This window comes from Prionailurus viverrinus, chromosome A1 (genome assembly GCF_022837055.1).
Source record: "Prionailurus viverrinus isolate Anna chromosome A1, UM_Priviv_1.0, whole genome shotgun sequence".
Lineage (NCBI taxonomy): Eukaryota > Metazoa > Chordata > Mammalia > Carnivora > Felidae > Prionailurus > Prionailurus viverrinus.
This window is the reverse complement of record NC_062561.1, coordinates 29,163,910-29,409,419: the sequence shown is the minus strand read 5'-3', so window position 1 is coordinate 29,409,419 and position 245,510 is coordinate 29,163,910. Positions and strand designations below refer to the sequence as shown.

The following is a 245,510-nucleotide window of genomic DNA, read 5'->3' as shown; positions in this document are numbered from 1 at the left end:
GCCAGGCTACAGCTGTCCAAACCAACATGTTGATTTTCCTCCCACCTTTCTAACTTGGAATCATTTGAGAACTAAAACTGCCCTTTTCCCTGAAGCCCTGCAAATTTCAAATATAAACACCTTGACGTAAAGAAATTACTGCAGTAGTTCATGCAGCATCAATCTTTGTGCCTGTTGCTCAGTGGGCCACTCAAAGATTATCAGAGACATTCAAGCTACAGACTACCATGAGAAGTAGATGACATCAGGGTAGACCGCTTTTCCCAAGATTCAGGACCAGGCCTATATTTCCATTCTTCTTTTAGAATTGTAATATTAGGGGTGCTTGGGTGGCTCAGTCAGTTAAGTGTCAGACTTTGGCTCAGGTCATGACCTCGCAGTTTGTGAGTTGGAGCCCCACATCGGACTCCCTGCTGTCAGCGCAGAGCCCTCTTTGGGTTCTCTGCCTCCCTCTCTCTTTGCCCCTCCCTTGCATGTTCTCTCTCTCTCTCTCTCTCTCTTTCTCTCTCTCACAAAAATAAATAAATAAACATTTTTTACAAAAAGATCAGGGGGTGCCTGGGTGGCTCAGTCAGTTAAGCATCCAACTATTGGTTTCAGCTGAGGTCATGACCTCATGGTTTGTGAGTTGGAGCCCCACATGGGGCTGTGTGCTGACAGGATGCTCTCTCTCCCCCTCTCTCTGCCCCTCCCCCACTCACTCTCTCTGTCTCTCTCTCAAAAATAAATAAACTTAATTTTTTTAAAAAAGATCATTTCTGCTCTATGGATCTTAAAAAAAAGAAAGAAACATTACCTAAGTCACATTTAACCTGTTTTATATATAACACTTAACAGATTGACGATTGTATCTCTATAAACTTAGGTGATAATTGAAGTAAGCCCCCCAGCTACAACAATGGGAGAAACTGAGCAACAGCTTGTCCAACATGCCAAAATATCCAAATGTACTCACATTGTGTGGATGGAACGGCCTGAAACAAAATAAGAAAAAAACAATGGCTATCTGTCAGAGATGCTACTGAAGGAATAACTTGGTGGATTCAGCCACCTCTGAAATCTAACTCTACCATACAACCCATAAGGTTCTGAGGTAAATATGGGTCCGTGACCTTCTTTATTAACTGCAGAAACCCAAAATGTACGCTTTCCTAATGTGTGGCAAATCATTAAAGACTTCTGTAACTTTTATAATGTTTACCTCCTTAATACCCAAATTTATGGCCAACCAGACTTATTTCAACACCATAATAGGGAAAGAAACTATTGTAAATACCACCAGAGTTCTTCTGACTAGAGGAAGATAGGCCTTATTAGCCAATGATTCTTACTGGATTCCATTATATACAGACATCTGTGAATTCAGGCAAGATATATGATTATTCCCTGAACAACAATGGAACCCTGAATTCACTCCAACTTGGTCCGTAATGGCTATGCCTATACAAACTAACACACAGTATATGGGAAAAAGGAAGATTTTGTTGGGAAGGTTTACAAAACACTTCTGTATTACTCCTTGATTTATTGTGTGACCAGAGTACTTTTTATTATAACGCTACTGCTATATACTATAAGACTGGCTTTACACCTCGAATAGAATTGCCTGACTCTAGCAAAAATTATACTAATATTGATATTAATAACCAAATGTTCTGGGAGATAGAATTACAACCACCACAAGATGTAATATCTATGGAAACTAATTGATCAGAGAAATGATTACTTATTTATAATAACATAAAATTTAATGACTATTTTTTATTTTTATCTATTTATTTTTTAAGTTCATTTTTTTGAGAGAGAGAGAGAGAGAGAGAGAGAGAGAGAGAGAGAGAGAGAATCGCAAGCAGATGCAGGGCTCAACACCAGGAACCATGAGATCATGACCTGAGCTGAATCAAGAGTTGTACACTTAACCAACTGAGCCACCCAGGTGCCCCTTAATGACTATTTTAAACCAATCAGATAAAACATCATAAAATACAAATAACTAGATAAAAAAGGTAAACAGATACTCAAATTAATTTAAGATTATCAAAATAAATGTAATGGATATTTTTAGATTCTTCTCTTGTCATGTATGTCTGTCCCTACTCTTCGTTAGTTACTTTGAATGTTATTAACTGGATTTTTATATTATTTCTATATTTATGCTATAAGTGTTACCAAAAAATGTAAAGGCAAAACTCACCACAAAGCACACATACAGTGTTTGCACACAGTTTCATTTCATTGATGGCACACCTGAGTGGCTCAGTAGGTTAAGTGTCCAATTCTTAGCTTCGGCTCAGGTCATGATCTCACATTTTGTGAGTTTGCACCCCACCTTGGGCTCTGCACTGACGGCCGGCCCAGAACCCACTTGGGATTCTCTCTGTCCTCTCTCTTTGCCCCTCCCCAACTCGTGTTCTCTTTCTCTCCTTCAAAGTAAATATATATATATTAAATATAAATATGTATTAAATATACAAATATATATTAAATATAAATATATATAATAAGTATATATATTAAATAAATATAAATATATATATATCAGGGTACCTGGGTGGCTCAGCCAGTTGAGCATCTAGCTCTTGATTTCGGCTCAAGTTGTGATCTCATGGTTCATGAGATCAAGCCCTGCGTGGGGCTCAGCTCTGACAGCTCTCAGCCTGCTTAGGATTCTCTATGTCTCTCTGCCCCTCTCCCACTTGAACTCTATCAAAATAAATAAACATTAAAAAAATAAATATATAATTATAATATCCCCTATTAAAGGCCATACTGCTGACATCTCTCCCCCCACGTAGACTCCTAGGTAATCCAAAGCAGGCCTAGCATCGAGGGACGTGATGGACCCAGGGCAGATAAGCAATCACCCTAGTATCAAGGGACAAAATAACGATCCTCAATGCTTTTTGTCAAAAGATTATTGATCAAAAGGAGAAAATGATGAAAAAGAAACTCTAAGACCTGATATAAAGGGAAGCCATTTTAGATTTCTTTCTTAGTCAACATGATTATATATATTAACTTTGTTCAAATCAAAAGCCTGATTTATGGCCCACCACACATGCATTGTACATCTGCTTTGTGAGTGAGTAGCCTAAAGGAAAACCATCTTGTCCTTGAGATATTGATCAAGTCTTCTACTCCCTGCATTCCTTTATGATAAAACTTGTGATTCCTGCCTATCTGCTAGTCTATAATCTTATGAGCTGTTACAATATGTAAAAAAGCACATAACTGTGTAAAAACTGTTCATTCTCTGAAGCACTTTCTTCCTTGTGAAGACTGTGTTTCCCAGGCAACTGTCCTAACTTGGGCTCAAATAAAACTCTTTCTTACTGTTAGAAATTCTGAAAGGTTTGTTCATTTCACATTGACAGCAGTGACATGTATAAGATTAATGTAGCATTATTTCTAAATCAGATTAGAAACAACTTGAAGGTCTAGCAACACAAAACAGATTAAATTAAAAGGAACTCTATAGGTGCTTTTATGAATTGATCTGCAACATACATTTTTAGGCAAAAGAAGCAAGATTCAGAAAAAAAAGTGCACTGGTTAAAGATAAAGTTCTATTGCCAGATGGATTCTGCCAATCCCGCCTTTGTACATGGCAGACCTTGGAAAATTTTAGGCAAGCTATTTAAACTCTCTACCTCTACCTTATTATCTGTAAAATGGGGATTTTTTAAGAAAGGTTTTAGGTTCACAACAAAATTGAAAAGAAAGTACAGGGGTGCCTAGCTGGCTCAGTCAGTTGAGCATGTGACTTGTGATCTCACTGATGCGAGTTGGAGCCTCACATTGGGTGTAGACATTACTTAAAAAATAAAATCCTTAAAAAAAAGAAAAGAAGGTACAGAGACTTCCTATGTACTCCTGCCCCCACATATGTATACCTTCCGTTTTCAACATCCCTCAACAGAGTGGTACATTGGTTACAACTGGTGAACCTACATTGACACATAATCACCCAAAGCCCAGAGCTTATGTTAGAATTTACTCTTGGTGTCGTATACTTCTTAGATATTCTGTTCCAGTGGGTTGTTTTTCATTCTTTTATTTCTTTGCATTTCACACTGGGAGATTTCAATGGACATACCTTCAAGCTGACTGATGGCTAACTTGACCATGTCCAGTCTACTAATGAGCCCATCAAAGGCATTCTTCATTTGTGCAATGTTTCTTATTCATAGAATTTCCTTTTGATATTTTAAAATGATTATTTTTTTTTTGAGAGAGAGAGAGAGAGCAAGCAGGAAAGGTGAAGAGAGAGAGGGAGAGATAGAGAATCCCAAGTAGGCTCTGCACTGTCAGCATGGAGCCCCATGTGGGACTTGAACCCATGAACTGAACTGTGAGATCATGACCTGAGCCAAAATCAAGAGTCAGATGCTTAACTGACTGAGCCACCCAGGTGCACCTCCTTTTGATTTTTTTGAGGTTCTCTCTCTCTGCTTCTGTTTCCATCTCTCTGTACATCACTCTTCTGTTCTTGTATGTTGACCACTTTTTCTGTTAGCGCCATTAGCATTTTCATCAGTTATCTTAAACTTCTCATAATTCTAAAATCTCTGCCATATTTATATCTATTTCTGATACTTGCTTTGTCTCTTCAGACTCATTTTTATCTCTTAGCATGCCCCGTAATTTTTTTTGTTGAAAGCCATTCATGATGTATTGGATAAAAAGAAGTGAGGTAAATAGGCCTTTCCTGTGAGATTTTATGCTTGTTTCCCTTGGAGTTAGGCTGTGTTTAATGTTTCCTACAGCTGTAGATGTCAGAGGTTTCAATTTGATCTAATGTCCTTGTTTTTCTCTCCTCTGTTGTCTTGGCCTAGAAATTCCTTCTTAAATAGAGCCTGAGCCTCGTGGTTCATTCTTTCAGCTGTTTGCACTGTTACTATACCGGGACCCTGTTGATGTGGTGCTAAAGTGGAAGGGAAGCATCCTATTATCTGGTGATTAAGTCTCGGTGTTTAGTGGGTTGTGACCTTCATAAGTGCTGGTCAGCGAACTCTCTCCCCCACTTAGGCGATACTGGAAGACTCCAAGGTGCTAGAGTTGGAATTTCCCTTCTCCTACCTTCCTTAAGGCTCTGATAAAGCAGTTTCCCTTGATGGTGGGCCTTTGTTATGAAAAACAATGCACTTGAAGGTATTTCAAAATGATTCTTTTCCCCCTAGGCATATTTCAAAATGGGTATTTTCCCCCTCCCCCTGAGCCAAACAGAGGGAACTTTTCTCAGGTCTTCACTATGAGGACTGGTGGTGCTCCAAGAGGTAAAGTCAAAGAAACATGTCCTCCCTCACCCCCCACCCCACCTTAGACTGGGCTCTCAGGAGTTGGTAACTCAGGCAGTCCACCTTCAGCCTCCAGCGATTTGTCAGTTACCTTTGTTACCTACACTACTGGCTGCAGGGCTTCTACTGCAGGTAAGCTGACACGTTCTCTGTATTTAAGCAGGTAAGCTGACACGTTCTCGGTATTTACTAGTCTCTCTGGTAAAGACTAGCCAGTTTTCTGATGGCTGTAAGAAAATGTATCGATTTTAATTTTGTGAAACATTTTTCTTCTTGAGAGGGCTGGAATTGATGGCTTTCAAGCTCTCTACGTGTTACAGCTGAGATTCTAGCAATTTTTTAAAAAATGTTTTATTTATTTTTAAGAGAGAGAGACAGAGACAGAACATCAGCAGGGAAGGAGCAGAGAGCAAGGGAGGCACAGGATCCAAAGCAGGCTTTAGGCTCTGAACTGATAGCACAGAGCCCGACGCAGGGCTCGAACTCATGAACCACAAGATCATGACCTGAGCCCAAGTCAGACACTTAACCAACTGAGCCACCCAGGCACCCCCTACCAATTTCTTAAAAATCTATTTCAAATACATATTTAAAAACCTATTTCCTTTGGACAAGCCTCATATCTTCACGTAAATTGGTTAAGATCTATATTCAGAAAGGCAAATTTGCCTGCACTGGCCTATAGATATTCTACAAAAGTGAGTCTTGAACCACTACTAAACTTTTCCTTTTGACTTTACTTTGCAAAAGTCAACGTCACACCTATGTCTCAGTTTCTACACCTGTGAAACAGGTATGCTGTTTTGTATAATTCTGGCCGATGCATGTTGTAGAATTGCTTCCCAGCAGTAGAGGGAAGTATTGGCCTGGGTATTTCTAGAAAAGGTAATGCAGAGACCTCAAGTAACTGCTGGCACTGGGGCAAATGGAGAATCAATCCCGAGATTTTTTTTTTCTCCTTATCAGTTCAGACAAGTTCCTTAATTCTTTAATTCGCATTGGGAATCTAGCTTTCAGGGTCCCAGGCTTGAAATTAAACAGGGACCACTCTAAGTGCTTAGAGACCCATTACTGGCTGGCGTTCTTTTCAGAGGTGGAATTTCCCCTTCCCATCAAGCTTCTTGCTAGTGTTTCATTTCCCTTCCATGTCTCCTGTGTTATGTAGTTCTCCACTTCTTTGACAAAGAAGATGAAAGCAATTATACAAAGGACTGCCCAGGGCTCTGCCATACAACAAACAATTGCAGTGGACTCAGGAGAAAGAGCCTTACTCTGGACCAAAGAGATTTTCTCCAATATCTTGAGACTAGAACATCATTCTGTCTTATTTTACAAGTTCAAATTGAAGTTTGAGATGTCAGGTCTAGCTCATAAAGTAAGTCTTTATCAGCACTTGATTACACCTGGGATCAAATTTCTCCCTTCCTCTTGGAGTTAGGATGATGGAGAAGTCTGCAGACAGAGCTTGGAAATTGTTAGCACCAATAACAAATGAGCTGGTCCTCCAGGACCAAGGAGCTAAATGCGTGTTCCTTAATAAACCACTATGTGATGCAGAATAAATTAAATTACATCACTTAAATAATTGGCAAAGCTATTGGCAAGCTGTTCCTAAAGCCTAAAGTAGCCCAAACATTATAAATTGTGGCACCACATGCTGGCTTGAGAAGTTTTTTTGTTTTTGTTTTTGTTTTTCTTACTATAAGCTTCATTATGTCATTATTTCTGAAACCGCAATCAGATATCTGAACTGTAGACTTTGCTGTGGTTGCACTGCCTTCTCGAACATTAATTATCTCAGTTCAGAGATCAGAAGGTAATTTTGGCTTTAGCTGGCTGAACTCAGCTGAATTTAGCTGGCGGAATAAAGACAACATGTCCTCATGTTTCCTAAGTATTATCCATACTAACAACAATTTCAATATTTATCCAGAGACAGATGAAATAATGGCCTAGCAAATCTTTGCCATACACATATTTCAACAGCGACTGTAAAAAGAGCTCGCACATCATACTCAGCTCTGTTCCCAAAATACATTTTTTGACAGAAGGAAAAATTTGACCATCGCACTGCATGGTGATGGGACTCATCTCTCTATAAAGGTTTGATTAAATGCCTTTGACCCTTGTCATTGACCACAGAAAGGAGAAAAAGAGAAAAATAAATTCTGTCATTACAGAAAATGGGCTTCTCTGGGAATCTGGTACATCCAGCCACAGGGTCTATGCTCCTTCGCTTTGCCCTACCCCCAGATGAAAGAGCTTCCTGGAACAAGGTCAGATGGAAAAGAGAAGAGGGCTGGCCTGAGGTGGAAGTGGAAGAAAATTGACAAGGGATGATAACACTAAAGGCTAGGCAGTCATAGGTAAAATCTGTGACCCAAACCATGTAAATAGGACAAGGGCATGTCACATCATCTTTGAAAGATTCAATTCTACCCACATGGATTGAATATCTGTTGTAGCCAATTTTCAAATTCATGCAGACCATAAAGATGTTCACTGGTTCTCAAAATGTCTGTTGACTGTAGCTCCACGTAGGAATGCCATTTCCTGCCTTCTGCCATTCCTGAGGCCTCTGACCCAAACTGTTACGTCTGAGACACTACCTGTGTCCATTGATTTTGAGGAATATTTTCATAAAACTAATATCACTGTGATTTCCCCATAAAAACGGAACCAAGTAGGAATGAAAAAGATGGTCTCTTGTTACCCCTCACTCAATCTCAGATCTCAGAGAGAACACATTGGTAACTGCATCTGTCAGCACCTTGATCTTGGACTTCTAGCCTCCAGGACTGTGAGAAAATATATTCTGTTGTCAGAGCCACGCCGTCTGTGGTGTTTGGTTAGAGCAGCCCTAGCAAACTAATACAGCACTGTGGATTTGAGAATTTGAGAAGAGTTTTGCTATTTTTTTTAATTTAAAACTTTAAAAAGTGTAATATGCTCATTGTGGGGCGCCTGGGTGGCTCAGTTGGTTAAGTGCCAGACTTTGGCTCAGGTCATGACCTCACAGTTCACGAGTTCGAGCCCTGCGTCGGGCTCTGTGCTGACAGCTCAGAGTCTGGAGCCTGCTTCAGATTCTGTGTCTCCTTCTCTCTCTCTGCCCCTTCTTGGCTCACACTCTGTCTGTCTCTCTCTCAAAAATAAATAAACATTAAAAAATAATTTAATAAATAAATTAATTAAAAGTGTAATATGCTCATTGTAAAAACTTCCAGTGATATTCAAGTATCTGAGGGGGAAGGTTAAAATGTTCCCCTAACCTTGTCTGTCAGCCCCTCTACCCAGAAGTAAACAACCACTCTCTTGTATGTGTCCTTACAGATAGTTCTCTAAACACCCACATGCATGTGTATGTTGGTTTTGTTCTGATTTGTTTTGGCTTTATAAAAATAAGAATCACTGTATGCGTATTACTTGCCAACTTGATTTTATTCTCTTCTTGTTTTAGTAGGCTTCATGCCCAATGTGGGGCCTGAGCTCACAACCCTGAGATCAAGAGTCACATGCTCTAACGACAGCCGGCCAGGCACTCCTTGATTCTTTTCTTAAAAATTGATCATAGCTCACGGACATGTACGCCTAGGTTCTTGGTTGTAAACAACAGAAACCTCCTCTGGTTAATTTAGGCAGAAAAAGCAAAGGCAGAACCCTAGCTCTGAAAACATACAGAACTAAACATTTCTTAAACAAGCAGAAGTCATGTCAGAATCAAGTCAGAGCAAAGATCTGTAATCTAGTAACACATTCTGGGAGAGGATGTAGGGAAATGGCATTACCCACTGCTGGTGGCAGCATAAGTTGGCATAACTTTTCCAGACGGCAATTTTGTAATACCTCATCAGAATTCCAAATGCACATACCCTTTGAGAACTTTGTCCTACAGAAATTTTGGCAAAGATATGAAAAGCATCCAAGTACAAGAGCATTCACAGCGGCATTGTTAGTAATAGCAAAGGACTGTCAGCCACCTAAATGTCCATCCAGAGAAACTGATTGGAGTATGATATATTTGTACAATGTTTACTCTAAAACTATCAAAGAATGAACATGTTCCTGACACACTGATAGAGAGTGTGCTCCCAGAAGCAGCTTATATAGAATGTTGCCATTTTAGAAGAAAAAAAAAAAAAAGAAGAAAGAAAAAAAAGAAGATATGCATACTGTCAAATATGTCCAGAAAATATGCCTGAAAGGATACACACAAAATTAGTAACATTGGAAAAGAAAACTAGGTGTTAAGAGGACAGGGATAAGACAGACAAGAAAAAGGAGGGGGACCTCTCATTATATATCTTCTGTACTCTGTGAATTTTGTGGGTTTTTTTTTTTAAGTTCATTTTGAGAGAGAGAAAGAGCGTGTGTGACCAGGGGAAGGCCAGAGACACAGGGAGAGAGAGAATCCCAAGCAGGCTCCATGTAGTTAGTGCACAGAGCCATCAGATGCGGGGCTCAAACCCACGAAAGCGTGAGATCATGACCTGAGCCGAAATCAAGAGTTGGATGTCTAACTGACTAAGCCACCCACGTGCCCCTGCACCACAACAAATTCTATGGCAAACATTTTCCCATATCAGTGCACACAGCTTCACATTTTTTCGAATAGCTGCATGCGGTTCTGTCGTCCTTACTGAAAATTCTGTAAATCCTTACTGAATATTTGTGTATTTACTTAGGATATGAATATTTGCTGATGAACTTTAATGACTTTTTTAACGTTGCCATTATAAATAATACTACAACAAACATCTTTGAATATATAGTCTTTATCATATTAGTGTATGCACATGGGCACACATATAGAACTTTTTGTGAAATGAGGAAGTGTGACAAAATCACATAAAATCATATCTATAGTATGAACTATAAAATCTGTACAACAAAACTTGTTTTCAAGAAAAGATTTGAGGAAGTATGACAAAATGAAAAGGGTGTTGTAACCCAACTTGGAGTATGAAAGGAACATGTGAGTGTGAACTCATAAAATCTTGAGTTGTTTCAATTATTAATTTTAAATTTTAGTTTAATTTTTGTTTTAGACAGAGAGGGGGTGGGGGAGGGGCAGAGAAAGAGAATCTTAAGCAGTCTCCCTGCTCGGCAGGGAGCCAATGTGGGGCTTGATCTTCCCACTGTGAGATCATGACCCGCTGAAAGGAAGAATCCAGTGCTTAACTGACTGAATTGCCCAGGTGTGCTATTCCAGTTATTAGATGAGGGTCAGGAAAGATGTTGGTTAAGCAATGACACATAACTATGAGCCCAAAAGAAAACGATCTTCAAATCCAGAAAGTAAGCAAGAGATTGAGAATAGACGAAAAAAATACACGAATATCTTGTTTTGAGAGGTTAAGTTACTGTCTTTGAGTAGCTCCTTAATAAAAACTAAAAATGATCAGAATCATACCTAAAATCTCAAGGTATAACTTGTTATTCCAAACAGAATCTGTGTAATTTATTTCTAAACCTAGAAAATTCGCAAATTCACCTCTTCATTCTCCTGAATTGGATCCAACTTTCCTTAAGTGCAGCATTAAAACAAAGTTGGAATTATTATATGATAATTAAAAAAAATTTTTTTAAATGTTTATTTAGTTTTAAGAGAGAGCAAGAACACAAACAGGGGAGGGGCAGAGAGAGTGCGACACAGAATCTGAAGCAGGCTCCAGGCTTCAAGGTTGTCAGCAGACGGCCCAACCGCAGGCTCGAACCCATGAACCGTGAGATCATGACCTGAACCGAAATTGGACACTTAACCGACTGAGCCACTCAGGCTCCCCATATTATGTAATACTCTTACTTTTTCTAATTCATTTTGATATGCCAGTATTTGTTTCATTGCAAAATATGATATTTTGACTTCATTTTGGGCTTCTGTTCTTCACATGGACCCTAACCTCGATGCTGAATTGTCACATATAGCCTGCCAGTATTATCACATGCTTATTTCCATTATGGCTCATAACTGTTCTGTTTATTATTAAAAGAACTTTTTTTTATGTTTATTTCTTTTGAGAGAGACAGAGAGAGTGTGAGCAGGGGAGGGGCAGGGAGAGGGGGAGAATCTCAAACAGGCTTTGTGCTGTGAGCGCAGAGCCTGTTGTGGGGCTCGAACACCTGAAGCCGTGAGATCGTGACCTGAGCCAAAACCAAGAGTCCAATGATCAACCGACTGAGCCACCTAGGTGCCCCTGTTCTGTTGTTTAAAATAGAGATAGGGGCGCCTGGGTAGGTCAGTCGGTTAGGCGTCTGACTCTGGCTCAGGTCAGGATCTCACCGTTTGTGAGTTCGAGCCCCACGTCGGGCTCTGTGCTGACAGCTCGGAGCCTGGAGCCTGCTTCCGATTCTGTGTCTCCCTCTCTCGCTGCCCCTGCCCCACTCATACTCTGTCTCTCTCTCTCTCTCAAAAATAAATAAACATTTAAAAAAATTTTTTTTAATAAAATAGAATAGAGATAGAGGAAGTCTTCAGATTGAAAAGCAGTATCAGATGCAATGGTTTCCTAACATCTTTGCTCGACTTGTTTTTCCAGTAGATAGAATCACTAATATCTGTACAATTGTCAGTACGTGACATTGACGGTATCCCTCATGTAAAAAATTAATAAAAAGGTAACTCGGTCGGTGCATGGTTTGAAATTCCACAAGTAACAAGACTTTGCTGATCCTGTCTTCCTGCTGTCAAACCCCTCTGTTTAAAAGTGTTAAAAATGACTGGGTGGCTCAGTCATGATCTCACAGTTCATGGGTCATGGCTTTGAGTTCTGCATTGGGCTCCATGCTGACAGTGCAGAGCCTGCTTGGGATTCCCTCGCTCTCCCTCTCTTTACTCCTCCCCCACTTGCATGTGTTTGCTCTCTCTCAAAATAAATAAATAAACTTTTAAAAAAAACGGGGAAGACAAATCGAGATCATCCGTTTAGCATGAATCCCTTTACAATGCCTGCTAACTGGCAGCTGTGGGTGGTTACTGCTTTTATGTCAAAACCCAGAAGGCAAGTTAACTGCAAGACAATTTTCATTTAGATGAGGTTGTGAGACTGCTCACTGGTGGTATTATAACCTTATTGATGAGAAAAGCATTCAGAACTGTGCAGAGGGAGGGTGTGGTAACGATTACCACATTGGATTACCACAATGATTACTTCCAACGGGTGGGTATACACTGGAACGGGGCGGTACCTGACTCCCCAGTACGTGATGAAAACCTACAGAAGAGAAAATGCGTCATAACATACAGGTAAAATGGTGCCCTCAGCGTATCCAGCAGTAGAGAACAGGCTCTGCCTTTGAAAACCTACACTGACGGCTGGCTGAGTGGCCCAGATAAACCCTGCTGTATTGAACATTTCTATGATTCCTATGATTACATGATTTCTATGATTACAGTTTAATAAAACCCTCTTGGCTCCTGAAACTAAAATATGAGCGGAAGGAACAAGGGTGGGAAGTACCTAATTTGGGACCTTTTCAGCACAAATCTCAATTTTTGTAAGACTACTATCATTCGCTAATTTTGTGTGAAACTTAAGAAACAAGCAAGGAGGTGGGACACCTGGGTGGCTCAGTTGATAAAGCATCTGACTTTGGCTCACGTCATGATCTCATAGTCTATGGGGTTCAAGCCCCACATCGGGCTGGCTGCTGTCAGTGCGGAGCCTGCTTCAGATACTCTGCTCCCCTCTCTCTCTACCCCTCCCCAGCTCATGCTCTGTCCAAAATAAACAAACTTAAAAAAAATAATAAAAAATAAAGAAGAAAGAAACAAGCAAGGAGGAGAAAAAGGAAAATTAAGCCATGACAGAGCTCTTTAGTTTGTTTTGGAGCAATTAATTTTTAAACTTCGTTAACAACTCAGACAGAAAACCCAACCAAATTCACAGGTACTTGTGGAAAAGTGGAGAACTTGGAGGGGATAGAAAGGCTTGGGGGTTTAGAGATATAGTAATTATACTGCTTTATATCCTATAGCGTTTACAATCTGAACAGATTTGTTTGCTTTCTAATTCCCTGCATTCTTTATAAAAGATAAAGAAATATACAGTGTGAGGAATGTGATTTATAATAGCATCATTATTCCGTAATTGAAAAAACCCTGCGTTTGGTTGTCTGGTAGAATATGCCCATCAGAAATAACCTGTAGCTCTGGAGGCCAGTGGGTTGCTATGACAACCAGACAAAAGAGTTTAATAATAGCTCTCCCTCAAAGCTGGAAAATTGACAAAAAGATGAGATTTCTAAATGCAAGTGTTTCTCATATAAATGCAAACAAGCACCAAATACGTTTATTTCTTTGTTCAACAAATATTCGTTGAATGCTGATGCTGTGCCTGGCTATGTTAGGAGCTGAGGCAAAGACAGACGTGGTCCCTCCATGATGGAGTTCACATTCTAGAGCAGGAGACAGATAATAAAGAGTAAACAAATCAATAAACTGAATAATTCCCGCATGTGAGAAGGTCCTACAGGAAAGAAAGTAATTGGGTTGTGATACTAAACCAGAGGTATCTAGTGCAGAAAATGCAGAAGGACCCAGTCACGGCATATATTAAAAATCGTGTCTTTGGGCTTATAGGAGATCTAAAAGAAGTGAAATAGAAAATGGAGTCTTAGAATCTTTATTAACGTAGGGATAGAAACAGAACTACTAACTGAAGTATTACTCTTTACTTGCTGATAGAGTTTAGGGTACTATATAAAAACAAGGGTTGTTTGAATGTGTTTTTAAAATAAATATGGGTATTTGTAATGAAAATTATAATGATAAAAACTATATCACAAACTTGACAGAAGCGGTTATTCAAAATGTTCTCTGCAGCTGTTTTGAAGTTTTCACAAACACAGAAAGTGACACTTTATGTGTATATTGAATAAACTATGATTAACCGGAAGTCAGTACAAGAATTCAGCAAGAAACTAGGTTTTGAATAGACTATTGTGGCTAACTGTCTGGGCTTCAACAGAGGGGGAGATGAATAGATTTATATTCACACAGCACTGCAAAGATGATTGAGGGACAGAAAATGCTAGAATGTTGCTAAATAGCTGAGCTTGTTCTAAGAAACTTCCAGTTTTCATCATTACTCTGTGATTCTGATATCTTTTCAACAGAAGCAACATTTGCTGTTTAAGATAATTAATACTACCATTGATTATACAGAGCCATTTGTCAGTACTCTATTCTTTCCTCTCAGGAAGTGGAAACATTCCATGATATAATGCCAACACTAGACTTTGGCTAATGATCTAGGGTTTCAGTATACACATAGTCTACGAAGCTTTATTTAGTCAAAACAAGATGAAGTGCCTTTCCTTGCCTTTTCTGTTCAGGGCAGCAGCAAGAGCCCAGGGAGCTCCCCAAGGCTTTCTGGAGTGGAAGGCCCAGTCCATGTTATGCGGATTGCAATAACCCCCGGGGATGGTGTTATCCCTTTGGCTGCCATGTGATAACATCTGGCCTGACAGATGGTGTGGCAGAGATTGCTATTTAACCTAATAGCCTTTCTCCTCCATTCTATAAGAAGGAACCCCTGAATTTTAATTCAATGCACGTTGTTCTAGAATAAAGACTACCTCTTTTAGGCAGTCTTCAAGTTAGGTATGCCTATGTGGTTAAGATCTGGTGTAGGTCATGTGACTGGAAGTGATGTGTACAACTTCCTTTATAAGATAGGCTCATCCCTTTCCCTTCCCTTCCCTTCCTCTTTTCTTGATGGCTGGAATATGGACACAAGTATAAACCAGTTTAAACCGTGTGGACCAGGACATAACCCCAAGGATGGCAGAATGGGGAAACAGAAAAGCCTGGGTCTCAGGGGATTTTCTAGATGAGGGGCAAAAACATAACAGATTGGACTTTTATAGGAGAAACTTATTTAAATAACTACTGGGTCTCTATTACAAACAACCAGACCTACATTCCAGCCAATATACAAAGTGAGAGAAAACATTAGGTCTTCTCTAAACAGAGAAAGCCCTGAAGACACTGAGACTCTATCTAGATCAGGCTGTGCCTGAAGTAAGTTCCCTTGCTGGATTTTTCTGTTAAAATAGGCAAAAAAGAAAAAAAAAATCTACTGAATTTTCTTAAGATGATCTATGTTAAGGTAATGTTGCTTACAATTGAGTCCTGGCTCTTCTCTTCCTCTAAGGCACAAACATTTGTTTGAAAGAAATTATTTTGCCTGACACATAAAGTCCCTTTTTGCTAGTTTCCCTAGAATTAACAAATAGTTTGCCCCAAAACAATATTTGATTAAGATATGGTGTTTCTAAGCAGCAATTTTAACTTTGGAGGTGAGAGTGTAAAAGGTTGAGTCCATTAGGTGACAACAGACTAGGTTGTTTTTAAGAGAAAATGGGTCTCACATACAGATGGGATGTTATATAACAATATGTTCCCTACTCTCTCTGTGCCTTGGACCACGTGGAGTCCTCAAGGTTATATATGTAAGGAATGGCAGTTTGATGGAACAGATCCAGGTGACAAATGGCTCAGTCAAGAAGGGGATCCTTTTTCCTGTTCTACACAAAATCTATTGCCTCCATGGCAGCTTCTGTGAACATTATCTCGTTTATTATTATGTAAAAAATCAATTGGTTTGTACATATTCTATGCTCTTGTTGGTTTTAAAAGACACATTAACTCTTACATTTCTACTGTGAGTCACATTTTCTGTAAATAATTTTGCTTCCTAACCTTCCCTGCTTTATCATATTTGCTATAATGAATGTTTCTTTAAAATTAGATGAAAAGGGCCTTGACCTTTTTAAACAGATAAGGGAAGGAGAGACTGTCACATGTATTCTTACCTCAGTTAAGATGAGCAGAAGTGTCCTGTCATCTTTGACATTATAAAATTGTAACAAATTTGCCTTTTTCTTGAGAATAAATCAAGGGGTGCCTGGGTGGCACAGTTGGTGGAACATCTGACTCTTGATTTTGGCTCAGGTCATGACCCCAAGGTTGTAGGATCGCGCCCCACATTGGGCTCCTCACTGGGCATGGAAGCTGCTTAAGATTCTCCCTCTCCTTCTCTCCCTGCTCACGCTTTCTCTAAAATTAAAAAAAAAAAAAATTTTTTTTTAAATTTAAAAAAGAAATAGATCAAAAGCTTTCCCCAGATTCTCAAAAACGTCAGGTACAGAAACTTTAAAAATCTCTGCTTAACTAAAATCAATGAAAAGAGCTATTATAATTTAATTTCTTTCTTTAATCCATATATAAACAAGCCAATTGCTAAATTAGCTTCTAGTTTATCCTTTTGGAAACCCTAACGACACTTATCATTCAAACTTAGAACTTGTAAAAATTTGGGTTACACTTTTCAGACTACAGGAACAGATACAAAGGTAATTAAGGTCATTCTAAATCTTAAGAAGAGTAGTCTTGCAATGTTCTATTGAACATCTGCTAAAAGATGTGCCGATTAATTGGAAAACTGAGACAAAGGTGCTCTCCCGTCAAGAAGGGATTTCAACACTGCTAGTTGCATCATTCAATGCACAGGCAAGAGCATTACACATTTAGCACAGACACTGAATTAAAAAGTCAGGAAGTTTAGGTTCTAATACCAGTTTTATTTGCAACTAATCACATACAAATCACTTACCTATAAAATAATGATTAACACCGATTCTCTAATTCACAAATATATCACGAAACCAAAATTCTTCCCAAGAAAACTTCTTTGTAAACCAAGATATCACTGCTACTTAGCTTTTACCTAACTCAAAGGTTGAGAATGACAAATCAGAGAATTTGTCACTCCTCAATCGTTTGCATACCTTAATTCTGCAGATGGACAATCTGGTTAAGATCAGCACTGTCCTATTTCAACCTTACAAAACAAAAAGCTACCCACAAGAAGTTACTGGTGAAGAAAAAATTGGCCAAATACACTACTGAGACACAGCTTTGTGTTAAGTACAGTGCTCGTTAACAACCCTGCTGTTAAATAGAACAAAACGTAGTCTTACACAACTAAAAGCATGTTTGCCCTTTTGAAGGAACACGTACTGTTAGGACAAGCATCTTATTTCACTAAAAATGTTAAACAGGAATGTTTTGTAGTATCTTCAAATGGCCAATCAAAATGGCTGACAACCTTTTTTTCTTTTTTTAAACCTTTTGTGTCTCCCTTTCTCCATTTTCATCCTATGGTATTTCATTAAAAAATTCAGGTCCCCACCTGAGAGCACAATCCGCTGTACTCAGCCAGGGTGTAAGAAATGTTAGCATTCTGTCACTAGAGCATAAACGTCGAAGAGGAATTAGCATGTTACTAAATGAAGGTTCAAGAAGAAAATTCTAACTGGGTATAGAAAAAACATATACACCATAAGCAACCGGTCATTATCACGTGTATGTAGCGTGACAACCATATCTAGTAAACCCTCAAGAGGTAAGCACTTGTATTTAGCAATGTCAGTTTTGTTATGATTTAGTCTCTGTTTCTGAACATTCCCTTACGTAGTGTGACAGAAACAAAGACTGGAGCGTGGTTCACAGAGAAACACAGAACAAATACAAATATCCTAATAAAATAACCATGTATACCACTGCTTAGGGAAATATTTTAGACGAAATATACTTTCACTACTGGCCCCAAATGCCATCATTCACTTATGTTATTTAACTGTAAACTTTTAATACAAAAATACCTTTAAGCTGATAATAACATTTAGTGACTTACAAAAACTGACAATATTTCAATGCTACACAAAACAGTTCTATACACAACTTAAAGTTTTAAAGTCCTTTGCTGGCACTTGATTTTATAGTTGATAGACACAATATCTACTGATCTCAATAAAATACTGTTCTTAGCTTACACATATTTTCAAAACGAATATTATCTCATTAAACAGCAAAGAATAATCACATTTTGCTGACAAATCTCAGATGAACACTAAAATTGTACAGCCCAAGTATTTTAAGAATCACATAAACTTTTTAAGACAATGGATACAAATTTACACAATCGTCTCCAGTGAAAAAGAGGATTACTCCTCTGATTCTGTGAAGCATGTATCAAGTATAGGTCAAAAATGTGAAGCGACAAAGCAAGTTAGTTTTGTTTTTGTTTTTTTTAAGGTTTCTCAATGACTGGTGACACTACTAGAACAGATGGAAAACTGGTCACTGTTTGCAAATACACATTTTATATTACAAATTTAAAACGAATTTCTTTCCAAACAGTAGAATCCTGTTTTTGTTTGCTTCGTTTTTACTTTTAGTGAGCTTACTGCCATTCTGCACATCATTACAAATGAAATCACCAGTCACATTAAACATATAAGCTTTCTTTGTTTCTCTTCTTCACACAGGGGAGGTAACTAAACTAAAACCTGGCAAACTATATTTAAATTAGAACACATTTTGTAATAACCCACTAATTTAAAGTTTTGGAAACCTACTACCCTGTTCTGAAGGAAAATATATACTTTCAAAACCCCACCTGGTAATTCCTAGCCAGTAAGTTTTCTATTTTAAAAATCAAAATTCAAGTCACAGTACTTGTGGCACGAAACAGAATATAAGATTTAAGAACAGAAGACTAAATTAGTATAATCGAACATAAACATACCAAACAATCAAATCAATATAGGACTTTTAGAACAGTAAATTATTAAATAGGTTGATTTCTTTGAGTGTATAAACTCCCTAACATTAAATATGTTAGTATTTCAAACAATACCCTTTCTAAACCAAACCTGAAATTAATCAACCTGTTTTGTTTTGTTGTTTTCCCAGCAAAGAGAAAGGGTATCTCTTTAAGACACTTTCCAAAGCAGTAAAAACACCGTAGTGTTTCAACCTATCTACAACAAATTCTGATCCTGTGCATTTCACTGAGGAGCTACCTGAACCCACAAATCATCATCAGATAGAGAACTTGAACTTCCTGACTCAGAGTCCAGCTCACTGAATCCACCTAAATCCCATTCAGTACTGGATTCACTCGGCACATCTTCTTCCTCCGTGAGGAAACTGTGACCAGGCTCGAGGCAGGAAGGATAAACACGAGCTGACAGGCAGAAGAAGTTGGAATCAAACTGGAAGAGGCCTAACGTGGTACCTATGTTAATCCACTGGTCTCCCCTAGTGTCATATTCATACACGGTCACCCGGTTCTTCTTCCACTGTGGGGTGCGCGACGTGATCAGCAACAGTTTTTGGCCGTGATTGATTATCCGGTAGTTGTTGGTCTCCGACACCAAGGGAATATTATTGATCTGCCTCCACTCTCCTCTGACTGGATTGTAGACCTTCATGACTGGGATGTCACAGATACAGTAGATCTCGTCGTTGAAGACACAGGCTTCCTGAAAGTCATTGCGCTTCAGAGAAACACACTTCAGCCACATATTGTGGCTAGGATCGTAGCAGAACATGCGCTTGCTGTTGAGAGCATAAAGATAGTTCTGAATTACCATTAGATCAAAGGATATAAAAGAATGGGGTAGCGGAGCCACCAGTGCCCACTGGTTTCTCTGAACACTGTAGCATTCCACTTCCTTCAATTTAACGCCGGTAATCGGGTCTCGCCCACCCAAGATGTAGATGTAGCCATTGAGGTAGGCCACATCCATGCCCTCGCGACACAGCAGGCGGTCGGCAAGCTGCTGCCAACTATTCTGGGCTGGCTTATACACCCACAGGTCTTTCCGGGGCTGGGCAGCCAGGTAGATGTCATGGTCTGGAGAGACACAGACAGCTAAGGTGGTTACAGTCCTGGTGTGAGCAAGGCAGGTCAGAGGTGACGGCACTTTGTAAATATCTCCGGTGTATGGGTCACAGCACAGAAAGGGATCCCTAGGATGTCCAAAGAAGATCACCATCTTCTTAGCGCACACACCCAGCCTCTGGGGCGGATTTTCTGATGTAGGTACCATAGAGCTGCTGCTGCTACTGCCGCAGCCGCTGCCGCCGCCGCCACTGCTGTTGCCGCTGCCGCTGCCGCTGCCGCCGCCGCCGCCACCGCCGCTAGTGCCGCTGCCGCTGCTGCCGCCACTGCTCTCTGGCTTCGGCACCAGAGACTTGCACAACTTGTCACCGTATCGCATCTGCAGGGCCCCTTCGATAAGGTCCAGACAGTACTTCTTCACAATGGTGTTGGTCAGCAGCCCTTCCAGGTAGTCCTTATTTTCATCTGTGAAGTGGGTCCAGCGGACACACTTGAAGACTTCCGCAGCGTTGGGACCCCGCTCCTTGGGAGACGCTTCCAACCACTGCACTGCCACATGACACACGGTCTGCTCAAGCTCTATGTTTAGACTATCAAGGCGCAGGATAGACAGCAACTGGGCGAGGGTCAGGTCTGCCAGAGTCTCTTCCCGAATCGAACCCATCTGGCTGAGCTGCTTGAAGTTGTGGGCGATGAAGGACTGGGCCTGTGATCGCAGTTTGCGATGGCCGAAGGCGTCGGCAAACTTAAAGATGGCGGTGCAATTGGCCAGGTCAAGGCGGCGGGCTAGGAAGGAGGCACAAGCTTCCCGCACGTACTCGAGCTGCAACATGTCAGAGGCCGCGTAAAGGCGTTCCACGTTGGCTTCACTCAAGGATACACGACCTGTGTAGCAGTAGTCGACCAGCACCTCGAAGGACTCGGCATCCACATCATGCATGGTCACATTCGCCTGGTGGCTCTCGTACATGCCACCTGTGAACATGCTCTTGAAGTAGGGACACGCGGCAGCCAGCACGTTACGGTTGCAGGGGAAGAGGCGGCCGGTGCCAGGCCCGCTGCCAGGTGTCACCACCTCGATGGTCACATCACATAACAGCCGCGCGTCGTAGAAAGACTTCAGCTGCGCCAGCAGGGCTGCAGAATGAGCCGTGTCCTTCAGCTCCTCCGGGCCCGTGAAAAAAGCCGAAACCGTGGGCTTGTGAACCCTCTTGGGCCGCTTCCCACCGCGGGGACTGGCCAGGCGGCGAGAGCGTGGAGCTTCTTCCCGGGACTGCATGGTGGAGATGGCGGCGGGGTACGAGGGCGAGAACGGGTGCAAGGACCGGGCTCTGGCTCCTCCTCGCCCTCTTCTCGCTGGCGCTAGATCGCGGTGTCTCCGGAGAGACTGCAGCACGGGTCCATTTACCTAATTCAGTCTTATGCCGCAGTGCCGCCTCCCTTTATCACGTAGCCAGCGCCTGACTCACCCCTTTCCAGTTCCGCGCCCTTTCTCCGCCTCAGCTCGCTTTACAGAACCCGCTGGACGGAACCGAGATCCGCCACTGCCGCGCTGGCAATACCGGTAGGCGTCCAAGAGGACTACGGTTCCCAGGCTGCCTTTCGCGCCTTGAGGCATGCCGGGACCCTCCAGACTCCAGGGGATAGGCGGACGGACCGAAGCCGCTGTGCATTTTGGGGGTAGTAGTTTCAATAGTATCGCGAGATTTATCGGCCGTTCATTGTTTCGGGTGACGGAATTAGAAATCGCTAATTTTCTTTCGTTCTGTTTTATGGTTTAGAACTTTGGATTTGGAATCCAGATGAGACGCCGGATCTGTATTTATCAATTGTTTGGCTTTGCTGTCAGAAATGGTTTTAAAAATGTGAAGAACAACAGTATATCATAGCCAGATGTGACGACATGAATTGCGTAGGTTAAATAGGATGCTCTGAATAAATATTTGCGGATTAGGTTAATAAAGTGCTTACGCAGTGTCTATAATGTAAGGGTTAGATAGGTTTTAGCTTTTCTTCTACCATTTGTGAAAAATCAACCACCTACTCATTTGAAATCAGGAGCCTGGAGGAAAAAATTCAAAATGCTGCAGGTTTCTGCAGAGATTCCACCCCCTCACCCTGCCACCCCCGCCTTTTAATATTTTTTTTCTTTTTCCAAATATTGTTTCAGGTGTACAATATAACTGTTCAATAATTCTATACATTAGTGGCTCAGTGCTCATTAAGACAAGTGTACTCTTAATCCCCTTTATCTCTTTCACCATCACCCCACACCCCGCCCCCCCTCCCCTGGCAACCACCAGTTTGTTCTCTATATTTAAGTCTGGGTTTTTTGGCTGTTGTTTGTCTCTTTTTTTTCTTTATCTGTTAATAACGATTTTATTTTTAAGATCAGTTTTAGGTACTCCAAAAACTGAGCAGAATTTGTAGATAGCTTCCAAATACTCCCATCTCTTTACAGTTTTCTCCCATTATTAACATCTTGCATAAGTGTATGTGTTTGATACAGGTGATGAATTCACACCGGTACATAATATTAATTAAAGCGTATAGTTTCTATTAGGTTTCAGCCTTTGTGTTGTACAGTTCTATTGGTATTGAAAAAGGTATAATGTCATGTATCTACCATTACAGTTACAGAATAGTTTCACTGCCTTAAAAATCCTGTGTTCAATCTATTTATGCCTCCTTCTCCCTGCCCTCCAACCACTGATTTTCTTGCTGATTTTCATAGAAACCACTGATTTTCTTGCTGTCTAGGTAGTTTTAACTTTTCCATTATGTCATACAGTTGGAATCCTACCATGTGTAGCCTTTTAGTATGTCTTCTTTCACTTAGCAATATTCATTTCAGGTTACTCCCTGTCTTTTTATGGCTTAACAGCTCATTTCTTTTATCATTGAATAATATTCCATTGTATGGATTTACCATAATTTATCCATCACTCACTGAATGACATTTGGTTTGCTTTGAGTCTTTACAATTGTGAATGAACTATAAACACACATGTGCTGGTTTCTGTGTGGACCTTAGTTTTCAACTCATTTTGGTAAATACCAAGGAGACTGATTGCTGGGTCCTAGGATAAGGACCATGTTGAGATTTGTAAGGAATTGCCAAAATGTTTTCCAGACTGGTGGCTATCCTGTTTGTGCATTCCCACCAGCAATTAATGAGCATTCCTGTTGTTCATTCCATATCCCTCCTAGCATTTGCTGTTGTCAGGGATTTGAATTTTTGACCTACAGATTTTAAACTTGCCTCTGGAAGAATTCTGAAGGATAGGATAGTATTTTAAACATTCAGCAGTATCTGCAGGGCCATTAAAGTTCAGTCTTGGGGAGCAGTATATATGGATTATGTCAAATTATGTAAATAAGGACTATAAATAGATGCTTTGGCGGTCTCAATATTTCACGTTCGGGAAGCAGTGCTAAAGTCTTTCCATTAATCTCTTAATGTAAATGTTTATAACTAGTCCAGTACACCTTCTTGCACTACCATCCCCAAATCAATGGAAGATCCTAAATTCTAATTATTGTGGATAATTTTAAATAAAAATATCTCAACAAAGAGACCCTGTTCTGCTCAGGATCCTTAGAACTCAGTATCATACATACTTAAGCATCCCTTGAATTAGTATAATCCATGCTTCATGAAAGTGTCGAATATTTGTATTTATCAACTTCGTCTCAGGATACAACCCTCAAAATAAATTATGTTCAGTCACTGAGTTTTAACTTCTTCATATATGCCCTTAACGGCATTATTTGCTTTAGACTGCTTTTCACAAAATGTAAAATGTTTATTAGACACTGTACTCTCAGGCCTACAGCAGTATTGTTCAATAGACTTTGCTGTGATGATGAAATGTTCCATATCTACAAGCCAAAGAGAGAAGTCTAGAACAGGTCCTTCTCTCTCAGCCTTCATAAGGAACTAATCCTGTGGACATCTTGATCTTGGATGAGATTATACATTTCTTTGGTTTACGCCACCCAGTCTGTACTACGTAACAAAGTACCATGTAGACCCTAGAAAACTAATACATCTGTAATTTTCTGTAATTACGTCTGTAATTTCCCACTAACCTCCCTTGGACTGCATAAATCATACCTGCAGTGGGATTGATCATCTACCCATTACTTGCCTCTGTCTACATCGTTTTCTGCCTCCTTAGTACCTCTCACTCTATACCATGACTTAGTGCTTAATTCCACTGCCCCAGTAACCTTTCTGGGAATAGATTTACTTCCCAGTAGGAATATCAGGGGTTTTTTGCTCCCCCAAATGCTTCACCGTTGAAGTACCTGGCTCTGTACCTATGTACCTTTGCCTTTTTAGGACTCATTGACCGTCAGACTTTTTTTTGCTCCTGTAAAAAATCCTCCAATTATTTAAGTACAAACTATGTTAGCTATAATACCTGACTCCCTTTGGGCGGCTCACTCCCTCTGACACAGGCCAAGTCTGGGAGGCCAAACCTCTGCCACTCCCATGCCACTTCTAAGATTACCATGACATATTTAAAACTAGAAGCTCTCCAATATGTACGCTGTGATACAAGGCTTTGTTGACACATCTTCTAATAATCCAGTCTCTCCAGTAAAGAATCCTAGTGACCAAGGAGACTGGCTAGTTTAATTTAACACTTGTGAGCAATGAAGTAGTTACAGCCAGGTTTCCTTTAGTTCCTAACCCCAAAACCATCTGGTCTATATGTGACCCAACACCACTTACTTCACAGTCATTAACTTCTGTTCTTCATTTTTTTGGTTGTTTTTCCACTACACCCCTTCACCCTGACACAAATATCTTTTGGGCTATCACATGGAAAAAATCAACAATACACACGGACTGCCATGCCTGAGGGGTTTCTTGAGGCCAGTAATTATTTCTCTAGGACTCTAAATGCAAACCTGAGAAATCTAATCTTTCCCTGTAATTCTCTCCTTATCCATCATGCAGATGACTGTCTTCTCTGCTCACCTGATTTTAACAACTTGTTTGTTACAAGCTCTTGCCCACAACAGACATACGGTTTCTAAAAACACAACATAATTTATTCAGCCCCCTCAAGACCATTAGCTAGGACATGCTATCTCCTCATGTGAAGGGACAACTTTGTCTCCTAAATGTATTAACATCACCATTAATTCCCCTTTCCCTGAGACCAAAAGCCAACCTTGAGGATTTCTAGGGTTGGTTGGCTAATTGCTAGAGCCAGACCCCTAGCGTTTTAGCTATTGCCCTCTCTTGTATGCCCTAAGAAAACAATGCCCTTCTCTTTAATTGGGACTCCTCTTCCAGGTCTGCATTTTAAAACCTGAAAACCTCTTTATCTGTTTCTCCCACTTTTAGACTCTCCAGTTACTCATTACCCTCCCCCCCCCCTTTTTTTGACAAAAAAGGAAGGACATTCATACCCTTGTTTTCAGGGTGGCTAGAAGCTTTTCTTTGCAAACAGGCTACTGCTACCACTATAGTTAAGCTGCTACCAGAGAGAATTTTCTCTTCTCTGGAATCCCTTTGTTCTTCTCTAGTGATAGAGAAATTCACTTCAATGGTAAGGTTATTCAGGATATTCAACAAGTACCTACGCTGCTACAAAAATTTCACTATTCCTTACCTTCCTCAGTCCTCTGGGGAAAAAACAAACCAGAACAGACCAAACCAGACCAATCACAGTGATGTTCTCAAATTAAAAACAGCCAAACGCTGAGGAACTAAACCTGCAACAGGTTTTGAACTTAGCTGTGATGATCCTTGACCCCTCCTCCTCCAAGCAACATTGATTATTCCCTTATGAAATAATGAGGATTATTATTAATCCTCATTAATACACCAGTGAGGATTCCTTACCTCTTCTGGTCTTAGGTGCCCTTCATTTCATCACTCCAACATCTATCCTTAAATACTGCTAATGTCTTATTAAATGCATGTATTAAATTGCACTCATTTATCATCAACAGGTCAGGTTGACTTTCCCACCACAGTCCTTACATGATCTTCAACTTGGACATTTAATTTTCAGGAAAAGACATCACCAGAAGACCAATATTGAATCCAAGTGGAAGGAATCTTACATTATGTCCTACCCACCAATACTGCCACAAAAACTGTAAGGTAGAATAACACATACTTTATATCTCACCAAAAAATAAATAAATAAAATTGGAATTCACCACTTGGCCTAAAAACAAGTAAAAATCTGAACAGACTGAAATATCAACAACTCTTCTTAGATTCATGACAGACAGGAAAACACTGGGCAAACAGCTGCTCCCAAGACTGAAGACACAGACCCGCGACTACAGGGGGTCACAGCTTACCTGAGCAGACACCCAGCGGCTGAAACTGCTGCAGGAACCAGTGCCAAGGTGGAAAAACCTGAAATATGAAAATTGATGAATTGCTGAGGGCTCAGTGTGGACAACTCGAGAGTTTACAACTCCAGGGGACCCAGTCATGGGTGGGGGTCGGGTAGTGGGCACCAAATTGTAAGATTTACCTCCAGGAACTTTGACCAGGCTTCACAACAAATATAGAGAAAAATCCCCTCATACTTCCGAAGGGAGAGAGGGAAAAGCAACCATTTTTAAATCCGTCAGAACCCTCTGTTCTTAACAAGGATCATTCTCAGGAGAAACTAGTTAATCAGAGCCTCACCTGCTGGGGTCTTATTGGAGCCTAACTGACCTAAAGGAAGAGAAATACCCACCTCCTGCTCACTCAATCCAAATTGTATCTGACCTAAGGGGGAGGAAAAGAATTTAAAAACAAAAACCTTGAAAGCTCACAGTTCAGAGGTATGAACTCTGAAACCTAATCATAGAATGACAGAACCATAGAACATGTGCCCTCCACACACACCTCACCACCACATCACTACAGGCCTACTTACAACAGTGCCTTTTACCCAGTACATCATGTTTGGCTATGAAGAAAGAAAGGCCAACATCTGAAGAGACAGAGCAGGTGTAGTGTTTATTTTATTTTGTTGTGTTTAATGCCCTCCCTTTTGCATTTGAGTACAGTTTACACACAAGGTTACGTTGTTGTATTTTTAAAAATTAAAGTATAGTTGGCACATAATGTTAGTTTCAAGGGTATAGAGCAAGTGCATTTAATAAGACCATTTGAAGAGACAGAGCAAGCACCAGAACCAGACATGGCAAGGGTGTTGGAATTATCAGACTAGGAACTGGAACAATTATGAATAGCATGCTTAGTGCTGTAGGCTAAAGTAGACAACATGCAAAAATTGGGCAATGTAAGAAGAGAAATGGACATCTTAAGAAAAAAAAAAAAAAAAGAAATGATGTAGGTTCCAGTTCAAGATGGTGATATAGGGGCCCCTGGGTGGTTCAGTCAGTTAAGCATCTGACTCTTGATTTTGGCTCAGGTCATGATCTCACAGTCATGAGATCAAGCCCCATATTGGGCTCTGCTTTAAGTGTGGAGCCTGCTTAAGATTCTTTTTCTCTTCTTCTGCCCCTTCTCCATTTGCACATTCTCTCTTTATATATATATATATAAAAGAAAAAAAAGATGATATAGGAAGATTCTAAACTCACTTCCTTCCATGGACAGACTGAATTTAGAGCTATTTACAGAAAAATTTCCTCTGGAAAAAAAAAATTCCTAAAACTGATGGACTGACCCCTTTACATTAGCAAATGAAGGGGAATCCACATGGAACCAGGTAAGTAAGGCTGAGAACAATCTTGCCATTTACTCCACCCCCAGTGGAAGAACACACAATTGGGAGGGAACTCACAACCCAGAGCTGCTTCATGATGGATGAAGTGTTCATACCCCACCGTGGGCATGCCACCTTTTAAGACCATCAATTAAGAGATGAGCCCCCAAAACATCTGGCTTTGAAGACCATCAGGGCTCCCATCCATAAGACCCAAAGGGCTGCAGGAACTGAGGAATGGCTCTTAAAGGTCTCACATGCAGACTCACCCTTCCCAGGGCCCAGTACAGAAGCAGCCTTTTGGAAAGCACCTGGACTTTACATGAAAGAGACTCATTTGCACATTTAAAGCATTGGTCAAAGGGGCATGGGGTTGATGGAATATTCTCCAGGAATGGAGGCTAGTAGGTGCCATCCTCCTGCTCTCCCTCTACCTTTCTAGAGCCAATAGGCACCGTTTTTTGTTTTTTGTTTTTTTCCTTTCCAGCAGTTCTCATCTTTATGCTCCACTAGGTGGACACTGTGAAAATCAATAAAAGGAAAACTCATTTAGAATGGAGTCAGGACTGGGGAATGGGAGGGGGTGGGGGTGGGGGGAAGGCAAGTGCTCAGCCCTACCACTCCTAGCCAATCCCAGTGGATATTACTTTACTTTCCCAGCAAGAGGAAGGAAGGTTTCTTCTTGGCCCCCCTCAACAGTCCAACCAATGAGAGAGAGTCATAACTCAGCCAATGAAAAACCACTATACTTCCAGCTCTCAGTTTAAGCCAATGGAGTTTTTGTTTATAACAGCCCTTCCCAACTCCTCTCTCTCCTCTATAAAAGACCTACCTTTCCTTTGTTCTCCAGATTTGCCTGTGGTTTTCTAGCTTGCTTGTCTTAGATTGTAGTTCTCTGCCGTTCCTGAAAAAAAAAAAAAAATCTTTTGCTGGTAATATAACTGGCAGTTTTATTTGTAAGGTTAATAGCATCCTCTTCCTGCAACAACGTGGATGGAACTAGAATGTATTATGCTAAGCGAAATAAGTCAGTCAGAGAAAGATAAATATCATATGATTTCACTCATATGTGGAATTTAAGAAACAAAACAGATGAACAGAGGGGAAGAGAAGGAAAAATAAGATAAAAATAGAGGGAGGCAAACCATAAGAGACTCTTAAATACAGAAAACAAACTGAGGGTTGCTAGAGGATAGGTGGTGGGGAATGGGCTAAATGGGTGATGGGCATTAAGGAGGGCACTTGTTGGGATGAGCACTGGGTGTTATATGTAAGTCATGAATCACTAAATTCTACTGGAACCATTAGTACTCTATATATTAACTAACTTGGATTTAAATTAAAAAAAAAATCATCTTCCATGTTCTCACTCTGCCTTGCTAAAACCAGTGGACACCATCTTTTATTTTTTCCATTTTCTTCTTCCTCCTCTTTCTCCTTCTCCTCCTCCTCCTTCCCCTTGCACTTCCCCTTCTCCTTCCCCTTAATCACCTGGCCACGGAGGCCTGGGTCCCAAAGGACTGTAACAATTAGAGAGACAGTTATTGGCAGACTCCCTCTCCCAGGGCACTACACAGAGAGCCAACTGAAACACACACCCAGGCTTTCTGAGAAAGAGGCCTATGTGCTTTGGTCTTGGGGAGCAGTTCTGGTTTGGCACACTTAGAGGGCTCTATGGAGCTATTCCCAGGAAACAGAGACCAGGGGATGCAATCTTTGTGCTCTCTTGCTGCTTCACTCCAGCTCAATGGTATTTTCCAGAAAGGAGCTTATATACTTGTCTGGTACACTGATTTTTGCAGCTGTATTCAGGGAACACCCCTACATTGCCTGACTCTAGGGGCCAACAGGGCTTAAGCTTGTGGGTCCCACAGGACTGAAACCAACTGAGAAAGAGTTCTTAAACAGATACCACCACGGACATAGCAAGAGGTCACAGACTCAGGAGCTCATTCTTTCTGTGAAAGAGGCCTTATCATCATAGGTACAGCCCGAGGGCCAGGCTTCTAATTAAATGTACTTAAAGGAGCTGACTGTAAACCCTTCCCAAGACCAGGGAGGGAAGGCACTTTCTTTGTGCTCTCCCTCTATTCAATACTCCAGAGTTCCAGCATCTCAGAAAGCAAATCTTCATATGTTTCTGGTGCCTGGCTTTGGAGGCCAGGAGGGCTTGCAGTCCTGGATTCCATGGGATTGTAAAAATCAGAGATGGTTTTTAGCTGTCTACTACCCCTAGGGCACTGCACAGACAATAGTCTGAAACACTGAAAGAAAAAATTAAATAGAAGTAAAACTGATATGCCAAGAGAGAAGAGAAAATATAATTATATAAAATGCACTTCAACACCTATTAGAAATTGATCGGTCCAGTAGGCAGAAAATCATTAAGGATATATATAGTAGCACTCTCTTATCCATGGTTTTGTTGTCCATGGTTTCATTTACCTGTGGTTAACTGTGGGCTGGAAGCAGATGATCCTCCTTCTGACAAATTGTCAGGGGGTCAATAGTAGCTTAATGCAATGTCACAATGCCTGCGTTATTCATCTCACTTCATTTCATCCCATATGCATTTTATCATCTCAAGTCACAAGAGGAAAGATGAGTACAGTTCAGTCAGATATTTTGAAAGATCACATTCGTATAACTATCAGTACAGTATATTGCTATAATTGTTCTAGTTTATTATTAGTTATTACTGTTAATCTTACTGTGCCTAATTTATAAGTTAAATTTTATCATAGGTGTGTATGTATAGGAAAAAAACCAGTATTTAGAGGTTCTGGTAGTATCTGCTTCTGCAGGCATCCATGAGGGACCTTGCAATTTATCCACCATGAATACAGGAGGACTACTTTAGTTGAATAGAAAGGCACCATCAATCGTCTGAATCTAAACTGACATTTGAAGAATCCTTCATTTTCAACAGCAGAATATACATCCCTCTCAAATTCACATGGAACATTCACCAAGATAGACCACATTCTGGGCCATAAAACTTACCTTAACACATTTCGAAGAATAGAAATCATGTAAAGTATACTCTCCGAACACTGTGGAATTAAACTAGAAATCATTAACAGAAAAATAACTGGAGAACCCCAACATGTGTAAGGGGTAAACAACACACTTCTTTCCTCCCACCTCTCAGCTTTACTGGAATATTATTGGCAAATAAAAATTATATATAGTAAGGTTGTACAATACGATTTTTTAAAGGTGTATAACATGATGATTTAAGATATTTTGTGTAAGGATTAGCACAACTAAATTAATACATCCATCCCTTCACATAGTTACCTTTTAAAAATTTTTTTGTGGTGAGGACATTTAAGATCTACTCTTAACAGATTTCAAGTATACAATACAGTATTATTGACTATAGTCACCATGCTGTACATTAGACACCTGGAACTTAATGCATCTTACAACTGAAATTTCATACCCTTTAACCAACCTGTCCCTATTTCCTCAACCCCAGTCACTGGCAACCACCATATATTCTCTGGATTTATGAGTTTGAGATTTTTACATTCCATATATAAGTGATCATACAGTATTTGACTTTCTGTGCCTGGCTTATTTCATTCACTTAGCATAATATCCTCCAGGTTCACCCATGTTGTTGCAAATGGTAGAATTTCCTTCTTTTAATGGCTGAAAAATATTCCATTATATATGTATGCTACATTTTCTTTACTCATCCATCAATGGATACTTAGGCTATAGCCATATCTTGGCTCTTGTGAGTAATCCTGTAATGAACATGGGAGTGGGGATATATTTTCAAGATATTTATTTCATTTTCTGTGGATATACACCCAGAAGTGGAATTGCTGGATCATACAGTAGTTCTATTTTTAATTTTTTGAGGAATCTCCATATAGTGTTACATAGGGCTACGCCAATTTAAATTCCTCCCAACAGTGCTGAATAAAGCATTTCTCCACATTCTTGTTATCACCAACACTGGTTATCTCTTGTCTTTTTGATATTATCACCCTAACAGAAGTGAGGTGACAGCTCATTGTGGATTTGATTTCTTTTTTCCTGATGATTAAGTTGATTATGTGTTGATGAGAAGTGGTAAGTGTGGACACTCTTGTCTTGGTCCTAATCTTAAAAAAAAAAAATCATCCAACTTTGCCCCATTAAATATGATGTTAGCTGTGGACTTTTCATATATGGCTTTTACTGTGTTGAGAAGCATTTCTTATATAACAAATTTGTTGAAACCTTTTATCATGAAAGGATCTTGAATTTTGTCAAATGGGTTTTTTTTTTTTTTTTGCATTGATTGAGATGTTCATGTACTTTAATCTTTCATTTTGTTAATGTGATTGATGTATCACATTTATGGATTTGCTTATGTTAAGCCAACCTTGCATCACAGGGATAAATCTCACCTGATTATGGTGTGTTTTTCTAGTCTCTTTTATTTATTTCTGTTATAATCTTTCTTACTTTTTTTCTTCTCCTGTCTTTGGATTTAGTTTGCTCTCTTTTTTTTAATTCTTGAGATGTAAAGTTAAGTTGTTTATTTGAGACTTTCTTTTTTCCCAATTTAGACATTTATTGCTCTAAACTTCCCTATTAGAATGGCTTTTGCTGCATCTCATACGTTGTGGTATGTTGTTTCTATTCATTTGTCTCAAAATATTTTGGGTTTTCCTTTGATTTCTTCTTTGACCCATTAGTAGTTCAGAAGTGTGTGGTTTAATTTCCACATACTTGTGAATTTTCTAATTAACCTCCTGTTATTGATTTCTAGTTTCATACTATTGTGGTAAGAATAGATACTTGGTGGTATTTCAACGTTTTTAATTTTAAGAGTTGCTTTGTGGCCTCACATAAGATCTATCCTGGAGAAAGTTCTATGTGCCCTTGAGAAGAATGTGTATTTTACTGGTATTAGATGGAATGTCTGTTTGTCTCTTAGGTCCATTTGGTATAGTATTGTTTACACTTGCTGTTTTCTTATTTATTTTCTGTCAAGGTGATCTCTCCATTGTTTATAGTAGAGTATTAAAATTCTGTATAATTATTTTATTTTGTTCATTTCTACTTTCCTTTCCATTAGTATTTGTTTTTTATAATTAGATGCTCTAATGTTGGGTGTATAAATATTTACAATTTATATCCTCTTGATGAATTGACCCTTTTATCATCATATAATGACCTTGTCTCTTGTTACCCTCTTTTACATTAAGTCTATTTTGTCTGATATAAATGTAGCTACCCTTGCTCATTTTGGTGTCCATTTTCTTGGAATATTTTTCTCCATACCTTCAGTTTTCACCTATCTGTGTCCTTAAAGCTAAAGTGAGTCTCTTGTAGGTAGCATATCATTGGAATTTGTTATTTACCCAGTTAGTCTTTCTATGCTATTGCTTGGAGAATTTATGTTTAAGTACTTTTTGACATGTAAGGACTTACCATTGGTGTCTTATTGTTTTCAGATTTTTGTAGTTCCTTTATTCTTTTTCTTTACTATTTATTTTTGAGAGGGCGAGAGAGAGAATGCACATGTAAGCAAGCAGGGGAGGAGCAGAGAGGGGGACAGAGGATCCCAAGTGGGCTCTGCACTGACAGCAGCAAGCCCAATGTGGGCTTCAAGCTCACAAACCAAATCACGAGATCAGAACCCTAGCAGAAGTCAGGGCCCAACCAACCGAGGCATCCAGTCACCCCTGTAGTTCCTTTATTCTGTACTTCCTCTGTTGCTATTTTTCTTTGTGATGTGATGAACTTTTTTGTAGTGGTATACTTTGATTCTTTTTTTTTTTTTAATGTTTTGTGTTTCTTTTTTTTTTTTTTTTAAGTATATTTATTTGGAGAGAGAGGGAGAGCACGTACGTGGGAGAGAGGCAAAGAGAGAGGGAGAGAGAGACAATCCGAAGCGGGCTCCACGCTCAGTGCAGAGTCCAACTTGGGGCTTGATCCCATGAACCATGAGATCCCATGGGATGGGATTCTTGATGAGAACCACCAAGAATTGTGTGCTTAACTGATTGAACCACCCAGGCACCCCAATCTTTGTGTTTCTTTTACACGTTTTTTTCTCTGTGGTAACCTATCAGCATACATAAAGTATTTTATAATTATCCTATTTTAAGCTGATAAAAACTTCAACTGCATACAAAACTCTACCTTTACTCATACCCTCCCCCCTTTTTGGTTATTGATGTTACAATATACATTTTTTTTTATAACAACACTTTTTATTTTTAAGTTTATTTATTTTGAGAAAGAGAGCGAGCAAGCACGCGAACAGGACAGGGGCAGAGAGAGGGAGAGAGATAATCCCAAGCAGGCAGAATTTCTGCACCACCAGCACAGAGCCTGGTGGGGAGCTCGAAGCCACAGACTGTGAAACCATGACCTGAGCCAAAGTTGGATGTTTAACAGACTGAGCCACCCAGGCACTCCTACAATATACATATTTTAAATATTGTGTATCCACTATCAAATTATTATTGTTATATTTATTTTTAACACACTAATTTTTTTAAAAGTAGGCTTTATGCCCAACATGGAACTCAACACAGGGCTTGAATTCATGACCCTGAGATCAAGACCTGAGCTGAGATCAAGAGTTGGTCACTTGACTGAGCCAACCAAGTGCCCCATTAATATATTAATTTTTGAAACTTTTAAATTAGAGTTGAAAGTAATATATGCACCACTATTACAACATTAAAAAATTCTGACTTTGACTATATATTTGTCTTTACCATTGAGTTTTTATTTATTTATTTATTTATATGTTTTTCATCATTAATTAGAGTCCTTTCATTTCACTATGAAGAAGTCCCTTTACCATTTCTTGTAAGGCAGATCAAGTTGTGATAAAATCCCTCAGCTTTTGCTTGTTTCAGAGTACACTGTCTCTCAGGACAGTTTTTCTGGGTATAATATTCTTGTTTAGCAGTTTTTTCCTTTAATAGTTTGAATATATTCTCAGACACCCTCATGTCCTTCAAGAGGCCTTTCTCAGTAGAGGCCTTTCTACTGAGAAATCTGCTAATCTTATGTTACTTCTTGTATGTGATGAATCAGTTGCTGCTTTCAAAATTCTCTTTATCTTTGACTTTTGACAACTTTAATGCATCCTGGTGACCTTTTCAGGTTCATACTATTTAGGGACATTTGGGACTCATGAACCCAGATGTCCAAGTCTCACCCTAAATTTGAGAAGTTTTCAGACATTTTTTAAATATACATATATCTGTGTATGTGTGTGTGTGTATATATATATTTGAACTTATATATATATATATATATATATAATATTATATATATATAATATTATATATATATTTATATATATATATATATATATATATATATATATATATTTTAGAGAGAGAGACGAACAGGGAAGTGGGGCAAATAGAGAGAGAGAATCCTAAACAGACTCCACACTGTGCATAAAGCCTGATGAGGGGCTCAGTCCCACGACCCTGGGATCATGACCAAAGCAGAAATCAAGAGTTGGACACTCAATTGACTGAGTCAGATGCCCCTATTAATATATTTTTGTTAAATTTCTTTGTATTTTTTTCCTGAAAGACTTTGTTTTGACAGCACTGTTGTAGTTTTACTTCAATCCCAAATTTCTGAAACAGAAATCAGAAGTAAATTAGAGGGGAGGGAGGGAGGCAGGCCAAGGAGTAAACAGAGTTTGACTAGAAAATAGAAGAGGGCATGTGTGGTGAACATTCCCAAGCAAGGCCATTCCTTGATGGAGGGGGTTGGCAGGCAACTTGCCTTATGCAGGGGAAGGAGTAAAGATCCCCTGGGGACCCTACAGAGGGATCCCCCTCTTCTTAGAGCTTCCTCCTCCAGGGAAAACTTTCCACAGAGATCAGCCACAACCTCAAACAGGACTGTCCACCCACCTCTTATCCTGGTTTGACTCCCACCTCTGTTCTGCCTGGAAAGTGTGAGATTTGCCTCCTTTGATCACTCTTTCTGTTGTTTTCCTATTTCACAAGATTCTGATGTGATGGGGGAAGGGTATAACCCACTTAGAAACTACTAAACTTGTCACAGCTTTTGGTGCTCTGTGAGTTCCTGTTATCTAGGTTGGTTGTGTTCCCCAGAAATGCCTCCCCCTACCCCGAAGCCACAAATGCCAGAGTTGGGGAGCGGCCTCCTAGCTCAAGTGCCTCTGACCTCTGTGGCATAAATATCTTCTTCTGGCCCCTTAGAAATATAATAAAAGGTCACAAGTGAGTCAAAACCAAATAAATAAACTTTTAGAGGGAGAGAGGAGGGTGGGAGAGGTCGGTGGGTAGATGTCACTGCATTGGACATTTATTTCCTTTACACATTGCTCTTGATACCAGACATTTCTTGTCTTTTCTTTTTTCTTTTTCAGTTTTTAGAGAGAGAGCAGAAGTGGGGGAGAGGGGAAGAGGTTGAGAGAGAAAGAGAGAGAGAGAGAGAGAGAGAGAGAGAGAGAGAGAATCTCAAGTAGGCTCCAGACTCAGTGTGGAGCCCTGCACTGGGCTCGATCCCACGACCCTGGGATCATGACCTGAGCTGAGATCAAGAGTCAGATGCTTAACCAAATGAGCCACCCAGGGGGCCCCCAGCCATTTTTTCTTTTAAATAGACTTTCTGTCCTTTGTCTCTGTCTTTTCTCTTTTTGGGATCCTCATTATGCATATAAAGCTTCCTTTGATGGTGTCCCATATGCTTTCTTCATTCTTTTTCTTTTCTTTTTCTTTTTGATTCTCTGATTGGAAAATTTCAAAGGACGTATCTTCAAGTTCACAGCTCCTTTCATCTGACTGCTGGCATGCTATTGAAGCTCTTTATTGACTATTTCACTTCAGGCGTTGTATTCTTGAGATCTAAGATTTGTTTTCTTTTTAATGATTTTTATTTCTTTGCTAAAATTCTTATTGTGCTCATGTATTGCTTTCCTAATTTCATTTAGTTGTCTATATGTGTTTTCATCTCGTTCACTGAACTTCTTTAAGATGAATATTCTGGATTCTTTGTCACTCAGTTCATAGATCTAATTTTTTAAAGGGTTATTAGAGCTTTATTAGTTTCTTTTGATGGTGCCATGTTTGTCCGATTACTCATGACTCTTGGATCATTGCACTGGTATTTCCATATTTGAGGAAGAGGTGTCTTCCTCCATTGTTTACTGGTTTACTTTAACCGGGAAAGATCTTCCCCAATCAGCCCAGCCTGGGGTTCTGGGTGTCTCAGCTGGAAGGCAGGGACTGCTCTGGATCTCTAGTTGTGCAAGGCCATTGCTTGTGCTCTGATGTTGAGAAAGGCACTGCTCTGCAGTCAGGCAAAGTAACTGTCTAGGGTCCCTGGTGAGATGAGTCTGTAGGCTATGCTTCTCAACTGGTCAAGGTCACTGGTTGACCCCTCTGTTCGGGTGGGTTTGCAAGCTGTGGTCAGGAAACAGGCAGGGACATAGGCTGAGCTCTGCATGCAGGTGGGGCTAAAGGCTGAGCTCTACAGATAGACATGGTTGCTGTCCAGGATCCTTGCACAGTTAGGGTCTCTGGGTTGGGTGGGGCCAGAGGCCATGCTTTGCAATTGGGTGAGGCTGCTGGCTTGGCTTTCTGTTCAGTTGGTGTGTTAGAATGGTCTCCATAGCAGGGTTGAACTGTTGACTGAGGATCAATACTAGACAGAACTGCCAACTGCGTTCCCTGACCAGATGGAACAACTGGCTCAGATCCATGGGTGAATGAAGTCACTAGCTGGGTTCTCTGGTTGGGTCGCCACCACCAGTAGGAATGCAGTGCCACAGCATGATCATTGCACTGATTGCTGTGAGTTCTTCCCTTCTTCTTTGTTTCTAGCTGACCCCATTTTATATAGCCCTGCTTATTTTCCCAGTGTTCCATGTGAGGTGAGACAGAGCCAAGCCTCTGGGAAGCATGCTGGAAGGCTGGATAAACTAGATGTCAACCCCAGGCCCCCTTTTCTCCACTGGAGAAACCATGGGCCCAGGGGAACTCTGTGTGGCACTGTGCCAGCCTGTGGGAGAGGCACGTTGGTCAAAGTGAAACCACTCCTTTTAGACTCCTAATGTGGCTTTTATCCATTTTTGTTGTTCAAGGGTGCTTCTTCCTCACCCCTGGGTTCTAGGATTTTCACATTGATGTTATTTTCTGTGAATAGTTGCTTGTTGGTCTTTTTGTAAGAGGAACAAAATTCCAGGACTTCCTATCCCGCCATCTTGTTTTCAAAGTAGAAGTACTGGCATTTATTCAATTAAGATTTAATTATCTTTCAACTGAGGAAAAAAATAAATGAATGCTTTCTTTACAGAAGAATAGAAAGAAAGGTGGAATTAGAAAGTCACCATTTGCAATGTCAATATAAGAGTTGAGTCAGGGAATGATTGTTAGCAGTTGCTACAATCATGAGATTGAAGTTTTGGGGCAATTATTTATCATTGGAAAACAAGCTACACTCAAATTCAGCATCTTTAAAATAAGAAAAATTTATTGTCCTGCAGTTCCTGCAGACCTGAAATCCATTTATTTAGCTGGGATTTAGCTGGGTTTTTCTGACTCAACTTTTCTCATGAGGTTGGGGGGCAACTATTGGCCAGGACTGAAGTCATCTCAAGCCTCTACTTGTGCTATAGGATCTGCTTCCATAGTCTACAGTTCCTCAAGAATTGTTGGAATGAAAAAAAAAGAAAAGAAAAAAAAAAAAAAAGAATTGTTGGAATGAGGGCCTCAGGTTCTCCCCATGCCAGGCTACCCCAGCATGAGAGATGGGACAGAGAGATAAGGAGAGGAGTGGAAGCTACTTCAGTTTTTTTTTTTTTTTTCATAACCTAATCTTGGAGGAGACATCCCACCACTACTTTCATATCTTATTATTAGTAGAGAGGCTATAAATTCAGTCCACATTCAAGGGAAGGAGTTTACATAAGTACATAACATGAGCAGAGATCATTGGGGATAATCTCAGAAGCTGCCTACCACATCAAAGAACCAAATGTTTATATGATGCCACAGATTGCATACTAATTATTAATTGGAAAACGAACCATTACAATAAAGAGACATGACAGTTATTTTAGTGAGACTTTCTGGATTATGTTCTTACAGGTGTGATATAATACATACAATATGAACTCTATAACATTATCTATGAAAATCTTGCCAAATGCTTTTAACCTGAATTTAACTAATCTTTAGGCTTAATTTAATTTATAATATATCAAGGGGATAGATGAAAGTCACTGGATTATTTAGGGTATGCCAGAGAAATAAAACCAATAGGACATATATATGAATAGATATTTTTTTTCAACATTTATTTATTTTTGGGACAGAGAGAGACAGAGCATGAATGGGGGAGGAGCAGAGAGAGAGGGAGACACAGAATCGGAAACAGGCTCCAGACTCTGAGCCATCAGCCCAGAGCCTGACGCGGGGCTCGAACTCACGGACCGCGAGATCGTGACCTGGCTGAAGTCGGACGCTTAACCGACTGCGCCACCCAGGCGCCCCATGAATAGATTTATTAATAAGGAATTGGTTCATGCAAATATAGTCTCAGAATCCACTTTCTACAAGCTAGAAATCCAGGAAAGCTGGTGGTGTAGTTCCTGTCAGAGTTGGAAGGTATGAGATCAACCAGGAGCACCATTGGTGCAAGTCCCAGTAAGAGGACAGACCAATGTCCCCGTTCAGTCAGGTGAGAGTGAATTCTCCCTTCCTCTGCCTTTTTATTCTCTTCAGTCCCTCAGTCGATTGGATAATTCCCATCCACATTGGAAAGGCAATCTGCTTTACTCAGTCTACCAATTCAAATGCTAATCTCCTCTGGAAACACCCTCACAGACACACCCGAGAAATAATGTTTGCCAAATCCAGGCACCTTGTGATCCACTCAAGTTGACATATGAAATTAAACATCACAATTACTAACACCTAAGGAAGTAGCCAGACAAATCCATTTTGCTGGATTGTTTAAAAAGTCAGTGTTATATGAAAAAAAGCTAGAGGAATTAATCTAGAAAATAAAAGTATGCAACCAAGTGCGATGCATGAATCTTAGATTCTGGATTGGAAAAAACAAACATAACCCTTGAACAATGCAGGCATTGGGGTGCTGACTGCCCACACATTTGAAGATCCCTGTAGGGGTATCTGGGTGGCTCAGTTGGTTAGGCGTCCTACTTCTGCTCAGGTCATGATCTCAGTTTGTGGGTTCAAGCCCCGCATCAGGCTCTGTGCTGACAGCTTGGAGCCTAGAGCCTGCTTTGGATTCTGTGTCTCTCTTTCTCTGTCCCAGCCCTGCTCACACTCTTGCTCTCAAAAATAAATGAATAAACAATAAGAAAAAAAGAAAGAAAATCCACACATAACTTTTGACTCCCCCAAAATATAACTACTAATAGCCTACATTGACCAGAAGCCTTATCAATAAAATTGATAAGTCGACTAACACATATTTTGTATATGTATTATATACTGTATTATTACAATAAAGTAAGCTAGAGAAGAGAAAATATTATTAAGAAAACCATAAGGAAAATACATTTACAGTACTGTACTGTAAAAAATCCAGGCATGGGGCACCTGAGTGACTCAGTCAGTTGAACATCCAACTTTGGCTCAAATCATGATCTCGTGATTTTTGAGTTCAACCCCACATCAGACTCACTGCTGTTGGCCTGTCAGCACAGAGCCCTTTTCAGACCCTCTGTCTCCCTCTCTCTGACCCTCCCCTGCTTTCGCTCTCCCCAAAATAAATAAATATTAAAAAAAAAATCCAGGCATAAGTGGATCCATGCCGTTCAAACCCATATTATTCAAATGTCAACTGTGTATGTGTATATATGTATATGTGTGTATATATGTATATGTACACTATATATACATATGTATATGTATATATATGAAGAGGGACAGAGAGAGGGAGGAAGTACAGGGAAAAGAGAAAAGCAAATATGTGTATGTATAAAAGAGAATATGTATATGTATAAAAGAGAAAAGCAAATATATATATGTATATATGTGTATATATGTACACATATATACATGTATATATATGAAGAGGGAGGGAGAGAGGGAGGAAGTACAGGGAAAAGAGAAAAGCAAATGTAAAAAAATTAATAGTCATTAAAATATGTGTGGCATATATAATGTTCATTGAAGTATTTAAATTTTTTTGTATGCTTGGGGGCAACTGAGTGCTTCAGTCAGTTAAGCCTCTGACTCTTGATCTCAGCTCAGGTCATAATCTCACGGTCTGTGAGATTGAGCCCCATGTCGGACTCTGTGCTGAAGCAGGAAGCCTGTTTGGGATTCTCTCTCTCCCTCTCTCTCTGCCCCTCCCCTGTTCAAGTGTGCTCTCTCTCTCTCTCAAATAAAATAAACTTAAAAAATTTTTCTGTATGCTTGAAATTTTTAGAAATAAAAAATTGGTGAAAATCTCTCATTCAAATAATTCCACTGGGCTTAAAATTGTTTCAGCTAGTCTTTTCTGGCATGTATTTCCTCTCTGGGAAATGCCTAAAATAATAGTTTCCCTTACTCAAAATCATTTCTCAGAACAATTACTACATATATCATGCCAAATTTCTGTGCAGTTATTTTTCTAAGAACTGAATTGGCAACTCCTGAAAAAAGGACTGTGTTTTATTTATCACTGCCATTTCTATAAACCTACACAGTAGACTACTCTTATTAGACCATCTGTTGATGCTCATTTTAGTTAAGCCAAAGAAAAACAAGAATTAGAAGCTAAGCACATAAGTAGTGGTAAGCCAACACTCTAAACATGGTTTATACATTATAGAACTCATTAAACTTTCAAAGAACTTTATATCTGTGTCCTAGAGCTGCTCATTGAGTGACTCAGATTTTTCATAATTTGTAAATACTCTTTTAAAATAAAAGTAGCACTCTTCTTCCCAAATTGATCCATAGATTGAAGCAACTCCATCCAATATACCACCAAGTTATTTTGTGCATAATGGAAAACTGATTATATGGGGAGTAACATCAGGATCATGACAGTGTAAGGCATCTATCTTTTTGTCCTCCTATTAAACAACTAAAGAGACATCCACCCATAAATAAAAATGCCTCTGTGGGAGGCACTGTGGGATCCAGCACCATATGCCAAGGGATCTTGGAGTAGTCTTGCCCACCTGTGCATGCAGTAATATCCAGACAGCCCTCAGTATGGGTGACAGAAACAGTAAAACTCCAGCAAACCTGTCTCAGTGCCTCCAGACTGCATTTGGGGAAAACCTGGAAGAGCGCTGAACTTGGGCAGAAACCCACAGATAATAGGGAGTTTGTAGAAGCCCAGCCTTCCCAAGGGAAGATTTGAATACACTGTTGGAGAAGAAAGAAAGAAAGAAAGAAAGAAAGAAAGAAAGAGAAATAAAAGAAAGAAAGGGTTTGGATACATTGGAGACAGTAAGAACTTTTCCTGTGTCACCACGCCCCCAAGGTAACACTGCAAGGGATGGGATCAGCTGACAGTGACCTCCCCCATGGTAAGAAAGAGAGCAGTGAGTGAATGCTAGGCTTCCCCTGCTGTGAGGTATGCTGCTGGAGAAACCTGTTTCTAGCAGCACCCAGAGTGCTGAGGTATGACCTCCATGATTCAGAAGAGGGAGATTGGGAAAGATGCAGATAAGAATATCTAAGGGCATTAAAGAACACATTCTTGCTGACTGCACTCAGGATTTCAGCAGGAATTCTACCCTGAAGCCTCTGGAAGAACCTTACCCTAGGATCCCCCACTGGGCGCATAGGCACTACCAATGCCCTGTGTGCTAAACCTACACTTGTCCCATATCTGGCTCCTGAGTGTGAAGGTGAGAGTGAGCTCTCTCCAGTAAACAGACTGCTCTCAGAAAAATAGACCAGGGTCTGCAGGCAAGGGAAAAAGCACAATCTTGAGCTGTATCTCCACCTTCTGGAAAGTAAAAGAAAGGTTTCTATAAACCAGCCTTCTGTGTTTTAAGAACCAGAGAAGACATAAAAGCTTAAGAAATATACCATGAGAGGGAGCAAGAAGTATGGGGCAATTGTATCCATAGAAGGTCTGAGTAAAACCCAGATATAAGAGGACCAACACACAGCATATCCCACCTGAAGGCAAGACATAAAGATCTGAGAATTTTATGCTGCTTCAAATGTGAAAGCAGCAATGCAAAAACTACAAGGAATTGAAAGAATCAAGGAAACACATAATCAAAACCAAACAAAAAAAAAGTTGTCCAATAACCAAAATCAAAAGCACAGAACTTAGTGATCTAGCTGATAAAGAATTCAAAATAGCTGTTTTGAGGAAACTTCAATGAGCTAAAAAGAAAACACATAAACACAATTTAATAAAATGAGTAAAATAATACATGAACAAAATGAGATATTTACATTTTTTCTTTTTTAAAATATTTATTTATTTATTTTGAGAGAGAGAGAAAGACAGAGAGAGAGAGTGCAAGAGCAGGAGAGGGGCAGAGAGAGGGGGAGAGAGAGGATCCTCAGCAGACTCCACACTGTAAGCATACAGCCCGACGCAGGACTCCATCTCATGAACTGCGAGATCATGACCTGAGCCAAAATCAAGAGTCAGATGCTTAACTGACTGAGCCACCCAGGCTCCCCGGAACAAAATAAGATCTTAACAGAGATAAAATGAGATATTTAATGAGATATTTAACACAGAGACACTTATAAAAAGAACCGAATAAATTTTGGAGCTGAAAAAGAATCAACAAAATGAAAAATGCAATAGAGAGTGTCCACAGCACAATAGACCAAATGGAAGAGGGAATAAATGAAGAAGAGGATAGGAACTTTGAAGTAAACTCATCAATGGAAAACAAAGAATAAACAAAAAGAAGTGAAGAAAGCCTATATAGGAAAGAGGACTGTGTCAAATGTAGAAATATTAGAAAAATCCAGATTTCCAGATGGAGAATAGTGGGAGAAGGGGTTGGGAGGAAGACGACCTCAACTACCTCCATTTGACCTCAGTCTGTATTTTTTAATTAAGTTCTCTCCAGCTTATCTTTTAACTCAGGCAAAAGACCTAGCAGCCAAAAGCATCTTGTGATGAGAACGGAAGCTACCTCCTCAAGGAATACAGACCCCATGTAATTGACCCCTAGACAGTGATCTATCTTTACTGCCCAGATGCACGTACCCACCAAATTTGATCCCACATTTTTCTTATATAAACCTGAAAGAATTTTCAGCACTTTGGAGACTGTCTTTGAGAAGCTAGTCTGCTGTTTCCCCAGTGTTGGCCTCACTGAAATAAATTCCTTTCTAGTTTCACCACCACTCATCTCTATGCCTCTGGATTTGTCAGTGATGAGTTGCTGAACCTGGTCTGTTGGGACCCTGGGAATTAGGCGCTCTTGCACCCTTGGGCTCTGGTTACAGGGGCAGAAAGTTTATTTAAAGAAATAATAGTTGAGAATTTTCCAATCCTGGGAAGAGAATTAGATATCCAAGTACATAATGATAATAGATCACACTATTATCTCAATGCAAAACAACCTTGTCTAAGACAAACTATATTAAAACTGTCAAAAATAAAAGATAGGAGGAGCTTGGGAAGATGGTGGGGTAGGAGGATCCTAAGCTCATCTTGTCCCACAGATACACCTAGATACCAGTCACATCAGTGCAACTAACCCAGATAACAATCCAAAGACTGGCAGAACAGAGTCTCTACTGTTAATTATAGAGAGGAGGTCACATCAGAAAGAGTAGGAGCGGTGGAAGTCAAGATGAACCAAACTCTCCTGTGAGACTAACCACAAAACGGAGGGCCACCACAAGCATGGAGAAGGGAGAGGAACAGAACCCACACCAGGCATCCCAGTAACAGGAGACCTGCACCGGGAAAACAAGTCCCTATAACCTTTGGCTTTGAAAACCAGTAGGGCTTAACTTCAAGAGTTTGTAAAACCAGTGGAGGTTAACTCTAGGTACTTTAAAAATGAACAAGCTCGGCTCTTGGGAGAGCCAGATGGTGATAAAAAACTGAGTTCCTGTCCTTAAAGAGATGACATAACAAACAATCCTGCCAAGATACAGCATAGAAGCAGCAGTTTGAAAAGAGCCTGGGGGATAGGGGAAGGAGATTTATTTACTAATCTCAGAACATGTGCAAGTCAGTCAGGGATCTTTAGGAGGCTTCTCCAAGAACAAAAAAGATGATGGGTGCCATTTCTTCCCCATTTCCACTACCCAGCCTAGATAGCTGGCCACCTGCAGGAACCAGCTTGAACACTCTCCATTTAGCTTGCTAATACCACATACCCCACTCCCATGTTCTCCTGCAGATCTTCCTACTCCAACCTGCCCATTCAGCAGGAATCTCTCCACAGTGCTCCTGATGTGTCTCATTCTGCAAGCAGCCCTGACAGCGAGTAGCACCGCTCCAAAATGACTCCTGCACTGGGAAGACGGGAAGATAACCACACACACACACACCAGTGCAGCTGCAGCTCCAGGAGTAGGCTGGAGAAGCTATTACAGATCATACATCTGATCTTATTGCCAGCACTGCCCACTAACAAAACGTCACAGGAGGCAGCACAAGGAGAGAGTCCTATAGTCTGGGGCCACTGCAACCCCAACAGATAGGACTGGGGGCAGCCATCTGGTCTGACTGCAGGCTCCACCCCCAATAAATTCCTCTCAGGAGACAACACAGGGAGAGTGTCTTGTAGCTTAGTGCAACTGCAGCCCTGTCACATGGGCTGAGGGCAGGTATCTGGTCTGACCCAACTGCAAACACAAGGTACCCCAGACTGGTGTCTTAACAGCACAGGGAACAAACCTTGCTCACCACAGGAAAAGTGGGCGACTGCAGCCAACTATACTGAGGGCAAACCTGGCTCAGCCACAATAGTAGGGCACACAAAACACACAAGAGATACCCCTGCTGAGCTGGGGACATTGCACTACAGGCCACTACAGGACCTCTTCTTCATAAGTCCACTACTTTCAAGAGCAGGAGATGTAGCTGAATTTCCGAATACATAGAAATAAACACAGAGAATTAGACAAAATGAGACAGAGGAATATACCCTAAATGAAAGAACAGGACAAAAGCTGTAAAATCAATTATATCTATAAAAATTTGTCAAAGTAGTCACAGAATAAAACAATGTAAAGTAGGACATCACATATGTAAAATAGGGGTGCGGAGACTAGCAATTCAGAGCTTTTAGAATGGGTTAAAACTTAAGCAACCAATAACTAAATATAGACTTCTATATGTGTAAGATGTTGTATATAAACCTAATGGTAACAACAAGCTGAAAACCCGTAATATACATGCAAAAAATAAAGAAAAAGGAATATAAACATATCACTAAAGAAAGCCATCAAACAACAAGGGAAGAGCAAGAGAAAAGAGGAATGGAGAAGAACTACAAAAACCTTCCATAAAAAAGTAACAAAATGCCAGTAAGTACATACTTATCAATAATTACTTTGAATACAAATGGAGTAAGTGTTCCAATCAAAAGACATAGGGTTAGTGAATGGATAAAAAAGCAATCCATCCATATGCTGTCTATAAGAGACTCACTTCAGACTGAAAGACACATCCAGATGGAAAGTAAAAGGATGGAAAGATATCATGCAAAAATGGAAGTGAAAAGAAAGCTGGGGTAGCATTCCTAACATTGGGAAAAAAAATAGACTTTCCAAGACTATAATATGAAACAAAGAAGGACACTACCTAATGATAAAGGGACCAATCCAGTTAGAAGATGTAACAACTGTAAATATTTATCACCCAAAATGGGAGCACCCAAATGAATAAAGCAGCTAATACCAAATATAAAGGGAGTAATTGATAGCAATTCAATAATAGTAGGGGACTTTAACAGCTTAGTTTATATCAATGCATAGATCATCCAACCAGAAAATCAACAAGGAAATGGTGGCTTTGAATGTTGCATTAGACAACATAGTTCTAACAGATATATTCAGAATACTCCATCCTAAAAGAGCAGAATACATATTCTTTTCAAGAGCACAGGAAACTTCTCCAGAATAGGTCACATGTTGGGCCACAAAACAAGTCTCAACAAACTCAAAAAGACTGAAATCATATCATGCATTTTTTCCAACCACAATGGTATGAAACTAGAAATCAATCGCAAGAAAAAAATCTGTAAAGAACACAAATACATGGAGTTTAAATAACATGACACTAAACAATGAATAGGTCAACCATGAAATCAAATGGAAATTAAAAAAAAAAATACATGGAGGGGCACCTGAGTGGCTCAGTCAGTTGGGCATCGACTTTGGCTCAGATCATGATCTCACGGTCTGTGGGTTCAAGCCCCACGTCGGGCTCTGTGCTGACAGCTCAGAGCCTGGAACCTGCTTCAGATTCTGTGTCTCCCTCTCTCTCTGCCCCTCCCCTGCTCAAGCTCTGTCTCTGTCTCTCTCAAAAACCAATAAACATTAAAAAAATAATAAATTTTAAAAAATAAAAAAAAATACATGGAGACAAATGAAAATGAAAACACAATGGTCCCAAATCTTTGGAATACAGCAAAAACTATTCTAAAAGGGAAGATTATAGCAATAAAAGCTGATCTCAAGATGCAAGAAAAATCTCAACAACCTAATCTTACACCTAAAGGAACTGGAGAAGAAGAAGAAACAAAGCCCAAAGCAAGTAGAAGGAAAGAAAGGGTAAAATTAGAGCAGAAAGAAATGAAATAGAGACTTAAAAAGACAATAGAACAGAACCAGGAGCTGGTTCTTTGAAAAGATCAACAAAATTGATAAATCCTTAGCTAGCAGCATCAAAAGAGATGGGGTTGTGGGTGGAGGGGGGTGCGGAGAAAAAGAAACACAGAAAGAGAGAGAGAGAGAGAGAGAGAGAACTCAAATAAATAAAGTCAGAAATGAAGGAGGAGAAATAAACAACACCAGAGAAGTACAAAGAATTACAAGAGAATACTATGAAAAATTATATGCCAACAAACCTAGAAGAATTGCACAACCTACAAGAAATGGATAAATTCCTTGCAATATATAAACTTCCAAAACTGCATCAGGAAGAAATACAAAATTTGAACAGACTGATTACTAGCAATAAAATTGAATCAGTAGTAGTAGTAGTAGTAATAGTAATAAACCCTCAACAAACAAAAGTCCAGGACGAGATGGCTTCACTGTGAATCCTACCAAATGTTTAAGGAAGAGTTAGTGCCTATTCTTCTCAAACTATTCCCAAAAATAGAAGGGAAGGGACAGATTCCAAATTCATTCTATGAAGCAAGCATTACCCTGATACCAAAACCAGATAAAGACAATACAAAAAAAAAAACAAAAAGAAAACTACAGGCCAATATCTCTGATAAACATAGATGCAAAAATCTTCATCAAAATATTAGCAGACTGAATCCAACTGTACATTAACAAATCATTCACCATGATCAAGTGGAGTTTATTCCAGTGATGCAAGGTGGTTCAATATTCACAAATTAATCAGTGTGATACCTCACATTAAGAAGAGAAAGGATAAAAAGCGTATGATCATTTCAATAGTTGCAGAAAAAGCATTTGACAAAGTCCAATATCTATTCATGATGAAAACTCAACAAAGTACATTTAGAAGGAACACACCTCAACAAAATAAAGGACATATATAAAAAAATCCACAGCTAATATCAATGGTAAAAAACTGAGAGCTTCTCCTCTAAGGTCAGGAACAAGACAAAGATGCCCATTCTCACTACTTTTATTCAACATAGTACTGGAAATCCTAGCTACAGCAGACAACAACAAACAAACAAACAAACAAACAAACAAAAATGGCATCTGAATTGGTAAGGAAGAAGTAAAACTGTCACTATTTGCAGATGACATGGTATTATATAGAGAATTCCCTAAAGACTTCACCAAAACACTACTAGAACTGGTAAATAAATTCAGTAAAGTCTCAGGATACAAAATTAACATGCAGAAATGTGTTGTGTTCCTATACACTAAAAGTGGTAGAAAGAGAAACTAAGAGAATAATACCATTTAAAATTGCACCAAAAAAATAAAATAAAATATATAGGAATAAACTTAACCAAAGAGGAGAAATCTACATCATACTCTGAAAACTATAAAACACTGATGAAAGAAACTGAAGATGATGCAAATAAACAGGAAGATATTCCATGCTCATGGATTTGGAGAACCAATATTGTTAAGATTTCCATATTACCCAGAGCAATCTACAGATTTAATTCAATCCTTATCAAAACACCAACAGCAATTTACAGAACTAGAACAAATAATCTTAAAATCTATATGGATCTGCAAAAGACCCTAATAGCCAAAGCAATTTGAAAAAGCAAAAACCAAAAAACAAATCTGAAGGTATCACAATCTCAGATTTCAAGATATACTACAAGGCTACAGTAATCAAAACAGTATGGTACTAGCACAAAAATAGACACATAGATCAATGGAAAACCACGTAGAAAGTCCAGAAATAAACCCAATAATTTTCTGGTCAATTAATCTATGACAAAGGAAGGAAGAATATACAATGGGAAAAATGCAGTCTTTTCAACAAATATTGTTGGGAAAACTGAACAGCTACATGCCATAAAAATGAAACCAGACACCATACACCATATATCATTTTTAACCATACAAAAATATAAACTCAAAATAGATTAAAAACCTAAATGTGAGACCTGAAACTATAGAATTCTTAGAAGAATACATAGGAAGTAATTTCTTTGATATCAGCCATAAAAACATTTTTCTAGATGCGTCTCCACTGCTAAGGGAAATAAAAGGAAAATTAAACTATTAGGACTACATTAAAAAGAAAAAAAAGCTTTTGCACAGCAAAGGAAATTATCATTAAAACAAAAAGGAAACCTTTTTGGGAAAAAGATAATTGCAAATGATATATCTAATAAGAGGTAAATATACAAAATACATAAAGAACTTATACAACTCAACACCAAAACACCCAAATGATCCAATTAAAAAATGGGGAGAGGGCATGAATAGATATTTTCCCAAAGAAGACAAACAGATGACTGACAGACACATGAAAAGAAGCTCAACATCACTAATCATCAGGAAAACGCAAATCAAAACAACAATGAGATATTACCTTACACCTATCAGAATGGCTAACATAAACACAAGAACCAAGAAGTGTTGGTGAAGATGTGGAGAAAAATGATCCCTCATGCATTGTTGGTGGGAATACAAACTGATGCAGCCACTGTGGAATACATTGTAGAGGTTCTTCAAAAGTTAAAAATAGAAATACCACATGATCCAGTAATACCACTACTAGGTATTTACCCAAAGAAAACAAAAACATGAATTTAACCCCTATGGTATTACAGCATTATTTACAATAGCCAAGATATGGGAGCAACTCAAATGTCCATCAATAAATAAATGAATAAAGAAGAGGTAATGTGCATTATTCAGCCATAAAAAGAATGAAATCTTGCCATTTGCAACAATATAAATGGATCTAGACAGTATAATGTTAAGTGAAATGAGAAGATGCTAATTATTGACAATAAAACATGTGAAAGCATCCAACACAGTGGTAAAGGTAAATACACAGTCAGATTTAGAAAACTCTCATTTTGGGGGCACCTGGGTGCTCAGTCAGTTAAGCATCTGACTCTTGATTTCAGCTCAGGTCATGATCTTAAGGTTGGTGGGATCAAGCCCCATGTTGGGCTCTGTGCTGATGATGCAGAACCTGCTTGGGTTCTCTCTTTCCCCCTCTCTCCGCCCCTCCCACTTGTGCTCTCTCAAAATAAACAAACATTAAAAAAGGAGAAAACACTAATTTTGTAATAGGATGATGTACTTAGCTAAAGTATAAAGGTTGAAGGAATAGAGTAAAATAAAATAACTGTAGCTACTATAATTAGTTAATAAGTACACATTTTAATGAGAAGTAAATTATAACACCAAAAATATAAAGGGTGGACATAAGGGTAGAGTTTTTTTATGTGATCAAAGTTAAGTTGCAATCAGCTTAAAATGAATGATTTTTTTCTATATGATGTTTTGTGTAAGCCTTGTGGTAACCACAAAGCAAAGCCTTAGAGCAGATGCACAGAGATAAAGAAGAAACAGAGTATCCAACAGTGGAAAACTACCAATTTACAAAGATAGGCAAAATATGGGGAGAAGGAAACAATGAAACTATAAAACCACCAGAAAGCAATTAATAAGATGGTATTAGTAAGTCCCTACATACCAATAATTAAATATAAATGGATTGTTCACCAATCAAAAGGCACAGAATGACTGGATGGATAAAAAACCAAGAACCATCTATCTGCTGCCTGTAAAAGATTCACTTCAAATTTAAGAACACACATAAGCTCAAAGTGAAGAGAGGGAAAAAGATGTTCCATGCAAGTGGAATCCAAAAGATTCAGACAAAATAGACTTGAAGCCAAAAACAGTAACAAGAGACAAAGAAGATATTTATATAATGATATAGGAGTCAATTCATCAAGAACATATAATAATTATAAATATGCACACCCAGAATGGAATATCTAAATATATTAAGCAAATACTAAAAGATCTAAAGGGAAAAACAGACTAAAATACAATAATAGTAGGGGATTTCAATACTACACTTTCAGCGATTGACAGATCATCCAGGGAATGATCAAGAAGGTAACATTGGACTTGAACCACTTACGAATTTTTTAAAATGTTTATTTATTTTTGAGAGAGAGAGAAAGAGAGCATGAGTGGGGGAGGGGCAGATAGGGAGGAAGACGCAGAATCCAAAGGAGGCTCCAGGCTCTAACCTGTCAGTATCAAGCCTGACTTGGGGCTAGAACCCACAAGCAGTTGAGATCCTGACCAGAGCCAAAGTCGGACACTCAACCGACTGAGCCATCCAGATGTCCCAGACCGGAACCACTTTAGACAAACACATCTAACACATATTTATAGAACATTCCACCCAGTAGCAGAATACACATTCTTCTCAAGCACACATGGAATACTCTCCAGGACAGATCACATGATAGGCCATGCAGCAATATTAGAATATTTAAGATAATTGAAATCATACCAAATATCTTTTTTGATAACAATGGTATGAAACTAGAAATCAGCAGCAAAAGGAAAGATGGATATTTTCAAGCAAGTGGAAACTAAATAACACACTCCAGAACAATGAATAGGTCAAACAAAAAATGAAAAAAGAAACAAAAACATATCTCAAAACAAATGAACATGGAAACGCAACATACCAAAACATTTGGGATGCTGCAAAAATAGTTCTAACAAGGATATTTATAGGATTAAATGCATATTTTAAGAAAATAGCAAGATCTCAAACACTACCTAACTTCACAACTCTAGGAACTAGAAAAAGAGGAACAAACTAAACCTAAAGTTAGCAGAAGGAAGGGAAATAACACTGATCTTAGTGGAAATAAATGGAATAGAGACCAGAAAGACAATACGAAAGATCAATGAAAGTAAAGCTGCTTTTTCAAAATGATAAACAAAATTCAAAATGATAAATAGATGATAAACATAACAAAACTTTAGCTAGTTTAATTAAGAAAAAAACCCACAGAAGACTCAAATAAATAGTTAGAAATGAAAGAGGGGACATTACAACTGATACAAAGAAATTCATAGAATCGGTAAAAGACCACTGTGAACAATTACATGCCAATAAATTGGATCATCTAGAAGAATTGGGTAAATTCCTAAAAGCATGCAATCCACCAAGACTGAATCAGGAAGAAATACAAAATCTGAACAGACCAATATTGTGTAATGAGATCAAATAGATAATCAAAACCATCCCAACACAGAAAAGCTCAGGACCAAATGACTTCACTGGTGAATTCTATCAAATATTTAAAGAAGAATTAATGATAATCCTTTTCAAAGGTCCACAAAATTGAAAAGAAAGGAACACTTCCAAACTCATTTTATGAGACCAGTATTACCCTGATACCAAAGCCAGATAAGTACACTACCAAAAAAAGAGAACTACAGACCAATATTTCCAATGAATAAAGATAAAAAATGCTCAACAAAATATTAGCAACCTTTAGTTGAGCACATTAAAAGAATCATACACCATGATCAAGTAGGATTCATACCCAGATGCAAGAGAGTGTTCAACAAATACAAATCAGTAAATGTGATACACCACATTAAATAGAATGAAGGATACAAATTGTATCATCATCTCAATAGATACAGAAAATGCATTTGACAAAATATGACATCCTTTCATGATAAAAATGCTTAAAAAATAAGGTACAGAAGGAATATACCTCAACATAATAAACGTCTTCTATGACAAACCCACAGCTAACATCAGATTTAACAGCAAAAGATTGAAAGCTTTAACCTCAAAGATCAGGAACAAGACGAGAATGCCCACTCTGATCGCTCTTATTCAACACAATATGGAAAGTCTTAAAGCAATTAAGGAAGACAAATAAATAAAAACATTCAATAATAAAAGACAATAAAGTAATTGTATGAGTCTTTAATACCCCCCGCCCCCGTCAACAATGGATAGATCATCCAGACAGGAAATGAAGGAAACAGCAAATTTAAACAATACCATAAACCAAATAGATGTAACAGACATGTACAAACATTTTATCCAACAGGAGCAGGATATATATTCTTCTCAAGCATACAGCAAACATTCTCCAGGATAGATAATATGTTAGTGACCACAATAATATAAAACTAGAAATCAGCAATAGAAGGATAATTTGAAAATTCACAAATAATGTGTACATTAAACAACACACGTCTGAACAACTAATAGGTCAAATAACAAATCAAATGGGGTATCCAAAAATATTTTGAGACAAATGGAAATTAAAACACAATACCAAAATGTATGGGATGCAGGACAAGAAGTTCTAACAGGAAAATTTATAGCAATAAATACCTACATTAAGAAAAAAAAAATATCTCAAATCAACAACCTAATTTTATATCTCAAGGAACTAGAAAAACAAAAATGAAAACAAAAAGTAAACATAGCAAAGTAAGAAAACAATGATCAGAGCAGAAATAAATGAAATAGAGACTAGAAAAACAACAGAAAAGATCAACAAAAGTAAAAGCTGCGTTTTCAAAAGAAACAGAAATGATGAACCTGAAGCTGGACTAAGTAGGAAGAAAAAGAAGACTCAAGTAAATAAAATAGTAAATGAAAAAGGAGATAATACAGCTAAAAACTCAGAAAAACCAAGGATCCTCAGAAACTACTATGAACAGGGGTGCCTGGGTGGCTCAGTTGGGTAAGCATCTGACCTCGGCTCAGGTCATGATCTCACAGCTCCTGAGTTTGAGCCCCACGTTGGGCTCCGTGCTGACAGCTCAGAGCCTGGAGCCTGCTTCGGATTCTGTATCTCCCTCTCTCTCTCTCTCCCTCCTCTGCTCATGCTCTCTCTCTGTCTCAAAAATAAATAAACATTAAAAAAATTTAAGAAACTACAATGAACAATCATAAGTCAGCAAATTAGAAAAAAATGGACACATTCCTAGAACATAGAACCTATGACTGAATCAGGAAGAAAAAGGAAATCTGAACAGAATAATAACAGATAAGGAGATCGAAGCAGTAATCAAAAACTACCCCCTGCAAAGCCCACATCCATATGGCTTAGTTGGTAAATTCTACAAAACATTTAAATAATTAATGCCAATCCTTCCTTAAACTCTTCCAAAAATTGAAAAGGAGAGCACTTCGAAACTCATTTTATCTTTACTCTCAGACCTAAGCCAGATAAGGATACTACAAGAAAGGAAAATTATAGATCAATATCCCTGATGAACATAGATTAAAAAATCCTCAATAAAATGCTAGCACAGTATAGCATAGCATATAGAGTTGCGAAATCACTATGTTGTATGCCTGAAACTGATGTAAAATTGTGTCAACTATACTTAAAAAAATACTAGCATACTGTATTCAAAGCACATTAAATAGATCATACATTCATTATAATTAACTGGGAATTATCTTTGGAATTCAAGGTTGGCTTATACATAAATCAATGAATGTGATACAGGGGTGCCTGGGTGGCTCAGTCAGTTAAGCTTCTGACTCTTGATTTAGCTCAGGTCCTGTTCTCACAGTTCGTGAGAGGGAGCCCCATGTCAGGCTCTGTGCCTCGCTCTCTGCCCCTCCCTTGCTCATTCTCTCTCTCTCTCTCTCTAAATGAATAAACATTTAAAAAAAATAAATGTGATACAACACATTAACAAAACAAAGGATTACAATTATATGGTCATCTCGATGGATGCTAAAAAATTTGACTAAATCCAATATTCTTTCATGATAAAAGCCTTCAAAAATTTGGTATAGAAGGAATGCCCCTGAACATAATAAAAGCCATGTATGACAAGCTCACAGCTAACATCATACTCAATGGTGAAAAGATGAATGCTTTTTATTTAAGATTGGGAACAATACAAGAGTGCCCACACTTATCACTTCTGTTCAACACAGTACTGGAAGTCCTAGCCAGAGCAATTAGGAATTCACATTGGATAAATAAAAGGCATCCATATTAGAAAGGAAGATGTAAAATTATCTTTGTTTTCAGATGTCATCATCTTGTATATATAAAACCCTAAAGACTCCACCCAAAACTGTTATATCTAACCAACAAATTCAATAAAACTTCAAGACACAAAATCAATATACAAAAATCAATTTAAAAAATCAGTTGTATTTCTATATACTAACAGCAAGCTATTTTAAAGTGCAATTAAGAAAACAATCTCACAGGCACCTGGGTGGCTCAATACGTTAAGCATCCAACTTTGGCTCAGGTCATGATCTTGTGGTTCACGAGTTGGAGCCCTGTGTTGGGCTCTGTGCTGACAGCTCAGAGCCTGGAGCCTGCTTTGGATTCTATGTCTCCCTCTCTCTCTCTCTCTCTGTCCCTCCCTCTCTCATACTCTCTCCCACTCAAAAATAAATAAAACATTTTTAAAAAATTTAAAAAAACAATCTAATTTAAAATAGCATTGGAAACAATAAAATACTTAGGAATAAATTTAAACAAGAAGGTAAAAGATCTGTACACTGAAAGGCATAACATAAGACATGGATGAAAGAAATTTGAGTAGGTACAAACAGAAAGATATTTCATGTTCAGGCATTAGAAGTATTAATATTGTTAAAGTGTCTATACCACCCAAATCAATTTATAGATTCAATGCAATCTCTATCAAAATTTTAATGTCATTTTTCACAGAAATAGAAAAAAAAATCATATAATTCATATGGAATCACAAAAGACCCCGAATAGCTAAAGCAATTTGAAAAAGAAGAACAGTCACAGGCATCACATTTCTAATTTTAAAGTACAGTTGTCCCTTGAACAACACAGAAGTGAGGGTGCCCTGTGTGGTCAAAATCTGAGTATAACTATGGGTTACCCCCAAACTTAACTACTAATAGCCTGCTGTTGACTGGAAGCCTTACAAATAACATGAACAATTAACATGTATTTTGTGTGTTATGTATATTATATTGTAGTCTTACAATAAAGTAAGCTAGAGAAAGGAAAATGTTATTTAAAAATCATAAGGATGAGACAATATATTTACAGCACTGTATTTATCAAAAAGTTCTGTGTATAAGTGGACCCATGCAGTTCAGACCCATGTTGTTCAAGGAACTGTATCCTACAAAGTTACAGTCATCACAAGAGTATGGTATTGGTATAAAAACAGATAAACCAATGGAACAGAATAGAAAGCCCAAAAATGAACCTCTGCATATATGGTGAACTAATCTTTGACAAGGGAAAGAATACACAATGGGTAAAGAATAGTCTCTTCAATTGGTGTTGAAAAATGGATAACCACATGCAAAAGAATGAAATTAGACCCATACACAACAATTAACTTGAAAAGGATTAAATCCATTTTGTGTATGTTACACCTTTTGTAGTTGTCCCACGGTCCTTGGTTATTCTATTCCATTCTCCTCCCCACTCCTGACCCCCACCCCACTATCTTTGTTCTCTTTGGTTTTCAGTCTTCAAAATTTCTATTGATATATCTTCAAGCTCAGAGATTCTTTCCTCAGCTGTGTCCAGTCTACCAATAAGCCCATCAAAGGCACTCTTCATTTCTCCTACAGTTGTTTTGATCTCTAGCATTTCTTTTTGGGTCTTAGAATTTCCATCTCTTTACCTTTCAGTTCTTACATGCTGTTTACTTTATCTGTGGAATATTATTATAGTTAGAATATTAGAGTAGCCCTTAGAATACTATTTATAGTTGTTTTCAATTCCTGGTCTGATAATTTCAACATCACTGCCCTGTCTGGTTCTGATACTTGTTGTGTCTCTACAGATTGTGTTTTTTGCCTTCTAGTATGACTTTCAGTTTTTTCTTGATAGCCAGACATGATATACTCCTGTAAATAGGCTTGTGGTAGGGTGTGATTAGGTCTCAATCTTTTAGTGAGCCTATACCTCTGAATGTGAGCTTCAAAAGTGTTTTTTTGTTTGTTTTTAAAATTTTTTATTTATTTTTGAGAGAGAGAGCACACGGGGAGAGGGACAGAGAGAGAGGGAGACACAGAATCTGAAGCAGGCTCCACGCTCGAGCTGTCAGACAGCACAGAGCCTGATGTGGGCTCATGGTATTCTTTCACAATCCTTAAAACAATTTTTTTGAATGTTTATTTATTTTTAAGAGACAGAGAGATGAGTGCTAGTTGGGGAGGGGCAGAGAGAGAGGAAGACACAGAATCCAAATCAGGCTCTACCATAATCCTTTTTAATTCTGTAAGGTTAATATTGATGTTCTAACTTTTATTTCTAGTTTTAGTTATTTGTGCCTTCTCCCTTTTTTCTTAGTCAGTCTAGTTAAGTTTGTCAATTTTCCTGACCTTTTCAAGAATCAACTTTTGGTTTCTTTAATACTCTCTATTGTTTTTTTACTCTCCATTTCATTTATCTGCACTCTAATCTTTTTAATTTTCTTCAGTATTTAATATTTTTTTTTCTTTCTAGTTCCTTAAATTGTAGAGCTAGGTTGTTGACGTGTGATCTTATTTATTTTTTAATGTAGGCAGTTATAACTATAAATGTCACTCTGAGCACTGTCTTTGCTGTATCCCATGTGTTTTCATTTTAATTCATATCCGAGTACCTTCATATTTCCCTTGTTGATTTCTTCTCTGACCCATTGATTATTTAAAAGGGTGTTGTTTAATTTCAACACATTTGTGAATTTCTAGTTTTCCTTCAGTTATTGGTTTCTAGCTTCATTCCATGGTGTTTAGAGGAAGTGCTTTGTATAATTTGTGGCCTAAAATATCTATCCTGGAGAATGTTCCATGTATACTTGATAACTGTATATTCTGCTATGGTGAGTGGAATGTTTTATATGTAATGTATGTCAGGTCTAATTGATGTTTAGTGTCATTCAAGACCTCTATTTATTTATAGACCTTTTATCTAGATGTTTTATCCATTATTAAAAATGAGTTATTGGGGCACCTGGGTGGCTTAGTCAGTTGAGCCTCAGGCTTCAGCTTAGGACATGATCTCATGGTTCGATTCGTGAGTTTGAACTCCACATGGGGCTCTGTGCTGACAGTATGGAGCCTGCTTTGGATTCTCTGTCTCCCCCTCTTTCTGCCCTTCCCCTGCTCGCATGCACTCTCTCTCAAAAATAAATAAACTTATAAGAAAAGAATTAAAAAAAAAATTTTTTTTTCAACGTTTATTTATTTTTGGGACAGAGAGAGACAGAGCATGAACGGGGGAGGGGCAGAGAGAGAGGGAGACACAGAATCGGAAACAGGCTCCAGCCTCTGAGCCATCAGCCCAGAGCCTGACGCGGGGCTCGAACTCACGGACTGCGAGATTGTGACCTGGCTGAAGTCGGACGCTCAACCGACTGCGCCACCCAGGCGCCCCAAGAAAAGAATATTTAAAAAAAATGAGTTATTGAAGTCTCAAATGATTATGCAGAGTTGACTATTTCTCCCTTTAAGTCTCCCTTTTAATGTTTCCTTCATGTATTATGGGGCTCTGCTAGTGGTGTATATATATTTGAAATTGTTGTGTTGTATATTCCTAATGAATTAGCCCTTTCCTCAATATATAGTATTCTTCTTTTTCTCCTGTATTAATTTTTTTTTTATTTTTTAATGTTTATTATTTATTTTTTGAGAAAGACAGAGACAGAGCATGAGCAGGGGAGGGGCAGAGAGAGAGGGAGACACAGAATCCAAAGCAGGCTCCAGGCTCTGAGCTGTTAGCACAGAGCCAATGCAGGGCTTGAACCCATGAACTGTGAGATCATAACCTGAGCCCAAGTCAGACGTCTAACAGACTGAGCCACCCAAGTGTCCCCCTCCTGTATTAATTTTGACCTAAAGTATATATTTTTTGATATTAGTATTGTCACTCCTGCTATCCTTTAGTTATTATTTGCATAGAATATTTTTTCTCACTCTTTCACTTTCAATGTAAGTGAATTATCATTCATAATATCATGAATTATTAATTTCATAATATGAATTATTTTTAAAATCCATTCTTCCAATCTATCTTTTTTTTTTTTTTTTTTTTTGGGACAGAGAGAGACAGAGCATGAATGGGGGAGGGGCAGAGAGAGAGGGAGACACAGAATCGAAACAGGCTCCAGGCTCTGAGCCATCAGCCCAGAGCCCGACGCGGGGCTCGAACTCACGGACCGCGAGATCGTGACCTGGCTGAAGTCAGACGCTTAACCGACTGCGCCACCCAGGCGCCCCTCAATCTATCTTTTAATGGTGAGTTTAATCTCTTCCCATTTAAAGTACTGATAAGCAAACACTAACTTCTGCCATTTTGCTATTTTCTATGAGCTTTTTGGTTGTTCATTTTGTTCCTTACATATAGCCTTTTGTGTTTAAGTTTTTTTTTAGTATAACATTTTTTTTTTAAATTTTTTTTTTCAATGTTTATTTATTTTTGGGACAGAGAGAGACAGAGCATGAACGGGGGAGGGGCAGAGAGAGAGGGAGACACAGAATCGGAAACAGGCTCCAGGCTCTGAGCCACCAGCCCAGAGCCTGACGCGGGGCTCGAACTTCCGGACCGCGAGATCGTGACCTGGCTGAAGTCGGACGCTTAACCGACTGCGCCACCCAGGTGCCCCTAGTATAACATTTTTATTTCCTTCTCAATTTCTTTTTTATTTTATAGTTATTTTCTAAATGGTTATTATGGTGATTATAATTAACATGCTAAATTTATAACAATCTAGTTGGAATCAGTTCCAATTTGGTTTCAATAGCATACAGAAACTCTGTTCCCATACTGCTCTGTCCTCTGTTGTTGTTGTTATTGAGTTTATTTAGTTTGAGAGAGAGAGAGAGAGAGAGAGAGAGAGAGAGAGAGAGTGCCAGGAAGGGGCAGAAAGAGAGGGAGAGAGAGAATCTCAAACAGGATCTCCACTGTCAGTGCAAGGTGGAACTTGGATTGACAAACTCTGAGATCATGACCTGAGCCGAAACTAAGGGTTGGATACTTAACTGACTGAGCCACCCATGCACCCTTGTCCTCTGTGTTGTTATAGTCATGAATTGCATCTTCACATATTGCATGCTTATTAGCATAGATTTATAATTTTTTTTGCATGTGCTTTAAATAATATAGGAGGAAAGAAGGTATTACAACATTAACAGAATGCTTTATATTTACCCATGTAACTATCTTTACCAGAGTTCTTTATTTTTTTGTATGACTTCAAGTTACTATTTAGTGTCCTTTCAGTACAGTCAAAAGGATTCCCTTTAGCATTTCATGTAGGGCGGGTGTACTAGCAACTAACTCCTTCAGTTTTTGTTTATCTATGAATGTCTTAATTTCTCTTTTATTTTTGAAAGAAAGTGTTGCCAGAATTCTCAGGTGACAATTGTTTTCCCCTTTCAGTACTTCAAATATGTTATCCCACTGCTTTCTGGGCTCCAGGGTTTCTGATAACAAATTGGATATTAATTGTATTGTGGATCCCTTCTATGTGTGAAGTTGCTTGTCTGTTGCTACTTACAAGATTCTGTTTGTCTTTGTCTTTCAAATTTTTGGCTGTGTGTCTCAGTGTCAGTCTCTTTGAGCTTATCATATGTGGAGTTCATTAAACTACTTGGATGTGTAGATTCAGTTTTTAATCAAAGTTCGTAAGTTTTTGGGCAGTATTTCCTGCAGTATTCTTTCTGTCCCCGTTTTTCTTTCTCTCATTTCTGTCTGGGACTCCCAGAGAATATTGGTATTCTTCACGGTGTCCCCAAGATCATTTAGGTTATGTTAATTTTATGTTAATTTTTCTTCTCTTCACAATGTCATTTCAATAGTCCTATAGTTTGCCGATTTTTTTTTCTTCTGCTTCTCAAATCTGCTGTTAAAGCCCTCTAGCGACTTTTTCATTTCAATTATTTTACTTGTCAACTCCAGAGTTTCTATTTGTAATTTTGTACAAATTACATTTTCATTTTGTAATTTTGTAATTTTGTAATTTCTACATTGGTTTCATTTTGTAATTTCTACATCTTTATTGATATTTTCATTTTACTCACATATTGTTTTCCAGGTTTCCTTTATTGTTTTATTTTTAGTTATTTTTGGTTTTTATTTTTGAAAGAGAGTGAGTGGAAGAGGGGTGGAGAGAGAGTGGACAGAGGATCTGAAGCTGACTCAACATTGAGAGCAGAGAGCCTGACGTGGGGCTCGAACCCACAAACCAGGAGATCATGACCTGAGCCAAAGTTGGGTGCTTAACTGACTGAGCCACCCAGGTCCCCCTCCAGGTTTCCTTTATATTTTTGTCTACGGTGTCCTTTAACTCTTCGAACATATTTAAGACAGCTGTCTTTTTTTTTTTTTTTTTTTTTTTAAGACAGCTGTCTTAAAGTCCTTCTCTATCTAGTGTCTGGGTTTCCTCAGGGATAGTTTATGTCAAATTTTTTTTTTCATGCAAGTGGACTATGCTTTCCTGTTTCTTTTCATGCCTTGTAATTTTTTTGTTGAAAACCAAATATTTTGAATATTATAATTAAGTAACTCTGGAAGTCAGAATCTCCTCTTCTCCATGATGTTCTGTTGTTGATTGTTGAGGTGAGCACTTGTCCTTGTTTAGTGGCTTTTCCAAACTATCTTTGCAAACACTGTCTTTGGTGTCATGTGTGGTCACTGAAGTCTCTTTTCTGTTATTTCAGCAGTTAGCCAACAAGGCTGACAGATTTCCTTAAACATGTGAGGCCAAAGGAAGAAGAAAAACAATACTCACCTGTTATTTGTAGATTGAAACTAAGCTAGGGCACTTCTTCAACACCACACCAACTTGCCTCCAACTCTGCCTTAGCCTTTATCTCCAACTCTGCCTTCCTGTTTGTTCAAAAATTAGCCAGAGGTGCAAGCCAATGGTCATCTCAAATCTTTTCTGACCAAGATGATGGCTCTAGGCATATGTTGAACTTTGTATTCCATGGTATATACAGTAGCCCTTCAAAGCCCTTATTCCCACAAGAATCTTCTTCCACAGCCTCTTACTTTCCAAGCTCTGGATCTTCCCAGGCTTTACTACCTCTGCTGTCTCTTGGCTCAGGTGGCTATGGGTGGTCTATACCTTTAAATGTTTTTGTCATATGTCTCCTGGGTAGTTGTTCCAGCCCAATGGGAATAAAACAAAAGTCAGCCTCTATGCTGATCACCAGGCAGACCAAAATGCATTACTGCAATTTTTTGAGAACAAAATCCACATTGCCCCCATAGCACCAGCAAGGTGCACCTCGATTTCAAGCTGCCATTTGCATAGCCACCACTTAGCTGGGAAATGGAGATGATAGGTGGGTAAATAAGAACATAATGTTTTCCTATTGAAGTTTCACAGTCTCTTCACTAAGCACTTTCCTGGTTACTGTAAGATTATGCTTAGATTTCAGAGTTCCAAAGAAATGGATTCTGTCATTTTTTGTCAGCTTACTGCTTGCTTCAGTGGAAGGATGGGTTCTTAGATCTCTCCACTCTACCATTTCCATGGTATCACTCCTTATAACTTTTTTTTTTTAATCATGAATGGATGTTGGAATTTGTCAACTACTTTTTCTGCATCAATTAATGTAATCATATAATTTTTCTTTTTTACTTTGTTGATCTGGTGTATTACATTGATTTTTCAAATTTTGAACCAGGCTTACAAACCTGGAATAAATCCCACTTGGTCATAGTGCATAATTTATTTTTATACAATTATTGTGCTCACTTTGCTAATATTTTGTTGAGAATTTTTACATCTACGTTCATGAGAAATATTTGCCTGCAGTTTTCTTTTTTGTACTTGTATGGTTTGGTTTTGATATCAGGGTGTAACTGCCCTCCCAAAATGAATTGGAAAGTGTTCTCTTCTCTTTTGGAAGAGATAGTGTGAAATTGGTGTTAATTCTTTAAATGATTGGTAGAATTCTGCAGTGAAATCATCTGGGACTGTAAATTTCTTTTTTTAGGTGCTATTTAAATAAATTCAATTTTAAAAATTGGTATAAAGCTCTAAATTGATATAATCTATTTCATCCTGAGTTTTGTTGAGTTTTGTAGTCTGTGGTTTTTGAAAAGGGGTCCATTACTTCTAAGTTGTCATATTTATGAATGTAATGTTTTCCATAGTATTCCCTTATTATCTAAGTGCTGCATATGTAGTGACATCCATGTTTCATTCCTTATATTGGTAATATGTGTTTTCTCTCTTTTAATTTTTGTCAGTCTTACTAAATTTTATCAATTCTATTGATTTTAAAACAAACCATTCTCTTACTTCATTGATTTTCTCTATTGCTCTCTTATTTTCAATGTAATTAATTACTGCTTTGATCTATATGAGTTCCTTCCTTTTACTTATTTGGATTTATTTTCCTCTTCTTTTGCCGGTGTCTTAAGCAAAAACTTATTTTAAATTTATTTATTTAAGTAATCTTTACACCCAACGTGGGGCTCGAACTTATGACCCCAAGATCAAGAGATGCAAGCTCCACTGGCTGAGCCAGCCAGGAATTCCGCCTTAAGTAAACATTTAGATTAGTGACTTGAGTCCTTTTGTCATGTCTAATGTAAGCATTTAATGCTACAAATCTCATTCTCAACAATGTTTTATCTGCATCCAACAAATTTTGGTATGCCGTATTTTTATTTTCAGGCAATTCTATTTTAAAATATTCTTTGAGCTGGGGCATCTGGGTGGCTCAGTTGGTTAGGCGTCCAACTTCCGCTCAGGTCATGATCTTGCAGTTTGTGAGTTTGAGCCCCATTGTGGGCTCTGTGCTGACAGCTCAGAACCTGGAGCCTGCTTCAGATTCTGTGTGTGTGTCTCTCTCTGCCCCTCTCCTGCTCTCACTCTGTCTCTCTCTCTCTCTCTAGAAAAATAAATAAACATTAAAAAAAATTTTAAACATTCTTTGCGATTTCCTCTGATGCATGGTTATTTTAAGTTGTGTTGTTTTAATTTCTGTGCGGTTAGAGATCATCTTACTGTCATTCTAGATATTGATTTTTAGTTTGATTCCAAAGGTCCAGAAAATATACACTGTGTGATTTGACTTACTATACATTTGTGAAAGTTTTTTTTTTTTCTTTCCTTTCTTTCTTTTTTTTTTTTTTCCCAGAGAGAGAGCGCGGGTGCGCATGAGTTCATGAGAGAGAGAAAGTGTGCACGTGAGTTCCTGAGCATGGGGGAGGGGCAAAGGAAGAGGGAGAGACTGAATCTTAAGCAGGCTCCATGCCCAGCCCAAAGCCCAACTGGGAGCTTGATCTGATCTTATGACCCTGAGATTATGACTTGAGCTGAAATCAAGAGTTGGATGCTTAACTGACTGAGCCACCCAGGTGCACCAAGGTTTGTTTTATGGTATAAGACATGATAGATCTTGGTAATTGTTCCATGGGCAAACAAAAAGAAATGTGTATTGTTATTATTGGGTGGAGTGATAGGTGACTCCTCGACTAGTTGTGTTGTTCAAATCTTCTCTATCCTTGTTTGTTTTCAATCTAGTAATTGTTGTTGAGAGATCATCTTGAATTCCCTAATAATAAATGAAGTGTTGCCTATTTTTCCATTCAGTTTTATTAGTTTTGGTTTCAGGTATTTCAAACTCAGTTGTTTGGTTCATACACATTAAAGATCATTAATGTTTTCCTAGTCTGTTGATTTTCTTCTTATGTATTATTTCCTTTTATCATCTCCGTTCTACTTTAGAAATTTTCTTTGCTCTACCATCTACTATTTCAGATATTAATATAGTCACTTATGCTTTTTAAAAATTGGTATTTGTGTAGTGTATGTTTTTACAAACTTTTATTTTACTCTAGCTGTGTCCTTGAATCTGAAATGAGTTTCTTATAAACAGTATATGATGAGGTCATGTTTTTTATCTATTCTGCTTGTCTTTCTCTTTTGATTGGTATATTTAGACCATTTGCATTTAAGGTGATTATTGATATGCTAGCATTTAAGCCTCCCATTTTATTATTTATTTTCTCTTTGTTTTCTCTGGTTCTTGTGGGTTTTCCTCTTTTTCTCTTTTCTTGCCATCCTGTGAATTTTGGGGGATTCATTTGTATTTATTTGTAGTATTTTTGAATGCATATATGTGTATGTTTTTATAATGTTTCTTTCTCTTTTCTTCCTTCTTTCGTTTCTTTCTTTCTTTCTTTCTTTCTTTCTTTCTTTCTTCTTTCTTTCTTTCTTCTTTCACATGAGCAGGGAAGGGGCAGAAATAGAGAGGGAGAGAGAGAATCCCAAGTGCCAGCACAGAGCCTGTCTGACGCAAGGCTGGATCTCACAAATCTTGAGTTCATGACCTGAGCTGAAATCAAGAGCCAGATGCTTACTGACTGAGCCACCCAGGAGCCCCTGTATGTTTTTTAGTGGTTGCTTTGGTATTAAAATATACATATGTGACTTATCACAGCCTACTATAATCAATGTTTTACCATTTTTGAGTGAAGTGTGGAAATCTACTTTTAATCATCATTATCTTGAATATCAGGTGGTGTTATAATTTTTTTCAATCATCAAATATGATTTACAAATGTTATGATTTATAAAATATGCCATTGTATGATTAATAACATACTTTTGTGTGTATTCATATTTCTGGTTTCTCTGTTCCTTCTTCCTTCCTAATACAAGATACTTTCTTTTATAATTTCTTTTCCAGTCTTTAAGAATAGATCTGCTAGCAACAATTTCTTTTATTTTTCCTTCATCTGAGAATGTCTTTATTTCCCCTTTCTTTCTAGAGGATGATTTTGCTGGGTGTAGGCTCTACAGTTGATAGTTCTTTTCTTTTAATATTAAAAAAGTGCTGTGCCACTTCCTTCCATTCTCCATGGTTTCAGATGAGAAATCCACTGATGGATTGATATTGTCCTATAGGCAATCAGTCATTTCTTTCTGGCTTCTTTAAAGAGTTTTTCTCTGTCATTAGTTTCAAGAATTTTTAAAAAATTTTTTTTAACGTTTATTTATTTTTGAGACAGAGAGAGACAGAGCATGAACAGGGGGAGGGTCAGAAAGAGAGGGAGACACAGAATCTGAAACAGGCTCCAGGCTCTGAACTGTCAGCACAGAGCCCAACGTGGGGCTCGAACCCAGGGACCGTGAGATCATGACCTGAGCCGAAGTCGGATGCTTAACCGACTGAGCCACCCAGGCGCCCCTCAAGAATTTTAATTATGATGTGTCATGGAATGGATTTCTTTAGGTTTATCCCATTTGGGGTTTGCTCAGCTTCTTGATTATGTAAGTTTGTGTACAAATATGGGAAATTTTCAGCAATTATTTCCTCAAATATACATATATATTATAATATATATACATATACATATAAATGTAAATGTATGTAAATGTACACACATATGTAAATGTATATTATTTCCTCATATATATATATATATATATATATATATATATATATATAATTAACGTCCCATGAAGGGGGATGGGGAGGAAGAGTCTTGAACTAAATATATATATATTTTCATATATATTCCTCCCCCACCCATCTTCATTGGGACTTTAATAATACAAATGTTGGCTATTTTGTTATTGTCCCACAGGTCCCTGAGGCTCTGTTCATTTTTTCCTCTAGTTAACTTTACTGTCTGTTTTTTGAATTGAATGAATTCTACTGATCTTTCCTGAACGAAACTGATTCTATCTTCTGTTATCACCACTATACTTTTGGGTCCATCCAGTAGAACAGTTGTTTTATTTCCATTACTGTATCTTTTAATTTTATAATTTCCACTTGGTATTTTTTTATAAGTTTGATCTCTTTGCTGAGATTTTTAAATTTTTTTTCCAGTCACTTCAGGAGACGTTATAGTAAGTTACTGTAGTAACTTAATTTGAACTTACGATTCATGTATGTTGACTTTAGTTGATTGTCTTATTCAAGTTGTGATATTTTTGGTTCTTGGTGTGACTGATACCTCTTATGGTATGCTGAACATTTTGTCTATAATATTATTAAGCACTAATATTTATTGATAATATACTTCATGCTAAACGTATTATATACTACATACATTATTTCATTTAATGAGACTAGGATGTTGAAGATAAATTTTGTTGAAGCTTTAACAGTTTGTATAAAAAACACAACCAAATACACAGATGCTTGTGGAAACGTGGAGAACTTGGAGGAAATATAAAAAGGGGTAGGGGTAGAGATGAGGGTCATACTGCTTTGTTTGGTTGGTTTTTTTCCTAGCATATATTGGATTGAACAGATTTCTTTTAGTTTCTAGTCTTCTGCCATCTTCATAAAAGATAAAGAGAAAACCTCCAATGCCCCCTTTATAGTATGACAAATGTGATTTATAACAGCATCATTATTTCATAACTGAAAATGCTGTTTGTTCTTCTGGGAAAATAAATACATCAGAATTAACTTGTAGCTCTGGAGGACAGTGGGTTGCTATAACAACCAGAAAAAAATGGTGCAATAATAAATAGCTTTCTCTCAAAGATAGATAACTCACTGAAGTATGAGATCTATAAACGTAGGTGTTTGTCATATAAATGCAAACAACCACCAAACACATTCATTTATTTCTTCAATAGTGAGCACCAATTCTATGTATGATGCAATGCTAGGAACAGGTGAAAAAAATAAACATGGCCTCTTTTTTGATGGAGGGCACATTCTAGTGGAGGAGATAGAAAACAAAGAGTATACGCATCAATACAGTAATATTTCCAACACGTGAGAAGAGCTTTATAGGAAATAAAACAACAGACCCTGACACTCGACAAAGCAGAGAACTCCTGTTCTCTCTATATTCCAGTACAGAATATGGATATATTATAAGTAGTGACTTTAAGTATAAGCTTTAGTAAAGTGAAGAAATAGAGAATGGGTCTTACAGTTTATTAATACAAAATATTTAAGAAACAAAACTGCTGGGGCACCTGGGTGACTCAATTGGTTAAGTGTCCAAATTTAGCTCAGGTCATGATCTCATGGTCTGTGGGTTCGAGCCCTGCATTGGGCTTTGTGCTGACAGCATGGAACCTGCTTCAGATTCTCTGTCTCCCTCTCTCTCTGCCCCTCCCCTGCTCTCTCTTTCTCAAAATAAATAAACACTAAACAACAACAACAACAACAACAACTAAAAAAGAAAAGAAACAAAACTGCTAGGGGAGCCTGAGTGGCTCAGTCGGTTAAGCATCTGACCTCCATTCAGGTCATGATCTCAAGGTTCGTGGGTTCGAGCCCCGCATGGGGCTCTGTGCTAATAGCTGGGAGCCTGGAATCTGCTTTGGATCCTGCGTCTCCCTCTCTATCTGCCCCTCCCCTGCTCACACTGTGTCTCTCTCTCTCTCTCAAAAAATAAACATTAAAAAAAAAAGAAACAAAACTGCTAACTAAAGCATTATTATTTTTTTGGGTCAAATTGGGTGGATTCAACATGAGAATAAGAATTGTTTGTGTATTTCAAAACTGGGTATTTTTTCATATCAATCATTCCTTTACTAATAATAGTCAAAAATTGGCAACAAACCTAAATGTCTTTCAGTTGGTGAATGGGTAAACAAACTGTGGAACATACATTGTATGTACTCTTCAGCAATGAAAAGGAAATTAAGTATTTTTAAAAAAGATAAAAGCTTTATTGAGATATAAATTCACATACCATAAAGTTAATCTTATTTAGTTACTTATTTATTAAATTTTAATATTGTATGATTAACATACAATGTTATATTAGTTTCAGGTGTATAATATAGTGATTCAACAATTCTTGGGGCGCCTGGGTGGCGCAGTCGGTTAAGCATCCGACTTCAGCCAGGTCACGATCTCGCGCTCCGTGAGTTTGAGCCCCGCGTCAGGCTCTGGGCTGATGGCTCGGAGCCTGGAGCCTGTTTCCGATTCTGTGTCTCCCTCTCTCTCTGCCCCTCCCCTGTTCATGCTCTGTCTCTCTCTGTCCCAAAAATAAATAAACGTTGAAAAAAAAATTAAAAAAAAAACACAATTCTTTACATTACTCAGTGCTCATCATGATATGTGTGACTCTTAATCCCTTTTACCTATTTCCTCCACCCCCATCTACCTCCCTTCTTATAACCATCTGTCCTCTATAGTTAAGAGTCTGTTTTTTGGATTGTCTCTTCTTTTTTCCTTTGTTAATTTGTTTTGTTTCTTAAATTCTACATATGAGTGAAGTCATGTGGTATTCATCTTTCTCTGGTTGTCTTATTTCACTTAGCGCTATACCTTCTAGAACCTTTCATGTTGTTGCAAATGGCAAGATTTCATTCTTTTTAATGGCTGGATAATAATCCATTGTGTATAATACTACCACTTCTTTATCCATTCACCTATTGATGGACACTTGAGTTGCTTCTATAAGTTGGCTATTGTAAATAATGCTACAATAAACATAAGGATGCATATATCTTTCAAATAGTGTTTTCATATTCTTTGGATAAATACTCAGTAGTGGAATTACTAGATCATACGGTATTTCTATTTTTTTTAAGTTATTTGTTTAGAGAAAGAGAGAGAGAAAGCACAGAGGAGGGGCAGATAGAGGGGGGAGAGAGAATCCCAAGCAGGTTCCACGCTGTCAGAACAGCAAACAGATCTCACAAACCATGAGATCATAACCTGGGCTGACATCAAGAGCCAGACACTTAATCTATTGAGCCACCCAGGCACCCTGGTATTTCTATTTTTAATTTTTTGAGGAACCTCCATACTGTTTTCCAGAGTGGCTGAACAAGTTGGCATGCTCACCAACAGTGCATGAGCATTCTTTTTTCTCCATGTCCTCACCAGCACTTGTTATTTCTTGTGTTTTTGATTTTAGCCATTCTGACAGATGAGAGGTGATATCTCATTTTGGTTTTGATTTGAATTTCCCTGATGATGAGTGATGTGTCATGTGTCAGCCATCTGTATGTCTTGTTTGGAGACATGTCTATTCATGTATTCTGCCCATTTATTAATTAGATTTTCTTGTTTCTATGTTTCTATTTATTTCTGTTCTAATCTTTATTATTTCAGTTCTAATCTTTATTATTTCCCTATTATTATTCTTCTGCTGGCTTTAGGCTTTATTTGCTATTCCTTTTCTGGCTCCTTTAGGTGGAAGGTTAAGTTGTACACTTGGGACTTTTCTTGCTTCTTGAGGTAGGCCTGTATTGCTTTATAATTCCTTCTCATGACCGCATTTGCTGCATCCCAAAGGTTTTGGATTGTCATGTTTTCATTTTCATTTGCTTCCATGTATTTTTTTTTAATTTCTTTTTTATTTCCTGGTTAGCCAATTCATTCTTTTCCAACGTTTATTTATTTTTGGGACAGAGAGAGACAGAGCATGAACGGGGGAGGGGCAAAGAGAGAGGGAGACACAGAATCGGAAACAGGCTCCAGGCTCTGAGCCATCAGCCCAGAGCCCGACGTGGGGCCCGAACTCCCGGACCGCGAGATCGTGACCTGGCTGAAGTCGGACGCCTAACCGACTGCGCCACCAAGGCGCCCCGCCAATTCATTCTTTAGTAGGATGTTCTTTAGCCTCCATGTATTTGTGGTCTTTCCACATTTTTTCTTGTTGTTGACTTCAAGTTTCATAGTGTTGTGGTTGGAAAATATGCATGGTATGATCTCAGTCTGTATTTGTTGAGGCCTGATTTGTGATGCAGTATGTGATCTATTCTGGAAAATGTTCCATGTGCACTCGAAAAGAATGTGTATTCTGTTGCTTTAGGATGAAATGTCCTGAATATATCTATTAAATCCATCTGGTCAGTATGTCATTCAAAGCTATTGTTTCCTTGTTGATTTTCTGCTTAGATGATCTGTCCTTTGCTCTAATGGAGTGTTAAAGTCCCCTACTATTACTGTATTATTATCAGTGAGTTCCTTTTTTTTTAATGTTTATATTTATTTTGAGAGAGGAGGGAGAGAATGTGTGAGTAGGGGAGGGGCAGAGAGAGAAGGGGAGAAAGAGAGAATTCCAAGCAAGCTCTGCCCAATGCTGGGCTCAGTCTCATGAACCATAAGATCATGACCTGAGCCAAAATAAAGAGTCAGATGCTTAACCAAGAGAGCCACCTAGGCATGCCTCAGTGAGTTTCTTTATGTATGTTATTAATTGACTTATATATTTGGAACTCCAATTTTGGGGCATAAATATTTACAATTGTTAGATCTTTTTATGGGATAGAGCCCTTACTCATGATATAGTGCACTTCTTCATCTCGTTACAGCCTTTGGTTTAAAATCTAGTTTGTCTGATATAACTATAGCTACTCTGGCTTTCTTTTGACATCCATTAAGCATGATAGATGGTTCTCCATCCCCTCACTTTCAATTTGCAGGTGTCTTTAGGTCTAAAATGAGTCTCTTATAGGCAGCCTATCGATGGGTCTTGTTTTTTTTTTTTTTTTATCCATTCTGATATTCTATATCTTTTGATTGGAGCATTTTGTCCATTTACATTCAGAGTGATTATTGGTAGATATGAATTTAGTGCCATTGTATTTCCTATAAAGTTGTTTCTGGAGATTTCCTCTGTTCCTTTCTAGTCTTTTTGTTTTTGATCTTTCCTTCCCACTCAAAGATTCCCTTTTAATATTTCTTGCAGAGCTGGTTTAATGGTCACAAACTCCTTAAAATAAAACATTAAAAAAAATTTTAAAAAAGTGGTCACGAACTCCTTTAGTTTTTGTTTGTCTACGAAGCTCTTTATCTCTCCTTCTATTCCAAATGACAGGCTTGCTGGATAAAGTGTTCTTGGTGGCGTATTTTTCCTATTCAGCACATTTAATATATCATGCCACTCCCTTCTGGACTGCCAAGTTTCTGTGGATAGATCTCCTGCTAACCTTACTCGTCTCTCCTTGCATAGGGATTTTTTCCCGCCTTGCTGATTTCAAGATTTCCCCCTTTTCTCTCTATTTTGCAATTTTCACTAGGATATGTCTTTGTGTTGGCTGGCTTTTGATTTTGATGGGAGTTCTCTGTGCCTACTGGATTTGGATATTTGTTTCCTTCCCCAGATTAGGGAAGTTTTCAGCTATAATTATATAAGAAGAATCTCTTCTTCTGGGACTCCTATGATACTAATGCCTTTATCCTTTATGGAGTCATTGATTTTTCCTAAGTCAAAATTTATGATTCGATATTTTTCTGTCCTTTTCTGATGCATTATTTTCCATAATTTTATATTCTATATCACTTCATATCATATATCATAATTTTATATTCCTCTGCTTCTTCCATATTTGTGATCTTACAACCAGTCAGTTGTGCATCTCAGTTATAGCATTTTTAATTTTGGCTTGACTAGTTTTTAGGTCTTTTATCTCTGCAGCAAGGGACTCCCTGGTGTCTTCTATGCTTTTCTCAAGCCCAGCCAGTATCCTTCTGATTTTTTTAAATTTGGTTCAGTCATATTACTTATGTCTGTTTTGATTAGATCCCTGTCCATGACCTTTTCTTATTCTGTCTTTTGGGATGAATTCCTCCATATTGGCATTTTGTCTAGTTCTCTGTCTTCTGTGTTAGGAAAGCCTGTTATGTTTTGTGCTCCTGAGAGTAATGGCTATATTAAGTAGAGGTCATATATTGTCCATGGGGTGGCAATCCAGGAAGTGTTTCTGGTGTATGCTGTGTGCACTCTGCTGGTGTGTTTTGGCTGCTCTTTTACTTATGTGAATCCTCTGCAGAGTTTCTCCTTGCCTGTAGTGGGGAGTGTTTGGACTTTGTCCATTGTGTGGCGAGTTTTAACCAGGTGTGCTTTGGTCTGCTTGTTAAAAGTGGCTAGATCCTATTTCCCCTAGAGCTGAAGCTTTGCAGCACTCCTTGGTCAGTAGACTTGGTGCCTAAGGGGGATTTGTGCTGGTCTTGGGGGGGAGGGGGAGGGGCCGGCTGATACTCTGGCTCTCAGGCACACTTGCCCTAGTAAAAAAGCATCTGCAGAGTACAGAGGGGTGGGGCTTGGTGTAAGTAACTCAAACATCCACTCTGGGCACTGTGCTGCTCACAGAAGTCCTTCTGTGTTGCTTGGCGGGGGGAGGGAGGGAATGCATCAGCCCCCTCTCTCTCATCCCTGGAGAGGGGAATTTGTGCCCGCTGCTGTTCAGGAAGCCCTCAGAGAAGAGTGGACAATCTCACCTCATGTGTCACAGGCCTCTCAGATCCCTGTGTTCATCCTGTGTCTGAGCTGTCTGCCCACCTGGAGGCGCAGTGCTCCTGTTTTATCTCAGGTGCACCAGCAGGATTTCAAAACTCCAAATTTAAGGGACTTGGTGTGGCGTGGGACCTGCTCTGATCCTCTGGGGGAGGGTCTTGCCACACTATGGCTGGTGCCAGTTTGTCCCAGAAGGGCAGTCTCATGAACATACAAGGGCTTGGAGTTTATGATAAAGTGCAGCAAAAAGTTGGCTTCCCGGTTAGCTGTCCTCAGCAAGTGTCTCTGCTCGTGCTAATGAATGGAGCTGTGCAATAGTGCCCACGGGCTCTTTTGTCTCCTGAGAGGCACCTGTCCCAAATGCACTCCAAGAAAGGATACTGTCTCTCCCAGTGTGTCCCATAGGATCTTCAGACCACACTGTCCACTCCCAGGCCTATGTGCTCCTTCCCAGGAGCATTACTAGGCTTGCCAGGCTCCACCCCCATTATGGCATGGACTTCTGAAACTTCAGTCTTTGAGCTCTGCTGCTTGTAAAAACTTGTGATAATCAGCCCTTCTTGGGTTTCCCGGTCAATTGTTTTGGGGAAATGTTTTTCTTATGCAATTTCCTGCGTGCTGTGCGCTCTCTCCCCCTTTTTGCATGATTAGGGCTCCCTTCCGTCCACAGCACTTAAGATTCTTTTCTCCCCCAAATAACATCTCCACATCTCCTACCTCCCATGATGTGGCCTATTTTCTCCCTCTAGTCATGTAGTTTGTTCTCTTAGTCCTCAGATTGATTTCTTGTGTGTTCAGAATGATTTGATATATATCTAGCTGTATTCCAGAATGAGACAAGCATAGGGTCCTCTTACCACTCTGCCATCTTAACTAACTCCTCCCCATTAATTGGATTTTTCTTTGATGTTGAATGGTATAAGTTCTTTTTATTTTTGGATACTAACCATATATCAGATATGTCATTTGCAAATATCTTCTCCTATTCAGTAGGTTGTCTTTTAATTTTGTTGGTTGTTTCCTTCACTGTGAAGCTTTTTATTTTGATGTAGCCCCAATAGTTTGCTTTTGCTTTTGTTTCCTTTACCTCAGGAAGAATATCTAGAAAAATATTGCTATGTTCAAGTCAGAGAAATTACTACCTGAGCTCTCTTCTAGGATTTTCATGGTTTCAGGTCTCACATTTAGGTCTTTAGTCTATTTTGAGTTTATTTTTGTGTATGATATAAGAAAATAGTCCAATTTCATTCTTTTGCATGTAGCTATCCTGTTTTCCCACACGATTTATTGAAGAGACTTTTTCCCATTGCATATTCTTGTCTCCTTAGTGAAAGATGAATTGACCATAAAAGCGTGGGTTTATTTCTGGGCTCTCTATTCTGTCCCATTGATTTATGTATTTTTGTGCCAGTACCATATTACTTTGATTACTACAGATTTGCAGTATAACTTGAAATATGGGATTTTGATACTTCCAGTTTTGATCTTCTTTTTCTAGATTGCCTTGGCTATTCAGGGTCTTTTCTGGTTCCATACAAAATTTCAGATTATTTGTTCTAATTTTGTGAAAAATTTTGGTATTTTGATAGCGATTGCATTAAATATGTAGATTGATTTTTGTAGTATGGACATTTTAACAATATTTTTTCTCCTAATCCATGAACATGGACTATCTTTCCATTTGTTTGTGTCATCTTCAATTTCCTTCATCAGTGTTTGTTTTCAGAGCACAGGTTTTTCACCACCTTGGTTAAGTTTATTCTTACGTATTTTATTATTTTTGGTGAAATTATAAATGGAATTATTTTCTTGATTTCTCTTTCTGCTACTTCACTATTACTGTATACAAATGCAATGGATTTCTGTATATTGATTTTGTAACCTGAGACCTCACTGAATTCATTTTATCAGTTCTAGTAGTGTTTTGGTGGAGTCTTTAGGGTTTTCTCTATATAGTATCATGCCATCCGCAAATAGTGACAGTTTTACTTCTTCCTTACCAATTTGGATGTATTTTATTTCATTTTGTTGTCTGCTTGCTGTGGCTAGGATTTCCAGTACAATGTTGAATAAACGTTGTGAGGGTGGGCATCTTTGTTGTGTTTCTAATCATAGGGGAAAGCTTCCAGATTTTCACCATTGAGTATGATATTCACTATGGGTTTTGCATATATAGTCTTCATTATGTTGAAGTATGTTGCCTATAAACCTACTTTGTTGAAGGTTTTTATCATGAATGGATGTTGTACTTTGTCAAATGCTATTCTACATCTCCTGAAATGATCATATAGTTTTTATCCTTTCTTTTGTTGATGTGATATATCACGTTGATGGATTCGTGAATACTGAACCACCCTTGCATTTCAGAAATAAACCCTACATGATCGTGATGAATGATTTTTTTAATGTACTGTTGGGAGCACCTGGGTGGCTCAGTCGGTTAAACATCTGACTTTGGCTCAGGTCATGATCTCACAGTTCGTGTGTTTGAGCCCCATGTCAGGCTCTGTGCTGACAACTTGGAGCCGGAGCCCGCTTTGAATTCTGTGTCTCCCTCTCTCTCTCTGCCCCTCCCCCTCTCATGCTCTGTCTCTCTCTCTCTCAAAAATTTATTTATTTATTTATGTATTTATTTATTTATTTATGAGAGAGAGAGAGAGAGAGAGAGAGAGAGAGAGCACGAATGCAGGGGCAGAGAGAGAGGGAGACACAGAATCCAAAGTGGGCTCCAGGCTCCCAGCTGTCAGCACAGAGCTTTACATGGGGCTCGAACACAGGAACTGTGAGATCATGACCTGAGCCAAAGTCAGATGCTTAACCGACTGAGCCACCCAGGTACCCCTCAGTTTGCTAATAGTTTGATGAAGGTTTTTATATCTATCTTCATCAGAGATATTGGCCTGTAGTTCTCTGTCTCTCTCACTCTCTCTCTCTGTCAGTGTCTTTATCTGGTTTTGTTATCAGGGTAATTAACTGCTGGTAATCAGTCTGTTCAAATTTTCTAGTTTTTCCTGATACAGTTTTAGAAGGTTATATGTTTCTAGGAACTTATCCATTTCTTCTAGGTTGTCCAATTTGTTGGCATAAAATTTATCATAATTATCTCTTATTATCCTTTATATTTCTGTAGTGCTGGTTGTTATTTCTCCTCTTTCATTTCTGATTTTCTTTTAGTCCTCTCTGTTTTTAATGAGTCTAAGTATTTATCAATTTTGTTGATCTTTTCAATGAACTAGCTTCTGGTTTCATTGATCTGTTTTATTATTATTTTTTAGTTTCTATTTCATTTATTTCTGTTCTAATCTTTATTATTTTCTTTCTTCTACTGGTTTTGTTTATTCTTTTGTTTAGCTCCTTCAGGTGTAAGCTTAAGTTGTTTATTTAGATGCTTCTTGAGGTAGGCCTGTTTTTCTATAAACTTATATCTTAGGACAGCTTTTCCTATATCCCAAAGATTTTGGACTATTGTGTTTTCATTTGCTTCCATGTATTTTTTTATTTTCTCTATGATTTCTTTGTTGACTCATTCATCATCTAGTAGCATGTTATTTAACCTCTATGTATTTGTGTTCCTTCCAGATTTTTTTTTTTTTTTTTTTTTTTTTGTGGTTGATTCTAATTTCATAGTGTTGTGGTTGGAAAAGATGCATGGTATGACTTCGATCTTTTTCATTTGTTGAGACTTGTGTTGTGGCCTACTATGCAATCTATTCTAGAGTATGTTCCATGTACACTTGAAAAGGATGTGTATTCTGCTATTTTAGGATGGAGTGTTCTGAATATATCTTTTAGATCCATCTGGTTTAATGTGTCATTCAAGGTCACTGTTTCCTTTTTTATTTTCTGTCTGAAGTATCCATTGATGTAATTCGGGTGTTAAAGTCCCCTACTATTATGGTATTACTATTGATTACTTCCTTAATGTTTGTTATTAGCAGCTGTAAGTATTTGGGTGTTCCCATGTTCAATGCATAAATCTTTATAATTATTATATCTTCTTTTTGTTCTCTTTATGATTATATAGTATTCTTCTTTGTTTCTTGTTACACCTTTTGTCTTAATGTCTATTTTGTTGATATAAACATTGCTGTCCCAGCTTTCTTTTCACTCCATTTGCATGATAAATGCTTTTCCTTCCTGTCACTTTCAACCTGCATGTGTCCTTAGCTCTGAAATGAGTCTCTTGTAGGCAGCATATGAGTCTTCCTTTTTCATCTATTCCATTTCCCTATGTCTTTTTTTTTTTTATCACCCTATGTCTTTTGATTAGAGCATTTAAACCATTTACATTTGAAATAATTACTTACAGGTATGTATTAATTGGCATTTTGTTACATGTTTTGTTTTTGTAGTTCTTTGTTCCTTTCTTCTTTCTCTCTTTTCTATCATGGTTTGCTGACTTTCTTTAGTCATATACTTGGATTCCATTCTTTTTATATTTTTCAAATTTATGATAGGTTTTTAACTTGTAGTTGCCATTATGTTTATTATATAATACTTTATGCACATATCAGTCTATATTAAGTTGATAGTAGCTTTAGTTTGAACCCATTATAAAACTATAATTTATTTATCCCTTTCCCCCTATATTTTAGGTATATGGTGTCATAGTTTACATCCTTTTGTTTTCTGGATCCTTTGATTTTTATCGATATACTTATTTTTACTGCTTTGTGCTTCCTACTTCTTACTCCTTCTTACGTCTTACCTACTTCTTACTCCTGTTTATGGTTTTTCCTGTCCACTCAAAGAGTCCCCTTTAACAATTCTTTACATTAAAAAAAAATCTTTATTTATTTTTGAGAGGGAGAGAGACAGAGTGTGAGGAGGGGAGGAGCAGAGAGAGAGGGAGACACAGAAGCCGAAGCAGGCTCCAGGTTCTGAGCTATCAGCACAGAGCCTCACACAGGGCTCAAACTCACAAAAGCGAGTTCATGACCTGAGCCAAAGTTGGACACTTAACTGACTGAGCCACCCAGTTGCCCTTACCCCCTTTAACAATTCTTATAGGTCTGGTTTAGTGGTCATGAATTCCTTTAACTTTTGTTTGTCTGGGAAACTTTTCATTTCTCCTTCTATTCTCAATGTTAGCCTTGCTAGATAGAGTATTCTTGGTTGTAGGTTCTTTTCTTTCAGCACTTTGAATCATGCCACTCTTTTCTAGCATGCAGTGTTTCTGCTCCTAAATCAGCTGTTAGCCTTATGGGGTTTCTTTTGTATGTAAATGTATTCTTTTGTCTTGGTAGTTTAAAAATTCTCTTTATCCTACTTTTTGCCATTTTAATTACTATGTGTCTTGGTGTGGACCTCCTTGGGTTGATTTTGTTGGGTTGTGTGCCTTCTGGATCCAGAAGTCTGTTTCCTTCTCCAGATTCAGTTAAGTTTTCCACTATTATTTTTTCAAATACATTTTCACAACTTTTTCTCTCTCTTCTTCTGGGATCCCTATAAATGTTAATCTTATTTATTAAAAAATGTTTTTAATGTTTATTTTTGAGAGAGAGAGAGAGAGAGAGAATGTGAATGAGGGAGTGGCAGAAAGAGAGGGAGACACAGAATCCGAAGCAGGCTCCAGACTCTGAGCTGTCAGCATAGAGCCTGATGCAGGGCTCGAACTTGTGGACTGTGAGATCATGACCTGAGCTGAAGTTGGAAGCTTAACTGACCGAGCCACCCAGGCACCCCCATAATGGTAATCTTATTATGCTTGATGGTTTCTCTGAGTTCCTTCAATATATTTTCATTTTTTATTATTCTTTTTTCTCTCTCTTCAGCTTGATTGCTTTCCATAGTGTATTTGAAATTCCAGTTATTGAGTTCTTCATCTCTGGTTCTTTTTTATGTTTTCTATCTCTTAAAAATTTTTTTTCTTAAGTTTATTTATTTTGAAAGAGAGGGAGAACACACACACAAGCTGGGGAGGGGAGGAGAGGAGAGACAGAATCCCAAACCGGTTCTGCACCATCTCTTTATTGATGGTCTCACTGATGTCCTCCACTCTCTTCTCCAGTCCAGTGAGCATCTTTATGACCATTACTTTAAATACAGAGAAAGACAGGTATGTTTTCACTCTTATGTGGATCCTGAGAAACTTAACAGAAGACCATGGGGGAGGAGAAAGGGAAAAAAAAAAGTTAGAGAGGGAGGGAGCCAAACCATAAGAGACACTTAAAAACTGAGAATAAACTGAGGGTTGATGGGGGGGGGGGAGGGAGAGGAAAGTGGGTGATGGGCATTGAGGATGGCACCTGTTGGGATGATCACTGGGTGTTGTATGGAAACCAATTTGACAATAAATTTCATATTAAAAAAAATAAATACTCTATCAAGAAAAAAAATTCTCTATTAAATACTCTATCAAGAAAAAAAATTCTCTATTAGTCATATTACTTATCTCTGTTTCAATTAGCTCTCTTGTGTTCTTTTATTTGGGGCACATTTTTCTGTCTCCTCATTTTGTCAAATTCTCTGTATCTATGTGTTAGGAAAGTCAGCTACATCTCCCCCTCTTACAAGTAGTGGCCTTAGGAAGAAGAGATCCTGTAGTGCCCTGCAGTGCAATGTCTCCTGCTCACCAGAACCTGATTCTTCAGGGGTTTGTCTAATGTGTATTGCATACATCCTACTGTTGTGGGTGAACAACATTTTCCTTCAGTCCAGTCATCTGCAATGGTTTTCTTTGCCTTTTGTGATAAGATTTCATCTCTGTGTTGCTAGTGGGCCAGTCTGGGGCTGCCTTGGCCTTGTGTTGAGTCAGATAAGACATTTGCCAGAGCTGTGGTAGCTCTGAGCTACAGGGTGTCCCCTTGTATTGTCTTCTGAGAAGCTTTTGTTGGTGGGTGTGGCCTGCAGTTAGACCAGATGTCTGCCCCCAGCCCACTGGTGGGGCATTAGTTAGACTGATATGTGTCGTTATCTTTCCTTTTCCTTAGGGCAGGAGTCACTTTGGAGTGGTGTTCCTGTTTGCACAGTGCCAAGCCTGTGGCACTGCTTTGGATTGACTCTTGCCAAGGGCATGTTGGAGGAAAGAGGTCTGTAGAAGAACACAGGGTCTAGACATGCAGTTAGCAAGGTTGGTGCTGGTCCTTTGAGGGAGAGGCCTTGTACCTGGGAAAACTCTTGCCAAGGCTGGGATGGAGGGCATGTATCTGCAGAACATGGGTGGTAGCAGGGCACACTGTTACCAAGTTAGGTGGAGAGTTTTGGCACTGTGCTGGTTACCACAGGTGTCTGTAGATCTAGGTTGGGGCTTTGGGGAGGGAAATGGCACTTGCCCACCAGTCAGATGTTTATGGAGAAGTCACCCAAAGATCCCCGTCCCTCTAGCACATGCTCTGAGATTGATATTTAAAGTTCTAGGTGTTAAAGTTATGGGGATTTGTCTTTCTAGTGTGGGTTCCCCATGCCTGGGGTACCTGATGGGGGTCTGCTCCTCTCTCTTCTTTTTGCCCAGTGGCATCCCTCCCTCCCAGGGACTGTGGCTTCTGGTCACATCTCTATCCTTCCTACTCTCTTTAGTGTGGTCTCTTGTCTATATTTAACTGTGGAGAGACTGTTCTGCCAGGCTTTGGGGCATTTTCTGGGTTATTTACACTGATGTGGGTGTTATCTAGGTGTATTCATGGGACGAGGTGAGTCTAGGATCCTCCACTCCACCATCTTCCTTGGAAGTCTCCACTGAGTTCATCATTTTACAGTTTACAATTCACTCAATTTTAGTATAGTCATGATGTAAAAACTAGGTATCTAATCTAGTTAGATGTTGTGTAACAATCACCATGAATTTCAAAATATTTTCAGTGCCCTCCCCAAACTCCATGCCTATTAGCAGTGAATGTCTGTTTCCTCCTGACACTCCATATGCTTAGCCCCGCAGTCCAGTTAACTACCAATGTACTTTCTGTCTTCGTGTTTTTGGCTGTTCTGGATATTTCATTTAAATGGAATCATACAATATGTGTCCTCTGTGTCTGGCTTCTTTTGCTTAACAAAATGTTTTCAAGGTTCATCCAGCCATAACATGTATCAGAACTCTAGTCCTACTTATGGCCAAATAATATTCCATTGCATTGATATTGGCATTTTTCCATCCATTTATTACTTGATGGGCATTTAGTTTTTTCTACTCTTTGTCAGTTATGAATAATGCTTCTATGAACATTTGTGTACCAGTTTTTTCTAGATATATGTTTTCAATTCTCTTGGGTATATGCCTAAAAGTGATAGTTGGGTCATATGGTAACTCTGTTTAACTTTTTGAGGAACTGCCAATGGTTTTCCAAGGCAACTGCACCATTTAGGTTCCCAGCAGCAGGTTATGGGGATGTAATTTTTTCCATATCCTTCCCAGAACTTTTATTTTCCAGTTTCTTGATGTGCTTGTTTATTTCATTTCATTTTTTAAAAAAGATTTTATTTTTAAGTAGTCTCCACACTCGGTGAGGGGCTTGAACCCACAACCCTGTAATCAAGAGTCACATGATCCACTGACTAGGCCAGCCAGGCACCCCTCATTTTGTTTTTGATTCTAGCAATCCATGAGGGTATGAAGGGGTATCTCAATATGGTTTTTATTTTGTATTTCCTTTAATGACTATTGACGTTGAACATTTTTTTCTTGTGCTTGTTGGCCACTTGGAGAAATGTCCATACAAACCCATTCTTCACTTTCAATTGGGTTGTTTATATTTTTATGATTGAATTGTATGAGTTCTTTATATATTCTAGACACAAATCTCTTATCCGATATATAATTTGACAATATTTTCTCTGTTTACATTGTCTTTTAATTTTATTGATGGTATCATATGAAGAACAAAAGTTTAATTTTGATTAAGTCCAATTTACCTATTTTTTTGATTTGTTGTGTCACTGATTTTTTTCCCCCAAAAGCCCTGTATGTTAAGCTTTTTTCACAGAGTGTACTCTGAAATAGGTCAAATAAAGATGAGTCCTGGTAATGGAGCTTTTAAGTGAGCCATCAGAGAGGCAAATCTCTGGGGATAGGGCTTTTAGGGATCTCCAAATCCATTATGTCTCCTCTGGTGGCTGCTAAATTGCTATTTTTTACAGGTACTATAGTTGTGAAACTGTTGAATTTAAGGCTCCCATAAAGCTGAGGAGAGAGGGATGGGATTAGGGTGTGTTAAAATGCCACCAGACTTATTGTTCTTATTAAGATTCATCTGTTTTTCTTGAATAAACACTTCTCAGAATGTAGCGGGCCTTTAGTTAATTTCCATAGTTCCAATAAATTTATTTTAAGAGTTTTTGTTAGTGTTTTCATTGCTTTTATGGAGGAGAAGATTTTGTGGGGATTGTTACTACATTTGGAATGTCTACATCAAAAAGTGAATTACTGATAAACAGAAAACTTGGATACATCTCAGGAAAATTATGCTGGGTGAAAAAAAAAGTCTCAGAAGGTTACATACCATATGGTTCCATTTACATAACATTCTGTTAATAAAAAAAATTATAGGTATGGATTACAGTCTAGGGTTGGCAAGGGTTATGGAAGTGAGGAGGGAAAAGGTGTGTTTATAAAAGCAGAGCAGTTATGAAAGTCCTAGATGGCACCTTCTTCCAATAGAAGGCTATTTCATCTACACTGAAAATCTGTTGTTTAGTGTAGCCACCTTCATTAATTATTTTAGTTAGATCTGGATAACTTGCTGCAGCTTCTATACCAATACTTACTGCTTCACCTGGCACTTTTATGTTATGGAGACAGCTTCTGGTTTTTTTTTTTTTTTAATGTTTATTTTTATTTATTTTGACAAAGACAGAGAGAATCCAAAGCAGACTGTGCTGTGAGCATGGAGCCCAACGCAGGGCTTGGGCTCACGGTTTGTGAGATCATGACCTGAGCGGGAATCAAGAGTCAAAGGCTTAACCAACTGAGCCACCCAGGTGCCCTGAGACAGCTTCTTTCCTTCAGCCTCATAAATCAATATCTGCTTGCTTCACATTCTTTTCTGCAGCTTCCTCACCTCTCTCAGCCTTCCTAGAACTGAAGAGAGTTAGGGTTTTACTCTAGGTTAGGCTTTGGCTTAAGGGAATGTTGTGCCTGGCTTGATCTTCTATCCGGACCACTAAAACAGCAATAAGGCTGTTTCACTTTCTTATCATTCGTGTGTTCAACGGAGTAGCACTTTTAATTTCCTTTAGGAACTTTTCCTTTGTGTTAAAAACTTAGCTGTTTGGTGCAAGAGACCTAGCTTTTGGCCTATTTTGGCTCTTGACATACCTTCCTCACTGAGCATAATCATTTCTAGCTTTTGATTTAAAGTGAGAGAAGTGCAGCTCTCCCTTTCCTTTGACCACTTAGAGGCCACTGCAGGGTTACTCAATGGCCTAATTTCAATATTGTTGTATCTCAGGGAAGAGGGAGACCCAAGGAGAGGAAGACAGGGAAACAGCAGGTCAGTGGAGCAGTCAGAACACACAAAACATTTATCAGTTAAGTTTTCCCTCTTATATGCGTGAGATTTGTGGTACCCCAGAACAGTTACTATAGTAACACCAAAGATTATAGACCACCATAACAAGTGTAAGAGTGAAAATTCAGAAATATTGCAAGAATTACCAAAATGTGACACAGAAACACAAAGTGAGCAGATGCTATTGGAAAAATGATGCCAATAGATAGACTCAGTGCAGGAATGCCACAAACTTTCAATTTGTAAAAAACAAAAACAAAAACAAAAAAACAACCCCCCCCCATATCTGTGAAGTACAATAAAACAAAGCACAGTAAATCAAAGTGTGCCTGTATTACAAAACTATAATAATTATAACTGTATGCCACTGGCATAAATATAGACACACAGATCAATGGAACATAATAGAGAGCCCAGAAAAAAACTCCTGCATATAAAGGCAATCAATATTTGGCAAGGGAGCCAAGAATACCCAATGAGAGAAGGAGAGTCTCTAACAAATGGTGCTGGGAAAACTTGATGTAACCACATAGAGAAAAATGAACAGGATCTTGAGCTTAGAGATCTTATTTTAAATACTTGGTTGTGCCTCACCTTTCTCCAAATCTTCTGAGTCTCCTGACAAGCAATTCGGTTGACTGATTCCAGCTCTCCATCCTTTATCTTCTCTTGAACATTCACAAACACAGCTGGTAGACAGCCAGCATGGAAAAAAGGAAGGACCTGAGTTCCTAGAAAATCAGAAACTGACTATATTAAGAGTCTTCGACATTTCAGAGACCTCAAACATTATATCATAGTTATTTTCATATTGATTCCAGCTGTGATTCAAAATTTCATGATGAGAAATGTATACAGACTTTTGATAAATTTAGATTATATTTTGAAGTAAAATGACATAATCATATCTTTAAATCTGAACCTCAATACTGTGCAAACTGATTCAAATTTAGAGACTGCTTTATTGCTCCTCAAACATATATTAAAAAGGTTTTCAGTAAACACATAGAATCGAGGTAGTGTTTGAGAAAGTACACTTTATTATTACCTTGACATATTTAATATCATAGCTGTGAATTTAAATATAAGAAAACTTTGACATTTATTAAATTAGCTCAGTGCTCTGATTTCAGATTACTGAACTGTATCTGAACTGAAATGGTCAAAATATAATACTAAAGATAAATAGTATAAATATCAAATGTAATACTAAAAAATCATACCATGTCTTTTGATATATAAAATTTATAATTTGATCACTGGAGGTTTTCTTGGGTTTTATTTTGAACTAAAACTAATTTTTCATTTTCTTCCTCAATTATGCTGAGATGACTTTGTGTTAAGTCTGGAAATCTCTTTATTCAGAGTTCTTAGTATGGGGTGCAGAGATTCCAGATTTAGTGCTCTATGGTGCATAAAAACTAGATTGGAGGACAGAATATATCTCAAGCAGAACAACTGAGATTTTACTTTCCCAGTCCTATGCTTATGGTGGTGTACATGTCGAAAAATGGTGTAGATTTCATCATAAATGATACTTGGGAGGCAAGAGGGTGCACTAGAAAGTGCCCTGATTTAAGAGAGAGGAAACATGGTTCTAATCTCAGTGTTCTTAATAAATAGCAGTGTGACCCTTGCTATATTATTTAAAGTTCTTTAGGTTTAAATAAGAAAAGTATTCTATGATTCTAATTGACAAAAAATCAAGAATCACCTAGTGATTAAAACAATATAAAGGGGTGTCTTGGGTAGCTCAGTCAGTTGAAGGTCCCACTCTTGAGTTCGGCTCAGGTCATGATCCCAGAATCGTGGGATCAAGCCCCACATCAGGCTCTGCACTGGGTATGCAGCCTGCTTGAGATTCTCTCTCCCTAAAACAATATAATTGTATAAAGAAATTCAAACTACTTAAATATTATTTTTAAAATAGAAATTTTTGTAATATACATTATATTGTTAAAATCTAAGATATGCGCAATCCTATTTTACAGTAACAGCTCCAGTCTTAAATGTTTTTCTCAACTCTGTTCAAGGCACTTTGATTGGTGTTATGAAGGATATAAAGATGAAGTTGACCCTATCTCCCCAGCTCTTATGAAACTCACCTTTGAATAGGTGCGCCCTCTCCTCCAAGCTGTTCCCTTTCTTTCAGCGGAAAAACTTGCATCCTAATTCAAATAAAGAATTAAGAAATACATCTCTATCTCTGTGAGATTATTTCTTTTTAAATTTCTTTTTTATTAAGAAATTTTTGAAGTTTTAATTTATTTGAAGTAATCTTTATATCCAACATGGGGCTCAAACTCATGACCCTGAGATCAAGAGTCATACGCTCTTCTGACTGAGCCAGCCAGGCCAGGTCCCTCTCTATAAGCCTCCCTTTCTTCCTCCAAGGTTGGAAGAAGAAGGGTTGTGGCTCTTGTTCTGGTATGATCCTGGCCCTTGTGCTTTGGTCCATCTCCTCCCTTCTTCTGAGCTTCTGGGCTCAGGCTCCTCATTATTTTCTCAATGGATTTTTTCCCACGCATAGTAAAGTGTTTAAGACTCAAAGCAACCAAAACCATGACCTGAGGTATTTTCTCCTTCACTAGGTACCATCCAAGCTTGCAAAGAAGAGCCCATGCTTGCTTTTCCACTTCCTCACATCTTACCATGTGAGGGAAGATAGATTACCGTTGACACTGTGTTGTTGTCCTGCTGGATATCTCACATTCTGGACTTTGCTGATTGCTTTTTTATAGGGATTTTAATTCATCCTTCTGGCAGGTCTTTCCTGTCAACTGGAAGTTTGTTCTAATGGCTTAATTAGATTCAGGCAGAACATTTTTGTCAGCGCAGGTTTTATAAGAGCATGAATTTTTTTATTGTTGTTGTGTTATAAGAAGGGCTGTGAGGCTCGAACTTGCCTGTGTCCTTTAGTGGCTGGGTATACCTATATTTGGCACGTGGCAAAGCTTCATCTCACTCATTCTAATTAATTCTTTCTTGGCTTCTGCCCCCAAGCAAATCTTCAAATCTGAAACTTCTTGCAAAATACCACCAGTGACCAAATCAAGTTTCTGTGATGTGACATGGTTGGCTGTACCCTGAAGCAATACAGGGAAGATGTGTTACAGAACTGATTACTGTGGTGAGAGACTGGGGTTCAGTCCAGCAGGGGGCCCTCTGAAGATCCATGTACAAGGCACTGCATAGCTGTCCTTTTCTTGAAACTGGGATGCTGTAGCATAGATCTACCAATTCCCATCATCCCTTGCTTAAGGACTGTTTTGGGGGCATGCACTTCCCCTTGAACTCCTGTGCTGTTGCAAGAGCACTGCCAAAGAGAACGATCTTTCAAGAGAAAACCTTGAGCCAGAAAAGCAAAATGGCCTGTTATCATGGTCTGGGAGTGCCTGCCATAGCTTCAGCTGAAATCAGAAGTTGGTGTGACATGGGACACCCCATGCATCTACCAGTGTCTCCAAATCTGATCTGACTCCTAGAGTCTCAAATACACTGACAGCACTGTCCACTTGGTCAACCATGACAGAAACATCTAATTGCCCTTCTTCATTCTCTTTTTCCTTTTGGTAATATGGAGAGCTCTTGGGGTGTGGGATGAGTGAAAAGACTAAGCAGTAAGTAGGTGTCCAGAGAAGAGGGGACTGGAAACGAGTTCAGGCATGCAGGGAGAGAACCCTGACCTCTGAAAGCTGAATTTCTGCCATTTCTAGGAATACTTGGGATGAGGCAGACCTGAATGACAAGGATGTGATGAGTGTGTGTGAGTGTGTGTGTATGTGTGTGTAAGGCATCTCAGGGGCACATTAGTTTGTGAAAAATCATTATCTAGGATTACGTGGAATTTAACTTGTGGGTGTGAACTTATTGTGGAAGGAGGGAGATTTGAAATGACCACCATTACAATAAAGCCTGAATGCTGTTGTGAATTGCCTGTATTTGAATACAGGAAGCCTGGACATGTCTATTTTAAAATATGTTAGTTTATTTCTATTTAGTAATAGACACCGAGTTTTAGCTGGGGACAGAGCTACCCCTTTAATGACTATTTCCCAGTCGACCTTGCAGGTGGATATGGTGATAAGACTAAGTTCTCCCCAGTGAAAAATGGCAAAATTATATAAAAGTCCATTAAAAAAGGAATTGTTTGCATTTCCTCTTTCTTCTTTCCTGCAGGCCACAATATAGATATAATTCTAGTGAGTGTGCTTTGCCTGTGAAGATGAGGACAACTCACTAGGAGTTGGAGGAAAAATGATAAAGGAACCTGGACTCATGAAGAACTTACTGGGCAGAACCACCCTGCCAGCCCTATTACTACTCACTTCTGGACTCAAAGGACAGAAACAGGTTTCCATCTTTGATCTTAGGGCCTCTTTGGCACAGAAGTTTGGCTTATACACTAACACAATATCCAAGCAAGAATCTTGGGAGATAGTCTATAGTCCTTCCTTTCTCATATACCCGATGGCTCTCTGCATCCCCAAACATACAATTATAGGTCCAGCTCAATCTCTTTAACCTTTCATATCTGTGTCTTCCTAGTCAAGCCCACCACTGCCGCCCCTACTGAGGACCACATCATCTCACTGGACTACAACAGCATTCCCTTAACCATTCTTGCCCCCAGTCTTGCACTGTCAATTCATTCAGAAGAGTCTCAAGAAAACAAATTCAATTGTGTCAAGTCCCTACTTAAAATTTCTCAATAAATTCACACTCTATGTAAAAACTCCTTGCCATGGCATACAAAGCTTCCATGATCTGATCCTAACTAACCAACATTGCCAGGTTGTTTTCATTCCAGACTTCCCCTCAAATCCTAGGGTCTGGTCAAAACAAAATACATGCTGTAACCTGAACATTCCCATTGTTGGAACTATTACTGTCTGTACGAACTATAACTCTTTATTGAAGGTATTTCCTTAACTGTCTTCCTCAACATTCTTATCCCCCAACTTCATCTATTACAAATGATGGCTATGCAGACAGGAATATCTGCCAGAGATATCAGAAAATACTGCGTTTTCCCTCTAGGGTTTGTAAGTTGGTAGGGTGTGGGTATTGGGCATCCTGGGAACAATTTTGGCTGCCATGTCATAAAATCTAGCCTGACAGATGATACAGTAGAGATTGCGATTTATACAATATCTGTCTTCAGCATTCTACAAAAAGGAACCTGTAAATTTTAACGTGATACATGTTGACCCAGAGTAAAAGACTACCTCTCCCGGGCACTCTCTCTCTCTTTTTTTAATGTTTATTTTTGAGAGAGAGAGGAGAGAGAGAGAGAGAGAGAGAGAGAGCGAGGGAGCGAGAGAGAGAGAATGAGAAGGGAAGGGGCAGAGAGAAGGAGAAAAAGAATCCCAAGCAGGCTCCAGGCTCCGAGCTGTCAGCAGAGCCTGACACGGGGCTCAAACTCACAAGCTGTCAGATCATGCCCTGAGCTGAAGTCAGATGCTTAACCAACTGAGCAACCCAGGCACCCCTCTCCCAGACCCTCTTGCAGTTAAGTGTGGCTACGTGGTTAAGACCTGGCCAGTGTCATGTGACTGGAAGCGATGTATGCAACTTCCCTTATAGGGAAGGGTCGTGTCCTCCCCTTCCCCTCTTCCTTATAGTTGGAATATGGACATGAGTGTAAACCAGCTTGGACCATGTGGACCAAAACTATACCCTAAGGATAGCAGAATGGGAAAACAGAGAGCCTGTCCTCACATGACTTTTTAGATGAGGGGCAACATAACAGACTGGAGTTTTATAGGAGAATCCTCTATCTTATTAAAACAGCTCTAGGGTCTCCACATACATACAACACCTAGATCATAACTAGTGTATAACTGAGAGGAAAACATTACCCCATGGTATCTTCTCTATACAAAGACAGCCATAAGGACATTGAGACTCTGATCAGACTGTGCCTTGAAGTAAGAGCCATTGCTATTTGCTAGTTACCTCAGAATTAAGGAATAGTTTTCTCTCCCCTCCCTCAACACTCTGGACTAAGATATGGTGGTTTCAAGCTGCTAAAATTGCTTTGGAGGTGAATCTATAAACTGTTAATTCCATTGCAGAGGTGACCATCCAGAGTAGGAACGGTTACTGAGAAAATGTCTCAAAATGGTGGAAATGATATGCTACAATATCTGTTCCTTACCCACCCTGTGTCTAAGGCATGTTTAGTCCATAAGGTTAAAGAAACAAGGAACTGGAGCTGATGGAATAGATACGGGTGACAGGATGGCCCAGAGTCAAGGAAAGGACACAGAACCTATTGCCAATATGGTTCTCTAAGACTTGGCAGCTTTGATGACCACCATTTTTCTCCTTCATCAAAAAACAACAAACAAAAACCTAGTTTGTACGTATTTAACCATTTGATGGTTCTAAAAGTAGCTTATCAATTCTCTTAGGATTGCTAGTTACATTCTCTAGAAATAATTTTTCCTAATACTTTCCTGCTCCATCATATTTGCTATAATGAATATTTCTTGAAATTAGTTGTAATGATGAAATGGTGTTGTTGAAGACGTGGGTGAGATCTGATGGGAGGACAGAGGCAAAGTGAAACAGCAAAGAAACAACATAAAATGATCCCCAAAGTTCAAATGTAGGCAGACTAGAGATGTCTACATTCTGGTGACCACACTTTAGAATCTCAAAGACAAACTTTCTTTTAAAGTTTAGTGGACTGGGGGCGCCTGGGTGGCGCGGTCGGTTAAGCGTCCGACTTCAGCCAGGTCACGATCTCGCGGTCCGTGAGTTCGAGCCCCGCGTCAGGCTCTGGGCTGATGGCTCGGAGCCTGGAGCCTGTTTCCGATTCTGTGTCTCCCTCTCTCTCTGCCCCTCCCCCGTTCATGCTCTGTCTCTCTCTGTCCCAAAAATAAATAAAAAACGTTGAAAAAAAAATTAAAAAAAAAAGTTTAGTGGACTGGGGCACCTGGGTGGCTCAGTCGGTCAATCATCTGACTCTTGATTTGGGCCCAGGTCATGATCTCACAGTTTGTTGAGTTTGAGCCCCACATCGGGCTCTGTTGCTGACTGCATGGTGCCTGCTTGGGATTTTCTCCCTCTCTCTCTAAAATACATAAACTTAAGAAAATGGAAAAAAAAAAGTTTAATGGACTAATATAAGGCTGCAAACTTTTTATAAATTTCTAACTTATGAACATTAAAACAAGTTCCATTAAATAATTTTACAATTCATTCATCCACGTTTTATATATTTTCCTCATTTCAGTACAAATTGATAAAAATGACATCAGGCAGAGCACTGGTTTCTAGTTTAATGAGCAGTGAGTAGCAAATCGATTATATTTTAAATAGATTTCTTATGGGTAGATGCCCTCTTCCAACCACCTATTAACCTGGTCATTAGGAGATAAACAACTCTTGCTCCTTAGGTATATGTCTAATAAAAAGCTATGATATTGGCAGTTTGAAACATCTGGAACCTATATTTTGTTTTGAATTCTCGTTATACACAGTTGTCCTAGATAGTAATCATATGCATAACATATACGCAAAAAGAGGATTCTAAGTCGGAATAGAAAAATTTACAGGCTATAAGCATCTATTCATTTCTTTACACCACTTACATTTACTTAACTATTCTTTTTGTTAATGTTTATTTATTTTTGAGACAGAGCACGAGTAGGGGAGGGGCAAGAGAGAGGGAGATAGAGAATCCCAAGCAGGCTCCACAGCTGTCAGCACAGAGCCCCAGAGGGCTCTAACTCACGAACCATGAATTCACGATTTGAGCCAAAATCAAGAGTCGGCCGCTTAACTGAGCCACGCAGGCGCCCAATAGTTACTTAACTATTCTTGTGTTAATCATCATGAAGAAATTTGCACTGCAGAAATGTCAAATTTGTCTCAGTTGTGAGGTACCCATTAAAATTCACATCCCTTTCAGATAGTAAGTATATAATATCTCTTTAGCTCTATTTTGGGAACGACTTAATAATGCTTTTCTCCCCTTACAAACATTTGAGCAATATGCCTTGTGAAAAAAAATGTAAATTCCTTTTGTAGAAGTGTTCTTGGGACTCTGTCACAAGTGTTCTTATCCTGGGTGTGTGGAAGAACTTCAGAAGTGTCATAACACCCTTAAAATTATGAAAACATGAACATGTACATTTTTCTGGGCAATGAGTCAAAAACTTTCGACACATTCATCAGGTCCAGGTACAAAGCAGAAAAAACATTACAACTAGATGAGAAAGAAAGGAACTATCATTTAAATTTAATCCTAAACCCAAATTAAGCAAATTATTTGCTAAATTAGTCTTTTATCCTTCTGAAAATGCCAATGACACTTATCACTTGAAGTATGTAAAATAATTTGGATTCTCTGAGCTTTTCAGACATAGAGATACAAAAAAATAATTAAGATCCTTCTAAATCTCACAAAGAAGAGCCCCTGCAAACAATATTTTATTGAGCATTTGCTAAAAGGTGTGTCAATTAATTGTAAAACTGAGACAAAGTTGCTTTCCCATCAAGAAGGGACTTCAACATTGCTAGCTGGGTCACTTGCTGCACAAGCAAGGGTATTCTACATTTATCAGAAACACTAAATTAAGAGTTCAGAAGGCCTGGGTTCTAGTGCCATTTTTATTTGTAACTAACCATATACAAATCACTTATCTATAAAATAATGGTTAACATCTATTCCCTAATTCACAAATATATCACAAAACCAAAATTCTTCCCCCAAAAAACTTCTTTGTAAACCACGATATTACTGCTAATTAGCTTGTACTTAACTCGAAGGATGAAAATGACAAATTACAGAATTTGTCTTGTATCAATTAGTTGCATACCTTAATTCTGCAGATGGATAATCTGGTTGAGATCAGCACTGTCCTACTTCAACCTAACAAAACAAAAAGCTATCAAAAAGAAGTTACTGGTGAAGAAATTTGGCCAAAAAATAACACTATTAAGAAACAGCTTTCTAAGCTGAGACCAGTGCTTATAACAACATCCCTGATATCACAACGAACAAAAAGTAGCCTTAGGCCACTAGAGCATGTTTACTGTTTTGAGGGAAGACATTCTTAGGAACATATTGCTAGAGCAAGAATCTTATTTCACTAGAAATAATGTTAAACAGGAACGTCCCATGGACTCTTCAGATGCCCAATGAAAATGGCTAAGAAAACATTTCTGTGCTTGTTTTTTTAAATCCTTTTCTCTCTCCCTCTCTTTTTTCATTCAAAATTCAGTTCCCTATCCTGGAGCACACTTCTCAGTACTGTGCCATGGTGTAAAAAATGCTGGCATTCGGCTACTAGAGAATAAACAGAAGAGGAATTAACATGTGGAACAAAGATGCAGAAAGAGGATTCTACGTCGGTATAGAAAAATTTATAGGCTAGAAGCATCTATATTATGTACACCATTTATCACGGATATGCATTGTGACAATCATATGTGTTAAGAGACCCTCAAAAGGTAAGCACCTATATTTCTCTGTATTTAACAAGATCAATTTTGTGTGATTTAGTCTCTATTTCTGGATTTTCCCTTACTTTATGGTGATACAAAAACAAACAAAGAGACAAAAAACAAAGACTGCAGCATGGTTCACAGAGAAATACCCTAATAAAATAACCATGTATATATACCACTGCTAGGGAAATATTTTAGAGGAAACATACTTTCACTATTGGCCCCAAATGCCATCATCCACTTATGTTCTTTAACTGTCAACTTTTAATACAAAAATACCTTCAAGCTGATAATCATATACAGTGACTGACAAAACTTGATAGAACATTTCAATGCTACACAAAACAGCTCCATACACAGCTTAAAGTTTTAAAGTTCTCTGCTGGCACTTGATTTTAGAGTTGATAGACGCAGCAACCACTGATCTCAATAAAATATTCTTTTTAGCTTAAACGTATTTTCAAAACCAGTATTACCTCACAAAAACAGTAAAGAATAAATCATTTCCTGCTGAAGAATCCTCTAAGATGAACACCAAAACTATACAGCCAAAATATTTTAGGAGAGCATATAAACTTTTTAAGACTAGGAATGACCAATGGATAAAAATTTACATTACTCAAGCATATGTCCAGTGAACAAAAGGATTGTTCCTTTGATTCAATGAAGCATGTACAAGAGATAGATTAAAAATATGATCTTACAAAGCAAGTTACTTTTTCTTTTTCTTTTTTTTCCTTTGGTTTAGAAGGGTGTTTAAATAATTGGTGACACTACCAGAATGGATGTTTTTTAAGATAGAAAAATGGTCACTTTTAGAAAATACATTTTATATTCCAAAATTAAAAGTGAAATTTCTTTTAAAGCAGTAGAATCCTGATTTTTTTTTTTTTTTACTTTCTGTGATCGCTTAAGACCATTCTGCACATTATCAAAACGAAATCTCTATTTTATAACCTCTATATATATCCGATTTTTTCCTTTGCATTGAGGAGAAAACCAAACCAAATTGAACAAACTATATTAACTTATAATACTAAAAACTGGCTAGTTCAAAACTTGGGAAATCTACTTTCATTACTCTGAAGGAAAATATAAACCTTCAACTCCCTACAAACAACTTCTAGTCCAATTTTATACTATGAAAATTAAAAAGTTAAATTCCTTGCAGCACTAAACAGAATTATGAAGTTAACAGAAGACTAAGGTAGATCGTTAAAATATAAACAGTGTAACTAACCAAAACAATCCACTGGTGCAACAAATACTCAAACAATGAAAAAAACCACCAAGCATTCTAATCAATTATATAGTTTGTTTTTTGCATATTTTAATCTCAACTTTTAGCACAGTAAATTATTATATAGTTTGATCTCCTGGACTGTTAAAATTTTGTAACATTACATTAATAATTCAAACATAACCCTTTCTAAACCAAATCTGCAGTCCTAATCAACATTTTTTTTTTTTTTTGGAAAAGGAAAGGATATCTTTTAAAGATACATTCCATAGCAGTAGAAACATCTTAGTGATTCAAAATATTTACAAAGAACCCTGCTGATCCTGTGCATTTCGCTGAGGTGCTACCTGCACCCAGACTTCATCGTCAGAAAAAGAACTTGAACTTCCTGACTCTGAGTCCAGCTCACTGAATCCATCTAAGTCCCATTCAGTACTAGATTCACTCCGTGCATCGTCTTCCTCAGTAATGAAACTCTGCCCAGGTTCAAGGCAGGAAGGATAAACGCGAGCACAGAGGCAAATAAAACCAGAGTCAAACTGCAAAAGACCTAACATGGTACCTATGTTAATCCACTGGTCTTCCCTGGTATCGTATTCGTAAACAGTCACCCGGTTTTTTTTCCACTGAGGGGTGGTAGAAGTGATGAGAAGCAACTTTTGGCCATGATTGACAATCTGGTAGTTGTGGGTCTCTGAGTCCAAGGGAATATTACTAATCCGCCTCCATTCTCCCCTGGCTGGGTTATAGACCTTCATGACTGGAATGTCACAGATACAGTAGATCTCGTCGTTGAAGACACAGGCTTCCTGAAAGTCACTACGTTTAAGAGAAGCACAGTTCAGCCACATATTATGGCTAGGATCATAGCACAGCATGCGCTTACTGTTCACAGCATAAAGATAGTTCTGAACCACTATTAGTTCAAAGGAATAGAAGGAATGGGGCACAGGAGCCACCAGTGCCCACTGGTTTCTCTGAACACTGTAGCATTCTACTTCCTTCAATTTAACGCCGGTAATCGGGTCTCGCCCACCCAAGATGTAGATGTAGCCATTGAGGTAGGCCACATCCATGCCCTCGCGACACAGCAGGCGGTCGGCAAGCTGCTGCCAACTATTCTGGGCTGGCTTATACACCCACAGGTCTTTCCGGGGCTGGGCAGCCAGGTAGATGTCATGGTCTGGAGAGACACAGACAGCTGAGGAGGTGATAGTCTTAGTGTGAGCCAAGCTGGTTAAAGGGGATGGCATTGTGTAAATGTCCCCTGAGTATGGGTCATAGCAGAGAAAGGGGTCTCTAGGGTGTCCAAAGAAGATCACCATCTCCTTGGCACACATACCCAGTCTCTGAGGTGGATTTTCTGCTACAGATACAACAGAGCTGCTGCTGCTCTCTGGCTTTGGTACCACAGACTTGTACAACATGTCACCATATCGCATCTGCAGGGCCCCTTCGATAAGGTCCAGACAGTACTTCTTCACAATGGGCTTGGTCAGCAGCCCTTCCAGGTAATCCTGATCTTCATCTCTGAAGTGTGTCCAGCGGACACACTTGAAGACCTCCGCAGCGTTGGGACCGCGCTCCTTGGGAGCCGTCTCTAACCACTGCATCGCTACGTGACACACTGTCCGCTCACTCTCTATGTCTAGACTATCCAGACGCAGCACGGCCAACAGCTGGGCCAAGCTCAGGTCTGCCAGACTCTCCTCCCGAACTGAACCCATCCGGCTGAGCTGCTTGAAGTTGTGGGCGATGAAGGACTGGGCCTGTGATCGCAGCTTGTGATGGTCGAAGGCATCAGCGAACTTGAGGATGGCAGTGCAGTTGGCCAGGTCAAGGCGGCGGGCTAGGAAGGAAGCACAAGCTTCCCGCACGTACTCGAGCTGCAACATGTCAGAGGCCGCGTAAAGGCGTTGCACGTTGGCCTCACTTAGCGACACGCGACCTGTGTAGCAGTAGTCGACCAGCACCTCGAAGGACTCGGCATCCACATCATGCATGGTCACGCTCGCCTGCTGGCTCTCGTACATGCCACCAGTGAACATGCTCTTGAAGTAGGGACACGCGGCAGCCAGCACGTTACGGTTGCAGGAAAAAAGGCGGCCGGTGCCAGGCCCGCTGCCAGGTGTCACCACCTCTATGGTCACATCACATAACAGCCGCGCGTCGTAGAAAGACTTCAGCTGCGCCAGCAGGGCTGCAGAATGAGCCGTGTCCTTCAGCTCCTCCGGGCCCGTGAAAAAAGCCGAAACTGAAGGCTTGGAAATCCTCTTGGGCCTCCTCCCGCCGCGGGGACTGGCCAGGCGGCGAGAGCGCGGAGCTTCTTCCCGGGACTGCATGATGGAGATGGCGGCGGGGTGCGAGGGCGAGAATGGGTGCAAGGACCGGGCTCTGGCTCCTCCTCGCCCTCTTCTCGCTGGCGCTAGATCGCGGCGTCCCTGAATAAGCAGGGGCCGCACTTACTTAACTCAGCTCTACGCCGCGGCGCCGCCTCCCTTTATCGCGTAGACAGTGCCTGACTCACCCTTTTCCAGTTCCGCGCCCTTTCTCCGTCTCAGCTACCTTACAAGACCCGCTGGACCGAACCGAGAAAGCCGCCACTGCCGCGCTGGCAATACCGGTAGGCGTCCACGAGAACTACAACCCCCAGGCTGCCTTTCGTGCCTCGAGGCACGCTGGGGCCCTCCAAAATCAAGGGGATAGGCGGACGGACCGAAGCCGCTGTGCATGTTGGGAGTAGTAGTTTGAGTGATATCGCGAGGTTTCTCAGGGCGGACTGTTTTAGTTAACAGAATTTGAAAGCGTTAATTCTTCTGGGTTTGTTGGTTTGGAGAATTGGCTTTGAAGTTCCAGGGCAAGATCTCTGTTTTAGTATTCCTTATGTGACTACTCTCTGAGAACTTTTTCGTCTTTATAAAATGGGGATAATAGTTTTCATAGGATTGGAGTGAAATGAGATAAATTGCATAGGACGCGTCAATACATAATTTGTTGATTAGAATAATTACATGCTGAACACCGTACCTAGAATATAGATTCAATCATTGTTAGCCTTTCTTTTGGAATTTATTAAAAAATAACGTACCCGCATGTGAAACCGTGAGCAATTTCTGCAAGAAAACTTCCAGTTCTTAGTGTCGCTTCTTTTGAAAGGTTCCGAAGGTTATTACAATATTTTCAATACTAAACGATATCCGTAGGTTCATTAGGATGTCTCAAAGATGAGGTCCTAGAGGATCGCATACAGGTGGCCTCAAAAATGCAAAGCAGGCACATAAAGAGGTGGGTTATCTCACCAAATACTTCCTCCTGGGGAGCAAGATTATTTTCATAAAGTTCTTAATATTAGTGTTTTCAAGTCGTCTAATACTGCTCCTTTCATTTCCACAAATCGGTTGAAGATTATGGAATTGTCTTTATTAAGGATTTAAACGAGAATTTTAAAATAAAATATTTAAACAGACCTTGTATTGTACTAAAGCACAAGATCCTCAGAGCTTCCTATTCGTACATGTCCTAATATTTTGAATTAATATAGTTCAGTCTATGCTTTACAAAAGTGTTTTATATATGTATTGACTAATATTATTAAATTGTCAAAATCAAGTGCTTAAAGATTGGGATTTGTTCTGTTTCAGAGAAGTTTTACTTAAAAAGTATGTTGCTTTTGCCGCTAGCTTGTCATGTGTTCCCACAACTTAATGAAATCTTTAGTATTACATTGATAGGTGGATAACACATAGCAGGAGAATAACAATTGTTTTGCTCTCTTTTCCTATTAGCTGAAGAGCTTCTACTGGAAATACTCCAGGGCTCTGGGCTCCTGTACCTTTGTTGGGTATCCCTCTGATACATTTGAGAGAATTAGCTCATTAGTAACACTGATTGCTTCTCCCCTGCCCTAAAACAGCTGGGGAAAAAAGCAATTTACAATTTTTTTATATTGGTAAAATATGCATTAGTTACCGTTTGAAACAATTCTTTAAGAGTACATTTCTTTGACAGTAAGTACATTCACGTTGTTTTGCAACCATCACCACCATCCATCTCCAGAACTATTTCCACCTTGCAGAACTGAAGCTTGTCCCCATTCACAGTAACTCGCCTTTCCCCCTTCTCCCAAACCCCTGGCAACCACCATTCTACTTTCTGTTTCTTTGAATTTGACTGTTAGGTACTGTGTATCAGTTCAGTGATTGATTTTTAACTTCTTTATATCTGCTCTTTGTTAGTTGGTTTAGATGACCTTTTACAGAATCCAAAGTATTTAGTTGGTACTGTGCCCGAAATTCTAGAGCAGTGCTGCCACAGTAGGTTGTGATGCTGCAAACATTTCATGTCTGTGCTAACTGATAAGGTAGCCAGAAGCCACGGATAGCTCCTGAGTACTTGAAATGTGGCTAATGCAACTGAGGTACTGAATTTAAAATTTTAGAAACCCAGCATTGGTTTCTAATGGGTTTTAGAAACCCAGCAATTCAATGGGGAGAGGAAAGTCTGTTCAACAAATGGTGCTGAACAACTGGTACACAATGTTAAAAAAAAAAAAATCTGACTCTGAGGTATGCAAAGATTTTAGGACACAAGAAACACCGATCATAAAAAAAAATGGTAAAATGAACTTTGACAAAATTACAAGCTTTTGCCTATCAAAAGCAGTGGGAAAAAAAAGGTAAGTCATATATTGCTATGCTTGCCCTTTTTTTTCACTGCTTTTGATAGGCGAAAGCTACATATATATCTCTATCTAAATCTATATATATATCTATCTGTAATTCACAAATCAGTGGTCAATAAAAACATGAAAAAGCTGCTCATTGTCATTCATTCTTAGATGTATGCAAATTAAATTCATGAGAAAACACTGCACACCCATGAGAATGGCTAAACTTAAAAAGGTCAAAAATGCTAATGTTGGTGATGATAGAGACAGGGTGTTGGTAGGTTCTCTTTGGAACCTTTATATACTAATCATAGGAATATAAATTGGTATACCCATTTTATCTATTTATTTAAAGACTTTATTTTTTAAATTCCTGCCACAACTTCATTAACAGCACTAAAATAAAGTCCTTTATTTTCTGTGTTTCCTCAAGATTTCTTATAATTTGCATAATCCTTTACAATGGACTCCATATTCTTCTTGACAGGAAGATAAAAGAACTGTTTCTGCTTGGCAATTACACCTCAGTCATCAACAATCGTGGTTTTAGTTCTTCAGAAATGTTTTTTTTTTCCCCAACATTTATTTATTTTTGAGAGACAGAGACACAGCATGAGTAGGGGAGGGGCAGAGAGGGAGACACAGAATCCAAAGCAGGCCCCAGCCTCTGAGCTGTCAGCACAGAGACCGATGCGGGGCTCGAACTCATGAACTTTGAGATTGTGACCTGAGCTGAAGTCGAATGCTTAACGGACTGAGCCACCCAGGAGCCCCTAGTTCTTCATAAATGTTTAACTTCAACTCTGGTCATGAATGTTTCCAACAGCAGGATCTACTCTGGCCCTTTTCTTCTGAGGAGGCTGAAGTGTCTCACTGGTACTTCCACCATTTCCATTTCTGGGTGACTTCAACATTCCTTTCTTACAGATCAGACATCCTCTTCCCTGGGGCAACGCCTCTCACCTTTCCCTCTGAATGTTGCTCCTGATTGACTTTGTGTGTATGTGCATGCGTGTATGTCTCATGGACTTCTGGAAATTGTTTCTGTGGACTGTTTTCCATGTATTTGAGTACTCTGCTTTCTGGAACCCCTTCCTCCCAGTTTTCGTTCCAAAATGAATACACCTGTGTAACCCTACTCAGCTTAAGAAATAAAACATTGCCAGCAACCTGGAAGCACCTGCCTCCACATCCTTCTAATCATTATTGACCACCAACACAAGAATATGCTTTTAAAGACCGTGTCTTTTAATTTTTTGACTGTTTGTAATAGTTTGCTGATTTTAGATCCCTTGACTCAATTTCAAAGTCAATTAAAAATATTTCTAAGTTGGGGCACCTGGGTAGCTCAGTTGGTTAAGCATCTGACTCTGCATTTTGGCTCAAGTCATGATCTCCCGGTTCATGGGATCAAGCCCCGCGTCAAAACAAACAAAATAGACTTTTAAAAAAGAGGAAAAATATCTCTAAGTTTATTTAATTATTATTTATTTTTTTTAAATGTTTAATTATTTATTTTTGAGAGAGAGAGAGAGAGAGCACACAAGCAGGGGAGGGGGAGAGAAAGAGAGGGAGAGACAGAATCTGAAGCAGGCTCCAGGCTCTGAGCTGTCAGCACAGAGCTGGATGCAGGGTTTGAGCCCATGAACAGTGAGATCATGACTGAGCCAAAGTTGGATGATTAACTAGCTGAGCCACACAGGTGCCCCTATGTATTATTTTTTAAAGTTTATTTACTTTGAGAGACAGAGTGCGTGTGTGAGCGGGGGAGGAGCAGAGAGAGAGGGAGAGAGAGAATCGCAAGCAGGCTCTGTGCTATAAGTGTGGAGCCCAATACAGGGCTCGATCCCATGAATGGAGATCATGACCTGAGCCGAAATCAAAAGTCCAACACTTAACCCATCAAGACACCCAGCCACCCCTAAGTTTATTTAAAAATTTTTTTTCACGTTTACTTATTTTTGAGACAGAGAGAGACAGAGAATGAACGGGGGAGGGTCAGAGAGAGAGAGGGAGACACAGAATCTGAAACAGGCTCCAGGCTCTAAGCTGTCAGCAAGAGCCTGACACAGGGCTTGAACTCACGAACCGTGAGATCATGACCTGAGCCGAAGTCAGACGCGCTCAACCGACTGAGCCACCCAGGCGCCCCTAAGTTTATTTTTTAAATAAAGTTTGTTATTCCTTGGTATTCTAAAGGTATTGTGTGTATGAGGCAATAAACTTTGGCTTTCCAGATTTTTTTTTTTTTTACAAAGAACCCTGATTTATTATTGGCTTATTAGTTGATTCCTAACATTTTTCTACTAACAATTAAAAGATGTCAAGTTTATCTTCATAGTGTGAGAGGCTCATCAGTCTATCTGAATGAAGCAGGATTACAGGTTTAATTGAAACTCATTGTCCAAAAATAGTATGTATGACAACTGAAAGTACTCACCGAATAATAGAGATCCTAGATTTTTGCTATTCCAAGTGGTGTTTGTTAGTCTGTAGTACCTGCCATGACCTGGGACCTTGTGGAAATGAAATGAATTGTGGAAATGCAGAACGACAGGCCCTAGACCTTCTGAATTAAAATCTACGTCATGGCAAGATCCCCAAGTTATTTGTACATATATAGAGGTTTGGAAAAAAAGAGCATCCAATATTTTAATAGGTTCATAGTTCCAACTTTTGATTTTTTCCCTCCAAATAAAGTGTGTGCTTGAAGGAAAAGCCAGAGCTGGAGGACGAGGGAAGGGCAAAGACCTTGGTGGTGCTAAGGTCGGGGCTTCCTTCCAGGAAGGTGGAGCCTCTTCAGCCTTTGGCTGAAGAAGCACTTTTCCTTTTGCCCTCATTCCCTCTTAGAGCCCACCCTTCCTTGGCATGTATAGAGTGTTAACACTGATCACCAAATGAATAAATCGTAACAAATCAATACCCTTTTCTACTGCTTTCCCTCTTACAATTTTTCACTTTCTTAGTGAAGTTTTGCAGAAATCATGTTTTGGGGTTTATGTATTTAGTGGTTTTCTTCTGGGAAAAAAAGAATTATGAAAATGACGTGATCTAACACTTGACATAGCATAGCTTATTAGACTATGTTCATTTTGCTTGGATTCATACAATGTTTTAATATTTACATTTTCTTGGATAAATGTTTCTGTTATGTAAAATACGTGACAACAAAAGTTAGTTTCTGTGTTTCTAATCTTTACCCTGAAACTCCCTATGTAATTGAACATTATTTCAAGTTAAATCAGATTCTCCAGAGACATCAATTATTTTAGAGGGCAATGCCTACTCCTAGGGAGATAATAACGATACTGATTCAAATAGGATTAAATTATCTCTCAACTCAGAGAAAGTGAGAGGAAAAACAAAAGAAAGCTTTCTGTAAAGAATGCCAGCTATTAATGTAGAAAGAATGAGAACATCACCATTTTGTAACTCCCAGTGGAACAGCTGATTCAGGCAAAGCAAGCATCATTAACTGATACTAAATCAATGAGATGAAAGGTCATTGGGTGTATTAGTTACATATTTTAGTGTAAGAAATTACACCCAAATTAGCAGCTAAAAACAACATTAGTTTACTCAATTTCTAAGAATCAGGTATCCTTGAGCAGCTCAGTGGTGTGCCTCTGGCTCAAGGGTCTCATGAACTTGTAGTGAAGCTGCTGACCAGGACCACTGTCATTTCAAGACACCTCTGGGGCTGAATGATCTGCTTCCAAGCTCATACATGTGCTAGGAGGCAGACTTTAATTTCTTGAGAGCTGTTGGAACATGGTCCTCAGTTCTGTCACACAGCGCAGGCTATTCTATAGAGCTGCTCACATCCCCTTGCTTCCGCCTGTGTTGTTAGAGTAGGAAGTTAGTTAGGTTTTAACAGAATGCCTGTAGGCCAGCAAAAGGGGAGTCATGGCCAGCTCCCGGGGAAAGTAGACACCTGTCCTGGCAGCACTCCAGAAACAAAGCCACAAGAAGCTGGATCAAACCAGAGAGGCCCAAGAGCAGGAAGACCAGAAACCTTGGCCAAGTAAGGGAGAAAAGGCACAAAAACCTGCTCCCCCACAAATCGCCTCTCCAGGTAATAAATATTCCATCAGCTTTCGTTTGAGCTCACCTGAGTGTACTCTCACTTTCATAAACTTTCCTACTTGCACTGTTCAACTGTTGTGTCTGGTCTTGGATTCTTTCTTGTGATGAGGCCAAGAGCCTCTGGTGACATTCTGGAGACAGGCTGGTTGGAGGTCTCAGGGCCCCAGGGTCTCCCCAATCTACCCAGCAACAGTGTGCGTGGCCAGAAAGAGAGGCAGAGCCAGAGAGCCTGAACCAGAGGCAGGTCTCTTTACAACCCAATATTGGAAGTGACAATCCTACCACTTCTATACATTTTATTTGTTAGAAGACAGTCAACAAATCCAGTTCATGTTCAAGGGGAACAGATTACAAAAGTGTACGAAGGCCAAGAATGAGATCACTGGGGTCATCTCAGAAGCTGCCTAACACTAAATGAAGAATGAAATGGTTTTTGTTTTTTTTTTTAATTTTTTTAACGTTTATTTATTTTTGAGACAGAGAGAGACAGAGCATGAACGGGGGAGGGGCAGAGAGGGAGACACAGAATCTGAAACAGGCTCCAGGCTCTGAGTGGTCAGCACAGAGCCCGACGCGGGGCTCGAACTCATGGACCACGAGATCATGACCTGAGCCGAAGTCGGACGCTTAACCAACTGAGCCACCCAGGCGCCCCTGAAATGTTTGTTTTTTTTTTTAAACATTTACTTAGTGTTGAGAGGCAGAGGGAGACAGAGTGCGAGCAGGGAAGGGGCAGAGAGAGACAGAGACAGAATCTGAAGCAGGCTCCAGGCTCCGCGCGGTCAGCACAGAGCCCGACATGGGGCTCAAACCCACGAACCATGAGATCATGACTTGAGCTGAAGCTGGACGCTTAACTGACTGAGCCATCCAGGCGCCCCAAGGAATGAAATGTTTATATAATGCCAAAGTATAACTCCATAGAACTTCCTGGCACAATACACTGAATTTCACAAAATTACCCATGAAGTAGCCTTGTCAAATGTGTTTACTAAATTTAATTAATTTTTAGACTTAATATTACTTCATAGTACATTGAAGGGATGGATAAAAGTTACCAATAGCTCGAGGAAACAGCCAGACAAACCTGGATGTAGGTCATTCTACAAAACAACCTTGTGGGATTCTTTAAAAGGTCAGTGTCATGTGGGAAAAAAGGTTGGGGGATTAATCCAAACACTAAAGAGATACAACCAAATACAATGTGTGAATCTTGACTGGATCCTGGATTGTACAAAACTAACAGAAAACAGCTAGAAAGACATTTTAGGGATAATTGAAGAAATTTTAACATGTGATAGACATTAAACTATATTATACAATCATAATTAATTATTATTACATAACTAAGTATAATAATGGAGTTATGATTTTGTAGGAGAATGTCCTTATTCTCAGGACAAGCTGAGATAGTTTGGCGTGGTATTACAGAGTCTGCAACTAACTTTTAAATGGTCCAATAACCACCACAGGTATGTATATGTGTATATAGAGAGAAAAAAACAACCATGGCAAAAGGGTAACAGTAGGACACTAGAGTATACACTGTTCGTTGCACTATTTTTTAAAAAGTATTTTAAAAACTTTTCCATGTGCTTGAAAAGTTTCAAAATAAAAAACTGAGAAAAAAATTTCACTGAAAAAAAGTTCACCTCCTAATTCCATTGGTCTTAAAACTCTATTTTAGCTAGTCTTTCCCTCTGAGGAATGTCTAAAATAATAACCCTTCTCTTTTGAACTCAAGAAACTTCCTAGCACAACTACTAAATATATCATGCCACTTTGTATTAGAGTCAACGGTTTATATTTTGGCTTTGTCACTCAACTGGAAGCTCTGTAAGGTAAGGATGGGGTTTTGTATGTATCACTGCACAAAACCAGGCATAGAGAATTACACACATTACACCACATCTGTTGATGCTTATAAATTAAGCCAAAGTGAAATAAGAAATAAAAGCCAAGCAGAGAGTTCACTTTAAATATTGGCGGGTAGTTTATACAGTAGAGAATTTGTTCTGTTCTCAAAGAGCTCTAAAATCATTATTTTTGACTCATATTCTTCACAATATTTATTTTTTATTTAAAAGTAGCAGGTTGGGGCGCCTGGGTGGCTCAGTCAGTTAAGTGTCCAACTTTGGCTCAGGTCATGATCTCGTGGTTTGTGGGTTCGAGCCCCGCGTTGGGCTTTGTGCTGACAGCTCGGAGCCTGGAGCCTGCTCCGGATTCTGTGTCTTCCTCTCTCTCTCTGCCCCTCCCCTGCTCACACTTTGTCTCTCTGTCTCTTTCTCTCTCTCTCTCTCTCTCTCAAAAATAAACCAATATTAAAAAAAAACTAAGAAAAATTAGTTTAAAGAGAGAAAATAAAAAAATAAAAGTAGCAGTTTAAAGCCTAATTTTAACATGGTTAATAATACTTTTTCTTTAAATAGGGGTTTACAAAGAAGTTTATAAATCTTGTATCACTAAATTTTACCATGCGGTAAAATCCTGAAGTAATAAATGGAAAATGTGTTTAATTTATAGATGGTTAAAAAAAAGGCATGTTTGGGGGTGCCTGGGTGGCACAGCTGGTTGAGCGTCCAAGTCTTAGTTTTGGCTCAGGTTATGATCCCGGGGTCATGAGATCGAGCCCCAGTTCATGCATGGAGCCTGTTTGAGATTCTTTGTCCCTCTCTCTCTGCCCCTCTCCCCAACTTGCACGTCCTCTCTCTCTCTCTCTCTCAAAAAAAAAAAAAAAAAGACATATAAAAGGAAGAAGTGACCTATATTACATAATCAATTCCCAATACTTTATTTCTCTTTTCAAAAATACATGCTTATTTTTTTGTTTTTTGCAATGTTCATTGCATGCTTGTTTTCTGCTTGAAGAGTTGGGACTGTATTTTATAAATTCTTAGGTCAAGAAATGTGACTTAATTCATTAAAAAATATATTTGTACATACTGTGTAATTTTAGCTGCACTTTATGAACAGCTGCTTCTTGAGATAGGTCTGTTTCACTTATAGAAGAATCTATAATAAATCAGCATTTATTTTGCTGATTTAAGGTTTTCATCCAAAAATTCAGTAATGGCTTCTTCGTCTGCTGAATGAAGTAGTCTTTGAATTAGCTGATCCAGATGCTTCTCTCCACATAAAAATTCCTGGTAAAAGAGACAGTTATTATAAAAACCTGATTAGTAGAAATAAGAGAAACAAAGCAAAGAATTAGATGTATATTTACTTTGTTTCTTTACAGTCCATATTTAATAGCAACAATGGATTACTGAAGTGGTTCTACAACATAATGAACACAATTGCTAACTTGGGAGGATCCTGTTATATTGGCTTTTTATGTTAAAAGTGAATCCAAAAGAGTAAATGGAATTCTACTCTTTCTTTGTTTCCATTAGCATTTTATTTAAAAATCAATCTTCTAGAAGTTGTATCTTTCCAACTCTGGAAACACCAAAACAAAGGAGATCTGAATAGACTTGAAATTTACCACCTCTCTCTTTAAAATTCCTTTGCTTGACTTTCCTAGACAGGGTTCTAGGTCTCAAACCATCTTTGGGAGGATGTTTGCCTTCTTTTGTTCCCCAGAAAAGATAAGGCTTTTTACTCTTGCCCTGAAAATCCCACCCTTTTCATTCATAACACATTATTTCCCAAGGGCAAGAAAGACTGAAATGCCTCCATCAATGCCCCAGGCACCTTGCTGCCACATTAACATGCACAGCCCCTCCTTGCCCTTCTCAGCCTTGCCAAGTCCTCTGGACCTCCCAGGACCATTTCAAGCTCAAACTTCTCATACCAACCCTCAAATTTAGATTGTATTTAATCCATAAGTGGCTTATACTAGTTCTGTTTTTTCTTAAATTGGAAATGTGGTTTTAAAATGTAGAAGTCCTGTGCAACCAAAAAAATATTTATGCCAAAATATTTAGGGGACAAACGTCTTGAGGTCTGCAACTTGCTTTCAAATGGTTCACCAGCAACACAGGAGGTGGAGGAGGAAGAGAAGGCAAAGGCAGCAAATGTTAACTGTTGCATCTAGGTACAGCATGTGTACTGATTCTTTTTTTAATGTTTATTTTTGAGAGGAGGGGGAAGAGAGAGAGAGAGAGAGAGAGAGAGAGAGAGAGAGAGAGAGAGAGAGAGAGCGCATGCATGCGGGAGGGGCAGAGAGAGACAGAAGCAGGCTTCAGGCTCTGAGCTGTGACACTGGGCTCAAACCCATAGCTATGACCAGAGCCAGGGCTGGACGCCTAACCAAATGAGCCACCCATGCACCCCTTGAACCAGCCTTCAAAGTATACTTGAAGTTTCTAAATAAAAAGTAAAGCAAAAGCACTATGATAAGCTTTTAAATTAAGATTTAAACCATTTTGAGCATAATATGGAAACTGCTTATAAAATTAGCAGGCCCAGAACTCAAATGATCATGGTATTGCCAAGGTGATTTCATCATTTGGAAATTGTATCAAAAGGATCATCCCTCTTAAATGATAATCACATCACTCGTAGAGTTCAACTGGATTAACCAGAGTGCTAGAGATAGAACAAGGATGAATGACTTGTGGTTCCTAACCTCCAGAAGCTCATAATCTAGTGACAGAGTGAGGCACCACAATCAGAGCAAGAAATCAAGGAAGCAACTGAGGGTTGTAAGGTTAATTTTAAAAGAAGGTGGCAGGGCACCTGGGTGGCTCAGTCAGTTAAGCGTCTGACTTCAGCTCAGGTCATGATCTCACAGCTTGTGAGTTCGAGCCCCATGTCGGGCTCTGCGCTGACAGCTCAGGGCCTGGAGCCTGCTTCACATTCTGTGTCTCCCTATCTCTCTGCTCCTCCCCTGTTCACTTTGTGTCTCTCTCTCAAAAATTAATAAGCATTAAAAAAGAAGGTGGCATCAGGGAAGAGTTTAGGCAGGAAGAAAAAATTTGCATTAGATCTTAAAAAGATAATAGTATTTCTCTAAATAGAGAGCGGAGCATTTCAGTCAAAAGGAGGATGAAGAAAGGCATGAAAACAAAGTATTCAGAGCAAGGGAAAATCTTCAGTTTAAGGGAAATACAGGGCAGGAGATAGGTTGATGTTCAGGAATTTGCACAAGGACTTTGAGAAACAATAGAAACATAAAACAATATATTATAGGGTAGTCTGTGCTTCTTATCTAGATGAATGAAAATAAAAACAAAATCACCTACACGAGAACTCACACTAAGAATATGAGGTGATCTCACAGAACCCAAGGATAGGAATGTAAAGGCTGGTGCCACTGCCCTGGGAATGCAGCCTACGAATAAATGAATGCGGGGATTAATATCATCAAGATTCTTTCCATCCAGTTCTATTTTTGCTCCTTTCAATACATCAGCTTCATCTCTTACTGAACACTGCCTTCTCCTCATGGTTTGGAAATGTGGCTTCTAGCCTCTTGTAAATCTTACATATTTCAGCTTTAGCCAAGAGAGAGACTAACCCTCTTTGTCTCCGGTTTAAAAATGCTAGGAAGGAACTCATTGGTGGGGGCTTGTTCGGATTTCCTCCCCAAACAAACCAATTATTGTCTTCAATCGTGTAAGAGCAGAGCAGTTTCATCAAGAACTATGTAAATGGAAGGAGGTCAGGCTCTAAAATAAAGGAGCAGAGCTGAGCTTAGCTGAGCTAAGTCCCACAGACATCCACTTTCTTTCCCCTCCACGCCTTCTATTCTGTCCTGGGGCTACTGCCCTCAGATTAAGGCCCTCAATCACTTTTCCTGCCTCATCTACAACTCTTACAGTTCCTAAATTATTCACTCCTACTTGTCTCTTTACTGTCCTTCATATAGATTTCAATGTTTTACTACATTTTTTTTCGTGACATTTCCAAATTTCCTCCTTTCACCAATATGGGATGTTTTCTTTCTTTCCAATAGGTGGGTTAGTCATAATGAGAGCACGCAAATATAATTTCCCTTACATTGCGGAGTCTGGCATGCTAGTTTCGTCAGTAATAACATGTTAGTTATTATAACCAGGCCAAAGCCAGGTATTTTATAACTATAAAAGCTACTTAATTTGCCTGTTTCAATACTGAATACCAACTGAGGACCTAAGGGCTATTCTAAAAAATATTACTGGTCATAAGAATGCAGCTGTCTCAGGAAAAACCATCACCACTACCAGAAAACAAATGAAAGAGTATGGTGTAATTACAACAATATGGCCAAACATATTTGGTTATTGCTGTGTGTTTCCTGAGGAAAGGGAAGTGAGCAAATATCTTCTCCTTTTTGACAAGGCTATTATGTTCCTATTTAAGACAGTATTAAATTGCTGAGAAGACAGAGGAAGTGGCATAAGATACACAGAAATTTCTAAATATTTTGAAAACACAGACATTTCCCCTTGTAAAATGAGGACTTTAATTTTGAGTATAGAATGGGACAGAATCAAATGAAAGAAGCCTTATATATCACATGGCATCAAGGAAAAAGATCAGAACTTTCCATCTCTTGCCTTTTGTACACAGTCCTTTATGAGAACCACTTCGTTTTCTCCTTCAGTGGAAGCAAAAGGGGAATCTTCCTGTGCTTCATCATTAATGATTTATGTCAGTGATCCGGCCAAATGGGATTTAGTTAGGTTAATGTTCAAACCATGATGAGAGGGTCTTTCCCCAACAGCATAATTATAACTCCTGAATCTAATGAACAATAATACATCGTGGTAAGCAGAACTCTAAGATGCCCCCTGGTGGAGGGCTTGCAGAAGTCCCTCCCTTATGTCAAGGCAGAAGCTGTGAATATGACAGAATATCACTCCAGTGATTAGGTGACTAATCAGTTGACGTTGAGTCATTCAAAAGGAGTATCACTGGCATGGGCCTGACCTAAGCAGATGAGCCCTTAAAAAGGCCTGTGCCATTCCTGCAAAAGATTCAAAGTGGGATTGGGCATATGGAAGGGCCACCAAGCAAGCAACTGGACCTGAGAGCTCTGAACTCATCTCTGTTGTGTCCAGATTTTTAACCTATATAACCATTAAGATATAATATTTTAAACCACCAAATTTGTGGTAATTTGTTACACAGCAACAGGAAACTGATACAGTGTATACATGCATATTGAATATACCTTAGTACACTGTGATTGCATAGCAAAGAATCTGGAGTTCAAAGAGAATTGTTTGAAACTGGCATAAAGACCACATTTTTTACCATGAAACTAATCCAAGTATCTGCAAATTTTAGGGTACTATCTTAAACTGGCTTAATGATTTTAAATTACTTGGTAAGATTTTAGACATAACTCTCTAGAATTTGAGTATACTTTCTTTGAAAAGCAAAGTACATAAAGCATATTCAGTAATATTACCTTAATATCACGAACTTCATATGCTATCCTGTGGTCAGTGACTCTATCCTGGGTGAAATTATATGTCCGAATTCTCTCTGACTGGGCTCTTGTTCCCACCTGTGTCATAACAAAAAGGCAATTCATATTTTAACTTTATAATTACCTTTATTATAATGGAAACATACTTGTAAATGACTTTTCTATTATAACAGGTTCAATTTTTTCTAAAAGTCATATATACAAAGTGACAAGGAACAAGAATGGGCAAAACTTACTGTTTAAGACTACAGGTTTGTAAAGCTTAGTTATGGAATAAGAATGAATGTCTCTTTGGTACTTTAAACTTCAAATATTTAAAACCAAATTATCTTTGGGGCGCCTGGGTGGCTCAGTCGGTTAGGTGTCTGACTTCGGCTCAGGTCATGATCTCACAGCTTGTGAGTTCGAGCCCCGCATCGGGCTCTGTGCTGACAGCTCGGAGCCTGGAGCCTGCTTCAGATTCTGTGTCTCCCTCTCCCTTTGACCCTCCCCCGCTCACGCTCTTTCTCTCTCTCTCTCTCAAAAAATAAACATTAAAAAAACAAATAAAAAATAAAACCAAATTATCCTTGCATCCCAATCAGTTCTTCTTCCTGTTCTATAAATAACACCACCACATGCCCTTGGCTCCAAGTGGGAAACTCTGACATCCTGCAACTTAGCTCACATTTCATGGGAACTTGACACAGACACCAGGGGAGAATCCATCTTCAATTCATCGTATTCTCTACCTGCCCATTCCCAATGGTTTCAGGGGTCACCTGTTACATCCTGCCCTTTCCATTTCTATCATTCAAGGGCTTGTTATTTTCACCTTCATTCCTGTAAAAATCTCCTGATTCCTCTTCCATTTCGCTGCTTACATTGTGTTGCCCTGCTTAGCCTGCTTAAAACAGTTTTCTGATAAATTTACTTCTTCGGTTTCTTCTTGTCTACTAAGCAGACACAACTCAATTCATCATTCAAGGTACCTCATAATGTGGCCAACCTTCCTGACATCATTTCTTAAAACTATGTGACCCACTATAATGCCACTTATTAAACCATATCAAAATTATGTGCATTTCTGTCAACTCAGCTAAAACATCATCTCAAGGGATGCCCTTCCCAAACACTCTATCATCCCCACCTTTCCAGCTAGCAACGACTGAAATAGGTTAACTTTCTCCTTTGAAACTCCTTACACTTGGAATCTTCTCTACAGCACACTACAGTTTGCCTTATGCTATGGTTATTTGTATTTTTGTTTAATGTTTGTCTATTTTTGAGAGAGAGTGCAAATGGGGAGGGGCAGAGAGAGGGAGATACAGAATCTGAAGCAGGCTCCAAGCTCTGAACTGTCAGCACAGAGCCTGCCAGACTCGAACCCACGAACCGTGAGATCATGACCTGAGCCAAAGTCGGACGCTTAACAGACTGGGCCACCGCAGGTCAGGTACCCCATGGTTATTTGCATTCTTCTTAATCTCACCTACACTACCTCACCAACACAATACCCCCTCTCACACACTTCCACTTTTTAAGACTAAAAAAAGATATTTCTATAACTTTTTTTTCAAAAAATGTTTTTTAATGTTTATTTATTTTTGAGAGAGAGACAGAGGGTGAGCAGGGAAGGGACAGAGAGAGAGGGAGGCACAGAATCTCAAGCAGGCTCCAGGCTGAGGTGTCAGCACAGAGCCTGATGTGGGGCTCTAACCTACAAACCGTGAGATCATGACCTGAGCCAAAGTTGGACCAAATGAACCACCCAGGTGCCCCTATAACTTATTTTCTTAACCCCTTAGGCAAATGATATGGAACTAAATTAAATATGGCTGACCATCATGAGCATTTTTAAAAATTAAAGATGCTAAAGCCCAACCTCAGATATACTGAATCATGGATTATGTAGATTTAGAATATTCCCTAGGCCATCCATTCTGCAACCAGCCAGGTATGGAAACTACTATCACCATATTAATGCCCAGGATCCCACCCAAATCAATTATGTTAGACTCTGGGTGGGGGGCGGGGGGCTGAGGGATCTACAAAGCTCTTTAGGTGATAAATGGAGCCAGAGTTGAGAACCTGATATAATGCCTTCCATATAAAAGCTACTGTATATATAAGCTGAACCAAAACTTCTCTAAGCATTAGAAATACCTACTAAAAAATTCACACAGATGGACAAGTTAATTGGGAGGCCTTTTCTGCTGCCTGAAGCCAGAAATTTCTGAAGACACACACACACACACACACACACACACACACACACACACACACACACACTATTTGTATCAGACCAATATTAAATACTCATTTTAAAAATTACTGTGTGAACATTTGGTACTGAAATGCCAAGTAGCAAGTAAATCCCAATGTCTTTTATTAATCCAAATGTCACAAAATTCATCGTGTTTACATTATCACTTACTTGCCAAGAAGCAATGGTTTGTTAATGAGCATTCCTATCTGCAAATGTATATACTGATCCTGAACCACAGTCTAGGATTACCACAAAGAGAGGATTATTCTCTCATTTATCCCATCACTTTTACTAGTTGGAAGTTACAATGTGCATAAGGAAAGCTAGAAGGACAAAAGTGTGAAGAGACCAGGTAAAAAAAATAATTAATGTTTAAAGTTTATATAATTCATTATCCTTCCCAATTTAGGGTAGCATACCTATCCACAAACAATACAAAGCACACTTTCTCTTCCAACCTCTCTCAAAGACAAACTTAACCTTTTTTAGGATTTAAAATCCCACAATAATTTGTTTACTTATATCAATGGCACTTATTCATTTTGTTTAACCTTTATCTACATATTTGAATAAATATCATACATTTATATGGTACAAAATTCAGAAAGTACAAAAGGTATATATAGTGGCCAATAAATCTCTCTTCTACCCCCACCCCACATCCCATCAGTAGCAATCACCATTATAGGTTTTTTGCAGTGACATTTACTTTTGATCCCACAGAGTTTTTAAAAAAGCATAGGTTTTTAAATTAAAAAATCTGCAACTATCCTAATTTCCAGAGAACTTTTTTATCTTTTAACCTAATCTCCTCTCAAGATAGTCACGATACAAACACTGGAGGGAAACAACTGGGAAATAATTTGGAGTTTACGCATATCTCATCTATTCATTTTTTAAAAAAATGTTTTATTTATTTTTCAGAGAGAGAGAGAGAAAGCTAGGGAGGGACACAGAGAGAGGGAGACACAGAATCTGAAGCAGGTTCCAGGCTCTGAGCTGTCAGCACAGAGCCCGACGTGGGACTTGAACCCACGAACTGTGAGATCATGACCTGGGCCGAAGTCAGACGCTTAACTGACTGAGCCACCTAGGTGCCCCTCTCATCTATTCATTTGTAAACTGACACATCCAAATTTAGCCCTAACCTGCTAGTCCATATGCAATAAAATTATTGTTTATTTACAAATAAGCAAGTTTCTCTATGCTATCAGATATTCCCATTTGATCAAGAACAAACGCTGTATTTTCTACATAAAATTATGACTTTTTGTGCAGAGGTATCATTATACCAAATAAATCTTACCTGCAGTTTTCTAGTACTTTGTTGCTGACATTTGTCTTTCTCAATAATCTGCTGGTAGAGTCTAGCTCTCAACACACGCAAAGCTATCTCTTTATTTTTTATCTGTGATCGTTCTTGTTGGCATTCTACTACAAGCCCTGAAAAACGAGAATCAGAGGTAAACTGTAGCATCCAGAAGCCAAATTAAGATAGACCTGAGATGTCAATTATATCTTAATAAAACTGGAAAAAAAATATTTTTATTTTAGACAGAGAGAGAGAGAAAGAGAGGGAGGGAGGGAGACCATAAACAGGGGAGTGGAGGTGGAGGGGAGAGAATCTTAAGCAGGCTCCACGCTCAGCATGGAGCCTGATGTGGGACTTGATCCCATGACCCTGGGATCATGACCTGAGCCGAAATCGAGTTGGATGCTCAACTGACTGAGCCACCCAGGTGCCCTGAGCTCAGGAATATTTCAGACTTAGCATACTTTAGAAACCAGCAGTAGATGGCCATTTAGATTCAGATATCTGAATGAGATACTTCAGATGAGAAGAGTGGAAGCAGTAGCATCTGCATCCCACAGCTCTGCCTCTCCCTCCCAGCTGATTCACACAACAGCCCGACAGAGTGAACTGCTGCTACCCCCATGCAGTGCTGCTCCATTCTGTTTTAGTCAAAGAGCACTCAGCTTTTCCCCTTTAAGCCACAAATACACACAGAGTTGATGTTTTAAAAATGACTTTATACAACCCAAATGTCTGTCAATAGATGAATGGATAAAGAAGATGTGGAGAGTGCTTGTGTATATTCATTTATAAGTGTGTGTGTGTGTGTGTGTGTGTGTGTGTGTGTGTGTGTGTGTGATGGACTATTACTCAGCCATAAAAAAGAATTAAGAAAGAGAACGAAATCTTGCCATTTGCAACAACATGGATCTAGAGGGTACAAATGGTAAGTGAACTGTCAGTCAGAGAAAGACAAATACCATATGATATTGTTCATATGTGGAATTTAACAAACCAAACAAAGGAAAAAAGAGACACACAAAAAAATAGACTCTTAAATATATAGAACAAAATGGTGGTTAGCAGGGGGAAGTAGGTGAGGGGATGAGTGAAAGAGGTGAAGGGAATTAAGAATACACATATTGTGATGAGCGTTGAGTAATGTATAAAATTGTTAAACTACTACATTATATACTTCAAACGAATATAACACTGTAATTATACTGGAATTAAAAACATAAGTTGAAAAGAAAAAAAATGACTTGATACAGTTGCCTCTTGAACAAGGTTTGAACCTGCACAAGTCCACGTATATACATAGATTTATTTTTTTACAGTATGGTACTGTAAACATATTTTCTCTTCTTTATGATTTTCTTAGTAACATTTTCTTTTCGCTAGCTTACTTTAGTGTAAGGATGCAGCATTTAATACATACAACACAGAGTATGTGGTTATGTTTTTGGTAAGGTTTCTGGTCAACAATAGGCTATTAAGTTTTGGGGGAGTCAAACTTATAGGTGTATTTTGGCAACAAGGGGTTGAATTCCTAATTTCCATGTTGTTCTATGTTGTTCAAGGGTCAATTGTTTATAGAAACTAATGAAAAGAAACTATAAAACTTTAAAAAAAAATTTTTTTTTTAACGTTTATTTAATTTTGAGACAGAGAGAGAGACAGAGCATGAACAGGGGAGGGGCAGAGAGAGAGGGAGACACAGAATCTGAAACAGGCTCCAGGCTCTGAGCGGTCAGCACAGAGCCCGATGTGGGGCTCGAACTCACGGACCATGAGATCATGACCTGAGCCGAAGTCGGACGCTTAACCGACCGAGCCACCCAGGCGCCCCTATAAAACTCTTTATAAGGAAGAGTTCATAGTGAATGTTTCTCAGTTGTCCTGGTTCTAAAATCAGCTAATCCCACATCTGATCATACATGTTTTGGTTAGCCACCTTCTGGATTTGGGTGGGTTTTGCCTGTTGTGTAGCCCAGTTACTAGCCTGAATCTCGACCTGAAATAATGACCCTTGATACTTCAGGCTGTTCTGTTCTTAACTTTGCAGCTACCATTCTGAAGGTCTATGTCTGATCCTGCTCTCAAGTACATTAGAGGTGAGCCACAAAACCCAAAATCCATATTAGCTTAGGCCATCTAAACTGATACAGTCGTAACTATTTTTCTGGAGACTTAAAAATTTTCTGTAAAATTCTACCCTCCTAAAAACCCCCAAATTTAACTCTCTAAATTGTGTTTTTGCCCTGTCTAAATAAGCCACAATCTACAGCTGCTAAATACTTTTACTAGGATACCTAGGTTTCACCTCTATTAGTTTATTCTTGACTGCTGTATAGTCACATGCAGCCCTGTGTTTGGGCTGGGACACTTTCCTGCAGCTGTCCTGAATCTGGTATCCTTTTTCACCATCTAAAAGGATATGAAAATATTTATTTCAAGATGGCTAAATGCTCATAAGCTTTCCTTCAAATTCTTCTTCTTCTCAGCTGACCGGCAGTAAGTTCTACCTAAACATCGATACTATTCCCATCCAGTGGCTCAGGTCAGAACTTTGAGCTTAAAACTCTTACTTACCAGCTCAGTGATTCCCAAGGAAATCACTTGATCTTATATTTTAATACACTTTCTAAAGACCAGTATTTAATCACAAGTACTCCCCTAAGAAGAGAGGACCTGGGTCCAGGGGAAGTATGCTGAATAATAGAAGAGTTGTTGAATAAGGTACTAGGATGATTAAAAAACTGTAAAAGTGCTTTGGAAAAAAATAACTTTTAGGGGCACCTGGGTGGCTCAGTTGGTTGAGTGCCTGACTCTTGATTTCTGCTCAGGTCATGATCCCAGGGTTGAGGGATCAAGCCCCATGTCAGGCTCCATGCCCAGCATGGAGTCTGCTTAAGATTCTCTCTCTTTCTCTCTCTCTGCCCCCTCACCCACTTGTGCTGTCTCTTTCTCTCTTTCTAAAATAAAAATAAATAAATAAGTAAAAAACTTTTGTCAGTATTAATACTCTAAAAAAGGTTCCAAAATTCCAAGTAGTAATGGTACCAAGTAGGTATTAAATGTGTGTTTGCTAAATAACTACATTTGTTATTTAAGATTTTCAATTATAAATGAGAACAAATATACCATATTCATTCTAAAACAGTCCATTAAAAAATTAACATCTCTGAAATTAAAGTGCATCTTATATTCATTGACATATCATTGCTTAATTGGTAGTGTTTTCTATGTTCATAGTAACAAAATCATGATTTATTAATCAATGGGTTCTTAGATTAGATGAAATTATATGTAATCAAAGGTTAAATAAAAACCCTGTAATCCTAAAAATGCAAAATGATGAAGGGGCGCCTGGGTGGCTCAGTTGGATAAGCATCCGACTTCGGCTCAGGTCACGATCTTGCAGTTTGTGGGTTCAGGCCCGCGTTGGGCTCTGTGCTGACAGCTCGGAGCCTGGAGCCTGCTTTGGATTCTGTGTCTCCCTCTCTCTCAGCCCCTCCCCCACTTGTGTTCTTTCTCTCTCTCTCTCTCTCTCTCTCTCTCTCTGCCTCAAGAATGAATATACATAAAAAAAAATTTTAAATGCAAATTGATGTAAAAACTTAAATCTGATTAGGAAGAATTAGGTATTATCCATAATCTACAATGATGAAGGAATATAGTGTAAGAATTACTGAGGCCCACTTTCACTCACTAACTGATAAAAAACCAAAAGGCTTGCTTTAAAACACAAAATATTAATTTGTCTTCATCTTGATTTGTTAAATTTTACACACACACACAAAAGTAACTTTTCCCTGAACAAACATTTTGTCATACCCCTACGGTACTACTCTCTAACAATGGTAAAAAAATGGAGTTATATAGAAGCAGTAGGTCAGAAAAAAATGTGATTCTTCAGAGTCCATGTGCAAGGAGAAAATGGAAGAATGACCTATAGCTCTCACTTTCAAGTCCAGCAGGGACACGGTTCCCATTCTAAGGGTCATGGAGTAGAAAAGATAGAAGAAAGGCTGAGTTTTCTTTGCAGTAGATGCTGAAATGATGGTCGACCTCAAAGTACAGTAGATTCAAGAAATCACCTGCTCCTAACAACATGGACTCATAAAAGTTAGGAGGCTTTGTAATGCATTGCTTAAAGGGAAGTTTGAGGGTAAGCCTTGAGGTCTCTTTTCAATTTAAAAAAAAAAAAATTATTTTGAGAGAGAGAGAGAGAGAGAGAGAGAGAGGAAATGAGGGAGGGCCAGAGAGAGAGGAAGACAGAATCTTAAGCAGGCTCCACACTGTCAGTGTAGAGCCCATCGTGGGCTTTAACTCACGAACCATAAGATCATGGTCTGAGCTGAAGTCAAGAGTAGGACGCTTAACTGACCAAGCCACTCAGGAACCCCACGCCTCTCTAAAATCAAGGAACCAGATCTAAGTAGCTAAAAAATAATTTGGCTCAAGGTAAGTTTGGCAACAAACCATTGGTCACTTTTTGTAAATTGAGTAATTTATAGCTGTACAAGGTGTATGTTTTAAAAATATTTTGATTCATTTTTGTCAGAATTTTTATCACTTCTACCTGACTTTCTCTCATTTAAAATTTTAATTCATGGCACAAAAACAGACACATAGACCAATGGAATAGAATAGAAACTCCAGAACTAGACCCACAAAAGTATGGCCAACTCATCTTTGACAAAGCAGGAAAGAACATCCAATGGAAAAAAGACAGCCTCTTTAACAAATGGTGCTGGGAGAACTAGACAGCAACATGCAGAAGGTTGAAACTAGACCACTTTCTCACACCATTCACAAAAATAAACTCAAAATGGATAAAGGACCTAAATGTGAGACAGGAAACCATCAAAACCTTAGAGGAGAAAGCAGGAAAAGACCTCTCTGACCTCAGCCGTAGCAATCTCTTACTCGACACATCCCCAAAGGCAAGGGAATTAAAAGCAAAAGTGAATTACTGGGACCTTATGAAGATAAAAAGCTTCTGCACAGCAAAGGAAACAACCCACAAAACTAAAAGGCAACCAACGGAATGGGAAAAGATATTCGCAACTGACATATCGGACAAAGGGCTAGTATCTAAAATCTATAAAGAGCTCACCAAACTCCACACCCGAAAAACAAATAACCCAGTGAAGAAATGGGCAGAAAACATGAATAGACACTTCTCTAAAGAAGACATCCGGATGGCCAACAGGCACATGAAACGATGTTCAGCGTCGCTCCTTATCAGGGAAATACAAATCAAAACCACACTCAGGTATCACCTCACGCCAGTCAGAGTGGCCAAAATGAACAAATCAGGAGACTATAGATGCTGGAGAGGATGTGGAGAAACGGGAACCCTCTTGCACTGTTGGTGGGAATGCAAATTGGTGCAGCCGCTCTGGAAAGCAGTGTGGAGGTTCCTCAGAAAATTGAAAATAGATCTACCCTATGACCCAGCAATAGCACTGCTAGGAATTTATCCAAGGGATACAGGAGTACTGATGCATAGGGCCACTTGTACCCCAATGTTCATAGCAGCACTCTCAACAATAGCCAAATTATGGAAAGAGCCTAAATGTCCATCAACTGATGAATGGATAAAGAAATTGTGGTTTATATACACAATGGAATTCTACGTAGCAATGAGAAAAAATGAAATATGGCCTTTTGTAGCAACGTGGATGGAACTGGAGAGTGTGATGCTAAGTGAAATAAGCCATACAGAGAAAGACAGATACCATATGGTTTCACTCTTATGTGGATCCTGAGAAACTTAACAGGAATCCATGGGGGAGGGGAAGGAAAGAAAAAAAAAAAAAAAGAGGTTAGAGTGGGAGAGAGCCAAAGCATAAGAGACTGTTAAAAACTGAGAACAAACTGAGGGTTGATGGGGGGTGGGAGGGAGGAGAGGGTGGGTGATGGGTATTGAGGAGGGCACCTTTTGGGATGAGCACTGGGTGTTGTATGGAAACCAATTTGTCAATAAATTTCATATAAAAAAAAATTAAAAAAAAATTTTAATTCAGTGTACACTCATTATTACTATTCTGGATAGTATAATATAGAACAATATTCCACAATACAGGGTTGAGGTGAAACACACTAAGTATCCAACAGTTTGTGGATTTCATAGGTAAATTATGGTAGGCTACAAAATTTATCATCTCATTTTTGATGAAAGGGATTTATTTCTCTATGCATAGAAAAGAATTCAAAAGGATATACACTAAAGATATATACCAAAGTGGTTATTTGGAATGGTGACAGATGTTTTCTGTTCTTTTGCTCCTGTATATATTCTAGGTTTTTACAGTTTCTTATGGAATACAAATCAAAGAAAACTTGAGATTATAAAATTATCCTGTTGTTGGATATTTAGGCTATATTAACCTAAAAAATTTTTTTTAACGTTTATTTATTTTTGAGAGAGAGAGAGACAGACAGACAGACTGCGAGTGGAGGAGGAACAGAGAGAGGGAGACACAGAATCTAAAGCAGGCTCCAGGCTCCGAGCTGTCAGCACAGAGCCTGACATGGGGCTTGAACCCATGAGCCGTGAGATCATGACCTAAGCCAAAGTCAGGATGCTTAACTGACTGAGCCACCCAGGTGCCCCTAGGCTATATTAACTTTTGCTATTACGAGCAGTGCAAGCAATAATAATTGACTGAAAATTTAAAGGTGACATCTGATCTCAAGATGGCCTCCTCTTTCTTTTAAAAATCATACTAAAACAACAAGAAACAGAAACGCAAAATAAAAACATATGATGCATGTAGCCCCAAACACGATATATACAGACAGAAAGCACATGAAGAATGTTAAATGACTTAGCTATGGCGGGGGAAGTGAAACATAACTCCATGTAGAGGGAGAGCTGACCAGTAACAAGCCTATTTGCCCTGCTGAGTGCCAGAAAGCCTCAGGAATTGAGGAACCAGGTACTTCGGAAGTTGGTCACTAAAAACAAAAAGTCTTGAAGCGTATCTTTAAGTCCCCTCCCTCAATCTGTAGGAGGCAGAAGAAGGTATAGTCTTTAGGGAATTAAGTAAGGGAAGTTTCAGACTTGAGACTTGGGACAAAGGAGAGTAAGTATGAGACATGGGACTGAAAATAAGAGGATTAAGTAAGGTTGCTTAGTGAATGGTGAGACCTTAACCTTACTTTTAAATACATCATGGACGATCCTATATGGGAGAAAACAAACTACTCAAGTAAAAAGATCTATAAACACTGACATCTGGCAGTCCCTAATAAAAAAGCTAATTAATCATCTAACTGCTCTTCAGTGAAACTTCCTAGTGGGTAAGTGGCATCCAAGCACCCCAGAGCTTTTAGAACCTCCCTCTAGTATGTATATATAGACAGCAAAGAATTCCTAGACATTTCCAACAAGAAAGTAAGAGTAAAACAAAAAATAAACAGAGGAAACACAGACATTGCAGGAAGCAAAAGAACTTCAGGGAAACTAAAATTAATATCTGAACAACAACAACAACAAAATTCCATCAATGACAACAACAGGATGTTATCAGAATGGGACAATTCTGAGAATAAAAAAACTTGTGAAAATTAAAAAAAAAAAACACATTTTTAAAACTCAGTAAAAGCGCTGGAGAAAAAAAACCTAAAACACAAAGTGATAGACAATGTGAGAGAAAAAAAGAAGACAAACAATAAATTCAAGAGATCTAACACTGGAGTAACAGAAATTCCAGGAAGAACAAAGAAAACAGTAAATAAATTATTGAGGAAGATATTTTGGAACTGAAGGGCATGAGTCTCCAAATTGAAAACAACAAATACAATGAATGACAAAAGCCTTAAATGTTCTAAGTGGAAATTACTTCTAATCAAGTATTCATGATCAATGAAGTGTGAGCTTGGAATAAAGCTATTTTCAGATGTACAAAGTCTCAAAATATGTCTCTCATGCATCTTTTCTTAGGAAACCACTTGGAGAAGGGCTTCACTAAAATGGGGGAGTAAACTAAGAGAGATGAGATGGGATCCAAGAAACAAGAGGCTCCAACACAGAACAGACATGAGGGGAATTCCCAGACCGTCAGTGTCCGGAACAGCCCCTGTGCCGTAGCCTTGGAGAGTAAATCATCCAGACTAGAGCAGGATAATCCAGGGCTCTATAAATGGTGTTGCCAAAACACATTAGCTTAAATAGAAAATCTGGTAAATTTCATTTTATAGAGCTTTTGGAAGATCAAGCAAGACTTAAGAGTCAAAGAAAACTAAGCAAATGTAAAACCAATGAGGTAATTATTAACTCTAGGAAATGACATCACAGTACAGGTCTTCCCTGCTATCAGAAAGTAGAACATTCTTATGAAACCTTTCAAAGGCTGAAATGGTGTAAAGTGAAGAACCATTACCATTAAGTTACATGGGAAATTTATTGAGCATTCCCACACCGAAAAAGTAACCTCTGTTAAGGCTGATTCCTTAAACACATCTTGCTAACAGATGGACAAAATAAACTGAGATAAAGCCCAGATGCTCAGAGACAGAGTTCAAAGCTGTGGTAACTTGATGCTGAGGTGCTGAGTGTAGTTCCTGGGGAAGGAGCTTGGTGGAGCTACTCTCACTGCTCAGCGTATGTGAAGCCTCAACAACAGCTGGCTGCAAAATAAATGCTGAACACTATTTTCTCTTTTCACCTTTTTTTTTGTAAAAGGGAAAATCCTCTTTGGACTTCTCCTGATTGGTGAAAACAGGCATAATGTAGGTCTTTCATAAAAGTGAAGCAGCTTAATGTGAATTTTTGAAAAGCTGGGGGGATACTTGTGTGCTATGTGGCTCAGCAGTGAACACGATTTACTCTGTGTATGAAAGCAGTGAAAGTTAATTTTGCCAAAATAGAAATATATTAGGTAGAAGAAAAGAGGATATAATAAAAGAGCCCCAATCTTTACCTACTACATTAAGAAGTCAATATGTAATATTGTAACTAATTGATCAGAAGAGGCACCATACATTAGGGTACCTGGGTGGCTCAGTCAGTTAAGCATCTTATTGGGCTCAGGTCATGATCTCACAATTTTCTGAGTTCCAGCCCTACATTGGGCTCTGCACTGACAGTGTGGAGGCTGCTTTGGATCCTCTCCCTCTCTGCCTCTCCCCTGTGCTCTCACTCTCTCTCAAAAACAAATAACTGTTAAAAAAAAAAAAAAAAGAGGGGGCGCCTGGGTGGCGCAGTCGTTTAAGCGTCTGACTTCAGCCAGGTCACGGTCTCGCGGCCCGTGAGTTCGAGCCCCGCGTCAGGCTCTGGGCTGATGGCTCAGAGCCTGGAGCCTGTTTCCGATTCTGTGTCTCCCTCTCTCTCTGCCCCTCCCCCGTTCATGCTCTGTCTCTCTCTGTCCCAAAAATAAATAAATGTTGAAAAAAAAATTAAAAAAAAAAAAAAGAGCACAATCTAATATTTAGAAACACTGAGGTAATTATCAGAAAAAATAGCTAAGAGTTTAAATTGGTTGCCTGTGGGTAATGGGACTTCAGGGTCAAGGAAGGAAGGAGGCACAGGAAAAAGAGGTCTAAGGAGCTGCTGTTTTTTGTTATAGGATTTTACCATTGACTTTTAAAACCTTATAATATATAATGTAAAAATTAATTTTAAAAAGGAAAATTTTAGGGGCTCCTGGGTGGCTCAGTTAGTTAAGCATCTGACTCTTGATTTCAACTCAGGTCATTATCTCATGACTGGTAAGACTGAGCCCCATGTCAGGCTCTGTGCTGATAGCAAAGTCTATTGGGGATTCTCTCTTTCCCTCTCTCTCCCCCTCCCTCTCCCTCTCCCTCTCTCTCTCTCTCTCTCTCTCTCTGCCCCTCCACTGTGCTCTGCCTCTCTCAAAATAAATAAACATTTTAAAAACTAAAAAATAAATAAAAACATAAAAAGGAAATTTTAAAAGCTTAAAGTAAGTTTAAAATTTGAAAAATGATAGAAATATCTGAAATCACGTCAAGGACTGCAAAACTACCTCATAGTATACCACAATTACCAACATTCAAAATAACAGCATTAATGCAACACAGCCCAATGGAGCTAGCATTCAGTCTCCAAGGCGACTTGTAGATCCATTACAGTAGCATGTCCAATACTGCTTTCATGTTTATTTTTAGGCTGGGACATCTCTGGTTGTTCACCGCTGTCCAGAATACCTGGTGGCTTCTCTCCATAGGTCCACTCACTATCTGCATCCTTTGAGAGAAGTACCTTTACCAAACAGATGTGGAATAGGGAGGGGAGAGTTAAAATGGCAGAGTAGTAGGGGACCCTAGGGTTGCCTCGTCTCTCAACACAGCCAGATAAATATCAAATCATTCTGAGAACAAACTGCACATCTAAAGGGAGAAAAATGGCCACCTTGTGGAAGGAAGAAGCTGCAGAGTTGATTTGAGGGAGAAAAGAACTGCAGGTGTTACGGAGGAGAGGGAGCCCTGATCATGGAGAGAGAAGCGAGGGAGAAAGAGAGAAAGAGAGAAAAAAAACCACATAGGAAATTGTACAAGAAAAAGTCTTCCCCAAAACCAATGACTGGGAAAAGGGAGAGGGGCTGACTCCTACCAGTGTTTATAAGCAGTGGAGCTCAAAGTCTGAAGTTTTAGAAGTTTGGGTCATTGCTGGGGTCATGCTTGGGGGACTTAGTGTTACTCCTGTGGGGAAAGAGGGAAAAAGCCTGGAAGTGGACAGCATGGTCTGAGGATCCTCTTGGTCTCATGGGGAGAAACAATTTCCCTTCTTGGAGTGCATTTTGGAGAGGTGGCATGGACTTTCCGGGGACAAAAAAACTGGAAAGTGCCAAGGTATTGCCCTGTTCATTAGCATAGGAACAGAGACACCTGCTGAGGGCAGCAAATCTTTGTGCTGGCTTTTTGATGTGCTTTACCATAAACTCCCAACCACTGTGTGGCTGAGTGACTGCTTTTCAGGGACAAACTAGCACCAGTCACGGTGCAGCAAGACCCTCCCCCAGAGGATCAGCGCGGGTCCATGCTGCACCAGGTCCCTAAAATTTGAAACTTTGACACCCAGCCACATTCTTGAGATAAAACACAGGAGTACTGTGCCTCCTGGCAGGCAGAAAGCTTGGACACAGACAGGGTGAAGGCAGGGCTGTGGTGGAAGCTGGGGACACAAGAAGGGAGGCTGTTCACTCTTCTGTGAGGGTTTCCTGAAGAGTGGCAGGCTTCAATTCCCTGCTCTGGGGACAAGAGAGTGGGGTGATGCCATTATCCCCTCCCCATCGGCACCGACTAACTTCAGTGAGCAACACAAGACCCCCAGTGAAGGCTGGAACCGCCTACACCAAGTTCTTGCCCCCCTGCGCCCTGCAGGTGCATCTTTCCTAGGCAAGTCCTCCTGAAAACCATTACAGCAGGATCCTCCCTCAGAAGACCACAAACCCCTCATGTGCACCAAGTATACTGATCACAGAGTGCTGCAAAGCTTCAGCTCTAGGGGAAATAGGATCTAGCCTCTTTTAACAAGCAGACTGAAACATACTTAGTTAAAACTTGCACACAGTGGACAGTGTCCAAGCACTCCCAATGCAGGCAAGGAGAAACTCTGCAAAGGATTGACCTGAGGGAAAGAGCAGCTAAAGCACAACAACAGAATGCATACTCTGAAATACTTCCTGAAGCACCAGTACCAAGACAGTATAGGACCTCTTCTCAATATAGCAATTACTCTCATGAGCAGGAATATAATAGGCTTTCCTGACATACACACACATAAACAGTGACCAAGACAAAATGACAAGACATAGGAATTCACCCCAACAGAAAGAACAGGAAGAAGTCTCAGCCAGGGATTTAATCAAAACAGATACAAGTAAGATGCCTGAACAAGAATTTAAAACAACAATAATAATGATACTAGCTGGGCTTAAGAAAAGCATAGAGGACTTTAGAGAATCCTTTACTGCAGAGATAAAAGAACTAAAAACTAGTCAGGCTGAAATAAAAAAATGCTATAATGGAGATGTAAAACTGAGTGGTCAATGACAATGAGGATGGATGAAGCAGAGGAATGAATCAATGATACAGAAGATAAAATAATGGAAAATAATGAAGCTGAAAAGAGGAGAGAAGAAAAAGTATTGGATCATGAATGAAGACTTAGGGAACTCAGCAACTCCTCAAAGTATAATAATATTAGTATCATAGAAGTCCCAGAAGAGAGGGAAAACGTGCAGAAGGTTTATTTCAACAAATTATAGCTGAAAACTTCCCTAATCTGAGGAAGGAAACAGACATCAGAATGCAAGAGGCACATAGAACTCCCATCAAAATCAACAAAAGCCAGTCAACATCAAGACATATCCTAGTGAAATTTGCAAAATAGAGAGATAGGGGAAAGATCCAAAAAGCAGCAAGGGGAAAAAAAGTCCTTAACCTACAAGTGAAGACAAATCAGGTTTGCAGCAGATCTGTCCACAGAAACTTGGCAGGCCATAAGGGAGTGGCATGATATATTCAATGGGCTGAATAGAAAAAATATGAAGCTAAGAATACTTTATCCAGCAAGTCTGTCATTCAGAATAGAAGGAGAGATAAGGAGTTTCCTAGACAAGCAAAAACTAAAGGAGTTTGTGATCACTAAACCAGCCCTACAAGAAATATTAAAGAGGACTCTGAGTGGGAAGGAAAGAACAACAGCTACAGAGACTAGAAAGGAATGGAGAAAATCTCCAGAAACAATGACTTTACAGGTAATACAATGGTACTAAATTCATATCTACCAATAATCACTCTGAATGTAAAAAGACTAAATGCTCCAATCAAAAGATATAGAGTATCAGAATGGATAAAAACAAAACGAAACAAAACAAAAAAACCAAGACTCATCTATAGGCTGCCTTTAAGAGACTCATTTTACACTTAAAGGCAACTGCAGATTGGAAGTGAGGGGATGGAGAACCATCTATCATACTAACGAACATCAAAAGAAAGCCAGAGTAGCCATACGTATATCAGACAAACTAAATTTTAAACCAAAGACCATGACAAGAGATGAAGAAGGATACTATATCATAATTAAGGGGTCTATCCATCAAGAAGATGTAACAATCATAAATATTTATGCCCCAACTTGGAAGCACCCAAATATATAAGTCAATTAATAAAAAAACATAAAGAAACTCATTGATAATAATACAATTAATAGTAGGGAACTTTAACACCCCACCTATAGCAATGAACAGATCATCTAAGCAGAAAATCAACAAGGAAACAATAGGTTTGAGTGACACACTGGAGCAGATGGACCTAACAGATATATTCAGAACATTTTATCCTAAGGCAGCAGAATACACATTCTTTTCGAGTGCACATGAAACATTCTCCAGAATAGATCACATACTGGGTCACAAATCAGCCCTCAGGTACAAAAAGACTGAGATCATTCCATGCATATTTTCCGATCACAACATTATGAAACTTGAAGTCAACCACAAGAAAAATTTGGAGAGATCATAAAAATATGGAGGTTAAAGAACATCCTACTAAAGCATAAATGGGTTAACCAGGAGATTAAAGAAGAAGTAAAAAAAAAATACATGGAAGCAAATGAAAATGAAAACACGACAGTCCGAAACCTTTGGGATGCAGCGAAGGCAGTCCTAAGCGGGAAGTATACTGCAATAAAGGCCTATGTCAAGAAGCAAGAAAAATCTCAAAGACCCAACCTAACCTCACACCTAAAGGAGCTAGAAAAGGAACAGCAAATGAAGCCTAAAGCCAGCAGAAGAAGGGAAATAATAAAGTGTAGAGGAGAAAAAAACAATATGGACACACACAAAAAAAGTAGAACAGATCAACAAAACTAAGAGCTGGTTCTTTGAAAGAATGAATAAAATTGATAAGCCCTAGCCAGACTTATCAAAAAAGAAAAGAGAAAGGACCAAAATAAATAAAATCATGAATGAAAGAGGAGTGATCACAACCAGCACCACAGAAATACAAACAATTGTAAAAGAATATTATGAAAAATTATATGCCAACAAATTGAACAATCTAGAAGAAATGGATAAATTCCTAGAAACATACAAACTATCAAAATTGAAACAGAAAGAAATAGAAAATTGAACAGACCCATAATCAGCAAAGAAATCAAATCAGCAATCAAAAATCTCTCAACAAACAGAAGTCCAGGGTTAGATGGCTTCCCATGGGAATTCTATCAGACATGTAAAAAAAGTTAATACCTATTCTTCTCGACTGTTCCAAAAAATAGAAATGTAAGGAAAACTTACAAACTCATTCTATGAGGCCAGCATAACCTTGATTCCAAAACCGGACAAAGACCCCACTAAAAAGGAGAATTATAGGCCGATATCTCTGATGAACATGGATGCAAAAATTCTCAAGAAACTAGCAAATTGAATCCAACAGTACATTAAAAGAATTATTAACCATGATCATATGGGATTTATTCCTGGGCTACAGGGGTGAGTCATAATTTGCAATTCAATCAACATGATACACCACATTAATAAAAGAAAGGATAAGAACCATATGATCTACTCAATAGATGCAGAAAAAGCATTTGACAAAGTACAGAAGCCATTCTTTTTTTTTTTTTTTTTTTGAGACAGCAAGCATGAAAGTGGGGAGGGGCAGAGGGAGAAGGAGAGGGAGAATCTCAAGCAGGCTCCATGCTCCAGAGTCTGACATGGGGCTTGATCCCATGACCATGAAATCACCACCTGAGCTGAAATCTAGAGCTGGATACTTAACTGACTGACACCCAGGCGCCCCATAAAGCATCCATTCTTGACAAAAACTCCTAACAAAGTAGGGATAGATAGAACATACCTCAACATCATAAGGGCCATATATGAAAGACCCACAGCTAATATCATCCTCAATGGGGAAAAACTGAAAGCTTTTCCTCTAAGATCAGGAACAAGACAGGAATGTCCATTCTCATCATGGTTGTTTAATAGTTTTGGAAGTTTTAGCCTCAGCAATCAGACAACAAAAAGAAATAAAAGGCATCCAAATCAGCAAGAAAGAAGTCACTCTTTCACTATTTGCAGATGACATGATGTCATTTATGTAGGAAACATGACAGACTCCACCACAAAATTGCCAGAACTAATACATGAATTCAGCAAAGTCACAGGATACAAAATCAATGTACAGAAATTTGTTGCATTTCTATACACCAATAGTGAAGCAGCAGAAAAAGAAATCAAGGAATTGATGCCATTTACAATTGCACCAAAAATAATAAGATAACTAGGAATAAACCTAACTAAGGAGATAAAAGATCTGTACTCTGAAAGATATAGAACACTTCTGAAAGAGGGGCGCCTGGGTGGCTCAGTCAGTTAAGCGGCCGACTTCGGCTCAGGTCATGATCTTGCGGTCCGTGAGTTCGAGCCCTGCGTCGGGCTCTGTGCTGACAGCTCGGAGCCTGGAGCCTGCTTCTGATTCTGTGTCTCCCTCTCTCTGACCCTCCCCCGTTCATGCTCTGTCTCTCTCTGTCTCAAAAATAAATAAACGTTAATAAAAAAAAAAATAAAAAAAAAAAGAACACTTCTGAAAGAAATTGAAGATGATACAAAGAAATGGAAAGACATTCCATGCTCATGGATTAGAAGAGCAAACATTGTTAAAATGTCTATACGACTCAAAGTAATCTACGTATTTAATGCAATCCCTATCAAAATTCCAGCAGCATTTTTCAGAGTTAGAACAAACAAGGTTGTATAGAACCACAAAAGACCCTGAATGGCCACAGCAATCCTGAAAAAGAAAACAAAGGTGAAGGCACCACAATTATGGACTTCAAGCTGTATTACAAAGCTGTGGTCATCAAGACAATATGGTACCGGCACAAAAACATACACTGGATCAATGGAATAGAACAGAAAGCCCAGAAAAAATGACCCACAACCCTAAGGTCAACTAATCTTCAACAAAGCAGGAAAGAATATCCAATGGAAAAAATATAGTCTCTTACACCCTACACAGAAATAAATTCAAAATGGATGCAAGATCCAAATGTGAGACAGGAAACAATAAAAATTCTAGAGAATAACACAGGCAGCAACCTCTTTCACCCAGGCCGTAGCAAATTCTTACTAAATACGTCACTGGAGGCAAGGGAAACAAAAGCAAAAATGAACTATTGGGACTTCATCAACATAAAAAGCTTCTGCACAGTGAAGGAAACAATCAGCAAAACTAAAAGGTGACTGACAGAATGGGAGAAGATATTTGTAAATGACATATCAGATAAAGGGTTAGTATCCAAAATCTGTAAAGAACTCAACAAACTCAACACCCCCAAAACAAATAATCCAGTTAAGAAAGGGATAGAGAATACATGAATAGATGTATTTTCTAAAGAAGACATCCAGATGGCTTTCGTCCAGACATGAAAAGATGCCCACCATTGCTCATCATCAGGGAAATACAAATCAAAACCACAATGAAGTATCACTTTACACCTGTCAGAATTAACAACATAGGAAACAAAAGATGTTGGCGAGGATGTGGAGAAAGGGGAACCTTCTTAAAGTGTTGGTGGGAATGCAAACTGGTACTCTGGAGAACAGCATGGAGGTTCCTCAAAAAATTAAAAACAGAACTATCCTACGACCTAACAATTACACTACCAGGTATTTACCCAAATGATAGAAAAATACTGATTTGAAGGGGCACATGCACCCTGATGTTTATTACAGGATTATCAACAATAGCCAAACTATGGAAAAAGCCCAAATTTCCAGTGACTAATGAATGGATAAAGAAGCTGTGGTATATCAGGGTTCCTGGGTGGCTCAGTTGGTTAAGCATCCAACTTCAGCTCAGGTCATGATCTTACGGTTTGTGGGTTTGAGGCCCACATTGGGCTCTGTGCTGACAGCTCAGAGCCTGGAGTCTACTTCACATTCTGTGTGTCCCTCTCTCTGTGCCCCTCCTCCACTTGCTCTCTCTCTCTCTCTCCCAAAAATAAATAAATGTAAAAAAAAAAAAAGAAAAAAAAAAAGAAGGTGTGGTGTGTATATATACGCAATGAAATATTATTCAGCCATCAAAAAGAATGCAATCTTGCCATTTACAATGATACGAATGGAACTAGAGTATATTATGCTAGGCGAAGTAAGTCCATAAGAGAACAACAAATACCACATGATTTCATTCATATGCAGAATTTAAGAAACACAACAGATGAACACAGGGTAAGGGAAGGAAAAATAAGATAAAAATAGAGAGGAAGGCAAATGATAGAGACTCTTCAAAACAAAGAAGAAACTGAGGGTTGCTGGAATGGAGGCGGGGGGGGATGGGCTAAATGGGTGATGGGTATTAAGAAGGTACTTGTTGGGATAAGCACTGGGTGTTATATGTAAGTGATGAATCACTAAATTCTCCTCCTGAAACCAACTATGACACTATATGTTAACTAATTAGAATTTAAATAAAAATTTGAAACGGAGAAAAAAAGTGGAATATGAACACACTGGGGACCTCAGACCCATGATCCCAATGTCAACTTAAAGAGTTGGTGCAAGAAACAAGACACCAACACAAAACTATTCTCTTCTCAATGTTGAATAATTTTGTAAGATGTAAAAACAGGTTAAAAGTACAAAAGCAAAGGGACTTGATTACCTGTGGGGATATGGACGAGTCTGACAGCACTATCAGTTGTATTAACATGCTGACCTCCTGCTCCTTTGGCTCGAAATGTATCTATTCGCAAATCCTTGGGGTCTATTTTCACATCTACCTAGAACCAAAAGTACAACGTAAGTAAATTCTACGTCCAACAAATGTTTTAATACTTAAACTAAGAAAGAGCTTATACCCAAGAAAGAACCGTAAACTCCCTATATCAACTGATGCTATTTTTTGACACTGATTATGTTGCTATGAGATCATGGGGTTAGGCAATCTCTCAAGTTTCCTCACACACCATGCCACAAAGCCACATTTGATAGAAAATATCCATATATACGTATGCGTGTATACATAAAGTTGACCCTCATTATTCCGACTATATGCAAATTCACCTACTTTATTTGTTCCCCATATCAATTATTGCTGCACTTTCAGTCACGAGGTGACATGCGCAGAACTGTAGAAACTCCAAGCTGCTCTATATGTGCACATTCCCAGCTGAGGTCGAACAAGGTGATACTTGGCTTTCTTTTTTCAGTATGGCCAGAGAATGAAGACAGGAGGGGGCAGAGCAGCATAGTGCAAGCAGCTTTGGCTCTTGGGTCAGTTGGATGGGGTTTGAACCCCCAACTCAGGCATCTGTTAATGAAGTAGCCTCAGGCAAGTCACCTAATACTTGTGAACCTCATTTTCTCTTTGTAAAATAAAGAAAATAGACTCTACCATGACAGGTTACTTTTAAGATTATAATCCATGTAAGATAAATAGATACAGAAATATATAGGTATATAAATATATGTATACACACGCATACATATTTCCCCAAGGGGAAATGATGGTTCAATATTTGCTAAATCAGTGTTTGCTGAGACTTCACAAAACATAACTACTGTGAATACTGAGAATCGACTATGTGTACTTATTAGTGGACTAAATGGTAGCATCCAAAAAGATATGTTCATGTTCTCACCACTAGAACCTTATTTGGAAAAAGAGATTTTGCAGCTGTAATTGATTTAAGATGAGATCATCCTGGATTATTCAAATAGGCCCTAAATCCAGTAAGAAGTGTCCTTAGAGGAGAAAGTAGAGGAGAGGAACGTGTGCATTCAGAGCTATCTAGCTTGCATCCAAGGAACACCTAGAGACACTAGAAACTGGAAGTAGCAAGGCAGCCTTCAGCCTTAGAAGCTCTGGAAGGAGTATGGTCCTGCCAATACCTTGATTTTAGACTCCTGGCTTCTAGAACTGTGAGAAAATAAATTTTTTTTTCTGTTTCCAGCCCCTAAATTTGTGGTAATTTGTTACACACACACACACACACACACACACACACACACACACTACAAAATACGATGTTTTTCAGGGGAGAACTAACATCTTGTTCCACATTTATCATTTATTTGTATGAATGGCAGCGAGTATGATTTTTCTCTTTGTAGAGTAATAACAGGGTCAGTTTTAGACTCTAATATACAATTTGGTTATTCTTTTGTTTCCTCTAAAATGAATACTATACTGTGAAGAAAAGATTATACAGCTTTTGTTAAAATATGCCAGTGTTGGCTACCTTAAAATTTCAATAAATGCTAAAGAGAAGTGGGGCACCTGGGTGGCTCAGTCGGTTGAGCATTTGACTTCGGCTCAGGTCATGATCTTGTGGTTTGTGAGTTCAAGCCCCATATTGGGCTCGCTGCTCTCAGAGTGTCAGCGCAGAGCCTGCTTCAGATCCTCTGTCCCCCTCACTCTGCCCCTCCCCCACTTGCGCGGTCCCAAAAAATAAATACTTTTTTAAAAACAAACACTAAAGAGAAGAGTAATTTCCCATTTTTTGTGGTTACAGTATATTAAATAGTCATGTAGTAAATATATGTATATTGTATGTCCTATTCTCTTAAATGTTATAACTACCTAATGACTGTTGGAAAATGCTGAACAAAGAAACAGTGACTTAATGAAATACAAAGAATTTTAAATGTCAGTTAAGAGAATAAGACTTTGCTCTTTTATGAAAATGAAACTCCACTACATGAGTGTAATTTTCAAGAATATGAAGAGAATAAGAGGATAGGTGAAAATGGGGTGGAAGGAATAAGGAGGGAAGCAAGAAAACTCTATGGTTTTGATTTCTGAACTACATAAATGTTTGCATACACCAAGAGTGAAATTATATAAAAGAGGAAAGAAAACTCAAATTCTAATACTTAATAGGAACAGAAACAAATGAATCAAAATATTTACCATAATGATATCATAAGCACATAGAAAAACATTATTTCAGATGGTCTTTGAACATAGTGCTTTGACTATGCTTTCCTGGTAGGCAATATCCTAAGGACAGAATTCTTAAACATTACTCAGTAGTTTGCTAATTTTAAAAACATTTTATATATGCTACATAATAAAGAAAAACATAAATATATTAACGTGATTAAGAAATAAAATTTTTACTCACGTGTAAAGAGATATAAATACAAAATGCAAGATGGTGAGGAGGAAATACTCCCTTAATGTTAAATTTGAATTGGTAATACTAGTAATTGGTACCAGTTATTTAAAATCATATGTATATCGTAGCTCTGTACATTAAAGAATCTAAATGTAAGCACACATTAATAATAATGAGCATACATAGTACCCAGCTCTTAATTTCTGGGTATATTTCTCACCAAAAGAAATGAGATCTGATACCAAGTCTGAGGCAGACAGATAGAAGTTGGGCTTAGGATAGCTAATTATACCAGAAAGCAAGGATATGTTCAAAAACTAATGGGGTCATTTCAAAAAGAGCTGCCCTAAAAAGGCTACCACTGACCAAATCAGGGACAAATTGAACATTAAACACAACAGTGATTAGAACTCACAAACTGTAAGTCTATAATGAGGTCAATAATGAAATAATATTGAGTTTATAATGAGGTAAAATAAAAGACAAAGAAAGAAGGAAGGAGGAGAGAGGATATATTAGTGAGGAAAGTTCTTTACAGAAAAGAATGCCAGTTAATAAATGCAGAAGAAAAGACAGTTAGAATATTACCATCTTGCAACCCCAAAGAAAATAACTGATTCAGGCAAAAAGATCACTAATGGATGTTAAGATCATTGAAAAGTTGTTGGAAATAGGATATATGTACCCTAGAGATTCCTCAGGAACTGCAAAGAGAAAAATATAATTTTTAAACGGTGATAGTTTTATGGTCACGATGTTTAAACTAATCCTCACTAAAGTCAGACAATCTGATATTATGTGTCTTCTGATAAAATGCAACATGAATATAAGTGCCTATAAAGTATTCTTGATCAAAATGAGTAATCTGAGGCGCCCTGGGTGGCTTAGTTGGTTAAATGTCCAACGTTTGATTTCAGCTCAGGTCATGATCTCATGGTCATGAGTTTGAGCCCCACATCGGGCTCTAAGCTCATAGCATGGAGCCTACTTCTGATCTTCTGTCTCCTTCTCTCTGCCCCTCCCCTGCTCATGCTCTGTCTCTCTCAAAAATAAATAAACATTAAAAAAAAGAACCACAAAAAACATATAACCTGAATGCAATAGGATAAAGGAATGAGTTAAAGAGTACCATGAGGAAACAAATTCTGTAAGACAAATGGTCTAGACTCTTCAGAAAATTAATGTCATTAAAAAAAAAAAAAGGGTTGGGAGACTGTTCCAACCTTAAAGATATATATGACTTAATGACAAGGTATGAAACTTGATGGATTCCTGATTTAAAAAAAAAAAAAAACCTAGAAATAACTCCACAGAACTCCTAAAACCCTCTGAATTTCCTATGATAAGACTGATGAATTGCACCAAAACCCATAAAATACCAGGAATAAACCTAACCAAAGAGGTAAAAAGTCTATACACTGAAAACTATAGAAAGCTTACAGAAGAAATTGAAGAAGACACAAAAAAATGGAAAAAGATTCCATGCACACGGATAGGAATAACAACTATCGTTAAAATGTCAACACTACCCAAAACAATCTACATATTCAATGCAATCCCTAACAAAGTAACACCAGCATTCTTCACAGAGCTAGAACAAAGAATCTTAAAATTTGTATGGAACCAGAAGAGACCCCAAATAGCCAAAGCAATTCTGAAAAAGAAAACTAAAGCTGAAGGCATCACAATGCTGGACTTCAAGCTGTATTACAAAGCTGTAATCATCAAGATGATATGGTACTGACACAAAAACAGACACTTAGATCAGTGGAACAGAATAGAGAAACCAGAAATGGACTCACAAACATATGGCCAACTAATCTTTGACAAAGCAGGAAAGAATATCCAATGGGATAAAGACAGTCTCTTCAGCAAATGGTGCTGGGAAAACTGGACAGCAACATGCAGAAGAATGAACCCTAGACCACTTTCTTACACCATACACAAAAATAAACTCAAAATGAATGAAAAACCTAAACGTAAGACAGGAAGCCATCAAAATCCTAGAGGAGAAAGCAGGAAAAAACCTCTTTGACCTTGGCCACAGCAATTTCTTACTCAACATGTCTCTGGAGACAATGGAAACAATAGCAAAAATGAACTCTTGGGACCCCATCAAGATAAAAAGCTTCTGCATGGTGAAGGAAACAATCAGCAAAACTAAAAGGCAACTGACAGAATGGGAGAAGAATGTGCAAATGACAAATCAGATAAAGGGTTAGTATCCAAAATCTATAGAGAACTTATCAAACTCAACACCCAAAAAAACAAGTAATCCAGTGAAGAAATGAGCAAAAGACATGAATAGACACTTTTCCAAAGAAGACATCCAGATGGTTAACAGACACATGAAAAAATGCTCAACATCACTCATCATCAGGGAAATACAAATCCAAACCACAATGAGATACTACCTCACACCAGTCAGAATGGGCAAAATTAACAGCTCAGGCAATGACAGATGTTGGTGAGGATGCAAAGAAAAAGGGACCCTTTCACACTACTGGTGGGAATGCAAACTGGTGCAGCCAGTCTGGAAAACAGTATGGAGGTTCCTCAAAAAATTAAAAATAGAACTACCCTACAACCCAGCAATTGTACTACTAGGAATTTATCCAACAGATACAAAAATGCTGATTTGAAGGGGCACATGCACCCCAATGTTTATAGCAGAACTATCACCAACAGCCAAAGCATGGAAAGAGCCCAAATGTCCATTGACAGATGAATGGATAAAGAAGATGTGGCATATATACACAGTGGGAATATTACTCAGCAAAATTATGCTAAGCGAAATTAGAGAAAGACAAATATCGTATGATTTCACTGATATGTGGAATTTAAGATACAAAACAGATGAACATAAGGGAAGGGGAGCAAAAATCACATAAAAACAGGGGGGCAAAACATAAGAGATTCTTAAATATGGAGAACAAACAGAGGGTTACTGGAGGGGTGGTGGGTAGGGGGATAGGCTAAATGGGCAAGGGGCATTAAGGAAGACACTTGTTGGGATGAGTGCTGGGTGTTATATGTAGGGGATGAACCATTGGATTCTATTCTTGAAATCATTATTGCACTATATGCTAACTAACTTGGATGTAAATTAAAAACAAATTATTAAAAAATAAAGACTGATGAAGGTATTTTGTTGTACACAACAAGCCCCCTTTTAAGTGTATGTTAATAAGAGGTGATTTCTTTTTTTTTTTTTTTTTCCAACGTCTATTTATTTTTGGGACAGAGAGAGACAGAGCATGAACGGGGGAGGGGCAGAGAGAGAGGGAGACACAGAATCAGAAACAGGCTCCAGGCTCTGAGCCATCAGCCCAGAGCCTGACGCGGGGCTCGAACTCACGGACCGCGAGATCGTGACCTGGCTGAAGTCGGACGCTTAACCGACTGCGCCACCCAGGCGCCCCAATAAGAGGTGATTTCTAAAGCCCTTAGATAACCACACGATGGGGGCTGACTGCCAGGGGGACTAATCATGTGATTGGAAGACTGGAATTTTCAGCTCTACCGCCCCCACCCCAACTTTCAGTGAAGGGAAAGGAACTGGAGGTCAAATTAATCGCTAGTGCCCAATGGTTTAATCAATCATGGCTATGTATAGAAGTTTCCATGAAAATCCTCAAGACACAGGGTTCAAAGAACTTTCAGGCTGGTGAACACGTGGAGGCGCAAGGAGGGTAGTGAACCTAGACAGGGTAGGGGAGCTCTGCACGTCTTCGCACGTACTTTGCCCCATACATCTCTCCCATATTCCTGAATTGTATCTTTTGTAATAAACAACTTTTCATAGTAACTGAGTTCTGTGAGCTACTTCAGTAAATTATCGAGCTCAAGGATGGGGTTGTGGAAACCTCTCAATTCATAGCCACTTGGTCAGAAGCACAGGTGACACCCTGGACTGGTGACTGACCTCTGAGGTGGGAGGGAAGGGAGACCGGTGGGAATGAGCTCCTAGCCTGTGGGGTCTGATGCTATTTCCTGGTAGGTCATGTCAGAATTGAGTTGACTTGTAGGACAGCCGCTTGGTGTCCACAGATTATTGAGAAATTGCTTGCTCACGGAAAAAAAAGCTCGACATACTTAGAGTGGAGGAGTATTCTGTGAGTAAACAGAACGTGCAGGAGTTTTTCCTAGAAGATAATATTACAGCATTATGCCTGATTTTCACAAATAATGGTATTATTTAAGTAGGAAAATGTCCTAATCTTAAAAGATGTTAAGTTGAAGATTTGGAGGATAAAGCCTCATAGTGTCTGCTATACTCTTTATAGTTATTTAAAAAAATGTGTACACATACACACATAGGAATCCCGCAAATATGGCAAAATGTAAATGGGTATTGACTACAGGTGAAGGTTATGTAAGTTTTTAGTGGCAGTCTTTCAATTTTCTGTATATTTAAAATAAAATTTTAAAAAGGAAAAAAAAAGGCAATATGGCTGTATTCAACTAATAAGAAAATAGACCCCATATAGATATTATGTCACTGCCCTCAACATATTATCTATGGAATTCATTTCCACAGATAAAACTTAAGCAACATTATAAAAACTTTATGAATTCTGTTTTATGAAGAGAATTGGCTTCTATTTAAAAAGCAAAAGAAAATACCCTGGTGAGGCATAAGAAGGGCAATTTTACCTTGGGAAGAGTTAAGATTTCCCAATATAGACTACAAAGTTCAATGTGTATCATCAAAAACCAGTTTCCTAGTGCTGGAGAGGATGTGGAGAAACGGGAACCCTCTTGCACTGTTGGTGGGAATGCAAACTGGTGCAGCCACTCTGGAAAACCGTGTGGAGGTTCCTCAAAAAATTAAAAATAGACCTACCCTATGACCCAGCAGTAGCACTGCTAGGAATTTACCCAAGGGATACAGGAGTACTGATGCATAGGGGCACTTGTACCCCAATGTTTATAGCAGCAGCTCTCAACAATAGCCAAATTGTGGAAAAAGCCTAAATGTCCATCAACTGATGAATGGATAAAGAAATTGTGGTTTATATACACAATGGTGTACTACAGGGCAATGAGAAAGAATGAAATATGGCCCTTTGTAGCAACGTGGATGGAACTGGAGAGTGTGATGCTAAGTGAAATAAGCCATACAGAGAAAGACAGATACCATATGTTTTCACTCTTATGTGGATCCTGAGAAACTTAACAGAAATCCATGGGGGAGGGGAAGAAAAAAAAAATGAGGTTAGAGTGAGAGAGAGCCAAAGCATAAGAGACTCTTAAAAACTGAGAACTGGGGGCGCCTGGGTGGCGCAGTCGGTTAAGCGTCCGACTTCAGCCAGGTCACGATCTCGCGGCCCGTGGGTTCGAGCCCCGCGTCGGGCTCTGGGCTGATGGCTCACAGCCTGGAGCCTGTTTCCGATTCTGTGTCTCCCTCTCTCTCTGCCCCTCCCCCGTTCATGCTCTGTCTCTCTCTGTCCCAAAAATAAATAAATGTTGAAAAAAAAAAATTAAAAAAAAAAAACAAACAAAACTGAGAACTGAGGGTTGATGGAGGGGTGGGAGGGAGGGAAGGGTAGGTGATGGGCATTGAAGAGGGCATCTTTTGGGATGAGCACTGGGTGTTGTACGGAAACCAATTTGACAATAAATTTCATATATTAAAAAAAAAAAATCAGTTTCCTAGAAGCTAAGGCTTGTCAGCAAAACACCTATCAAGCTGAAGTTGTCAATGCCTCCTGGTAAGGTTACCTCATCTGGTTGAGGGAGGACAATGACTGACATGGTTCCTGTGTGAATACGCTGCATTCTTGATGACAGGCCCACCTCGGGGATTCGTTGAACTCGGTGAATCCCACCTTCATACTTCAAATGCTTATATACACTGTCACCAGAAATTCGGGCAGCTGCATGATGTAGCCCACCTAGGAACATAAAATCCAAAAATATTAACTAGTTCTACTTTGAAAGGGATTTGGATCTTAAATGCCCTTACTCCCAGGCCTGAATCCAAGTACAGAGCCAAAGATGAGAACATAAACTAGGTACAAAACTGTATCTTCCCAAGGTCAATGTATTAATATATAAAAGGAAATATACCAAAATATTATTTATGCTTATCTCTGGGGAACAGAAGAACAATATATTTTTTTATTTTACTTTTTATACTTTTGTTTCTAAACATTCTGTAATGAACAAAATTTACTTTTATAAAAATTCTTCTAGAAAAAAAATACTGGGACATTTTCTTCAGTGAACTACCCTATGCAAGCGTAGGCCAGTATGGTGCCTATATAAAAGAAGGCTCACTAACATAAGAATTTATGTATTTATTTTAATTTATTTACTGTTTATTTTTGAGAGAGAGAGAGACACACACACACACAGAACATGAGGAGGGGAGGGGCAGAGAGAGAGGGAGACACAGAATATGAAGCAGGCTCCAGGCTCTGAGCCATCAGCACAGAGCCTGACGTGGGGCTTGAACTCACCAACAGTGAGATCATGACCTAAGCTGAAGTCGGATGCTTAACCGACTGAGCCATCCAGGTACACCTTTATTTTTTTTATTAAAAAAAATTTTTTTTAGCATTTATTTATTTTTGAGAGACAGTGTGTGAGCAGGGGAGGGGCACAGAGAGAGGGAGACACAGAATCTGAAGCAGGCTCCAGGCTCTGAGCAGTCAGCACAGGGTCTGATGGGGGCTCAAACTCACGAGCCGTGAGATCATGACCTGAGCCGAAGTCAGACGCTTAACTGCTTAACCGACTGAGCCACCCAGGTGCCCCTCAGGTGCTCATTTAAAAAATAATTTTTTAATGTTTATTTATTTTTGCATGATGAATAATTCTATATAGGTCCTCCCAAGTTTTCAAGAATCTGTTGAAATTTAGCTCTTGCTTATTTATCTGTGGAACGTGAAGATAAACACAAAAAAATCTTCATGCCTAGGTTAGCCTTTTCTTATTGGACATATTTTTTAAAAATATTTTTATTATAAAATAATACACAGACATGGGGTACTTGAGTGGCTCAGTTGGTTAAGCATCTGACTCTTGGTTTTGGCTCAGGTCATGGTCTCACAGTTTTGGGTTTGAGCCCTGCATCAGGCTACACTCTGACACTATAATGAAGTAGGGTCATTTTAATCATATGAAGATACTATTTTTAAAATACCACTATAGGGGCGCCTGGGTGGCACAGTTGGTTAAGCGTCCGACTTCAGCCAGGTCCCGATCTCGCGGTCCGTGAGTTCGAGCCCCGCGTCAGGCTCTGGGCTGATGGCTCAGAGCCTGGAGCCTGCTTCCGATTCTGTGTCTCCCTCTCTCTCTGCCCCTCCCCTGTTCATGCTCTGTCTCTCTCTGTCCCAAAAATAAATAAATGTTGAAAAAAAAATTTTAAATACCACTATAAATCCAGGATTTGAGTATATCTATCATGTTTAAATCAATTGCAACTATTATCAATGAAGCTCAACTTGTCCATCTTTGTCCAGCAGGTGCTTTTTCAAGGTAATTTCTGAGTTCTTGTAGAGTATAACAGAGTTCTTACTATGGTATAACAAAATTTCCCAGGATTATCCTGAACTTTTCCTCCCCAAAACCTGGAATCAGTGATCTCTCCAAGAAGCCTTCATTCCTTTCAGAGAGAAATAATACTTCAATATTTTTAATATTTGGGCAATAGGAATGTTCACTATTACTGGGTAGGTCATTGATTCCAGGTCTTTGCGTAGACAGAGACAGGAAATACGTCGAGTTCATACCGATGTTGGGAGACAACTCTGTATCGGTTTCTTGCATTTCTGCACATCTTGCAAATAAGGCACTGCCTGTCCTCTCGTTCCAGAAAATATTTTTAAGAGTGTTTGCATAGGAAACAGCTTTGGAGGTGCATCTCCCTCCAGAGCAAAGGACAAGTTTGCTTATGGCCTTGGAAGGTAAAGGTAGCGTCTCCTTGTTAGAGCAACGGGCAAGCTTGCTTACTTAAAAATTTTGAGATCGCTAAGCTCAGAGTTCCTCTCATATAATGAAACCTACTGCATAGGCAGTTATCTGGCTTCGAGTTGCCTTATAGGACCTGGGGCTCATTGAACCAAAACAAAAATGGTAATATTCTGCTTACTGCTATTGCGAGCAATAACCTGTCCTCTGTCTCTGACCCACAAAACTGTGGCGTGCTAACTTGTTAGCTTGCAAGTAGGGCAAAATCTCAGACCATTTGCAGTTCTTGACAATTAATACTTCCAGGGTAAATTCAAGATGACAGCCTCTTCTCTATTGCTCTTGTCTTCCATTCCAAGAATCTTGGTTCTTAAGGACAGGGAAGATACTACAATATCTCATAATTATTCATCTATTTTATCCCATAGTACACATACAACAGTCTAGAATAACTATGCTAGTTCTGCCACAACATGATTACTAAAAACATTAAAAGTTGCTCTTCATGTTCTCCCATTTTTCAAATGATTGTATTCTATACTGTCAGATACAGTTCTAAAACACTGTATTATTTTCCTTAGTCCTCAAATAGACCTAGTTCTGCAGGTAACCACATGCATGCTCACCTCTACTCCTTATGTTGATACTTCATATTTTAGTTGTCTAAACTTTTATCTTCTAGTAGATTCCTCAGAAAGGGAACATGGGAAAAGGACTTCTTGAATCCCTGCATATTGAGAAGTTTGTATACTTATACTCATAAGTCAGTTTTGCTGCTTATAAAATCCTTAACTCAAACTTCCTTCCCCTGGGTTAACTATGCTGCCACTGCTGCTGCCATGTTCCTAAGATGTTTCTAGTGAAGACTCAGTGCTCTGACATCAGATCTAACCACTTGGTTTCTAAAGTCAGCATGGTGGACAAAAATTGGCCATAATTTTAGATTACCCTAGAAAACGACTTAGGAAGGTAACTTATCAGAGACTGACATACCCTCTCTTTTTAAGATTTTATTTTTAAGTTATCTCTACATCTAACGTGGGGCTCAAACTCACAACCCCAAGATCAAGAGTCGCACGTTCCACTGACTGAACCAGCCAGGCGCCCCTGACACACTGTCTCTTAGTAAGTCCAACACGGCTGGTCTTCCTCCAGTGATGGAACAAATTACTGTTTATCTTCTTGAATACCAGATAAAGAAGCTGACTAGCATTTAGCAGTCAGATGATATGAAAAATGTAATTGTTTATCATTAATACTCAGTGTAGTCAGATGCTCATATTATGAAAGATACCTAGAAACTGAGACAGAGTGAGGGCACAACAATTAAATTTTCCATCTCATACTCACTCTGTACTTTTAATATTATTCCCCTCACCACCCCCCCTTTACCTACTTCATGTTGAGGGCACATATTTGAATTTATATGACCTGAAAGGAGAAGGCTGCAACTTTACTGTACAGATTACTAGAGCCAATCTTAGGCTGCCTGGGTTCAAATTTAAGCTTTTCCTCTTCCTAGTGTGTGTCCACAGGCAAGTTATTTCATTTGTTCATGCTCTGGTTTCCTTACTTGTAAATGGTAATTATAACTAGGGCTACAGTATGGAAAGTCATTCACATTGCAGACTATGTGAGTAGTGCTTCAAGGCATAAGTAAGCATATGATATAGTGCTAAATTCAACCTACCTCCAAGGGTTGTTGTGAGGAATAACTGAGATAAACACTTGTAGAGCATTTAGCAGTATTGACATTTAGCCATCAATAAGTATCAGTAGTTCAGTTACTGAGAGTGTATCATTGGCTCTCCTGGGCCAGTCTGATATCATGTGGAAGAGAATGATGATCCCTGTGAACTGGGGCTCCTGGGTGGCTCAGTCAGTTAAGCGGCCGACTTCAGCTCAGGTCACGATCTCGCATTCCATGGGTTTGAGCCCCATGTTGGGCTCTGTGCTGTCATGACAGCTCAGAGCCTGGAGCCTGCTTCAGATTCTGGGTCTCCCTCTCTCTCTGCCCCTCCCCTGCTTGCTCATTCTCTCTCTCTCTCATTCTCTCTCTCTCTCTCTCTCTCTCAAGAACAAACAAAGGTCCTGTGAACTAAATTATGATGTAGGGCAGAAATGATATACCTCTGAGGTAGGAGAGTGAGGTGCACTGCTGGCCTTGCCAGCTGAAAGAAAACTGCTTTTGGTGGTCCTAACTGGCAGGTGTGGAGAAAAAAAAGTATTTGTCAGATCAACAGCTACATACCAGGTATCAGGGGGTGTGAATTTGCTCAAGCAATGAAACCACATCTGGTACAGCTGCTGTCATTAGAATCACCAGCTGGCTAAGCTTATAATAATCCACTGTCATTCACTGGGATCTGATCTACCTTTTTTTTTTTTTTTTAATTTTTTTTTTTTCAACGTTTATTTATTTTTGGGACAGAGAGAGACAGAGCATGAACGGGGGAGGGTCAGAGAGAGAGGGAGACACAGAATCGGAAACAGGCTCCAGGCTCTGAGCCATCAGCCCAGAGGCTGACGCGGGGCTCGAACTCACGGACCGCGAGATCGGGACCTGGCTGAAGTCGGACGCTTAACCGACTGCGCCACCCAGGCGCCCCTGATCTACCTTCTTTATAGGTCAAATAAACAAGTTGAAAAGGGATGCAGTAGGAATCATCAACCGTGCATCTTTTAAGTCCTTGATGGTGGCACTAATCTCTGCAATCTCTTTAGGAATGCAGCATTGCTTTTGGTTTACTATTTTCCTAGGCAGAGGCAATGCTGATGGCTCCTACTTGGCCTTTCTCATCATCTAGTCCTCACCCCACAGGTCAAGGAAAATAATATGGGATGCTGCCAGCTGCTGAGTATATCTGTTCCAGCTATGTATCCAGAACTGGGAAACCATTGCAGGATGGGTTTGGGAACCCACCAGGCCCACTGTGAGAGGAACCTGTACTAAAACTATTCTCCACCTGCCCTCCACAAGCCTCTCTTCTAAGTGCTGGGCCACAGTGATGTTTTGGGTCTCCTGGAATCAGTGTCATTTCAGAGCCAGTGTCCAGTAGTCCCTGAAAAGTCTGGTTATTTCCTTTTCTGCAGGACACAGTTACCCTCGGAAAAGGCCACAGATCCCTTTTGGGAGAATGCTGAGAGAAGAGTGAAGAGTATAAATATTTGGCAATATACTGGGGTCCTTCCTCAAGGGGACCCAGCGTCCCCTTTATTCAAGGGGTTTGGGCCTGTAAACCGGCTCAGGTCTGAGAACTGATTGAGGAGCCATGACTTGTTTTTATGATTAAAGTTAGATTTCTGTTCACTTGACCTAACACTTTTCTGCTTATACAGATCAAGTAAGAATTTACGGGGCTTCCTATCTATTTTCCCTCTAGAGACGCCATGGTCAACTAGCCAATGCCATAGGTCTATACGCATCAGACTACTGACTGCTGCTTTGACTCTACTGTCCATGACAGCAACTGTACCCACCTTGCCTCTGCTGCTGAGTGCTGCCACTTGCCCCCTGCCACCCTGAAATCCAATTACTCCCATTGCATTTAGGTTTCCCAATTGAGCTACCAAAGTCCCCACTCTAAGGTCTGGCCGACAGAGAAGAGCAATCATAGAGCTCTTCAAGGATGCCAGGGCTCCCCTTACAAATTTATTTCTCACATCTGTGGTAAAAAGTATGTCTTCTGGACACATAAAATGAATCATCACATTACGTTAAGCGACCTTTCCCTGAATTTAACTGGCAAGCAGAGTATAGCAAAACATAATTATAAACATTAAACTGTTGGAAGGGAGGAGATAATGTAATACACTTCATAGAATCCCTTTAACTTGGAATATATTTCAATTTATCAGATACCCAGTATACAGAATAACAGAGTTCAGACTTACACTACATATCCAGAGCTCTTGCCCTCTACCGCTTCCACAAAAACTATCTTTAATCATTTAGTTTGGACTATTTATGGAATGACTGAGTATTATCCCTATCTGTACCTACGGTTACAAAACTACAAGACTTTAAGTCACTCGATACATGAATTTTTGCATGAAAGTATGTTTTCTTTCAACCTTAGCTTTTAGGGCTGTGTGAATCTTTGGAGTTCCTCTCCATTTCAATTAAATATTAAAATATATAGAGAGAATTTAACGTACATAGTTTATAAGGTAGGTACTTTTTACCCCTCTATTTTAGCCTTCTTAGTCATATCTTTTATTCTCCTAATTATAAATAAATCAACTTTTAAGTATTTTATAATTATAAGAAGTAGAGGTTTACTCTTAGTCTTGAATTAAAAAAATTTTTTTTTAACGTTTATTTAGTTTTGAGAGAAAGAGAGACAGAGCACAAGCAGGGGAGGGGCAGACAGAGAAGGAGACACAGAATCTGAAGTAGGCTCCAGGCTCTGAGCTGTCAGCACAGAGTCCGATGCAGGGCTTGAATCCACAAACTGTGAGATCATGACCTGAGCCGAAGTCGGACGCTTAACCAGCTGAGCCATCCAGGCACTCCACTTAGTCTTTAATTTTAAAGGTATAGAGTAAGATATTTAAATTTTTCCTCCTTTAAAAAAAAGTCCTTTTTGGAGTGCCTGAGAGGCTCAGTTGGTTAAGGGTCTGACTCTTGATTTCGGCTCAGATCACAATCTCACAGTCTGTAAGCCCGCCATGGGACTCTGCGCTTGGGATTCTCTCTCTCCCTCTCTCTCTGCCCCTCCCCTGCTTGCACGAACGCTCTCTCTCTCTCAAAATAAATAACTTAAAAAAAAAGCCTTTTTTACTTTTTAAGGTATCTCTATTTTATTTTTCCAGTAAGTCAGTCTATCTAAAAGAAAGGTTTCCCAAACATTGTCTAGGAATTGTTTAGGCTGCTCTACATTTTTGGAACAGAATCTCTTCCCCTGTTGTTATTGAGTTCATCTTTTGTTCTTGAAAACTGGATTCAAAATATACATCTGAGAGGTCATGATGACATTTACCACTATTCCCTTTTATAATGCTGTTTCTAAAAATTTTATTTTATTTATTTATTTATTTTTTTTCAACGTTTATTTATTTTTGGGACAGAGAGAGACAGAGCATGAACGGGGGAGGGGCAGAGAGAGAGGGAGACACAGAATCGGAGACAGGCTCCAGGCTCCGAGCCATCAGCCCAGAGCCCGACGCGGGGCTCGAACTCACGGGCCGCGAGATCGTGACCTGGCTGAAGTCGGACGCTTAACCGACTGCGCCACCCAGGCGCCCCCAAAATTTTATTTTTTTAAGTAATCTCTATACCCAACGTGGGGCTTGAACCTGTAACCCTGAGATCAAGAGTAGCATGCTCCACCAACCAAGTCAGCCAGGTGCCCCATAATGCTGCTATTTCTGATTATATTCTCCTTTAAACTCTCTCCTCTCTTGCTTCCATAATATTATATTGTCCTTGGGGCGCCTGGCTGGCTCAGTCGGTAGGGCATGTGACTCTTGATCTTGGGGTCATGAGTTCAAGCCCCATGTTGGGAATAGATATTACTTTCTAAACATACTATTATGCAGTCCTCATCCTTTTTCTGCTTATCTGACTCCTCTCCTTCTTTTGCCAACTAGTTAGTCTTTCTAAATGTGGCCGTTCTGTAAGTTCCGATGCCTTACATGTTCCCTCTCCATAGACTCTCCCTCACGTATTCTCTCAGTGTAGATGTGGCTATTGAATCTTTCTCCTTGATGCTGTTCTCTCACCCAAGCTCTGGCTACACAACTTCAGCATTTAGTGCATATTTCTGAATGGGTGTTCACTATAACCAGAGATTTAATAATTCACTCTGCGTTCCATCTTGAATGAATGTTGTAGTCTTCCCAGCTAGAAAGATGAAAATCCCGGTGGCTCATCTTGTTTGTGTCAGAATAGACTATGAGGATGGGGATGTATGATTCTGGATCTGACAAACTTAAGTTTAATCCTGGGACTGCCATTACTTACCATGTGATCTTGGATTAGGTACTTACTCTCTGGGCCTAACTCCTCATCTGTAAAATGGGATTAATAATATCTATCTCACAGGGCTATGAAGATCAAACCACCTACACTGCACCCTGGACATGGGGGCAAGCACTAGGCCCTCTTTTGTCCATTCTTCCTTTGAAGATCTCCCATGTGTCTACTGCCAAGTGTATATCTTAGTTATACCTGGATTTCTCTAATAACCTCTCTGCAGTCTGCTTAAATCTAGCTTCTTGATCCATCCTGCAAATTGCTGTCTAAATAATCTTAAAATATGTATTTATCAAGTCATGTGCTTATTGATAAAATCTCCAACAGCTCTCTACTCCCCAACAATCAAGGCCTGTTCAGCTTTCAAGGCTGTTCAAACTCTACTCCCTTAAACTCATTTCCTATGACCTCCTATCACAAATGTGCTCTGGGTAAACTGGGGTCCTCATTGTCCTTCACACACACCAAGATCTTTCCTACCACCACATTGTTGCTCTGGTGGCTCCTTCCCTCTGCTTTCAATTCCTCTTTCCTGACCACTGGCTGTATTGAAAACCTGTACCAAGCACAACTTTCTTATTCATACATTTTCCTCCACTGTTTAACTTACTTCAATCCTTCTTCCTTTTTCCTGAGAGTTTCCAGTTTATTATTGGGTATCAATGTATAACCAAGAAGATAAAAACTTTCATATGGCTTAAAAGAATGGGGAAAAAAAAAAGAATTACTACCAGATGTTCTGATTTAACATAATTGAGTATTTAAAAGTTTAAGGACTTGTATTGTTTGCTATTGTTTACATTGTATAAGTTTTTATCTGCCCAACTACAGTGGTGTCTTAAAAATAAAGACAAATGATTAACTTTTTCTGCATTTCCATAAAAATTGAACACATAAAAAAAGAGAATAGATGCAAAGTCAGGAAACTCATACATGGTGCTGAGGGAAGGTAGAGAAAATGCTACTAAGGGCAATGAAATGAAGAGAGAAGTTGAGAGAATAAAAATGTGAGAAAAGTTTTTGAGATAATATGAAATAGGGAGAAGATTCTTTTTTTAACTTCAACATTACGATAATAAGAATATAAGGTGGATGGAATATGTTCAAAAGAGAGCTTGAAGAAAGCTCAGAAAGTTAAAATCCTTTATGAAGAACGATTTCAATGGATTTGGCAGAGAAGCATAAGGCTGAACCATTGGCAGACCAGATTTTTGGAAAGACTATTTTGTTATGAATATTTAACCTTTCAGATTATAAAAATTAAAGAGGTTAAAAAAGAATCTAATACATCATTAGCCACTCAGTCTAACTGATAATACTTTCAGGTTGTATCCCATAAATGATAAAGTTCTTAACAGCAAAAACCTTAACACATCTTTCTTTGAATAGAGAACAATGAGTTTCAAGGCAAGGTATATCTATCCTTCCCAGAGAAGTTTTCTCTAATTCAGACATTCCTTCCTTCACTACATCCCACTCCTGGTTAAGACCCCTATTAGGGTAAAGCCGCTGAGAATGATGAGCCTGCATCACAGCATTTAGTATATACAGATAAAATGTTTTAAAAAATGGGAGGGGCACTTGGGTGGCTCAGCTGGTTAAAAGCCCATCAGACTCTTGATTTCACCTCAGGTCATGAGCCCATGGTTTATAGGCTCGAGCCGTGTTGGACTCTGTGCTCCCGGAACGGAGCTTGCTTGAGATTCTCTCTCCCCACTTCTCGCTGCCCTTCCCCCACTTGTGCATGCGTGCACTCTCTCTCTCTTTCAAAATAAAAAAGAAAAATTTAAATAAAAAATGGGCCCACATGGTTCTAATGGAGATCAGACGTAAAATAATTTTTAGCATCATCTATGGGCAAAATCCTCAAATATGCCTACCGTAATCAGCTGGTGTATAATTCAGAAGTTCAAATTTCCAGTTTTTATAGCTTGAATAATTCTGGTACATATCAAATATTTCCCGGGTAAACTGCTGGCAGATATCACCTAAAAAAAATTATATACAAAAAATATTCAGCACAAATTTTTAAGAGAGCCATTCTTAGGTACAGGCCTCTTAGGAAATGAGTAACTGGTTCCACAGTGAAACACATTTAATGGACTTTTAAAGTTAAAGTGTGTCAAACCAAGGTAAAATTTAAGTATTTTTTTCTTGGATCATTTATAATAAAATTATTTAACTGACCTCCAGTAGTTCTTCCAGATGTCACCTCTAAAAGAACGTCATTTTTGTCATATTTCTCCTTTGGCACTAGACTCTGGAAAAGCTGAAAAAGGGGGAAAAATCAGCATTTGTGTGTATATTTTCTATGGTATACTATTGCTTGATTTTAGATAAAAGACCTCCAAACATTAAAAAATCAATAACACAATCATATAGCATCCCAACAAGGTCTAGTCATTAAATGCTATAAGTGGACTGGACCTAAAATAAGTGATCAGTTCATGCTAACAATGGAGCTACTTGTCAGGGTATTCTCCACAATGCTATCAGACAATCTTAATTTTCTAAAATGTCCAAGTGTAGATCAAAGTCCAGAGTGTTCCATTCAATTTTTTCAGATTTTGCCTCTTATTAGTTCTGAACAGTAGCTTCTTTCATCTAATGAATGAAGTAAAACTTTGAAAGTCTTCACTTGCCAAAAATAAGGACTCCTTCCATATGACTATTCTCTCCTGCCATAGAGGACAGCAGGCCCCAGGTCATGCCCTGTGTTCTCAGGAGAGCTGCTCTGCTTAAAGAATGTACTGAGGTCCCCCAGGATACGGCCCAAATAGTTTGAGCTGTGAAAAGAAAACAAGGGGCTTCCTAATAAAGAAAGTAACTAGCTTCCCTCTAAAGAAGAAAAAGGAAGCAGTTTTATTTTTTATTTATTACTAAAAGGTCTTGCAAATCAAACTAAAAGTTCCTACGTGTCATGACCCTCTCTACTGCTAATTTTTGAAATACGCCGTCTCTGCTAGAAATGATAGTTTATGGGAGAGAGTATCAGACCAAGAGTGACACACTACTTCTGGTTGACTTGCTGGTTAAATCACAGTAACCGGTAACTCCACCTCATTCCTCTCAACAAGCCCCACTACGGATCCCAGAATAGGGAGACTGATTGCAGGAAGATGGCAAATAGGACAGAAGCAAAGACAGTATACAGACAGCACTGTTTCTCGCTGTCCTTTAAACAAATCATCCGTTGAACTACAAGGAGCTAAAGACTTGTGTGAACCAACTGTGTCTACACCCTTTGATTCGTCCCATTCTATCCAGAATGCAAATTTTCAATCCTTAATTAACACAATCACTGCGAATACCTCCCCCTTTTCTAAGGCTTAAAAATTGTTGATTCTTCCTCTTGGTGAACTAAATTTCTTTACCAACATCTGTCTCCTTGCCTGGCAAGTTAATAGCTTTGGAATATGGTTGCTCTTGGAGGAGGGGGAAAGGTGATATTTTATTCTTTGGCATCCCAATGGCTTCAATCTCATTATTCAATCTGTAGCAGATTACAGTATTAAACCCAGCTTAATCATTTATTATAAAAGAAGGCTTAATAAACTGGTGTTGGAAAGTACTTTGAGCACAATATATCCTAGCAAAACAATATTCTTTTATATTAACAAAATTGAGTAGTCTGCCACCTAAAACATACCTCACTGTATAACATATTGATTTTTTGAACCATGGTTTGTCTCTCTTCCAATGCAAGTTCTTGTAACTGCTTTTCATCTTGTTGATTTAGATCTACAAAACAGCAACAGAAATGATAAATGTTTTTAAATACTCATAGAGAAACTCTTAAACAGCTACTTAATCTCTGCCTACTGAGTTTTATTTCAGTTGTGAAGTAAAGGGATTATACAAAAGAACAGTTAGAATAGACAATATCAATTAATAAGTACTGGTGAACTTTGTCTAAAAAAGTCAGCGTGAAAAGAAGTATGATGGTCCCCAAAGAGTTTATGATTTAAATGTGTACAATTAATTCTAAAAATCGATGATTGTTTAAGGAACTGGTTAATTAAATATAAACCCAAGTAAGGAGAGTTTTGGAGAAAACTGGGGTGACCACTTTTTGTCTTCAAGGTGGCAGCCATTACTCCACACACGGTGGGTAATCTAGCATGGCTAGTAGAGCCTCCATTTTTTTCAAAGTCAGAAATAAGAACTCTTAAAAGTTTGAAGTCTCTTGAAATGTTTATCCCTAGTAAACGTTTTTTAAGAACACCATGCAGGTCAAACAAAACATCTTTGTAACCTCTGTTTTATGGAAACAATGGTCCTTTTCACATCATTTCAAAAGCAGAAAGTTAAATCATAGAACTCCCAACAAGAAAGCTACCAATGAGAGACAGTAGCCAAGCTTGGTGGATCTCATAACCTTTGCCTCCATTGCTAGATACCGAGACTCCATTTGTTAGTGGCAATGCTTGAAAATTGAGGTAGAAATTGTTGATTCTTGGTAAGAAAACAGAAATGAAAAAATCATAATCATAAAAGAGAGAAGGCTCTTGAAACTTCTTCCCTAGTCATGGAAGGCATGAAGGCTGGTGGGATTCTATGCCTCTTTCATGCTTTCAACATTTAACACTTATTATGCGCCAGATACTCTGCTACTTGTTGGGAACACAAGGATGAATAAAACAGGATTCTAGGCCTCAAGTGGCTCAGCGTGGTGGGAAAGATGGACACGTACACGATTAAAACATGTGATATGACAGTGCCATGGAGGCATAAAGGAGGGGGTCTAACCCAGACTTTAGCACTTGAGAAAGGCTTTCTGATAAGGTGCCAAACTAAATTCTAATTATGGATCATCTGTTGCAGAATTGTAATATCACTAGTGGCCCCACAGTATGCACTTACGCCACAAATGGAAACCAGCATGACAATACTCCGTATAGATACTTGGTAGGTCAAAAGAAGAACGTGATTTGCAGTCACATAAAATTATTTTTGTGGCCTCTAACTGTTTACTGATCTATAAAATCCAACTTAATTCAATTTCATTATATCAACAAAGGTTTGTCTATTACATCCTATGTTTGGTGCTGCAGGAAATATAAAGATGAGTGAGACACAGGCTCTGTCCTTGAGAACAGATGATGAGGGAAGGGGCAGAAGTTAATTAACTTTTTTTTTTAATGTTTATTTTTGACAGAGACAAAGACAGAGTACAAGCAGAGCAGGGGAGAGCAGAAAAAGAGAGACAGAATCCAAAGTAGGCTGTCAGCACAGAGCCTGACACGGGGCTCGAATTCATGAGCTGCGAGATCATAACCTGAGTTGAAGTTGGACGCTTAACCGACTGAGCCACCCAGGGACCCCAAACCAATTAACTTTTAAGACAAAGGATCAAAATTAAAAACAGAGAAAGGTAAACTTATTTGTCTTACAGAGGGGATTGAGGCCAAAGTATGACATCCAAGCCATACGTAAAAGGGGACTGAATTTTAACAAGGTGACATTGGTGGGTAACAGCGCAAAGACAGACATGGGATGATACTGGAATATTCAGGGAACGGTGAGTTATCTATTTTTCTTGGAAAGTAGCGTATGCAATGGGAATTAACGCACTACACAGAGAGGCTGGTGTCACTCTGCAGAGGCTCTTAAATGCCAAATCAAGAAATATGTATTTATACGCAATGGGAGCTACTGAAAATTCTGAGCAGGGGAGTAATAGATTAAGGTTGCACTTGGACTGGGAAAGCCTGTAAGTGGCACAAGTTAGGAATTTATCGTAATCATTCAGGATGAGATATAATAAAGATATAAATGAGCAGAAAGAATAGAAGGGGACTATTGAAAGGTATACCACAGAGGTAGAGCCTCCTGGACTTTGAATCATTGTGCAGTGGATAAGAACAGAGGCTGTGGAGTCTCACTGATTGGGTTCAAATCTTTACTCCTCACCTGACTGGCTGAGTGACCTTTAACATCTTAAGCTCTCAGTTGCTTCATCTATAAAATGAAGATTTTACCTCAGCAGATTATTGTGAATATTCAAATGAGGTAATATTTGTAAAATACTTAGCTTAAGTGCCTGGCACATAGTAAGACAGGAAATGTAGCTTTTAATAGAGAATAGCAGAATTGCAGACCTAGAAAACATTTCAGAAGCAATCCAATCCAGTCTTAATTACACATGATACAACCAAGGCTGAAGAAGGTTATGTCAATTTAATTTAGAAAGCATTTAGTCAGTTTCTATTATGTGCAAAGAACTTTCCCAAAACCAATGAATTACAAATTTGAGTGGCATAATACAAAAGAGTAAAAAAAGTCCTCATTAAACAATAGGTGAGAAACTCATGGTACCACCAACAAAAGGCAGGACAATACAAGTCTTTGGAAATCCAGAAATTTATAGGTGTAACTGTGACTGGCCTTGACGTTGCTTAATGTCTCTAACACTTAATGAAACAGGATGAAGCACAGGGGAAAGTTTAGAAACTAAAAGCTTAAAGCACTATCTGGATAAATGTTGAATCCCAGGTTAGTTCATCATATTTTTCTCTCAACTTGTGTACATTTTGGAAAATTTTCATATAAGGAAAATGTTAAGGCAACAGCAATATTAAGAAATACTAAAATTAAAAATACACATCTCACATCATATATAAAATTAACTCAAATAGATCAAATAATTAAATATAAGGCTAAAAATATAACTCTCAGAAGTAAACATGATGTACCCTTTGTGACCTTAGATTACACAACAGTTTCTTAGATAGGACACCAAAAACACAAGCAACAAGAAAAAAAAAAGATAAATCTGACATCATGAAAATTAAATATTATGGTGCTTCAATCTTTTTTTAAAAAGCGGGGGAAGGGGCAGCTGGCTGGCTTAGTAGATAGAGCATGCGACTCTTGATCTTGTGGTTGTGAGTTCAAGCCCCACGTTAGATGTAGAGATTATTTAAAAACAAAATCTCAGGGGCGCCTGGGTGGTTCAGTTGGTTAAGCGTCGGACTCTTGATTTTGGCTCTGGACATGATCTCACGGTTCGTGGGTTCAAGCTTCCCATCAGGCTCTGTACTGACAGAGCCTGCTTGGAATTCTCTCTCTTCCCCTCCCCACTCTCAAAATAAATAAACAGACATTAAAAAAAAATAAGATCCTAAAAAAAATTATAGTGATTCAAAAAATAACCCACAGAGATAATTTTTGCATATATCTGATAAGAAACTTGTAGCTATAATATAAAGAACTCTCACAAGTCAATAGCAAGAAAAATAATTTAAAAATAGGCAAAGGATCTGAACAGTCATTTAACCAAAGATGAATTACAAATGACCAACAGGCACATGAAAAGATGCTCAACATCATTAATCAGGGAAATGCAAATCAAAGCCACAATAAGATATCATCTCCACCCATTAGGATAGCTAGAATCAAAAGGGCAGAATTTAAATGGTGAAGCCACTTTGGAAAACAGTCTTCCAACTGTTCAAAAGGTAAAATGTAGAGTTACAAGACTCAGAAATTGTAGCACCATTGTTCTTAATAACCAAAAAGTGGAAACAATTCAATATCCATTAACTGATGAATGGATAGATGAAAAGAAAATGTGGTATATCCATACAATGGAATACAGTTCCACAATAAAAAGTACAAATACATGCTACAACATAGATGAACCTTGAAAATATTATGCTAAATGAAATAAGCCAATCACAGAGGATATATTGCATGACTCTATAAATGCCTGAAGTGAGTAAATCTAGAAAGTAGATTAGCAGTTGCTTCTGGTTGGTAGGGAAGGGGAATTGGGACAAGATGGCTACAGGGTGCAGAGTTTCTTTCTGGGAAGATGAAATAACACCTAGACCATATGAGCCCTTTGATGGGGTTGGAACCGTATTTTTGTGTCTCTGCTATACACATAGGACAGTGCTCAATAAAGTCCTGCTCAATAAATTAAAATTTCTGAAAATATTAATATTCAGTTTCCTAGACCCTAAAAACTTGGCAAGCACCACGAGGAGCTTGGTCTCTTAGTAGTTGATTTTTAGTAGCTGAAATACTTTAAACACCCAGGGGAGAATCCTGTCTTCGCTGAGTGTAGGTTTTTTAAAAGACTGCAATTCAATAAAGCTTTAACCTATAATCAATCATGTCCTTATACACACACGTATCTGTTACCTACTTCTACACATTGAATCTAATTCTTCAATTGCTTGCTCAGTCTCCTGAATTTCTTGGTAAATGGCTGCGAGTGGTGCCAACTTGGCATGCCTTCTATTCAAGGCTCTTCGGTCCCCTTCATTCAGAGACACTCGCTGCAAACACTGATCAAGCATACGGTGCTCCTTACTCAGGTCCTCCATATATTTCTGTAGTGCTTTATGCTTCCACAGCATCCTGGTGTCTTGATGACAATATCTCCTGGGACAATTCTTATTTAACAGATGATGGAGAACGGGATGCCTGTTTTGTCTAAAAACCCACAGTTTTGTATCAAAATGTCTCTGTGTAAACTGATGAGACTGGGGGTGGATGTGGCACTGGTGGTAACCATTACGAGATGAAAGTCTAAAAAGCCAAGCACACAGGTGACGATTCATCTCAGCATCTGAAATATAATAAACACAATCTGAAAAAAAATCAACTCTGCAAATATAAAAGCTGGAAGAAGTCTCAAGAAATCCTGCTCAGTTCACAGCCGCAGGCAGCTCTAAACACTGTCCTGAAATTCAATAATCCATAAAAAGAAAATAATTCTCCAAATATTTGAATATAACATATTAAAATAAATGAATATAGCACTGTTTTCTATTCATCCAATGTATATAATTAGCTAAGGCAAATGAGTAGGAGCATAACTGATAAATATATTAATAAACTGGATTAAATCAGCTATTTTCTAGAAAGTATTTGGAATCTAGAATTGACTATGTGAACAAACACTTGAAAGGTATGAAATAATCATGCAAGCTTTAGGTAGTTCACATATTCATAGATTCCTGAAGTTTGAAGAAGATATTAACTGTTTTCTTGTCTAATTCATTAATTCTAGGTATCCAGATGTCCAAGGAAGTCAACTGACTTAATCGTGATTATTCACTCAGCCAGACAGGCAGAGCTAATACTAGACTGCAGTTTGCTTGTTCAAAGCTCAGTGCTTTCCATTCTCAATTCTGCAATCAGGTGCTTCCCTTTTAGCTGAGACCCTAAAGGAAGAAAACTTCAAATATTATACTAAGAAAGTAGGTCTGGTAAAAAGGGACAGTGGTGATATCTGCATTAAATGAAAAAAGCAGAATGCAAAACAATGTAATCTCAATTAGGTTTTTAAAATTTTCTATGACATTATGGTATACATGTAAAAAAGGTAAACAGAGTATTTTTGGGGGGGGGGACCTAAAAAAGAAATAGAACAAAATGTTAACAAGATGATCTCTAGTTGTGGGCTTGTGGATACCTTTTGCTTGCCTTCTAGCTTTTCTACCTTTCAGCGTTTTAAATTTTTCTATATGCATAGCATGTATTACTTCCACAATCAGGAAAAAACAGTTACTTAAAAAAATTACAGGTTAGGTGAAATTGTCTGTGTACACTGATTTACCTGTTCTTCCCTCTAATAGACAATCAGAAGCTAACAAAAGCACAAAGTAGTTTTATTAAGAAAGGGGAAAGATAAAGATAAAAACACTTTGCCCCTAAAATTCGAGGTTCAAAGTTGAAGTAAGGGTCAAAATTTTATCAGAATCAATCTTTATTGTCTCTGGTGTTCCTACTATGCTAGGAGGTACATTCATATATTAAACTCATTTGATCACTGTAAGTCTGCTAAGTTGAATATCATAATCTCCTAGGAAATAAAATATTCAGAATGATCTCCAAAATCTACAGATTTTGTAGGATTCTATTAACAAACTTTAACATACTGAATCACATTTGGAAAAAGACTGTAGAAGGATGCACCAATACCCAACAGCCATGTGACAGTCCTTCAGCAGGTTTCCAATGTCTTTACATGCAGTCTCAAGCACATCGGAGGAAGAGTGTCCATTTGAAAACAAGGACAAATCAAAAGGATGACAAATTTTTGTTAGAACATTTCTAGCTAAAATTTCCATCCTAGGAACAGTAGTAGAGTAAATAACTCTTAAGGTCATGAACCTCAATGTTTAGAGGGGGGAAAAAAAACCCAAGACGTTTTACTCGCTAGTGTTACCTATACCTGAGAACGGCAAGTCTTCTCCGTCACCCACCACAAGACCAGGATTAGTCGGTACTCTAAGGACAATTCTCAAGAGTCGGCAGGTCAGAAGTGATACTAAGCCTGCGCCAGAGCAGCACACGTAAACCAGATTCTGTAATTCAGAATACGGAGCGATCCCAAAGAGGCAACGTGAAAGAAAAATGGGGATAGAAAAAAGACCTTTAAAAGATCTAAAATAGAAAAAAAAAAAAAAAGTGAGTACCTAAGAAATATAAGTAGGACAGCTTTCCTTACTGTAGCCGGAACTCTCTGTGACCTGCTACATTTCAGCCCGACACACACGGGATTACTTTCACTTCCGGTATCACTCCTTCCGGGTGGACGCTTGCTCTCAGCCTCTCCGGAGTCGTCGTGGGCGTGCGTGTTAACAGCTAACAGGGGAAACGCAAGGGAAAAATGACAAATCGAGAAAGAAAAAAAAAATGATAAGGCAAAAATGAATATCCCAGGAGATGACCACCCGCGCAGTACTTATCCAGAACCTGAGCCCAGGGCGTGGATTGCGATGGGGTAAGGAGGGTGGGCGGTGGTGAAATGTAGAATGAACTACAACTCCCGGGGATCCCACCCAGGAATCCTGGGAGTTGTAGTTTATGCCCAGGCTGCCTTTGATGGACCTTTGGTTTCATAGTTACAGGCAAATAACATGAGAGAGATTCTCTACCATTCTGATTATGAGATCAAGAATTACAATATAGTAATTTGAAATTAAAAGAATTTCCTTATATGTGGAGCCACTAAAGCAGTGTTGTTTTTTTTTGAGGACTCCCTTTTCATCACCCCCAAATTTGGGGATTCTGCATGGTTTTTTCATTTTTATTTCTTTTTTTTTTTTCCTGTGGGATTCTGCATGTTTTTAACAAAATATTTTTTAATGTTTATTATTTATTTATTTATTTATTTATTTATTTATTTATTTGAGAGGGAGAGAGATACAGCGTGAGCAGGGAAGGGGCAGAGAGAGAGGGAGACGCAGAATCTAAAGCAGTCTCCAGGCTCTGGGCTGTCAGCACAGAGCCTGACACGGGGCCTGAACTAATGGACCATGAGATGATGACCTGAGCTGAAGTCAGACACTTAACTAACTGATCCACCCAGGCGCCCCAGGATTTTGCATGTTAATAGTTGTACTTTCAACTTCCACTGCTTGAGAAAATACCTAGTAACTAAAGGAGGATATAAACTTATATTTTTAAAAATCATAACAGGATCTTAAAGATAGAAAACTACATATATCCACAAATTAATGACTTTATAGATGTTGTATGCACATACAGAATTTAGGGGCTCAAACTAGGTTCATAGCTTGTAAACTACCGATCAAATAAACCAACTAATAGACAATTCCAAGAGAATGCAAACATATTGCCTTACTTTGGATATTCCAGTGGCGATCACATTTACAAGTTACACGACAGCTGTGTCTCAATATCACTTTCTGAAAAGCCAAGGTAAACATCAACCCATATAACCAAATTCATAGGATATTTTCTTCAGTTACAATCCCATATAAAAAGGACAATTAACCCTAAATGTAAATATCTAACATTACTTAGTTAAAGGTATCTACTTCTATCTAGTATATATTAAATTATATACTAAATGGTTTAAGCCTATTAGTTTAATCCATACTACAACAAACCTAAAATATCCATTTTGTGGAAGAGGAAAAAACTAAGGCATAGAGAGCTTAAGTAACTTGTCCAAGGTAAAAGAACTGATGAGTAATAGAACTGAGATTCAGTCAAGGCAGTCTGTCTTAATGATCTGTGGCTCCTAAGCTCTGATACTCTCCTTCCTTCAAAAAAAGAAAGAAAAAGGAAAACAATCATTCATTCAATAATGAGTACCAGTTATGTCTACTCACTGTGTTCTGGATATGAAAATTTAACAATGACTAGAAAAGACAAAACTTTGCCTATATGGAGTTTATTTTCCAGTACAGAACAAATTCCAAAGGATCCACATAAATCATTCTCCTAAATTATCCAATGAAATCCTTTAATTCTTTATTTTGATTTGTGTATGCAGACATAATAATTTAAGTATTATAGTACACAAAGATTTATTTTCTTTAAAAAATAAGCCTTACTGCTATGGACCAAATTGTGTCCCCTGCGTTCCCAAATCTAATATGTTGAAGCTACCCTCCAATATGACTGCACTGGAAATCGGGCCTTTAAGGTGAAGTGAGCCATAAAGGTGAAAGCCCGATATAGTAGCATTTGTGCCCTTGTAAGAAGCTTGCGAGTGCAAGCTGTTTCTTCTTTTTCTGTCCCTCTTTCTCTAAGACAAAGAGGCCTCAGAATGAAATCTACCTTGCTGGTACCTTGATCTTGGACTTCCCTGCTTCCCAAAGTGTGAAGGTTTTTCTGTTGTTTAAGTCACTCAGGCTGTGGTATTTTGTTATGGCAGCCCAAGTGGACTTTACATTTACATATGTAAAAATCTATTGAGATATAGTACATGAAACTTTACATACTTTATGTATTTTATTTCTCAATTAAAAAAAATCCCTAAAGACGTTTATCCTTGGTGTTATAAATACTGCTTCCTCCTCCATGTTTTTTTTTAAAAGAATATAATGTGGTATATCTACATTTATTAATACACAATAATATCCACAATAAATCATTAAATGAAAATGACATTGCTAAAAAAACGCTCAGCCAAAAAAAGGGGGGGGGAAGGTGTGAGGGGGACAAAAAAAACTCAGCAAACTATTCCATTTGAACAACACATGTGATGCATATATATTTAAAAGTCCAGTGGAGGGGCACCTGGGTGGCTTAGTTGGTTAAGCATCCAGCTTCAATTCAGGTCATGATCTCATGGTTTGTGAGTTTGAACCCCACGTTGGGCTTTTTGCTGACAGTGAGGAGCCTGCTTGGGATTCCGTCTTTGTCTTTCTCTTGCTGCCCCTCCCCTACTCACACCTTCTGTCTCTCTCAAAACAAATTAATAAACTTTAAAAATAAAATAAAAGTCCAGTGGAATTATAGGTCATTCTTATTTTCTTTATAGTATTCCGGATTTCCTGAAGTTTTTAAATAAGCATTATTATACATAAGACAGCTATAAAAGAAGAAAAAACTACATTCTTTAATGTTTGATTGAAAAGGCCTTATGGGAGTTATTATTATTGAATCATTTTATAAAGTTAACTTCTACTTCCAAAGAGCCTGATATATTACAGGAAACATTTTTCTGGAAATAGTAATAAGAAGGTTGATTCAGTGAAAATAATAGCATTTGATTAAATTAGCAACAAGAGCTATTGTGTCTGAAATATTTCTCACTATAAAGTTGATCTCATAAAAATTTCTTTTAAGAATATATGTGTAATGGGCACTGACAATTTGGTATGCCTTTAAAAACTAAATGACCTATGTCCCTTTCCTCTGTCTTGGAGCAAGCTCAAACACCAAAATATTTGCAGCGATTTTTCAGATCCATTTACATACAGCAAACTTAGCCCAATTTCCAAAGGGTAGAGAATGGGGATTTTCACTTAGCTTCTTCTCAGAGACCTCCAGATAGTTTTATTATTTAAAAAAATTTTTTTAATGTTTAGTTCTATTTGAGAGAGATAGAGAGGGAGAGACAGCACTAGTAGGGGAGGGGCAGCACAGAGCCTGAAGCAGGGCTCCAACTCACCAGTTGTGAGATCATGACCTGAGCCAGTAGGACACTTAACCAACTGTGCCACCCAGGCGCCCCAACCTCCAGATTGTTTTAAAGATTCTGGGGACACTCTTGTTTCTGCAGTACTAAGAGAAGGATGATTTATGTCCTTCTACAGAGATTCCACATCAAAAAGCATCCACTTAGGGCTTTTTCCCTGAGAGAAGCAGAGCACCAGGGTTTCCTCAGCTCTGGATATTCTTTGGGGAGTCAAACCAGGGTGGGTGTAGAGATTGTTCCAGGCTAAGTTGAAACCTTTGGGCCCATCTGGGAAATGTTCCGAGGTACTGAAAGCAACATAAAATCCCAGGACGCAAGCCATAAAACACTATGGGTCACAGCCCACTGTGAAATGCATGTTGGCTCTCTGGTTCAGTTTAGGGTCTTTACCACATCCTGAGGCGTTCCACAATGTGAAGATTGGCAGCCATTTGGTATTTTAACCAGCTATATTTTATTCTAGAAAAAGTGAAACTAGGAATTACTTAACAATTTAATACAGAATTCAAGCCCTCACTTACATGGAAAAGAAACAGCAAAACAAAGGTTATTCTACCTGTATTCTTGTAAATTATTTTCCCTGAAAGAAGCAGAATACGAAGATGAAAAGGCAGCGTTTCTTATTTTCATATATTCATACTGGTGCTCAAATTTTTCTTAGCTTTGATTTAAAAAAAAAAAAAAAAAGCTAGGAAACGCGCCACCTGCTGGCATTATTGAAACGGGATCTCTCCTTATTTGCAGAGTCAGAGATGTCTTAAGAAGTCAACCTACTCTCTTCCTTTTCCTATTAAAAAGAAAAGGAAAGGAATGGAATGGAATGGAAAGGAAAGGAAAGGAAAGGAAAGGAAAGGAGAGAAAAGAAAATAAAAGAAAAAGAAAAGGAAAGAAAAAAAAGAAAAGAAAAGAAAAGAAAAGAAAAGAAAAGAAAAGAAAAAGCATAGGCAGGACAAAGAAGAAGCGATCTTGGGAACTCATTTTTATTCTATCCTAAACTGGTATTAGCCTAGGTTGAAGTCAGCTTTGATAAGCTCTCCTAAGACTGCTTGGTAATTTCATCTCTTCCATATATCATCCTGAATTTCAGGCTAAATGTTTTTCTTAAATCATTTACTTCAGTTTTGAATCATATATTTTCATATAGTTGTTTCAGTAAACTTTATTCTTTTTTTCTCTTAACAGTGGTATTTAAATACCCTTTATAAGCATTAAAGTATTTTCTGTCTTAGATCCAAAGTAGTCTACGTGGAGGAAATCTATAGTGTGTGTATGTGTAGATATTTATCTTTCCATTTCTTCCCTTTGTATTACAACAATTTTCAAATAGTTCAAAATTAGGGAGAACAATATAATGAACCTCTATGCACCGGTCCCAAATTCTCAAGTTATCAATGCAGTGTTAACCTGCCCTCCTCCCTAGGCTTGCTCCCCATATCCTCACAGAATTACTTTGAAGCAAATACAAAACATCTGTAAATATGTTAGTAGGTAGTTCCAGAAAATAAAGCCTTTTTATTTAAAAAAAAATTTTTTTTTAACGTTTATTTATTTTTGAGACAGAGAGAGACAGAGCATGAACGGGAGAGGGTCAGAGAGAGAGGGAGACACAGAATCTGAAACAGGCTCCAGGCTCTGAGCGGTCAGCACAGAGCCTGACGCGGGGCTTGAACTCACAGACCACGAGATCATGACCTGAGCTGAAGTCGGATGCTCAACCGACTGAGCCACCCAGGCGCCCCAATAAAGCCTTTTTAAAAATATAATTACCTCCTCAAATTAAAAATAGCTTCCTGGGGTGCCTGGGTGGCTCAGTCGGTTGGGTGTCCGACTTCGGCTCAGGTCATGATCTCACAGCTCATGGGTTCGAGCCCCACTTCGGGCTCTGTGCTGACAGCTTGGAGCCTGGAGCCTGCTTCGGACTCTGTGTCTCCCTCTCTCTCTGCTCCTCCCCTGCTCACACACTGTTTCTCTCTTTCTCTCTCTCTAAAAAATAAATATTTAAAAAAATAGCTTCCTAACATTATCAAATACCCAGTTCATGTTCAAATTCTTCTCACTGTATCAGATTTTTTCTTTGGCAGTTTGTTCATATTGGTATTGAAATGAGGTCCACGTATTGCAATTTCTTGCTATATTTTTGGTTTGTTTTAATCCACAGGTCTCCCCCCCCCCCCACCACCTTTTTTTCCCTTGCAATATATGTGTTGAAGAACCCAGATCTTTTGCCTTGAGGAGTTTCACACAATCTGGATTTTCCCAGAATTGTGTTGCAGTGTTTATCATGTTCCTTTGTTACCTGTATTTCCTATAAACTGGTCCTTGGCTTCATCAGTTCAGATTAAAATTTTTGAGGCGGAAGTACCTTATAGGTGGGTTAGACGCTTCCAAAGGGAGGTGCAAAATATTTAGTTGTGTGTTTTAAAAATGATACTAGCAGCTCCTGATTGCCTAGATCCATTATTTCACTAGAGGCTGCAAAATGGTGGTGTTTTATCATTCTTTCTTCATTTATTAGCTAGAATGTCTACAAAGAGAAAATGTTAGCTAGGATGCAATTGGGATGTTACTAAAATCTGAGGGCTGAAAGCTATAAGCAGAAGGGAGGAAAAGGAGGGGGCAAAACCGGGATGGAATGTGTTTTGTTTTGCAGAACCAACAGTTTTAGCCAAGGAGATACCTGGCTAGGTGTGTCTCACCTGATAGCCCCTTGGTAGGTGTGTCTCACTTGATAGCCCTTCACTTGAGCAGGTTTGAGCCAGATTGGGGCTGAGTACCTGCTCCGATGACCTCCAGTTGTCCCGAGGGTACCTTTAGCTCATTATAATGTTAAGATCTGCCGTGGGTGGGGTTTTCTGCCATTTTTTGAACGAAAAATGTATGCCTAGTGTGTCGACATGGTAGGCATGCAAAATTGAACCAGTGTCTCTGCAAGCATCCTGACCCTGTCCCCAATATACTGAATAAAAGCTTCCTGTACTAACCCTCTGGGGGAGACAGTGCTTTGAGAGCTATCTCCCTGTCTCCTTACTTGTAATAAGTATAGCAAGTTCTTTGCTTTCAATGCTCTTTTGGGTCATGTTCAATTTAATGCACCCCAAGCAGTGAACCCCTTGAGTTTGGTTACAAAACTTATCCTCCTCAACTACTGGTTGCCCTTGCTTTGAAATTTTTAAAAGGAAAAGTGAAAACTTTGCCAAAGTGGAGAGGGGATCAAATTCAAAAGCTTCCTTTCCAAACCATTTCCAGGATTTCCAAATTCTATTTCAATCTGATCTTTTCTTACTTCAGTAATATGACAGTTGTCTGTAATTCCCAAGTCCCCAAAGCTCTGAAAAACTTTATTTTGAATTTAAAAATGTCTGAAAACTGAAGTCTTAGTAAATTATTGGATGGGCAAAGCTTCCGAATTTGTCAGGCAATCCTGACTTGGACTGATGTGAGGCCATTTATATCTTTATTTATCTCACTTGGAATAAATGTTCAATATTCATGTATTTATAGGGTGCTGGCCCGGATCCCACTAACAGTCTTATGTAACAAACAGCACACACATTTTCCTTTCTAAGTCCAAAATATTCCAAAGTTTGAAAACATATGCTCCCAAGTACTTCAGACAAAGAATGGTGAACTGTGACAACAATACAGTGGTTAACATTCACTGAGTACTTATTCTTTATCAGGTAATGCTCTGAATGTTTTACACTGAACTAACTCATTCAATCTTTCAAAACCCCTATGAAGTAGGTTCAATTGCAAAGCCCAGTTTAGGTTCAATTGCAAAGCCCAGTATGCCTACATGACTTGCTCTAGGTTGTGCCCAAGAGACAATATATTGGCCAGAAGGGTTTGAATCAAGACAGGGGGGCTACACTGTGACCTTGTTTCTGCCACCTGTTTTCTGTCTCATTCAATGGTGCATCATCCCCTCAGCAACGCACTGATCTGACTCCAATCAACCTTTCTTCGCTTGTGATACCCTCCAAGAACCTCATGTCTCAGTTCAACTGGAAGACTCCTTATTTCCCCAAAACACAATTTCAAACGTGTCTTTTTGTTCATATTGCTAAATGGTATTTTTTTTAAAGGTGAGACTATGATCCTTGTACTGGTATGAGATGTACATCTGTTAAAAATTTTAACTAATTATGAATAAAGGATGTTACAACTAAAGAAAAATCCTGAGAGAAGACATAAATATGCCATAAGGAACACTAAAATGAATTTGTTTAAGAGATGAAAAATCGGGGGCGCCTGGGTGGCTCAGTTGGTTGAGTGTCCGACTCTCGATTTTGGTTCAGGTCATGATTCGAGGGTTGTGGGATTGAGTCCGTAGAAGGCTCCGCACTGAGCATGGAGCCTGTTTAAGATTCTCTCTCTCTCTCTCTCTCTCTCTTTCTCTCCCCCTCCCTCCCCCTCTATCCCTTCCCTGCTCATGCAGGTGCACACTCTCTCTCAAATAAAAAAAAAAGAAAAAAAAAGATGAAAAGCTGGTCAATATACACAAGACAGTAATAATTTGCATCTCTATCACACAATTTGCACTGCTGGCAACAAGAATCCTTTGCATTGTTAGCAGTTTTCTGCAACTTAAAAGAGTTATAAAACAGCTCAAAGGCAAGGGAAAACAGTCCATTCCGCAGGATTGTCCCATAATCTTTTTGCCCATTTCAAAGCCTTATGGTTTTTCTTCACATTAATTTCTCTGTCTGGAGTGAATACAGTGGAATTGTCTTCATCAAACTGGCACTTGGCGTATACCCACTATGTGCCAAGCATGCTGCTCAGTGCTAGGAGTTGAGTGGTGAGGAAGATAGACACCATTCCTGCTGTCACCATTTTTTATAGATCGGCCCATCCACCTAATCACAGTTAGTTCTGCCTCCTTTTGAGCTCCCATGTGATCTCATTACATCACTTGTGATGCTGCTCAATCTTTTCTTGTATCATACTTAGTTGGCAATGTATTGTTCACACCAGATTTTGTAGTTCTGGGGAACAGGACACAAGTCCCAAATTCTGAATATCTTTTGTGTAAGATGATACATTATCTTTTGATTCTTGAGGAGGTAAAAACAACGGCCTTTCAATGTAACCAGCATGACTTTGATTCTCTGCTACATGTAAAATGCTATGCCATGTGCATGGCAGGAAGATGATTAATTCAGCAAAGGTATCTGTGAGCACCAACTGTAAAACACAGGGAGTACAGTCAAGTAAGACATAGTGTCCAATCCAGAGGATCTTCAGTATAATGGGGGAAATGGACAAGTAAGTTAACCTCAACATGGTGTGAAGAGTGCTGTATTAGAGGTGAGTGCTGAGTGTTTTGACAACGTGGAGGAGGTTCAACCACATTAGAGTAGTGAGCAGGGATGGCTTCTGGGACAAGATGATGCTTAATCTGAGTTTGGAAGGACAAGATGGAGTTAGCGAGTCACAGACAGGGCATCACAGATATACACTGTGAATTTGAGAAATGACAAGTGGCAGAGTCTGGTTGAGTGGTGGGACACGAGGCTGTACAGGCAGGCAGGAACAGAATCATAAAGGGCTTCGCATACTGAGGCAAAGAGGTTCAGCTTTCTCTTGAAAGCCACAGAAGGATTTTGTAGTTTACAAAGATAACTCGGCAGGCTGAATCATGCCCCGCTTCCTGACAAAATTCACATCCTAATCCCTGGAATCTGTGAATGTGTTACTTTACATGGAAAAAGGGGACTTTGCAGATGTGATTAAGTTAAAGATCTTGAGATGGGGAGATTACCCTGCATTATCTTGGTGGGTGTGATCACAAGAGTCCTGAAGAGAGAGGTGGTGGAGTTAGAGTCAGAGAAGATGTGAGGGGGAAGCAGAGGTCAGAGGAGAGAGAATCTATGCTGTTGGCTTTGAAGATGGAAAAAGGGGCCACAAGCCTAGGGATGCAGGTGGTCTGGAGAAGTTGTGAAAGGTAAGGAAAGGAATTCTCTGCTACAGCCTCCAAAAGGAACATAGTTTGCAAAACACATTTCAGACGTCTGACCTCCAGAACTCTACAGTAATACATCTGTGTTGCTGTAAGCCACTAAATGTATAGCAATTTGTTACAGCAGCAATGGGAAATTAATACAGACTCCCTCGGCAGCTATGCAGACAATGAAGGAGGCTGGTCAAGAAGCTATGGAAACTAGTTCATATGCTGTGGGGAGCAGTGTAGCACAGAGGCTAGGTGCCTGAGCTTTGGCAAGATGGCCCTTACTTCTCAGTTTTTTAATTTAGTGCAAATTTACTTAAACATTTTTTTTAAGTTTATTTATTTATTTTTGAGAGAAAGAAAGCGGGCGGGGGAGAGGCAGAGAGACAGAGGGAGAGAGAGAGAATCCCAAGCAGGCTCCACACTGTCAGCACGAAGCCTGATGTGGGGCTCAAACTCATGAACTGCAAGATCACGAGATCATGACCTGAGCAGAAGCCAAGAGTTGGACACCCACCCGACTGAGCCACTCAGGAGCCCCCAAATTTATTTTTAAAACTTCAGTTCTCATTTGTATAAGTAGGATAATTGTTTGATAACAGTAATTTAAAAGAATGATAACAGTGATTAAGAAGAGAAGGAAGAATAAGGAGAGAGCAGTAAAGTCTCCAAAGAAGGTAGAAACGTATTCTCTTCTAAGCACAGATGGAGAAACTAATTCTGGCATAGGCCAGAAGGCACTGTTTTGGCTGAGAAGGGAAGAAAGAAGAAAACAATGGGTACAGATGGGTGCCCAACAACTGTGGGTTGAATGAGTGAATAGACAAGGAGATAATGGTGTGAGTTAGATGCACTGGTGAGTTAGATGCAGTTGAAGAAGAGGTGTATGGAGGATAGAAGAGTGAGTGAGCCCAGATCCCCTGCATCTTGAAGAGTGAATGGCACTTAAAAAGGAGTCAACAAATATTTGTTTGAATTTGTTGAAAGAACAATAGGAGATTGTCATCAGAATGTGGGGTAACCCCAGGAGAATCTGATTGGAGTCACTATCGTCAGAAATTACAGATGTATATAGAACAACCCTCTGAGAGCAATAGCTCTTGGCTTCATGCTGAAGGCAGGATGCTGGAGCTTTGATGCAATGGCAAAAAGACTTCTCTCAATGTTACACTAACAGGCTATTACTCCCACAAGCTGGCATCTCATTTCTAATAAAAGGTACATCATGCCTACTGTAGGAAGTTTCCTTGGAGTTGAAAGAATATTGGCAAATCTCTTGTATTTTAAAAATAATGAGGGGGCGCCTTGGTGGTTCAGTTGATTAAGTGTCCAACTCTTGATTTTGGCTTAGGTCATGATCTCTCGGTCATGGGATCAAGTCCTATGTCAGACTCTGTGCTGAGAGCTCAGAATTTGCTTGGGATTCTCTCTCCCCCTCTTTCTGCCCCTCCCCTGCTCACAATCTCTCTCTCTCTCAAAATAAATAAGCATTAAAAAAAATAAATGTAATTAGAAAAATAAGATAGTAGATTCCTGGAATTTCTGATTTGAGAGGAAGGGCAAGTGTTGCTGATTAAAAATTTGGTCAAAACTCTCTAGGTTTTGAAAAGTGTATAATGACATGTATCTACCATTATGGTATCATACAGAATAATTTCACCACCCTAAACATCCTCTGTGCTCTATTTATCCCTCCCTCCTCCAACCTCTGGCAATCATGGATCTTTTTACTGTCTCCATACTTTTGTCTTTTCTGGAATGTCATATGGTTGGACTCATGTGGCCTTTTCAGATTGGCTTCTTTTACTTAGTAATATGCATTTAAGATTCTTTCATGTCTTTTTGTGGCTTGATAGTTCTTTTTTTTTTTAAGTGCAGAGTAGTACTCCATTGTCTGGATGGACTACAGTTTGTCCAAGGCTAGGGTTTTGAATCACCCACATGGATATTGGAGTCATAGTAGATGGATATTGTGAGTGAAGTTGAAAGGACATCTATTGTCACTTGGCAAATGACCAGATGGAGGATAGTGACCAAGATGAAAAGAAGAGAGTGACAGAGCTGATGGGTATAGACTCAAAATTGATTTCCTTTTCCTTAGATGAAGGTGAAGTCTTATGATTTGGAGGAGGCAGGGGGATGGGAAAAAATGCTGATTCTCCCCCCACCAACTCCTATGGTACATGCAGAGAGGAAGATGAAAAATGAGAGACAAAGTCCTTGGTGAAGGGTTGGGTAGCAGTTAAAAGGAGGAGGAAGAGAGTACTCAGTAAAAGGGTTGAGGATGAAGCCCAGTGGGAAGGTATGGCATAGAGAACAGTGCTACAAGGGTAAGTCTGTTGAAGTGAGATGCCTGGAGGGGTGTAAATCTGACTGGTTTTGAGTGAACTCTTGTGTAATAATGTTTCTGTGCTTATCCAGAGACTTTATTTGAAAAAAAATTTTTTTTAATGTTTATTTATTTTTGAGAGACAGAGCACAAGCCAGGGAGGGGCAGAGAGAGAGAGGAAAACAGAATCCGAAGCAGGCTTCAGGCCCTGAGCTGTCAGTACAGAGCCCAACATGCGGCTCAAACTCACAGACCGTGAGATCATGACCTGAGCTGAAGTCGGATGCTTAACCGACTAAACCACCTAGGTACCCCAAACCCAGACACTTAAAATTTTTTTTTTTTCAATGTTTATTTATTTTTGGGACAGAGAGAGACAGAGCATGAACGGGGGAGGGGCAGAGAGAGAGGGAGACACAGAATCGGAAACAGGCTCCAGGCTCTGAGCCATCAGCCCAGAGCCCGACGCGGGGCTCGAACTCACGGACCGCGAGATCGTGACCTGGCTGAAGTCGGACGCTTAACCGACTGCGCCACCCAGGCGCCCCCTTAAATGATGCCAATTCTAGACCCCACCTACTGTTTGTGGGGCCATCAGCAATGGTTTTTACCTAGGGTTCCAAATTGAATTTTGGTGATGAGCTTTTTTTGTTTGTTTTTGTGCCTTATATCTAAATTTAACTTCAAGAATGGGGGGCATGTTTAAACCTGGATTAGGATGAATGGTCTTGAAGTAGTGGTTCCCAAGTTGGTTATACATTATGGTTATCTAGGAGGATTTAAGAAAAAAACCCATTCTCCACCCCACCCCAACTGAATCTCCACCCAACCCCAACTGAATCCGCCTATGGAGGTAGGATTTGAGCATCAGTTTTATTTTGTTTTTATTTTATTTTATTTTATTTTATTTTATTTTATTTTATTTTATTTTATTTTATTTTATTTTATTTTATTTTTTTATATTTTAGAGTTCTGGAGGTTAGACGTCTGAAATATGTCTGCAAGACTATGTTCCTTTTGGAGGCTGTAGCAGAGAATTCCTTTCCTTACCTTTCTGCACTATAAGTGCAGACCCTGATGTGGTGCTTGAACTCACGAACCATGAGATCATGACCCAAGCCAAAGTCAGATGCTTCACCAATTGAGCCACCCAGGCACCCCTTGGACATGAGTTTTTTTTAAGGATAAGGTGATACAAAAGTGCAGCTAAGTTTGAGAACCACTGCCTTCAGACAACTTATAATTTATAAAACAGAAAACAGTAAGATAAAGGCATAAGAGAAGGACAAAATGCTATGTAAATTCATGGAAAAGAGAGATCAGATCCACTGGAAAAACTTAGAAAGATTTTATGAAAGTCATGACATTTGAGATGAAGGATTTAAAAAAAAAGATTCAGTATTGAAAAACAATCTCTGATAAAACTATCAGGTTGAATATGACTATGGAATTTAGAAAATACTAGATCGATTATAGTTACTGGGTCCCCTGCAACATAAGGTAATTGTAGGAGCAAAGGGAAAGAAAAATCTGGGAATAGACTTAGTTCTAGACAATGGGGGAGCTATTGAAAGTTTTGATACGACTGAGAGGCCCGTTTAGAGATCTGGATAGAAACGACATGTCTAGAAACAATGTGCAAAATGAAATGAAGAGAACAGTCTGAAAGTGAGGGACCAGTTACAAGGTTTTTACAATATTTAGTTTTAAGGTAGAGAGGGAATGGAAAGCAGGGGAGGAAAGGGAGCAACGTGACAGATCCAAAATCTGAATGACTAGGCAACTTGGATGTGGGGAATAATAGAGGCCAAAGGTGACCAGAGGATTTTTACTACAAGAGTGCTGTCATTAACAAAAACAGAGAAGGCAGGACTTGGACTCGTTTGATGGGAAGATAACTTTTATTTTTATGTCCAGGTAGAAAATGCTTGGAAGACTTGTAGATGGAGCAGTTTAACAAACAAGTGTAAACAAAGGCTAGGAGATCAAAAGAAGGCTTGGAACTGGAGACACATTTGAAATCTGCTTGGGGTTAGTAATGGAAGGTATGGGAGCAGGAGGATTTATTAATTCTGTTTTGCTGGTGAGTAGGAGGTACTCGATGGACACATTAAAAAAATTTTTTTTATTGTTTATTTATTTTTGAGAGAGAAGGAGAGAGAGAAAGAGAGAGAGAGGGAATGAGTGGGAGAGGGGCAAAGGAAGAGGGAGACACAGAATCCGAAGCAGGCTCCGGGCTCTAAGCTGTCAGCACAGAGCTCCATGCAGGGCTTCAACCCACAAATTTTGAGATCATGACCTGAGCTGAAGTCGGATGCTTAACCAACTGAGCCGCCTAGATGCCCCTTGATGGACACATTTTATTGCTGATGTTGAAAAAGAAAGCAGAATTGTCTAGACAACCAACATTTAGAAGGAAGAAGAGTTGATGGAGGAACCAGAGAATGACTGGGAAAAGGAAAAAATCCAGGATTCTGCAGGGTCTTGGTGCCCGAAGGCAGAAAAGTCAAGCAGGACAAGATGGTACACTGTGGGCTAAACTAATCTTTAGTGTTGGCTAGTGGGTAATCCTTAACATGTAAGCTCCATGACGGTAGATGTTTTTGTTTGCTAGAAGATTGCCTGTCACATTGTTCTCAATAATTATTCAACAAATTAATTCTTGAGATTACAGACATTTTCAGAAGACTCCTGGAGGTAGAAGCCAAATCTAAAGGAACAAATAGAATTGCCACTTTCCCAGAAGAAACTCCATTCTTGCCCATTTTCCATAGGTAGTCAGGGTGACCTTTTTTTTTAATTTTTTTTTTTTTTTTTAGCGTTTATTTATTTTTGAGACAGAGAGAGAGCATGAACGGGGAAGGGGCAGAGAGAGAGGGATACACAGAATCGGAAACAGGCTCCAGGCTCTGAGCCATCAGCCCAGAGCCCGACGCGGGGCTCGAACTCACGGACCGCGAGATCGTGACCTGAGCTGAAGTCGGACGCTTAACCGACTGCGCCACCCAGGCACCCCCAGGGTGACCTTTTAAGTGTGTGTGTGTGTGTGTGTGTGTGTACTTGTGTGTGTGTATAAGTAGGCTCTATGCTCAACATGGGGTTTGAACTCACAATTCTGAGATCAAGAGTTGCATGCTCTATGGACTGAGCCAGTTAGGCACCCCCAGAGTGACCTTTTAAAAAATAGGGGCGCCTGGGTGGCGCAGTCGGTTAAGCGTCCAACTTCAGCCAGGTCACGATCTCGCGGTCCGTGAGTTCGAGCCCCGCGTCGGGCTCTGGGTTGATGGCTCAGAGCCTGGAGCCTGTTTCCGATTCTGTGACTCCCTCTCTCTCTGCCCCTCCCCCGTTTATGCTCTGTCTCTCTCTGTCCCAAAAATAAATAAACGTTGAAAAAAAAAAAAATTTTAAAAAATAAATCATGGCATGCCATTTTCCTGCTTAAAGATGACTTCTTGCTGAATTTAGGATTAAACCAAACCAACCCAACCCAAACCAATACAAACCACGCTGCCTGAGCTGACCATCCCTGTGCAGCCTGGCTTATATTTTCAACTGAACCATAGGCCACTTTCCCTCTCATATACTACCCTCCAGTCACCAACTTGAACCTGAAGTTCTTACCTGTCCCTTTAATGCCTTGACCATGCCCATCTTGTCCCTGTATTAGGGCACTTGCATGTAGTTCCCTTTGGCTAGAATATGCTGGCCCAGCTTTTTTTTTTTTTTTTTTTTTGTCCCAGCTTTTTACTTGTTAACTTGCTTCTCATTCTTTAGGTCTGTTCACATGTTATCACTTCTCCCAGAGATCATTCCTGAGTACTTGGTTTAAAGTAGTCCTTGCCTCAAGCCCCACTCCCCTCACACGACCTTGTTTTCTTTCTTTCCTAGGACTTCCTAGTCTGGAACATCTTGTTTATTTATGTGTTTACTGACAGTCTCCTCCCATTAGAAAATAAGGAGGGAGAAAATGCAAACGGCAGAGGGAACAACCGATGAATAAAAGCTCAGGAGAAGCAAAAGGATATGCGATCAAGAGTTCCAAGGGAGGAATGAAGAACTCTTGCTTCCTCTAAAACAAGAGCAAGGAAAGTAGACAAGAGCAGACACATTAGGGAATCTGAGGTGTAATGCATTAGGCAACCTGATGAGTTCTTTTCCCATCAGCCTTTAATTACATGGTTAAACTGGTTGTAGGAATAGCAGCAAATTACTTGATTTTACCTTGTCAGCTGGTTCTGTAAAATATGCTGTGAATATGGGGGTGGAGAGCATCCTTTTCTAGATTCTTTTTTTCTTAGGTCTACTGAGCTTAGCAAGAGAATCACTGGCCCATGTCTTATATGTAAAAAGGTCTTCACAGACATTGTTGCTTTTATTGTATTGTGTGCATAATTCTAAAGGAGGTACACGCTGCCTGAAGCACCAGGAAGCAACATTTGGGTGGACGCCCGAGATGCCCCCAGTGGGGCTTCAGCATTCTTTCTGAGAGACAATGGACTGAGATTTATAATGCAGGTGTTTTTTTTGGTTTGTTTTCTGGGGGCTTAGAAATGATAAAGCATTACATTCACACAACCTTGCTGTGAAAGATTACAGTAATGTTATTATAACCTCATTTTCTGTTGAAAGGGGGAAATGAGATTTGCTCCAGACTAAACAAGAAGTCAGTAATAAAAAATTACAGTCCCTTGGGTGCCTGGATGGCTCAGTCAGTTGAGTGTCAGATTCTTGATTTCGGTTTGGTGGTCCGTGAGTTTGAGCCCCACATCAGGCTCTGCACTGACTGGTGCTTGGAGCCTGCTTTGAATTCTCAGTCTCTCTTTCTGTCTGCCCCTCCCCCGCTCGTTCTCTCTCTCTCTCTCTCTCTCTCTCTCTCTCTCTCTCCCAAAAATAAATAAACATTAAAAAAAATTACAGTCACTCGCTAATCCAGGCTTTCTGACTTGTGCACGCGTTACATCTTTCACACACTCCAAGGCTTACGATGACAACTACCAGCAACACTATTGGCATTTTCAAGTCTTTGCCTTCACTCCCACCCTAGTGTAGACAACCACACTATGCGTGCATTGCATGTCATGGTGTATGAAAGGCAGATGAGGAAAATATTAAATATGAGTATTAATAACTACCACTTCTCAGTGTTTGGGATTAAAGGTTTCCTTTGCACTGCTGGGAGATGCTGGGGAGGCTGTGGGAAGGGGAGAGGTTGGCAGTGGGTGGAAAGCTGCAGAGAAGCCTAGGGTCTGTCTAGAACACATAGGCCCTTATGGACCTTCCCCCTTTTAATAAGTCCCTTCCATTTTATTTTATTATTTTATTTTATTATTTTATTTTATTTTATTTTATTTTATTTTATTTTATTTTATTTTATTTTATTATTTTATTAAAATATGTATATTTTTAAGTAATTGTTACACCCAACATGGGGCTGGAACTCACAACCCTGAGATCAATAGTTGCATATTCTACTGACTGAGCCAGACAAGCCCCCTCCTACCCTATTTTGATACACTCCTGGGGCACCTGGGTGGTTCATTCAGTTAAGTGACAAACTCTTGATTTTGGCTCAGGTCAGGATCTCACAGTTCATGAGATCAGACCCCATGTCGGGCTCTGTGCTGGCCGAGCCTGCTTGGAATTCTTCCTCTCCCTCTCTCTCTGCCCTTCCCCGGCTTCTGTCTCTCAAAATAAAGAAAGAAAAAAAGAAAAGAAAAAAAAAAACTTTCAAAAGACTCCTGTGATAACTTTTCCCATCTCCAACCAACTCAGGCTAGAGGGAAAATTAAATAAGCCTCAAGCCAGCTTTGATTACAGCCTGTTAAATGCAAGTATGCATCAGTCACTCTGTAGTCACACAAATATGCACAAGTTAAGATTCAGAACATGTGTACATAAATTTATGCATCTAATATTTACATATTCCATAATATTAAACCTACATCGTACGCATGGTTATGCTTGTCATCGATGCATATCGTATCTTTCTAGACTCACACGTTTCTATCACTGTGCTACTGTTTACATGTGATAGTGCCCCAGAGTTGAAGATCCTGGGTTTGAATCCTGTTTCTGTCATTATTATATGGCTTGTATGAAGGGGAACCTTCTGACGAGAAGGTTTTTCACTGACAAGGTTAGGTGTTCTAAACTGGGGGCAGTAATTGTTTACTGACACTTCAAACATGCTTTCACATTAGTCCATTTCCAGGCCCACCCAATGACTTCACATGCGTTGTAAACACGTCTTTGGTCTGCACTGAAAAGAGAAGCTTTCTCTCAAAGTCTAAGTGAAGGGGAAAGGACGGAAAACAAGTTCGTCCTACAAGACTTTACTTTGAGCCCAGCACTGTGTAAAGTTCCTGAGAGCAGAGAAGTCCAAAAGTGAGTGCGGTATAACAAACATTCTCTTGGGCCACAAGCCTAGCAATCAGAGCACAGTACAATCAGTAACTTACGATTTGTAATGAGTCAGGCTGTACTAGGCCCACAGGAAACTTTCATAAAAGATAAACATCACTTGGGGCGCCTGGGAGGCTCAGTCGGTTAAGCGTCCTAGGTGCCTGTGACAGAGGCAACCTAACACTCCGCACACTACGGTCCCCGCCGCCCGGACGCCCCCGCCGCCTCTGGCCTGCGGAGCGTCCCGCGCAGGCGCACGCCGCCCCGCTCTAGGGGACGGGCCCCAGCTGCCATCTTGCCGCGCGCGGGAGCCACCGCCGCTCACCAGTCCGTAGAGCCGGAGTCGAGGTTGTCCAGCCCAGATCGCGTTCCCTTTCCATTGCCAGCCCTGCCCAACGGCCTGCCCGGCCTGCCCAGTCCCTACTCCAGGCCATGAAGTGACCCATCGCCCGCTGCCCGACTCCTAGCATTGGTCCGCCCCGGTGCCCACCCCTGCGGAACCGAGCGCCCGGGCACCCGGTCTCCCCGCCGGCCGCGATGCCGAACGTGCAGCTGCCGCCCAAGGAGAGCAACCTTTTCAAGCGCATCTTGGTGAGTGGCCGAGGCCGCGCTTCCGACCCGGCCAGGCGCGGCGATCCGTCTGGAGGCGGCGTCGCCAACGCGAGCTGGGGGCCCCGGCTCCGTTCTTTGTTTACCTCCGAACCTTCTCGACCTGACTCCCCGCCTCGGCCGGCCTCCCCCTGCCCCCTGCCCCCGCGCGCTTAGTCTCGCTGCGTCTCTCGCTGCACCCCCGCCGCGCTCCGCAGTACCTTTGGGCCGGGACGCGTCGGCCGGGAGTGGCCCCCTTGGCCTCTGCGGCGCTCTGCGGCCAAACTCACGACCTCAGCCCTACCGATCCTCCCGTTTGTTTCTTTTCCCCTTGGCCAGGTGTGTTCGTTCACTGATTCGTGCTTAACCTATTGCACAGTGCACGCTGATACCTGCTAAAGAGGGGGCGATTCTCTGGTGCAGTGGGGCTCCGATTTATACCGGTTACGGGAAAATTAAATCCTTGGAGGCCAAGCCTCCCTTTTAGAAAGAGTTTTTGTTTTTGATGTGCCGTACTTACCCCCTTTGGAAGAGACCAAGTGACTTGAACTGCATTTCAAAGTCAAAAGTCGAACACAGCTCTTTGGTCTCTTTTAACTTATTCAGGCCCTGCATTGGCTAAGTCGCGCCGACTGGCCGATTTCATACTTGAGGGGAGCCTTTACTTTGTTTCCAAGCAGAAACCTGAATAGGACCCGGAAAGAGATGACTGCTGCCCAGACGGGAGAGCTTTCCGTGGGTTCTGTGCCAGTGTCCTTGGTGCCTTCAGTTGTTTCCCAGGGCCATTCTTCCAGGGAGGAGAGGCAACATGCCTTTGCCTTTCTCATTGTGCCCTGGAGACTGTAGATTTTAAACTGATATTGTAAATAGTGTCTTTTCTAGTGTATCATTTCATCTGAAAATGAGCGTTTAGATTTTAAGAGTGAATTTATTTATTAGAGCTTGTGTTACTTACATGACTTACATGGTAAGTTGTTGCTTACCTTTACTATAAATAAAATCCTACCTTTAGAATAGTTTTAAGCATTATCAAGGTAGATTAGAAGGTAAGAACTCATATTAGCTGTTCTGTTTCAAGCCAATAGAAACTTCATGCTTCTTCAAAATGTTAAAAAGATACATAATAGATGGGATTAATATTTTAAGTCTTAATTTTACGTGGTACTTAGTGTTGAGCAAACAATGAGAGACAAGTGTAAAAACAAAAAATTCTAATTAAAGTATTTTGGCAGATTGCTTCCTTGGGCCTTGTATATATTTTTTGTTAGTTTAGTTTTCATTTATTTCCATACCCTTATCACAGGATGGATTTTGGAGAAGTGAACTTTTTGACCCATCCAGGTTCATCTATAAGTTGTTAATTGGATTTAAGGACATTTGGCATTATACCTAAAAGATGACAACACTTATTTTCACTCTATATGGGTATTTTCTAGTTCCAATCGTGTTATCAATAGATTATAAAAAAACAATTATATGATTTATTATACTCTAGTTACAAAAAAGTTATAGCTGCTGAATTAACTTTATTCCTAAATAAATTGGGAAATGCTAAACATGTTCTTATCTGGGTCTGTAATATTTACTATAAGGTTACATGAATTTAGGAAGGTGCTGCAAAAGTGAATGATTTTATCATTTCACAGTTGCAATAAATGTGGGTATCATTTTGCTACACCAACTCCATGAACAGTCACAAAATTATTTTTCAAGTTTGGTTGGTGGACCAGAGTGCTTTGCCAGTAAATTTTTAAAAATTAATTATGAATGTACTTGAACACATCTGTACAAATTTACCAGCTAGCTGATTACATGTTCTGCATGGCTTGTACATGCCTGTCTTATTCCCCAAACTGGCTATTGGCATTATGTGTTGTTGAATTTTGGAGCTATTCCATGCATTCTTTTACGAATGAAACAAACCCAGGAATGGTAAGTGACTAAATGTCTAAGGTTCTCTGTGTGGTTAGTAGCAAAGTTGAAACCAGAATCTATCTTTTTAAAAAATTTTTTTTCCACGTTTTTATTTATTTTTGGGACAGAGAGAGACAGAGCATGAACGGGGGAGGGGCAGAGAGAGAGGGAGACACAGAATCGGAAACAGGCTCCAGGCTCCGAGCCATCAGCCCAGAGCCCGACGCGGGGCTCGAACTCACGGACCGCGAGATCGTGACCTGGCTGAAGTCGGACGCTTAACCGACTGCGCCACCCAGGCGCCCCCAGAATCTATCTTTTGTACTCAGTATATATTCCTTACCAAACTTAATGCTTTTCTTTAACCTGTGTATTTAGATACTAGAGACAGACTACCTGTTTTTTTGTTTGTTTTTTTAGAGCTTATTTAGAGAGAGAGAGAGAGAACCAGAGGGGGAGAGGTGGGGCGGGCGGGCAGAGGAGCTGAAGCAGGATCTGTGCTCCCAAGCAGAGAACCTGATGTGGAGCTCTAACTTATGAACTGGGAGATCATGACCTGAAGTAGTAAGTCATCCAAAGTTCGATGCTTAACCGACTGAGCCACCCAGGTGCCCCCAGACTACCTGGTTTGAATTATGGCTCCGACACTTACTAGCTCTGTAAATTCAGTAACCATGTGCCTCACTCTCGCCATCTGAAATGGAGGGGTAACCTCATAGGTGTTCCTGGGATTTAAATAAGGATTAAGTGAATGGTACCTGACACTAGTAAATGCTTCCAATAAGTATTAACTATTATTATTGTTGTTATTGGTAATACAAGTATTAGTATTTCCAGATCACTTGTTAAGTCAGAAAAAACCCGTAATATTTCTTTTTTTCCTGTTCCCTAGTGGTTCCTTCGGCTTGTGTTTTTCTTGTCATTTGTCAGATGAACTCCTAAAGTCAAACTCAGATTATTTTTATTTTATTTTAAATATTTTTGGAATAGGGGATATATTCAGATGGTTCAAAATTCAGATTTGTCTCCCATCTTTGTCTTCCAACTAAGTTTCCTTCCCTAGAGATGATCAAGAAGCTTCAATTTATTATTATTTTTTAAATTTTATTTATTTATTTTGGGAGAGAGAGTTGGGGGGGCAGGGAGAGAGAGAGAGAGAGAGAGAGAGAGAGAGAATCCTAAGCAGTGCAGAACCTGACACAGGGCTCGAATTCACAAACTGCAAGATCATGACCTGAGCTGAAATCAAGAGTTGCAGGGCTTGAACTCACCAACTGTGAGATCTTGACCTGAGTTGAAGTCAAGAGTCAATACTTAACTGACTGAGCCACTCAGGTGCCCCAAGAAGTCTCAATTTAAACATTTTCTGTGAACACTTTTCTAATTCTCTCCACATCCCACCCCTGCTGCATAGATTAACCACTTCCTCCTGCCTTCCTGGTACTGTTTTGCTTTGAACCTTATAGACTATATGTATGTATTTTATTTTATTTAAAATTTTTAAAACGTTTATTTATTTTTGAGAGAGAGAAAGAGAAAGAGAGAGAGAGAGAATGAGTTGGGGAAGGGCAGGGAGGGAGGGGGACAGGGGATCAGAAGCCAGCTCCGTGCTGACAGCAGAGAGCCCTATGTAGGGCTTGAACTCAAGAACCGTGAGATCATGACCTGAGCCAAAGTTGAACACTTAATTGACTGACCCACCCAAGTGCCTCTTATTTATGTTTTTTAGTATACTGTATTTATTGAGCAGTTCTAATTTGTGTAGACTCTGAGGATGCAGCGTTTAAAATAGACAAGATCTCTGTTCTCATGGAGGTTATACAGCATGGTGAAGAAGACAGACACTAAATAAGTAATCAAATAACAATTTCAGGGAATGATAGTGCGGTGTAGAAAATGGAGTAACGTGATAGAGAGTGTATGTTTTGTGTGTGGGGGGGGTGGGAGACTGGCAGTGTTAGAGTGGTCAGGCAGGTGACATGTGAGATTCCACTAGTAAGGAAGCTCTGGGGAAGAACATTTCACGTGTAGAAGGAACATGTGCAGAGGCCCTGAAGTGGGCATAAACTTGGCATGTTGAGTGCTGGAAAGAGCATGCATGGCCGTTTAAATGAGACATGCCTGTCTCATTTGGAAGATGATGAGATGTTCATGTGATCAGTGGCTGTGGTGGACAGTCGCTGGTTACTGAGCCTGGCTGGTGGCACTTAGGTGTTGCTCACACATGTATTAGACTAGTGATGGAAAGATCATGGTCTTTGGAGTCAGACCAGAGTTTGCAAGTACACTGAGCCACTTATAAACAAATTTTATGAACTCTTACATTTCAGTTTCTATGTCTGTAGGGAGGAGGTAATGACACCTACCTTAAGGAATACATATGAGATATAATAGGTTTTGTATGGACATACAGTAGTTGTGTGTGTGTGTGTGTGTGTGTGTGTGTGTGTGTGTGTGTGTGTGTATGCATGCCTTGGTTTCATTTTTTTTAAATGTTTTTATTTATTTTTGGGACAGAGAGAGACAGAGCATGAGCAGGGGAGGGGCAGAGAGAGAGGGAGACACAGAATCTGAAGCAGGCTCCAGGCTCTGAGCTGTCAGCACAGAGCCCAATGTGGGGCTCGAACTCACAGACTGTGAGATCATGACCTGAGCTGAGGTCAGACGTTTAACCGACTGAGTCACCCAGGCGCCCCGCCTTGGTTCCATATTTGAAGTGGCACTAATGCAGTTTCTGGTTTTTTTCTGTGTTGTTATCACATATTTTTTGCTTTTGGATTTGAATTTTTACAAAATGTAGCAGTGTTGGTTGGCAATTAAATTCCCTATTTTTATTTGTATTTTTTTTAAATGTTTATTTATTTTTGAGAGAGAGAGAGAAAGAGAGAGCAAGTGATGGAGGGGGAGAGAGAGAGGAGACAGAAGATCTGAAACAGACTGCACTGACAGCAGAGAGCCCTACACGGGGCTCGAACCCACGAACTGCGAGATCATGACGTGAGCCGAAATCAAGAGTCAGACGCTTAGCCAACTGAGCCACCCAGATGCCCCTAAATTCCCTATTTATTATTTTTTTTCCTTTTCTTCTATAAAAGTGAAAATACTCATACTAGCACAACTTGGCAAGGAGTAGTTTATGAAATATACTTCATGCTATAAGTGATTTAAATTGGTATAAAACCTTCCCATTGTATATATTTTAAACCTACTTTTGGATCTTAAATTTAGAATTTATATAATGCAACGAAAAGTTGCTCTCTGTTCATTTTATTAATTAATTCTTGTTCATATTTCTTTACAGAAATGTTACGAACAGAAGCAGTACAAAAATGGCCTCAAGTTTTGCAAGATGATTCTTTCAAATCCAAAATTTGCTGAACATGGAGGTATTGCCTCATCTGTGAGAGACTGCTTTGGGGAACTGTAATTCCAAAATCAGACAGATAGGATTCCTAACAGTGAAAGAAGAATACTTCCAGATTCCATGCCTTGTAGCTCTCTATTAGAGTATATAAACATTTTTGGTTATGTGTCTTGTCAATCTTATTCTAGGTCACTTTCCATTTATTATGCTTAGGTGTATGCACAGTCTTTACTTTCAGATAAGTGACTGGTTGATCTGTTGGGGAATAATTGGAGTATATAACAGTACTTTTATACATGTCATTTCATCTATTACTTTGAATAGGACTTAAATTTATACTTTGATTTCTTGTCTGAAATGAGGATCATATCTGCAATACAGAAGTAGTATAAAAATAGTCAGATGTATTTTATTCTTTGGTAGATGTCTTTTTTATATATATGCTGACCTTTCTATATAAATACTTAAATTAGATACTATTGATTTACCATTAAATTGTTTATCTTGAGTTGTTAGCAGGGTGTTAATAGGTCTGTATTTGCTTGTCTCATCCTTTTTCACTGGTGACCAGTGTTTATTTAAAGGATGGATCAGGTTAGACATGCAAGTTATCGTCCTACAGCAGAGCACAGCTAATTGGGGTCTCTGAATATTAGACGAGGGTAACTCTTGAGACCATCTTCTTGAGAAAATAGGCTAACTCTGCTCAGCTTTCGAATAACATTGAAAACATTCTTTGAAGGAAATGGAAAGAAGTCTTCATTTCATAGAATTTTAAAAATGTAAAGCTTGTTTTCAAGTTTTTTTCTCCATGGAACCCTTATCCAAAGTGCAGCAGGTGGAAAAAACAGATAAATGTGTATAAAATGACAGATAAATGAAGATGTTTGTAGGGGTCTGACTGCTGAATCACTGTGTTCTGAAAACCAGAGTCCACAGAGATCATTTGAAAACCATTGTTCTTGTCTAATTCCCTGCTTGTGGATTTATTCAGAGAATCATTTCATTATAAGCCATCTTTCATTAGCTGCCTTAAATATATTCTTGGGTTGCTACTCCTTCACCAGTCTTATATTCTTGAAATGCAAACTGATATTCCAACTAGAATTAGTTGGAATAAACTTGTGGCCAAAAATAAAGTGTGTTCCAATACTGAATAGGCTTATTTTTACATTGCATACATCTCTTTGCTAAGGAAGATTGTTTTTGTGGGGTGTAAATCAGATGGTGGATAGAAGTGCTCTTGGATGAAAGCTGTGGAGCCACTGTAGTAGAGTTAACTCAACAGGACTCGGTGTTACCTTTTCTCAGCAGAATAATCTCAACCCCTTTGTACAGTCTTCTAAAAGGCAGAAAGCATTGTAGGAGTCCTAGCCTAAGGGATTTCAGTCCCTAGTCCTCAGTCGTTGCCTAAGGGATTTCAGAAAAGGATTCAGGCTAAGCTTCAGTAAATACTTAAATGTAGTTTTACTTTTTGTATTGGAGAGAAGTTTCTTTTTATTTATTTATTTATTTATTTATTTATTCAATATATGAAATTTATTGTCAAATTGGTTTCCATACAACACCCAGTGCTCATCCCAAAAGGTGCCCTCCTCAGTGCCCATCACCCACCCCCCATCAACCCTCAGTTTGTTCTCAGTTTTTAAGAGTCTCTTATGCTTTGGCTCTCTGGAGAGAAGTTTCTAACTATGTGATTAAAAAGACAAATAATGTAAGCATTGGCAGATATATTAAAATAGTACTAAGAGCTAAACAAAATAAAATAGTGCTAAGAGAATATGAATTCTTTGTGCGTAAATAGAGGTTAAAAATATTTTTCAGAGACTTTGGCTATGAAGGGATTAACATTGAACTGCTTAGGAAAAAAAGAAGAAGCGTATGAATTTGTTCGTAAAGGACTTCGTAATGATGTCAAGAGCCATGTCTGTATCCTTTTGCAATAATTGAACTTTATTATTTCATTTACTTTCCATTTAGCGGGGTTTTCTAGTTCAGGAAAAACAGACCTTTACTATGGGAAGTTTTGCATAGAAGAAAGAATTCAATGAACTCTGTACCGTTACTCAGCTTCAATAATCATCAACATTTTGTAATATTAGTTTCTTCTAGTCCCCATCCCTTGTTTATTACAGCTGGTTGAAAGAGAATCCCTGTACAGTATGTATTCACTTCAGTTGTGCTTAGTGTGAGAGAAAAGGAACTGATACGTGACTTGAAACCCATTTTTGTCTTACATATCCATAAACCTGTCATTCCAACTGACTTGTATAGTAAAATTTGTGTTCTTTAAACTTTGTTTTAGACATTTCAGAAGAAAAATTCAGAAACACCCTGTTTTAAAACAGAGTTTATTTAGTATTGAGTATGATATTGGTTCTTCAGTTTGGTTTCTGTTGCACAGGGACAAAGCTGGTAACTTCACTGGATACTTACTGTATTTTTCATTGGCTGATATCTCAGTATGTGAACAGACAAAAGTACTTTTTTTTTTTTAAGCTTTTTTATTTTTATTTTTATTTTTTATTTATTTATTTTTATTTTTTATTTAAAAAAAAAATTTTTTTAACGTTTATTTATTTTTGGGACAGAGAGAGACAGAGCATGAACGGGGGAGGGTCAGAGAGAGGGAGACACAGAATCTGAAACAGGCTCCAGGCTCTGAGCTGTCAGCACAGAGCCCGACGCAGGGCTCGAACTCACGGACTGTGAGGTCATGACCTGAGGTGAAGTCGGCCTCTCAACCGACTGAGCCACCCAGGCGCCCCTTTATTTTCATTTTTTTTAATGTTTATTTATTTTTGAGACAGAGAGAGAGAATGAATGGGGGCGGGCAGAGAGAGAGAGGGAGACACAGAATGGGAAGCAGGCTCTAGGTTCTGAGCCATCAGCCCAGAGCCCGACTCAGGGCTCAAACTCACGGACCGCGAGATCGTGACCCGAGCCGAGGTCCGACGCTTAACCGACTGAGCCACCCAGGCGCCCCCAAAAAGTACTTTTTTTTAAAAATTTTTTTTTAACGTTTATTTATTTTTGAGACAGAGAGAGACAGAGCATGAGCGGGGGAGGGTCAGAGGGAGGGAGACACAGAATCCGAAACAGGCTCGAGGCTCTGAGCTGTCAGCACAGAGCCCGACGCGGGGCTCGAACTCACGGACCGCGAGATCATGACCTGAGCCGAAGTCGGCCGCTTAACCGACTGAGCCACCCAGGCGCCCCAACCCAAAAGTACTTTTTAAGGATGGGTCATCGAAACTGACTTTCATTTTTGTTTGGCTAATCTGTGTGCTTATTCACAATCTTTTCACGTTGCCCTTGGATCTTAATATTTTATTCACCTAGGTATTGGCCAGTATTGAACATCAGTAGTCTAAGTAGTGTTTTCATGTATTTAGCTTAGGGTTCTCTCAAAATACTAAATACTTATTTCTTTATCTCAGTGCCTACCCCAGAATGAAGAGAAAGGGCATGTAAGTATGATAGTTTTTTTTGGCTCTAAGATATGCTCAGACTTTAATTTATAGTAAATAAAATTTTGTGGTTGTTAGTGTCACTATTGAACTAACTGATGGTTACGTGTTTGAGAATTGATTGACTATAAACTAGATTTAAAAGATAGTTGGCAGCTTTTGTGTGTATAGTAATGAAGCATCAGTAAGTATTGAGGTGCTGGGGTGAGGAACTAAGGGGGCAAGAGGTAGGAAACGTGAGGAATTTTTACCAAGAATTTTCTAAGGTTACATAAATACAATGGAGAATTCCAAACACGTGTAAGTGGAGAGCATAGACTAATGAACCCCCATCACCCAACTTTAATAATTTAACAGTTGTCAGTCAGGACTAATCTGGTTTGATATCTTACCACCTGCTCACTGTCCCCCTCCCTCTGACCCCAGATTATTCTGAAGTAAAATCCAAGACAACTTACCACTTCTTTAAGGTAAGCTTTATATTAGATATGTAGCATAGCATATTTTAGTATCTGTGAATGTCTCTATTTCCTTAACTTAGTAGGTTGGCATGTTTATGGACTCTTGCAACGTTCTGATAAGAAGTATGATGAAGCTATTAAGTGCTATCGAAATGCCCTCAAATTAGATAAAGATAATCTACAAATTTTGAGAGATCTCTCTCTGTTGCAGATTCAAATGAGAGACCTTGAAGGTTATCGAGTAAGTACTTTAGTCTTAAGTGTACATGTTCTTACAACAGACATAATTTGAAAACATTTGGGTTCAGAATGAGATGAGCATAGGCCAAGACTATATAGATTTGATTGTTCATTATCATCTATAGCAGAAGGGGAAAGTCACCTGAGACATTCTTCCCCAGTTAATAGTTGTGGAACTACATAGTTAATCATAAAAAGAGGGTAACTGTTTATTCATTTAATGCTTTTTAAAAAACTAGACTACCTCCTATGTGCAAGGACTACCTCCTATTTACAGCTTTGGTAAACAAAGCTTTTATAATTGAAAGCTAAATGTAGGGATTAATTAGCTTTCTCTGTTATGGGTTAGTAAATATAAAATGATGTGGCAGGATTGCTATAAAGCAGTCTTTCTCCGGTCCAGACCTCTTCATACTGGCACCTTCCAATCTGCTGGGTATCTCCGTGTGCTTACTCCATTGAGTACCCTGACTTCAGTATGTCCACAATGGAATTCTCTCCCTTATATGAAGGAGACCACCAACTCTTAACAGTTCTCTTTAAATAAATTAAGTTCTTTCATTTACTTTTTACTTTTGTCTTCTACCATACAAATCCTTATACCCCGTGCCTAGATTTTTGCAGGTTTCGAGCATTCTGCTGAGCTTAATAAAGGTATCATTCTTCCAGATCATGATTTTTTCGTTTAGCCTAGGTGCGGTGGGAGTTAAAATCAGTTATCCATAGGAATGAGGCAAGGAAATTAAGAATATTGGCAAACCGTGCTTGCTAAAAGGGGTAGTGAAGATACAAGAGCAGTGGTTAGAAGTGAAGGACCTAAGGAACCAGAGGTACTGGTGGTTTTCCAGAACAAGGGTAGGAATGTCACTGAATAAGAGTGTTGGCCAGAGAGTGAGATATCTGAATTTATGATTTCTGGGTAGTAGTAAGGTCTAGGGTGTGGTTGCAGTAACATCTCATGGGTCCCTGAAGTGGGGTAAAGGAGATCATTAAAGATGAGGAAATCTTGATTCTAAGACAATAGCTTGTTTTGGATGGGTGATCCACAGTGTTGCATTTGCAGCAGGATAGTGGCAGGATTTGGCAGAGAGAAGAAAACTGACCCAGACTTTAATGAAGAAAGGAAGTGACAGAAACAGTGGTGAAAAGGAGAGATGGGAGTAACACAGCTTAATTTCATGTGCCTAAAATGAACCAGGCACACAAGAGGAGAGGAGTGATACTATGTCTAAGTCTTTTGCTCAAAGATCTTTTTCTTGAAAAGACTGATCATGTTCTCCTTGTGACATATAGTGTGGATGGACTCACTTGGCACCTATTCCAACAACAGAAGCTAAAAACACTACATTTTCAGAACTTCATTGCAGCTAGTGTTCTTCGTGAGACCCTGTTTCCCCATGCAGTTGTACACACCTAAAACTCAGAGTCAATACGAGCTGTGAAGGGGTGGGGGCTGTGTAGGAAGGTTGTATTTTGTGCTAGTGAAGATACCTGGATTCTTCGGGGTAGCCCTGGTGGAATTTCTGGGGTTTTCTCCCTAATGTCTTACATTATTATTACACTGTCTTCAAGTAGCAGCAGTGTTCTGTTAGAAAATTCCAGGCTGATGTTTGAGTGTTTGCTCAGGCTTTGTCCGCCCTGCTTCTGGAGCTTCTTGTAATAATGTGAATACATTATAATTTCACACAGTGATTTTATAAACAGCAGAATTTAGTTTAATAAAAAGGTATCTTAGTCTCTCTTCAAAGATGTTTAGTTACCAAAAGAAATATGCATTATATAAAAGTAATTTTATAAGGGAACCCAAAAGCATGGGCCCCAAGAATAGCTTTTTAGTAAAAGCTTTACAGTGAGCATTAACAGAGTATTCTAGAACTTAAGTAATTTAGATAAGAACATAAAAACTATTTCTATTTTATTCAGGAACTGATGTTTATTCCTTGAATTCATTAGAAAGGAATTAAAGGCATTAAATTGTTTTCTTACAGCTCTGTGTTGAAATACAAATATTTTAGAGACAGTTAAAGTGAAAAAGACAATTTTTAATTATTTTTTTTTTAGGAGACAAGGTATCAGCTTCTTCAGTTGCGCCCCACGCAGCGTGCTTCCTGGATTGGATATGCTATTGCATACCATTTGCTGAAAGATTATGATATGGCACTAAAACTATTGGAAGAGTTTAGACAAACTCAGCAAGTAAGAACTTCATTCTTACATTTTCTCCTACCCACACAAACTAAAATAGCTGACTTCTATATTGCCCCGATTCTCAATTATGCATTAAAGTCTTTGGGACCCATGGAAAAACTTAAAAATTTTTTGAAATAATTGGAAAAAATTAAAATACAGAATTCTTTTTTTTTTTTTATGCTTATTTATTTTTGAGAGAGAGAGAGAGACAGAGTGTGAGCAGGCAAAGGGCAGAGAGAGAGGGAGACACAGAATCTGAAGCAGGCTCCAGGCTCTGAGCTCAGCACAGAGCCCAATGCGTGGCTTAAACTCACAGGCTGTGAGATCATGACCCAAGCCAAAGTTGGACATTTAACTGACTGAGCCACCCAGGTGCTCCTAAAACACTGAATTCTTGATAGAGAATAAATATTATGAAAAATTTTGTACTCTGTTATTTTGATGATATTCAAATGACTAAAGAAAAGAATACATAGAAATGAAAATAGTTTTGTGATTACAGAATTATTCCTCATACATATAGCTTTATGTTTTATGTAAATATGTTAATACATTTTAATACACATACAAAGTAGAAAAATGCAAAAAATATATACTATGCATCATTAGATAAATAGATGCTAACATTTTGCCACACTTTCTCCAGATTTTATTATTTTTTAAAGAAATATTTGGGGTGCCTGGATGGCTCAGATGGTTGAGTGCTCAGCTCTTGATTTCGTCTCAGGTCATGATCACAGGGTCATGGGACTGAGCTCCGCATTGGGCTCTGCACTGAGTGTGGAGCCTGCTTAAGATTCTTTCTCTCTTGGGGTGCCTTGGTGACTCAGTCAGCTAAGTGTCCGACTCTTGGTTTCTGCCCAGGTCATGATCTCACAGTTTTGTGAGTTTGAGGCCCACATCAGGCTCTGTGTTGTGGCAGGGTGGAGCCTGCTTGAGATTCTCTCTCTCTTCCCTTGCTCTCTGATCCTCCCCCACTTGGGATATCTCTGTCTCTCTCAAAATAAATAAACTTTAAGAAAAAAGATTCTCTCTCTCTGCCTCCCTCCCCTGCTTGCATGGGCATACTCTTTCTCACTCTCTCTAAAAAAACCTTAAAAATTTAAAAATTTATAAAGAAAGAAATACTAGAGAAGTAGTTACAAAGTTCTCCCACATCCCTAGAGGTAGCCGCTATTCTGAAATTGTTATAGATCATTCCTAGTCACGTTTAGGTTATATATAAGCCCATAAAAATTACAAACTGTTACTTTGTGTATTTAAAAGTTGACAGAACAATATGCAGTGTTTTCGCATCTTGAGACATATCTGTGTTGATACATGTAGGGCTAGTTTATCCATTTAAAAAAAAAATGTTTATTTATTTTTGAGAGAGAGAGAGGGAGGGAGGGTGGGGGGTGGCAGAGAGAGAGGGAGACAGGATCCAAAGCAGGCTCTGTGCTGACAGTGGAGAGCCCAATGTGGGGGCTCAAACTCACAAGCCATGAGATCATGACCTGAGCCAAAACCAAGAGTTGGATGCTTAACCACCTGAGCCACCCAGGTGCCCCAAGTTTATCTGTTTTTAATTGCTATTTGGTATTTCATTATATAAATAAGCCATAGTTTATCAATTCCACTTTTTCCTTATGCCAATACCACACTATCTTGATTACTGTTGCTTTATAGTATATTTGAAATTTGAAATGCATGTCCTCCCACTTTGTTCAAGATTCTTTTGGCTATACAGGGTTTCTTTTATTTCCATTTGAGTTTTAGGATTAGCATGTCAATTTCTGCAGAAAAGCTTGCTGAGAGTTTTATATGGATTGCATTGAATTTGTAGACCAATTTGGAGAAAATTGCCATCAAAACAGTATTGAGTATCCTGACCCGTGCACAGGGTTTAGAGTGTCTCCATTTATAATAGATTCTTAATTTCTCTCAGCATGTTATCTTCAGTGTATTGGTCTTGTTTCCTAAATTTATTCCTAAATATTTTGTTCTTTTAGATGTTTTATCATAAATGAAATTATTTGAGTTGTTGGTTTCTAGTATATGGAAGTATAATTGATTTTTGTATTTTGATCATGTATTCTGTCACCCTACTAAACGTTTTTATTCTAGTAGTTTTTGTTAAATTCTTTAGGATTTTAACCATTTTCATATTCTGTGGGTATAGGATTTGCTGACCTGAATCTTGACTTTGCCATAGGCAGAAGTGCCACCTTTTTGTTTGTTTTAAAGAATGTATTGGGGCACCTGGGTGGCTCAGTCGGTTAAGCGTCCAACCTTGATTTCAGCTCAGGTCATGATCTCATGGCTTGTGAGTTTGAGCCCCACATCGAGCTCTGTGCTGACAGCGCAGATCCTGCTTGGGATTCTCTCTCATTCTCTCTCTCTCCCTTTCTGCCCCTCCTGCTTTCTCTGTCTCTCTCTCAAAAATAAATAAAATAAACTTAAAAAGAATATTAATTTTCTTCACTATTAATCACTCTTCTATTTGTAATTGCTTCTCAGTTGCTTTTTTTAATCTATGTGAGTGACTTTTCCGAGGAAGTGATGAAAGGTGTATAACTGTTTTATATAATTATATAAATAATTTTTGTTAATTTTTTTCAGGTTCCTCCCAACAAAATAGACTATGAATATAGTGAACTGATACTATACCAGAATCAAGTGATGAGAGAGGCAGACCTATTTCAGGAATCTTTGGAACATATAGAAACATATGAGAAACAGATATGTGATAAACTTTTGGTGGAAGAAATTAAAGGTAAGTTGACCTGCTTTTTCTTTATCAGTGGCCTCAGTTAAAGAAAAGAATAAAAGCTACATACTTTACTCTGCCCTAGTACTTAAATAAGACTTCGTATGTAATAAAAAACATTTTTATTATTAATCTAATGTCTATTAAATTAATCCTCAGAACAATACCATGATATGGTTCTTATATTCATTTTAGAGAGGAGGGGCTGAGGAATCAGACTGGTTAAGTGCTTTGCCCAAAGTCATACAGCTAAGTAAGCTGGGTAATGCTGGATTTGAGTCTAGGGATTTTGGCTCCAGATTCCATTTTCGTAGGCAGTGTCTTATACTCCCTTCATACTTCTCACCCCCAAATATATATCCATGAAATGATGACACTGGGGTCATTATGAAAGTAAGATTGATTTATTTTCAATATGGGCTAATTATGAAGGCAGGATCCTGATAATAAATAGTTTGTTTAAAATGTTCATCAACAAAGGGTCAAGTACATTTGTTTAAAACAAAGTTTGCTCATCAGTTAACATTCTCTGAGCAGTACATAATAAAATGAACAACTAAAGCAATAATTAGCTTAAAACTAAAGTTTCATATAGTTGTGGGACTTCTAAACTTCATAAAAATAATAGCTAAGATTTATTTACTTTTCCTGTGTCTCAGAGTATGGTAATTGCTTAAACTTCTTTATTTCATTTAATTTTTTAGCACTTCTAACATGGGTAGATTATCCCCATTTTATAGTTGAGACTAAAGTTTAGAGAGGTTAAAGACTTGCCCAAAGTCACCCAGCCTTTTAGGTGGTAGAGTTAATTTGTAAATACATCTTCCTGGGCTTCAGAGCCCTTATTTCATTTTATTTTAATTTATTATTATTATTATGATCATGGTTATGATTTATTTATTTTTATTTTGTTGCATATTATTTTAATTTATTATTATTTATTTATTCATTTATTCATTTATTTATTTAACTTATTTTATTTATTTATTTTTTAAAGTAAACTCTATACCCAACATGGGGCTTGAACTCAGGACCCCAAGATCAAGAGTCGTATGCTCTACCAACTGAGCCAGCCAGGTGCCCCTACTTTTTTTTTTTTATTGTTGTTTGTTTTAAATTTAAAGTCTTCATTTTTATAGAGCAATTTTACGTTCACTGCAAAATTGAGTGGAAGGTACAGAGATTTCACATATACTCTCTGTCCTCACACATGCACAGCCTCCCCTACCATTATCAACATCCCCCAGCAGAATGGTATATTTGTTGCAATCAGTGAACCTACACTGAATGTAATTACCACCCAAAGTCTACAGTTTACATTAAAGTTCACTCTCGGTATTATATACTGTCTAGGTTTTGACATATATCCACCACTGTAGTGTCACGTAGAGTAGTTTCATTGCTACACAAACCCTCTGTGCTCTGCCTATTTGTTTGTCCTTGCCCCCAGCTCCTGACCACCACTGATCCATTTAGTATCTCCATAGGTGCGCCTTTTCCAGAATGTTATATAGTTGGAATCATGTAGTATGTAGCTTTTTTAGATTAGCTTTTTTCACATAGTAATTTAAGAGTCCTTCATTTCTTTTCATGAGTCCTTACTTTTAACTGCTATTCTCAACTCTTCTAGTTAATGTATAGCAACTTACTGATTTAATTTTTGTGAATAATACTAATGACAACACTATTTTTCTATTTATTTATTTATTTATATTTTTCCAAGTTTTTATTTAAAAAATTCCAGTTATACATATAGTTAACATACAGTGTAATAATTAGTTTCACGTGTGGAATTTAGTGATTCATCACTTACACACAACACCCGATGCTCATCACAACACGTGCCCTCCTTAGTACCCATCACTCATCTAGCCCATTCCACATACCTGCCTCCCTCCGTCAGTCCTCGGTTTGATATCTATAATTAAGAGTCTGCTTTATGGTTTGCCTATTTTTCCCCCACTGTGTTCATCTGTTTTGTTTCTTAAATTCCACATAAGAGTGAAATCATATGGTATTTGCCTTTCTCTGATTTATTTTGCTTAGCATAATGATCTCTAGCTCCATCCATGTCGTTGCAAATGGCAAGATTTCTTTTTTTTATGGCTGAGTAATAATATATACCACATCTTTATCCATTCATCAGTCGATGGACATTTGGGCTCTTTTCATTATTTGGCTATTGAACAACAGTATTTTTCAAACAGTGGTAAAATGGCGATAAATTATTTAATGTTCTGGTTTCTTTCTTCTATCACTTATAATTGATGGGAACAAAGAAAATGGCAATTATTTTTATATTCTGATGTATTATTGCTATTTCTTGATTAACTCTTAACTCAGGTTGCTTTCTCTCTCTCTTGTAACAGCAGTCCAGAATGCAGTGATTAAAAAGTAGATAAGATATAGTGAGATCAGTTCTAGTTCAAACAGTGTGCAGGTTGCAGTGTTGCCACATTCATCCATATGTTGCTAGTGAGGGGAATTTGGGGGCCATCATCTTGAATATAAAGCCAGTACTTTATACTGCTTATAGAGACAAGTTAGAGTATTATTTTTTCGGTGAACTTCGCAGGGCCCAGAGAGACCTTTGACATTTACACATTGATGTCTTTTGTAGTCCTTAGCATATTAAGATCCTTTAATAAACAAAAAATGTTAGAAATCTTCACTTACTTTATGAATATGCAAATGTATTTTTTGTTCTGTGTAGTCCTCTAGTAATAATCTTTGCCTGTGATGGTAGCAGAAAACAAAGGTTTTTGGAATTGAAATCTGTGTTGTTGTCTATTTACCTAGGGTAAGCCAGGTAAAAACTGGACTAGCCAGAAATTAATTGTGGAGGAATGTGGCATGTTTATACTTTTAAGTAGCAAACACTTGTGTGCATTCGTTTTGTGCCAAGAATTGTGCTAACTAACCAGTTTAAATTAATATATCACAAAAGCAGACAGAGGTAGTCGATATTTTATAGGTAAGTGGACATTGGAAGCTTGTAACATGCTCAGGGTCACAGAGTTAGAAAATGGTAAAGCTGGAAATTATATCGAGTTAGTCTTCTTCTAGAGCTTGAGTAATACATAAAAATAGTAAAATAATAGCATGTAATAACCACTTTAATATATTGTCCCCTCCCAGATGATGAAAGCTGAAATAATATGTCTGAAGACATTTCAAAGGTTTCTTCCTTTGAAATAGATTGGGGAAGGGGAAATAGCAATAGGAAGTTGAGGTATACTCTTTTTTGAGAATCTCTCTTTTACCTTGGATTACGTGCACTTTGTATTCTACCTGAGAAGTTTAGATACTCATTTTCCAAACCTACTTCCAATTTGTGTGGCTTGGTAAAAGGATTTGGACCTTAGGGGTGATCCACGTGTGAATCTGGTTTATGTGGTTTCTAGCTGTGAAGTGGTACTTAGTGTTTTTGCTTCACTGAGTTAAACTTTGGCAATTTTAGTGATGTAGAAAGGAATCTAAGAGAATTGAATGGAAAATGTTTAATATAGGAATTGATCAGGAAAAGTACATTCAAATCTAGCAGTAGGAATGTAGGGATATTTCATTCGAATTACTTACCAATCTGTGTTGGGAGTCTTTAATTGTTGTTAAGGGTATATAAAAACGTGTATAATACAAATATTTTTACCAAGAACTTAATATACTATATGTATATTTGGAGTGTGGGAGGGAGCCAAAATGTTAGCTTATAATATTATAATTATAATTTTACATATAATATATATAATTAATAATTATATTAATCTTTATTATAATATTTATGATATTATAATTATAATATTAGAATGTTAGTATATAGTAGAATGTGTAAATGAAGGTTCACTTCTGAAGTGAATATTAATTATATATAATTAATAATTATATTAATCTTTATTATAATATTTATGATATTATAATTATAATATTAGAATGTTAGTATATAGTAGAATGTGTAAATGAAGGTTCACTTCTGAAGTGAATATTAATTATATATAATTAATAATTATATTAATCTTTATTATAATATTTATGATATTATAATTATAATATTAGAATGTTAGTATATAATAGAATGTGTAAATGAAGGTTCACTTCTGAAGACAAGCTGTGAATTAATCTGTGTTTAGTGGTATAAACTGCAACATGTCCCAAAGGGAAGCACATACAGTTTTTTCATAAATATCTAGTATGTTAATACTGCTTAGTGAAATCTATGAGATCAGAAAGTTATTTAATGTTTGAGTAAAATGAATGTGAATTTGAACTTAATTTTAGGGGAAATGCTGTTGAAATTGGGAAGATTAAAAGAAGCCAGTGAAGTGTTCAAAAATTTGATTGATCGGAATGCAGAAAATTGGTGTTATTATGAAGGCTTGGAAAAAGCTCTGCAACTTAGTATGTAATTATTTTTCTCCTCTACCTTATCTTCGCTAGTGCTTGAAGTGAATGCAAAGTTGTGATAATATTTGAGGACAGATATTTTTAGCATTAGCATTTATTTTTCCATTTAGGAGAATTACAGGTTAAACATGGCAGTGAAGATGAGTTCAGATATTTATTTATACTTTAGTGATAAATGCTCACAGATAATTTTAAGTTCCTTGACCCATTGAAATGTTACCAGTTTAGGCTAACTAGAGAGCTGGGGAGGAAAGTGAGCCGTTCCATTTCTGGGAAACGTAGTTATTTAGTATTTTTTAAAGAATTAGAGGTTTGTTACCCTCAGCCTTTAAACATAAGAATTAGGCCAAAGCAGTTTTGCTGAGGATATGTATTGTATAGCATCAGCATGAAAATTATCCTCTAAGTTTCAGGCTGGGCTACTTTGCATAGAGCAAAATGTCACATGTCTTCTTTTCAAATTAGGTAAACTATCCTTTTTGGAAATCTAGAATTGCAATTTTCCCTAGTATTTTCATAATTAAATGTTGCTCAGAGCAGTTAATATTCCTAGTATATTTACTCATGGATAAATACATGGCTGAAATAATTTTGAAAATATGGCTCAAGGGTGTTGAAACAGCAGAACTTTTAAATTTAAAGATATGGTAAAAATAGGTAGCTACTCATACTCATTTATAGAAGTGTAAGCCATGAGAAAAATTTTTTGTTGTGTTCCCATCACTATAAATTACCAGGTTTTCTGTTAGTGTTTAAAATTTAAAATTTAGTGTAAAAAATTCTGTTAGTGTTTAAAATCACAGGTCATTAATTGTTTCCTTTAAATTGTCTTTAAGACAATGATGAAAACAAAAATTATTGATTACATCAATAATTTGTGGTTTTAAAAAATCAGGACAAAAGTTTTCTATTTGAAGGTTGGAAATGCAAGATAACTGTGATGTTTTTCTTTAAACTATCAGTTACTGACATGTAGTTAATACAGATATTTAAATGTTTAGTAAGTTGAATATAACCTGTTCCATGTCAAGAACCATGCTTACTATAAAATATTTTGATTACAAACTAATTATATTACTTTATCTTTTTAGGTTCCATAGGACCTTTTCTCCCCCATGGTAAGTTCTGGAGCTCCAACTTGTGACTTCAAATAGGACATTGGAATGGTTTGGTTTTGTCTTAACTTAACTACATTTATAAGACTTGTTATATTTGGGATAGTGGGGAATTTTTTTTCTTATATTCTTAGGATTAGGCTTAAATATGAGACCTGACTTTTAAAAGCAGTAAATAGCCTTCATGTAAATTTTAGTATAAGGGTCCTTGATATTTCATGAAGTCTCCAGATTGTTAACAGAATGTAAAAATTATCTTTCATGTATCCCAGGTTTTGAATCCTACCACATTGGAGCTCCAAAACATACTACTGGGGGAAGGAAAGAGTTTAAACAAAATCAAACATTACCTTTTTAAGTGTTACATTTATAGTCTCGATAGTGAACACTACATTTAGGATGGAGATACCTTGATTGCTAGCACCAAGGGTTCTTCTTACAAAATATTTCCGTTTTCTGAGTTGAAATCAATTAAAAACCTTACAGTTTAAAATCAAATTTGTTTGCTTTCTCTTAAAATTCTGTTGTAAATGGTCTTAATGCTTATATGAAACAGTGCATATAATCTCTCTTTGCAAATTATGGTAGATATTATTTTAGAATAATGAACTGGACCCAGATCCTACCTTGCAAATTGTTATTGCAGAGTCACCTGTAGTTTGTGTGTATACGTATATATGTATATGTGTGTGTGTGTGTGTGTGTGTGTGTGTATATATATATATATGTATATATATGTTTTCTATTCAGTACTATAAAATTAATTTGGTCTTGGGAGGGAAGACCCAACTTTCTGTTAGAAGTATATTTTGTATCACTCTATTTGGGAGAAATAATTTGCCACTTTAAACAATCTGTATGAATCGGATTCTTTATAATGGAGTTTCATTGAAGATTTTAAGTGTTAAAGCTACCTTAGAAATTTAGTTCACTTTTTAAACTATAAGACATTCACATTCATGATGCTGAAACAGTTGCTTTTTAAAACCTAATCAATGGGTGTTACAGCCTTTTGTGGGGAGGTGTGTAGGCTTCATCAGGCTAGAGAGTTTGTGTAAGACTTGAAGGAGGACTTTCTTTTTCATGGGTTGTGCGCTAACGAATGGAAGTGCTGTGTATCTTGAGTCTCTGTGTCTTGCATGGGTATGATTTGAGTTGGTTTTAGAATCTGTTGTGATGAAAGAAGTTTTGGATTTATCTGGAGGTTGGGTTTAAAATGGTGTTTTGCTGATTATGTGTTTCACCACCACAGAGTTTTCATGTCATTCTTATAAAAATTGGGCACAGCTTTAATATTGACAATGCAATCTTTATTTATAACATTTAAAAAAGTTTATTAGCATTTTTTCGTAGATAAAAAGTTCTGATGCTTTGAATCTCACACATATTTACTGATAATAGGCACTTTAGAAGAGAGGCTCCAAATTTATGAAGAAATTAGTAAGCAGCACCCCAGAGCAATTTCACCTAGAAGATTACCTTTGAATCTTGCCCCAGGTAATATTAGGATATCTTTTGTAACACTAATAATTATTTGTTATTCAACATCATTCACATTTAAAAAACTTGTTTCTTGTACAGAGTTTATATCGTCACCAATCTTGGGGGTGGGAGTGATCAGTTATGAATTTATTATGCATGTGTTAATAAGAATGTTGAGCATATGGCTATATGTTTGTCTCAAGTATTTGAAATTACCTTTTTAGAGATTGTTTTTCTCATGTGACTTTAAAAATTAAACACTAGATTTAGAAGATCAATTAAATTCCCTAGAAATGACAAATCCTAAGTGAGGTATTATGATTTAAGTGGTAGAAGTTTTGAAGTTTTAGGTCTTTTTTTTTAATGGTTTTTATTTATTTTTGAGAGAGAGAGAGAGAGAGAGAGAGGGAAAGGATAGTGGGGGAGGGTCAGAGAGAGAGGGAGACACAGAATCTGGAGCAGGCTCCAGGCTCTGAGCTGTCCACACAGAGCCCAACGCGGGGCTCAGACTCACAAACCGAGAAATCAGGATCTGGGCCGAAGTCAGATGCTTAACCAGCTGAACCACCCAGGTGCCCCTGGGTCTTCTTTTTAGAGCACAAATTCAGAGAAAGAGTGGGGAGCCCTTTGTGTCCACCACAGTGTTTAAGAACGTTACTATTCCCTATGAAGGCACTCTGTCTTCAGAATTGTCTGCTTCCCTGAAATTCGCCTTTATCATGCCCTTGTTTTTACAGAGCTCCATGTATTTTGTAGCCCTAGAAAAACAACCCCCCCACCCCGTCCCTCCCTGCTTTTGTACATAATGTAAATTGGCGCACTATGGTTTGTATTCTGTGACTTGCTTTTATCGAACAGCAGTATATGCACGACCGTGATCCAAGTTGTGCAAGTGGTTGAACTCCTTCACTTTGGGGTCTAGAGGAAGTAAAAGTATGTTAGTTCTTCAGATAGTTAACATCTGAAGATTTGTGCCTTTTTCTTAGAGCTGTCAGTTGTCTCTGTTTTTAGCTGGAAGTGCTGTAGATTATGAATTATTTGTTGGGACTTCTGGCATGTCTTTTGATATTAAGTCAGACCCTAGAAAGCTAATAGAACTTAAAAAAAATCTATTCTAGGCATGGGGTGAGGAGGGGGTATATTTTCTAATGAATTTTCACTTATAGTGCAGATAATTGGGTTATAATTTTCTTTATCTAAAGATTTATGGAAATTAAAAAGTTTTTAGTTACTGACTTTAAAAATGTATGAAGTACCTGTTAGAAATGTATCAGATAGTCGGTACGAGTTTATTGTAAACAGTTTATTTTCCACTAGTATATCTTAGTTCCACAAATAATAAATGGTATTCTTCTGATGCTCTCATTTTTGTTTTGGCTTAATGAATACCAAAAGCAGATTTCCCTGATGTTTTTCAGGGAACATTATGCTCACGTGGCTAGTATCAGTACTCGGGAGGGTACTGGTGTGCTGAGATGTTCGTCAGTCGAGTGAGTTGGGGAAACTTTGAATTGAACACAGCAGTCAGGTTTCTGTGGGACCTGTTAGAACGTTCATAACTGCATTGTGAATTTCTGAGATAGGATGTCCTATGCAAGGAGGAGCATTCCCATGTGTGTTTCATTGAGGATGTTTGGCTTCACATTTTTATATGTCTTTTTTTAAATAACAGCATTTGAAATAGAATTCACGTGCCATATAATTCACTTTTTAAAGTATGCAACTCCATGTTTTAGTGTATTCATGGAATTGTGCAACTGTTGTCACAATCTGGTTTCAGAAAGTTTTTGTCCCTCCCAAAAGAAACCTCACTCCCCGCACTCCCTGCGTCAGGCCGCACTCCCCCTGCACTTCCAGCACCAGGCGGCCGCTAATACTTCCTGTACCTGTGGAGTTGTCTGTTCTGGACGTTTCATACAAATGGAATCATACCACATGTGGCCTTTGTGTCTGGCTTCTTTTTTTAAAAATTGGTCTCCATATATAATGTATGTCTTGTGTCACGTTGTGGGTGGGGATATTCTCTTAGTTTGGAGTTTTCAGATGCATCTATGTGCCTCTTAGGAAAGAAGGAAAACTCATTTAACTTTATAGTTATTATTTTAATGTTTATTTATTTATTTTGAGAGGGAGAGAGAGAGAATCCTAAGCAGGCTCTGCACTGTCAGCACAGAGTCCCCATAGCGGGGCTTGAACTCACGAACCTTGAGATCATGACCTAAGCCAAAATCAAGAGTTGAACACATAACCGACCGAACCACCCAGGCACCCCTAACTTTAAGATTATTAACAAGATGTCTTAGTTCTGTTATTCCTTAATGGAACATGGAACTTCAAATTTACACTGCCTTGAGTTTTTCTCATAGTTAATAAAGTTTGCTAAAAACTCTTAGTACATGACAGGAAATATATTTTTACTGAAAGATAGCTTGGAACCAACTGTTGATTATAAAGTGCAATTTAGCTTTAAGTGGAATTATCTTGGACTCTCTGGGCAATCTGTCTTTGAAAGGCTAAAGGCGTCTTTATACAAGATAGGGCTCAGTTGAAGGGTCTGATGGCACGGACTTCAAGGTCAACATCACTGTGAGGTTCTAACATCCATGGACTTACAAAGCTCCAGTGAGCATATGTAAAATCACACAGATACCTAATTGTACCTCTGCAGAAGCTAAATACTTCATGTTGTTTTGCCTGTCTAGAAATATTTTTATGTGTAATAAGAAAAGCATCTTGATATTGTCAAAAACAATAAGATTTTTATTCAAGAAACATGGAACTTGAGAATGCAAGGTGAAAGTTTTAAAAAAGAGTTTTCAGTTTTTAGTTAAAAAGGCTTAAAACTGTCAAGTAGTGAATACAGAACTCCTAGGTAGATTCTCCAACCGTCGAAAATATTAAGCGCTATGAAAATAATGCAGGGATATAGCTACTTTTCAAAAGAACTGGTTTACTTCATCATGTTCTATTAGTCTTCACTGGCCAAGGCAGGGGAGAGAGGGAAGGAGATAATCCAGAGTATTAAAGACAAAGTTCTGATCAAATTTTACTCCATTCTTTTTCATTGGATTATTTACTATTGAGATATAATTACATATAACATTATAGAAGTTTAAGGTGTATAACTCTTGATTTGATACATTTATACATTGTATTATTACTATAGTGGTACCATAGTATGCTAGCTAACACCTTCATCAGGTCATATAGTTATTTCTTTTTTATATTGAGAACATTCTCCATGATTTAGAATAAATTCCCAGTGAATCACACACAGTCTGATCTTGCTGATTGTATTATTTTAGCACTGGTTTTTGAGACAGCAATTTTTATTGAATCTATACTACACATCTGGAGAAGAATTAGCATAGCATCTGTGTAGACAGATAACCTGTTTGGTAAGTGGTAATGCTAAGCAGGCACTTAATGATTGACAGTCTTTTTTTTTTTTTTTTTTTTTACCCCTAAAGGAAACACTGTGGGGGGTACTAAAGATTATTTTAAAATAATTAGGAAGAAGAGAGATTATTTGCTTTTGTGAAGGGGTTTTTCTTATGCCTAAAGAAAACCTTATGAGCTGAGTCATGGTAAGTAATTTTAGAATATAGTGTGTGACTGAGCATTTGAATAGCTGTCTGTAGGCTTCTTATTTAGATAATGCATTATAGTTCCAGGTAAAATGATTTTTTAAGTGGAAAGTTTTTCCTGTCCTTCCTCTGACCACCTCCTTCTCTAGTGGCTGCATTGTTACCAGTAGGTGGTGTATACTTCCATAAACATGTTGTGCATATACAAGCACAAATGTGTGTGTGGGTTTGTGTATAGCTTTCTTTTTTTCTCCCTCTTTTGTACAAAAATGGTAGCATAGATTGCTGTGCACTTGGGTTTTCTTTCCACTTAACTCTGTGTCTGTGCTTTACATCAGCACATGAAGAACTTCCCCATTCTTTCTCACAGCTGCACAGTCTAACAGTTTAACGGGAGAAGGGGCTTTCAAAATTATGGATAATTGAGAATGGACTACATTGTCTTTTAACTTCAATCTGCCAGGATGATCTGAATTGACTGAGAAAGTTGAGGAAGAAGAGGAGTTCAGAATAGCCCCTGACATGAAGATACAATGCTTGGTTTCTCAGTGGATGTCTGCAAATATGGAAAAGATTCTTAACTATAGAAATGCAGTAGCTGTCAGGTTATCATGGCATGTAATGATAGACAACATTTATTGAGTAGTTATTGTATGCCAGACACTCTTTACTGCTATATACTTATATTCTGGTTTGAGCCATGCAGGAGGGCTCTTGAGGCTGCTAGCATTGTTACCCTCACCTACAGTGGGGAAAGTGAGGATTTTAGTGGACAGGTTGGTTACTTGTCCAAGGTCACACAGAAGTGGAAGAATACACATTTCTCTAAACAGCTGCATCCCACTGGTCCACCACAATATTGTTAACTTTAAAAAAAAAAAGTATTTATTTTGAAAGAGAGAGCAAGCACAGGAAGGGCAGAGAGAGAGAGAGAGAGAGAGAGAGAGAGAGAGAGAATCTCTAGTAGGCTCTGAGCTGTCAGTGCTGAGCCCAGGGCAGGACTCAAACTTACGAACCTTGAGATCATCGTGACCTGAGCTAAAATCAAGAGTTGGATGCTTAACCAACTGAGCCACCCAGGCGCCCCAGTATTGTTAACTTTTGCCTTATATCGGAGGAAGTGCTGGAAAGATTTGATCTCTAAAACTACTTTTGATTTTTAAAGAAGTAATGATGTCTATTTAACCCAGAATATACTTTGTGTATGATCTAATAAAAGATTAGAGATTATCTGGAAATGGTTTTTATAGTACATTAACAAATGTTGAACCTGTTTTTATATTTGGTAAACTTTCCCCTTAATAAAATTTAAATATCTCTTTTAAATTTTTATGACATCTAATTATATTGAGTATGCATGTTTTGCTCAATACAGTCACAACAAATAAAAATAACCGCTTTGGGTTGTTGGTATTTTTTTTGTGAAGTGTTGTGATTCATAATGAAACTTTAAGGGATTGTTCAATAGTTTTACTTTAGGTTAAGCCATTTATGACATATGTATCTTTTTCTTTAAAAAAAATTTTTTTTAATGTTTATTTTTGAGAGAGAGAGAGTGAGCGAGCTGGGGAAGGGGTAGAGAGAGGGAGACATAGAAGCTGAAGCAAGCTTCAGGCTCTGAGCTGTCAGCAAAGAGCCCAATGTGCGGCTCGAACTCACAAGCCGCAAGATCATGAACTGAGCCAAAGTCGAACGCTTAACCCGACTGAGCCACCCAGGCGCCCTGTAATCTTTTTCTTTTTAATGAGTGGGCAAATCCGTGTTGTTATATAATAACTCTTCCTGTCAAAAAAGTTAAAGCCTTAACTGAGTTAAAGCCTTTGTGTTGTATTTAAAATGAAAAAGTTTCCATTTTTTCCCCTGCTTCCAGAAAGTGATGCCAAGGTTTTTTTGGAAGGGTTTAATAATGATAGAATTATTTACTTCTAATGTTAAAATGCTCTGGGGCTCAGTCTGATGTCTAACATATGTTTATTTTATGTATTATCCATCCTACCCACTGGAATGTTAAGTTCCAAGAGGGCAGAATTTAATTCATTTATTTATTTTGAGAGAGAGAAAGAGAGCATGAGCGGGGGAGGGGGAGAGAGAGGGAGAGAGAGAATCCCAAGCAGGCTCTGCGCTGACAGCGTGACTTGATCTCACGAAGTGTGAGATTGTGACCTGAACGGAGATTCAGAGTTGGACACTTAACCGACTGAGCCACTCAGGCGCCCCAGAATTTGTTTTTAATTGTTTTAGTCACCACTACGTCCCTAATGCCTAGAACACTGCCTGGCACATATGGGTGCTTGAAAGATGATTGTGGAATGAATGTTGAGGCAAATCACTAATTGGTTTGGAAAACATTTTCAAATACTACTTTAGTGTTTAAAAATATATTTTGGCTGTCAGTTAAATATGCTGCTGGTTACGGTAGGATCTCTTTATAGTCTTCAGCGTGCCTTATGAGGTGTCTGCAGATGAGGACGAGTCTGTGCTAGTCAGTGAGGTTAGGAAAGAGACTTGCTATGGGGACTGTATTCAGAATGGATAGTGAGTAACTTTTTCTACTACTTAAAGCTGCACAGTTATTTGGTGTACTTATCTTTTGAAGTGTTCCTTGAAGATATTTTAACCTAGATCTAGGGAAAAGGATAGTTGCCAACTAAGATATTTAGTGTTATCTTTTTGGGTGGTAACAGTCAAGCAATAAATGCTGACAGACTTTTGGGTTTAAAAATAGGATGGAGGGATCATTGTTTTTGAGGGAGGTTTATTTTTATTTGTAAAATCACTTTGAGAACTGTTTGCATCAATTGAAATATAACAAAGTACACTTTTGTTTCTAGGTGAAAAATTTAGAGAACTAATGGATAAGTTCCTGAGGATTAACTTCAGTAAAGGCTGCCCACCCTTGTTCACTACTTTGAAATCTTTATATTACAATACAGAAAAGGTAAAATTTGGTCTTTACTCAGTTTTGCTGTAATCTTTTTACTAACTTATTATAGAAACATTTCCATGTGAATAATATGCTATGATTTAATAATTTTTTCTATTCTGTTAATAGAGAAACTATTCACCTTAGTTTAATAGTAGTTGAGCTGAAATTATATGTGTGTAGTATGCTTTATTTGACTGTAATGGCACTGCTGTTGAGTTTTTGGTAAATAGTGGTTGATTCATGTGAAGACATGGAGCAGTGCCTACCAATAATTTCTGTAGCTTATTTAAAGTAGCATTTGCCAAAATTCATCACTTACTCTTTAGGATAAGGGTGACAGAGAAGAAAGGGGAGGTGAGATGTCAGAAATGGTAAAGAGCTTATTACATGTGTGAATTCGAATACAGATTTTCCCTGCTGTCTGAAAGTAGAGTGTTCCTGTGAAACCTCTCAAGCTGAAATGGTGTAAAGTGAAGCACAATTAGCATTAGTTTGTATTCAAAATTTTTGAACATTCCCAGACCCCAAAAATAACCTCTCCGGCTTTTCTGATATCTTAGGATGCATCTTGCTAATGGATGCACAAAATAAATCGAGATAAAGCACAGATGCTCACAGACACAGTTCAAATCTATGGTGGCCTGATGCTGAGTGTCCTTCCTGGAGGAAGGAACCTGATGGTGTCCCTCTCCTTGCCGAGAGTGTGCGATGCCTCTGTGAGGGCTCCCTGCAAAACCAATGCTGAGCGCTGTTTTCACTTTTTGCCTTTTTCCGTGAAAGCGAAGGCACCACTGTAGGTCTTTGGTAAAAGTGAAAGTGGTGTAATACAAACTTTCACAAAACCAGAGGGCTACCTGTAATGCTTTTGTAATAACATCTTGCAGAAGCTGCTGAATACAGTGGCCATTAAAGAATTTGTTCCTCTTGGACAATCACTAAGCTTTCATTGGCTTTGTCCATTTTCACATGGGGCACAGACTTTTCATTTTTTAAAATCCCTCCAATATAGATCCAAAATTATCATCATAAGGATGTAAAGCATTTGTTGGTATTTTATAAAGCACGGGAATTGCATTTTTAAAGAAGGCACTGAGAATGTATTAATTTATATAGGAACCTTTGACATCTCTTTAGTGTTATTTTCTAAGCATGGAATAGGCGTGTTTACCAAGTGCTTTTTTTTCCTTTATAAAACATTTTTTTAATGTTAATTTATTTTTTGAGAGAGAGAGAGACCAAGTGCTTTTGAGAATTGAATCAAACCTCAGAAAACTGAGGTGGTCAGTACTTAGTATAGTAAAAAATGTCCAAGTCTGGGACGTGCTTTTCAAATAATTTTGGCCACATAAATTTGTGATGTCTCATAAGGGTGTTCGAAAATTCATTTCTAACCGGTAGTCTTGCTTTTAGCTAAAGATTGCATTTTAACTCTGGAGGAAGTATTAAAAAGCGGTGAAGGCTGATAAAGTTATGGCTTCATAAACTTCCAGATCTTAAAGAATGATCCATGTTAGGTAGCATGAAAATAAAATCATCTTTTGAAGTCAGCCCAGGATATAGCACAACTATAGAAAATTATTTTAAAAACATCTGCAGCATTTTAAAACGTGAATATATAATTTAGGGACACAAAGAGCATTTTTTTGTGTAATTCCTGTCAAGGTTTTTTTCCCCTATGAATTTATTTGTGGTATTTGTAGGCAGCTGTAATAATTTTGACCTGAAAGTTTGTCTAGCAAGTGCACAAGCATTTTATATGTTGCTTCATGGTTTTCATTATCTTCCTTTTTGATGACTACATATCAGAGCCATTCCTCTATTGTTGAACTTTGGGTTTCCAAACTTTCACTGTTAAAATCAAACAAACACTATAAATATCTTTGTACCCATAGCTTTACTCAGGATTATTTCCTTTTCACAAATTCTCAAATTAATTGGTAAAAGGTATATGCATTCTGTGGTTCTCAGTTAATAGTGGTACTTTGGTTTCTATGAGGTTGTAAACACCAATTTGTATTGTCACTAGTGGTGTATGTGTGTGCAAGGTTCCCTGTACCCTCACCAGCATTAGGTATTCTAATATTTTCCCTTTTTGTATTTTCCCTTTTTGTATTTTCTTTTCCATGGATAGATGTATTTTTTTAACATAGAAACAGTTTGGAAGGTCCTCTTCTTCTAGAGCAGTGTTTCTCAAGGTGCAATGAGGGAGGGAATTTTGTCCTCCCAAGGGACATTTTGCAATGTCTGGGAGTATTTTTGTCACTGTTGGGAAGTATGCTATGGAGACCTAATGGGTAGCAGCCAGGGATCAACAGGACAGCTCCCCACAATGAAGTATTCTGTTATTGACCTGTTGGGCTAGATAATTTGTTATAAGGGGCTGTCCTTTGCATTATAGGATATTTAGCAGTGTCCGGGGCCTCTGCCAACTAGATACCGGTTGCTTCCCCCCCAGTATTTTTGTTATTGTTAACAGCTTTATTGAGATATAAATCACATATCATAAAATTTACCTACTTGAAGTGTACAATTCAGTGATTTTTAATATATTCAGAGTTTTGCAACCATTACCATTGTAATTTTAGAAAATTTTCATTACCCCAAAAAGAAATCCTTTCCCCACCCCCGCAACATTAGGCAACCACTAGTCTACTTTCTTTCCGAGGATTTGCCTATTCTGGGCATTGCACACAAATGGAATCATACAGTTTGTGACCTTTTGTTCTGTAGTGTGTTTTACTTAGCATAATGTTTTCATCCATGTGGTAGCGTGGATGACTGCTTCATTCCCTGTATCACCAAATAACATCCCATTGTATGGCTGTGCCACATTTTAGCAGTTGAGGGACACTTTGGTTGTTTCTGCCTTTTAGTTATTATGACTAATGCTGCTGTGAACACTTGTGTGCCAGTTTTCCATATACATTTTAATTTCTCTTGGGCGTGTATACCCAGGAATGGAATTGCTGCTTCAAATGGCAAGTCTGTGTTTAAACTTTAAAAAGACTGCCAGATTGTTTTCCAAAGTGACTGTACCTTTTTATATTCTCACAAGCAGTGTATGAGGATTCTGATTCCTATATATCCTCACCAATAATCCACTTGCTATTATTTGGCATTTGATTATGCCAGCCTAGTGGGTGTGAAGTGCTGTCTCATGGTTTCAGTTTGCAATTCCCCGATGACTGATGATGTTGACTGTCTTTTCATGTGCTTATTTGCCATTTGTAAATCTTCTTTGGAGAAAGTCCATTCAGACTCTTTGAGTTGTCTTTTTATTCTTGAGTTGGAAGTGTTCTTTGTATATTCTAGATACATGTCCCTTATCAGATAGGTGATTTGGAAATACTTTCTACCATTCTGTGGGTTATCTTTTCACTTTCTTTAAAGTGTCCTTTGATGACAAAAGTTTTTAAAGTCCATTTTATGGTTTTTTCCTTTTACTGCTTGAGCTTTTGTGCCATATCCAAGAAACCATTTCAAATCTAGCGTAATGAAGATTTATACATATTTAATAAGAGTTTTATATTTTTAGTTCTTATACTGAGGTCTTTGATACATTTTGAGTTCATTTTTATATATGATGTGAGGCAGGAATCCAGCTTTTGCATGTGACTATCCAGTTTCCCAGAACCATTTGTTGAAGAGACTGTTCTTTACCCAGTGAAAGGTCTTGCCAGTTTTGTTGAAAATAAATGGACCATAAAGAAGGTTCATCTTTGGACTCACTGATCTATATATTTGTCCTTATGCTATAGTACCACACTGTCTTGATTACTGTAGCTTTGGGGTAAGTTGAAATTAGGAAGTGTGAATCTTTCAGCTTGTTCTTTTTTCAAGATTCTTTTGACCATTCAGGATTCCTTTTTTTTCAATTTGAATTTTAGAATTAGCCTTTCAGTTTCTGCAAGAAGCCAGCTGGAATTTTACAGGCATTTCTTTGTATCTGTAGATCACTTTATTTTAACAATACTAAGTTTTTCAGTCTATGAACTTTGGATGTCTTTGCATCTAGACATATCTTCTTTAATTTCTTTCAACGATATTTTGTAGGTTTTAGCATACATCTTGCACATCTTTTGTGAAATTTACTCCGAAATACTTTATTCCTTTTAATACTATTCTAGTGGAATTATTTTCTTAATTTTATTTTCATTTTGTTATTGCTAGTGTATAAAATACAGTTGGTTTTTGTATATTGATTCTGTGGCCTTGCTGAACTTATTTATTTATTATTTATTGTTGATAGTTGGTGTAATGGATTTCTTAGGATTTTCCAGATTTTTCTAAATTTGCAGATTTTCTAACATTGGTATTGTTATTAATTTGCAAATTATTTGCAAATTTTCTGATTTGCAGATCATGTCATCTGCAAATAGAAAGTTTTATTTCTTCATTTCCTTTTTGTATCCTTTTAATTTCATTTTCTTCACTAATTGCCCTGACTAGAATCTCCAGTACAATGTTGAAGAAAAGTGATTAGAGTGGATATCTTTGTCTTGTTCCTGATGTTAGGAGAAAGCATCTAGTCTTTGTCCATTAAGTATTGGGTTAACCATGAATTTTTTATATATGCCCTTTGTGATGTTGAAGAAGTTCCCTTCCATTCCTAGGACACTGAGCATTTTTAAGGTGAACATGTGTTGGATTTTGTCAAATGTTTCTTCTATGTCTATTGAGATAATTATGTGGGTTTTTTTTTTAAATACTCTTGCTATGATGTATTACATGAATTAATTTTCAGATGTTAAAGCAACCTTGCATTGCTGGGATAAAACCCACTTGGTCATGGTGTAGAATTCTTTTTATATATTGCTGGGTTCAGTTTGCTAACATTTTATTGAGGATTTTTGTTTGTCTCTTCCTACTGGTCTGTAGTTTTCTTGTGAGGTTTTTGTCTGGTTTGGGTGTCAGGGTAGTAAAGGCCTTATAAGGAGTTGAGAAGTGTTTCCTTCTCTTCTTCTCCTCCTCTTTTTTTTTTTTTTTTTTAAAGTTTGTAAAACATTGGTATTGTTATTAAATATTTGGTGGAATTTACCAGTGAAGCCATCTGGACCTGGATTTTTCTTTGTGGGCAGTTTTTGATTACCTATTAGAATTCTTTACTTGTTATTGGTTTATTTATATTTTCTATTTCTTCTTGACATGGTTTCTGAAATTTGTGTCTCTAGAAATTTGTCCATTTCTTCTAAGTTATCCCGTATTGGCATACAGTTGTTCATTGTATTCCTTTATAATCATTTTATTTCTGTAAAGTCACTAGTAATGTCTCCTCTTTCATTTTTAATTTTAATAATTCAAATTTTTTTTTCTTTTCTTGGTCAATCCACCACAGGTTTGCCAATTTTCTTGATCTTTTCAGAGAGCCAAGTTTGGGGTTTGTTGACTACTCCCCACCCCCATTTCATTAATTTTCACTCTGATCTTTTTTATTTATTTACTTCCGTTTAAGTTTATTTTGCTTGCCTTTTTCCAGTGTCTTTTTTCTAACATGTTCTTAGTGTTCTATACTTTCGTCTTTTTTTTTAAATTTTTTTTATTAATTTATTCTTGAGAGAGACAGAGAGAGCACGAGTGGGGGAGGGGCAGAGAGAGAGGGAGACACAGAAGCCGAAGCAGCCAGTATTTTTGAGACACTCTGATGAACAGTTAATGATAATTGTAATTATGTGCATGAATTCGTTTTTTGTTTGTTTCAAAAGAGTTTTAAGCTTGGGGAGAGGAAAATAAAAGCAAGTGTTTTTCCTACCTAGGAAGGCGTCACAGTATAGTATAATGTCTGCTGACATTCATTTATTAATCTCCCTCATGATTTTTGCCAAATTTAGGTAATACCAATAGTGTTATTTACTTCATATTTTCACTAAATTTGGTTACTTTTTTGTTTTTGTAAAAATCATGGGCTTGTGCTAATATATTTTTTATAAAACACTTAAAAATAAAACTTAAACGTGTGCTTTCATTAAATGATAACATTTGTAGTTATCTTTTTTTTCTTTAGGTTTATTTATTTATTTTTGAGAGAGAGAGAGAGAGAGAGACAGAGAGCAAGTGGGGGGAGGGGCAGAGAGAGGGGGAGAGAGAATCCCAAGCAGGCTCTGCACTGTCAGCACGGAGCCCAATGTGGGGCTCAAACTCACAAACCATGAGATCATGACCTGAGCCAAAACCAAGAGTTGGATGCTTAACCGACTGAGCCACCCAGGCACCCCAAATGATAACATTTGTAAAGTGCTTGTTGATTCAGAGATGTTCCAGAACTATCATTCCGTTACCACTCCATCCCTTACGCCTCATCTCTTCAGGAAATTACTTAATTTTGTTTCGATGTCATAGTTCTTGGACAACTTATCTCTGTGACTAACTCCTTCAAAACCAAAATTGTCACTACAATTACACATTTATTGGAAATTAATCTAGCAGTTTTGGTCCTTGTTGATAAATTACTGTGCTTAGTTTTTTAATTTGGGTAAAAATCAAAAAGTTTCAGTAGCTTTTGTGTTGCAATAACATTTTAACCATGTGATTTATATCTATATGCGAAAAATCTGTATTGCGTAAAATCGTGTATTGGATATGGTATTTTAGAACTTTGTCCTTAAGTGAGGTTAATAAAATTCTTTTAACTTGCACATAAGAAAAGTGAGTCAAGGGCCATACTTTAGGAAATTATAGTAGTCACAGTATTTGCTCAGGTTAGATTTTATTAGCAAAATAAAGCTGCTTCAATCCTGATCAGATATTAAATCAAGAGATGGTGGTTAAACTTGGAAATTTTTTTGGTTCATAAAAATTTTGGCTTTATAATTTAAGATGTCCATTTTAAGGATTTTAAATTTTTATTGTGATCTTAGATATCTAACTCAAGTGGATTAGATTTCTTGATTTCAAACGTGTATTTATTTTAAGAGACAGAGCCCGTGAGCAGGGAGGTGGGATAGGGAGAGTGGAGAGAGAGAATCCCAAACATGGAGCTCCAGCCTGGAGCCTGATGTGGGGCTTGATCTCACAAACTGTGAGATCTGACTTGAGTCGAGATCAGGAGTTGGATGCTTACCCAACTGAGCCACCCAAGTGCCCCAGTATTTCTTTTCTTTTTTTTTAATTTTCTTTTTTTAGTGTTTATTTTTGAGAGAGAGCGAGAGACCGAGCACCAGTGGGGCAGGGGCAGAGAGAGAGGGAGACACAGAATCCAAAGCAGGCACAAGGCCCTGAGCTGTCAGCACAGAGCCCAACATGGTGCTCGAACTCACCAACCGTGAGATCATGACCTGAGCTGAAGTCAGACGCTCAACCAACTGAGCCACCCAGGTGCCCCTGGATTTCTTGATTTTAATGTTTGTTTATTTTTGAGAGAGACAGAGCACGAATGCGGTAGGCACAGAGAGAGAGGGAGACACAGAATCCAAAACAGGCACCAGGCTCTGAGCTGTCAGCACAGAGCCCGATGTGGGGCTCGAACCTACAAACTGTAAGATCATGACCTGAGCCGGAGTCAGACGCTTAACCATCTGAGCCACCCAGATGCCCTGTCTTGATTTTAAATGACAGTGGTAAAATACTATTTTCAAGAAAAAGAGCCATTATATATTGAGTTTTATGTGAAAGGAGTTGAGTATATTTTCTCATCGAGATATAAATGGTAAGTAAACTTGAAATAAAATGGATCCTTCTAGCTGAATAAAATTCCTTAGACTACCTCTCATAGACAAATTTGGAAAATTGAATTGTTCACTTAATTACTCACTTGATGATTATAATACGCATATTTTGGATTGAAGAAACATGACTAATGAACTAGGATTGCTGGTGTTAGCCACACTTTTTTAAAATTTAATTTATTTAGGAGATTTAACGTGGACTTTCTATTATCTTGATTTTTTTTCTTTAATCACATTTATTGTGAAGTCCTGAAGCTGGAGATCTGTTTCATTCAATAGTTCTTATACTCCTTTATTAAGAATTATATGTAACGGGGCGCCTGGGTGGCGCAGTCGGTTGAGCGTCCGACTTCAGCCAGGTCACGATCTTGCGGTCCGTGAGTTCGAGCCCCGCGTCAGGCTCTGGGCTGATGGCTCAGAGCCTGGAGCCTGTTTCTGATTCTGTGTCTCCCTCTCTCTCTGCCCCTCCCCCGTTCATGCTCTGTCTCTCTCTGTCCCAAAAATAAATAAACGTTGAAAAAAAAAAGTTTAAAAAAAAAAAAAAAAAAAGAATTATATGTAACTTTAGTATGTGTTTTGTTATACTTTTTAAATTATTAAAACAAGTGTTTCACTCTAAAAATTCAAAAATACACCTTTACCTAAAACCTGCCCTAGCTGCAGTTTTTGCAAATACCAGTAGATGGCAGTGTAAGTTCATGAAAAAATACTTGGCCTCCATAAATTCAACAACTTGAATAATGAATTCTAAGCCTGGAAAGAATTCTAAGATATTCTAAGTGAGATTGATGGGGCAGTTTTGGTCATGGTGGGTTAAAAATGTCTATTACCTTTCATTTTGTCTTGTAATAATAGGTGCTTATTTTGTTTGTCTTTGTTTTTGTTTTAGTAACTTTTTTTTATCAGTTCACAAGAATTAACAAGGCAGCTTGCTAAAAATAGATTGTTCCGCTCAGAGTTTCTGAGTCGGTAAATCTGGGGTTTGGTACCAAAATTTGCATCTCTTAACAAATTACCAGGTGATGCTGATGCTAACATTAATGATGCAAATGATCTCAGGACCACACTTTAAGAACCACGTGTTTGTTTGTTCATTGTAGTAAAACAAAATTTACCATCTTAATCATTTTTAAGTGTACAGTTCTTTGATATTGAATACATTCACGTTGTTGTGCAACCATCATCACCACGCATCCCCAGAACTCTTTTTGATCTTCTAGAACTCTGTACTCTAATTTAAATAATAACTTCCCATGTCCTCTTTCTCTCAGCACCTGGCAACCACCATTATATTTTCTGTTGCTATGATTTTTATAAGTCTAAGTACCTCATATAAGTGGAATCCTAGCATTTGTCTTTTTGTGACTGACAAATTTCACTTAGCATAGTGTGCTCTGGTCCAGATTCATCTATGTTGTAGCATATTGTAGAATTGCCTTCCTTTTTAAGGCTGAATAATATTTCATTGTATGTATGTACCACATTTTGTTTATCCCTTCATCTGTCCATGGACATTTAGGCTGCTTTCACATTTTGGCTGTTGTGAATAATGCTGCTATGAACATGGGTGTACAAATATCTCTTCAAGACCCTGCTTTAACTTCTTTTGGGTATATATCCAGAAGTGGAATTGCTGGATCACTTGGTGATTCTGTTTATAATTTTTTTGAGGAACTAACCGTACTGCTTTCCATTTTATTTATTTATTTATTTTTAGTATGTATTTTTGAGAGAGAGAGACGAGAGGCAGAGCTTGAGCAGGGAGGGGCAGAGAGAGGGAGTAAAGCCAGTAAGGCCACTGAGTCTAGAGCTTTTCTTTGTTGGTAGATTTTTAATTGCTGACTCAGTTTCTTTCTTAGTTGTATGCCTATTCATATTTTAAAGACTACTCTTTTTATTTTTATTTTTTTAAGTTTACTTATTTACTTAGAGAGAGAGACAGAGACAGAGCACACACATGAGTGGAGGAGGAGCAGAGAGAGGGCAAGAGAGACTCCCAATTAGGCTCTGTGCTGTCCGCACACAGCCTCACATGGGGCTTGATCTCACAAACCGTGAGATCATGACCTGAGCTGAGATCAAGAGTCAGATGCTTAAACAACTGAACCACCCAGACACTCCAAGTACTACTCTTTTTAAACAATCTTCATTTAAAAGCCTTATTAATACAAAACAGCATGATTATTGTGTTTCAAAAGAATATACCTGTATTCTGTTACCCTAAACCATTTGGTCACATTTTTGCTGAGTATGTGTCTATACATACATGTTTTAGTGAAGTCATAATGTGTGTAAATTCTTTTCATGTTCTCTTTTTTTTTTGTTACTTACATATTTTTCCCCACTATGAATGTATAATTTCACCTATTTCCCTGTTGCCTTCTATCTTAGAGAATTATGCCATATGATGCTATCTCATGTAGAAGTGTTTTAATTTGGTCTTTTTTTTGTTTTTGTTTTTGTTTTTTTTTTGTTGTTGTTGTTTTGTTTTGTTTTTTACTGATGCCAGTAAAAATGGTCCATGACTTCATGGATACTATACCCTGTGACTCTGTGGGGTGGGGTTCTAATTTGGATTCAGAATTAATATGATTAAAGCATACTATCTTATGTTACATTGAATGTGTGAAGAGATTTCTTTTGTAGCCATACATATCAAAATCTGTTTAGGAATTTTTGATACATGGTCTGCTCTCCAGTGGCACTAGAAATATAGTGAATTTTGGTTAGTTTATAAAGAGGTCTAGGGAAAGAAAAGGAATATAATTGTCTTTCTGAAAATAAAAATGTCTAAAGTTTCAATTTTTATGAAATAGTAAGATTTCAGATCTTATTTTAATAGTAGGTAGATCAATGAATTTGGGTAGGAAAACCGCTAATTGTTTTAAGTAGAGATTCTCACTTTTTGCCTACCAAGGCTGCTAACAGTCATGTGAAATTTCACTAAGCCTTTTTCATTTTTTTTGTAGATATGCTAAGGATTCATAAATGGATGCAGTCACTTGTTAATTTTATATTTTCACATTTTTAGATTGTCCTAGATGTTTACAAACTTGAGATCATGGTTTATTTACTAACATAACAGACTTACTAACAACATTTGATGTTAGAGATCATAATACATACAAGGCCCTGAAAGTAGGTAGTTAGGACTTCCCAGAGAGACTGATTGGCTGGCTTGTCCCTCTGAAACACACCCTACCCCACTCCCAGATCAGACAGAACAGAACTTCTTTCAATTTCAAGAACTTATTAATAACATTCTTTGGGGGGCGCCTGGATGGCTTAGTCAGTTAAGCATCTGACTTCAGCTCAGGTCATGACCTCACAGCTCGTGAGTTCAAGTCCCACATCAGGCTCTGTGCTGACAGCTCAGAGCCTGGAGCCTGCTTCCAATTCTGTGTGTGTCTCTCTCTGTCCCTCCTCACTCCTGCTCTGTCTCACTGTCTCTGTCTCTCTCTCAAAAATAAATATTAAAATAAAAAAAAATAACATTCTTTGGGCACTCAATTTGGAAATGTGTATTTGTAGATATGTGCCTTAATGCCACATCAGAGTGTACTAAGATTGTCCCTCCTAAACCTTCTCTTTTTTTCTCTCTTGTATATTTTCCCCTTCCTGTTGTCCCTTGTGTGTGTGTGTGTGTGTGTGTGTGTGTGTGTGTGTGTGTGTGTGTTTAAAGCTTACCCCCTCTCTAATTTTGATGCACTTAGTATGTTTTCCATGCTCTGGCTGATTTAATATGCACCATTTGGTGTTTTGAGCACTAAAACTGATGGGGGAAAGTTTCTTGCCCTGTTATTATTAGTCTCTAGTCTTAATGCACCCCCTGTGAATCTGAGAGAATTGCCATTTAGTTATAAATGTGCCACGTCCCATCCACTGATTGATACAGCAAGTAGTCAGAAGCTAAATTCTGGAGCCTTATTACTTGGGTTAAATTTTGGCTCCACTGTTGTATACTTTGAGCTTATTTTTATTTTCCTTTTGCCTATAAGTTCAAGTTAATAATAGTATATACTATCATAGGGTTGTTTGGAGGACAAGTGAGTTAGTATAAGTAAAGTACCTAAAACAGTGCCATGTAGGGTTGACTGTAATTATTACTTATAATTTTTTTTAATGTTTATTTTTGAGAGAGAAACGGAACATGAGCGGGGGGAGGGGCAGAGAGAAAGGGAGACACAGAATCTGAACCAGGGTCCAGGCTCTGAGCTGTCAGCAGTGAGCCCAATGCAGTGCTCGAACTCATGAGCTATGAGATCAAGACCTGAGCTGAAGTCGGATGCTCAACCAACTGAGCCACCCAGGCGCCCCTATAATTATTACTTTAATACATGTAAAGTGCTTGTGACAGTTTGTGGCTTCTTACTGTTGTTCCCTTGTCTGGTATGTTCCCTTTGTCTGGTGGTATTAGCAGCATCCCATGTTTTAAAACTAGAAAACTTAAAAAATTATCGCAATTAAAATAATACCATATTTGTCAGATACTATTAAGCGTTTTAATGGGTTCCCTTCACTTTTAAATCATTACTTTTTTTGAACTTCACAAGTAAGATAGTTGTATTTTTCCAACTTATTCTGAACAGTTAACGTCAATAGGCATTTAAAATCAGTTATACATAAAAGCTGTTTTTTTTTTCTTTTGCCACTTCTAATTCATGTCACTTTTAGTTTGCCTCTTTCAGGGCATAGCACATTAACAGTGTGGTTTCTAGTATTTCAGTCCTTACTTGAGGGGAGTGTTGAAATGTAACTCTTTATTAAAATGATCACTAAAAATTAAGGGGGTTTAAACATCTGCTTAGGAGTTTACTTCACCTTTTCCATCAATTCACGGTGTCATTTGGGTCACTGCACTTGAGTTTTTTGTTATGAGTGGCTTTAGAAAATCTGAATATGTAATGGTTTACAACTTCACAATATAACCATGAGAAGCAAAAGGCAAACTGTTGGAAAAAATAAAAGGTTTTGTAGTAATTAGTTATGATTTGTCCTTTGAAAACTCAAAGCTACTTACTGAGATGGGAGATTGAGGACTGAGATGCTGTTTTACTATTAATAAAGAGCAGTATATTTTCTGTGTTTTTCTTGCTTTCCCCTCACACGATGGGGTGGGGGGGGGAAGGGGGAAATAGACATACTAATAGTTAATTTATAGTCCTGAAATAACCTTCACATTGTTTCCAAATTTAATATACTCCACAGTAAATATAAATAACCTTCAATAAAATATTTTTAAAATTTAAAACTATGTTTCTTTAACAGATTTCTATAATCCAGGAGCTTGTTACGAATTATGAAGCCTCTCTTAAAACGTGTGACTTTTTTAGCCCTTATGGTAAGTTTAAATTAGATTAAACTGGAATTTGAATACTCATTTCAATCCATTTTTAATCACTTACAGTAAAACTAACTTATATTTTATGTATGTGCTACATGATACCTATTTACTAAATAGTTTTTGTTTTTGAATTAGTAAATGAAAAGAGCACTTTCTTTTATTTATTTATTTTTTTGAGAAAGAGAGAGTACACAAGTTGGGGAGAGAGGCAGAGGGGAGGGGAGAGGGAGAGAGAGAGAGGGAGGCAGGGAGAGGGAGAGCGGAAGAATCTTAAGCAGGCTCCATGTTCAGGGAGGAGCCTGAGGCAGGGCTTGATCCCACAAACCTGCGATCATGACCTAAGCTGAAATCAAGAGACGCTCAACCAACTGAGCCACCCCAGTGCCCCTTGAGAAGATCACTTTCAATCTTACTTAAATTTTCCACAATCTTGTGAGGTGGGAGCTAACTCTGTTTTAACAAGAGTAAGTGCTTCAGAGGTTAAGTGGCTTGTTTAAGGTCATATAGTTAGTTTACACTGAAACCTATTTTTCCCAAATTCCTACTTCTCTCTTCTTTCTACTAGTTCATTACTTTGAATTCTGTATGATTTAGGAGCACCCGGGTGGCTCAGTCGGTTAAGCATCAGACTTCAGCTCAGGTCATGATTTCCCATTTCGTGAGTTTGAGTCCCACGTTGGGCTCTGTGCTGATAGCTCAGAGCCTGGAGCCTGCTTCGGATTCTGTCTCCCTTTCTCTGTGCTCCCCCTGCCCCCACCCCGCTTATGCTCTGGTTCTCTCCAAAAGTAAATAAACATTAAAAAAAATTTTTTTTAAATTCTGAATGATTTGGTTCTTTTTCTCTCTTTGTAGGGACATGTGTAATTCAAGGAATCTTAGTTTAGAAAACACTCTAGAATGCTTTCAGTCATGCAGATGGTAACTTTAGTCTGAGTTCTTCATGTATCTTTTACATGTTATTGCTCTTTTGTTTTTGTTTGAAATAAATTTCATAATGAAATAACAGAAACAGAAATAAATAGAATTATGAACCCTTGTGTCCCCTTCACCCAGCCTCTATTACCAGTATTTTGCCAGTCTTATGTAAAGTTATCTCCTGTCTAGTTTTTTCTCTGGGGTATTTTTTTTAATGTTCATTTATTTATTGAGAGAAAGAGCACACATGTGTGCACACATGAGCTAGGGAGGAGCAGAGAGAGAGAAAGAGAGGATCCTAAGCAGGCTCCATACCGTCAGCACAGAGCTTGATGTGGGGCTCGAACTCATGAACCATGAGATCATGACCTGAGCCAAAATCAAGAGTCAGATGCTTATCCAGCTGAGCCACCCAGGCCCCCCATTTCTAGGGTATTTTTAAAGCAGACATACTCTTTCACCTGTCAGTACCTTAGTGTACATCTCTGTTTAAAACACTTAAACAGAAGATACAACCACAGTGCTATCTCACATAGTATTAACACTCATATCCTAATATCTAATACCCAGTCCAAATGTAAATTTCCCCAGTTTCCTCAAAAACTGTCTCTGCATAAATGGCTTATTTGAATCTGGCTCCAGCAAAGGTCCACACTTTATATTTGGTTATGTCTCGGATAATTTTTTAATCTTGATAATTAACCTCCTGCCATTAAAAAAACTACAATCACTATTTGTAGTAGGTCATTTGTATTTTGGAATGTCCCATATTATGGATTTGGCTGAATGCATTTAATATATTTTGCTATCCAGATTTCATGTGAACTTCTAGTTAGATTTACAGGCTTGATTAGATCCAGGTTCCTTGTGAATACCTCTTATGTGATGCTTTGTACTTCCTGTTGTATCACATCTGGAGGCAGAAGACATTCTGGTTATTTGTCTTTGTGATGTGAAGATTGACCAGGGTTTAGATGTTACAGCCTGATCTGCTGGTTAAAAAGTTCCTCTTACCTAATGATTTTAGCAGTCACTGAGGATCACTGCCTCAATCCCTTTTATTCTATAATCATTTCCCCTCTGCATTTATAATAGCTAGAATTCTCTGATAAACAACTTTTCCTTATCAGGAATGCCTGGGTGGCTCAGTTGGTTGAGTGTCTGACTCTTTGGTTTAGGCTCAGGTCATGATCTCATCATGGTTCGTGGGTTCAACCCCGTGTTGGGCTCTGCGCTGACAGGTCAGAGCCTGGAGCCTGCTTCAGATTCTGTGTCTCCCTCTCTCTCTGCCTCTCCCCCTGCTTGTGCTCTGTCTCTCTTTTTCTCTCTCTCTCTTTTTCTCAAAAATAAACATTAAAATTTTTTTTTAAAAAGGAACTTTTCTTTATCAAATATTTGGTTTCCCTGAGATATAGTTTATATAAGAAGAACAAGATAAATGCTTGTCTTTTTCCTTTATTATTTGTTTTAATTTATGTTAATTTCTGTGTTTACAAAACTTGTTTTTTTTTCTGTGGTATGGGTAAATCCTCCATTCTACTTTTTCTACCTGATTTCTTACCTGTATCCATTTTAAAATTCATTTTGAGAGCTTGATATTTATTTATCTACTCTTCTGTAGCTTGAGGAATGGCATGGAGCTCAGCTGACTGTGTGTGACTGCTTTTGTCACATGGCAGGGCTAATTCCACCTTGTCAGGAAGGTATCTTCATACCCTTCAACTTGGGGTTTCCCTGATTTGGGGTTGAGTCTTAGGAAGTGCAAAGCCCTGGCAGTTCTTGTCTTTGTGACAGTCTTGCAGTGGTATTTAGGGACATCTGTTCACCACGCTGTGACCTTGATTTTTCTGGGCCTGCTGCCTTATGTTCTGAGCCAGAGAATGCATCGGGTTAGACTGATTCACCTCTTTTCCCCAGCACTCTTTCTTCGGAGTGAAGTAGAGGTCAGAAGTCTGTGAAACCAGCATGTTGTTTCTCTTCCTGGCTGCTACTTTTTGAACTTTATGGCATAAAGTCCTACCTCTCTTTGTTGACATTGGTCATTTTTCTGGGTTTTTTTCTGCTTATTCTTATAATAATTATTAACTTCATCATGCATTAAGGGAGAGAAAGTATATGACTTACTTTACTTTGCCTTCTTCTTTATAATAATTTTATATTTGTTTGATTGCAGAAAATGGAGAGAAGGAACCCCCGACAACACTTCTCTGGGTTCAGTATTTCCTGGCACAGCATTTTGATAAACTTGGGCATTATTCTTTAGCTTTGGATTACATTAATGCTGCAATTGCTGGTACTCCCACTCTAATAGAATTATTCTATATGAAGGCAAAAATTTACAAGGTAAAATCCTAGTCATGTTTTTTGAATAGCTGAAGAATTTGGCTACTTTAAGAACCCTTGGAGTTTTTTCCATACAGAAATAACTTCTGTGGTACCCTGATAATCTATTTCTAATACTCTAATAGTCCTAGGGAGTTTTATGTTACATAGTTGTATAAGCAGTGCATAATCAGTGTTAATTACTTGAATCATCTCTTAGTAAATGTAAATTATAACTTATCTAAGGATTTCTAGAGAAGTTTGACAGAAATGGTACCAGATTTCTAGTTTGTCTGTATAATTTTTTTCTATTTATATTCACCCATATTCTTTTAATAACAAATACTGTGATTTCTTTAATAATGCTTTCATTTCTTAAAGCATATAGGTAATCTCAAAGAAGCTGTAAAGTGGATGGATGAAGCGCAGTCTTTGGACACAGCTGATAGATTCATCAACTCCAAATGTGCAAAATATATGCTTCGAGCAAACATGATAAAAGAAGCAGAGGAAATGTGTTCCAAGTTCACAAGGGTAAGAAATGCCATATGCGAGTGTGTACTTTTCTGAGTTAGTACAGTTAAACTTAAGCTCTATGATGATTTGTGAAGTTTGCCACTAAAGTTCATAAGAATTCATTTTTGTCATTATTTTTATTAATCCCATCTAGCTTGTGTCCTAAGGATGGTTTCTTACTGTGGTTCAGTGTGTGTATGCGTGTGCTTCTGGTGGGGGACGGTTGAAAGACAATGATAGGAGCACAGTATCATTATACGAAAATAAGCAATATACCAGACTTCAGTGCTTATATGTAATATTCAATTCACAACTTTTTTGTCTCATTAGTAATTTGTGGCTGCTTTTTATTTCTCTTTTCAGTTTCTTTTGAATTGCTCATAGAGTTTTTTCTATGTAGAACCAGCCTCTTCGAGCTATAATTTCTGACATTTCAGAATTTAAGTTCTCTGAAATTGTTGGGCTGAACATCTGTTCCTTTCCTGTCCCTCCTTCCCCATCCATACATCTCTTTTTCCACATGAAATTTCTATCTCATTATGAAAATAGTAAGTTTATGGTTCAAAATATATGTAGACTAATGGAACACAATAGTAAGCTCAGAAACAGATTGACGTGCATTTGGAAACTTGGTATATAGCCACAGGTGCTTTCAGAATCAGAGATGAAAAGATATTGCTAGCACAACTGACAACAATAAAATGACATTCTTCTCCTGCACACAAATAGATTCCAGGTTGATTAAAGAAAGTATTAAAATTTATCTTTAGAGTTTGAGGTAGGAAGCATTTGTTAAGAAACTAAAAAAATTTAAGTATAAGGGTAAAATTGATATATTTGACTATATTAAAAATTAAAGTGTACATATAACAAGGAATAACCATAAACAAAATGAGACGGTAGGCCATAGAATTGGAGAAGGTATTTCCAAACCATATGATGGACTAAGATTTTATAGGGGTGCCTGGATGGCTCAGTCAGTTGGCCCTCTGACTTTGGCTCAGGTCATGATCTCACAGTTTGTGGGTTTGAGCCCCACATTGGGCTCTGTGCTGACAGCTCAGAGCCTGGAGCCTGCTTCGGATTCTGTGTCACCATCTCTCTCTGCCTCTGCTTGTTGTGCTCTATCTGTCTCTCAAAAATAAACATTAAAATAAAAATTTAAAAAAAAAAGAATTTATAAAGAACTCCACAAAGAATTCACTGAAATAGTTCCTTAATACACATTGAATGTGACATTGAGGCATAAAGAGGAAACCACATTTCCAAGTTTAATTTCCAAGTTTTAATTAAGATACCCTGGAATAAATAACTTTTACCTCCGAGTGCACATTATGTATACAATGGAGGGCCTTATTGCTGGTGTTTGTGAGTAATTTAGGATGAAAGTAAGTTACCCCTGTGCCCTGTGATACTAATGTTTTCCTCATGCAGCCCCAGCATACCACCTTCCTTAAATGTTAACTAGATTCTGGTTGTGTTTGGGTGTTTGTCAAAACTGCTTATAATTTAGAAGTCACAGAATAGCTTGAATTTTGTTGTGAAATCTTAACTACTTACAAGAATGTCATAGAAACAAAAACACACACACTAAACCTCAATAAGAGAAAGACAAGATGAGAGAAACATGGGCAAAGGGTGTGAATAGTTAGCTCACACAAGTGGAAAATGGAATGGCCAAAAAAGATGCTTGCATTAGTAATTAGAGAAACAATAAGATCTCATTTCGTACCATCAAAGTGGCATAAGTATTCGTAGGTATTGGTAAATAATATGTCATATATATCATATATACACATATCTCCTATGTATACATATGGATCACATACAGCAAAACCTTGGATTACGAGTAATTTGTTCTGCGAGTGTTCCACAAGACGAGTGAGCATTTCTAATAAATTTTAACTTGATAAATGAGCAATGTCTTGCAATATGAGTGGTACGTGATGCTGAACATCACATGATCACAACTGAGCCAATGGTTCTTGAAAGTCGCTTTGATAAACAAATACTTTGGAATACAAGCATGTTTCCAGAATGAACTATACTTACAAACCAAGGTTTTACTGTATACGAAATACATGTCCTGTATATTTAGGATGAGAGAGAGAGACAACAGATGGTCTATAAGTAGTAGCGTTTAATGAAAACTTAAATGTCTGTACGTACACACACAGCTCTCGCTCTCCCTCTCAGCTCTCACTCTCCCCTCGAGAGAGAGAGCGAGAGAGAGAGAGAGCTCTGTGTGTGTATGTACAGACATTTAAGTTTTCATTAAAGGCTACTACTTATAGACCATCTCTTCTCTCTCTCTCATCATAAAAATGGCTTTTGCATCTGAACCTGCCTGAGCTCTCCTTTCTCATATTTAGAGTAATGCTAATAATTTGTATACCATTTGTAAGGGGGAAATGGAAAGTAGCTTTAACAGTTATTAAGCACTGAGCTAAGTATGTTATATACATAATCTCATTTAATCCTATCAGTCCTCTGATATCATTACTCCCATGTTATAGTTAGAAAATATTTAGAGAAGTCAGGTACTGTGCCCATTGGAGATCACCCAGCTAGTCATTCCTTTTGGAGCCAGGATTCTAGCTTAGCAATCTCTGACACTAAAGCCCATGTTTTAGAATGGTAATAGGAGCAGAAACTGTAGTGACTAGTGTTTCAGAAATTCACACATCACAGGATCAATAGATTGCGAAGTGGTAGATGTAATGAAGAGAGAAAGAAGTAGCAAGAGTGATGGGTATTAGGAGAAGAAAACTAAAATGAGCAAAATTGTCTTAGTGTTCATGTTCACCTACCACTGAATCATGTGTTGTCTGACGTTTTGCAGCAAGGTGGGTGAGGCTCTGAAGGGGTCATATAGTAGATAGTGCAGGGGTTCAAACTCTTTGATGCCCTTTGCCCTGCGACACAGATTTGGAGACAGTAAGAAGTACAGGAGTAGATACAGAAGCAGGTGGTGTCTGTGCAGGAAAGTACCACCTGGAAGCCAAAGCAGAGATCGGAAGGAAAGTGCAATTAAAATGAATATACAGGGGTTCCTGGGTGGCTCAGTCTCTTGAGCATCCGACTTCGGCTCAGGTCATGATTTCACAGTTTGTGAGTTCGAGCCCTACATCCGCCTCGCTGCTGTCAGCCTCAGGGCAGAGCCCGCTTTGGATCCTCTGTCCTCCTCTCTGCCCCTCCCCCACCTTGTGCTCTCCCCCAAATAATAAATATTAAAAAAAAAAAAACGAATATACAAAACTTCTTAACTAGATCAAGTCCAGTGATTTTAAAAACCAACCAACACACACACACACACACACACACACACACACGCACCGAAGTCATAGACAACCAGGATGTGTTTGAAAAGGCACTACAGAATGAAGAAGAAGGGGAATGGTTGTCTGTTTGAGGAGAGGAGTCATCAAACCCCGTGGTTCAGCTGGCTTGTCAGAATTGCCTCTGGTAATGCACTCTTGACAAGCTGTCCTGCTGGATGGAGACCTGGGTCTGCTCAGCCACCCTCGTTCCTGGGCCAGATGGGCCCAGAACGTGTGGTGGATAGCCCAGGGAGTGAGCCAGCAGAGGCAGACTGCTAACCTCAAATAACCAGTTTATGTCTGATTATAAGTGATTCTATCTGATCACTAATAAGTGAGTGAAGTGTGCATATTTTCTTCTGGCAGATTTTTCAGTGTTTTAGAACCTGTGTACAGAGTTGCTGATGCAAGCTGGACAGTTCTAGTTGGTAAAGATTTTGAAATGAAAAATAATGTAGATTTCTTATAAAAATATGTAGTCACCAAAAGATGGAAAATATATACAGCCATAAGGAAGAAATAACATACACCCATAATTCCATTCACTGAGAGATAACCAGTTTTTACACTTTTAATGAGAATACTGAAATTGGAACAGGTCACAAAAAATGGGTGTGAAAAAGAACTGAAGACTGAAATTATTGATGAATATGTATCTTTGCCATTTTTCCCTGGGGTCACATAAAATATATTTGAAATAACTCTTCTAAATTGTGATAAAACTCCAGTGGCCCTCCATTGAAACTAGGTACTTTAGGTCTTACACTCTTCTCAGAATTCTCATTGAACCCAAGTTAACAAATATTCTTTTTATTTATTTTTTATTTTTATTTTTTGAGAGAGAGAGAGAGACACAGAGGATGTGTAGGGGAGGGGGAGAGGGAGAGGGAGAGAGAGAATTAAGTAGGCTCCATGCCAAGCTCAGAGTCTGATGCAGAGCTGAAATTCACAACTGCAAGATCATGATCTAAGCCAAAACAGGAGTCTGACACTTAACGGACTGAGCCACCCATGTGCCCCTAAGTTAACAGATATGCTTTACAAATTCCCTTATTTGGCTTTGTCAGCCTAATGCAAATGGGAGGAGTTGGTATGGAACAAGAAGCAGACCCAGGGACACAAAGATAGTGCCAGCTGATAGCCTGAGGTGGAGGGAGGAGACCAGGAAACCAAAGGAGCCCTGGAACTAACAGATTCAGCAGTAACTGGGTGTACATCACAGTGACCGAGTCAGCAAGGAAAGGTTAAGCAGCGGTTGCTTAAAAAGAAAATAAGCAGTGCTTCCTAAGGATTACTGTTAAATATTTTAAATATTTAAATCAATAAGTATTTTAAATAAAAGTGTTCAAAAACTTAGTTTCAGCAATCTGGAGTCTTTTCTGGGTAGGGTGTTGAATACCCCAACAGAGCTGGGTAAATAAGACATGTAATTTTGCATCAGTAGGAGCCTTTGGAAGAACCTTGAGCTATTTGTCTATTGCTATGTATTGTCATAATGATACTTGTAGCCACAGTTGTAAAAGAGAAAATGAGGTCTTTAGGATCTCTTTTGTTGTTTGTGTCCTATATTTATGAATGCTTCTGTTTCAGGAAGGAACATCTGCTATGGAAAATCTAAATGAGATGCAATGCATGTGGTTTCAGACAGAATGCATTTCAGCTTACCAGCGTTTGGGGAGATATGGGGATGCCTTGAAAAAATGCCATGAAGTAGAAAGGGTAAGTTGTAGAACTTAGACTTTACTTTTCTCCTGTAAGGTGACGAAAAAAGCGGGTTGATTTCTACATGGGATCATCTACCTGTTCTGCTTTGGAAACTTCACTGTGAAAAACATCCTTGGTCTTTAGCTTTTCAAACATTCAGAAGTTGTGAATAAGTGATTGCTTTGTTTTGATCCTCAAATGGTTATGATTGAGACAGGGCTGCGTAATTTGGTCTGAGGGAAGAAGGAAAAGATGAATTTATCAAGCCATTACTGTTATTATTAACATATATTCAAAATTTGTGTTTCCTAATCCGGCCATTATTTGATCTCCTCACTAGCCCAGAAGGACACACAAGCTGATGGCCACCTCTTTCCCCTTTACGTCAGGATCTGCTCTGGAGCCAGCCTCTCTCCAGTTTGTCTTCCCAGGATACTTGTTCTCACGTCCGATACTTTGTACAGCAATCTGTGGCTGGTTTGCAGGCTTATTTTATTACTTGCTTTTAGGATTATGTGTGATATGTCCTAGTGAGGGGACTTTTCTTTTCCTTTGTGTGAATTTTGTTTTCCTGTTCTTTGTCATCTCTGAAGCACTCTCCTTCCAAATGGACAACAGGAGGAAAAGAGCCACAAAAGCACCCCTGAGGCAGTCCTCAGCAGCCCTCAGTTGTGGGGTCAATCGGCAGCACTGTTCCCATGCTGACGCAGTATAAAACCACAGGCGTCGTAGTCAGGTGAGCCTGATGTCTGCACTCTAGCAGTCACTTTGGCCTTTTTCCCCATGTGAAACTTCCAAGGTTACCCAAAAGAAAGCCTAAATCTTAGGGGGTGGCTTTTGCTGGGAACTGGAACTAGGATTATACCTGATCCCTTTTGGAAATAACCTAGTTTTTTGTTTTTGTTTGGTTTCTTTGCTTTTTTCTTTTTGAGCCTGGGCTTGCTTGCTATATCGCTGGGGGAAAATCCGTATCTTCTCCTTGAAAAATATAAAGCCCTCAGATGATATGCGAAATACTTAGGCAATATCCAAGCATTCTAATTTAAACCCGGCTCTTATTTCTGTGATAAAACCATAGATCACCAGTTTGTTTCAACATTCCTCAGATTACCAGCACTTTAAAAGCATTCTTGTTAGGAAGGAAAGATACATGCTTATTACCCAGGACATTCTCAGGGAGCAATAGATTGTTTCCTGAATGAAGAAGCTACTAGGCACTTATGGATCAGTAATTCCAGCAAGGGCATGACTAGATATTTACCAGATTTTCTGTGAAAGTGAAATTTGCACATCCTTAGGGTCATTATAACTATGAGTATCTCCAGCTTCAGCCCCACCCCTCCTAATATTCATGACTATCAATAGTTCTCTTGGTGGTATTTCTTGAGAATTGTTAGAATATGATTAATAGCTCTTCCATTACTAAGTTTCATTTAGATTATGCTCTCCCTTAAATTTTTAGTGACTTTTGTCTGAGTAACATGAAATAAAAGTCTGTAATGTCAGATAAACTGTGTCTCTCGTTCAAGAAATAGGATTTGACTGGTAAAAAGCATTTTCGAAGAAAAAAAATAGAAAACCATTGGCTATCAGAGATTAAAATAGGCAGAAATTGTCGCCCTCTGGTCATGTTATATAATCATTTCTAGAAACTTTACTGTTTCTGTTTTGGATTTGTTAGTGCTTGAGGACAGAAAGAACCAGACACAGATAAGTGAGGGAAGAGCCTATTCTTATGCCATTTGTGAGCTAGTCTTTTATAGTGAGTTATTCATAGTAAAAGTAAGACTTAACTCTTCTAGTGTATGTAGAAATGTGAGTGCTTAGTATAAATAGGGTGATTAAATATTTGCCGATTAACACTAAATTAGTAATGCTATTAATTGCATTTCTAATAAAATTAACATAATCTGAAAGAATTCTTAATGATATAGTTTGTTAGGATTTAAGAGTAATTACAGAATTCAATGATTTATTATGATAAATATCTTCATGACCTACTTTTGTGCCTGGATTTTAAATATTTTAGTAAAGAAATGATGACCTTTCAAAAGTAAAACTTTGCAGTTAACCTTCACCTTCAATGAATACGGATGTAAGTTCAAATAAGGTCTAGGCCTTTCTTCTGCCTTCAAGAACTTACTCAAGAATTCTCCCCTTGAGGGCAGTTTCAGCCATGACATATATTGCTATAAGCTTTTAGTTAATTGCATTTGTAATGTTAGAATTCTAGAATGGCCCAGGATAGTATTTTTTTTGCTTTCATCTTGCAGCCCTCATAGGATTTTAGGATTATATGTAAAGGTTATGAAGTCCAGCCTAATCTGATGTTTAGACATTGAGGTTTATTAAAAATAAAACAAAACAACCATCTTTAAAGATACTAGATAGGGGCGCCTGGGTGGCGCAGTCGGTTAAGCGTCCGACTTCAGCCAGGTCACGATCTCGCGGCCCGTGAGTTCGAGCCCCGCGTCAGGCTCTGGGCTGATGGCTCAGAGCCTGGAGCCTGTTTCCGATTCTGTGTCTCCCTCTCTCTCTGCCCCTCCCCCGTTCATGCTCTGTCTCTCTCTGTCTCAAAAATAAATAAAAAACGTTGAAAAAAAAAAATTAAAAAAAAAAAAAAAGGAAATAAAGATACTAGATATAAACATGTGTTCATAATAATTTTATATTTCAAGACTTCTTTCTTTTCTTTTTTCCCAGGGATTAGTTTCTCATTTTAGTATGCTGATTTATGTCTGAAATGGATCAGTAATACATATTTCTAAAACTTTATGATAAGATCTAGGATTTCTGATAGATCAGAACCATAGGCAATTCATAACTTTATCTTCTAGCGTATCTTAACCTTTATCTAGTTGATGTGTGCTTTATAATAACGGATTTTCTATAATGGGGGTAGAGTTGCTTACTACCCTAGTTCATCTAATTATTATTATTTTTCAAATCAGAGATTTTTGTTGCCTTTCTGTATATGACCTTTTGTTGGGCTCCTCCAGGGTTGCCGAGAAGTAAGGGGGTGGGGGAATCTGGGTAAAAAGAGAGGGACTAATACGGAATTCCTAAAGGAAACCGTGCTCTTAGGCCACGAATAGCATTTCTTTATTCTCTACTGACTCGTCTTATTTTGATTCAAGCCTAATTTTGACAAATTAAGCAATTCCTGCCCCCCCCACCAAAGAACTAGTAATTTATGATGAGGGGAAGATGGAGTTAAGAGTGTGAGCTGTCTATTAAAATTTGGTTACCTGGTTTCTGCAGGAAGCTGATAAGTGACCGTATTATGCTGAAGTATGGGGAAGCTAACTTCACCTGTTTGTGTCATCTAGCTTATTTTTATGTTTTATCAATCTAGAGACTTAAAAATCACCCCAAGATAGTGTAAGGGAGATCTTTGTGGGGATGGAATAGTTCTGTGTCTTGATTGTGGTGGTGGTTACACAAATCTACACATGTGATAAAATCACATTAGAACTATATACCCACATTGTATCAATGTCAGGTTTTTGATTTTGTTCTCACACTATAATTATGGAGGATATAACTCTTAGGAGGAAATTGAGAGACCAGTGTCCAGGGTATCTCTGCACTACCTTTGTAACTTCTTATGTATCTATAGTTGAAAATAAAAGATTAAAAAAAAAAAATCAAGCTAAGATTATTTAGTTGTTTCTTAAAAGGGTTCTACAATATAGCGTTTCTTCCCAAAGTAAAATTATTTTGTTAGTATCCTACTTTTTCTAATTAACTCTGGCCATATCCTGTCCACAACTATGAGCTTACTATAGAGTGATCAACATCCAGGTTTGCCCGGGGCAAAGCGTATTCTTAAGACACTGGACTTTCCTTGGAAAAACTGAGAAAGCCCCAGGCTAGCCAGGATAAGTTGGTTACCCTATATATGGAAGACTAACTGGAGAGAGGCAGCCTGTGGGCTGTTACTGATAAAGAGGCGGCTTAAATGTTTGTGGTTCTCTACTGCTCCCTCTAAGACTTGACCTAGAATATATGTCTACTAAAGCTGCTAGAGTATCTCTTAAAACTTGTGTCTGCCTTTTACACATAAATGTTTCTTAACTTAAAAAAAGGTCCTGTAATCTCTTAGATGTTATCATCTCATTATGTATTCCTTGATGTGGGGCATTGCCATTTTTCCTCAGTTGTATTGAATTTTAAGATTTGGTGCTAGACATAACTTGATTTATATTAACCACGAACAGCTTTATGAAACCTGTAATCCTTTGATAAAAAAACAAGTTTATGTTGATACTTATGAATTGATTTGTCTTATTGATGGGAGGAGTGCAATTTTCAAACACATTAAAGCATGATTCTTGAAGTTATAAACTAATGTTGAATGTTTATTTTTTCCCATTTTTTTCCCCTCCACACTGTGTACTTTTATACTTCTTACCTTAGAATTCTTCCCTTAAAGTCTCAGGTACTTAATGTCATTCTGTGTGTAGTGTATTTCTAATTATCAACACAAATAAAATTATGGAATGATGTGGACAGTTGCTAATGTGTCTTCTGCACAGTGAGTTAGTACTTAGGCCCCCAGGACAGAGGGGAGATGAAGTAGCAGAAGAGCTTAATTTGTATTCATGTATTGAATCATTCATTTTTGTGTATATTTTTGGAGAAGCTAAAATAGGGGAATAGAAAGGAGATGGAGGCAGAGAGGCATATAGGAAAGAAAACAAAAGTATCAGTTGTTTTGAATTGTTAATCATCTCCTTGCCATGTAAGGAATTAGTTCTTTAACTTTTCGGGCCATGAACCCTTTGGGAATTGGATCAAAGCCTTGAACTCTCTGCTTAGGACAATGTTATTATGCTTATTTATACATAGACTCTAGTTTAGGAACCATTGCTAAAATGGAATGTTGGTAGAATAATGGGAGTTTATTGAATGAGAAAAAGCTAGAATGCTCTGTGTTCAGTGAAATTTTTAAACTATCTTATTTGATCACTTAACAACCTTATGAAATTGGCTATGTGGATTTCTTTATTCCTACCTAATTTAAATAATTGAAGCTGTAGGAAATTAAGAGGTCACATGCCTGATAAGCATTTTCTCTCTTGAGTTAGCAAAAACTGTGCTTATTGAATGTTAGGCCTGTGCCATGCAGTAGGGATAGAGATGACAGGGCTTGTCCTCGAAGTTGAGTAGAACAGTCTGATTTGTAAACATTTAATGTGAACCTGTGTATATTTGACCTTCATTCAGAGCTCCGTTTAACTCTGCCTTGCTCATTTTGGGGGAATATGGAGGAGAAATATTTCACTAAAACAAAATTAATATGTACTGATTTCAAGGTTAAAAAAAATCTGATTATCTGACTTATTACACAGAAATTGAGTGTCGTCACAAAAAGTGATACAGGGAATGGCCAAGTAACAGAAACTTAAGTTGAATGCAAAGAATAATTTGATGTTCTTTGTAGTGTTGAACAGTGGAGAGGGGCAACTAAGTGAAACTGTGACTGTGAACACTGTATTTGGGGTTTTTTATGATTTTCTTTCAAAAAATAGACATTACTGACATATATATAAGGGATAATTTTGTGTTTTTTTTGAAGCATTTTTTTGAGATAACCGATGATCAATTTGACTTCCATACATACTGCATGAGAAAGATGACCCTTCGTGCCTATGTTGACCTTTTGAGATTAGAAGATATACTCAGAAGACATGCCTTCTATTTCAAGGCTGCTAGATCAGCGATTGAAATATACTTGAAATTGTATGATAACCCCTTAACCAGTGAGAGCAAACAGCAAGAAATAAATTCAGGTAACTGAAAAGGAACTTGATGTAAAAGGATGGAAAAGAACACAAAATTTCAGAATGTCCTTAGCATAACAATACATACAAAAGCGTTTTGTCAAATGGATGTGAAGACAGCATCAGGTAGCCTGTATGCCCCCAAAACAGTGCAGGGGCTGGGGGGAGCTTAGAAAAAGTCAGCAGGATCGTGCTCTGTAGCTAATAATTCTAAATAGCCCTAATTGGATGACTTGTGATCATTTTTATTTTTATTTTATTTTTTTATGTTTTTTAAATTTTTTAAGATTTTATTTTTTTTTAAGTAATGTCTACTTCCAACATGGGGCTTGAACTCACAGCCCTGAGATCAAGAGTCGCACAGTCCATTGACTGAGCCAGCCAGGTGCCCTGCAGTCATTTTTATTTTTATCTTCAGTAAGGCCAATTAAGGAAAAATAGAAATGTCTGTGGACTGGGTTCTTTTTCTCTCTTTTTTTAAATTGTAAGTGAAAATAGCTTTGAGCCCCTTTGGGAAAAATACATGTTCTTACAGTTTCTAGTGCCTAGTTAATTGAAAATAATACTGCCAATGAGGATATCTGTACAGGTTTTTATTCACTAGAATGTTAGTATCTACAGATATTTGAGAGATAGTAACGTGGAGGCATATTTCGGATCAGATCACAATTCTGTGTGTATGCATTGTCTCACTTGTCCTTGATATATTCCAAGAGGATAGCTGGTGTCATCACCCCCACTATGTGCAGATTGGGATTGAGACTCAGTGAGATGAAGTGATTTACCTAAATAAAGTCATGTTATCATGTTGGGAGGCAGAACTAGGCCATAATTGGTTAATTTTATTTTATTATTATTTATTTTTATTTATTTTTTTTAGAATCGGTTCATTTTAGTCAATGCAGTATTTACCAGTTGCCTTTTGTGTGTCAGGTGTGTGATAGGTGGTGGCACTTCCTAAAAACCTCCATATCGTTGCCTCTTCCCCCTTTTCCCTTGTAAAAGCTGTACTCATACTGTGTATTGCAGAAGAATGTGAGGAACATGGAAACACTGACTTAGAATTTGTATTCATTTGGATATTTGTAGAAAACTTGTCAGCCAAAGAGTTGAAGAAAATGCTTAGCAAGCAGAGAAGAGCTCAGAAAAAGGCTAAACTGGAAGAAGAGAGAAAGCATGCGGAAAGGGAACGTCAACAAAAAAATCAAAAGAAAAAAAGAGATGAAGAAGAAGAAGAAGGCAGTGGTCTCAAAGAAGAACTTATACCTGAAAAATTAGAAAGGGTGAGATAAATTTACTGTCTTGATTTGGTAGAATTTATGTTACTTGGTTCTGTTTTGGTCACAAACGTGTTTTAATTACATCTGTAGATCAGAAGCCGTTTGTAATATTTCAAGGTCATGATACTAGTCAGTTAGTTTTGAGTGATAATACGCAAATTTTGGTTAATGCAGATTATATGTAGAATTGTAGTTGTGGTAGGCAGCATAATGTCCCCTTAAATCTCTTCACATCCTAATCCCTGGAATTTGGGAATATGTTCCATTACATGGCAAAGGGGAATAAAGGTGGCAGATGGGATTTATGATTGTAATTAGCTGGCCTTCAAATAAGGAGGTTAGCTTGGATTGTCTGGGGAGCCCAATGTAATCACAGTGGATCTTTAGAGTAGAGGGAGACAGCAGAGGGTTGGAGTCCTGTAAGGAGAACTCAGCCTGTTACTGGTTTTGAAGAGGGAATGAGGGAGCCACAAATGGAGATTGTGGGCAGCTTTGAGGAGCTGAAAGGGCCTTGAAACATACTCTCCCTTCAAACCTCCAAAAGGGAGGTGGTCCTGCTGGCACCTTGATTTTTAAGCCCAGCCAGACCCATGTTGGACTTCTGACCTACAGAACTGCAAGATAATGAACAGGTGTTGTTTTATGAACACTAACTTGTTGGTAATGTGTTACAGCAGCAATATAATTATTACATCTGGAAACATTTTATATATATTGATATGTTTTAGCTACAAAGAGAAAGCACTTCGTGGCTGGGATTTTCTCAAAGTGTTGGTAGTTATTTAGGGACCAGGTTTAGGGAAATATTTAGTTTTCAGGTTTATTCACTATAGAATCTAGTGTAAGTATTTCAAATTTGTCATTTTTTCCAATCACATGATACAGTTATATTTGCCTCTTTACTATAGATGTTTGAAGAATAAGGGGCTATCAGTATTTGGTGTCCCATCTCCTTAAGCCTATGGAATAATTTCCTGTATTTTTTTGGATTTTTATGAGATTATAATGATTTTATAATCGGAAGAAACAATAGAGCCATATCTATTTTGAAATTACTATTTTGAATTTGTTTACAGATGATAGTTTTAAAATGTTTTCTTGCTTATTTCGTCATATACAGAGAATGGTAAATTACTTTAGAGACATATTAATATGAGATTTTGGGGGAAACTGACTTGTGTAGCTGTTTTTAAATGTAATAATTTTCCTTTCTGTTTCAAAATAGATAGAAAATCCATTAGAAGAAGCTATCAAGTTCCTTATACCTCTTAAGAACCTTGTTGCTGATAACATTGACACTCATCTATTAGCATTTGAAATATATTTTAGAAAAGGTAATAGTTTGAATTTAGTTGTTAATCCTTACTTATATTGGTGACCATATTCAGCATAATCTTTATCAAGTTAGATTGATTTTTGTTTCTTAAAGATCCATTTCAGCCTTCCACAAAAGGCTCCCAATCCCTTTTTCCTTTGCTACTCAAAACTTTTTGGGGTAACTAGTTAGAAAATTATGTTCAAATCCCTTTTAAGAAGAGTTTGAACAGTCATACAAATTGTTTACCTGAAGCAGTTCTACATGATTTCAAACTTTTCTTTAGAAAATAAAAGTTGTCTTTGATACCAAAGTCAGCTTTGAATTTTACTTATGAATGTTATAGGAAAGGTAACATTTTGTTACTGGAATTTAAGTGAGGCTAAAATAAAGTGACTAAAATAACATACGTAAATATTTGATGCTGTTACCTTTCCATGTTTTTCTGACACAGGGAAGTTTCTGTTAATGCTGCAGTCTGTCAAACGAGCTTTTGCCATCAACAGTAATAACCCATGGTTACATGAATGCTTAATTAAATTTTCTAAATCTGGTAAGTATGAAAAAAGGTAATATTTATGTAAAAGCAAGTATGACAGTTCAGAGGCCTCTCATTAAGCTGGACATTAAAGAGATTTGCAATAATGTAAAGCAAGGAAAGGATAATATTTATGGTATGTTTATAAATTAAACATGCTGGCAAAGATATGTTAGAAATTAGTGCATTTTTAAGCTAGAATATATTTAGTATTCCAAAGGAGCAATATTTTTACTGTGTGAAATGTATCAAGCTTAATAACAAATATAAATGTATTTCCATTGATTTTGTTTCAAAGGATAGATTAAAAATTTTTTCAATTCCAAATGTTTTGTTTTTATAGTGTCTAATCATAGTAATCTTCCAGACATTGTGAGTAAAGTTCTATCTCAAGAAATGCAGAAAATATTTGTCAACAAGGATTTGGAAAGTTTTAATGAGGATTTTCTCAGACACAATGCTACCTCTCTTCAGCACCTACTTTCAGGTTGGTATTGGACTCCCAGGGGTAAAACAGTTCTGGAAAGGGTTAGAATGTGGTGAAAATAAACGTTTGGAAAGATGTTCAACCTCACAAGTTATCCTAGCAGTAGAAATGAACGCAATATCATTTTTGATCTTTCCAGTTAAGGAAGGTCTGTTTGTTTGGAAAAAGGAGACGGAAGTACGGTAAAGATGTGGTGGGTAAGCACTCTTGTATCTCGCTGCTATGAATGTAAACTGGCCCGGCCATTTAGGAAAGCAACCTGTCCTCTTATGAGGAGCGTCACATTATCTGTGATTTTCGCTGCCATCTTACTTTTGTAAATAATTTTAAAGAATTAATCCAAAGCAGAGATAGAGCTTTAAGTGCAAAGACGTTAACTGAAATGCTGTAAGTGTGGGGAAAAGAATGGAAACAAAGTTGATGTATGTCTGATAGTAGGGGAAATAGTAGCAGGTTTGTAGTGGAATGGAAGACCCAGCAGTCCTGTAAAGGGATGTTAATTTGGATGATTTGTAATAATGGGGGTAAATAATTTCATAACACGTACACAGAAGTAACATACAATATAATTTCAACTGTAAAAAATAATACATGGGATAAAGGCTGAAAAGAAATACATATGAAAGCTTTAATGGTTGCCTTCGTGTGTTGTGGTTATGAGTGATTTATTTTTTCTTGTGTTTTTATTACTTGCCATATTTTATATTTTGAGGATTTACTTATATCCTGCCTGTACAGAAGGATTTTAGGGAGTTTATTCAGTTTCATAAAATGACAAAATGGCTTGGATGGACAAGATGGTAAACTGGACAAAAGATTGTGGATGAGGAATTGGAGACAAAATGAAGTACATAATATAGTTAACTAAGCTCCTATGTTAAGCATATACTTAAATATTTTAATTTAAGCTTTCTTGTTCTAAAGGGAAACTTCTTGATTCTGATGTCTATGGGAAAAAAAGTTAATTCCTGTGAAAAACTACAACTTCTTGGTACCAAGGGAAATAAGAACTTCTCCTCAAGAACATAGGATAATGGACGAAAACATTTTTTTATTGTTTTTAGGGAAATACCTTCCCAAATATTATGTGAAATTCTAAGGAAAAGTTAAATGTTGCCACATAAAAGTTAAAACACCATAAAAAAAAGTCAAAAGACCAGGCTGGCTGGCTCAGTGGGTAGAGCGTGCGACTCTTGATTTTGGGGTTGTGAGTTCTTAGCCCCATGTTGGGGTTAGAGGTTACTTAATAAAAAATAAAAAAAGAAAGTCAAAAGGCCAATTGGAAAAAAAATATTTATAGATATGTAACTAATAAAAGGCTAATAACATATGTAGAGTTCTTATAGATTAGCAATAAAAAATATAAATTGATTAAAGGCCAGTAGAAAAATGAGCATAGAACATGGACCAGGAGATACCGTTATGGAGAAAGAGGTTATTAATTGAATGAATACTGGTTGCCTCCATTCTGAAAGGGAAGGAACACATCTCTCTTGGTCACTTGTGTACCCAGTGCCCAGCAAAGGGTCTTATTTAGAGATACCATACGTTGTGGTGTTTCTGACCAGAAGTGTCCCCTTTCCCCCCTCCCTGGCCTTGACCCCTCTGCCTGTACCTCCTCATCCCAGTCCTGACACACTGGTTGGCACTGTCTGATGTGCTGTCCTGGGAGCCCCTGAGGGCAAGGCTTGGAGCTGTCTTGGTCACTAATGTGTCTCCTACATTGTCCAGTATAGAGCCAGGCGTAGTAGCTTAGTGAATGGTGAATGAATGAGCCAGCTTGCTGTGAGCCTGCATCAGTACCCAAAATGGTCATTATCCCATTACCCTAGCTGGAACTAATGGTGAAATTAAGAGCTTTGAGCCCATATACCCCAGGTGTGAAACAAAAATCTCCAAAATTTACAGGAGAAATGTAAAACTGAATTTTACTGAAAAATAGCTTTAAAAATATGTTCTTTGTAAATATGCAAGCATTTTCTGGAAGATGTAGAAAGAACACAAATACATGGAGGTTAAATAAAATTGTAATAAACAATGAATGGGTCAACCAAGAAATCAAAGAGGAAATAAAAAAAATACATGGAAAAAAATGAAAATGAAAACACATGGTGCAAAATTTTGGGGATGCAGTAAAAGCTGTTCTAAGAGAGAAGTTGATAGCAACACAGGGCAACATCAAGAAGCAAGAAGACTGTCCAATAAACAACCTAATCTTAACATGCAAAGGAGACAGAAGAAGAACAAACAAAGCATGAAGCTAGTAGAAGAAAATAATAACGATTAGAGCAGAAATAAATGAAATAGAAGCTGAAAACCAATAGAACAGATCAATGACACCAGGAGCTGGTTCCTTGAAGAGATCAACAAAATTGATAAACCTTTAGCCAGACTCAAAAAAAAAAAAAAAAAAGGAAAAAGGACTCAAAATCAGAAGTGAAAGAGGAGAAATAACAACCGAGTCCATAGAAATAAAAAGGACTGTAAGAGAATACTATGAAAAGGCACATGCCAACCAACTGGACAACCTACAAGAAATGGACAAATTCCTAGAAACGTATAACCTCCTAATACTGAATCCAGAAAAAACAGAAAATTTGAACAAACTAATTACCCAGTAATGATACTGAATCAGTAATCAAAAAATTCCCAACAAACAAAAGTCCAGGACCAGGCGGCTTCAAACATTTAAAGAGGAGTTGATACCTATTCTTAAACTATTCCCAAAAACAGAAGAGGAAGAAAAACTTCCAGATTCATTCTATGAGGCCAGCATTACCCTATACTAAAACCAGATGAAGACAAAAAACGAAAAACTACAGGCCAATATCCCTGATGAACATACTTGTAACAGTCTTCAACAAAATAGTAGCAAACCATGTCCAACAATACATTAAAAATTCATTCACCATGATCAAGTGGGATTTCTTCCTGGCTTGCAAGGATGGTTCACTATTTGTAAATCAGTCTGTGCGATACATCACATCAGTAAGAGAGAAAGGATAAAAACCATATGATCATTTCAGTAGATGCAGAAAAATTACATAGGAATAAGGATAAAAAAAAGCTTTAAAAAATATTTATTTTCTTTGTGAACATGCAACCATTTTCCTTTTGTCCCTCCACACTTCTCTGTGACAGTAATTTGTTCCTTAGATGTATTACTTTAGCGTATCATCTTTTTTTTTTTTTAATTTTTTTTTCAACGTTTTTATTTATTTTTGGGACAGAGAGAGACAGAGCATGAACGGGGGAGGGGCAGAGAGAGAGGGAGACACAGAATCGGAAACAGGCTCCAGGCTCCGAGCCATCAGCCCAGAGCCTGACGTGGGGCTCGAACTCACGGACCGCGAGATCGTGACCTGGCTGAAGTCGGACGCTTAACCGACTGCGATACCCAGGCGCCCCACTTTAGCGTAGCATCTTAAAAAAATTATTTTAGCTGAAATGTCGATTGATACTACAGGGCAGCCCATATTTATATTTCCAGTTATAGTGTTTCTTTGGGGAAGGATCGGTTGTTAAATCTGGTCTCCTGGTAAATGTTTAACAACCATCTCTGTGACAGAAGCCCTGCTTTGTAGTGTTTTGCCATTTACAAGTACTCCCATTGTGGTGCCAGGCTGTCAAGAGGATGCCTTTAAATTGGGAGTTGGGGGGCGCCTGGGTGGCGCAGTCGGTTAAGCGTCCGATTTCAGCCAGGTCACGATCTCACGGTCCGTGAGTTTGAGCCCCGCGTCAGGCTCTGGGCTGATGGCTCAGAACCTGGAGCCTGTTTCCGATTCTGTGTCTCCCTCTCTCTCTGCCCCTCCCCCGTTCATGCTCTGTCTCTCTCTGTCCCAAAAATAAATAAACGTTGAAAAAAAAAATTAATTAAATTGGGAGTTGGGAAGAGACACTGTACCTGGCTCACAAGTTCTGGTAGGAGGCAGCTCCAACTCACTGCTGACTTTAAGTCATTGGAACCAGATTTTAAGCCACTGGTTAATGTCAATCAAATCAAAGGAGTTTGCTCATTTTGTAGTGTCTTGGTATTTCAGGTGCTAAAATGATGTATTTTCTGGACAAGTCAAGGCAAGAAAAAGCAATTGCTATTGCCACTAGACTGGATGAAACTATAAAAGATAAAAATGTAAAGGTAAGATTTTTCAGAATAAGTTTTACAAATTGATGGATACTGAGTGATCTGGCAAAATGTGTGTCTTTACAACCTAATTCTTAAGTGGGCCTTCAGAGTTGGGTCTGGATCTGGGTCACATAAGGCAAGTTTCCATTTCTTAGCTTCCTTTTCCTCATACGACGAGGGTGAAAATACAGGCATACCTGGGAGATACTGTGGGTTCTGCTCCAGACCACTGCAAATAAAGTGAATATCACACTAAAGTGAGTCAAATCAGTGTTTTGGTTTTCCAGTGCCTATAAAAGTTCTGTTCGTACTGTACCGTAGTCTGTTAAGTATGCAAAAGTGTTATGTCTAAAAAACAATGTGCATACCTTAATTAAAAAAATAGTTTATTACGGTGCTCCTGGCTGGCTTAGTCAGTGAGGGTGTGACTCTTGATGTCCGGGTCATGAATTCAAGCCCCGTGTTGGGTGTGGAGCCTACTTAATTTAAAAAAAGAAACCTGTTACTAAAAAATACTAAGCATCATCTGAGCTTTCAGCGAGTCGTAATCACTGATCACAGATCATCATAACAAATATAATAATCATGAATAAGCTTGAAATATTTGCAAGAATTACCAAAATGTGACATAGAGACACAAAGTGAGCAAATGCTGTTGGAAAAATGGTACTGATAGACTCGCTCAGTGTAGGGTTGCTACACAGTATCTGCAAAGCACAGCAGAGCGGGCACAATAACACGAGGTGTCTGTATGACTGACCTCATGTACTTGGTTTAAGGGTTAATTGAAATGATAAACTGTGAAGGGCTTGGCACCTGCGTGGCACACAGTAAACACTCAGTACATGGGAACTATTGATTGTTGTTAATAAAGGATATTTCCAGTTTAGTGATTAGGTTCAGAGATTCACTTTTTCAAGTATTAGAAGCATATCGCTTTTTTAAGGCTCTGTCGATTTGATTTCTAAAGTGTTCCTGTTTTGAGGTGATTTCTTACTGTGGGTAGCAAGAAGTTCTTTTACACTGAGGCCACACCGGTTTTCTTTTGCTTAATTAACAAATTGCATCTTTTGATTAAAGTGATGGTTAACCAACATTTTCTCTTAAAAATAATTTTTATTTTCCCCTTTTCTCATAGACTTTAATAAAGGTTTCTGAGGCACTGCTTGATGGCAGCTTTGGGAACTGTAATTCCCAGTATGAAGAATACAGGATGGCCTGTCATAACCTGCTTCCTTTTACTTCCGCTTTCCTGCCCGTTGTGAATGAGGTCGACAGTCACAATGTGGCACTAAACCACACAGCTAACTATGATGTCTTGGCAAATGAGATTTGAAATCCCACAGAAGGTTGACTCCTGTAAGACTCAGAGCTGAATTCAGATCAGGGTTTCTTTTTCAGGGTGTATTTTAATATAGATATGAAATGAAATAATTGGATAGAATTTTTTTTTTTGGATAGAATTTTTAAATGGAGTATTCTGTAAGCTTATTTTATTCTTTATCTGACTCTGCCAATTTACATAAACATGTTAAGAATTACCTGTTTATACTTGTACAGTTTTCTTAAACTTTCAAATTATCAGCATTGTGATGGGTGCTGTCACTTCTGTATCATAAATATAATTTCTTACTAAGCTAAGTTGTATACAGCCCCACTGTATTATTTTCTTTAGATGCTGGTTTCAGAAACTATGTTTTGATCTCTTACTGGTTTGTTGTATTTGTTTATTTGCTTGCCTTTTAATTAAAGCATGTCAGTTATAAAGTGTTAACTGTTAAAAACAATATGGAACTTTTTTTGGCAGATGCTGGGGTTTATTTTAAAATTTATTTCAGTTTGCCCTTCCTTCCACCTTAATTTTTTTCGTGATTTACCACTTCTTTTTTAGTATCCATGAAAATGATACTTTCTACTGAGTAAGGGTACTCCAGTTTTATGTAGATGATTCAGAATGTGGGGATTGGTTTGCTTCTTAATCATGGAAATTCACTGGTAAGTTTGTTGCCTATCTCTAGACCAGTCTTTTAAAGACTCCCGGGTAAGACTTATGCTTCCTTGACTAAATTGCTTGCGTGTCAACAAGTATTTGATATCTGAACAATGTGCTTCAAGGGAGCATAATCGGGAAGAATGCAAATGACAAGGAAACATTCGTTCTTACTATTACAGCCAGGCATTGACTATTAAATGTTTTTGTATCAGCAAAATGAGACTTTAAAACTCTTGTTAGTGTAATTATTAAAACATGGTTCAGCAATATTTTTTTGGGAGGGGGTAAAGGTTTTTGTTCTGTCTGTACAGAAAACAATAATGGAATCATTCAGTAGATTTCTTTCAGAATTGTGTAAATATGTCTAATATTAATACTTCCCTTTGAGGCAAATACAAATTCAAAAAGGGAGATTTTATTTAGAGAAGCCATTCTAATTAAAATGATTTTCCTTCACTCTAAGCTGTTTAGATTCATAATTGTTAAGAGAAAAAAAAACTCACTGTAAAATAATGCCAACCTATATATGCTGTAATAAATTATTTTGTATACAGTTGCTTATTTGTATTTGTGTTATTACTTCACACAAAATATTTTTACAAGATGTTTTTCCTTTTTCTTTGAGGGAATAAAAACTTAATCATCTTAATTTTTACAAGTTTTTAAAAAGAAAGTTGGTTATTAAAGAATAAACACCTACCAATAAACTCTGGTGCCACAGCAGCTTGACTTCTTTTTTAGTGTTTTAATAATTTTAGAACTAGGTAACCTTTGTCACTAAATAATCCTGGCAAATCTGTAATGTGTTATGTTACTTTCAGCAAGAAGCCACTTGCATAGAGATTCCTGTTAATTGTAATTAATGTGGAATTTGTGCTGCAGTAGCAGTCTTTAAATTTTTTCTTTATTTTTATTTTTTTCAGCAGCAGCAGCAGCAGCAGCAGTCTTTTAAAAAGTATTCCATTGGGATCATTTAGGGTTTCTGAGAATTATTGGGTGGATACACTTGAAATGTGAGGAGTCAGGTTCAAGGTATGGAAGGCAGGATACAGGGTGAAATCTAGTCAGCGGATAGAGGTTGTATCTGTTCTCCCTACTCCCATCCCACTTTGAGTGTAAACATTAAATAATCCTGGGATATGGTTGGGGATCCTTAGTTAAGGGAGGCAAGGGTGTGTCATGTCCCACACACCACCCCCCCCCCCACCTCTTATCTCCACCCTGCCTGCCTCCAACCTTGGCAGATTGCCCTTTACAGTTCAGAAAGCTAAAGGACAGGCATCTGAGACCCAAATACTTAGAGAAGTGTCTAGTCTCAAGAGAAAAGTGAGAAGTCCTTTGTCTTGGGTGAACCTGCCAAGTTTATCAGAACAGATAGGAACAGACACAGAGTCAAGGCATAATGTGGTAATTTAAGAATTTGGCTTCAAGTTTCTTGTGATTTCTTTCTTGAGGAACTGAATGAGTTTCATGGGCAAAGCCTAGAAGATAAAGAACCATAACTCAGTTTGTATTTATTGAACACCTATTATGTGTCACACTATTCTAGGTATGACATACACAGTAGTGAACAAAATTAAATCCTATTTTCATGGAGTTTTTTTTTCTAGTGGGAGGAGAGAGAAACATATAGGATATGGTATTAGGTAGTGATAACTACCATGAAGAATAATCAAGCACAGTATGAGAGTAGTGTTGATTATAGTGAAATTTTAGAATATCAGAGAAAATAGTCTCAAAGTTTACAGAGAAAAAGAGCAGATTATTCTCAAAGGAAAGAGAAGCAGATTTATGAAAGGCATCACTGAATATTGAAGAAAACATTCCCTCTGGATTTTTTGAAGAAAAATACCTTTGAATTTAAAATTTTATATCCAGCCAAATTAGTGTTGGAATGCGACAGCATAAATATCCTCAAGTATACAGACCTCAGAAGATTTCTCCTTACAAATGTTATCACACAAAATGCTTTCGGAGCAATATTAAAAGATACAAAATCTGGAAGATGCTATAAGAGATATGGAAGAAAAGTAATCAAGTATTTTTGTAAACTGTACTGTTATCTTTAGAGAAACTTTACAACTGTTAAAATTCTAGGCATTACTATCATGATTGGAGTTGGAGATATTGACTAAGACATACAAGAGAGTTAAAATGCCTTTTTTTTTTTTTTAATGTTGATTTTTGAGAAAGAGCATGAGCAGGGAGAGGGGCAGAGAGAGAGGGAGACACAGAATCCGAAACAAGCTCCAGGCTCTGAGGTGTCAGCACAGAGCCTGACAAGGGGCTTGAACCCATGAACCATGAGATCATGACCTGAGCCAAAGTCAGATGCTTAACTGATTGAGTCACCCAGGTGCCCCTATAATGCCTCTTGTTAAAAGGAAGTTACAGAGATTGAAAAGATTAAGAAATTGAGTAAACAAACATGAATTTGATTATAAAAACTAAGAATACAAATAAAATGTAAAACAAAAATGAGAAGTAACTCAGTTTGTCTAGTGGGAAGCAGAAAGAGTGAACAGAGAAAGATTACAGTAAATGGAAAATTAAGTGGCAGAAATTTGGATGTAGCACTGATTACAAGTAAATATGAATGGGTTAAATAACCAAATAGAAGATTCTGGTTGTATTAATCGTTTACAAGAGACACCTAAAAACAAAAATTTAAATAAAAGGATGGAAATAGATATAGCAGGCTAAAATGAACCAAAATAAGGTGGAATAGTAGTCCAAATAAGAGAATTTAATGCAAAATATAATAACAGAGACATTATTACACAGTTGGCCCCTGAATAACATGGGTTTGAACTGCATAGATCTTTTTATACATTGACTTGTTTTTATAAATACAGTATAGTACTGTAGAAGTATTTTATTTATGATTTTCTT

The 245,510-nt window shown here is 38.4% G+C and overlaps 4 protein-coding genes across 21 annotated transcripts; 1 reads left to right on the top strand and 3 right to left on the bottom strand.

The window, feature by feature from the left end:
* Window positions 1-4,378: 4,378 nt before the first annotated feature.
* LOC125175401 (kelch repeat and BTB domain-containing protein 6) lies at window positions 4,379-21,553 on the bottom strand. 2 transcript variants are annotated; one of them, XR_007155776.1, is made up of 4 exons: window positions 18,895-21,553; window positions 15,267-15,276; window positions 7,049-7,054; window positions 4,379-4,389 (listed from the first exon to the last, which is right to left on the bottom strand). XR_007155776.1 is itself a non-coding variant. In XM_047875925.1 (1 exon), exon 1 carries the CDS (start codon window positions 21,267-21,269, stop codon window positions 19,152-19,154), a length of 2,118 nt encoding a protein of 705 aa, XP_047731881.1. In that variant the 5' UTR covers window positions 21,270-21,553; the 3' UTR covers window positions 18,374-19,151. The 2 variants fall into 2 exon arrangements, 1 of the variants encoding a protein (XP_047731881.1); XM_047875925.1 differs by lacking the exons at window positions 4,379-4,389; window positions 7,049-7,054; window positions 15,267-15,276 and having other exon boundaries at window positions 18,374-21,553.
* A 71,781-nt stretch (window positions 21,554-93,334) lies between these two features.
* KBTBD7 (kelch repeat and BTB domain containing 7) lies at window positions 93,335-97,313 on the bottom strand. The gene has a single exon (XM_047872054.1). It carries the CDS (start codon window positions 96,910-96,912, stop codon window positions 94,873-94,875), a length of 2,040 nt encoding a protein of 679 aa, XP_047728010.1. The 5' UTR covers window positions 96,913-97,313; the 3' UTR covers window positions 93,335-94,872.
* Window positions 97,314-106,022: 8,709 nt separating this feature from the next.
* Window positions 106,023-177,725, bottom strand: MTRF1 (mitochondrial translation release factor 1). 8 transcript variants are annotated; one of them, XM_047854242.1, is made up of 11 exons: window positions 177,634-177,725; window positions 158,662-158,830; window positions 156,381-156,806; window positions 151,878-151,969; window positions 150,416-150,497; window positions 150,109-150,216; window positions 140,134-140,231; window positions 131,877-131,994; window positions 114,237-114,373; window positions 110,662-110,760; window positions 106,023-106,465 (listed from the first exon to the last, which is right to left on the bottom strand). In XM_047854242.1, the coding sequence occupies exons 3-11, from the start codon at window positions 156,796-156,798 to the stop codon at window positions 106,352-106,354; spliced, it is 1,266 nt and encodes a 421-aa protein (XP_047710198.1). In that variant the 5' UTR covers window positions 156,799-156,806; window positions 158,662-158,830; window positions 177,634-177,725; the 3' UTR covers window positions 106,023-106,351. The 8 variants fall into 8 exon arrangements, with proteins under 8 accessions (XP_047710198.1, XP_047710207.1, XP_047710216.1 ...); XM_047854219.1 differs by having other exon boundaries at window positions 106,028-106,465; window positions 140,059-140,231; XM_047854227.1 differs by lacking the exon at window positions 177,634-177,725 and adding an exon at window positions 158,942-159,063 and having other exon boundaries at window positions 106,028-106,465; window positions 140,059-140,231.
* Window positions 177,100-243,106, top strand: NAA16 (N-alpha-acetyltransferase 16, NatA auxiliary subunit). 10 transcript variants are annotated; one of them, XR_007151167.1, is made up of 22 exons: window positions 177,100-177,415; window positions 182,628-182,712; window positions 184,515-184,619; window positions 186,705-186,862; window positions 188,923-189,057; window positions 191,653-191,806; window positions 196,076-196,195; window positions 197,293-197,319; window positions 198,718-198,813; window positions 205,217-205,323; window positions 218,241-218,313; window positions 221,405-221,574; window positions 221,935-222,087; window positions 226,980-227,108; window positions 232,675-232,888; window positions 233,969-234,162; window positions 235,385-235,493; window positions 235,929-236,027; window positions 236,356-236,499; window positions 236,639-236,696; window positions 240,540-240,637; window positions 241,764-241,799. XR_007151167.1 is itself a non-coding variant. In XM_047854154.1 (22 exons), exons 1-22 carry the CDS (start codon window positions 177,362-177,364, stop codon window positions 241,959-241,961), a joined length of 2,520 nt encoding a protein of 839 aa, XP_047710110.1. In that variant the 5' UTR covers window positions 177,100-177,361; the 3' UTR covers window positions 241,962-243,106. The 10 variants fall into 10 exon arrangements, 9 of the variants coding, with proteins under 9 accessions (XP_047710110.1, XP_047710093.1, XP_047710103.1 ...); XM_047854154.1 differs by lacking the exon at window positions 236,639-236,696 and adding an exon at window positions 186,131-186,160 and having other exon boundaries at window positions 184,515-184,615; window positions 186,833-186,862; window positions 241,764-243,106; XM_047854137.1 differs by lacking the exon at window positions 236,639-236,696 and having other exon boundaries at window positions 241,764-243,106.
* The last annotated feature ends 2,404 nt before the right edge of the window (window positions 243,107-245,510 follow it).

Bases quoted from the DNA above. Each gene is read 5' to 3' on its own strand.
- LOC125175401 (XM_047875925.1), bottom strand. From the start codon at position 21,269: ATGCAGTCCCGGGAAGAAGCTCCACGCTCTCGCCGCCTGGCCAGTCCC.
- KBTBD7 (XM_047872054.1), bottom strand. From the start codon at position 96,912: ATGCAGTCCCGGGAAGAAGCTCCGCGCTCTCGCCGCCTGGCCAGTCCC.
- MTRF1 (XM_047854219.1), bottom strand. From the start codon at position 156,798: ATGAATCGTCACCTGTGTGCTTGGCTTTTTAGACTTTCATCTCGTAAT. The intron at 150,498-151,877 runs GTATGTTTTAGG...CCCCTTTTTCAG, and splicing joins TCAATATGTTATACAGTGAG to CTTTTCCAGAGTCTAGTGCC. The intron at 131,995-140,058 runs GTAACCTTACCA...TTTTGGTTCTAG, and splicing joins TCCTCCCTCAACCAGATGAG to GTAGATGTGAAAATAGACCC.
- NAA16 (XM_047854137.1), top strand. From the start codon at position 177,362: ATGCCGAACGTGCAGCTGCCGCCCAAGGAGAGCAACCTTTTCAAGCGC. The intron at 191,807-196,075 runs GTAAGTTGACCT...ACTTAATTTTAG, and splicing joins TTTGGTGGAAGAAATTAAAG to GGGAAATGCTGTTGAAATTG. The intron at 236,028-236,355 runs GTAAGTATGAAA...TTGTTTTTATAG, and splicing joins AATTAAATTTTCTAAATCTG to TGTCTAATCATAGTAATCTT.